The sequence below is a fragment of the Uloborus diversus genome, chromosome 1, assembly GCF_026930045.1.
Source record: "Uloborus diversus isolate 005 chromosome 1, Udiv.v.3.1, whole genome shotgun sequence".
Taxonomy (NCBI): Eukaryota; Metazoa; Arthropoda; class Arachnida; order Araneae; family Uloboridae; genus Uloborus; species Uloborus diversus.
In genome coordinates this window covers 716,842-952,814 of record NC_072731.1, presented here as the reverse complement: position 1 = coordinate 952,814, position 235,973 = coordinate 716,842, and the positions used below count along the sequence as shown (strand labels likewise).

Sequence of the window (235,973 nt, the reverse complement as noted above, 5' to 3'; positions counted from 1 at the left end):
TCAGTAACGTTAGACCCGTTTAGACACGTTACAGTACCGGTCAGTAACGTTAGACCCATTTAGACACGTTACAGTACCGGTCAGTAACGTTAGACTGACCAATGGCTTTAGACACGTTACAGTACCGGTCAGTAACGTTAGACCACGTGGGAATGTCAACTGACCAATGGCTAGTCTATCGGGACACGTTACAGTACCCAGTAACGTTAGACCCGTTTAGACACGTTACAGTACCGGTAGTAACGTTAGACCCATTTAGACACGTTACAGTACCGGTCAGTAACGTTAGACCACGTGGGAATGTCAACTGACCAATGGCTAGTCTATCGGGACACGTTACAGTACCGGTCAGTAACGTTAGACCACGTGGGAATGTCAACTGACCAATGGCTAGTCTATCGGGACACGTTACAGTACCGGTCAGTAACGTTAGACCCGTTTAGACACGTTACAGTACCGGTCAGTAACGTTAGACCCATTTAGACACGTTACAGTACCGGTCAGTAACGTTAGACCACGTGGGAATGTCAACTGACCAATGGCTAGTCTATCGGGACACGTTACAGTACCGGTCAGTAACGTTAGACCACGTGGGAATGTCAACTGACCAATGGCTAGTCTATCGGGACACGTTACAGTACCGGTCAGTAACGTTAGACCACGTGGGAATGTCAACTGACCAATGGCTAGTCTATCGGGACACGTTACAGTACCGGTCAGTAACGTTAGACCCGTTTAGACACGTTACAGTACCGGTCAGTAACGTTAGACCCATTTAGACACGTTACAGTACCGGTCAGTAACGTTAGACCACGTGGGAATGTCAACTGACCAATGGCTAGTCTATCGGGACACGTTACAGTACCGGTCAGTAACGTTAGACCACGTGGGAATGTCAACTGACCAATGGCTAGTCTATCGGGACACGTTACAGTACCGGTCAGTAACGTTAGACCACGTGGGAATGTCAACTGACCAATGGCTAGTCTATCGGGACACGTTACAGTACCGGTCAGTAACGTTAGACCCGTTTAGACACGTTACAGTACCGGTCAGTAACGTTAGACCCATTTAGACACGTTACAGTACCGGTCAGTAACGTTAGACCACGTGGGAATGTCAACTGACCAATGGCTAGTCTATCGGGACACGTTACAGTACCGGTCAGTAACGTTAGACCACGTGGGAATGTCAACTGACCAATGGCTAGTCTATCGGGACACGTTACAGTACCGGTCAGTAACGTTAGACCCGTTTAGACACGTTACAGTACCGGTCAGTAACGTTAGACCCATTTAGACACGTTACAGTACCGGTCAGTAACGTTAGACCACGTGGGAATGTCAACTGACCAATGGCTAGTCTATCGGGACACGTTACAGTACCGGTCAGTAACGTTAGACCACGTGGGAATGTCAACTGACCAATGGCTAGTCTATCGGGACACGTTACAGTACCGGTCAGTAACGTTAGACCCGTTTAGACACGTTACAGTACCGGTCAGTAACGTTAGACCCATTTAGACACGTTACAGTACCGGTCAGTAACGTTAGACCACGTGGGAATGTCAACTGACCAATGGCTAGTCTATCGGGACACGTTACAGTACCGGTCAGTAACGTTAGACCACGTGGGAATGTCAACTGACCAATGGCTAGTCTATCGGGACACGTTACAGTACCGGTCAGTAACGTTAGACCACGTGGGAATGTCAACTGACCAATGGCTAGTCTATCGGGACACGTTACAGTACCGGTCAGTAACGTTAGACCCGTTTAGACACGTTACAGTACCGGTCAGTAACGTTAGACCCATTTAGACACGTTACAGTACCGGTCAGTAACGTTAGACCACGTGGGAATGTCAACTGACCAATGGCTAGTCTATCGGGACACGTTACAGTACCGGTCAGTAACGTTAGACCACGTGGGAATGTCAACTGACCAATGGCTAGTCTATCGGGACACGTTACAGTACCGGTCAGTAACGTTAGACCCGTTTAGACACGTTACAGTACCGGTCAGTAACGTTAGACCCATTTAGACACGTTACAGTACCGGTCAGTAACGTTAGACCACGTGGGAATGTCAACTGACCAATGGCTAGTCTATCGGGACACGTTACAGTACCGGTCAGTAACGTTAGACCACGTGGGAATGTCAACTGACCAATGGCTAGTCTATCGGGACACGTTACAGTACCCAGTAACGTTAGACCCGTTTAGACACGTTACAGTACCGGTCAGTAACGTTAGACCCATTTAGACACGTTACAGTACCGGTCAGTAACGTTAGACCACGTGGGAATGTCAACTGACCAATGGCTAGTCTATCGGGACACGTTACAGTACCGGTCAGTAACGTTAGACCACGTGGGAATGTCAACTGACCAATGGCTAGTCTATCGGGACACGTTACAGTACCGGTCAGTAACGTTAGACCCGTTTAGACACGTTACAGTACCGGTCAGTAACGTTAGACCCATTTAGACACGTTACAGTACCGGTCAGTAACGTTAGACCACGTGGGAATGTCAACTGACCAATGGCTAGTCTATCGGGACACGTTACAGTACCGGTCAGTAACGTTAGACCACGTGGGAATGTCAACTGACCAATGGCTAGTCTATCGGGACACGTTACAGTACCGGTCAGTAACGTTAGACCCGTTTAGACACGTTACAGTACCGGTCAGTAACGTTAGACCCATTTAGACACGTTACAGTACCGGTCAGTAACGTTAGACCACGTGGGAATGTCAACTGACCAATGGCTAGTCTATCGGGACACGTTACAGTACCGGTCAGTAACGTTAGACCACGTGGGAATGTCAACTGACCAATGGCTAGTCTATCGGGACACGTTACAGTACCGGTCAGTAACGTTAGACCACGTGGGAATGTCAACTGACCAATGGCTAGTCTATCGGGACACGTTACAGTACCGGTCAGTAACGTTAGACCCGTTTAGACACGTTACAGTACCGGTCAGTAACGTTAGACCCATTTAGACACGTTACAGTACCGGTCAGTAACGTTAGACCACGTGGGAATGTCAACTGACCAATGGCTAGTCTATCGGGACACGTTACAGTACCGGTCAGTAACGTTAGACCACGTGGGAATGTCAACTGACCAATGGCTAGTCTATCGGGACACGTTACAGTACCGGTCAGTAACGTTAGACCACGTGGGAATGTCAACTGACCAATGGCTAGTCTATCGGGACACGTTACAGTACCGGTCAGTAACGTTAGACCCGTTTAGACACGTTACAGTACCGGTCAGTAACGTTAGACCCATTTAGACACGTTACAGTACCGGTCAGTAACGTTAGACCACGTGGGAATGTCAACTGACCAATGGCTAGTCTATCGGGACACGTTACAGTACCGGTCAGTAACGTTAGACCACGTGGGAATGTCAACTGACCAATGGCTAGTCTATCGGGACACGTTACAGTACCGGTCAGTAACGTTAGACCCGTTTAGACACGTTACAGTACCGGTCAGTAACGTTAGACCCATTTAGACACGTTACAGTACCGGTCAGTAACGTTAGACCACGTGGGAATGTCAACTGACCAATGGCTAGTCTATCGGGACACGTTACAGTACCGGTCAGTAACGTTAGACCACGTGGGAATGTCAACTGACCAATGGCTAGTCTATCGGGACACGTTACAGTACCGGTCAGTAACGTTAGACCACGTGGGAATGTCAACTGACCAATGGCTAGTCTATCGGGACACGTTACAGTACCGGTCAGTAACGTTAGACCCGTTTAGACACGTTACAGTACCGGTCAGTAACGTTAGACCCATTTAGACACGTTACAGTACCGGTCAGTAACGTTAGACCACGTGGGAATGTCAACTGACCAATGGCTAGTCTATCGGGACACGTTACAGTACCGGTCAGTAACGTTAGACCACGTGGGAATGTCAACTGACCAATGGCTAGTCTATCGGGACACGTTACAGTACCGGTCAGTAACGTTAGACCACGTGGGAATGTCAACTGACCAATGGCTAGTCTATCGGGACACGTTACAGTACCGGTCAGTAACGTTAGACCCGTTTAGACACGTTACAGTACCGGTCAGTAACGTTAGACCCATTTAGACACGTTACAGTACCGGTCAGTAACGTTAGACCACGTGGGAATGTCAACTGACCAATGGCTAGTCTATCGGGACACGTTACAGTACCGGTCAGTAACGTTAGACCACGTGGGAATGTCAACTGACCAATGGCTAGTCTATCGGGACACGTTACAGTACCGGTCAGTAACGTTAGACCACGTGGGAATGTCAACTGACCAATGGCTAGTCTATCGGGACACGTTACAGTACCGGTCAGTAACGTTAGACCCGTTTAGACACGTTACAGTACCGGTCAGTAACGTTAGACCCATTTAGACACGTTACAGTACCGGTCAGTAACGTTAGACCACGTGGGAATGTCAACTGACCAATGGCTAGTCTATCGGGACACGTTACAGTACCGGTCAGTAACGTTAGACCACGTGGGAATGTCAACTGACCAATGGCTAGTCTATCCAAAACGGTCTACCGAGGTTTGACCACTTTGAATAGTCTTCTGACCATTTAACAAGGTAAAAGTTTTGAGTGGGAAAAGGAGAAGCGTAGGCGTGTTGTGTTCGCCCGATGCCTCCGTTTTTGGCTGTTATTGGCTCCGCTTTAAGGGCCGCGACTGCGCGGAGCGGCCCTTAAAGCGGAGCCAATAACAGCCAAAAACGGAGGCATCGGGCGAACACAACACGCCTGGAAAAAAAAGAAAAAGTTGAAAAAATCCACTCAACCATCAACGAAAAGCAAACAAGCGCTATCCGGTCCTAAGCAGACTTTGTGGCGCCATCTCCTTTTTCGTATGGCGCCATGAGCTTGAGCGGGTGTCTGCTTTTTCGAATATCACTAAACAGCCGGCCGGCTCTCTAATTGTTCGTACGACCTTGCCTCAGATTGGTTAGTTTATTCTATATTTGAATATTCATTCGTGTACCATAATTTCTGCAATATCGCTCATTTTGTTGATTCTAAAATTTAAGATAGTTTGCTTTGTGGAGAATCATTTCATATTAAATCAACAAATCGGGCCTGCTGCACCATTTTTGATTTTGATGAAATTTGGTACGTAATATGAACCAATATTCTGTACCTCAAAACTGCTATACTTTTTCTTTGGAAAAATTTTATTCCTGAGATTATTCTCTTTTTTTGCTCCACATAAGAGGAAAACTTGGCATTTTTGATCCTTTTTCAAAAAGCTCTAGTAAATGTATTTGACTTAGTAAGAAGATCAAACACGTCTTATTTTAAACGTGAAAGAATGAACATTTCTTCGTGAATAAAAAGAAAAGATTAAAGTTAAACCTAATTAGAAATTTTCGGTTGTCAAATCATGGTTTAAAAAGTGCCGTTTTCGTCATTTTGAACCGAAAAAAGGCGATTAGGGACTTTCTGTAGGAAGTTTATTCTTTTCCCTGTTATAGTTATGCACACTAGAAGCGCAGAAAAAAACATAAGTTGATACTAGTAGTCCTTCATGACGAAATTAATTGCTTAAACTTAAGAAAAAACAAAAAATTGGCTTTTTTACTCCCCAAAAACGGAAAGTTTGTTTGGTGATAAATATTTGAAAATGCTAGAGTAAGAAGCTGTTACATTGCCCTTTAAAATGAAACAAAAACTGTCTTTATTTTTTAAGGTGTAGAAGAGATACAAACCTTTAAATAAAACACTTGTTTTTGATAAAAACATTATGTATTGTAAATATAGTTAAAAAAAATTGAAAGCTTTTTGTTGTTTAAAATTACATTTTGCAAATGTATTTCAATGAAACAAGGTTAAATGGTATTTTTTAAGGTAATTATCCAGTCAACTGAGCCTCTTTTAAGTTTTGTGTAAAAGTTATTATTGTATTACTTTAAAGGCTAATTACTCTTCTCTCAAGAAAAACAAGAGTTTTTGTTATGCTTGAAAGGGTAATGTAACGGCTTCTTACCCTAGCATTTTCAATTTTTTATCACCTATCTCACAGGTCGCTTTTGTGGAGTGAATAAACCCATTTTTTCAGTTTTTCTTAAATTTAAGCAATTTTTTCATAATAAAGAACTGCCAGTATCGGCCTCTTCGTTTATGTACTTCTAATGTATTAAATCAACTGCAACAGGAAAAAAGATTAGTTTCTTACAGTGAGTCCATCATGGATTTTTTTTCGGCTCGAAATGATGTAAACGGCAGTTTCTCAACCACGATTTGAGAACGGAATATTTTAAATTAGGCCGCTTTCGTCATTTTGAGCCTAAAAAAGCCGATGATAAACTTATTGTGGGATACAGGGCCGCGCCGTCCTTATGTGCTGAGCTCTACCGATCGAAAATTTTCCAAATAGGGGAAAAAATCTCCAACGGAAAAAATAAAATTGAACTTTTCATTTTTAAATGGTGGGTGAAATCACACTGCTCATTGAAACAAGAAATTTGTCTCGCTGCCTATCTTAAAAAAAAAAAAAAAAAAAAAACAATTCTTGTGTCAAAACATGCTATTTGAAAGCGCAAGCTTTTACGCTGAAAACATTTGACGCTAACTAATGCGTAAATTAGCATTTTTCTTCCTAATGTGCAGCCGTGAATGCTTTTTCGGTTGTGTCTCTGGGTGAGCTTACGAAGCGGCGCGGTACAACAAATTTGCTATTCCTCATTTACTTAACTCGAAATAACTTTGAGATATGAAGTAAAATTGTATACTGTATTCCAAAATTAAATATTATCCAAGTTCCAATTTTCGGATATACAGAAAACCAGAAGAAAATTCTTAATTTCGTTATGTCTCAAATGTATTCTTCGAACTAGATTTATTTTTTTAAATAAAAAATGTAGCGAGTACCACCACCATCTTGAGCTACATTTGGTATGTATTAATAGTTCATATTTTTTACTTTAACAGTTTAAGATGTATAATATGTCTGTAGTGTCAATAAAGGGTAAGGGTGCGCCCCTAGGGGATATTCGAAAGTGATTTAAATGCGTATGAAGAAATTTCGTGAGTAGTATTAGTCAATTAATGAAGATTTTAACTTCTTATATTTTCCTCGTGAAATTTTTTATGATATTCTCAAAACGCCAAGACCTGGAAGCCACCCCCCGCCCCCACCCCCCCAAGAAAATCATTACATATCATCCTCAATTTGATGGGAGCCACCAAATACCTCGTGCTCTAACAACATTGAAGATAGTCTTAGGTTGCGTTTTTGGAGCTGCGATTTCGAAAAATTGCCGAGACCCTAACGTTAATAGAAAATGGTCAATAGTTGCATTTATAATTCTTTAATTTCAAAAAATGTTCGTGGAGGGATGTCCCAAACCCTGTTATACACCAAAGAACGACGAAAATTGAGCTTTTAAATTTACAATTTTAAAAAAAATTAAGAGGGTGAACCTTTGATCCTTTCTTTCTGATACCATTATGAACCTCTAAAATCTTCGTTTTGAGGACTTTAATTTCGAAACGTTGGGAGGGTTGACGCTTAATCGATCAGAAATTCAGTTAGTCCTATTACTTTTCCTAACGGCAACTCTAATGGTCTAAAATCGCATTTTTACGACATCAATTTCGGAAAATATTGGAGAGATTTCCGGAACTTTTTCTCCCTCTTACAGCTCCAAAGATCGTATAAAATTGCGTGTTTCAGCTGATGAAGAATTGAAGCTAAATTCATATGGAAATGTCCTCCCCCCTCCCTAAAACTAATTTCCGGTTGCGTCACTGTTTCCAAACTCTTAGCCGATAGTGTCAATCAGTTTATTTAGTATAAGATGTCATCACTATGTAATATACATTGCTTTCAATGCTATTTAAAAAATAATAAAAACTTATGTTTCAATAAATGTATTTAATTGTACATTTTAACAAAGCACAAAATGTTTAAACGTTGTTTTTTAAAAATAAATTAAATGCCAAAGGTATTTTTTTCCATATTGTATTTGTCTACAAAATCTCACTCCAGGTGCTAACCATATTTTCCCCGAACACCACTGCATGAAGGCGCCCAAAAGACATTTGCACGATGGCACCGATCAGGCTCAGCGCGGCCCTGTGTGGGAAACTAAGTGTTTTTCCTGTTGCAGTTAAGTATGCATACTAGAAGTACAGGGAAAAAATAAGCCTGTACTGGCAGTCCTTTATTATGAAAAAATCGCTTAAATTTAAGAAAAAATGAAAAAATGGGTTTCTACACTCCATAAAAGTGACCTGTGAGGTAGGTGATAAAAAATTGAAAATGCTAGGGTAAGAACCTTAAAAAATACCATATAACTATTTTTCATTGAAAAACATTTGCAAAATGTAATTTTAAACAACACATAGCTTTCAATTTTTATTAATTACTAGCTGCGTGCATGGCGTTGCACTGACTACTTAAAAAATGAAAGAAATGTCTAATTGGTGTTTTTTATTACTCTGACATCAGTTTCTAAAGCGCTGAGGAATAAATAAATAAATAAATACGCGTATTGCAAGGTTTGCAAATTATCAGTAGAGTATATTTTTTGGCAAAAATCTCTTTAACGTGAAAACAAAGTTATCAATGATACAAGTTATGAGTATTTTCAATTAGCGCAAAAGATGAAAATATATGCATTATCAACTATAATCTGTGCTCACTTTAAACTGAATTAAATCTGATAGATCTGAAATATTTATGCACAATTACAATCAGCTTTTTATATAAAATGACACACACTTTTTGGTGGATTACGGTGAAACTAAAGTACCAAGACTTACTAAATGCCAATAAGCATTAATTTAATATCAAGTCATCAGATTACAATTAAGCTTTAGTTAAAATCCTTAAAAACAATCTTTTTTTTTCAATTCTGTTTCACTTAAAGAAATCCAAACAATCTTAATTTAACGTGTTCTTTTAACGATACAAACTGTATTTCAAAAATAGAAACAGGAAGGAAAAAGAGAGTTATTAAAATTCGAAAACTCACCCATGTGACGGTAAAAAGTCCAACAAAATAAACATAATTAGTCGCACATCCTAAATGTATCAAAATATGAGGCCTGTGAATGATAAACTTACACTACAATCAATAAACATTACTAAAGAAACATTTTTCATATGCTGAAAAGAGTTAAGAACGCTGAATGTAAAAATAACAAGAAGTTCTGTCTAGAACTAGACGAGCCTACTTTCCCGTATACCCATACTACTTTCTAGTACCTGATCAATTATCTAAAAATAGCTAAAATCGCAAATTTTTTCAAACATATTTTTAAAATACACTGTAAAAAATCTCGGAAAACTCTCTGAATATACAAAAAAGTTTTCCGTAATACACAGATTCGTACGCCCTCCGCAGTTTTCTGCTATAATCAAAAACCTTTCCCGTTTAGCAAGAAAGTAAGAGTCAACGCATGCGCAGCTCACACGGCAATTTTATAGTCCAGCAGCAAATCCAAACTGAAACTTTCGAAAGCACGGAATGAAAACAAGTGCTGACTCATGTATGCGAAGTAACACTCATCAAGGGGATTAGTAGAAGTTTTGTTCCTCGCATGAATTCACTGAAGATAATTTTAAAGTCTTATATTTTCTTGCATATGTATCGTCATGAGATTGAATTTGAAGCTATGTCACTTATTTTTAAGTACGAAGTGCAAAATCTCGACGTAGCTCGCGGAAGGAATACAAACTGAAATGAAAAACCAAATAACTGCCGAGAGGACGCCATGTAAATTCATTGCGTCGCATAACTTGTGTAGGTAATTTACTTTTTTCTTGGATACTTTTCTTCTTTCTACCAAATGGGTAATTTTTGTTGGCAGAATTTTATTCTGTCATAAAAATCACCTTTTTGGCGACCAAAGCCTGCAAAAGACCACCACCGACGAATAGGTAAGTCGCTTTGCAACTCTATTACTTTAAAGAGATTTAGTTCATATAAATCTCGTTAAAAAAAAACTATTTTCTTCAGTATCATTTTTTCGTTGTGAACTATTGCAATTTGAAAATATTTTACATTACATAGAACTCATATTTAAAGTGCAAGTGTGTCTAGTTTTATTCTGTAAAATTTATGAATTGAAGATTATAAAAAACTTTAAATAAGTGTTATTGTGTACTTTTTTTATGTGTCAATCTCAGTTAATATTTGGCTGAACATTTATGTATCAAGCATTATGAATTAAATGTTATAATATGCAAATTGTCAGGTTTGATAGTTCGTCTTTAAAGTTGCATGTTTTCATTCTCTTGTAAACAGTGTAGCTAGATTGTATGAAGTAAAAAAAAAAAACTATCTCTTGTAATTAGGAACATAGTGCTTCAGTATTATCTAAATGACGATATCTCTTTAAATATTTGCATTAGCGAAACGCTTTAAATTAGTTAAATGTGTATTAATTTCTTTAACAAATAGATACATATATGTATTTAAAAGTGTCTTCATTTTTTTCGTTTTACGAGCCTCAATTTTACCAAAAGAAAAAAAAAAGAAAAAAAAAAAAAAAGACTTAATAAAATAATTTTGTATTTTTACACCATATTAAAGTATTTGACTTATAATTTATATGATACTTTGATTTATAATGTATATGATGTTGCTTTTTCAAGGGGGGGTGGGCGCTTCATAGCATTTTATGGGTGCACCATCACTCTTATGGTGGGGGGGGGGGATTCTCGTATATATGAAATGGAATAATCATGTAATAGAGTTCAATGTTTTAATAAATAAAATATATAATGCATTTTGCGCACACTCTGAAAATAAAATCAGTAACCTATTTTGAATAAGTATTTATATTTGAGATGAGCTGGAAAAGGGCAAGAACAGAAGAATCAACCCGAATGGTTCCAGCAGGGGGACTTGGTGTCATATTTAAATTCATCAATTTCTCTGTTGGTACTTTTCGGTACACTTTGTTCGTCAGAGAAATTGACTTGAGGTGAACGAATTCCGGAACGCAAAGGGTAGGTAAGTCCTGTCAAATTTTATCCGAAGATAAAAGCTATCAAGTTTGATACAAGATATGTTTTTAAGTTCTGCATTAAAAATACAATATGTTGATAGTTTTGTCTTGAAAATATTGAGAGAAAAACTGAAGTTTAAGATTGTTTAACAAACAATCCCCACTTTTCAGAAGGTACCCCCACTCCAATTCCCCGACGATTTTGTGATTAGGAATGAAACTACTTGATTATTTCATAATTTTTCAAAAATTTATAACTGTGCATATGTTATGCTGTTAACCATGCTATTTGTCATTAGAAATTCAAAAAAAAAAAAAAAACCCGAATGATTCTAAAATTGCTTGTATTATTGCTCTATGCTCTTAGATATGAAAGAATTGAAACTGATATGGTATGCAATACTATAATAAAGAATTATATTTTAGAAAAAATCACGGAAAAAGGATTCCGAAATTCTCGGAAACGTTTTTGAAAATTGTTTGGAGAATTCCGAAATACTCGGAAACGTTTTCGAAACTTTCATGAACCACAGCTGCACAGAATACTCAGAAACTTTTCTGGAAATTACGGAAAGAGGATTCCGAAATACTCAGAAACGTTTCTGAAAATTACAGAAAGAGGATTCCGAAATACTCAGACACGTTTCTGGACATTACAGAAAGAGGATTCCGAAATACTCAGAAACGTTTCTGAAAATTACAGAAAGAGGATTCCGAAATACTCAGAAACGTTTTTGAAACTTTCATGAACCACAGCTGCACGATATACTCAGAAACGTTTCCGGATTTTTTTTACAGTGTACTTTAAGCTGATTTCTGGGAATAAAATATTCCTCACTCATCTAAAAAAACTAGATGCGTAAAAAAAAGAAAAACGAACAAATAAAATTGCAGCAACTTTTAAAAAAAGCAGCTAATGCACTTTTTTCCATTAAAAAAATCTTTAGCAGCTTTCAAAACGAAAGAATAATAATTAAAATTAATAAGCTCATTAAAATAAATACATGATATCAAAAAAAAAAAAATCGTTTCTTTTTCCACTGTTGCCAAAAACATTATTTTAAATGAATTAATGCACTTACCAAAAAAAAAAAAAAAAAAACCATAAAATGTAAACTTAAAGAAATAATTTTCTTTGTCAAAAAAAAAAAAAAATCGTCTGCTCATATCTTAATGTAGAAACATAAATGACTTCGAGTTTATTCGCCAAAAACTGAGTACCTAAATTGTAACTTTTGCGTAAAAATAAAAACAAGTCATATCAACAATAAATATTTCACAGTTAAAACCATAGCTGTGGAGTCGAAGTCGGAGTCAATCTCATTTTGAGATAAAGGAGTCGGAGTCGAATATTTAAGAATCGGAGTCAGTCATTTGTCCTCCGTGTATAAATGTTTGCCAAAACTACGAAGTCAGAGTCGAAGTCGGGGAGTCGGAGTTCGATTAATTGTCGGGCACAGGAGTCGGAGTCAAGTGCCCCTAAATTCTCTGAGTCGAAGTCTGGAGTTTGTCGTCAAGAGTTATTTAGAACAAAATTTGTTTGAAGTAAATCCGCCTTCAAGTGCGGAATCTACATTGACTTTCAGTTTCCTCGTAGGCGCTATTGTTAAGGCATTTGAACTGTTCAAAATTGAACGGAAAATTGTTCAAATCAAAAAGATACTTTATATACAAGTTTTTCATCAAAATCTTTTTGCTACAAAGCTTGTTTGAAGCAAATTCGCCTCACAGTTCGGAATTGCCTTGAATTTCCCCGTAGGCGCTAATGCTAAGTTTTTTTGAACTGTTCAAAATTGAACAAAAAATAGTTCAAATCAAAAAGTGAAATATGGGAATGAGGTGTCCTCACCGAGATCTTTCGAAAAAAAAAAAGTTTTTTCGAATCGGACTATTCATTCAAAAGTTATTAGGGGGGGACAGACAGACAGACCGACAGACAGACCGACAGACAGACAGACCGACAGACAGACCGACAGACATTTTTCCCCATCTCAATACCCTACTTTCCAATTTTTAATTTTTCAATATTTATCTAATTATTTTATTTATTTTTGACTTTTTTTTTGTTTTTCGGGATATTTTTAAGATGCATTAAGCCTTCTTTCATGCTTTTTTCTTCTTTCTCTGACTTTTACAGGGAAAGTAGGCTAAAAAAGGACAGACGATAAAATAAAGGCTATGTCCGAATAGAGCAACCAATTTTTAACTAATTTAAAATTACATTTTAGATGGAAACGTTGTTTTAATATTTGAACAGCAGCCAAAAAAAAAAAAAATCTTTTAAAACAATTTTTAGAATTTTATTTGCTCACTCATATGCAAAATGGCAACAGGAAATAAATAAAAAATCCTGAATAACGTTATGTTAATTAATGTTTTAATTAATATCTCCGCTAATTCGCAGCTCCAACGAACTAAAGGAGGCACTGTAGCCACTTTCTAAAGGCGGACGAAAAAGGTAAAACAAACGCACGTGCTAACGAAGAAAATGCTAATAAGCCTAATAAATTTTGTTCGTATGCATGATTTTTTCGCTTTATTCTTTTTAAATTAATTTTCAAAGTCTTGTTGATATTCTGGCCCACGTAGAAAGAAATGAAAATTCAAGAAGCATTACTAAACGTTAGAATTTGATGCAAATTACGCAGTTCGTCGTTCTAAGCAGCAATTTCCACGATGTTGAATTTAATATTTATCAATTCTTGATAAAACTAAAAAATAATTGTGGCCTGACAAGAATAACAATTAATGCTAGAAATTTTAATATGACATTACGAATTATTATCAAAAGAAGATGATACTTCTTTGCCTTACGCGGCTAGCCTTTATTGTTTTGCATTTGTAGCTGAGTTATTTCTTTCAAATTCCCGAATCGGTTAATTTAAAATTTTTCTGTTTCGATGTTTCTAATTTCTGAGTTATGATTTAATTATGTCATGCTATGCAAATCATCAACAAAATTCTCACGGATATATGGTGGTAGTTTTTTTTTCAGTTAAGCTACCATTATTTCTTTTTACTTATCGAATTGTGTAATGTTTCTACCATTTTATTCCACTCATGATAAAAGTTAAAAATGGTGGAATGGTAAACATGCGGAATCTCGTCAAGGCTACTTTGCTCGCACAAAACTACAACTATAACCCTACAGAAATTTGTCGAAACCTTTCAGCTAAGAATAAAAGCAATAAAGTAAATTCTTTCTCGGTTAAACATTTTTCATTTTGTTCTACGATAATATATTCAAGAAAATATTTTGCATACTCTCCATTCCAACTAAATTCTGCTGTAAAATATGGTTAGTTAAATTAATTTAAGATTTAAAAAAAACCCCATATTCTTACGAATTCACACAAAACAATAAAATTTTTTACCTGGTATCAAGTTATCCAAGTTTGTTTATCCAGAGTTTTCTTGTGTTTAGACTTTCACCATTTCTTAATCAACTCGCGTTTTAGAAGGAAATAAGGAAAACTAACATTATTTTCAGAAGCTCGAGAATACTACTAAGGGACGAAACAATTTCTGTAGCTGAAAGACACATCGACTGCGTTAATAAATACTCAGAACAAACTGCCTGTGTTTACGTCAACAGACACACGTGAAACGCAATGTGGCAATGTTTTAGTTTTTTCCGCATTTTTGTAAATCACCGCAAGGTAGCGTATTCAAGTGCTGGAGTTGCGAATTAAAGTCGTACACTTACAAGATTGGTCCCATTGTTTTCTTTGAAAAAAATTCGAATTAATCGGTATCTCGTTCGACTCTCGATTCGCAGCGGTTCTCGAGAAGATCGTTCTTCAGACAGACAGATAGACGAACGCGAACAGATTTTAATATTATAGTGGATATTTACAAAACATAATTTTTTACCAAAAACAAATGCTTTATTTAAAGGTTAATATCTCCTCTACACCCTGAAAAAACAAGACAGCTTGTATTTTGCATTAAAGGGCAATGTAACGACTTCTTACTCTAGTATTTTAAATTATTATCACCCTAACAAACATCACGTTTTTAGAGAGTAAAAAAACCCATTTTTCATTTTTTTTTCTAAGCACTTTTTTTCGTCATGAAGAACTACTAGAATCACTAGAATCATTTTTTTTCTGCGCTGCTAGTATGCATAACTAACTACAACAGGAGAAAAAAAGCTTCTTTCTGAAAGTCCCTCATCGACTTTTTTAGGCTGAAAATGTCGAAAACGGCACTTTTTCAACCACGATTTGACAACCGAAAATTTCTTATTAAGCCTAACTTAAATATTTTTTTTATGCACAAATAAAAGTTCATTTTTTCACCATTAAAATAAGACGTGTTTGATCTTTTTATTTTTACTTATTTAAATATTTTTCCTAGAGCTTTATTAAAAAGGAAAAAAAAATAAATAAATAAATAAAAATTAATTTGAATTTTTGGCATCTTGAATTCAAATTATGTTTTTCGCAATCACGAGCGTGTGTGTTTGTGTAGGCGCATGTGTGTGGGTGCGTGGGTGCGTAAGTGTATGTATTCATGTGTGTGAGTGAGTGTTGTGTACGCGCGTGTGCGTGTAGGTGTTCGTGTGTGTGTGTGTAGGCGTTCGTGTGTGTGTGTGTGTGTAGGCGTTCGTGTGTGTGGGACATGGACGCCACCGCCCAGCAAAAGTGGATTTCGGGGGACAGTGCTCAGGACCAGCCGCGCCCCCGCCGGTGGACGGTGGTGCTGCAGGCCTGGTCCAAGCTGAAAAAGGAACCACAACGCCGAAGACAGTGAAATGAAAGCAATAAGCAATCGTGATTGCTCAAAAAAAACGGCAAATTTTACTCATCTGCGGAGCGAAAAAATAGCTATATCTCAGAAATAAAATGTTTCCAAGAAAAGATATAACAGTTTCGAGGTGGTACATATATTGGTAGTACAATATTGGTACATATTACCTACCAAATTTCATCAAAATCAAAAATGGAGCGGCACGAAAATTCATGAAAATTTGGTGATTTTATATGGAATGACCCGGAAATGTTTTACTTGTTTCTCGTGCCTGTTAATTGAAGTTAAATGAGCTCCTGGCATTTGTTTATTTCTTGTTGTGTCAATGTTTTTATTGAGTAAATAATTTAAATTTTTTTAACCTTTACCTTACGGTGTGCTCTTGTTTCCCCTATTACTGCTTTGGCTTACTATTTCAAATTTAACCCGGTAACAGAACTCTTCTTATGAACACTAATAATGGTAGTACATGAAAAATACCGATTGCCAGTTATTTATCTCATAAGCGGACACTCGGTACATTGCATGCAACTGATTTTGACCGTGTCTCAGGACGGTAAATTATTGTTTGTTAATGTTAGTGTGTTGTCTTAAATCTCACCAACGCTTGAAAAGCCATAATTGAATTGTTTGTTATTAAGGAAGACACGTTTTTTTTTATTACCCTGTTTTTTCGTTAAACAGTACTTATCCGAAACCCTGTCTTCTTTACATTTCTTTGCAAATAGATTTTTCCGTTTGCATTTTTATTAAGTGGTACAAGTATTTTTCCTAAAAGTAAAAACTATGCAACATTTATCATGACTTTTCAGCATTATTCTTTTTAAAAATATATTTCGTGGTAAATTTCTATTTTTTTCTCTTTTAAACACTACGAGGCTCCACTTCCTGCTCGTCGTCGCTCACCAACTCCCGAAAACTGCTTCCAAATCTTATTTGACAACGATTTGAATCGTCTATTAGAAATAATCAGATTAAAAAACGCGTTACGAGTTTCGTTTCGAACAAAATCAAAGTCCGCTTTCCTTCCTGTAAAACGGAATTCAAGGAAAGAGCTCATAGTTTGAATACAATCCTATTGCCATCCCGAAGACGAAAAGATCTTGATAAAAATATGCATAACCCAGGAGTTTAAAAGGAACAAACAGAAAAAAAAACCTCTTTGAAGTGTTGTAAAATGGTTCAGTGCGTAAACCTTGTCAAATCAAATTCAAAAATCGACAAAAGCTTATTGAAGGTTAGAAAAAATATTTTAATTAAGAACTGTTAGTTGAAACGTATATACAGTACACATAAATTATATATATTGAAGATTGGGAGCACGAGTCCCATCAAAAAGGCCGACTTTCGTCACATCGAAGTGCTACATTCATCGACGGTAATTCAGTGGCGACTGAACGCTTCCTATTCCTATTCCTATTCAGAGTCACAACTGACTACAACTGTATTTATGTCGAGGACTGCATACTAAGAGCCTTGCCTCCATGATTTTATATACCGATAGATGGCAGCACCATCAGCGGATTGAACAATTCACCATCACCGGATTGAACAGTTAATAAGAATTTAGAACTAGTCCGGGAGCTAATAGCTACCTAGTACCCCCAGAGGTATCGTTTCACTTGGAGGACATTGAGATGACTGAACGCTTGATTCGAGTTCATGCTGGGAAGCGTTGAATGGCTGTTGCCATTCCAAATTAAATAATTTTCCACACACTCCCCACCATGAACTCTCAAAAGTTCATCAATATCTCGATTTTAAATAATGTATTAATTACAATATAATAATTTCAAAATTTCAAATGCATAAATAACAAATCAATAAATCAAAATTATGCATGAATCAAAAACATTATCAAATTAATTTCAAATATTAAATATAATCCTAAAAATGTTAGTGAAATATACTAAATATTATTAAGTACGAAGTTTAAAGGTTAGTAACAATATCAATATAAATAAATGTTTAATTTAAATTAATTTAGAGTTCAAATTTCAAAAGTTCATAGTTCCAAGGGATACAAATGTTGCATCGTTCTTCGCAAAAGTCCAGAAGCTGTTTTAACTTCGTATGAGCGTACGTTATTATCCCGTCCGAGAAACACTCTTTCAATTTTTCCGAGTTTACAAAGCAGTTTGTTTTTGGAATCCTCTTCGATGAGCACGACATCTCCTACCTTAAGTGCCGGTTGTCTGTTTGGATTATTCAAAGAGTGAACAGATCTGAGGTCAAGTAAATATTATTGTTTCCATTTTATCCATAATTGCCGGAGAAGAAGAGATTGATATTTTTTCCGTTTCAAAAGTGAAGATCTTTTCGATTCATTTTCTACTATTTCAGCGAAATTGATAGGATATTGAGGTTCTCGACCAAAACTCAGGAAGTGCATTGGTGTCAAAGGCTAAGGTTCAGTATTTTCATTGTAGACGTAAGATAGCGATCGCAAGTTTAGGACAGTTTCTACTTCAGTAAGCAATGTAGTCATTTCTTCAAAATTTAATAAGGCTTTCCCTACAATTTTCCGCAGGCAATCTTTTACGGATTTCACAAGTCGCTCGTAAAAACCTATCCACCAAGCAGCTCTTTCTACTATATTTTTCCAAACTATTCTATCTTTAGTTAGCAATTGCGAAAGTAATTTGTCAGAGATTACTTTTGGTTAATCTTCTATTTCTTTTTTCGCTCTTTTAAAGGTTTTCGCGTTTTCCGAATATATTACCTTACAGTTTCCTCTTCTAGCTAAAAATCTTCCAAGTGCCAATAAGAAGGAATCTGTAGTCATATCACTAACAAGTTCAAGGTGAATTGATCTAGTAATCGCACACGTAAACAAAACTATATAGGATTTTTGAACTTCTTTAAAAATGCTCACATAAATTGGTCCCACAAAATCTAACCCGCAAACTGAGAATGGAGGCGAGGTGTTACTTCTGTCAAGCGGCAACGGAGCTGTAATTTGATTAGCAGCTTCGAAAGATATTTTTGGCAGATTAGACACTTTTTGATTACACTCTTGACTAATTGCCGTCCCTTTGGAATCCAGATACGTTGCTGAATTCGCGCTAAAGTGCAAGCTGCTCCACCGTGTATCATTTTCTCATGTTCTCTTCTCGAGATTAAAAAATGTCAGCCAGGACCGTTTTGGAAGAATAATAGAATGTTTTTCTTCTGTAGATAATTCAGCAAATTCTAATCTTCCTCCTAGTCTGATAATTTCATTTCATCCATGAATAACAAAAAGTTAAACAAATCAGTGTTTTTGAATTGGATCTCTATTATTCAAGGACTCGTAATCTTCTTTAAAAAAGATCTTCTGTTCTATTCTTATCAGATGATTCTCAGCTTCTATTAAACATATTCTTTTGGTTTTATTGATTGTTGGAAACAAAAAAAGTTAAAAAATTTATTGTATTCTTTCCTAGCAGTAGTTAGTAAAATAAATTTATTAATAACATGCACTAATTTACAAACTAGAAAGAACAAGAATGAACGAATTTTTTTTCTTACAATTAAAAATAAAAACAGCGAAGCAAAATGATCATTATAGAACAATTTATGTTCACATACAGTTCAATTTTTCAATGGAAGAAAGAGAGAAAATATTTTTTTTTGCATATATTAATGTATTTATTGCATATATATTTAATTTTTTTTTGTATAAATCTGAAATTATTTTCACCTTTGCTTGGAATTATTTTACGTACTTCAAAAATAGGATTCTAGTGAATCAAAACACCTCAAGGGAAATGAAAGGGTTCTGAACCCCCTGGACCCTCTTCTTGTGTGCGCCACTGATTGGGAACATGCACACAAACATACACACACATATTTTTACTTTCTTCTATATCTAATATATAGAAGAAAGTATTGGATTCGTGCAAATTTTCGAATTTCGAATTTTGACGGATTCGAACGTTTTGAGGTGTGCTGAGTCCATTTCGACCATTTTTGGAAAATGTCTGTCTGTCTGTGTGTGTGTATGTATGTGTGTGTGTGTGTGTGTGTGTGTGTGTGTGTGTGTGTGTGTGTGTGTGTATGTATGTGTGTCACGTCTGTGTGTGACCAGTTTTTTGTGGCCGCTCTACAACAAAAACTACCGCATGAAATCGAACGAAATTTAGTACACATATGTGCCCCTATGTGAACTTGTGCCCATTAGTTTTTGGCGCGAATTCCTCCAAGGGGGGTGGAGCAATGGGACGTTTTTCGAGTTACGCGTGCTTGCTATTCCTCAGGAAGTTACTGGCGGAATCAAACAAAATTTGGTCCATATGTTGGTATTAACAGGAACAGGTGTTGATTCAATTTTGGTGTCAATAACTCAAACGGGGGTTGAGCTATAGAACGTTTTTTGTCGTCAATTGTGACTGCTGTATCTCAAGAAATAATGAACGGAATGAAAGAAAAATTTATCGGCAAGTAGCCCTTAGTGGGTATAAGAACTGATTTTATTTTTGTGTCAACAGCTAAAAAGGAGGTAGCGCAATCACCCGTTCTTTTTTTCCATTTTGAGTGCCCTATCTCAAGAAGTAATGCTACGTTCTGGTTGAAATTTGGAATATATGTGAATCCATATGTAAACAGGCTTTGGTTCTATTTTGACGCCGATCGCTCCAAGAGGTGTTGATTTTTTTTTTTTACTTTCTTCTATATCTAATATATAGAAGAAAGTATTGGATTCGTGCAAATTTTCGAATTTCGAATTTTGACGGATTCGAACGTTTTGAGGTGTGCTGAGTCCATTTCGACCATTTTTGGAAAATGTCTGTCTGTCTGTGTGTGTGTATGTATGTGTGTGTGTGTGTGTGTGTGTGTGTATGTATGTGTGTCACGTCTGTGTGTGACCAGTTTTTTGTGGCCGCTCTACAACAAAAACTACCGCATGAAATCGAACGAAATTTAGTACACATATGTGCCCCTATGTGAACTTGTGCCCATTAGTTTTTGGCGCGAATTCCTCCAAGGGGGGTGGAGCAATGGGACGTTTTTCGAGTTACGCGTGCTTGCTATTCCTCAGGAAGTTACTGGCGGAATCAAACAAAATTTGGTCCATATGTTGGTATTAACAGGAACAGGTGCTGATTCAATTTTGGTGTCAATAACTCAAACGGGGGTTGAGCTATAGAACGTTTTTTGTCGTCAATTGTGACTGCTGTATCTCAAGAAATAATGAACGGAATGAAAGAAAAATTTATCGGCAAGTAGCCCTTAGTGGGTATAAGAACTGATTTTATTTTTGTGTCAACAGCTAAAAAGGAGGTAGCGCAATCACCCGTTCTTTTTTTCCATTTTGAGTGCCCTATCTCAAGAAGTAATGCTACGTTCTGGTTGAAATTTGGAATATATGTGAATCCATATGTAAACAGGCTTTGGTTCTATTTTGACGCCGATCGCAACAAGAGGTGTTGATTTTTTTTTTTTTTTTCGCGAATAAAAATATTTTTATTAATGCAACAATAAGAAAGATAAATCGTAATAGATTGTCGTCTGCGTATTTCTCGTGATTTTAATTGTATGGAAATGATAGGAAATATTATCTCAATGATTTAAAATTTTTAACTGTTGCCATCTTATGTTTGTTAACAAATAAAATATTTGTAATTCATTCAAGCAAGGCTTTTAAAATAACTTTCAATTTTCGCTCTTTGCTTTGCTTTTGCAATAATTCAGACATTGGGATAGTCGTCAAGTTTTTGCATGTGTCATTTTGTTTTTGTTGGGAATATTGCTTCCTCGTCAAGCATGGGGAGGGATCAGAAAAAAAAAAAAAAAGAAAAATATAGAAGAAAGTTTCGTGATGGCCACAACATACTAGTTTTTTTTTTTTGCGAATAAAAATATTTTTATTAATGCAACAATAAGAAAGATAAATCGTAATAGATTGTCGTCTGCGTATTTCTCGTGATTTTAATTGTATGGAAATGATAGGAAATATTATCTCAATGATTTAAAATTTTTAACTGTTGCCATCTTATGTTTGTTAACAAATAAAATATTTGTAATTCATTCAAGCAAGGCTTTTAAAATAACTTTCAATTTTCGCTCTTTGCTTTGCTTTTGCAATAATTCAGACATTGGGATAGTCGTCAAGTTTTTGCATGTGTCATTTTGTTTTTGTTGGGAATATTGCTTCCTCGTCAAGCATGGGGAGGGATCAGAAAAAAAAAAAAAGAAAAGAAAAATATAGAAGAAAGTTTCGTGATGGCCACAACATACTAGTTTATTTATGTTGTATAAAATTAAAATATTAGATTTTTATAAATATTACATTAAAAAAAAATCTACATTTTCGTTTTCTTCAACTTTTTTATTAAAGCACAATAAGATAATTTAAATTTATGAAAGAACTTTATTTTATTTATTTATTTATTTTTTGCATGGAATAAAAAGTCATTCAAAATTGTTTTATAAAAAGGCATACATCCCATTGATGAGACTTTACTTGATATCGGAGATGAATTATCATTTGAAACCACAATGGAAACTCTGTTATGCTTATTGTTTCATGCTGATCTACACACGAATATTCTTCACAAGAGGTCTTGGTCCATTAAATGCTTCCTGCTGTCCAAGATCTGCATTTCCGCTGAATTTCATCTGCTCGCGAAATTCCTTTCGCCCGATGGAATCCATCGCTTCACCATATCCTTCCCTATTGCTAAAGTCGATTGTTTCATCAAATCCACTCCCTCTGCTAAAGTTTGCTTCTTGGTCAAATTCTTTTTGCGTTATTCCTTGCTTCTTGGCAATCAAACCAACCGTCACACACCGTATTTGACTGAAAATCCTGGCCAAAAGTCCAAAAATAAAAATTTACCCGATTTTTATGAAAATTTATTCTATGATAGTTGAGTAACTGCTGAATCGATCGGCACCTGTTTTGGAAACTTGAGTCACGTACAATTGCTCATAGCCTCGGTAAAAGATGAGATTTCTCTAAGAATTTTCGCTTTTTTGTTACGTTTCAGCTTAATTATTACGTTTCAATGTAGATTTTTTTTTTTGTGACTTTATAAATGAATGGAATTGAACCAAACCAATTTTACGGGATAAAGAAATGTCAAGGCTTTGTGCTAATTATAATTCAAAGTAAATATTTATAATTTTTTTGTGAAAAAAATAAAGAAAACTTGGTACGGGAGATTTTTAAAGGCTTTTCGCCTTAATTTATAAGTCGAGAAAGATTTTTAAATGGGTGTCGGGCTTGGTCGGGCTATTTTTAAAGTTGCATCGTATTTGGCAAAGTCTCTAATGCTAATTTCAACAAAAAAATCTTCCGCTTACAACTGCCCTTTTTTAAAATGATTTTTTTAAAGTACATAATCCAATCGTTTTGTGACAAGTCATAATTTTAAACTGAATGTACCTACAAAGATTTAATAAATTTGTAAAAAGTTATCATAAATACTGCTGAATGAAAAGATCGACATATTTGAGCGCACAAACAACAATAAAATTTCAGACACGAGTTTCAAGGTTACGAGAAACCGCTTCATCAATGTATAAAGATGTAAGCTACAGAATGAGAATCGTCCAATAAATTTCGAGAACGCTTACCTTTATGCATCGCTAAAGAGATTCATTGCACCCCTAAAACATGTGTTTGCGTTCAATTATGTTAAGTTTCCTAACGCTAGCGAGCTATCCACAATTAAGACATTTTATTTACTCATTGTGAAATTGAAGTTAGATTAAATTTTAGTTCCAAGTTTTTGTTTGTACAATTTTTAGCGGGACACATCACGCTAAGTAAAACTAAGGATCGACGCAAGGTAGGGGGTATATATACAATATATACAATTCAAAAACAAAGAGCTTTTGAATATCCATTTTCGAGTGTTTTTACAGTTATAACATCCTAGTTCATTTATTTATTTATTTATTTAAAATAGAAAAATGTTCTTTGTAACCCCGAAACCCTTGTCTTCAATTCTTTTTGTGCATAATTAACTCAGGGTTTTAATGATTGAAACCAAATGAAAAGAATAAAATTGATAATTTTTTTGGGGTTTCAAATTAGTGTTAGGATTTTTTAACCGTTTTTTTCCCTGGAACAGTCACTTAATAACATATCTTCAAAGGAAAACAGCCATTCACATCAAACATGTTTACTTATCACTTGTCTTTGGCAATCAGCTCACTGTGGCCTCCATTTCGGATCGAGTGAAAATCATTGAAAATTTTTATTTCAACTCATTGAAAAAACAATAATTATAAATCAGTGAAACAACATAACTTCACCGTTTTCACTGTAAATAAAGGTAAGGTGTTTATATTATTGCCTTAAAAAGTTTCAGAGCCACAACATTACTAGAATATCGGATGCAGGAATTTTATTTTACATTGATTGAATAATTGAAAAAAGTCGAAAAAATGACCTCCCTTTGTAAATTCCTAAAAATTCGATTAATTACGATAGAACTTCAAACAAATCATATTCTTGAAGAAAATTATTTTTCCTATCTAGTGTTTCTTTGTTTTTTTTTCTTCCTTTACTAGGATCGTTTTTACAGTCGTAAACATGCAAAAACCTAAACTGTGGATTAAATATTTCATTTTCTAATTCAAATTTAAAAAATCGAGTTTCAAATCGTAACATCAGACCTTTCAGACATCTTGTATATCAAGTTTCGTGTCAATAAGCGTGATAGCTTCGCCGTACAGCGCACAAACACAAACAAGGGTGTCGCCTAGGGTGGGGAGAAAAATAAAAAGTTTTTCAGATCAACTTCTAATAGTTGCGAAAAGTTGTCTTTGGTGATAATTAGCTTTTGTGCAAAATTTGAGGAAGATCGGTTAATATCTTAACTGGGCGCTGCGATCGTAAAGTTTTATTATAGCTTTTTTTCCCGGATTTCATTGTTAAAATATGAAAAATTATGCCGTAAACTAATTTCGTAGCCTTTTTTTTTACTTTCTTCTATATCTAATATATAGAAGAAAGTATTGGATTCGTGCAAATTTTCAAATTTCGAATTTTGACGGATTCGAACGTTTTGAGGTGTGTTGAGTCCATTTCGACTATTTTTGGAAAATGTCTGTGTGTGTGTGTGTGTGTGTGTGTGTGTGTGTGTGTATGTGTGTCACGTCTGTGTGTGACCAGTTTTTTGTGGCCGCTCTACAGCAAAAACTACCGCATGAAATTGAACGAAATTTGGTGCACATATGTGCCCCTATGTGAACTTGTGCCCATTGGTTTTTGGGGTGAATTCCTCCAAGGGGGGTGGAGCAATGGGACGTTTTTTGAGTTACGCGTGCTTGCTATTCCTCAAGAAGTAACTGGCGGAATCAAACAAAATTTGGTCCATATGTTGCCCCTAACAGGAGCAGGTGCTGATTCAATTTTGGTGTCAATAGCTCAAACAGGGGTTGAGTTATAGAAGGTTTTTTAACCGTCAATTGTGACTGCTGTATCTCAAGAAATAACGAACGGAATCAAACAAAATTTTTTTGACAAGTAGCCCTTAGTGGGTATAAGAGCTGATTTTATTTTGGTGTCAACAGCTAAAAAGGGGGTAGCGCAATCGCCCGTTCTTTTTTTCCATTGTGAGTGCCCTATCTCAAGAAGTAATGCTACGTTCTGGTTGAAATTTGGAATATATGTGAATCCATACGTAAACAGGCTTTGGTTCAATTTTGACTCCAATCGCTCCAAGGTGTTGATTTTTTTTTTTTTTTTTTGCGAATAAAAATAGTTTTATTAATGCAACAATAAGAAAGATAAATCGTAATAGATTGTCGTCTGCGTATTTCTCGTGATTTTAATTGTATGGAAATGATCGGAAATATTATCTTAATGATTTAAAATTTTTAACTGTTGCCATCTTATGTTTGTTAATAAATAAAATATTTGTAATTAATTCAAGTAAGACTTTTAAAGTAACTTTCAATTTTTGCTCTTTGTTTTGTTTTTACAATAATTCAGACATTGGGATGGTCGTTAAGTTTTTGCATGTGTAATTTTGTTTTTGTTAGGAATATTGCTTCCTCGTCAAGCATGGGGAGGGATCAGAAAAAGGAAAAATATAGAAGAAAGTTTCGTGATGGTCACAACATACTAGTTTACTCCCGAGGTATATTTATGCATTAAAAGCATATGAAATAACTCACGAAAAGTATTTTATATTACGTATTTATATTTCCAGCATCTTAAAAAGAGGCAAAAACGTAAAAAATAATGACTTTTTGGGACAATATTAATAGAGTAAAAAGTGATGAATTTTTACAAAATGTGGCATGAAAATGTAAACATTTGAGACAAATAAAATCAAACAGCATTTTGCAGTGTGGTATTGCCCTAAGCTAGGGCTAAGGCAGAAATTTTATGTCAAACAGGATTATTTAAAGAGTTTGTGTCATAGCTAGAGTTTTTACAATAATTGTCTTTTTACTTTTAAAGAAAAGCAGTTTCTTGCGAACCTCAAAACGTGCACGAATGAAATCATTCCTCTCTTCTCTTCGACTTACGGCTAGAGATGCATCCGTCACCAACTTTACGCAGCGCTCCACGGATTGAGTATGACAATAAAACATTTTCACATGTTTTGAAGAAAATGTGGAACATCTCCGGTTTTCACGAATTTATGCAGCTCGTCCTCAGATTGTGTCATGGTTACGAAGGTTCTTCTATAAGCACGTCTTCACGCTGCCAATTGATAAATTTTAAGTAGTCGGAAGAAGAAAAGATAAGCACAGGAATGGTAAAAGTACGGATATTACTATTATTCACAGAATTGATGTACTCTCAAAATTCGATGTGCAGCAAACTGCCATGCATGACTTAGATCATCATTTAAAATTGCCAGCAAAATATTTTCAGGATGTGCAAAAAAAAAAAAAAAAAAAAAGCATTCATCTGAAGGTCTGGATCGATGACATATGTAACAGGTTGTCTGGCAAATAACACGACAGATGAATAACTTGCCATAAGTTTCGTGCACCTTCCTTGTATGATGAGTTGCTCTTAATTAGAAACCAGAAAAGTGTATAAAATTTTAACAATGAATGAGACAGGCATTTTTAAATTTGCTGTCGGATATTCTAAGTTGATGTACAAACGCAAAATTCGACTGGCAGTAGTGAGCCATCTAGAATGACTCAAGGAACCAAGTGCCATTTAAAAAAAAATTACGGAGCAGTTGCCACTAATAACGGCTTCAAATATTTGCAGTAATTATTTTTGGTCTGTACTTAGGTACGCTGAATTCTCGGAGACTAGTACTTGGTCGTGTATCCAAGTATTCTACTAAGTGGTGAAGAAGCAATTTGTTGCCATAAAGCTGACATTTTCACCACTGCAGTGGTCTATTAGAAATACTGTAGCGATCACACGTTTTTAGAAATCTTGTTCAGACTGACCCTTGTTTGTGAAGTGCTTGCTTTGTAATTGATACAACTAAATTCCGGATCATATTTGCTCGTACCTTCTGTTAAATATTTTCTCTATCGCTTTCTGTTTCCTCAATACCTTCATTACGCCATCACGATTACTTTTTTGATTCTCCTCTTCGCTCTTTATTTGTCTTTTGTTTCAGTTCAAAGATCTATTTTAATTTTCTTGTGGTTTTGATATTAACTTTTAAAGTAAAAAATTTTCTCTCTCCAAGCTGATCTTCAAGAAAAAGTTGTTCTTTGACAGGAACTTTGCTAAACTTATCACAGTTACCGCATTGAAATGGCACTTACAACAAGCGATACTGAGAAGTTGTTCCCGAGCTACGAATAAAAACAATTGAATCTTTGCGTAAAAGGCATCTGATTTAACACATTTTTTGTACATCGTTTTCTTCAGGATTGCATGTTTGCTGTGAAAATATCGAATAGTTTGAGTGATTAGTGTTTGCAAAGATACAGGAATCTAGGAACGATGCTATATCTCTTCCAACTTCGTGGCTACGTCTTCTGAAATCTCAGTCACTGTGAACTCTCCGGAAGAACTAAACTATTTTTTTTTCGTGTGCAAGAAATAAATAATAATTAAGTACATCTTCATAAGTAGGTAACACAGAATCAGACAAGTTTTTGGTGTTCCGGAAACGGGATCTTTAAACATTTTCCTTTGCTTTCGATCCAGAAAAAATTATCCTTTGAATGTTCTCCGCTCTTGCTGGTGTTAGAAATGTCATTCCAATACGCTCAAAATATAAACCTACAATGTACTGTGTACTCGATGCTGTAAGAATGTGTCTGGAACTTTTCCCAGTCAAAGTTCAAGATTGCATGACGCATTTAAATGGCATTTCCCATGATTCTTGAAGCTCGACAGCAGTGCCTCTTCAAATTCCAGACTTTTTACAACAAAATCATGCATTGCCTTTTTTAAAAGTAAACGTTTTAAGACAAAAATTTTCTTGGAAGGTATTTCATGTGTTATTAACACATAAATGTCCTTTAGATGTAAAAAAACTGCAATTAAAATAATTTAAAAACATACTTTTTGCATTAAAACCATGAAATTGTGGGAAAAAACCAATGTTAAAACTTTGTGATCGCAGCGCCCCCTGAAGATATTAACCGATTTTCGTGAAATTTTGCACATAAGCTAACTATCACTAAAGACAACTTTTGGCAGCTATTAAAAGTTGATCTTAAAATAATTTTATTTTTCGCCCCACCCTAGTGTCGCCTTTAGAAGAGTGAAAATTTCAAACTAGTTTTGGCCAAGATTTTCAGTCAAATACTTCACTGTGCGTCAGTCTGTCTGCGAAGTCTTCACTCGTTTGGAGGAAGTTATTCAACTGGCGTTGTTGGATGAATTCTTGTGCTTGTGAGATGCTGTCCACGATGTTCTGAATCAAACGGACTTTTTGATATTCGTACATTTGCTATGTTGGGCAAAAAATGAAAGAAATTAATTTTTCTTAGGCGAGAAACTTACACAATAAACAAATTTCGAAAACTGTATTGGTGGTGTTTTATGACTTTTTGCCGTAAAAAGTCATAAAACACATGGTAAGGTTCATTCAACGCCAACAGAAGTCGATCGAATCGAATACAATCAATAGTACAAGGTGTCCTGAAATAGACTGACTGCTTTTAAAAATGTATAACAGGAAAACAGTTAGTAATAAAAAACAAATTCTTGCAAAAAATTCATGTGGTGGGCTGTAAATTTTTTCCTCCCAGAGTTCAAAATATTAGTTCAAAATTTTTTCAATTGATGGCGCTGCAGATAGTAGGGAAGACCGGGGATAGTTAGCGAACTTTTTAAACTTTATTTTTTTAAGGGTTGTAAATAGAGTAGAAAATTTTTCTTTTATTGCTTGGATAATCTGTATCGCATCAGCAATAAAGTCGTATTTTTGTTTTGATAGTATTATGCTCTGCCTATTTTTTACACAATATTTTGTGAACCTTTGCAGTGTTCACACACTTGCCCCTCACGGGGTAAGTTGGCGAGCCGTATGGGGTAAGTTAGCGCATTGAGAACAACACATAATAGTGTGTGTATGTGTGCGTGCGAGCGTGTATGTATGTATTCATTTTTGCATTCATCCATCCATCCACTCATCCATCCGTCCATGCATCCATCTTCATCCATCCGTCCATCCATCTTCATCCATCCATCCACCCATCTATTCATCCATCCATCCCATTGTGCGTGCGACCGCGCTAGCGCGTGTAAGCGTACGTACCCTTGTGCGTGCTACTGCGTTAGCACGGGTAAGCGTACGTACCCCTGTGCGTGCTAGCGGGCTAGCGCGTGCAAGCGTAAATACCATTGTGCGTGCTACCGCGCTAGCGCGTGTAAGCGTACGTACCTTGTGCGTGCTAGCGGGGTAGCGCGTATAGACGTGCGTGTATGGACGCGCTTGGGTGTGTAAGCGTCCATGCGTGTGCGCGTGCGTATGTGCAGACTTGTGTGTGTATGTATGTACTTGTGTGTGTAGAATATGGACACAATGTGGAGACTTTGTTCGCTAGAGGAACAGCATCCGGAGGGGCCAGTCAACGGTGGTGCTGCAGAGGGAGGCGTTGAAAAAATCAAAAGACATCATTCAACAGTTAAATGAAAAGAAATAGCAATTACTCAAAAAAAGAATGGGGGGGGGGGTGGCAAAAATTGATTTTTCGAAGAAAATTCATAACTTTTTAACCTGTACATTTTTTAATTTGGATAAAATATTTTACATAACATGTGGGTCGATAGGGGCAACTTTTTATCAACTTGACAAATTGAATTTCGAAAAAAAGTTTTTTTGCGACACACCCTTTCCCTCCCTTTACTTCAAATACAGAACTCCTCTACTTCCCTCCCGAATGGTGAGAAGACCTTAGCAGTTTGTTCGAAAGATCTCGGCGAGGACACCTAATTCCTATGTTTCATTTTTTGATTTGAACTATTTTTTGTTCAATTTTGAACAGTTCAAAAAAACTTAACATTAGCGCCTACGGGGAAATTCAAGGCAATTCCGAACTGTGAGGCGAATTTACTCCAAACAAACTTTGTAGGAAAAGGCTTTTGATGAAAAACTTGTATATAAAATATCTTTTTGATTTGAACAATTTTCCGTTCAATTTTGAACAGTTCAAATCTCTTAACATTAGCGCCTACGGGGAAACTGAAAGTCAATGTAGATTCCGTCCTTGAAGACGGATTTACTTCAAATAAATTTTGTTGGAAATAGCTCTTGACGCCAAATTCCAGACTCCGACTCCTAGAATTTAGGGGCACCTGATTAACCTGATTAACCTGTCCGATTAACCAGCTCCTGTGCCCGACAGTTAATCGAACTTTGTCTCCCCGACTTCGACTGTGATTTCGCAGCTTAGGCAAAAATTTATACACGGAGGATCAATAACTGACTGCGATTTTTGGATATTCGACTCCGACTCATTTATCTCAAAATGAGATTGACTCCGACTCCTTGGCTACTGTTTTAACTGTGAAATAATTATTTTTGATATGACTTGTTTTTATTTTCACGCTAAAGTTTTAATTTAGGTATTCAGTTTTCGGCGGATAAACTCAAAATCATTTATGTTACATTAAAGTTATGCGCAGACGTTTTTTTTTTTTTTTTTTGACAATGAATATTATTTCTTTAACTTGACATTTTATAGTTTTTATTTATTTTGTTAAGTGCATTAATTCATTTAAAAAAATTTTTTTTGGCAACAGGGGAAAAATAAACGATTTTTTTTTGATATGATGTTTTTATTTTAATGAGCTTAATAACTTTAATTACTATTTTTCGTTTTGAAAGCTGTAAAAAAAATTTTTTTTAATGGAAAAAAGTGTATTAGCTGCTTTGTTTAAAAAGTGCTGCTATTTTTTTTTTTTTACGCGTCTAATTTTTTTAGATGTGTGAGGAATATTTTATCAGAATATTAATGATGTGCTAGAAAGTAGTATGGGTATACGGGAAAGGAGGCTCGTATAGTTCTGGACGGAACTTCTTGTTTTATTTGAAAATAATTTATAACATAGAGTACAATGATCCCAGTAAGCACTATTTCCTTCTTCTCGCTACTGCCATCTATCGAAGGTCGAAAGCATTAGAAATTAAAAGCGGAGAACACAATTGGTTAACTTTTAAATTTATATAAATATTAAAATTAACCAATTAACAATTTGATTTGAATTGTTTGGAACTATCGTCATAGTAACGCCATCCATGTATTGCCGCCAGGAAGCGTTGTTTGTGTACCGGCGGAGGATCACTTTTAGAAACAAATGTGATAGGGATTGCGTTAAGACTTCGAAATTTTTGATTAATGCTGCTATTTAGGGCACAGCAGCACAAGCAGTCAACAATAAAATTTATTCTAAGAAACACGTTAAATAAGTTTAAAATTAAGAAATGCATGAGTGGGACCATAGTTGAAGCAGCAGTTACAGCAAATAATGTGGGAAAATGTTTGCAGCTTTTGCTTAAATTTTGATTTAAAATGTTATAGGTCAAGTTTTATGAGACATATAGAGTTATGTAATATGTAATAGTTTAAATTGAATTGCATGTATTTAAATTTGATTTGTTACTTGAAAAATGTTTATGAACACAAATATTCTTAACAAAATTTCAGGATGTAAAAACTAATTAAATATACTTAAACAATCAGTATTTGAGATACTTGTGAAAGGAATAATAAATAAATAAGTATATACTTTTAATTAAACACCTTGTTAAGCAACATAAACAGTCACACAAGGTGTGTGACATGCCACGCACATGTTGTGTACCAAAAATATAGTAAAATAAAAATTATTATTAAAAAAAAGTTGGCAGGTTTAAATAGATATACTTTTGATGAAATTAAAAAATATTGTTAAATGAATTGTTCCTTAACGTTTTTAATGTAAAAGGCGTGTGACAGAAAAGTTACACTTTTTGAAGAATGACTATTAAAAATGTTTTCATAGCGAGTTCAAAAGAGAAGAATGGGGATGTGATCCTTTTTAGCCAAGTTTCCCAGTGAAATTCAGAGAAAAAAGAAACAAGCACGAAAGAAGGCTTAATGCATCTTAAAAAAAAAAAAACGATAAAAGCAAAAAGAAAGAAAAAAAGTCAAAAATAAACAAATAATGAAATAATTAAAAAAGGTTTAAAAATTTGGAAGGTAAGGTATTGAGATGGGGGAAATGTCTGTCGGTCTGTGCCCCTCCCTTTAATAACTTTTGCGTGAACAGCTCGATTCGAACATTTTTTTTTGTTCGTGGGATGTTGGCGAAGACAATTCATGCCTATATGTCATTCTTTGGTTTGAACAATTTTTCGTTCGATTCTCAACAGTTCAAAAAAACATTTGTGCCTACGAAGAAATTCAGGGTCAAATAAAAATCACGAATTTAGAGGCGAATTTGTTTCAAACTAACTTTGTAGGAAAAAGCTCTTGATGAAGAACATGTATGAAAAATATCTTTTTCAGTTGAAAAATTTTTCGTTCAATTTTGAAGAGTATTTACTTCAAGCAAATTTTGTTGGAAATAGCTCTTGATGATCAACTCCCGACTCCGACTAATAAAATATTTGGGCAGCCGTCTCCGAATCCGACTCCCGTACCCAAAAATTAGTTGGATTCAGTCTCCACAACTCCGACTCTGACTCCCTACTTACGACAAAAATTCTGACACGGAGGGGAAATAATTAACTCCGACTTTTGAAAATTTAAAGTCTTCGACTCCGACTCTTTTATCTCAAAATTAGTCTGACTCTGACGCCGCAAACATGACCAGAGTTCCGGACTCTGAGGGAAAAGGAAATTCCAACTCCGCGTCTTTGAATTCAAAATCTTCGACTTCCGAATTGTTATCTTTTCCCCAAAAATAAGATTGACTTCGACTTCAATTCCACGGTGTTTTCCCATTTGGTCCAAAAATTTCTCGTGGTTTTGACTGACAAGCTTATCTGATGTGTTTGACAGTTGGAACCTCACCGTTTCCACAGCCATTGTTTTTACTACGAAATAATAATTATTAGGATGATTTGTTTTCTTTTCAACCTAAAATGTTAGTTTATGCATTCAGTTTTTGGCGGAGAAATTTTGAGTCCTTTATGCTTCTACATAAAGATATGCGCAGACGATTTTTTTTGGACATTGATAATTATTTCTTTAAGCTGACATTTTATTGTTCTTACTTGTTTTTGAAAGCACATTTATTCATTTTCAAATTATTTTTTGGCAGCAGGTGAAGTACAAACGATTTTTTTTGTAATATGGTGTATTTATTTTATTAGCATATTGGTGTTATTTTTTTTTTTTTTGAAAGCAATTTACGATTTTTTTAATGGAAAAAATGTATTAGCTTTTTTGTTTAAAAGATGTTGCTACTTTATTTGTTCGTTTGCTTATTTTTTACTCTTATATTTCTATAGATGAGAAAGGGATATTTTATTTCTAGAAATCTGCTTAAAATGTTAAAAAATTATGTTTGAAAGAATTTGCGGTTTTAGCTTTATTTTTGAGAATATTGATTAGACGTTAGAAAGTCGATATTGGTATATGGGAAAGTAGGTTCGTTTAGCTCAGGACGGAACTTCTTGTTTAAGTAAAACAATATGTTTTCATTTGAAATACGTAAACTGAATTGAGTTCTGCCTGAATGAGCAAATGTTATTTTTTAAGATAATAAATTTAAACAAATGGACTTCTTTTTCGGCACTGATCAATATCGCAGCGCAACATGTATTAAATTACAATAAAACAAATATTTTTCTCAAATTCTTTAAAATACACAATTTTATTTCTTTCTTTTTTTCATTTTGTGATTTTCATTTTCTGACAGTTATTCGAAGTTAGATATCAAATAAAACTGCGAGTAAAATAGTCTTTAAAATGAGCAATCATACAATATTCTAACACGCGTAGTACTTGAATTAAAAACATTTTAAAGAACTGCCTACAAGTTTTTAAAATGCGCTTTCGAACTAATTTCAGAAACTAATTGCTCATAATTATTATGAACGACAGATTAAAAAAATAATAATACATTTTCGATGTCAAAGATTAAGATTTCTGAATATTTCATGAAACCCGCTTAGTACTGCTTAATCTTTTTTTTAAATTTAAATTTACTCCTCAAAAGTAGACTTTTCACATCTATTTTTTTTTCTTCTCCTTTAATTGTAAATATGTGGAAGACTAATTTTAGTACCCCCCTCTACCGGTAAGCTGCATTAGGGGGGGGGGAGGAAAGATCATTGAGAAGGAATGAAAGGTGAAGAGAGTGAAGCCATCGGATTTTGAAGCGAGGATCCCAAGTCAAGTGATACATTTGAACGTTAAGTATTGGCTAAAATCAGGTTTCCTCCACTCTTCTCACGAAAAATGTGTGTCCCATACATCGTTGAATCATGTGACTTGAGATCGTTGCCTCAGCATTTCCGAAGCCAATTATTAGACTTGCTCCCTCCAGTTACTATGCTCTAAACGATATTTGTGCTAAAATATTTAATTTTACGGTTGACTTCTTGCACAGCTCCACTAGATGGCAGCATGAACGATGAATTTCTAAGTCTTAACGAAAATCATGAATTAACTGAGCTTTCACGGAAACTGTCCCTTCGCACTCATTACAGCATGATGAATATTTACAAGGAACTGCCTAGATAATTCAGCTGACACCGGGCTATGTTTCTGACTGCCCAGCTGTAAGTCTTGATTTAAGGAGAACAGGAGTTTTCCATCACCGGTAGAACTATAAGCGGAAAACGTTGATAAAATTGCACCAAGACTCACGGCAATATTTAATTCGAAAATTTTCACCGGTGTTGTTTTTGCATTTAATTGTTGTCAGGGCCAAGACAACTCTCCCAGCCGCCAAAAAAGGAATTTGTTTATTAGAAAAGTTTATTTTTAAATTTTGGGCGCAATCGTTTAGGGAAAAGAAGGAGAGAAAAAATTTCAGGTCCACCTATAAGTCCACTTCTAAATAAATTCAGCTTTGACGGCGAGAAATGAATTCTTTAATAATATTTTGATGCGTTAACACCATATAAGCATAATTTTTTAAAAAAAGGAATAACATGAAAAGCAAACTAGTAGTTACTTACAGTAGAACTTTGTTTGTAAGCCTCTCGTTTTCAGGATCTCTGTATTATCCAGATCAAATATGTGGCAATTAAAAAAGTATGCTATTGCTCAAATCTAAATAATTTTAAATTGTGATAGCTTACGGTCTTATTTCGTAGTTCAACTTGAGGTGAGAGGCAGATAGACAGATAGACAGCAAGACATTCTAATGAGAGCAACAAAAATCCTAACTCAAAAGACGACGGATGACGAAGGATAAGAAATCAAGATGATTAGCTAGGGAAAGCCAGGGAGTTGCTGGGCCGAATTCGTGCCACAAAAAAGAAGAAAAAAAAAAGCCACTTATAGAAGATTTTAATTTAAAAAGAGAAATCCTCAGAAATTTAAAGCGTTTGACGAGTTCCTTTTACTTTATGGTTTTATTCATAAACTAGCAAAAATACCCGGCGTTGCGTGAGTCAATAATAATTATGAGAAACAATCGCTACTTTCATTCGTTTTCTGTTTTCAACACGTCGTTTTGACGCTATTAAAAATCGAGTTTCTTCCTTACCCATAAAATTAAAACTTCAATAAGTATAAAAAACAAAAAAGTATTATTTTAGAAAAGAATGCACGACATTTAAGCGTATACAAATTTGAAGAATTTCCGAAATATGAAGTTAAACTTCGCTTATTTAGAAAGATTTATCATTTAATTGTCTTTTGAACACAATCTAGAACCTTCTCTATATGACTATTGAAGTACAAACTGTTTAAGAAAATGTAGCTAACCGTAATTTCTCTATACTTGGTTTAGTTATTTTGGGAAATTTCAATGATTGTGGGTTCATACTGCGATTTAAAATGTTACCAAATTTGCTGTAAGGCCCGGATGTACGTCCCATAGACGACGCAATGCGAGGGATCTAACTACTAAAGGGTGTTTGTGGCTTTCAGTGGCGTCGAAACCCAGTAGGAGGTTAGGGGAACTGCTTATTTTTTGCAGAAAAATGTTATATCCCAAAATTTATAGATCCTGCCTTGTCACCCTCCCTACTTTGTTAAACTGTCTGTTATTAATTTTCGTCAAAGAGATATTGTCGCCAAGTACTGAGATACTTTCAGTGACCATAAAATGATGCTAAATACTTTCATCCAAAATGTTTCCAAAATAATTACTAAAATTTGGCGATCGTTTGAAACTTTGCAGAATGACAAATTAATGGAAGTTTTTGTGCTGTTTATGGATGCTTAATTTAGTTGGCGGATTATTTTATATTTTAACAAAAGTTTTAAAGCTTCTTTAAATGGCGATATTTTGGTTGAAAACCGCGAAACAGCATTACGCAGTCTTTAGGTTGAGATGAAACAACAGTTGAAAAAAAATTGCGCAATGCCTCAGCTACTGAGATTTATCCACAATAAAGTTTGACGAGATTCCTGCAGATCGATTGGATAATAAGTAAGTGTTTATCAACACAAATAAATGGAAAATCCATTTATTGTATCACAATGCATTAAAATGGAAAATAATCAACCAAATCCATTTTTTATTTGTTAATCTTGTGCGAAAATGTTACTTTAAGACTTAACTTGAGAAAAGCCTTGAACAGTCGGACGAAAAACAAAAATATTCAACAATGCAACAATCGTAGCTACCAGCAGGGAGTTAGTTGAGATGATGCACTAAATATTGTATTGAGTTGAGGAACGCCTTCGAACATGAAACTAAAAAGCTTATAACTTGTTTTTTATTCTACTTAAAAATTTGGAACAGGTGCCATCTTCAGCAGAAAAAAGCAGAGCTTTCGATGGACATATCATGTTTTTAATATGTGCAAGTAGTTTTTCATCCCCCATATTAGGGAATTTATATGAAAATGTTTTTTCGGCTCTCTATGGGGTGTTTTGCCTCGCATAACGGGACGAAAACTACTCTACGTATTATTCTGAGCCATAATCTGTATTACTGTAAAGTTTCATTAAAATCAGTTCTGTAGTTTTTGCTTGAAAGATTAACAAACATCCATACATCCAGACAAACTTTCACATTTTCTAGCAGTACCCGCACAGTGATGCCCGAGCTAAAAAAATAATGGAAGTCCGTTGAATAAAAAAAAAAAAAAAAAAGAATGACGCCCTCTGCCCCTCTGATGTAAACTGATCATTTTTCATTGTATAAAATGCGTACACATCTTTTCAAAGGAAAAAAACCATTTAAGTTGCTTTGGAATTTAAAACCTTTTTGCCAAATCATTAAATTAGATTTCTAGTTTTTATAGTTGCTTTAAAACTGTAGTTAGCAAGTGAAGCTGTTTTTATTGCAATGTAAAATATTTCGCCAAATAAACGAAAAAAAAAGGGACATCAAATAATATCTTTCAAATGTAAAAATAGTTCTGCAACTTTATTGTTTATCACCAAACTCGCTCAGCAACCACGCTCTTATACATAGGCGGATTTAGAACTGAATTCCTGGGGGGGGGGGGCAGCATTTTTTTTTTATTTTGATTGATTGAATTCTTGTCGGTGACACCGTCTATCCAGAACCTCATTTCGATCGAATTTGGTAACTTTTCACATTGATATTTTTTTGGATATCATTAAGTTTTGAAAGCCAAATCATAGTAATGTTCTTCTTCAGAATTAAATATAAAAGCGCGTACAAATACAACTTCCATCCCCCTGCTTTTGCGATGCACTGGTTTCTTTTCATTAGTAATTTCGAAGATATTTCGATAACTGGGGTTTGGCACTATCGTCAGTTATGGGCTACAACTGTTTGCTTCTGTCACTATCAGCAAGGCCATGGTGGAAGTACATTAGCCATTGGACTTTGACGCCTACAAATTTGGCGACAATTGGAAAAATTGCTAAGACTCCTAGTTTTCAAACTCTTTCCGCAATTTCTGCATTTTCTGGGGGAATTATCATAACGTAGATCGTAAAATATGCAGAATTGGCGAAAACATTTCAACATTGCTTATAATTCCGTGGCGCCAATTTTGTGGACCTTTAAGAAATTAAAATGAAGCGAAGCTAAAAGACGTAACCATGGCAATGCAAAACAAAACATCAATAATTTTAAAGGAAATTAGATTTATTCGAACTTTATTTTTAACAGCTTGTAACTTTTTTTGCTTTGGAGACAGGTTGTTATTTTTCGACCATTGGTCGAGAAATTTCCGGAGTAAAAAATGCTGCTTTTTCGAACGGTGTCAAAAAGAAAACTGTGAGACAATTCCTTCACTTTTTATTGATAGATTTAATGAAGAAAGTAATGCCAAAATTTCAGCTAAGCCAAAAAAAGTTCGAGATAAAAACGCAAATTGCTCCCGTCGTAATGAAGTTAGAGCATTAAAAGAAATTGCTTAGAACGCGGAAAACTCTACCCTTTTCAACGATATAAAATATTAATATGTGCAAGTAATTTTTCACCCCTTTAATAGCCAATAACAGGCAATTTACGTGAAATTTGGGCCTACATTTGAATAAAAAAAGAACTATTTATCGGATTTTTTTCGAATTAGAGCCTCTGTTTCTCAGTAAGAAAGCACCTTTCATACAGTGAAAGAATTTTTCAAATAGTTGCGATAGTTCAGGAGATTACCTCGAACATATAAACACACAAAAATTCGTCCTCTCTCTTTATAATATATCTTCTTATTAATATTATATATGCGAAAGTTTGTCTGTATGGATGTATGGATGTATGGATGTTTGTTACTCTTTCACGCAAAAACTACTGAACGGATTTTGATGAAACTTTACAATAATATAGCTTATACATCAGAATAACACATAGGGTAGTTTTCGTCCCGTTATGGGGGGCAATAAAACACAATTTTTGGATAAATTCTCTAATATTGGGATGAAAAAATACTTGCACATATTTACATTATATGTTCATCGAAAGCTCTGATTTTTCTGCTGAAGATGGCACCTGTTCGAAATTTCTTAGTAGAATAAAAAACGAGTTATGAGCTTTTTAGATCCATGTTCGAAGTATTTCCTCAACTCAATAAGTATTTAGTGTATCATCTCAACTCCCTGTCGATAGCGACAATTGTTGTATTGTTGACTTTCTTTGCTTTTCGTGATTGTTCAAGGCTTTTCTCAAGTCAAATCTTGAAGTAAGATTTTTGCACAAGATTGGCAAATAATACATGATTTGGCTGATGATTTTCCATTTAAACGGAACTTTAATGTAATTAATGGTTTTTATTATTATTTATGCTGATTGAACACTTACTCATTATCCAATCAACCAGCAGATCGCCAAAATTTTTGCAGAAAGATTTCCGTAGCTGATGCATTTGGCCGTTTTTTCAACGTTGCTGTTTTTGAAGCCGAAGACTACGTCATAATGTTTCTCAGCTTTCACCATGTAAACAAAATATCGCCAATCAAAGAATTTTCATAAGACATTTTTTACTGTGTTAAATAATCCAGCAACTAAATTAGGCAAATCCATAAACAGCACAAAAACTTCCATTAATTTTCCTTTTTGCACAATTTCAAACAATCACCACATTTTATTACTTATTTTGGTAACATTTCGGATGAAACTGTTTAGCGCCATTTTATGGTGACCAAAAATATCTCAGCATCTGGCGACGATATCTCTGTTACGAAAATTAATATCATATCGTTTTACAAAGTAAGGAGAGAATGGGGGAGCATCATCGAAGGTACCCCAAAACGACTTTCGCAAATTCGGTAAAATCGCACCAAGAGCCCACAATGATTGAAATTTCCCGAAATAACTAAAGCAAGTATAAGGGGATTACGAGCGCAGCTACTTTTTTTTTAATCACTTCGTACTTCATTAGCCATAAAGAGAAGGTTTTAGACTCCATGTTAAAAAAAAAGTATCAACAGATTAATCTTTTTAAACATGAGAAGATTAATTTCATGTTTTGTAAATTTGTATATGCTTAAATATAGTGCTTTCGTTTCTAAATCAGTACTACTTTGTTCTTTATACTTATTGCTATTTTAGTTTTATGGGTAAGGAAGAAATTTGATTTTTAATCACGTCAAAAAGATGTGTTTTAAATTCTTTCACTTAAAACAGAAAACAAAAGCAAGTAACGATTTTTTCTAATAATTATTACTGACCCAAGCAACGCCGGGTATTTTTGCTAGTCTTACTACTATTATATATGCGAAAGTTTGTCTGTATGGATGTATGGATGTATGGATGTTTGTTACTCTTTCACGCAAAAACTACTGAATGGATTTTGATGAAACTTTACAATAATATAGCTTATGCATCAGAATAACACATAGGGTGGTTTTCGTCCCATTACGGGAGGCAAAACCCCCTTAGGGGGGCAATAAAACACAATTTTCGTATAAATTCTCTAATATGGGGGTGAAAAAATACTTGCACATATTAACATTATATGTCCATCGAAAGCTCTGATTTTTCTGCTGAAGATGGCACCTGCTCGAAATTTCTAAGTAGAATAAAAAACGAGTTATGAGCTTTTTAGTTCCATGTTCGAAGGCTTTCCTTAACTCAATACAATATTTAGTGTATCATCTCAACTCCCTGTCGATAACGACTATTGCTGTATTGTTGACTATCTTTGCTTTTCGTGACTGTTCAAGGCTTTTCTCAAGTCAAATCTTGAAGTAAGATTTTTGCAGAAGATTGGCAAATAATACATGGATTTGGCTGATTTTTTTTCCATTTTAATGCAACTTTGAGGCAATTAATGTTTTTTTTATTTATTTGTATTGACTGGGTATTTAATCGATCAGCTGGAATCTAGCCAAACTTTTTTTGTGGAATCATTTCAATAGCTAAGGCATTTGGCATTTTTTTCAACTGTCGCTGTTTTTGAAGCTTAAGACTACGCAATACTGTTTCTCGGTGTTCACCATGTAACCAAATATCGCAATTTCTTTGATATTTCTTTTTTTAAATTTGTTAACAAGTAAAATAATTCGCCAACTAATTCGCAAATTCATAAACAGCGCAAAAACTTCCATTGCTTTGTCTTTGCACACAATTTCAAACAATTGCCAAATTTTTACTGTTTATTGGAAACATTTCGGGTAGCATCATTGTTGACCCTATTTTGAGACGATTTTGACGGTCAGAAGTTACCCATTATACAATAATTTAGATTGCCGGTGTAGCGCTGTCGATTATATATTTGATAGAGATTGGAATTATAAGGGAACTGTTTCACATTATTTAAGAATAGTTGACCTCACTCAAATTGGATTTTTTGGGAATTAACCAAACTGACTTCCTTACAACTCCTGAACGTTTTCGTGATTTATTTTTTGTGATTTTTGGGTTTCTTCTCAGTTTTGCCAACATTTCATTTACTCCCTTTCCCCCTAATTTTCAGTTTTAATCATACCTTTTGATACATTTAAGGGGGCAGGCAATTTGAAATGTTGGCGAAACTAGAGACAAACAATGTTTTGGTAACTATTTGACCTCTGCCTGTAATGACCATTAACTTGAATCAATTGAAAAAAAAATACATCAACGTGAGCGAAGCCGCGGGCAAGAGCTAGTAATATATAAAAATCTTCTGTGCGGACGTTTGTCATCATAAGGCTTTTAAACGGCTGGACCGATTTTGATCAAATTTTTTGTGTGTAATTAAGGGTTGGTAAGCATGGTTTCGAAGCGCGATGGATCGAATCGGAAACGTTTTTGCTAATTAATTAATTAATTTAAACATTGGATGTTTATTTCTCCTAAATGATTAACATTTATTTAAACCAATTTTTGAGCGAGAATTGAAATAAATATTTAATCCGTTGCCAAAGGAAAATAAGAAAGCCAGCTCTGGTTTTCGCAATGAAATTTCCTACTGTGATATGTCAATTGAAAATAGTAAAACGTAAGGATTTTCTCATCATCGTAAATCTTCATCATCAGCGTATTTTACACATTATTAGCGGCACGTGAGTTGTTTATTAAATAAAATAAACTTTTTGGCAAATTTGACTCAATCGGAAACTTTGCTCCGGTAACCCTAGATCCGCAACAATGAAAAATCCGATCAAAAAAATGCTGAATTTAAGCTGATGCGTCAGCTACTACTTCTTCCCTTATATGAAGTAGTAGCGATTGTGGTCTGTCCCTTCGAGGAGGTGGAGTTCATATGCCTTTAATCCGTCACATGATGTATTTCCCCCAGATAATAGCTCAGGGACTATGTATACATCTAGAATGGGCTTTACGATTACCCTAAACCCCTAAAGAACAGAGTAGAAAGGTGATTAACCCCTTATCTAACTACGCAGCAAAACACCGCTTTGTATAAATTGCAATCCCAGGTGGCAAGGCAAGTAAGCACTATTCTTTTTCTGGAACTTGTAATTCAAGCACATCTATATTTTCGTAGTTTTCGAAAAAAAGCAAGTACAAGTGAAAGTCGATGATGCAAGCATTTTTCCCCCACTGTCCGTAAAAGTAATTAGAAAAGTCAGTCGAAAAAAAAAGCGTAAATAAATCAAAATAAGCTTATTTTAATATAAAAATAAAGTTAAATAATTAAAAAAAAACTATTAAACCAAACTAAAATAAGGGCAATTCCATACGTAGTATTTGTGCAAATTCTACGGTCTTACGTAGAATTTGCACAAAATTTACCAATTAAAGTTCATATTTTTCAGAATTAAAATAGATGAACTGGGCCATATTTTCCCCTCTCGAAACTTATACATTAGGGTGGGCCGAAAAAATCGAAATTCTTTACGGCACTTACAATTAGTGCGGTAAATTTGTGACTCAATAACACTAATTACTGTGGAAAATTTCGAGACTCTGAGTTAATGTTTTCTACTCTAGCAAGAGACTTGAATTTTTCAGATCTTTAGAAAAATATCGAACAAAGAGAAAATTTACAAAATATTTTTAATTCCGCTGAACTTTAAGCTTTGGTGCAGTAGTTTTGTAACTTCCTTACACAAACTACTGCGTAAAATTCCAAGCCTGTTAGTTAATATTTTCTGTTCTGGCAAAAGGCATGAATTTGGAGAATTTTATACAAAATTCCTTAAATACGAGTGATACATTACAAAGTGGCTACATACCTTATTCGCTACAATAATTCGAATTTTTAATCACATCAACGACACCAGACCAAAGACCTTATAGCTTCGCATAAGACTGGACACTTTCGTAGAGATCAATGCTTTCGCGTTTTCTCCCACTTAAAGGAAAATTAGTTATCACAGAAAACAACTTTACAGGCGAGTTGGCGATTCAATTTTGGCGGGAAAAAGGTTTTATACTGTGTGCAGGGATTATTCGCCAAGTTCTTAGTGATTGCGGTCTGTCACTTCGAAGAGGTGGAGGTGTCTTTAATCCGACACATGATGTCTTTCCCCCAGATAAGAGCTCAGGGACTATGTATACATCTAGAATGGATTTTACGATTACCCTAAACCCCTAAAGAACAGAGTAGAAAGGTGGTAAACCCCTTATCTAACTACGCAGCAAAACACCCCTTAGTATAAATTACAATCCCAGGGGGCAATGTATCTTACTTTAGTCAGGTTTTGATGTAGGTATTTATTAGAAGACGTCAAATTTGACTGCCATTCTCTTTGATTCAAAGGCAATTTGCCCCCATCATACAATGACGGTTTATTTTATAGTTTGTAATTTTACTAAGGATGGTATAGCGCAAAGTAGCAGGATTGAGCCGAGCCGTGGCTCCATTTCTCCAGATTTTTAATTAAAGTGCTTGCTGTTTACATTTCACGTGTATTTTGTTTATATTTTTCCTTTTTTGGCTTTTACTTATCTCTGCGAATGCATTACTTTTCTGGATTAAAACTTTGTCTAAGAATCTAAACCTCTGACGATGAGTGAATTTTGGTGATTTTCTTTCGTTGTTCCTTTTGCGATATTTTTTAGTTAATGTGGTGAATTTTTGGTATAGTTTTGTGTAATTTCGGAATATTTCTAAGCGAGTTTTTTTTACGTTTATGTTAGCACTGTTCTAATTCGCGAAACTATCACGTGTGTGCTTGTGTAAGGTATTTCATTTTGGCATAAAACGCAAAAATCGACAATAGTTGTCTATATCATCTGATTTGAAAGCTACGGGAAAATGATAATAAGGTGGAGCATGCCAAATTGGCGAAACTATTTCTGATTGCTTAAAAGCTATTGCCATTTTGTTCTTCGTATTTATACAGGGGGGGGGGGGGTGAGAATTTCCTTTTTTGAATTTGTCACGCAAGAAGTGTAGAGCATCACAAAGTGGTGGGGTTAGGTTCAGCGGAAAGATCTGTATTAGAAGTTTTGTTACATCATGCTTTCAGTTGACATCATGCTTTGTTCGAGACAATATCGCGCTTTTACTGTGGGGGCGAATTTTTCTAACAGCCGATCGATCAGAATGGGTACCTAAACTGGCCTGCACGCTCCTCCTGATTTAGCGCCCTGTGCCTATTTCCTGTGGGGTTGTCTGAAGTCACGGGTTTATAAGTATCGTCCATGAACCCAGAAAGACCTGCAGAACCACATCCAAACAGAAACTGCCAATATACCGATCGACATTCTCCAAAGAGTTGACCAAAACTTTCGAGTTCGACTGAATCAGCATAGTGACGATGGAGAGCAACACTTACAACACATTGTTTTTAAAACAGTCTAATGCATAATCTCCCAATATGTGCGACAGAAAAAAGATAATAATAAAGAATTTTTAGGTATGTAAAATATTTTATTTTATTTTCAAAAAAGGAAGTTCCCTTGCCCAACCTTGTATTTAACATTTCAATAGTAATTTTCATGTTAGTTGATTGTTTTTTCATTGTTATCGTTTGGCAGCGTATTTTACACACATTGGGAAGTTTTGTCTTTACTTGAACTTTACTTGATTTTACTTGAATGTTTGGCTGATTTTTTCCTTTTTGCAGGAATTTATAGTTTTGTTTAATGGCGTGTTTTGTGGAAAAAGTAAACATTAAGTATTTAGTTGCAGCAATATTGCTTTTGGCAACTTTGCGCTTTGTTTTGACTAATTTGGTGAAAACTTTTGAAAGCGCGCCAAGTATTCCACGTTATGCTAATTTTTCAGATTCTACTGTGTAAAAGAAATGATCTCGCCAAGTTAGTGAAATGATTGCTTGATAAGTACAATTTTGTTATTTAGTATACGCAATTTAGAAACATTTTGTAAGCAGAGATTCGTCGCAATTTTCTCAATTGCTGTCAAAAATCTATAACGCCAAAGACTAAGCAGGAATATTATTTGGTGTTGCTGACATTTTCAGAACAATACAACTATTGCCCAAAATTTAGCGGTCACGTAATAATTTCAATTATTTATCCATCTTCTGCATTAATATTAAAAGCTCATGTTTTTCAATGAGCAGGCGGTAGAATTATGGTAACCGGGTAGCGGCGATAAGTATTTCATTCTGGCAACCAGCTACCTTACTTTGGCGACGGAACAATTTTGGTAACCCTACACCAAACCTGATTTGCTATTCGTTAGGCCAAGCAACCATTTCAGAATTCACCTTTACAAAATTGTAATTTATTTGTCAATAAATCTCTGTTTCTTTTTTTTTTTTTTTGATTTCATAGAATAATATTTTTAATTTTCCCAAAGGTGATTTTTTTCTGAAAATTGGCAACGTATTGTGGTGTTTTTTTTAATTTTTAGATCTTTGAAACATTTTATGAAATTTTACATTGTCAAGTGTTTGTCACTTTTAACTTTTTTAAGTTATAAACAAACTTCAAAATTAGTTATTCATACCATTTGGATACTATTTTGGAATGTGTTCGCAGTAAGCTATTTCCTTCAAGTTTTATTGATCTATCTTAAATTTAAAATTTATTAATTATCGTTATAACTTATTCAGTAAGTTAGAATTCTAACATTAGTTATGATAACGTTCTCTGAATGGATCTTTTTATGTGACTTAACTTATTTAGTAGATCGTTTTAAGTCTTAATTAAATAGTAAGTATTTTAATAGCTTTTTCTCAGATTATTTCAGACTAATGTCGTGTTCTATCCAACTTTTACTGTTGTTAAATTTCGGTAAAAATTTATGTTCCATTTTAATGTTACTTAGGAAATTAAACACGTTGATGAAAAGTATAACACCACATACGTTATGAACCTTTTTCGTTCACATACATCATGATATTTTATTTCTTTTCCTACACCTCCACTTCTAAATATTTATTTATTTGAAAAATTCATCAAATTAAAAAAAAAAAGTTCAATATTACTGCAATGGGAAAGTAAAGAGCAGTATCGGCAAATTTTTATTTTACATTTTTTTTCGCATTTTTGTCATTGGTTGTACTTTAGCCTTTAGCTTTCTTGTACAAGCTTGCTTATTAGCTCTCCACTGAAAAAACAAAAACAAAAAAGGTCAAATTCTATCATTTTGCTATTGTTAGTATCGAATCCAGAACACGTTTCTTTTAATGTCTCAAAAATTCATCTCTGTACATATTGCACATTATCTTCCCATATTTATGGTAACACCTTGAAAGAAGTTACCTCTCATTTTTCTTTTCTGCCAACTTAATTTCAAAGTAAGAAAAATAATAGAGTTCTATCAAAAAAAAAAGGCTTAATCATTTGTTTCTTTTCATGTTTTGCAATATTTTAAAAAGGAAAAAAGAATTTAAATGCTTTTTTTGTTGTTTCTTTACCGCTGCGACCAGAGAAAGCAAAAGGTTAATAAACAGTTGTAAAACAGTTGGAAAATTGTATAGAGGGAACAAAAATGTAACAGGTACTTTAAAGCAAAATATTGATTTAATTTCATTGAATATCTTCTTTGTTTGGTACTTTAGAGTTATAAGAAGGTCGCGGCGCATTTCCAATCCTAGCAATGTTTTCATATTTATTGTCGCCACGTTTGGTGTTAGAAACTACGGTTTGGCAATACCGTGTGTTAAACATTTATACGCAATCAGAGCTTCCCTAGATGGGGAAGAGGAGGCCTATATTCAGTAGTAGGCTTCTTATAGCTGAAATGATTATAATGCTGATGAAGTGTTTACATGTTATTTCTCTCGTTTCTCGGAAGCACATTCAACGACTGACGATAACCTTAATATTTTGTTAACGTGATGCTTCTCAAGTATATTGAAAAAATATCGAACCTTAGGAAAACATGAGTTGACAAAAAATAATTCTTTTAACCCTAGCGAGGCTCGGTCGTCCAGGTACTCAACTAATAATACTACATAAAATATCTTTTCAAGGAATAAATTTTATTCAGATACTTCGAAAAAGGAAGTTATTTTTTTTTATTTATTTATTTTTATCATAAACACAATTGGACGTACCCACGTTTTTGGAATGTTCTAGGTACTGTAATTAATTATTTGCTAAATGTGATACTTTCTGATCAGTTGGAGGAGATGAAGCTTCTTCATCATCATCTTCATCAGAATCTTTCACAACCACATTCTCCACGACGAGATTCCTTTGCGCAAATGCTTCCTAGAACAAAAATTCACGCGTAGTCACATTAACACGTAGTTCATTTTTGCTCAGTCGTGCACATCAACAATGACTTCAAAATGATCCCATTCCTTTGCCTCCTCTAGCTTTGTTATCATTACCTGTTTCTGAAGCAACAGCTCTTAAAGCAGCTTTGACTACTCTTTCTATCGTAAGCAAAATTTCATTTCCCTTGGTATTCGCATTGTTTTTAAACTTTTTGTTTTGTTCTAAAACACTTTTCTTTGAATTATCCAGAAAACAAAGGTTACATTTTTCAATTTTTGGCAAAATTTAAACATTTCAAAAATTAGCCAACCATGAAATTCTTGGTTGTCAACCTCGGCAGAAAGTATCCCAATTACTTTTCACGAAATTTTGTAGCACTGTGCATATTAAGAATATGCACATGAATTGTGCTATTGTGAGTAAAGTATGAAATTTACACAAACTGATAAGCAAAGCAATGTGTCGAAGGGTGAAAAAACCCTTTTCTTTTTCATATTATGGCTGCATTTTTATGCACTGTATGAAACTTTCCCAAAAACATCGACTTAAAAGAAGTACATTCGAGATATAGAGACCACTTTGTATTAAAAGCACTCAATTATTTTGAGACCGAATGAAAACTCGAGATACAGAAATATACGAGTTATAGGGCTTGGAGTTAACGAGAGTTGACTGTATAATATAATTAAAGAGTTGGAGCAAAGCTAACTTGACGGCCAATGTGAGGGCAAGACAGATCCTGTTCACGCAGTGCAAACGCTGTCGGGTTAAGTTTTTACCTCAAGTATAGAAATTAAGTGAAATAGTAGGCAGCATGCTCTTAAAGTAGCTTCTTCTAAATGCCTACGTTTTTTTTTCTTGCTACTTATTCTGATTTAATCTGCATTTTTTTTTGTTTAATTAAAAATCTGACATTAGCAACATTTGTTTCAGCCAAATGGATAAGAATACAAATGAATCGTTTTTGAAAAGGCGAAGCAGCATATTAAGAACAAGCACACCTGTATTCGATCACGCAGGCAAAATTTCTAGACCATCATTTAAAAGCGTAAGCCTTATAAAACATAGAAAATCAACTGTTTGTGGCTTTAATATTCAAGAGTGCTGTAAAGTTTTTGAAGCTTCTGGAAGTGGAAGTCTAAAATTTGAGTCTAATTCAGATATCACGAAAATTACGAACACACAAAAAGAAAAATTGAAAAAGAAGAAGAAAATATCAAACAGACGACAAAAAACGCTATCAGGTTGTGGGAATAAACGTAAGAATGGTCGGAATAAATCTGCTGTCGCCCAATTATCTTCCTCGTTACTTGAATCTTCTGGCAGAGTTTTCGATTTCGTTTCCATTGCGAACGTTTTTCCTGGACAGCCTCGTAAGGAGATTGAATTTCAAACAGGCTCATTAGAAGACGCGAAGGCAAGTAGTACTATGATCCCCGAATCGACTTTCGACCGAAATTCGGTAGTCGAAGTCGTTGGCTCTGTAAGAGAAGCCTCTCGTTTGGAAGTGGCAGGTGTTTGTTCTGAATGTATCGAGTCGTGTAGCAAACGCTCAAAGAACATTTCAATTGAAAAACCTCGCAAAGGGAAAAAATATGAGTGCAAAAATCGGCGCCTGCAAAATATATCTAATTTAAAAAACAGTGGAATTAAACGTCCAACTCCCTGTCTGGTGAGGGAAAATAAAACTCAAAGTGAAAAGCAATTGCACGTTGTTGATGATATAACGAAGGAAGACGCACAAAGCACGTTGTATAAGTTGAGAGAAGTCCGAAAGAAGTTGACAGAGATAGACGTTTTAGATTTTAATAAAAACAGATCAAGCAAAAAGGGTTTTCGGAATGCATCCAATCACAAATCAAAAGTGAAAGCGATCATGCAAAATGTAGAAAACTATGCTCATACTGCTTTCATGGAAGAATTTCCATTACAGCAACTTTGTCGTGATAATTTAACCATTACTGAGAATAAAGAACGAAATACTGTAGTCATTCAGCCAAATTCAGCAATATTGGATAGAGCAAACAACAAGAGCATTTCCGAAATTTTAGTCAGTAATGAACTCAGTAATAGTCCATCAAGTGTTCTCAACTCACATAGCCGGGTGGAACTGAATGTTGGTGCTATTTCAGAAGGATACATCCTCATAAACGATAAGACAGGAGAAGAATGGAAAACTAATTCTTTATCAGAAAATGTCCCTAAAATCAACAATGATCAAAAGCTTTTGAATCAGTCTTCTGGAGATATATATTCTCATGAAAAATCAGCCACCTTGGTCACTCGTGATGTCGCCATTGGAAGAAAAGGTTCTAATGTTTTTAAAAAACCTGCTTCCAGTTCCTTGGCCAATATAAATAGAAAAAAGGCAAAGTCTGCAAAGAAGTGTTCAAGCATAAAGCAAGATAAACTATGCAAGTTAGACTGTGCGATCTATCCATCAACATCAACACCTTTCGATAGCCCTGTAATGAACAAAAACATACCATCGGCATTTGGTGCTTTGTCTCCAGTTAATAGTGCAGTACATCAGGACCTGGAAAATGCTTTTTTCAAATTACAAAAACCCATGAAGAGTTATTCAAAATCTATGACATGCAGTTCGGAAAGTACTCTATGGGACTTATTTTTAGAATCGACCACAAACAGTGAACATCAGAAAACGAAAATAAGTTCTAATGAATTAACGAGGCTAGAAGAAAACTTTCAAACAAAAACTGATAGTTATACGTTATTCGAAAGCCCATTCGACGGGAGAAATTTTAAGAGAACGTGCCGTACAGGTGTGACGATGGAGTACTTGAACTCAGTAAGTGCAAATGCTGTTGATACAAGTAAAGAAAAAAGAAAAGATTGCAAATCTTCCAAAACATTTTCGAAAGTGAATGATGCAAACAAGGAAAACGTTCGGGAAGACAATTCAAAGGGAAAGGTAATTAAAGTCCGCAGTGTGAAAAATTTAGGGAATTGTGACGAAAATAAGATTCAGAAGAAGAAAGGTATACCCAATCGCTCTAAAGTAGTTCCCGCAAGACGCCTGATTGAAAAAAATACTAATGATGATTACGACTTTGATGAAATTCTAAAATGGCCCCTTTTCGTAGAAAAGGTAAAAAAATCGACTTTTATATTGAGGAAAAATAAGATAAGTTAGTTTTTATTAATATATATTTTTTGTGGAACTAAGTCATGCATTCGTTCTGCCCACGCACCTGCCACTTTTTTTTTCTTTTTGATCGAAAACTATTGGTTATTGGAACGTTAACTATTCATTGATCGTGTGAAAACAAAAACTAAAGCAAAGTTTTTGATCTAAAGGGATTTCGCTTTATTTTATAAATATGATTTTTTACATATCTTCATTGCTGCAGGATTTAACAAAGAATTCTTAAGATTACGAACAGAGTGCATATAGTATTTAATCTTTTTGTCACTTTTTTTTAAATTTTTATTTTAGCTGCTTTATAAGATGTATAGTTTGCACGAAAATATGTGTTTATATTTTCAAATAATTGTCATTGCAATGGGAAAGGTAGAAAATTTATCATTCGCAATTGAATTTTTTTTTCCCCTTAAAAATCAAAATATTTTTAAATGGTTATAAAAATCGCAAACAAATCACCGATTTTACTATAGATTACGAATATACAATTCATTAATTATGGCAGGATATATAATTATGATGGACTATGGAACTATGCAATATTTGTATGCATTGTGTTCTTGATGTAATCCCCCTAAAATAAATCAAAATTATCTGAGAGTTATAACCACAGGCCGCAAATTTTAGCAACAGCTTTAAAACTTTCTTTAAAACTAAATTGTAGTGTAAAATCGTCACAGTGAAATAAATTTGTAATCTGTTTTACATGCATCAGTTTTGGGTTTTGTGCCACGTAGTGCGTCAGCTTTGGCTTTGCGATCATATGTTTCACTATATAATTGTTACCGTTTACCTAGTTCTCTATCTCCTATTCAACTTTGTACATCGCATTCGGGGACACCCTGTACATTAGGGTGGCCCTAAGCTATAGGACATTTTTCGAAAGTTAAAATTTCATTGCTCTCACCCTCTTATCTTGTTCCAATGGACAAAAGAACAGCCCGTGCAGAATTTTCCTTCAATCGGACAATTTCTAGGGGTGCCTCAAATGCCTTGAAGTTCAGTCAATCTTAGAAATCTAGTAAAACTTTTTAAAAAATGCATTTTTCTTTAACATCACAACAATTTCTAGAGAATAAATACATTTTATAAGGACTAATAATTTTTATAGAATCAAAAAATTGTAAAATAAACCAATGTTGTTCTATAATTTCATGCTATTTGAGGCACCCTTTAAACTTTTCCGATTGAACTAACATTTTGCATACATCATTTTTTTGTCCATTGGAACACAATAGGGGGTGGGAGCTAATTTTTTACAAAGCTGAAAAATAAGGGCCAACCTAGTGTACATCTGCTTGTATTTCTGGCAAGTAGAAGTTACATTCCTTGATGAAAATTGATTGAGAAAACGTTTGTTATTCAAGTATGAAAAACAAGTCACATTTATTGTAAATTATTATGGATTTCTACACTAAACTATTGATTGTTTCCAAAATTTCCTTAAAGTATATTTTTGTACTTCGAACAATTTTTTTATATGTATATATATGTTTTAAACTCTTGTAAGATTTGTGTCAATTCAGTAAATATTTTTTCATGTCAAAATTTTGAAATAAAAACTAAAAAAAGTGTTTGTTTATTCGACTGCATAATCTTGGAAAAAAAAAACTCATTCCTATTCCAGGACTATTAACATTACAAACGCGCGCAAGGTGTTATTTTTTCAGAAATAATTTACTTTGTTACTAAATTGTTGTTAAGGGGTCGTATTCATATTAAAATGTGCAATAGTTTTAAGAAAATTTATGAGAACCCCTCTATTTTATCATATTTCTCTGACTAGCATCTTTAATTATCTTTTTATACCAAATTTTGTTTAATTTGATCTATCCGTAGCTTTGCAATTAAATTGAGAAACAATCAGTTCGCGCGTGATGTTTTATCTTACATAGAGAGGAAATCCCATCCGAAGAACCGGTGGAAATGGAACCAACGACTTTTTGATGGCATACATGCAAGCACCACCACTCGATCATGGAGGGTTTTTTTTTTTTTTCGAATTTCTACGCTCTACAGTTGATTATTACGTCTTCCTAAAAGTTATAGTTTCGCAAAATTTCAACAATCTTTTCAGATATTTTTTTCATACTTAAAACCGTACAAAAAAAAATAATAAATAAATAATTTGAATTTTGGCATTTTAATTCAAATTATATGTTTCGCAATCACGAGTTGCCACAGGACCCTACTCATTGGAGTTATTGATTCTAGAAACAGCTCCCCAAGCCTGCCCCTCCTCCTGGGTGGTTACGTTATAATTGTGTGTGTGTGTGCAGCCACGCTTGCATGTATGTGTAGGCTTGTGTGTGTGCAGTCACGTTTGCATGTATGTGTAGGCTTGTGTGTGTGCGTATACCTGCGTGTGCTTAGGACGGGAGGAGCCGTGCCTGCAGAGGACGGTGGGCGGTGGTACTGCAGATGCTCCTGGTCCAAGCTGAAAAAGCTGGTCCAAGCTGAAAAAGGCGCGGATATCAAAGACGGTCAAGTAAAAACAATAAGCAATCGTGATTGATCAAAAAAAAAAAAAAAAAAACTAATGAACAGCAATGAGTCCAGGGACAAAACCATAATCTTCCGCGGATCATCGAATACAAAGTTAATCTCTCTTTTTTTTTCTTTAAATTTCCAATGGCAAGTATTTAAGGCAACTCTACGTCAATGGAAATGCAAAATACTAAACACGAAAAAGACAAGGAAGATTGATGTCACTGAATCTATGAATCAAGGTCGTTTATAGCTACCCAGTATGACACCCCTGATTGGAATACGAGGAACAATGAGGTTGCGTTCGGAACCAGTTCACCGGTTATCCGCGCGGTTGGTCAGGTTGCAGTAATTATGTCACTGGTCGCTTTCTGGTGAGCCGATCGAACAACCATATTTCCGATCATTCGTGGTTATGTGATTAGTTCTAGTTCAAAAACAGACGAAGCTTCAAACAATTAGAGCAGAATTTGAAACATGATTGAATTGATGTGATCTCTCTAACCACGTCGTGACTGTGGTAAGAGCGGTTAGACAGTTGCGGTTGCATCGGTGTGACCGATCCCTATTTCCGAACGTACCCCATAGCATTTATGTTTATCATAAAAATCCATATCTTCCCTCAGATTACATAAAGGACAAAGGTGCTTGCGAAAGTAGTCATAGATAGAAGACGCAAAATAGCAGCAGCTATTTTTCTAGGCCATTCGGGTTTTTCCAGAATCTACTTTAACCATTTTTTTTTTCTGCTTTTAAGTTCTTCTGCAGGGCCGTGGTAGCCTGATCGGTAAGGCATTGGACTCGGGGCCGGAGGGCCTCGGGTTCGATCCTTGCTGGTCGAAGACCCACCGTCGTCATTAAAGGGGACTGGGCGACGTTAAATATGCTCGTGGTCTCAATGTCCTCCAAGTGAAACGATACCTCTGGGGGTGCTAGCACCAGGTAGCTATTAGCTCTTGGACTAGTTCTAAATTCTCATTAACTGCTCGATCCGGTGATGGTGCTGCCATCTATCGGTATATAAAAATAATGGAGGCAAGGCACTTAGTAAGCAGTCCTCGACATAAAAATGCAGTTGAAGTCAGTTGTGACTCTGAATCGAAGTTCTTCTGCTGCAAAAAAATTTATTCTTACACTGTAGACAACACTCCAGTCAGTTATACAGCTGAGTGTTTTATAGGAAGTAGTAATGTCATCTGAGAAGGGGTAGAGGGACTAATATCTGCAGCACACGTTAAATTGTCAAAAAGAGACCAATTGGTCAAAGCGATTGCTTAACACGCTCGACGCTCTGGGTTCGACTCCCACCCTCGCACCGGATGTACTTTAACTTCTTTGTGCTGTAAATTCTTTCATGCTCTGTACTATATGGAATAAAAACATAACTTGGGGACCTGGTTTTGTTTTGTCTTGTTGTGTGGCTTGCCACCTTTGTTCGTTCTGTTTCTCATGTTATGTTCTTTCATCAGTGTTTTGGTCTAATTTAAGTTGGCCTGCCCTCAGAATTTCAGTCCTCGACACCAGGATCATTAGGGATAAAGCCATTTAGTTTAAGTGTAGCAAATTTCCCAAAAGAAGAAGAAGAAGAAGAAAACATAACTTATGTAAGGAAGGCGAAACATCTAATGAGACTATAGTCGGGGTGTGGTAGCCCGATTGGTAGAGTGTCGGATTCGGGGCCGGAGGGTCCTGAGTTCGAACCTCGATGGTCGAAGACCTACCGTCGTCATTAAAGGGGACTGGGCGACGTTAAATATGCTCGTGGTCTCAATGTCCTCGAAGTGAAACGATACCTCTGGGGGTGCTAGCACCAGGTAGCTATTAGCTCCTGGACAAGTTCTAAATTCTCATTAACTGTTTGATCCGGTGATGGTGCTGCCATCTATCGGTATATAAAATAATGGAGGCAAGGCACTTAGTATGCAGTCCTCGACATAAATACAATTGTAGTCAGTTGTGACTCTGAAGAGGAATAGGAATAGGAGACTGTAGTCCTCTTCAAATAAAACCAGAGCATTAAGCACCAAGAAGAAGAAGAACTGTCAAAAACATTGTAATGGCGTCGTAATGCAATATTTTGATTGTGCTGTTATTATTGCACTGTTGAATGTGTTGTAATTTCATAAATCGTATGCTCCTAACTGGGAGAAGAGTTATTATTCGGAAGACCAATGACACAAGACTGACATTTTATGTAGTACCGCAGGCAATCACATAATATTACTTTGGTGTAAACTTTGCTACAACTTTAAGTTACTTTTTGTGTGTGTTATTACAACTATTCTGCTTTAACTTACTGATAAAGAATAAAAGCAAAGGTAAGAGTTTGTGCATAAATTTCTTCGATTTTCTTCTTAAAACCATTTATGGCAAGTCACATTAGTCCCTGTATCTGGATTTAATGTTTTTCGCAAAGCAACAAGCATGAAAACATTTTATTCAGTGAGAAAATATTAAATTGGGGAAAATTTAAAAAATCATGAAAAGGTATGAAATAATTCGTATGGAAGTGCATTCAAAGTTAAATATATTCGCAGTAGATTTCACTTTTGTTACAATCATTTTTGCGTACCATTACATTATGCCACTAGGGGAGTCAGAATTGACCAGGGGAGCGGGAAATGGCCACGATAATGCCTTTATATATACAAATTACCGTACTAGGATTGGTAATAATGTTAAAATACAAAATTTTGGAAAAGGGCGTTTGACCCAAACCCCGATTACTTCTAGGCCCGCGAGATGAGATCCGGCAAAGGTGCAAATAACTTATGGAACTCTTAAAATTGCTCGCGAAAAATACAGGTCATTTTGAAGATTGTAGCAAACTATGTTTATTATTTTTTGTCTTATGTTGTTTAAAATCATGAGCACTTTGACTTATATTTCCAAAATAACCATTACTTACTGTCGAATATTAATTTTGGTAATTTACACCGTCAGCTTAGGCAGTAACACATGTAATGACAAGAAACGTTTTGCGGTTGCAGCTCGAAAACTCTTTCTGCGTTTGCATGATTCAACACGCATCCGTCAGATGTGACTGGTTTACTTTCCAAAATTTTTAAATTGTGCTCAGACAGTATGTGAAAGAATGTGGTTGATGCGATTGGGAATTTAGATAGGAATCGCCCAAATCCAAGGTAAGAGTTTTTCAAAAATATAAACTCTTTTATTCTGAAAATTTTCCCCAATATATCTTAAATGATATTTAATCTATCAAATGTCAACAAAAATAGAGCCCAATATTGCTGGGACGGGGCAGTTACACATGAAGTTAGGGCGAAGTTTAAGCAAAATGCACTGTTAATTTATACTTTTCTTTTAATTTAAACTCTCGTTGTATCACAAAAATAAATTAACTTGAACTCGGAAATTTTGAATTCAAAATATGTTTTTGCAATCACGAGTTGCGACAGGGCCCTACTCATGGGGAGCTATTGATTTTAGAAACAGCTCCTTTCCCCCCAAGCCTACCCCTCCTCCTGGGTGGTTACGTGTGTATAGTTGTGCATGTATGTATGTGTAGGGGTGCGTGCGTGCATGTGTAGGCCTGTGTGTGTGCGTAGACCTGTGTGTATGCACATAGGCGTGTGTGTATGTGTGTAAAGGTTGGGTATGTGTGTGTATGAGCGTGCGTGTGTGTATTACATGGACGCCCCCCGACCAGGAGAAACGGATTCCAGGAGGCAGTGCTCGGAGCCGCGCCTGCAGAGGCCGGTGGGCGGTGGTGCTGGTGTCCCTGGTCCAAGCTGAAAAAGGAACCAAACGCCAAGGACGGTGAAATGAAAGCAATAAGCAATCGTGATTGCTCCAAAAAGATTTGTTTCTCAAAATTGCACGAGCTACATGTTTGCATGAAACTTTAAAAGTAGGGTTATTTTGATGCTTCTAGTCCTTCCTAAGAATATCTCCCCCCCCGTGTGTTATCCGTGCCGCCATTGACTATATAGTACAAAAAAACAGCGAACATGAATGAAATGACACCATTTTAAGTATTTATATATTTATTTAATCCTCACTATTTCTGACTGTACCTACCATGGTGCGGGTTGAACTGGATATAATTGAGGGGGGGGACAAATCCCATGTGACCAAGTGCTTGGTAGGAAAACGTTTCAATGAGAACTAGGGGTTGAAAGTTGCAGCACGTTTTTCTCATTCCTGAATAACATTGATATAGCACTGAAACTTAGCGATTTGTATAGTATCCTCTTGGAGTTATTAACTATCGATAACATATCAATCTTAAACTTTCCAAGAATTTAAATTATGTGAAAATAGATTTTTTTTTCGGGGTTACTGATTCAGAGTCGTGGGGTCGGAGTTGAACTGATTTTGGGTAAAGGAGTCGGAGTCAGGGCTCTAAGGTTCCTCGAGTCGGAGCCGGAATGGGTCATGTATCCTCTGACTCCGACGAAAGGTTTTTTTTTCACACGAAACAATCACGAAATTATAGAAACAAGGTGAAACAACACATATTCATTGGAAGTTTTTGTTATCAGAAAGACAAGGTGTTAAAAAATTCAGATATCACTTTCTACGAGATTATGCGCACTGTGATTTTTTTCTGAAGCTCTATTCTGAAGCTTCGGTACAGTGACGTATCAACGATTTTTCTGAGGCAGGGCCAAAACTTGAAACTGCCGTCCGTTTCAGCTTCCTTGAAGTTTTATGTCTAACTTTAACGAAAAGAAATGGGGAAAGTCAATTGGGATTCTCAAAAATGGGGGACTTTGCTACCTCCTCAAAAGTTGCCGCCTGGGCAAGGGTCCTGACTTGCTCCCCCCCCCCCCCAGTAGATTCGGCATTGCTTCGACAGCCGCTACGTTGTCCAACTAGCTAAAAAGATTCCGTTCCACCAAGTTGGAACGCTGGCAAAAAGTTGACGCATTTAACGGTGTTCAGTAAATTTTCTCATTTCAACTTCTCCTTTTCATTTCACGTATTTTGCAACATTGCTTCATTTGAATGGCTGGCGATATAATCAAGCATCTTTTTGGCAAAGAGAAATAATATAATCATGCTAATACAATTGAATTAAAAACCTCCCATTTTGTTCAAAACTGTCACTTTACATTTTCATTTGCTAAACTCACCAGTTGTATACGTTACTAACTGCTTTGCCCGGTGTTGCATGGTTTAAAAGTTAAAACAATCAGGCTTAAATTTAAAAAAAAAATAAAATTCCTCGTCAACGTGTAGAAAATTGCAATTCTATGACTCAAAATATAAATCTAGATCTCTTACGATTTTATTAAAATTCCAAAAAGTTAGTAACTTTTATTAAAAGGTGTAAGCATTCCATTTAAAAGATTTTCTGGTGAACCAGTCCCCCCTCCTCATTCGGAAAAAAAAATGCGAATTTCTGAACATTAAAGGACTTGATGCTAAATTTGGCAGAAGCACGAAGCAAGCTGGGTTTTATAAGGAACATACACACCAGAAATACTTTCCTTGCACATTCCTTTTAAACAATGAATTCACATAAAAGGTAGTTTCTCGCTTGTTTAGGGCAAGCTACTAAAATTCTTACTGGAAAGTTAACCGAAGCAGTGATAGTAATCAACTAGAAGCATACACTCTAACTGCAATTTCTTACACTTTGAAAAGTTCTAGAGTTATGTTTTTACACCTTCGTCTAATGTTAAGTATTTTTCTTTTACAAAACATGCGTCACCAAAAAAGCTTTTACATAAGTGACTTCTTAGGTATTTAAATACTTCTTTTTTATTTGCGAAATTTTTAATCTCGGTGATGTTAAGCACTTTGTCGCAGTTATATGCTTCGGTTTGTTTGCTAGGTAAAAATTTCCGCATTGTGTAAAACGTAATGTATTTTTCATATTTGAATTTAAGTATCTTTCAAAAGTTTCGTTGAAATTTACGACATAGTAGGAATCTGATTTCAATGTTCTTCAGTCTGACGCAATGGTTATGGTTATATGTACTAATATATGGAATTAATATTGTAGTCATGTCTGTAATTAATAAATTGGTGCAATTGGACAATAGGGTCTGGTGGGGGAAAGTGGTCAATGGGGTTAAGTGGTCATAATTCAAATAAATGGCTATAGATTGGAAATTAATGTTCGAATGAATGTGAAAATTTCATTTCAGGGTTGTGCATTTTGAAACTACATTTTGAATACCAAATTTTACAACTGGGAAAATTTTATTTGGTAAAAAAAATATTTTGTGTAAATATGAAAATTTGTAAAATCTAAACACCTTTTTTAACTTCCTTGGGAAATTGTGTTTGCTAGAATTATGAACAGATTGACTGCGCAAGAAGCTTCCTACATGTCTGAAGAACTCTTACTCATTAGCAGTTAGCTGAATCTATTTTAGATAATTTTTTAAAACAATTTAAGTAAGATGGGGTAAAGTGGTCATAATATTAGGCCTAAACGAATATTGTTCTTCTAAAGTCACTTAATCTTTAAATATAAGGCAGATATAAATAAAATACTAATTTCACTTCATATGTATTGTTTTTACAATAAACAGGATTAAATGTACATGTATATGCGTATGCATATGCATATACTCGTATAGGCACGTATATATAGTACGTATTAATATAAATGCACCAATAGACACGTAATTCGGAATCTGCAAGTATTTTTTATCTATACAGATATACATTCGACTATACACGTATATACCCGCTTATGCTCGTGTATATACGAACACTTATATACTCAGGGAAACACGTATATACACGTACGTACTCGAGTAGGCACTTACATACAAGCATGTGATATACATGTATACAGGGTGAGTCTAAACTCTTGAGAAAATTATTAAAAGGTGTTAGACGGGAAGATAAGAAGCAAGAATCATAAGAAATACAAGGACACAAACTCAACGTTGGCGCGCTACATGCACGCAAAGCCAGAAACTGATGGATGCAAAACAGGTCACAAATTTATTACACAAAGACAATTTTACACAAAATTTTATGTTTTAAGAAAATTTTAAAGTGATTGATGAAATCTGCGGCCGGCCTCTGTAATACATGCATCGCAATCACTCTGTTGCAATTACGAGACTTTTGAAAAACTTTCATCAGTCGCTGCGCCCTTGTTGCGATGCGGTATTAGAGCTACTACAGGCCGTAACTTTTAACAATTGCTCTAAATATTTCTTACAAACTAAAATGTCGGGTAAAATCAACAAATTTGTGACCTGTTTTGCTAACATAAGTTTCTGACCTTGTGTGCATATAGCGCGTCAGCGACCATAAGTTCCTTATGATTTTTGCTTCTTATCCTCCCTTTTCACGCCACTTAGTTTTTCCTAAGATCTTGGATTCTTTCTGTAAGCATACTTGTATATTGGTGAATATACTCGTGGGATACATATACTGGTGCATACACGTAAATGCACGTATATACGTCTAACAGGTATATAATCGTGTTTACACGTAAACATACGTATAATACTTGTGCTTCCATATATATAAACGTGAGTAGACACGTACAAACACGCACTGGATGTATCCACGAATTAACGCGTGTTACCCGTATAAGTACGTATGTACAGGTATATATGCGGATATACATCAACTATACACGTATATACTCAGGTATGCATGTACATACTCGAGATGCAAGTTCAAACAAGCATATGAGGTTTGTTTATCCGCGTATGCTTATATACAATAGTCGGTACATATAATATATATACTTAAGTCGGCACGTGCATGCATGTATCTGATATATACATGTATCTATTCATATATGAACATGTTTATTCATGTCTACGCGACACGTATAGTATACTCGTGTATACCCGCATATACTCGTACATATGCTTGTAACTATAAAAATAACCGAAATATACAAAAATTAGGGTTATTTGTAACGGTTTTGCAGCTATTTTTAACTATGACTACTTTATCCCATGCTATGACCATTTTCCCCCACCCCATGGGGTAAAGTGGTCATAAATACAAAGGGAAATGAAAGTGTTATAAAAATACTTAAATCAATATTTTTTCCCTGCTATTCAATGTACCGTATCCTTTAATAATTCAATGTAAAATAACAATAAAAAAAGTTGAAGTGTTTAAAGAATTTATTGTATTTATTATCCACCTAAGTTGAAAACCTACGATTTTATGACCACTTTACCCCACCAGACCCTAGATATTGGACTTTTCTTAAGATATTGGACTTTTTTTTATTCACAGATAAGACAGCAGAATAAAGATTTACAGCACATAGATAATGAATAACAGTAATAACACTGGTATATGAAAGCAAATCTTCTACTACATATTCACAGAGGGCTCTGTGTAATTAATTCATTTGCTAAATAATTAGTTGAACCTTTGGCTGTAAGAAGTATTCTAAATTAATTATTTTTTAATGTATAGAGGAAACTAGGGAGACTTGACCCAATTTTCCTTTTTTGAAGTGATAACTTCTTATGGGAGGGTAAACCGATTTGTGACATAACGCGCGTAATGGCGCAACTCTCGTCTGTCATTCCTTTCGTTCGCACATACGTCAGAAGCGCGCATGGTCGGGGAAATTTTGTTTCTTTGCACTGTGGGTCAGTTTTAAGCGTTAAGTAATAGTAGAAAAAATAATGAAACTAACAGAAGCGGGATTCGTCGCTAAAGACTTTACGTACCCAGTCGGCACCATTCCAACCTGATCGAGCCATGCACCACTGTAATCTGGCTCGGCAGTGTGTAGGAGTCAGTAGCAAGTAGCGTAACGGTCGGCGAGAGCGTAGATTTTGTTGTCCGAACCGTCTGTAAATGGTCATGATGGACATTGGTGTTTGGGTTGAACGTCTGATGGTTCACAGGGATGAAGAAAGCGCTGTGACATCTGATCGGACAATCCCTCTGTCATCACGATGTGTTGTGACCCGGGAAAAAGTGAAATGGTGAAATAATTATTTAATGCTTAGCGCCAACTATCAGGTAACATTTTGATTACGTAAAAACACGTGTAGTCGACTCCAGTTTCGAAAAAGATACCTTTAAAGACCAACGTATACGACAGTACGAGTAATTATAGAAAAATGATATATTGTAATATTTTTTTGTAAGTCAAAAATTATTTTTGTTATAAAATAATAAAGTTCTTGTTACAAACATTTTTAATATTAATTAAAGTCTGCTAATATTCGGGCAGTGTTTATTTATTTATTATTAAACTAGCATTCCCGTACCCGGCATTGCTCGGGTAATGGAATTAGCAGGGGTTAACAGTGCTTGGTGCACCTAGTTTCGAAAATCCCCTATAATAATTACTTATTACCTATAACTTTTTCTAATTTGGGGAAGATCCCGGGGCCCCTGGACTCCTTACATATATGCCTTTGTCCTTAACCGATCTTTAACTGTTATTTCCGATCCTTTTAAAGTATTGATTATCTTTGCAAACACAGTCCATCCACATTTTATTGATATACGTATGTTTAAGCAAGAACTTCTTTGTATACAACATTTTTGGTTTTTTTTTCTTCTGGTGCTAAAATTATTAAGCAGCTTGATGAACTGACTTTGGAGCAAGCTACATAACAAAAAGCGTGAAAAAAAAGTCTTCTCTTAAATCGGTCCCTGCTACTTTTAATGTCTGTCCTTGTGACTTATTAATGGTTATTGCAAAGCAAACTTTAACAGGAAACTGCACTCTTCTAAATTTAAAAGGATAGTCCGCCTGTGATGATGTTCTTAAAAACTTCGTTTCTAGTTTTGAAATATGAAAGCAATAGACAGAAACATTATGATTTGACTTGAGGAAAGCCTCGAAGAACCACGTGAGAAACAAAAACAATATCAAATTTATAGTTCGCTATCGACTAAAAGTTGAGATGAAGTACTGAATAATGATTTGAATGGAGGAAAGCCTTCGAAAATAAGGGATTTGAATTCAATGACAGGTTTTAATTTCGCAGAAATTAAGAGGTTTTAATTAATTTCTCCCGAACTAATTGAGATTTCGAAAAATCCTTTCTTAGTGGTTACTTTCGTAATCATGCGGACATGCCTGCCAAATTTCAAGTCTAAAGCTTCAGCGATTTCGGCTGTGCGTTGATATATATATATATATATATATATATATATATATATATATATATATATATATATATATGTTATCTCAGGACATTGATTTTTATATATTAAGATTTATTTTTGTTTTCAATGTTTTGTACATTTAGTCAAGCGCATGTTGGGCAAAGAAAATTAGTTCATTTCGTTTACTTATAAGGTCATTTTTTAAATTCCTTGCGTATTCATTTGTTAATTAATTCACTTACCTTCCTGAATTTAAAAATCCGGTTATTTATTCATTTATTTTCATATTCATTCACTATATCAATCACTCATTTATTTTTTCGCATACATCAATCAGTTAAGTTGTTAATGCGTTTATGGTTTCCTTACATAATCAGTTATTCATTCATTATTTTATTTACTCATTCAATTGATTAAAAACATTTTTAGTGATCAAACAGGAAAAGAAAAATCAGCCAGTAAAATATTTTATATTTCTTTTTGCCGCATGAAAAAAGTGAAACATTTCTACTACTTTTTGATGATGCAAACTTACTGCTAAAATTAAAAATCATTTTTCAATGGCAGTTTTATTATAAAATATGTTGTTATTTCTTTATATACTATAATTTTCCGATTCGCTCATTTTAAAGAAGGTAAGTTGTCTTAACTATTTTACTTTGCTACACATTCCCCTACTACTTTAAATTAACCATTGAAAATGGCAGAACTTATGAACAAAGCATAATTGCCATCACACATACATGCGATTATGATTTAATTGAAGAAATAACTGTTGTGTGTACACACTCTCTGGGATTACATGAAATTGTATTTGTGTTTGAATCATGTCTATGTGTGATAGCATGCATCATTATTACACTGCATTCTAGAATTATATTTAAAGATAAGCATTGACTTGTTTCTTAGAAAATTGTTTGTTTCACTTCTGACTTTTCAATGCAATTTATAGAAATTTTAACAGTAGTTTGACATTTTTAGTTTCTTAGTTCGGTTTGAATTGAGCTCTATTTCGTTCTCGACCAAAACGTTCTGTTTCATTCCATATTTAGTGAAAATTGGGAAATAAAAAGCAACAACGAATCCAAGCTAATTTTTAGTCGTTTTCCGTTGTCAGTGACACCTTACCTTTCCTTTTTTTATTTATTTCCCCTACTCAGTTAAAAACTTATATGACGTTGATTTTGCACCTACAGTCGAGCCCGCTTATTAGAATATCGGTTAAAAGAATATCCCGCTTAATATAATACATTTTCAATGTACCAAACCAATGTAATGTGTTATTTTTATCCCGCTTAATGGAATATCCCGCTTATTAGAATATTTTATCGTGGCAAAATGGCTATTCCATTAAGCGGGTTTGACTGTATATCTCTTTATTATGTTCCGAAAGTTTCTTTTTTTTTTTTTTTTTTTTTGAGGTAGTGAGAAGCAAAGGGATGCACAAGTGGCAAAATTAAAAATTTGGAGATAACCAGTACCAATGGTAGGTGAACCCCTTCTCTGTCTTGGGGCAAACGACAGTACTAGTAGTTCTGGTAGGTGCTGCTGTACAGCATGATTTGGAAAAAAAAAAAAAATGAAAGCCTACCTAGGACGTAATCTTTATACGCGTTTTACTCAAAACTTGAAAATGTCCACTTACATCCCTTTGTTTTTCACAGCCTCAAATCGACATTAATTTCATGCCGTTTTCTGTATCAATTTTTTTTTCTCTTTTTGCACTTCTTATTTATATCTATTCAAATGAACATTCTTGGCCATTCGACCAGTGTTGGCAATACATACCTGTCATGGTTTTTAATCACTTTTATTATACTTGGCCTGATTGTCACGGAGTAATCTGAGGCCTGCTTTTGCTTATATCGCAGCAGAAAGACCACTTAGAGACTTAAGGTACAACTTAACGCTGAAAAATTAATACTCTAATATAAAATTATTATTTCGGTTAGGATGAAAAACAGTAAATTCATGTGATTTCCCCATTAAACGTTTGAATATAAAACCTATTGTTACAAATTTTATTGCCTTGCAGCAGTATAGTTAATTGTAATCGTAATGAAAATTTTGAATCAAGGCTTCTCTGAAGCAAGCATGAAATGTACACTGTCATTGCTCTCGTGGGATTTTTATCCTCAACTATGCCAATGATCGATCACGGGGCTAACTTGTATGTTGTGGAAAATAAATTAGTTTGGGAAACCTTTAATATTTAAATGAATTAGCACACAGGTAAATCTCAGAGAGGAACACGGATTAGTTTTTAAAGCCAATTCTTAAAGTTTCAGGCACGCATATAGGTTTTTCTTTCTCTTAGTATGGGGCATTTAAAGGAAAAAATAAGGTGAAGTTTCGTGATGGTAACATTCTTTTACTTCTGAAGTAGGTACATTTATACTAAAAAGATTAAAATAACAGATTTAAAAAAAATACTAAGCACTTTTCATAATGCACTCAAAAGGACAAAATAACTTTCCTATGTCAGCAAGAACAATTCAAGTATTCCCGTAGTTTTCAATGATTCCAAGAAACTGACACTACAAACGAAGAAAAGTGCCGCTTAAGTCGTTTCAAACCAAACTTTCCCCATTAAAAAAAAATATGCATGTTACATCACTCAAATTTATGATTGAAAGCTAGATAATGATAAGGAATTCTCTACATGACTTGAGCCGCACTTTTCTTCATTTGTATTGTCAGTTTCTTGGAATCATTAAAACTACAGGATTATATGAATTGTTCTTGCTGACTAAGGAAAGTTATTTTGTCTTTTTGAATGCATTTTTGAAAAGTGCTTAGTATTTTTTGAAAAATTCTGTTATTAATTACTTTACCGTACGTCGGTATGTAATTCCAATAGATTTCTCAATGCAGCTGTTATTTATTACATTGGGTTTCGCTGTTACAACACTCGAAAGCACCTTTTTAAAAATTTTATTGTGCTTACTATGTCTTGGTGCCAGCTTAATTGCGTGTGTGTGGAAAGGGGGGAGGCACCTTTTGAGCCATTGACAAAAACAAAAATGAGTATCTATAATAATAATTTTAATTATTACTGACGTTGAAAAACCTCTCATTTTCAACAAGAAATTTATTTGAAACTGACAAATTCATTTCAAGACCAAACCTGAACAGGTATATACAGTCAAACCTCGTTATCGCGACACCCGGATTTCACGATACTCCGGATGTCACGTCCCTTTTCAAAGTCCCGAACTTATGCCATATAGTTTTAATGTTAAGTGGCTACGGGTTTTACGACAGTTTTTTTGGGGGCAACTCCGGTTATGACGTCACTTTGAGCTGCGCAGATTGGATCAAATATTTCTTTGCAATTGAAAAATTTTCCATAAAATAATGGAATAATCTGGAAATGTTTGTTGTAGAAACTTCGAACTCAGACAAGAGATTTGACCAGGCATGATGCCTCAAAAATGGTGTGGGACGAGTAGATAAGTTCTGAAAGGTACAGGTTTCAGGCTTTGACAAGAGGGACAATGGAAAGGTATTCAAAGCGGGTGGATTTTTGTAATACTGGACGTGAGAAACAGCAGGAGAAGTGGACCACCATAGCTACATCAAGCTAAGCTGTAGGTGGTCACTACAAGCTTCTCTCATGAGAGAAAAAATTGATAGGAGCTCCTCTTAAATTGAAAAGGGAAACAACTATAAAGTTGATAAAAGAATTAGAAAGCGTTTTCTCACCTTCGAAAGTGGGGCTAGGCCGTCAAAATCTAATCAAATTGCGGACAAAAGTGAAGAATCTTGAATCAGTTTCTTTCTTGCTGATAATTTCGTGGAAAGGAGGAGTGTTAAAAATGATATTCGAAAGTTTAGCAAATACTTATTGAAAAGTAATGTACAATTCAAAAAAGAAAAAAATAAATAAAATAAAATAAAAAAAATAAAAAAAAAATAAATAAATAATGTAATAAATAAATAATGAGTGAAGTTTCTTTTTAAATAGTTTTTGTTATGTTCACCAATAACTCAAATTTACATAAGTTGAATCTATTCAAAAGCATAAACACTATTAATTTTTTCATTAAATCTAATTTTATTGTGAACTAATGTTTAATAATGAATTTTTAAAAAATCCGGTTTTGACGTCGCTCCGGCTCAAAGAAAAATTACTGTAATTCAGTAAGCTTAAACGCAGGTTATGTGTTACGGCATTAGTTTATTTTAACCTCTAGCCATATGGGCTAGACTCTGCAGCGCCTCTTATAGTTTATTGGAATTGTGAATTAAAAGGAAACAAGTTGCTTGCCTGTCACATTCCCATTATTCTTTACTGTTGGATAAATGCACAATACGGTGACTACACTGTTTCTTCTTTTCTTCAAAGTATTATCTACTTATGATTAAAGTGAAAAACCAACGTAAAGAAAGCACAAATTTTGAAGAAAATACAGCATATAGCTATTTCGAGGCTACAATGAGCCTCTTCATCAGTGCAAAAAGCTCACCAACACAACTGAAAGTTGCGAGAGAACTGACAACAACTACGTGGACAACCGGTATACATAAAAAAGGGCCAACCAATAGGAATAAAAAACACAAGACAACTAACAGCCAATCAACAAACGACATGTCAATCCCGGGCTCAGAGCAAGGGGCGGGGGAGGGAGACAACCAAGCAGAAGTCAGGAGACAAAAAGAGGGAGAGACAACGAAGAAACAGAAAAAGCAATTATGGAAATTGCTTCCGAATATCATGAGAAAATGGAGTGCTGGAAAAATCATGGACAAGAGAATGTGAATTTTTTCAAATATAGTAAGTTTCCCAGAAATCGAGGTCACAAACTGAAGAACATTTACAAATAATCTTTGCAACTGAAAAATTAAAGCAGTAACCAGAAGCTCAACAATTCTGAGCGATAGAAGAATGAGCTATCTACTTTTCTTTTCATTAATTCAGAATAATCCCGGTTTACGATTGTCAAGAGAGTGAAAAAAGTTGTCGTTAAATCAAGGAAATCGTTGAATTGAGGAGCGTATACTATACATTCAATGTAGTTAATTCCGGACGAGTGAAATACATAATTAAATTGAGGAAATCGTTAAATCGGGTATCGTTAAATCGCAGTCATACTGTATTTAAAGTCTTCTCTGGTTTTGTTTTCTTCTTTCACAATTCCCACCACCAGAAGAAACTACTCCTTTCAGTTCCGAAACATGTGCAACCTTTCTGTCTAAAAAATCTGGGCCAAAGAGTGTTTCATGTGCTTGTAATTACATAAGGCCACTTTCGAAAGTTTCCAAAAATAAAGAATATAGCAGATAGTCCAATAATGCATAGAATAGTTCAGTTCTCCTACATGGCATTATTACACCAATTTTACTTATTTAAAGCATTTAATTTGATTCAAAATGTATGCATTTTAAGCAACCACTTTAACGTATTGTGTAGTAGTAATGAACTAAATTGTTTCTTATTTATCGTACAAAAAAAAAGAGAAATGTAGATACTTTTATTACATTTACAAACACTACTCACATTAGACACTATCGAACAATGTAAATGAAAGTTGATTGAATACGAAACATTTTAAAGTTATTTAGTATGCTAAAAAAAACAAAAATCTTCTGAAACAAATTCAAAAATTACAACTGAAATTCGCTTAATTAAAATAATGGAAAGAGCTCCAATCTGTCGGTTTAATAAAAATTGGATTTATATTATGTTTCTCAAGATTGCATTTTCAATTCAATAATTCATAGTAAAGATAATTGACTTAAGCGGAGCGAATGAAAATATATTTCAGCGATTTCAACCAGCTATTTGATTATTTCATGAGCTTACTCCAGTTGTAATGAAAATGGATTTCTTCGCAAGGTTTGATAAATTGATTTTCTTGCATTGTTTCCTCCAAATGAAAGGTTGCAGCGTGTTCGCAAGGGAAGTAAAACGATTCTTTTGAAAAAATACTATGGTGGGGGACCGTTTATTAATCACGTGATGAATAATTGCACTATGACGCTCTTTTGTGTAACGTGGGGAAAATGGGTTGTTGGGCATTGATCTTTTTACATCGGATATAAAACTCTAAAACCCATTTGTACCGGCTATTTTCTCAATTGAATACTAATTTTTCAAGTAATTTTTAAACCATCGTTAAAAAAAGGGGGGAAGGGTGTGCCTTACTGAGCTGACTGCGTTTCGAAGTCATAAAGCAATTGGTGCAATTTAAATATTTTCCACAGAGTTGGAAGAACGTCGACAGAAAACGACAGTATGTCAGAGTTGTCAGAAATTAAATACCTGAGTCCACCAGCTATTTTCTAAATCAAAAACGAATTTTCAAATAATTTTTGAAGCATTGTTAAAAAAAGTGTTCGTGGCATACTTAGCTGACTGCTTTTTGAAGTCATTTAATGCGATAAACAATTTTCTCAGATGTTGTGGAAAGTCGATAGAAAATGAGAGTAAATCAGATTCCCAAGAAATTAAATCACATAGTCCACCAGCTGTTTTCTGAAAAAAATGCTAATTTTCAAGTGATTTTTAAAACATCGTTCAAAAAAGAGGCGTGGTTTGCTGAGCTATGTGTTGAACATTTGATGCAATAAAGCATTTTTCTCACAGTTGGAAGAAAATCGACAGAAAATGACAACGTAAAATGCGGGAAATTCATAAATAACAAACTTGCATCCGAGTTAAATTAACATTATTTGTATATGGAAAAATTTGAACCTGATGAAAAAACGTGAATTGTGGGAAAGACGTAGATTCAGGGGACTTAAAATCGGGATTTCACTGAAATACTATTTTTGTCCTTTTTACTAGGTTTTCTGTTTTAACAATATTGCTTTTTGAAAGCAGACGATATTTTTCAGTGCTAAAGCACAAGAATAAAACCGTCGCTCTCGTACTCACAGCAACGTTTTAATTGTGTCTCGCAGGATGGTAGGCCTATACGATTGATCTGGCAACTTACAAAATGTATTGGAATAGTTCCATGAGCATCATGAAAAAAAAAATAAGCAAGTAAGTCATTAAATAAGTAAGTTTATCACTGCTAGTATTGATTAAACCTAGTGTGATTTTTCTATTTGTAACTATTTAGAGCTAAAGTAAAATAAAAGTCCTAATATTTGGGAGAGTAGGGCACCACTTTCAAAAGAAGGGATTCAAATAATGCGAACCAACTGGTTGCTACAGACGTCTTATTTTTAGCATATTTTTCCAAAAAAAAAAAAAAAAAAAGCATGGAAAACGGCTAATCTATACATATAATAAAATAAGATGTTTGTGTGTGTGTGTGTGTGTGTGTGGCGCGCTTCCTGGGAAAACGGTAAGGCCTAGAAAGATGAAATTTGGTATACAGTTGCAGTTTTTGCCGAAGATGTGCACCTCGGGCTTCGATTTTTGAAATTTTAATTAGAAAAAAAGTTATTTAATGCTTTATGTGTTTTTTTGCACTTTTTAGTACGTTTTACCTCACAGACCCCGAACAAATCGCACCACACAAATATTTTTTGTACTATAGTGTAGGAAATTTAATTTTAAATATAATGAATGAAAAAATTTTGAAGACAGAGCAGTTTTTGAATTTTTTATGAATTTTTGAAAAAACCTTTAATTTGCAGCTTTTCATGGGTTTTATTTTTTTCTAATATCATCCTGCGAGAAGCATCAAAGCCTCATTTCTAAAATTTAAGTTGGTAATAGTAAAAACATTTCGTCCTCTTCAGAAGAAAAAAGTTCTTAAAAATAAGCAATAGTTTTTTTTACAATTTTTTTAATGCTGAACACATCATGTCTTTCCACGCATCGGTCGAAAAAAGGTTCTTCATTTCTTTATGCCTCTGACGTCACTACTTGGATTTCGATTCGATATTTACGACGGAATCTTAATCGCAAACAATGTTAATCTTTTTTTTTTACTATATAGCTTACTTCTACATTTTATTACGTAATGACCACGTGTTTTTCCGGCAGCTGTAGGTGTCTGTATGTATTGCTTTTTTTCTTTCCTTTTTACTTTCTTCTATATCTAATATATAGAAGAAAATATTGGATTCGTGCAAATTTTCGAATTTCGAATTTTGACGGATTCGAACGTTTTGAGGTGTGCTGAGTCCATTTCGACTATTTTTGGAAAATGTCTGTCTGTGTGTATGTGTGTGTGTATGTGTGTCACGTCTGTGTGTGACCAGTTTTTTGTGGCTGCTCTACAGCAAAAACTACCGCATGAAATCGAACGAAATTTGGTACACATATGTGCCCCTATGTGAACTTGTGCCCATTGGTTTTTGGCGCCAATTCATCCAAGGGGGGTGGAGCAATGGGACGTTTTTTGAGTTACGCGTGATTGCTATTCCTCAGGAAGTAACTGGCGGAATCAAACAAAATTTGGTCCATATGTTGCCAGTAACAGGAACAGGTGCTGATTCAATTTTGGTGTCAATAACTCAAACGGGGGTTGAGCTATAGAACGTTTTTTGTCGTCAATTGTGACTGCTGTATCTCAAGAAATAATGAACGGAATGAAAGAAAAATTTATCGGCAAGTAGCCCTTAGTGAGTATAAAAGCTGATTTTATTTTGGAGTCAACAGCTAAAAAGGGGGTAGCGCAATCGCCCGTTCTTTTTTCCCATTGTGAGTGCCCTATCTCAAGAAGTAATTCTACGTTCTGGTTGAAATTTGGAATATATGTGAATCCATATGTTAACAGGCTTTGGTTCAACTTTGGCGCCAATCGCGCCAAGAGGTGCTGATTTATTTTTATTATCATTATTTTTTTAGCGAATAAAAATAGCTTTATTAATGCAACAATAAGAAAGATAAATCGTAATAGATTGTCGTCTGCGTATTTCCCGTGATTTTAATTGTATGGAAATGATCGGCAATATTATCTCAATGATTTAAAATTTTTAACTGTTGCCATCTTATGTTTGTTAACAAATAAAATATTTGTAATTAATTCAAGCAAGGCTTTTAAAATAACTTTCAATTTTCGCTCTTTGCTTTGCTTTTGCAATAATTCAGACATTGGGATGGTCGTCAAGTTTTTGCATGTGTAATTTTGTTTTCATTGGGAATATTGCTTCCTCGTTAAGCATGGGGAGGGATCAGAAATAAAAAGAAAAATATAGAAGAAAGTTTCGTGATGGCCACAACATACTAGTTTTGTTTTATTTAGGGATTGCATTTTTTTCTTTTTCCACGTTTTGCTGTACCTATATTACGTTACATTTCATAGTTGTGCGCATTTAATTCAATAAAAGCAGCGAGATTTTTTTTTTCTTTGTCAGACGATACTTTTTGCACACTACGGGGAATTTTGAAGATAACTTTTTTTTTTTTGCTCTACTTAAATAAAAAAGCGGTTTTTTGAGTGATCTTTGTTTTTATTAGGAAATAGGCGGGGATGTTAAAATAAATAGAGATAGATAAGAAAATTTAGAGATGGATCGTAAAGGTAGCGGATCGTAAAGGTATATTCTTGGCGTAAAAATGGCACAAAAAAGAGATAGAGATGGATTGATTAATGATGCTGCCAAATTTATTCAAACAGCCGCCGAAGGCGGCAAACTTGAATTAAAAAGGTAAATGACAAGGTATATGAGCCGTAGGTGGCTGCTTGCACAGAAAGGCGAATGGCGTTAGAAGGCGAACCAGCTGGTCGCCACAGGCGGCTAGTTTATAAATAAAAAAGTCAAAAATAAATAAAGTAATTAAATACATATCAGAGAATTAATATTGGGAAGTAGGGTTTTAAGATGGGGAAAATGTTCGTCTGTCGGCTCCTTTGTCGTCCCCCTAATAACTTTTGAGCTAATAGTTCGAATCGAACTAGCCTTTTTACTTCCTTTTACAAAAAAGGAAGTATTGTATTCGCGAAAAAATTTTCACTCAAAAATCGCCCTTAATTTCCATTTTGCTCACCCCCAAATGAATGTTGAGTTTTTTTTTCGATTCGACCACATGCGGAAAAGTGCCTAAGAATGTATAGACACGCGAAATATCCATTTTGACCATCACCGAGGTAATTACAACGACTTTTCTCGTGACGTCTGTATGTATGTGCGTATGTGTGTATGTGCGTATGTGCGTATGTATCTCGCATAACTCAAAAATGGTATGTCCTAGAAAGTTGAAATTTGGTACATAGACTCGTAGTGGGGTCTAGTTGTGCACCTCCCCTTTTGGTTGCTTTCGGATGTTCCTAAGGGGGTCTTTTGCACCTTTTTGGGGGGAAATCATTGTTAATATCAATGCAAACTTAAGTGGTGTTATAATTTGGTAAACACTTGGTGACGTATCGCCAAGCTTTTGGTCGCCAAGTTTTTTCGCCAACTTGGCGACGATTTTTTTTGTTATAATATTCTAAGATATTATTGGAATTTTTTGTGATGCATGTAAATTAAATATTTGATAATGACTTTAAATGATAGTTTTAAAATATATTGTCACTTTGAATTGTTGTAAAATAATTTCTTGAAATTAAGTAGTTTATTATTATTTTTTTTGTTTTGTTTTTACAAGTATTTTATGTGCAATAGATAAATATATTTATAAAAATGAAATTGAGTAAAGAGTACCTAGAATAATTTTTCAAAAAATAAGCAAATTTATGCTATAAGTAAAACCAGCAGTGTCCCTTCGAAGAAAGATAATCCTATTCATTTTTTAAGAAAACAAAATTACTTAAATCAAACGGATAGTCAAAACGATTTTTACTTCCTTTTACAAAAAAGGAAGTATTGTATTTGCGAAAAAATTTTCACTCAAAAATCGGCCTTAATTTCCATTTTTCTCACCCCCGAATTAATGTTGAGTTTTTTTTTTCGATCCGATCACACGTGGATATATGCCAAGGAACGTACAGACACCCAAAATATCCATTTTGACGACCCCCGAGTTAATTACAACGAATTTTCTCGTGACGTCCGTATGTACGTATGCATGTGCGTACGTGCGTGTGTGTGTGTGTGTGTATGCATCTCGCATAACTCAAAAACGGTACGTCCTAGAAAATTGAAATTTAATACGTAGACTCCTAGTGGGGTGTACTTGTGCACCTTCCCTTTTGGTTGCATTCGGATGTTCCTAAGGGGGTGTTTTGCCCCTTTTTTGGGGGAAATCATTGTTAATTTCGATGTAAACTCAAGTGGTGTTATAATTTGTCGCACACTTGGCGATATATCACCAGTCTTTTGATCGCCAAATTTTATCACCAACTTGGCGACAAATTTGGCAATTTTTTTAAATTTTAAATTTGGTCTCAATTTGGCTAATGTTGGTGATATTTAGAGAGTAAACAATTGAATCACATTGAATTTGCCAATAATGGGGAAATGACATTAAATTGAAGTAAAAGGAAGTCATGTGGTGCACACATCAGCTCGTTTGTTCGTAAGATCTCGACAAGGACACCTCATTCCGATTCTTCAAGTTTGGATTTGCACTATTTTTCATTTCACAATAACTTGGCGTTAGCTTCTACGGAGAAACTTAAACTCTGGATGAATAACGTGCAGTGAATTATTTATTTATTTGACTACTTTTATATTTGGCTACTTTAAGGGTATTTTTTAAACCTTTAAACTATTTTTTAGCAATGACGCCTACGGGAGAATTTAAGACCTTTTTATCTAAGAAACTTACACGAAACATTTTTATTTGGTACCAATAAACATGAAAAATTCTGCAGATTCTGAATATATTCTCAATTTTTAGTGTCAAGATTTATGAAACAAGTTATTAATGGAAATTGAAGTATTGCTTCAACTTTAACTGAAATAGAGAGCTGCAATCGATTTTATTTAAATTCAAAATTATTTTTTTTATAAGAGGGCGTTTTATTTATTATTTTTATTAGTTCATTTATCAATTTTTGACAGCAGGGGAAAATAAAATTCGGGGTGTTTTCTTTTAGTCAAAAGAAGGAGCTGCAATGATATTTTTGGATAAATCGTTTTTATTTTGATGTGCTTTTTATTTTTAATTCCATTTTTTTAGACGATTAAACAATATTTTGTGGAAACGCTAATGTAGTAGTAGATGCTTACGCATTGTCCCGAGTTGTTTACGTATCTACTTCATCCCCTCTCCTTTTTTTAAAAATGAGGGACATATTTTGGTTTCATAAATTAACTTTAACCATCAAATATTTATATTTTTCACAATTTGCAATCTTAACTAATTAAGAAAACATTGATCAGGTGTAAGAAAGTCGAAGTTAGTTTACGGGAAAGTCGGCTCGTTTATTTTTAACTGAACGTTCTTATTATAGTAAAACCTGTAAAGTTGACCACCCTTGTAAGTTGACCACTATATCTATATCATATAATTCAACCTCTATAAGTTGACTACCTGTTTAAATTGACCACCAAAATAGTGCACCGCAAGTGGTCAACTTATACAGGTTTCACTGTAGCTCTGCTGGAACGATCATGCACTCCATCTCCCTTCCATCTCCCTCCTCCTACATACACACACAACAGGTGAACAGATCTTTTAACTTTTTACCCGACTGCGCGTGCGCGACGCAAAGAAGGGTAATGTGTTTATCAGTCTATGTATGTGTGTCTGTTCCTACGTGGAGTTCTACAGGCTAAACGCCTTGGTCAATTTTGGTAATTCTTACGTCAAATCGATTCGTCTTAACATTGGGAGTGTCACTAAACGCATGACAGTAATCAAAAATTCAAATTTTACGGGGTTCCTTGAATCAGTAAGGAATGGGCCCCGGCTGTTGATCCTTCTATTCTACTTGTGAATTTATGATTTGTCTTATCTGTGTACGGTTATAAAACTATTTCAACGGTGTATTTATTCAGTGGTACTTAATAACATTCTAAACTACTGGGCTTATACATTTTTCTTTTTTTTGTTTTTACGCAGTCGGGTTTTTTGTTTTTATTTAATATTTTTTTTAAAACTCAGAAAAAAGTACAATGGCGCTAGTTTTAAAATAAAAGCAACAATAAAAGGGGGGGGGGGGGTGGAATGGGGGGAAAAGAATTATAAAATGTGATAACGCAACGGAAAATGTGGTAACGTAACGGAAAATGCAACAGTGATAAAATGCGATAATGCAACTAAATTGACTTTTAACACCGTTATGCACTCAAAATTTGATGTTTACGACGCTTATGCAGTTAAACGACATGTGTTCATCCCATATCCGACTAACTCTGAAATTGAAGTTAGTTTCTCTCTCTTCAGTGTTTGGTAAATATTGTAGTACTCTGGTACGCAGCATTACATTATACTCTATCACCTCTCCGAGTTTGACAAAAGATAACTTTCTGAAAATTAAAGGCTACATGGATATTCGCTTTTTCTCGATAAGACTCAAAAACAGGAGGAATGAAAGCCGAATGGTAAGTGCATTCTTATTGTTAATCGGATCAATTTTATTTTTTTATTTGATGAATTAGTTACTGAAAAGTAGACTTAAAAAAATCGCAATTAGCTTAAATATCGTGGGGTAGTGAAAAACACTAAGACGAAAGTGAAGTTTTTCGATGGTGTTTTTTCCCCTGTCCCATTTAGTTCTTGCTCTTACAATTTCAGGCAGAGCTGCTAACTTTTGAAAATCTAAATTCGTAGCAGAGCTTTCGCGGGAGGGGGGGGGACGCGTTTAATAACAAATGTAACAGATGTAATAAAAAAGTAACGTTAATAAAATCTGGAAAGTACCTCCTCCCCCCTAGTTTCAAAACCAAACTGATAAATTTATGTGGGGGGGGGGGGGGGTAATTATCGAGATTTTTTAAATGTTGTTTTTAGTATTAGGTTATTTTTAAGTTTTGCAACAATTTTTAAACAACGTGTTTTCCCAATGGCGTCAATTTAGAGTTTATTCATTTTTATGTTCGTTCCAAATAAGTTCCTTTTGTAACACATATGAACAAAAAGAAAAGCCGCCCAGCATCAAAATGGGCCAAGACAAAGTGGAAGGAATAAATTGTTTTTTTGCATGATTTAAAAAAATATATATGTGTGATATTGTTTGCTTTACTTTTTTTTTAGAAAAGAAAGCCTGCACAAGGAGGGGGGGGGGACTAAAATTCTAAAAACGTTCTGTCAAGCAGAGCTGAAAATGTTTAGTGTGTGTGTGCGTGTTTTTTTTTTTTTTTTTTTTTTTTTTTTTGAGGTAGTGGCAAATAAAGAAAATCGGCAAAAATTACAAGGATATAATACTTTCTATTAAAAGGGGGGGGGGGATGTATAATCGATGGAATGGTTACTTTCGGGATTTCACTATAAATTTACACTTGGACAAGTTCCAGTTAATCATGAAAAAAATATTTAATTTTTAATTATTTTATCCTTTAGTATAATAAATTCGTTTTTGTTTATTTTTAAGCAAAAATTTGGAACATTAGTTAGCACAAAAGAGCATTATTCACTAAACGACTACTATTGAGGACAATATCTGTATTGAAAGGAATTTTTTAGGGTTATAAAAAAAAAGAAAAAGAAAATAATAACTTTTGGACGTGTTTTCGTAGCGTCGTAGTTCAAGGCTGTATTTCATAGAAACTACGATTTTTTCGTAGCAGTTGGCAGCTCTGATTTCAGGTCACAGACACTAACCAAAGCATGACATTTTCTTAACTTGCAAGTGCCACCCTTTATTTTTACCTTGCCTTATTGCAGTCGAATTGTGTAAAAAGAGTTCATTTAAAAAGAAAATTACGCATTTAAAAACTATTTCTGTACGCACATGCATCGGTACACATTTTCATCTATTTTCAATTTATCACCAAACACAAATTATTCTAGAGATGCACAAGGAATTCGATTGATGCGCACATCAGCTTTATTCTATTCATACGTTAAAGGGAAAACTATGTACTTTACAGTTTTCTTTAGTTTTGATTATGTACGTATCTCGCATAACTCGAAAAGGTATGCCGTAAAACGTCGAAATTTGGTATGTAGACTCTGAGTGAGGTCTAGTTGGTTCACCTCCTCTTTCGGTTGCATTCGAATGTTCCAAAATTAATCTTTTACACGTTTTTTGTGGCAAAACAATGTACATTTAGTGCAAACTTAAGGAATGCCACGCTTTTGGTAACCGGTTTGTTGCGAAAAATTTGGTGGGGAACAAAAACTGATTTTTTGAATATGGTTTCAATTTGGTGCTAGTTCGTGTATCAGTTTAAAGTGTTTCCTTGGTTACTCTATGGCACTATAAAATTGTATTTTGTTCATTATGCGCGTTTTGTACAGCGTTTATATAATTTTAGAACTCAGAGACACCGAAATATATTTTTTTTTGGGGGGGGGGAGGGGGGGATTAGAAATTTTCATTTTGCCTAACCGCAATTAAACTCCTGAGTTTTACTGAACGTGATTAAAAAAAAAAGAAAAAGATAAAGAGTAACTATAATATTGCAATACTATCTTCAAGTTTTCTGAATTGGCAGTCAAATTTGAAAAAAAAAAAAAAAGGTCATTGTGATCTTTCGTAATCTTCCATTGGAGTGGATTTTTTGTATTAGCCACTGACAGACGATAATTTAAAAAAATCACCTTTTATTATTTTTGACTGTCAATTCTCGGTACATATTTGTTACAAGGAAAGTCACTTGATTGGCGACTTTTTCACTTTCTCTTCATTAGTTAGAATAGAAAACTAACGTTTACGTCGCCCCCATATTTGCTCCTACTTTTCTAATTTTATATTTTAATGGGACTTTTACAGGTAATTAACGATGTCATACATACATTTCACGACTTGTTTAACATTTCACTGGGATTATGTATTGACCTGGCTTCAAAGTAAAATGGGATTTAGGCTGCGGTTTTCGACCTTATTACGAGAGAAAATTTATTCCAAATCGCTTGGTGGCGCGATAGTATTGACAAGTTAGTATTAAATTATGAGAGAAATACATTTCCGAAAAATCATGAATTGAATTGGTTTTAGGAAAAAACGCTTGCCAATACACTTTAGAGAAAGGAAAAAGAAAAAAAAAGAAGATAATTTTGGTGGATTTTTTGGAATTAAAAAGGTTTTTTACAATCACAATAGTAAACAAATAAACGAAAAAAAAAAAAAAAATCAAACAATTTAGTCTTTCAATTTCGCCTAGAAACACCGGGGAGCTGTAAAGAAAACGGCTGGGATCGCAGAGGCAAACGAATTCCACCGGCAGTAAAAACGTAGTTTCGGACCAATTTTCAGACCAGTGCCGTAAATTTCGTAGATTTAGTTGCGAGGTTGCTTTCAGATGTTAAATCGACGGGAGTTTTCGATCTGTTTGGAGTAAATGTCACAGACAAATGTAACATCATTTCAAAAAAAAAAAAAAAAATGCTTCCTTTGAACATTTGGACGAATATCATTTTGGCGAGTACTATTGATTGGTATATTGCATGTGCTATTAACTGGGTTGGTTTCGTCCGTTCTAAAAATAGCGTTAGGTTTGAAATTGTCTAAATATGGCGTCAAAAATCCAAACTAATTCTGACCATAGATTGTTAGAATTTTCAAATTGTTCAGATTTTCGAAAAAAAAAAAAAAGAAAAAAAAAACTGTTGAGGAAAATCATATGGTAAATCAAAATGCTATCGAATATAGTGGTCATTGAATTTGTATTTACATTGCCTAGATACAGCACGCTACGCTTAAATATGTAACACATTTTTTAACAAAAGTTGGAAAAAAAAAAAGACCCTCTGATTGATTACTAAACACAAAAGGAAATGAACATTATTTTCACTACCATATTACTGTGTGATGAACAATAAAGTAATTAAACAAAAAAAAAAAAAAATAAATAAAACTGGACTTTTTTTTTTACTTCAAATATTTTCCCTCTTGATCATTATGAATTTTTCACTCACTTTGATTTTCTATGTGAGAAAATCCGTTTCATTTTGCCCGGTAAATACAGGGCGTTTTGAAATGAATATCGGGTTTCACCGCTTTGTAGTTTACATAACGTGTAACTGCAAATCGTAATTATTACACGACATGAAAGAGTTATACCTCAAACTGTTATACCTCAAATGTTGTGCATGCGTCAGTCTCTCTACTAATAGACGGTACCTCCATAAATGCAGTTACGTGACGCCTTCTAACGTCTAGTGTGAAGTTATACGCACAGAACCGGGTTTCATTTGAATGAACCTAATATAATGTTTATTGAAAAATCATTTAAATTACATTTGAAAAATATCTTTAACGACTAACTTTCGAACTTTAAGTATGCCTCAGAAAGTTAGACTGCGTAACTAACTAGTAAACACAACGTCATAATTTTTGCACGTATTGTATTACTTCAGACTAAGCTTAAGATTAGCCTTTTTGGATCGGAGCGCGTGTTTGAGAGGTTGTCTTTTCTGGCGAGTAATCGCATTTGGTGATTGTTCACTGCTAGCGATTATTAGCGGCACGTTAATTGTTTATTAAATAAAGGATTATTTTCGGCAAATTTGGCGAAATCGAAACTTTTCTGTGGTAACCCTAGCAGTGCAACAATGAAAAATCCGATCCAAAATGGCTAAACTTAAGGTGATGCATCGGCCTGTCTATATAGCGGCTCTACTTCAAACTAAGGCCCCTATATATATGAGCCGAAGCATGTTTAAGATCAGCCTTTTTGGATCGGTGCGCTGTTTGAGTGGTTGTCTTTTCTAGCGAGTTATCGCGTTGGTGATTGTTCACTGCAAGCAATTATTAGCGGAACGTGAATTGTTTATAAAATAAAATACTATTTTCTGCAAATTTGGCGAAATCCGAAACTTTGCTGTGGTAACCCAAGCAGTACAACAATGAAAAATCCGATCTAAAATGGCTGAACTTAAGCTGATGCGAAGGCCTATCTATATAGCGGGTTTACTTCAGACTAAGGCCGCTATATATACGAGCCGACGCATCAGCTTAAATCGGAGCACGTGTTTGAGTGGTTGTCTTTTCTGGCGAGTGATCGCGTTTGGTGATTGTTCACTGTGAGCAACTATTAGCGGCACGTGAATTGTTTATTGAAAAAAATATTATTTTTGGCAAATTTGGCGAAATCCGAAACTTTTCTGTGGTAACCCTAGCAGTGCAACAATGAAAAATCCGATCCAAAATGGCTAAACTTAAGCTGATGCGTCGGCCTATCAAATAGCGGCTTTACTTCAGACTAAATCACTTAAAACTTACTATGCGTAAAATCTTCATTTTCTCCAACACTGTTTTCATGAGTTGTGTCATTTTCGTTGCTGTTATAATGGTAGGCGAATGTTATGAAACTGACAAGTGTTTTTGTAGGATTTTGTTTTTCAAATTGAACGAGTTCTTTTTAATTTTGAAGGGAGAATTTTCACTCTTCAAAGCTGACACGCTTTTGTGTATTTTGGAGGACAAAATTGTATGCTTTTGTGCTTTGGGGATTATGCTAACGTGCGATTATGTGTTTTGGCGGATGAATTTTTATGCTTTAAATGAACATTCTAAGTGCAGTGAGTGACTTATAATAAGACAGTAAACTAACATACTCCCGAATGATTCTGTATTCTGCACAAAATAAACGAAGCAATTTCACAGCATAAAATGCAATAGTATGATAATTTAAGTTGGGGAATGTGAAGCAAAGTAAAATAGTTAAGATGACTGAGCTTTTTCAAAATGAACAAATTTGAAGTTTGTTTTGAAAATTACAGTACAATAAGAAAGAACATTTTATTTTATAATAAAACTTGCATTAAAACATCTTTCTTCAATTTTGGCAGTAAGATTGTGTCTTCAAAAAAAGTGGAAATATCTCCCTTTTTTTCATGGGGGCAAAGTGAAAAATTAAATATTTTTCGATTGAAATATTTTCGGTTTAGTTTTGAAGTATAATTTTGAACAAAATAATGGGTTTACTTTGCCCCGCATGCACATGACTAATTGTGGAAAGTATTAAAAATACAAATAAGCTAAATATTAACTTTTGAAATACTGAACCGAGCATTAGAAGAACCAAGTTAATATTTAATAAGTTAAAAACGAGAACATTATCATTTGATAATGTCAAAATAAATTTTACTCACATCAAAATATTGCAATTTGAGTACCAATTTTTGAAAATTGCTTGTATTATCATATGTTTTGATTTTCAGAGGTAATTTGTTTTTTGACTGGAATAGATTACATATCTTACTGTATAATTAAAATATTACTAGGTAAGTGGTACTAAAAGCGAAGTAAATGTTTCACTGCCCCGCTATTTCTCTTTGCCCCCATTCCACTACATCAAATATTTACTACGACGAAACTTGGCTGAAAATCATGTGAGGAAGATAATTTAGGAGAATTTCCTATATGAATCTTCTTGGAGAAACTACACGAAAAGAATTTATTTCTCATGAAGTACTTCTTAATTGAGGAAATTATAAAAAATAGCTTCATAAAATGCTCAATTTTGATTACGCAGCATTGTACCTTACTGATATTTGAAATATTTTGATTTAAAAAAAATCCAAGCCGCTACGGTAATGCATTTTTAAATGGTCATAGTCCTTGCGTAGCTTTTCTCGCGTTGTTATGGAGGAAACATGGTAATTCACTTCCTTCTGGCATTGCTCCAAAGCTGGAATTTTATTGTGAAGTCCCCCATTTCAATACTATTTTACCTTATTAACCAGTTAATTAAATCTCAAGATTGTGAAGAACTGATAAAGGCAGTGGATATATAAAGGTTTTTTGATCTTATTAAAGTGGAAGATTGAGTGTAGGCAGAACTGGAACAAATTATAAATTTAAGAAACTATTTGGAGTTTCACATTGAACGTCTGAAATTAAAGTTAGATTCAAGCAGTTGTAACAGTTACAATGAACGAGATTTACAGAAAAAGCTATAAGGGACACTGCATGTGAAAAAACAGATGCAGTGCATTCCCGATTATTCGCGGATTTGGGTGGCACAGGTATGGCGGATGACGAAAACCGTGGAGAGCTTTTGAATCTCCCATCTATTTCCCTAATATTACCAAAGATAATTTAGAAATTCGTTTTTAGACTTCATTGTCGAAACAATTCCGGGAAGAGTCCGGATCCCTGCACTTTTCTCTAACGTCAACTAAAACAGCTTAAAAGTGCATATTTAGACCTTTAATTCTGAAAACTTTCCTAGAGAAAACACTCACCATCTCTTCTTAAGTCTCAACATAAAGCGCATAAAACTAAGTTTTGAAGACTTCAGTATTTCAATAAGAATTTGTAAAAGCAGCATTCGAACCATGACTATATCCTTAATCACTTAACGTGATCACAGTTAGCCTAAAATGCGTTTTTAGGACTTCAACTTCGGAATCTTTTAGAAAGAGATCCCTTAATCCCCTCCCTTTTCTCACCTAACGTCTCCAAAGAATTAAATTCCGTTTTTAAAACTACAATTTCAAAAAATTTTGATGGAGAGACGAAGAACTCCTTACTTTAATGATGGCACCGAAGTCGGCAAAGATGTCACAAAGTAGAATCAAGTTCGTGGTGTAAAAATGTTGACCTTGAAAACATTAGCATTCGATTTTAAATGAATTTCTGTAATTTCACTGCAAAAACTACTAATCTATACGTATAGGTAATGTATACGAAATAAAATAATTCGGCATTTTTTAATGGTGTGAATGTTTTGTTTTTTCTTATGAAAACAGTATAACAGCATATAAAGTTATATAATTTTGGAGCAGTAAAACCAATTTTTTACTTTATTACTAGTCCTAATTGTTTCTGTTCAATAGCTCTGGAATTTTGAACCATCACATATTTATTGTTTTCATCTACGTAAACTTTAAAAGATTAATAGGATAAAGTATCATCTAATCTATATTCTAATATTCAGCTTACTATATTAGAATATAGATTAGATGCATATACAGCTATTCTAATATTCAGCTATAATCTAATATTCAGCTTACAATAAAAACAGCTCTGTGCATCTAAATGATTAATACTCCACATATGGTGTGAAATACAAAGTTAGTTTGTCAGTAGTATTTCTCAAATAAGGTAGGTCCAAGTGCATTTTATAACATCAAAAAGGAAGAAAACCATGAAAATAATCTGTTTTACCCAAAAATTAAATAAAGTGCACAGAATTGCATATAAGATGTAACAATAAACTCAAAGGTATAATGGATTGCATACTACAAAACATTTCCACCCCCCCCCCCCTATGCTGCACATTTTAGCAACACAATAATAATGAAAGTGAAAAAAAAAAAACTTTTAGTGAAGTATATTTTCAGTTTCATGCAAAAAAAAAACCCTTCTCATTTTTACTACCTTCATGGAACAAAAAGTTTTGTTTTATGAAATGGCTCTAATTGATCTTTAAATAAAGTGTCAGACCATATTTTGCAAATTCCTACTGTTAGTAAATTTTTAACCCATATTTTACCACATTATGAAAAACTTAATATTTTTCATAAAAATTACTATTACAGACTAGGGAGACCTCAGGAATACACATAAAATTTTAAACATTACCAAATATGTATTCGTTTCCATTTTACAAGCTGTCCTATATATAGGACGATGGTACAATCCACTACTGTATACTTGGTTTTTCAATCGAGCTTTCTGGTGCGTGTGAAATGGAAGAAAACTCTACGCAAAGTCCTAAATAACATTTTTCATGAACTGCCATTGTTTTTCTTAGTACAATGCTTCAACTTATTGTGTTGTTTTCAGTTCGAAGTTTTTACTAAAACGTTTTCAGTCTGCATCTTCAAAAGGTTCTCCTGTATGGTTCGAGTCTTGTTTTGATGAACAGACAGTTGCTTTTCAGCAATGTTTAGAAGTACACACAAACCCATGTAAACAAAAGTAACCTTTCTATAGGTTTCAATAAACATTAAGGCTTCTTCTGAAGCAAACAGCTTCGATATTTTCCGAGCAGCATCCAGTACTGCTACAAAGGCATTTCGAAATAATGGTCGGTCGTTACCATTTTGTAATGCATAATATTTCTATATGATTTAAGTCCAAACCATTTTTACACTAGTACAAAATATTTTTTTTTTTTTTTTTTAGTTTCAATTTTTCATTATTCTGTGCTTTTTTTTTGTTTTTTGAAAAACTTTGTATCTTCAAAATTGCTGATGAGTGATACTTCTTTGCCATCATTTCAACGAACAGCTGTGATCTTGTGCTTCATGTGAAATTTCCTATCGGATGTTTTAATCCCCTAATTTTCAAGATTTCAAGATTTCAGATGGTTCTAAGGGACATTTTCTCATTCCAATTTCCCTTACTGTTCCCGTTCCAAACAGTTGTTTGTTTCTGAGATGAACAAAAATATTATAAGACAAAAAAATGTATGTTTTGTTTCCTGCTGAAGTTTTAATAATGGACAACAAATTATCAACAAATGTTTTATTTACTGTGTGACCTGAGTGTAATGCTTTCCATTTTTAATCTTTTTAGCTCTGTTATGACAGTAAAAACAATTTTCGGAATCGGACATCTTTTTTTTTTGTTTGTTCTCCTTGATCTAGTATAAAATGGAAAGTGGTAACCACCAAAAGAGTTGACAATCGAGAGCTTACTACCTAACTTCATGAGCTTCCCATTTGTGTAAATTTTTCAAAATAAAGGGCAATTATTTCAACAATGGTTGAATGCTCAGGAAACACACCATTTTTTTGAAAAGCTTCATTCAAAAAATTATAAATTAGGCGAACTTTACAGTAGCTATCTAAATCAGTAGTAGAGTTATCATCTAATTGTAAAAACAGCTTGATATGAAAGAACTGTTTTCATGACATAGTTAGACGTACAAAAGTTGTTCCTTTATCGGGAGCATCTTCCCCATTTCACTGGGTATTATATAATATCCGCTACATAACAATATGCCCAAAAAGTGTTTCAATTTTGATGTTTGCAAACAAAAATCATTTTTATTCTTAGGCCACGGTTACTTATTACTTTCCTTTACTGCTTTCATCATATTTTCGACCACACTCTCAAAATGTTTCACAAGTATTTTCTTGAAAGTATGTCCAACAATATCTTCTGACGATTTTCATTTGAAAGTGATTCATAAAGTTATGCAAACTTCGGGTACACACTGAGGCCGTTTTTATTTTGATATATTCATTTCTTCATTAGTGTTGATTCCTTTCGAAATGTTTATTACTCAAGGAGTTTAGACGTTTTTCGTCAAAATCAGCGTAACTATACAGAATGCTAGAATCATCATCAGTGACTATATCTGGATCAAAAGGCAATATTTTCAAGTCAAGGTCACTCTCATAGGTTCATCCTCCTATGACATTACATATTCTATAGCTAGTTCAGTTGTTAATAATTTCTTATTCAATATGCCACATGTACACTTTCTTTAATTTATTTACTTCTGAGATCAGCGTTCATACTTTGAATAACAAATATTTTTACTCAATCCAGAAGGTAGCATCACAATGTATTAAGTGCGGATGATAAATTAGTCAACAAAAAACTTCCTACAACCCCCCAAAACCTGCTCTTTCAACTCTTGTTGTGAGAAAACTTCATAGTATTGAATTTTGAAAGAGAGCAATCAAGTTTCCACTCCATTTTCCAACAGCTCAGCTACTTTTGTATGAAGCGCGCATAGCAGGGGATTTTACCATCGTCCTATTTACAGGACGGCTAATAAAACCTTCATAAAACCTATTTAAATGCAGTTTTATCTTTGCAAATTTTACTCAGCACTAATGCATATGATTAGTAATGATAAAATTGAAAGAGAATTTTGGCATATTTTCAACACAATTATTTTAATTAATTAATAAATTATGCATTATAAAACTGCAAAAAATCGTCAAATTCAAAAATAAAATAAAAATAAAAATATTTATAATTGAGCTCTAAAATTTTGTCTACAGTACTTATCAAATGTATGGTTTATAAAAATACCAAATTAGAAACTAAAAATGTGATAACCCTTGCTAAAATGCAATAAATATGATCTGTCCTATATACAGGACGATAGTACAATATGGGTTAAGTTTGCAATAGAGGTAAAAGTTTTTTGTGAGAATGAAAAAGCGCCACTTTTACTCCTTTAACATGTGTTTATAAAATATAGAGATGTCATTGATTTATTTTGTGTTCAATTTAATTAATACCAATAAAACATATATTTAGCAGCAGTTAATTATTTTTACGTAAAAGGCTTTTATATTTCTTTCCTTGTCTTTTTTTTTATAGCCTAAAACATTGTTTTACAGCTGATTTCACAGTATATTGCTGCTAACTTTACAGTTTCATACTGTTAATTTTACAGGGCAATTCCATTAAAAAACAGTATATTACTCCTAATTTTACATATTACCACTGTTAAGTTTACAGGCCAAGTCCTTCATAAAATAGTATATTACTGCTAATATTACAGTTTATCTCTGTAAATTTCACAGTAAAATTCTGTTTTAAGACAATATATTACGTTAAATTTTAGAGTTTAGAATTGTAAATTTAACAGTTTTTCTTTGGAACCTCAGCTGCCAGTATTATACTGTAAAATAACTTTTTTTTGCAGTGCATACAAAATTTCATGATGCTCGGTTCAATCGGTTGGGTAGTTAAGGCGTGAAAAGGTAACAAGCAAACAAAATCACTTTCACATTTATGATATAAGTAAGGATACCTTTTTGGTTTGATTAATTTCCGTTCCATTTTGAACAGTTTAAATTCCTTAACATTAGCGCGTACGGAAAACTGAAAGTCAATATAGATTCCGAATGTAAAGGTGGATTTACTTCAAACAAAGTTTGTTGGAAATAGCTCTTGACGAACAACTCCCGACTTCGACTCCGAGAATTTAGGGGCACCTGACTCCGACTCCTGTGCCCGAAAATTAGTCGGATTCTGACTCCCCGATTTTGACTCTCAAATTTTGAAACATTTCCCCTCAAATGAATTTCAAAACGAAGAAGTTTTAAAATAAGATATAAAAACATTTTTTAAAAAATTCTTTAGGCTATTTCTACGTTCTTGGTTCGTACTAAAAGTATAAAATAAGAGAAGTATTTAATTTCTTTAATAACCCCCCCCCCTCAAAACTTTCACTTTATCTTAGCATCTTTACATTTAGTTAAAGAGGAAAGCAGCTGATAAAACTTTAATTCCGACTACGACTCTGCAAACACTGACAGATTTGTGGACTTTAAGGGAAAATTACCAATTCCAACTCCGAGTCTTTGAATTAAAATCTGACCGAAGCTGACTCTTTTGTCTAAAAATGAGTTTTACTCCGATTCCGACTCCGCAGCCACGGTTTTTACTTGTGAATAGTTATTGCTGGTATAGTTTGTTTTTACTTTCACTCTAAAGTTATAATTTGTGCATTCAGTTTTTGTCAGAGAAACTCGGAGTCCTTTATGTTTTTACATAAATTGTTTTTTTTTGTCAATAATTTTTTTTTCTCTTAGTTGACATTTTATTGTTTTTATTTATTTATTTATTTTTGAAAGTACATAAATTCATTTTTAAATTTATTCGGCAACAGGGGAAAAAGAAACAATTTCTTTTCTTTTTTTTAATATGTGATGTATTTATTTTAATGAGCTTATCAATTTTAGTTTTTTTTTTAATTTTTGAAAGCAGTGAAAGATTATTTTTTTCAATGTAAAAAAGTGTATTAACTGCTTTGTTTAAAAGGTGCTGCTACTAATTCTTTAGATGAAAGATGCAAATTTTACTCCTAGAAATCAGCTTAAAATATTTAAAAAATATGTTTGAAGTAATTTGCAATTTTAGTTAATTTTGAGAATATTGATCAGATACTAGAAAGTTGATATTGGTACACGGGAAAGTAGGCTCGTTTAGTTTTGTACCGAACTGATTTTTTTTCTGCTTTATAATTTGCCACTTTGAAAAGGCATTAAGCTTTTCTGCGGTTTTTGAACGTTGCAATCAATAAATCCTGTACTTTGTTTTATAGTTTTCAGGGTCACCCAAGCTTATACAATTTGTAAGCATTTCTTGCACTTCATTTCGTTTGTAACGGTTGAACGTCTACCTTTACTGATCAAGAACATGAACTAAATAGGTTAATTGTTTTTACGTTAATGCTTCTTTGTATCGATTGACAACCTGAGTTGGTTTACAAAATTTAAACTAATGAAATCGTGGGTCAAATAAAAAGAGCTCACCTTCACGGAAACTTTTGTCTCTTGTTTATCAATAATAAGTAAGATAAAAAAAAAACCTTGTATAGTTCCCAAATCCGAAGAAAAAAAATGCAGAGAAGGAACAAGTAAAAAACCCTTAAAAAAGCACAATTATTTATTGTGCTATTCAGCATACTTTTCAAATAAATAAGTGTATAAATAAATAAATGAATGAATAAAATATGAAGCGCCGTCCCGAACTAAACGAGTCTACTTTCCGTTTATGCCGACGTTGACATTCCAATATCTGATCAATTGATCAATCAATCTTTTTTAACTAGCTAACACTGCAAATAATGTCAAACATTCCTTCCTAACATTTAAAGCCGATTTCCAAAAAATCAAGAAATAATAATGATAAAAATAAAAACGAATAAAATTAAAAAGAGCATCAAAATAAGTACGTTTTTTTTTTTCAGAGATATCACTTGCACTCTTTTCTTTCGTTCTTTCTTTGTTTGCTGTAAAAGTGAAAGAAAGAAGAAAAAAAAATGATTTGAGTTCGGACACTTTGAATTCCAATTATGTTTTTTGCAATCACGAGTTGCGACAGGACCCTTCCCATCGGCTCGGCTCCTGTTCCCGTAAGCCTGCCCCTGCTCCTGTGTGGTTACGTACGCATAGGTGTGTGTGGTGCGTGTAGGCGCGTGAGTATGTGTGTAACGGTGTGTATAGGATGTGTAAGGCCGTGCGTGTGTGTTGGCATGTGATGTAGGTGCATGTGTTGTGTGTTTGAGTGTGTGTAGGAGTGTGTGTGTTTGGATGTGCAAGCGCATGTTTGTGTAGGCGTGTGCGTGTGCGTAGGAATGCGACGTTAAGCTTAATTCGATGAAAAATAATAGATGAAGAATTTCTCGTCAATGTGTTATGTTAATTTTGCTCGTCTATGTTATAGTAAATTGCTCATCCATATTATGACAATTCGCTTGGTATTGTTGCAGAGGAATTAAATCCACCAATGGTGGTAAAAATAAAATTATAGGAATTCAAAACAGTCAAGTGAGAACAATAAGCAATTCGTGATCTTTACTAAAATTGAACACTTAACCATGGCAACAAAGCAATGTTAATTTTCGTTTCGAAAATAAGTTTCATTTATCTTTAATTTTTGATTGTATTCTCGAGCTTAATTGTTTAGAATCGTTTGGCTTTGCTGAAGATAAGCCTTGGATGTTGGTTTTCTCTAAACAATTCTTACAGCTCTCCTAATGCTCGTAGAAACTTGAAAAAAGCTTCGTCTTAAACAAAAAGTTCTAAGCCTTCGAATGATTTAAAACTTAAAATTTTAAATGAAATATTTCTTCCCAATTTTATCAATTCTATGTGAAAAATGGGTTTAAAATTGGATTAGAAAAAGAACAAATCGAATTTTCAAAAAATCGCTTCGAAGTGCTTACCCCTATGCTACGAACTAATTTTGCAAAATTTCATGAAAATGGGCCGAACGGTCAAGGGGCAATGCGCGTAACAGACTTCCAGAGATCGAGATACACAGACTTTCAGCTTTCTTATTAGTAGAAATGAAGATAAAGAAGTAAGATTTTAAGTTAGAAAATAGCACTACAAATTAATACGTCTGATTAGCCGGTCTTAAAACGTATTCATGGGAAATAAAGACTATTATTTAGTTGCTAATTGCCATATTACAAACTGGTAAAGTGCAGTTTACTTTAAACCATTATTTTTAAATTTCAGAGCTGTCACTGGAAGAAAATATATTCTTACGAAACCGGCAAACTTAAAGAAAATCTTTAAAAATGACACAGTTCATGCAAAAACACAGCAAATTTATTCACAAATACGTACAATTAAATCATAAGCGAAAAATGAGAATGATTCGCTTCAGAGCAGTTTCACTTACATAGCATTGACAGAACATTGCAACGTTTTCCATTTAGGAACATACTAGCATTTTCCATTAAAATATATTATATTAAATCCTTGAGGTTACTTGCAGTCATCCATCATCAAGTTTTGAAAGAATTAGTTACATGTAAGATTGGAAATATCTCCAATCTTGGACATCCTTGGAGACATTTGGATATTTCTGACCACATTTATCACCAAAAAATAAGTCGCTCAAAATGATTCCAACGTGGCAATATCTCTTAAAGTTCTCGCCAATGCCATAGGCGCTATTTAAAATGGTAATGGCAGGCAAAGTCAACATACTTGCAAAGTTTCAAAAACTACGGTAATTTTGAGAGAAAATTAATAGAATAAGCGCCAAATTTAGCAAGATTACAACAAAATAAGCACATAAAATTCATCAGAATAATAACGTTTTGCGAAATTTGTAACAATGTATTTGGTAAGTCTTCTTTCTTTTCTGTACTTAGGGATGACCAAAGTGTACTAGATTGACGTCAACTTCTTTTGCGTCTTCTTTAGATGTTTCATTGCCAAGATCATTTTTCAGAAGTCCATGATATAAGTTGGGTTTAAAGAGTACTTTTTACTTCCTTTTACAAAAAGGGAAGTATTGTATTCGCGAAAAAAAATTTTCACCCAAAAATCAGCCTTAATTTCTATTTTACTCACGCCAAATGAATGTTGTTTTTTTTTCGACTGACTACACGTGGATATATGCCTAGAAATGTACACTCACCCGAAATATCCCTTTTGACGATCAACGAGTTAATTACAACGAGTTTTCTCGTGACGTCTGTATGTGCGTATGTGTGTATGTATCTCGCATAACTCAAAAATGGTATGTCCTAGAAAGTTAATTTGATACGTGGACTCCTAGTGGCGTCTAGTTGTGCACCTTCCCTTTTGGTTGCATTCGGATGTTCCTAAGGGGATCTTTTGCCCCATTTTGGGGGAAAATCATTGTTAATTTCGATGTAAACTCAAGTCGTGTTATAATTTGGCGGACACTTGGCGATATATCGCCAGTCTTGGTCGCCAAGTTTTGTTGCCAACTTAGCGACAAACTTGGTGATTTTTTTTTAAAAATCCGGTTTCAATTTGGTTATTAATGGTGATATTTAGAGAGTAATCCCATTAAAATTGCCAATAATGGGAAAATAACATTAAATTGGAGTAAAAGGAAGTCATGTGATGCACACATCAGCTCGTTTTTGTAGAATGTAAGATAGTTCACGGCAGCATTGTCATCCATGTGTCTGAAACCAGATTATTCGGAACTTGTATAAGTTTGGCATTTTAAATGCTTAGTTACATACAGCGTCAAATCTCTGACACCAGTTCATCCAGTTTAACTGCTTGTGAGAAGTCTCTTAGGAATTGCAGGTGTTGATTCGTTCCACCCCAGCAGTATTTCCAGGGAGTAAGAAAGTACAAAGAATTAATTTATCTTTACTAATAATAAAGCTGAAAATCTAGATCTCTGTCTGAATGTCTCGATGTCTATATGTCTGGATCTCTCTGACGCGCATAGCTCCTTGACCGTTCAGCCGATTTTCATGAAATATGGCACAGCACTATTTTGTATAATGGAGATGTGCCCCTCGAAGCAATTTTTTGAAATTTTGATTTTGTTCTTTTTCTATTCAAATTTTAAGAAAATTTTACCGAGCAAATTATTATAACGTGTACGAGCAAATTACCTTAACGTGGACGAGCAAATTACCATTACGTGGGCGAGCAAATTACCATTGGAGTCCAGTCATATTAGACATTAAAATTGCCTAGTGTGACGTAATTCTGATTTTTTAATATATTGTTTGGGTAGTGTAAACCTAAGTTTACAGTTTTTAAAAACCTATGCTATCTGCGTAGTTTATGAAAAACTGCGAAATTTTTGGACTTTATTTTAGTTTTTCCTTTTTATCTCCTAAATTATCCAATTTTTGATTCTAAATGTGAATACCCGTTTTAAAGCACGTTATATTTTGAACAATGTAAGCTCAAATGACACTCTGTACTATCAGTAGTTTAAGAGATATCGTACTTCAAAACTTGACCATTTTTGGCGAAAAATAGAAAAAAATCTGCTTTAGTCACACTTCAGGCCAAATATCGGGATGAATTCCTACTCTACAAGAAAAAATTTGGATGTAGTATTACAATAAATTTAATTCGCTTTCACTTAAGCAAAAAATGAAGGCTATAAGTTCAATGGTTCTTTTACAATCGCAAAACAAATAATCGGAAAATTCAATTTTTGATGAAATGAGACAAAACTTAATTCAAGACAATATGAAAAATCCTATTTTTGAAAAGGGGGCGAAGAATGATACAATAAGACTGTAATGTATGTTTATAAAAGTTGTATGTGTTGAGAACCCACTAAGGTTATGAAGAAAAAAAAAGGGGGGGGGGGTAGTAATAGTTGACAGCCCTATGCAGGTAACGCAAAAATTCCTTCCCCTTCATATCTATACCTTTCGTATTGATGAATTTTTAGCCGTATTTCGTTTTTCGACTTGAAATTTACCCACAGAGTTTGCTTTTGAATAGTTAATATTTTTGAACAAAAGACTATTTTTGTACAAAAACAAAACACTTCCAATTTGAATAAGAGAGATCTGGACAAAAGAAAAAAAAAACAGAATGATTTTAAAACAATGAAACTGTATTTAAATGTTAGTTTTAGCATTATAACGAATTTTAAAAATTAAATACCCTTAATGTCTTGGTTTTTTTGGCGTTCTCGATACGGGGGGTTCGATCATAGTCCAGAACGACGAAAAAAGAAGGTCTTGTTAGGTCGATGGAAAAGGTGCTGCGGGAAGTCTTTTCAAAAGGCAGATTGCATAAAGCTGAGCAGCTAAGACCAGCTTTGCAACAACAGCATTCTCTCATATATCCCTTCTTGCACTAACATAAGATAAATCTGAAAAAGACGGGTGAAGCTTTTAAGGTTTGTTTAATGGTTTGATACGATGATTTTTAATACTGTAATTTCATCGCGTCAGACAAATTCTTGTTCTGACGAATGCTTGCAAGAAATATATTTTTAAAGGAAAGCCCCTCGTGCAAATTTCCTGAAAACGACGGTAAGTTCAATTTAGGCAACTTAACATTTGTCTCGACATAAGAGTTCGATTCAACCCTCGAAGTCACCTTAAAGTCACTTCTCGCTTTTGCATGCTTTCGGTGTAATTCATATGCTAATTCATCTAAATTCTCATTAACTTGGTCTAGCTCTTTTTCAAAAGTTTCAGTAGCGTCTTCATTAAATACAACATATATAGATTTAAAACACGCTTTTAATTCCAATTCTAAAACTTTATGCTTATGTCCTAATAGTTCAAAGTCGCTAATTTCAAACTCTGTTACAGAAACGTTTTGTTTAGCTGCTTCTCCTTTTTTGCAGAAGCTCACACTTCTTTGCATTGAAAAAGGTGTTTCTTGTAACACCGAAAAACGTGTCTGCAGTAATTTGAAAATTGTTGTGCTTCAAAACGTTGGTAATTGATTCATTTAATTTTCAGCACAATGTATTTATTCGTTATTTAATTGGTCTTCTATTTATGAATGTGAACTGCACAAAACATACCTTTGCGCGGAAAAAAAAGTTGGAAAAGCAGTTCAAAAAGAATTATTAAATGAAGCAGTTAAAAATATTATGTTTTTATACAAAATAAAAAAGAAGGAAATCAATTGAAGTAAAAAATAAATAAATAAATAAATTCACCAAATTCATTTATTAATTTTGGTGCCATTATTAACTTAAAATTAACGTTTTCGTTGAAAAAGAACTCAATTTAGTCACGACTGAAAAAATCATACAATTAGAGCTAGAAATAAATATGAAAAATGAATTTAAAATACGTGAAGATGAAAAGGCATAGAACATGTAAAAAAAATTAACAAAGGCGTATTCAGGATTAAACATTTCAATTTTATCTGATATAAAATATGAAAAGCTTTTTGTTTTACGTTTGTTTTATATTTCGTTTCAAAATATCTTACTCAGGTAATCCAAAAAGCGAATGGAATCTTTTTTCACAATATTTGGATTAAGAGAATAAATTTTTGCTCCATCGATAGATCGAAAAACAAAATGAGGGAATCGAAGAACTTTTTCAAAAAAGTGGTATTGCCAAAACAATTTTTAGAAAACTCCAAGTAAGAATATTTTTTTCGTATTTTTAGAAAGGAATATCGTTATTAAATATTTTGATTGATTATTTTATTTGACACTAGGTAATGAACGTTTCAAGTAATATTTTGCGCCGGAGTGGTTTTGAGCATTTGAGACGATTACGTTTTAATCAATGTATATCTTTCTTTAAGTTTTACGGATAACGAAACAATTATCAAACTAAAATAATAATACTGAAGAAAAATTCTATGTTGTATTCGAATGTCTGTTGTCTTGTTTTTATCTCTGTTGTGCACTGACTTGCCTAAAAAATGAATAATTCCTTATCGACCAGAAAATATTTCACATACACTCGAACCTGCTTCCGAGCGGTCCTTTTTTGTACGATTTTTTTTTGTGCAGTTTATGAAAATTTCAGTCAGATTGGGACTCAATTGGCGAACATATTTATAAAACCCCAACGGGAGGTCAATGCCTCCCCAAATTTTCTTGTTCGGGAAATCTTGTCTGACGTTTCGTCAAAATTATTATCACTTGGATTACTTTAATTTTGTTTAAAGCAATTTCTAGTTATTTTGCAAGTTTTTTGGTTATTTTCTATGCGAGACTTTTCCTATCCATCGCATGAAAAAAAAAATGTTTTTAAACTGTGTTGCGAAAACAACTTTTTATAGCTATTCGTGAAGTTTTGGGCGATTTTTTCGTGCGATTTTTTATGCGGTCCCTATTCACCGCACAAAACCATGTTTTGGTGTATAAATGATCATTTGATGACAGTGTTGCAAAAGCTGCTTCCCTATTTCAACAAATTTTGACTGACTGAAATTATGCATTTAAATAGATAACACTTAAATAGAGAGCACTTCGAGTTTATTCGCCGAAAACTGAATACCTAAATTAAAACTTTAGCGTAAAAATAGAAACAAGTCAGATCAACAATAATTATTTCACAGACAAAACCATAGCTGCGGAGTCGGAGTTAATCTCATTTTGAGATAAAGGAGTCGGAGACGAATATCCAAGATTCGGAGTCAGTCATTTATCCTCCGTGTATAAATTTTTGCCAAAGGTACGAAGTCAGAGTCGAAGTCGGGGAGTCGGAGTCCGACTAATTGTCGGGCACAAGAGTCAGTCAGGTGCCCCTAAGTCGGAATCGTCAAGTACGGAATCTACATTGACTTTCAGTTTCCCCGTAAGCGCTAATGTTAAGAGATTTGAACTGTTCAAAATTGAACGGAAAATTGTTCAAATCAAAAAGATACTTTATAGACAAGTTTTTCATCAAAAGCTTTTTCCTACAAAGTTTGTTTGATGCTAATTTGCCTCACAGTTCAGAATTGCCCTGAATTTCCCCGTAGGCGCTAATGTTAAGTTTTTTGAACTGTTCAAAATTGAACAAAAATAGTTCAAATCAAAAAGTGAAATGTGGGAATGAGGTGTCCTCGCTGAGATCTTTCGAACAAAAAAAATGTTTGTTCGAATCGGACTATTCATTCAAAAGCTATTAGGGGGGGGGGACAGACAGACAGACCGACAGACCGACAGACATTTTTTCCCATCTCAACACCCTACTTTCCAATTTTTAATTTTTCGATATTTATTTAATTATTTTATTTATTTTTGACTTTTTTTGTTTTTCGCGATATTTTTAAGATGCATTAAGCCTTCTTTCACGCTTTTTTCTTCTTTTTCTGACTTTTACTGGGAAAGTAGGCTAAAAATTAAACCAATTTGGGTTAATTTAAAACGAAACAATGATATGTTTGATTTGAAGTTCCTACAGAGAATAATTGATTCGGAAACTAAAATAAAAACAGCAGCAATTTCAGGGAAAATTCTGATGTTGCTTTTAAAATCCTTAAAGTTATTGCAGGTTGAAACTCTGAAAAAAAAAAATCATTTGGAAAAAATATGTAAAAAATTCCGTTTTGAATTAAACTGACTATGATTATCTTTCTGAAAAAGACAAAAAGAATAAGAATACAATAATAATTACTGAGAAGGCAAAGTATATGTTTAAAGAAATCCACCAATAAATTCGGAGGATATATTACAGTTATTCGCTACAAAACTTTATAGCAACAAGAAACTATACAATAAATAATTCCAAGGAAACTTTCTTTTTTCTTTCGACGAAACAGGTAACAAGTAGTATCTTTCTTGGAGTCAGTTAAGATTTAATTGCTTTTCCATTGGAGGAAGGAATACAGTTGCAGTATAACACGATACCCCAGTACACCGTACAGTTAATCCAACAGTAGATTTATTCCGCAGTGAATTTGATAAGAATATTTAAATGCATTCAGCATTTTTTGGTTCATCTCATTTATCATAGATAATTTTTTATTGACGGTGGCACTTTTCTAATACAAATTACAAAAAAATAGTGCATACACTTGTTTCCAAATGACAAATAACGCGGTTTTTAATGTATAAAACACGGAGCTTTAGGTTGTGAAAAAAAAAAAAAATCGAGTGAGAAAAGTAAAAAACGTTATTTTTCATTGATGATTTAGCAGGAATACTTTTTTCTCAAAATTAATGGCAAGATATAAGCTTATAAAAATTGTAAGGTGTGTATTTACAAACCAAGACATACAATAGGAAAATCTCTGTTCTAGGGAAAGAGATAGTAGGGAAATGTGGGATAAAGGGAAAAGGTTAAGATAACTTATATTTTTCAAAATGAACAAATTGGATTTTTTAAAAATTACCATACATAACGAAAGAATGCGTTAAAAGTTAACACTTTCATCGAAACATTAAAAAAAAAAAGGAATTTTGATACTAAATTTGCACTTTAAAAAAATGTTTACGATTTTCACTTTATATTTTCATGGAACCAAGTAAAAAATAAATATTTTTCTAATGAAATGTTTTGTATTCTGCTATTAAAAATGTTTTTAACTAAATTAATAAGTGAATAAAATAATAAATAAATAAATAAAATGATAATGAAACAATTAGCGAGTAAACAAATAAACTAAAATATGTATGGCAACAAATATATGAGTGTTAAAAACAGTGAATAAATGAATAAAAAAGCAATTTTTTAAATTACAGAATGTAAATGAATTAATAAACAAATGAAAACGTTAATAATTTCATAAATAATAGAAAAAGTAAGCAACTATGACTATTTCATTGTTCTTCATCCACTTCGCCCCGCATGCATTCAACTAATTGTAGCAAGCATTTAAAACACAAACACAAGCTTAAAATTACATAAATAAATACTGCACCGACTGTTAGTGGGCCATATTCAAAACTCAAAATGTAAATGCAAGAATTTTTGACTTACTGCAAATTATGGTAATATGACTATCAACTTTTGAAAATTGTTCGTTTCGTCATATATGCTTTGGTCTTCAGAGGTATATTTTCCTGACTGAAATAAATTGTGTTATTACGTAATTGTTAAAATATTACCAGAATATTGGTGCTAAAATAGGGTAAATAATTCACCATTTCCATTTGCTCTACATTCTCCTACCAGTAGCCCTGTTATATAAGATTTGCGCTGTAAATTTCGCCACTGTTAACATCTCCTAACCCAAAAATATTATGAAACGAATACTAACTGGAACTATATTGAATGAGCATTTTAGTGTTTTTGCTCAACAGTTTGAAAATTCTCGCCTAAAATATTATCTCTTTATAGTAAATAAAAGTGCGGTTTCAAAGAAATTCTGGGAGGAAGTCTGCGACGGACCTGCGTCCAGGAGATCCCAAGCACCTACAGTCTTGAAGTTTTTGTACAAAGTTATTTCAAGCCCAGGTCGTTTGCACCTGGGGTTTTGTTTTTTTTAAATTCAAATTAGTTTTTGTAATTATTTTTTTTAATTTCAAATTTCGCGTAAATTGCCTATTATTGTCTATTAAGGGGGTCCGGGACACAAAAATCCTCAAATTTTGAAAAATTTTTTTATAATTTGAAAAATTGCTCCGTTTTTTTCTGCTTAAGAGGACGTTTGAATCTTGTTTCCACCTTAAATAGAACGAAAGTTATAGTTATTTTTGTTGCATGCATCTAACGAATGTGTACATAACTTTAAAACTTTAAACGCGTTTTTCTCCATGATGCAATTTTCCCCGATTTCTTGCATTCAAACTCTTATAAGTCAGGAACCGATAGAGATAAAGTAATGAAACTTGGAGCATATCTTTTTCAAGCAATTTACTTTAATTTTTATTCGGCGAATTTGAAAAAAACGTTTACTGCAAAAATTATGATTTTTTTAAAAAAAAGTATCTTCGAATTTTTCGAAATTTTTCTTCAAATATTTTTTATTTCTTATTGAATCAATATTTTTAAAATCGCCGAATAAAAATTAAAGCTTAGATATTTGTGCATACTTTTTTGAAAAAAAATTGAAAATTGACCAACAATATTTTGAGTTATAGCAATTTAAAGCAACCCCATTTTTTTGAAAAAAACTAATTAAATTTAAATAAAAAAATTTTTTTTTTCATATTTATGTTATGATTTTGCTTATTAAATAAATGATGAATCAGTTCAAAAAATTTCAAAACTCTAAAGTACATAATAAAAAATTTTTCAAAATGTGTCCCGGACCCCCTTAAAGGGGTGAAAAATTACTTGCACATATTAATATTATATATCGTTGGAAAGGGTAGAATGTTCTGCGTTCTACGCAATTTGTTTCAATGTTCTAACTGAAATACGAAGGGAGTTATTTGCGTTTTTAGCTCGAACTTTTTTAGGCTTAGCTAAAATTTAGGCACTACTTTCTTCATTAAATCTATCAGTAAAAAGCGAAGGAACTATCCAACAGTTTTCTTTTTGACACCAATGTAAAGCGGTTTTTTTTACGCCAGATCTAACTCGACCTATGGTCGAAAAACTTAGCTTCTATCTGCAAAGGAAAAAAAGTTACAAGCAGTTAAAAATCAAGTTCGAATAATCTCATCTCCATTAAAATTATTGATGTTTTTTTGGCGTTGCCATAATTACGTCTTTTTGATCCTCTTATCTCTTCTTTCTTATTCACAAACTTGAAGGGTATCGATTTTAACGGAAAACCTTAGGCTCAACTCAATTCAAGATCCGAGCTAAAGAGCAAAATATAACATTTAGATACCACGAATATGAAAACGACTTTTCAAACGCTTTCAACAGTTGCAACAGTTTTGCAGTGCTCAGGAGCCCGTTAGCCCTTACGGCTCGACAAGTTGATACAATTTATTTTGAAACCTGGGGAAGGGGTGCTTTTTGTTCCAAAAGGAGCTCATAATGCGTTTTTAATCTGTTTCTTTTTAATTGGAGATTTAAATCTTTGCGTATCGAATGAGACTGCGAAGCAATCCTTGGGGGGTGGGTGAGCGTCAGCGAGCAAGGGACAGAGTCCACAAGTTCTACTAAAATTAATTATATCTGTAATGTCCATGGCGATGGCCCACTTTTAGCCTTAGTTTCTGGAAAAACAGTGCAAAACGAGGCAGCCTTCCCTATACACCACGATGAAATGTAATTGTGTCATGTTGTTAGACTTAGTTTTGAAACAACTATTAGTAATCAATTTTACAGAAACAGTTTTAAATTTCAGTACATTACTTTTTATTCCAAAATATTTTCATTAAAACTCCAGCGTACAACTTTAACAAACTCTTAAATTAAATATTGATAAAAGATTCTGGGATGTTATGGATCAATTGAAAATCTATCAGTTTCTAAAAAATCACTTTCCTGGAAGCTTCGTCCACGCTGCCGCTGAAGATGACCGCCGCAGTTGCGTTCGAAGCGCTTGGAGTTACTACACTCAGACTACGGCACAGCAGCCCGGAATCTCAGACCGTACTGCCTTCTACATCTTTGAGAACTAAGAGTTAATTTAAATTCTGTGGTAAACAGTTAAGTATCCCGAGATGTACCATGTCCCAATGGTAACTGCTTTTCAACCTTGCTTTTATACCTTTTCCAGTCTCCCTTACTTTTAAACTTTTAAACAGATATGTGAGGCATTTAAAAATAGAGAAATTGGAATCATTCACACTCAATGAATACATTTGTTTCTAAGAAATACTGTAATATATTACTGTCTAACGAATTCTGGAAATTTAAAATTCAATTTTTAGCATATGGGCAATTCCAAGGGGAACTGACTGACATTTTTAGTGCGAAGCAGTGCGTGTTTTGCAACATTCAACGCAAACTATTCATTGTGCAAGCGATCTTTTTTCCTGGATACTTGTATTTTTTAAGCTGAATAAAACGGTATAATTGAATTCTTGAAATAATTTTTGGATGAGTAATATATATATATATATTTATTTATTTCAGAAGCACGGTGTTCAACTGACATGGCACATTTAAAATGTCAGTCAGTTACCATGTTTTTAACAACTTTTTGAAAATCAACTAAAATGTATTTAGAGAATTCAAATAAATCATCAAATTCAGTTTAAAAGTAAAATAATAGAGGATAAAAGAACGTTTGCACAACTTATATTTTGCATTATCTGTCACAAAGTACACACTGTTCTGCTCTAAACATGTCATTCAATTACCCGTGGAATCGCCCATCCATATTTTCTTTTGGGATTTAATGCTTCAAATGAATTACATTTGCGTTAATTGATGTAACTTATTATACCATTGCAGCCAATGAATTCCGATGCGCTATTTTATTGTGATTGTTACTATGTTTGTTTCCTTTATTGTTTTTTCCACTGTTAATAAGTTGTTAGTGGGCATCAACCCAAACAAAACTTTTCAAGACTACTGCCAACGAGTCTAATGATCGTAATTGCGGTAGATTCCAAGCAAATCGTAAAATATGATGAATAATAAATGTAAATGCGTGTGTCCAGTAATTTTTCTTTTATCATGATACAAAGAAAATATTGCGGCGAAATTAAAAACGTTTGAAAGAGCCGAAAGTAAGCCGATTCATTAGTTTTAATACGGATTTGTGTCTGTAAGAAATTGCGTTTTTAATATTTAAAAATTAAATGTGATTCTTAATTCAAAAGTTGTAATATTTGTTTTATTTCAATGATCTTTTAAGTTAGAGAAGTTGATAAGAGAGTGTCGGGCTGTGAAAAAATAATTACAGGATCCTGAAAAATGTTACTTTTTTCATTTGTTGAATAGTTAAACTAGTAGAAAACTGTCATGTGCTTACAAAAAAAATGTTATTTTTTTCCCTCTCATTCCTTCTTTTTTTTCTGCAGAAATTGCGTTTTTGACAACATTAGCAACCCTAAACAACGAAATAAAAATAGGATTACTACCTTCACGCAAACAATATCACGAGAGATGTACTTCTTGCGTGATTACTACGTCACACAAAAAAAGGGAGTGAAAAAAAAAACAGGAAAATAGGAAGAGGAGAGCCCATCATTCCGTCTATCCCCCCTAGACGCCGAAGTCGCCTGGTCTGCAGCACCTATCGATAATGTATCGCGGCAGCGGAGCGCTCTAAGCCACTACGTCACAGCTTTACCACCCACCGGCCAAGATACGCACGGTGACAGAACTCCGCGGCCGACCCCTCGGATAAGAAGAAATTGCAGGAATCGAAAGGGGTTCGCACCCTTTAAAGAACACCCCGAATGGGTTAACTGTTCCAAGGATTTCGCTTAAAGCATCAAGGAGTATCCACGGGAAACTTTCAGAATTCGGTGGCGCTATCGGAAGAATCTTTCTATTTTCCGCACATTAAAGTGGATAGTTCTTTTTCTTAGAGAAGCCCTTGGAAGGCTCTTATCGATGTTTTGCACCGGTGCTCCATTTTATTCCATCGTGTAAAGAATCATGTGTCTTCGGGTCAGGCCGGAGAGGCACAAAACGTGAGAGATTCGTGCCAGATCTTTTGATAATTAATAAATAACTCGCATGGGGAACGAAGCGAGCCAAGAGGGGGAAGAAGCAGGTGGTGGCTCTCAGCCGCAGCAGCAGCCGCAACGACAGCCACCGCACCTGGTCACCCAGCAGTCGATGCCCTTGCCCAGCAGCCAGGTTCAGGGGCCCGAGTCGCCGTCTCCGGGCGGCGGCGGGAGGCGGGGCAGCGCGGGGCCCCATCTCATGATGAGGCGGGCCTCGAGCTCCGGAGCCCCGCCGGCCCCCGGCCCCAAGAGGGGCTCCATTGTGGAGCTGCCGGCCGAGGTGGACTTAAGCAATCTGTCTGAAGAGGAGAAAGCAAAAATCCTTTCTGTCATGGCACGAGCTCAATCTCTGGAAGAGGATTTACCGTCTCCGAACAAGTTAGTAGTTCTCTCTTCTAAGTCAATTAGTTCTTTTTTTTTTACTGAAGTGATATAATCTTTATTCAGTGAACCATGATTTATAAGAGAAGACAGACTGGTGCATGAGCACTCAGGCACATTTAAATCTTTAAAAAATGTATATCGCCGATAAAACATTTCAATTGATGCATATCATTATTATGATTTTTTTTTTTTAACTTGGAGGACTATTACGGTTCTACGTCAGAATTTTTTCGGGGGAGGGGGGGATAGAATGCAAATTTTTTCACTAATCCCGTAGATGCGAACATCTTCAGCAACACAGTCGTTAAAGTTTTTGGATATATGTCTCTTTATAGTAAACTAGTGGTACCCGCACGGCTTTGCCCGTAGTAGAAAATTAAAAGGTCATTTGGTTCACCTGTATATTTACAAATAATGGATGATGAATTTCTCTCCAATTTGATATGTTAAATGTCTCGCCCACGTTACGGTTCCACTTTGTGATGATTTGCTCGGAAAATTTTTCTTAAAATTGGAATAAAAAAAGAACAAAATCGAATTTTCGAAAACTAATTCTGTGCCAAATTTCATGGAAATCGGCCGAACGGTCCAAACGCTATATGCGTCACGGAGATCCTGACAGACAGAGATCCAGACAGAGAGATATCCAGAGAGGCTTTCAGGCTTATTATTAGTAAAGATAAAAATAAGGTTTCAAAGAAATTCTGGAAGGAAATCTGTGGTGGGCCTACGTCCAGGAGACCCCGTACCACCTAAAGCCTTGAAATTTTGTACAAAATTACTTCGAGTCCCGGTGGTTTGCACCTGGGGTTTTGCTTTTTAAAATTCGAATTTTTTTTTTTTTTTGTAATTAATTTTTAAACTCAAATTTTGCGTAAATTGCCTATTATTGCCTATTAAAGGGGTGAAAAATTACTTACACGTATTAATATTATATATCGTTGGAAAGGGAAAATTTTTTCTCGTTCTACGCAATTTGTTTCAATGCTCTAATTTAAATGCGCCGGAAGTTATTTGCGTTTGTAGCTCGAACATTTTTAGGCTTAGCTAAAATTTAAGCACTACTTTCGTCATTAAATCTATCAGTAAAAAGCGAAGGAATTTTCCAACAGTTTTATTTTTGACACCACAGGAAAGAACGGCTTTTTCTACTCCAGATCTAACCTGACCGGTGGTCGAAAAACTAAGCTTCTACCTCCAAAGGAAAACAGTTACAAACCGTTAAAAATCAATTTGAATATCATTTAAACTAAAATTATAGATGTTTTATTTGGCGTTGACATAGTTACGTCTTTTCGATTTACTTGTTTTTTTTTTCTTATTCTCAAACTTTAATGGTCTCGATTTTGAAAATCTTCACGCAAGACTTTTGGCTGTACTTTTTTTTTCTGCTCCTTTTGTGAGCAGACTTCAGTTTTGAAATCCTACAACAATATTAACAAGTTAGACCCAACAATGGGTCATATTTTGAAATTCCCTTTTACGTAACTTCTACCAAATGAAAAAATAATTTTCGTAATTATTTTGTAGCAAAATCTTAGACTCAACTCAATTCAAGCCCTGAGCTTTCGGTGGTTGGTGAGCATTAGTGAGCAGGGGGCAGAGCCCCCTAGTGTATAAAAAAAGTTACAATTGATAATTTATCCAAGAAAAGAAGATGACGTTTAAAATAGGAAAAAAAAAAAACCACGAGATTTTCCTTCTTGGGCGGTTGTTCATTGACTGGCTGTTTATAATTTTTTTATTTTATATTTTATAAATTTAAAACGGGAAAATGCCAAAGCTACGTTATTTTCGTATAATTCAAACTGTAGCAGTATTAGCATTACCGCTTCATGAAGAAATGTCAATTTTTGAAAATTGTTTTACTAAATTTTATTCTGTTATTTTTTCATAATTTCTAAAAGGAACCTAAATCAATTCTAATTTTATAAGAATAGGAAGCATTTCAAAACTTAACTAAATCATGACTGACCTACGCAAAAAATACATAAACAGGAAACAAAATGCATCTACCAGGCATCAAAAAGTACCCGGTAAGATGCAAAGATTGTATTTCATACTTGTATCTAAATAGACATATCTACTAAACTATACTGTTCTTTTATTCAAAAATAAAGTGAAATCCAGCTGCATCACAACGAAATATCAGCTTAAAGAAATAAATTTTCAGTCCCGATATAATTTTCATTACATTCTTTGCATTCCGTTACAACGAATATCCTGTTATAACGAATACGATCTGTGGTCCTTGAAGTTTGTTACGGGATTTCCCTGAATCTCAAGAATCAATGCTAAATACCGATCAGTTTGTTAATTATAGGAAGGAATTGAAAATCATTAACATGAATTGTTCCATTATAACCATATAATTTGAAGTATTTTTGCAAACTAGATAATTATATTTGTTTGAATTACTGAAATGGTTGATTGTACAATAAAAAGTTGAATTTTAATTAATTATTGAAATGTCATGAACAAAGCAATAGGCAAACAATATTATTTCATCGACACCATTCCCATACTTGATGCTGTAACATTTCAGTAATGCATGCAGTAATGTACATGTGTAATAAAAATACCCTAGTGTAATATAAAATATAGTTTGATTACTTGATACTTCCTCATTTATCGTCCAAATGACAAGTGTTTACATTTAAAATCAGTTTAATCCATCTTATTGTGAGTTGAAAAAGATCATTTTATTTTTTTTTAAAGGAAAAAGAACTAATCTTTTACGTAATATTTTAAAGTTGATTCTCAGCACGTGTAGTCGATTTGTTACTTAACACACTTGAAAAAAAAATATTTTACAATTTTGCATGATAATAATACAGCTTTTAATTCTATATAAAACTGTTGATCGTCGGCATTTTATCAATATAACTTCATTTAAGTCTAATTTCAAACAATAACATAACATTTTAATTTGAAGTATAAAAAACTATTTTTATTACTTGATCATATCATACATTTGATGAAATTGAAAAAAAAAATGCTTTTTTCTGAACTCCAACAGCAATATTAACAAGTTACACCCAACTGTGGGTCATATTTTCAAATTCACGTTTATGTAACTTCTCCCAAATGAAAAAATAATTTTCGTAATTATTTTGTAACATTAAAGTTAAGCATTGTTTTCATTAAGATAACAATGAATAACGAAAATTCAGATATTTAATTGTGATCTTGGACTTCTTCCCTTTATACTGATGCATTCTAATATTTAAATTCCCACTACACAACTTAAACTAATGACTTAGACTAGATTTCCTGCTTTTTTGTATGATTTTTGCAATGAATTATTTGGAACCTAAAGTCTGAGTTGGTAATCTTATTAAATAGAAAAGTGCGGAAAAAAGCCCCCCCCCCAAAAAAAAATAATAAAAATAATAAAAAAACTTTGCGTTAAAAGAATGAACTAACAAAGCATTTGTAAAAAAATCAAGCGAGACATTAATTTAAACTTAGGAAATAAATACATTAGTGGTTTTTATTATTTGTTTGGTTGCATTGTTTTTGAATTGATTCAAAATTGGCTGCTCAAAAAGTAACGTGTTTTAAAATTATACAATTTTGTTTTTCTCTCGGGAAACCCTTTTTGAAGTAAAAAATAATTACTTATAAAATCATCAATTCCTATTTTTAATGTTGCAATTTTTATTTATGAATTCCTTGCACCTTTTTCATGGACTAGCGATATTTGTTTTAAAAATTCATGATGTGTTTGGGTTGATGCAATTCAACACACTCACATATCCAACACAAATACATATACATTAAATACATTAAAATTGGTGTTGAAATATTCTGTTAGACACTAGTTTAGGGGTAAATATATTCCCTAATTATTGTGCTAAGGAATGTTAGAACATTTTAATCATTAAACTGCTTTGTTTAAATTCCTGTACTGAAAACTTGTTAAGATTATTTTCTGAATACGGGAACCTCCTTATTTACTAATCCGTGTAAGTTTTTGGAGTTGTTATTCAAAATGTGAATTTAAAAAAAAGTTTCCAGTTCTTAACGGAATTACGTGGAGGAACTATTTTTTTTTTTTTTTTGAAGTATTATTCAAACGAAATCTTTTTTTTTTCTTTTTTTGTGTACTTAAGTACATTTTATGGGTTTGTTTCAACTATCGCATTGGGTGTTCAAGTAATTATGTCATATTAAGCAACATACTATTGTACTCTTTGACTAGGTACCATGGGGGTATTACCGAATATAATTTGATCATAATTTTTGAGTTAACGTAAGGGCTTTTGTTTGGTAATGTTGATACATCGCGCTTGGGTCTAATTGGTACGTGTACTAATATAATTCCCAGGTTTTTCAGTAGTTTTTTCAGAAATGCTTAGAAATTTCCGAAAAAAAATAGGTTAAGAGGAAGGATATTTCTCTTGAAAAAATTGAACGAGCAATATATCCATACAAGTGCTTGTATTATCTTATTAGCTGTAAGTCAAATTCAAGTTTATCATCTCATTCTGATAAATACAGTCGAGCCCGCTTAATGGAATATCGGATAATAGAATATCCCGCTTAATGTAATAAAATTCCAATGTACTACACCGTTGATGTGTGTTATTTTTATCCCGGATAATGGAATATCCCGCTTATTAGAATAATTTTTCCTGGAAAATTGCCTATTCCATTAAGCGGGTACTGTACTTTAAACATTTTATGAGACTCATTTTTGAAAACCACTCTTTAACATAAAACTTTATGTTATTTTGTATGACGTGAGCATAGCAGTTTATTCATTTGTGTATCAGTAGTGCATCAACTTGAATCAAGTTGGGGCATGGTTAATTTAAAAAATGACAAAGAACTAAACAAAAAACGTTTTATCTTTAAAAAATGCCAACAATGGTTTTAAAATCACTATCTGATTTAAAAATAGTAGTAGTGAGGTATAATATTTCATTTTGGCACGTAACATTAGAAACAAATATTAGAAAAATGAAATTTACAAAAAAGAAAAAAAAATGTATTTCAACTATACCTGATATCCGCTAATCTGAAAATTGCTAAGAAATATTGATGAAGACTAAGATTGATGCTTAAACTAACTTGAATTTGATCCTTCAATGAATGTTACATGCATGCGTACATACACATATCAAAATTTTTGAAGGTGATGCATGAAAGCTTTGGTTCTTCCAAATTTCATTTATATGTTATGATACTTAAATCAAAGCTTGAGGCATTTTCCTTTTTACTTCTTTTTCACTTCCGGGAAAAAAAATCTGCTTATACTAAGGTGAGTTTGGATAAGATAGTTACCTAGTTTTCAGAGATCAGTTTCTGAAGGATGATGCTCTGTTAAGAAATCTTGTACGTTTACCAAATTTTTAAGGTTCATTTTCAGGTCTTTTCTTAAGTTTTTTAAACATGTATTATGACAATTAAGGGATTACAGTACCTCAAAAATGATGAAACGATTGAAATTTTTTTTTTATCGCTTATTTCAAAACTAAAAACTATTCTGAACACAGGGGAAAAGTTTCATTGCTTTATTTCAAATATTTAAAAAGTTATACGTGGTTTTAGGCCATGCTCGGTATGTGTTCTTATGCAAAAGAAAAACTTTAAATTACTTTTTCTCGATGATGGTTTTTTTGTGTTTTCATGTCATTAGAATCCCTAAAGATTTTTTTCTATGAAAGATACAGCTTTAAAGTAATACTTTTTGCAATTGGGATAATATAGTTGACGAAACTGTGCATTGGATAAACATTTTATAAATTACTCAAATGTTTAGAGCCTGTTAAACCTTTAAAAACCATTTTTTTTAATTTTTTTTTATTTTTTACATAATTAATCACAGAAAATTTTCTAATAAACTCATAAGCAAATGAATGCACAGATTTTAAGAGACGATTATAGTGATCGTTTAGCAAAAAACTTTTTTTAAATTGATGCAAAAATAAAAAAAGCCTTAAAGATTTTAAAAAATTAAAATTTTCCTCAATTTTTTGAATTTTTAAAAAACGTAGGCAATATTTTGAAATTTTGAAAATAAATTATTGATTAAGAAATAAGTATGCATGTTATGGTTTCAAAGAAATATAATATTTACTTAAATTTAAAAAAAGTGTTTGAAAAGTACTGTGACCTTTTAATCCACAAGCTGAAGCGTTAAGATTTTTTTTTAATGCACCTGGCAGGGTAAGTGTGACCCTTGGACATTTTCATCACGCATTTATAATTACAAGGTATTGAGTATGAATGTTGCACTGTATTTATGAATTTTAAAGTATATTTTCCATTAGAAACTTATATGTATAGTTTTTGTATATGATTATAATTTTTAGAACTCTCTCGGATATTTTGATTTGCCCAATTTACAGAAGACATGGTCCAAATCTCCTTTCTTGGTTTTCCAAATATTTTATTCCTTCATATTTTCTGATTTCTTTAGCCAGTAAAGCTTGATCGTTGATTGCTTTTAGACTCATTTCTGTCTCATAATCATTGCTTTCACCTAAACTCTCTGTATTATTTCTACCAATTGAAAAGAGTTGCAGTAAGTCTACCAAACGATAAACGAAGATATCCAACGTCTCCTAGCTTTTAAATATTCTTCAAAAGTTCATTTTGGAACGCCAAATTTCTAACTGCTGCGTCCAAAGACTACCTTTGTTTTGATGCTATCTTTAAAATACGATTTCTCTTGATCCATTCTTTCGAGCATAGGTTCTTCCCATTTTCCAAATTAAATGTACAATTCGAATTTGGTAGAAGTTATTGAAGAGGGTAAATAAAGATTGAACTGAAATTAAAATTATAAGCAAAATTAAAGGCAAATTGCATGGTGTCGCACTTTTCCCATACTATGGAATGCACTTACCCCATCTTACACTAAAGAAAGCGAACGTGCAACCCCTCTTATAAACGAAGTCTGGTTACAGTAATTAACTAACTCATGCCATGTATGTTAGCACAGGCGGCTATTGAAACTGAAAACTTGGGGGGGGGGGAGGCAAAAAAAAAAAAACGACAACTAAAAACCATAAGATTTTTAGCAGGAGCAAAAAACATTACAGAAAAAAAAAATAAAAATAAGTAAATGTACAAAAGTTTGCTAGAGCTGGTTTTGAGAGCCCATGAGTGTTAACTGATGTAAATGTAACAATTTAACTCACGTTTTTATTGAAATTTTGATGAATTTCGTACTTAATAACTTTCCTCGAAGAAACACTTAGCCATGAATTAGATTTTGCATTATTTACCCCCAAAGTATTTTGAGATGTCTCAAACATTTTGTAATACTTTCATTGAACAGAACAAGTATGGCCTGTTTAAGTTGAACAATGGCGTTGTTTCCTTCAGTCAAAGGTACTACTTTTAGTCACTGAAATTAATAGGAAAAAAAAAAAAAACCCAGAAAATACTTTCATTTTCCCAACAATTATTTTTTAATTATTTATTTTAATTTCCCGATTTTTCAAACAAGGCGTATTCTTTATGACGTTACAAATGATGTACTTTTGCGCATCTGTCTACCGCATTTCCATGTTATGATAATTAACAAACGAATTCAATATTGCGCTTCATTGCGATCTATGCTTGATATCAACCATATCGCTGTCAATACACGTGAGTAAAGCTGCAAATTAAATATTTCGCTGTGTGAATGGCAACAGTGAATGGTATTTCATCATTTGTCATGTCCTCGGCAGAAGCGTAAACAGTAAAAGCGCACCGATTAAAGTATTTTTTTTTTAAATATTAAACTAAAAATGATCAGATCCTATTTTTTAAGCATGGACATTCAGAAGAAAATACCTTAAAAATTTTGGAAGCAACCCCATTGATTTAGTAATATCTAAGCCGTGAATACACGAACTAAAAATTACTGCGTGTGCTAAATAATGTTTCATAAACAGATATACGAGTCTAATGTAAAGCAAATAATTATGTTCTAAAAAAAATAGTAATATCTAAACCGTGAATACACGAACTAAAAATTACTGCGTGTGCTAAATAATGTTTCATAAACAGATATACGAGTCTAATGTAAAGCAAATAAATATGTTCTAAAAAAAAAACTTCTGTTTTTTTTTAATAAATTTTTTTTAAATATAATTTCTAGTTCTGGTTCCTAAATTGAAAAAAAAAAAAAAAAAAAAACACCATAAAAAGGGAGCGAGTGGATTTGTGGGGGAGAGGGGCGGTTCCCTCCTTTCGCCCCCAGAACCGCCGTCACTGTATGTTAGTAGTTACTTGTTATTAAAAAATACAACTTACACTTGCTGACTTCAGTTGTTTGATATGACAACAAAATAAACGAAGATCTAACCTTCTCAATCTTCACATTAGAGTTATGTACAAGACATTTAAATTATCACTGATTGTATAAATAGTAGTCGAAAACTTTGTACTGCATAGTGAATAAAATATGACAACGTATATAAAGTACAAATTGAGAATGGAAAAAGGTTAAAAAACCAGCAAACAGCTGTTTCGGCACTCTAAAATACAAGTGCCATCATCAGTGCATTAAAAACGAAGACAGGTTCACCCGACTAAAACACAGTCGAGGCGAACAATGGAGTGAGAGACGAGTTGTAAAAGATATGAGAGCAGTACCGGAAACGATGACGTCAAGGTTACGTCAGAACTCCAGAGGACAGTTGCACTCAGGAGAAAACGTCACGGACAAAAAATAAATCAAATAACAGACTTCCAAACATTAGGAAAAGGGGGAGTGCTAGACAAATCTGCTCTCATATCTTTTACAACTCGTCTCTCACTCCATTGTTCGCCTCGACTGTGTTTTAGTCGGGTGAACCTGTCTTCGTTTTTAATGCACTGATGATGGCACTTGTATTTTAGAGTGCCGAAACAGCTGTTTGCTGGTTTTTTAACCTTTTTCCATTCTCAATTTGTACTTTATATACGTTGTCATATTTTATTCACTATCACTGATTGTGTTTTATCTATGAGTACCAGTGCCAATCATTACTTATAAGAACGATCACTAGACATTTCCCCCAACATATTCAATGAATGGCAGAATTCTCTTCAGGTCAGCATTCCCGAGGTTCTCAAGGGACGCACTTACCCGAACTCACCTTAATTAATGTGCTTATTCATTGTTTTTTCAGTGAATGAAAAAGTTAATTGATTGATTAACGTACTGATACCCCATGTGGTTTTTTTTTAGTTTGAAAAAACTGCGAAGCATTGAATTAAATTTTTGACATTTTTAATATTTTTCTCCTTTTCAAAGATATTTTTTTATCTTAAATATCTGCTTTTTTGTGGGTGATTCAAGGAACAAGTTTTTTGTTTCGATAAATCAACGCTTTCAGGAATTTCAACCCTGCTTGGAAATAAAATCGAAATTGTTGCGATAAAAATCCAAAAACTACAATTTTCAGGCGTTCTTAGAAAACCTACCCGTTTTGGGCAACTTTCCCCTATTCTTTTATGTGTGTTAAAACCTAGTTTTCATTAAAAAATGAAAAAAGGCTGTCTGAGGCACATGTGTTTCTTTCCTCAGACTGAATCATGCGAGGCTGTTTAAATTATAAACTAATTTATTTTCGTGCATTTTTTGAACCTCGAGAGCAATTAATTATTTACCTCTGTTTGATTGACAAAGAATATTTGATGGTTAATTTCTAATATTTTGATTTGATGACGTTTGTTTTTTTGATTTATTTCAGAATGTGTATTTAGAAAAAAAGTTTTTTAAAAAACATTGATATATGAAATAGGGTAGATCGACCAGTGATTAAGAAGTTATGGGAAATTTTATTTTCAAAAAATCATATCATCGTTGAAAACAACTATTTGGTACGTGATTGAAAAAAACTTGTGCTGCTTTAGGTTTAAGTTAACGCTAAGTAAACGGTTTATACGTTTAGATAAGATTAAAATAATATTTCAAATTGCTCGTTTCAAGCTAATGCTTAATGTTAACGATTTTTTACTCTATTTGTAGTGGATTTGAAGAGGTTCGAAGCAAATGTTAGTTTCTGTATAATTGTCATAATATTTTTGGACACGAATAATTTCTAGGCACATGCATTGTTCTAGATTATGTGCATAAATTCCCTATTAATGAAAAACTAGACTATAGGAAAACTAAAATAGTTCATATGACTATAGTATATGAGAAACTGAAATGTTTGAATAGTAAGTTAGTAAAGTAAGAAGTGAAAATTTTGTTCGAGAATATTTTTGAATTTTTAGGCAGTTCCATGTTTATATTATTTCAGAATTTTAATGCTAAGAAAAATGTTAGCTTTTTGTGAAAAGAAACTTAGAAATCGTTTTTAGTTCCAATAGTATTCCTAATGAAGAGTTTTTTTACGTTTCTCCAGCTAATTATTAACCCTAATATATTCCTAAGGAAAAAGAAAACTTGTTAGAACCTCGAATATTTTATTGTGATTAACACCATGCCTAAATAGTCTTTTATTCTTACTTCACAAAACGAATATCCCTTGTTGCGCATTAAATACTTTTGTACACTGATAAAGGGGCTCCACAGTATGCCACCATAAAATACAGATGTAATTTTAGACGATTTGTGCTGTAATTACTTTTATTTTTCATTTAATTCACATTCTAACCTACAGCATTTTCACCATTCTTCTTGTAGTTGAGATAGTTTTATCCCGTTCGTTTCTTGACCATGTTGTTCCTGAAACAAAATTAATTATGTCTGAGTAATTGTATATTAGTTATTAATAAAATTCCAGCTACGTTATTTCGTAGTACTAGTTTAAAAATAGCTCCTTTATTAACAAACTACTCTACAGTTGTTATAAACAACTAAAACAAAACCTTTAGCTATACGTCAGATTTTTTTTTTTGAATAGACACACAGTTAAAAGTTCAAGCATATACTAAAAGATTCATTCATATTAAAGCATTGTTTATTAGCTTCACTTTTAAATAATGAAATATATAGAATTAAATCCTAGAGAATATGAACAAAGTTAATAAAATTATAAAATATCTTTAAAATTTTCAAATTTAGTCAAACATAGAGATTAAATTTTGTTTACTGCCTAAGGTTTGAAAATTAATTAGATTTTATTTACGTAACCAAACCTGTTTTCGATTAGCGTAAATGTTCTGAGTTTTGCACCCGACACTTCAAGCATGAAAATTCTTTGCACGTGAAGAATAAATGAATCCAAATTTACCTGGAGGTTACAAAACACTCTGATTTAATTGAAAGGTATGTACTTGCATTAACTTTGTATTTAATTGAAAATTTAATGACAAGTGAGAGACTAAAAATTCTCTCTCTGTAAAGCTTTGATTACCATTTACTTTTTTAAAATCTCTTGTTGACAAGCCTAAACAATAATTGTGTAGTTTCGTTGCTGACAAAATGTATACGGTCATCTTTACTCATTCAGGTAATTTCAATTAAGTTTTTCAATCGAGAAGGTATTATAGTTAACGCTTTTTATGAAATCAACCCTGAATTTCTTTGAAATGTTTAGTTATTTTGGACAGTTTTGTTCAGTAACAGAAATGAGTATGCACGTAAAATGCATAATTTCGTACTTTATGTCAATTAAAAGGACGTATAGTAAGAAATGTAAAAAGCAAAATAAACTGTTTCGTAATTCAAATTGAAAAATGACATACGAAACAATTTTCAGGGTAAAAATGAAAGCGTAGGATTGTTAAATTGTTCACATTGTTAATCGCTCTGGAACAGTGGTTCCCACCGGTGGTTCGCGAACCCCCGGGGGTTCGCAAAAATAATTGTAATGGCGAAGTTTTTACGCATGATTGTCTCTGATGAAGTGTTATATTCAAGCGGTTTCAAGCCAATTTTGCTCCTTTCTTCTTCTTTACTAATAATAAAGCTGAAAGTCTCTCTGTTCGGAGGATGTCTGGATGTCTGGATATCTGTAGGATGTCTGGATGTCTGTGACGCGCATAGCGCCTAGACCGTTCTGCTGATTTTCATGAAATTTGGCACAAAGTTAGTATGTAGCATGGGGGTGTGCACCTCGAAGCGATTTTTCGAAAATTCGATGTGGTTCTTTTTCTATTCCAATTTTAAGAAAAAAAAATATCATAAGATGAACGAGTAAATTACGAAATTATCATAACGTGAAACCGTAACATGGGCACAAGCCAATCGGCGAGATACGAAATTATCATAACGTGGAACCGTAACATGGGTACAAGCCAATTGGCGAGAAAATTCACCATACATTATTTGTAAATATATAGGCGAACCAAAAGACCTTTTGATTTTTCTATTACGGGCAAAGCCGTGCGGGTATCACTAGTATTCAATAAAAATGTTGATTTTTGATGGTGTTAGTGCATTTTGTCAAAACAATTAAGTCAGCTGTTGTTCTGCGTTTCTTGTTTGGATGGCGTTGGAAACTCACTCCACATCTCTCACCAAAACCGAGAAGGTCTTGTTACCATTCGAGGGAGAAGTGGAGGAATTGACTTTAGTTGTCTTTCTTATTCATTTGTCTCTTGCACATTCTATACTCTTAGCTTGAAAACATTACTTCATAAAAACATTACATGGAGCATATACGAGCATCTCAAATATTTTGATGTTTGGTTCCTTTACCATTTGAGTCTGACAAAATTTTCGTTAGTGGAAGTTTGGCAGTTTGGCATTGGGAGAAAATCAACGCAGTAAAAAAAAAAAAAAAAAAAAACTCAATAGAAATAAACCATGCAATTTAATTTGCGCTACATGTAAATAAGGAATTTATGAACTTTGGGAAAATTTAGAAAATTTGTTTTGTAGTAAGTGAGCTTAAAAATATTGTTTCGTTAAAAATTACCTTTTGCGATTATTAATTGACTTGCTTCTACCTCCACCTGGTGAGTGGTGAGTCATTTTATCATAATGGAGAAATAAGTAAAGCATTAAAAGGGATGTTTAATATTCATTGAAAGCCCCCTGCCATAACTTGAATATTTGACATCATACTCAATCGGTAGAGAGATGTATGGAATGTATTAGAGACTTGTGACAGAGGTTGAAGGAAAATGTCGCAAGTGTGAACCGAGAAGGATTTCATAGTAAATAACAATCAGATCTGGAACATTCGATTCGATTTCGGAATTTAAAGAACTTCAGCATAATGAATGACATCCAAACTGGTTGGTTGATTGGGTAGGGTGGTGAGTGGACTTCCTGCCATCGTCACGTGATTAGACCCGTCATTTAGGGGTCGGGTTGTTTTATTACCCCCAACCACTGCTTTGAGAAATAAATGGACTTACATTTGGGCGGACGTGATTTTTGCTGTTTTCCGTTCAAACTTCCATTGACTTATCACCCTCTGACCCCTCACTCCCGGAACAATTTTGAAATGACGGTCCTGCACGTGGTGAGTGCTGAGTCATTTCAGCATAAGAGAAAATAATGCAAAGCATTAAAAAAAATTTAATAGTATATTTTTATAGCTTTATGTCAGCTTAAGAATTTTTGAAATATTATGACTTTTTTTTTTACTTTAAAAAGGGTATTTCAACTCTTTCTACGCAAATCCAAATGATCGACAATGTGTCCCCAAGTTTTTTCTATACATTTCAGTAACAACAAAGTGTATTTTTTATACTATTAGAAATGATGTGAATCATTTTTTGAAAAAAATATACGTTTCTAAAAATGGCCGATTTTTCCTATTTTTTCTCAATTTGAGGACTTTTGCGCGATTTGAAAAATTATTCATAAATTTTTAAATTACTTTTCCCGTTATTATAATGCCAATACGCAAGTTTTCCGCACTATTAGAAATTGAATATAAAAAAAAGTGTTTTTCGACCCACCCTAGTGTGCACCTCGAAGCGATTTTTCGAAAATTCGATTTTGTTCTTTTTCTATTCAAATTTTAAGAACATTTTAACGAACAAATTATCATAACATCGACGAGTAAATTACCAAATTCTCATAACGTGGAACCGTAACATGGGCGAGCGAATGAACACAGTAAATTGGCGAGAAATTTATCATCCATTATTTGTAAATTACAGGCGAACCAAATGGCCTTTTAATTTTCTACTACGGGTAAAGCCGTGCGAGTACCGCTAGTAATATATGAATGCTTTAACAGCACTCTGAAACAACGTTTAAATTAAACAGCTTTGTAACTTTGAATCTTTAAGAAAAACTGGAAGAAGATAAATATTGTTTAGCGAGAAAACATTAATTTTACAGTAGCTAGTCATTACGTAAGTGTCTATTTAAGTCTTTTGAGTGAAAGAAGTAAAAATAATTACTTTTCTCCCTTTCATAATATAATATTTGTAATTTATTATTTTATGTAACAAAATACAAATGCTTTAGTGCCTTCTGCTTTAAAATTACGCTTAAATTAAAAGCTCTAAGTTTAAATCTTTGAAAAAATATGAATCTTTGAAAAATGAGAACAAATGAATGTTGCTTAGCAAGAAAATGTTTTTTATAATTTCTTTCTAAAAACAGAGGAAACTTTTCTGCATTTCAGTTATATTGAAGTTAAACAGCTCTGTATTTTTGAATCTTTAAGAAATATTGAAGAAAGATTAACGTGCTCAAGAGGGAAAACAAACCTAAACAGAAATTAAAAAATATATATATTTAACATAATTATATGGGGCTGTAAATATACGTCAAAAGATGAACGTTAAAACTTGATCTTTACTTTCCTCTGTTAAATCACCACTTTGTTTTACTTCTCTTTTTCTCTATAATTTAATAAAAACCGAAGAGATTAAAGATTTGGGAAAAACTTTAAAATTGATTCAAACGATATTCAATTTTTATGCGTTGAACTTAAAAGGGAAAATATGTTTATGGCAAAAATAAACATTGTGCTTTAGTTGGATTTGGCGAATATATTTTGCGGCCTTTCAATAAAAAAAATCTTGCGAATTTAATTAAAACTTGCCTTATTTTCTCAATAAAAACGAATTTCTTTTTCATTTAAAAATGTTAGCTCACTTTTTGATATTAACTGACTTTGGGTAATTAAACAGTCTGTTGGCATTCAATACTTTTTAAAAAGTGTTTTATTTAAATGGTGAGTGAAAGAATCATTTCAGTTTTTTGTCTGCTGTTTGAACTAAAATATATTTGTTTAATGTATGAGTACAAGCAAAATCAACACTGAATTTTAAAAAAATATATAGATTTATTTTTAAATGTTAGCACAAAAATAGTGAGCTTAAAGAATTACTCAAAATGTAGGAAGTTAAAAAATTTATTAGATTACTTATTTCGATGATTGTTTTCAAAATCAATGTTAATGCAACAATAATTGTTTCCTTCGTCATTAAACACATACATACATTGAGCAGTATCGTAAGAAAGAATAAAAGGGTGCAGGGTACTTCAAAGTATAAAGTAAAACTCTGGTTCGATGGACACTTATTCACAAAACTTGATTCTACCAGTTAAATTCTACATACCTAATAAAACAAGAAATATTACTTAAATTCGTAGTTGTTGCGTCTGAAAATATAAATTAAGAGGAGAGAGCATTAAGAATGCTACATTAGAAATAAAAAGTAAAAAGACGCATTAGGTACAATTGATTCTGATTTCATTGTGCTAAAAGCGTTTCTCAAATACTGCTCTTCTTTCTTAATGATTTTTTTTCTAGAGCCAAATGAATCTAGTTTTTCCATTGTTTTTTTTTTTTTTTTCAGTTTTGAGAAAAAAAGGGACAATTTTGCACAGAGAGCAAAGAGGAAACATTCTTTTTTAAAAGAAAGGGATTGTAGGGTGGATTAAAATTCCAAAATACACATCGGCATAACTCTAATGTTACACATTATTCAGTTTTTAGCTCATGACTATTAAATAAGGTTTTTTTTTATTGTGTTACGCGTTCAGCGTCTAATCTGGTTTATCAAAGTGTCGTGAATAAACGATTAATATTTTAAAGAAAAAGAACGTTTCTAGGTGAGTGTGCAACCATATTTTCCTTTCTTGAAATTCCGAGCTATCTGAAATCTAACCCTGATCACTTGTTTTCTCCTGAACAATTACTTGAATGTTCTTGTACTATTGTCCAGCATTATTTTTCTCTTATCGTACAATAAAATTTTGTCTATATAACTATTTTAATTACGATTAATTGTTTTTTCAATTCTATTTTTTATCCTACAAATGATAAATGATTTAAAATCAATTATTTTGAATGATCGAGTAACTGTAATGAAACGGGAAGGTAAAAGACTTTTATGTTTGCAAATTTATTATTTTTTGGCATTTTTGTCATCGATTGTCCGTTAGCTTTATTGTACAAACTTGCTTATTTGGTTTCCGCTGAAAAAAAAATCAAATTTCAACATTATCCTGTTATTAATATGGAATTCAAAACGTATTTCCTCATATATCTCAAAATTTCCTTTCTGCAAATACTGCGTTTTACCTTCGTACAGCCGCGAGAGAATATTTAACAAATGAATCTCATGTAGATTTTGATCTGTTTTCAATTAATGAAAAGAATGCAATAATGCATGCAATTCGTAGACTCCAAATGGCTGATGAATATGTGTGGTTTTTTGAACAGAATAGAATTGATCTTTTAACTTGAAACTTGTTAAATAAATTTAATTGCACAAGATATAGTATTTACCAAATTTCAAGCAAATAAATCGAAAATAAACGTTTAAAAGTTCTTATTGCAACTAACCTTGCAAGTACAAATATACTTCGGCATCCTGGTCCTTCCCTCAGTCTAAAACTAAAGCTTAAGTTTCCATATAACGACACTGGCTGTTGCATTTAATTACTTTTATCTAGCAGTTTGAGGGTAAGCTCAGTTTCAATGAGATGACATATGTCTCCAGCTCGGTTAGTGAGTATTCCAGACTGATGAGTCCATAATAAGGACGAAACTTTCGTCTCTGGATGCCGCAACTTGGACTGTCGGTATATGCTTGCATAGAGTTTGCTTCAGCCCATGTCTTTGGGGCGGTAACATATAGCTTACTATATGAAGAAATATAGAAAATTATTTCTGAAGGACTATATCTGCTGCAGGAATTTAACCCCTTCAGTCGGAATTATGAAACATTGGGGCAAAAATGTTGATATTTGGTACACAGTGTACTATGGTAAATGTTATCTCATAGACAAAATTTTGAGTTTGTACGAGAAAAATTAAAAGAGTTATGGCACGTCCAATATTCCGGACTTATATTTTTGAAATCAATATTTCATATACAAAAACGTTAAAATACCAAACAAACTTCATTATAAAATGTTCTACAAGCAATTATAAAACATAATTTAAGCGTTTGAAACTATTAATTGAAGATTATATATTTTTAAAAAATCAGGAAAAAAAACCTCGCTTTTCAGATGAAAATCCATGGTTCGAAAAATGAGCCACTCTCTATCTCTCAATCCTCATATGTCAGAATGTAAAGAGTCAACTACAAAAAAAAAAAAAAAAAAAAAAAAATCAACCAATTAAATCAATTATTAAATTATTAGCAGCTGTTTAAAGTGCATGTCCGGTATACCGGACACCAGGTCTGAAGGGATTAAAATAAAATTGAAAAATGCAACTTATTCTTGCATAGTGTATTTGTGTTACGGCCACATCCTTGTCCCAAAATAGGATACAAACTGCGTTTATTTTCTTTTTGCTTTTAATTTTATATGGCATTTTTTGAGATAACTAAAAATAACTTTTTGCATTGTACTTTCTGCAGAAAAGCTTTTACTGTGAAATTTAGCGTTTCGTTTTTAATCACTTCGCACTTAGCGGATTAGCCCGTGTCTGACACTGCCGAAGGTTACTGGCGAATTTGCGCATGTCCGTGTCAGATACGGGCGTTCTTGTACGTCGCCTTATTTTAATTTTCATTCACGTCTGAGCTCCGTTCAATTAAAATATAGGATATATATGCTACAATATTTTAAAGCTTATTTACTAGAAATGGCACAACTATGCAGCATTTTTTTTTTTTTGTGTAAACCACGTTTTCTTATTTAAAGCATTCCTTTTCGTGTGTAAAAGATAGTCTATATATTTTTATTGCCAAACTCAATTGTTATCCATTCTGTTTCTTGTAAGTATGACTTTTTACTTATTTGATTTTAATATTGTGGAATTCCAAGCAAACATACAATAAAATAGTTCACACTTTATTCGCAAAATGGTATTTTTTGACCTACACAGCTCCCCCCTCCCTATTGATCCCTCTTAACTGAAAATGCAAAAATTAACTTACACTGTTTTAATTTTCTGACAAAAAAAAAAAAAAAAAGAACAATTTTTCACAGATTTTTAGAAATAATTTCTTAATTTACGGGATTAGAAAAAAAAAAAACTCAAAAAAGTCCATTAATTTAAAATTTCACAATTATTAAAAACTAAAACGTTGTCGAACCTCAGATTCTTTAAACATAATTGCTTTTTTACAGAATAGTTTCGCATGCCAATCGGCTGACCAAAGCAACATAATCGGTTCGAAAAACGCTGTTTAAATCCCATTTGAATGTGAGCTGTAACCAATAGGACCGTTAGGATAGTACAATGGTGAAAATAAAAATCATTAACGGTGGTCATAGAGCTAGGTAATGACGCTATGCCGCTTATCAAGTCTTTTCAGTGAAAAAAGAACCACAAAGCTACGAAACGATGGTAGAAGCTTATCGTTGCACATTGTATGTGATTCAGGAAGAGAGTTGGTTTCACGTGGACGTGGCTTTTAATGCAAGCGAAAGTTCTTTAATGGGCTTTAATGATCTGCTTAACGGTTTTGGACCCGGACAATTTTTATGAAAGAAAGATTCGACAATGAAAGCTCGTTTATGTGCCTACTGTGAAGGAGATTTTTTTATGAATGTGATAAATGTGTATAGGTTTTTGTTAAACTGCGATTACATTCGAAAAGATTTCCGGTAAGAAAATTCCGAATATTCAATTTTTTTTTCCGAGACACATGTTCTGGTCTTTCCTGTGTTTTTCGAGGATTTCTAGTAAAAATCAAGTATATTTGCGAAAACGTGTCCTAGGTACTACAAGTTGCACAAATACCAACTTCTCTTTGCTGTGAAAGAAGATTTTGTCTGCCAAATCCAAAATATATGCAGCGTTTTTATTAAGTGCTTCGCTTTGAGAGTAGTTATTGCCCATCTAAAATGACTGAGCCCTAAATCATGGCGAAATGCAGCCTCTGGATGTTGTAATTCTTTATGCGGTGCTTAAGAAAGGTTTTATCAGCTTTACTAGAAAATTTTTGTGGTTCCAAGCTGTTACTATGAACGTGCGTAGTTCTTTGTGGAGCGTTCTTAATTATTCTAAAAACTTGACTGACTTTTATTGAGGAGGTTTCTCAATTCTGCAGAAAGATTCCAGGTTAACTATAAGAAGGTTTCTGAATTTCAGCTGGAAAATTTCCCTTTTTTTTGTCATATACATATATTACAGGGCGAAATTAGTTATGGTTACTGCCTATTATTTTCCAGGAACGTTTCCGAGTTTTTTTAGTTTAGGTCCATGCTTTACAAATTACAACACCAAGACTGGCTTAAGCGAATATGAACGCAGAAAATTATGAAAGTAATAACATGTTTTTGATCTTAATCATTTACGAGAAAAAACGAACACTTATTCAAGCAATAATAAAGTTTTTGGAACTAATATGTACGATAATAATTGCTTATTATTAGATGGTCATTAAGTTGGATATCAAGCTTCAGTTCCACACTTTCCAACTTGGAAAGATCTTTTGAAATTATGTTTTTGAAAGCATCAATTTTCGTTTAATTTGGCGTTGACTTACCATGTAAATTACACCCTTACGACGTCCTCGGGTCAGATGTTTGTTAGTCTTAAAATTCGAAAGCAATGCTATTGATTACCATTCAAAAATGTTTATTTTAAAGCATTTTTCTAAAAAAAAAACATGGTTTACTTAAGTATTCAAATGCAATGTTTAATTAAAGCATAAATTGCTACATGAGCCATGCAAAAAATACGCCAATTGCGAAATCTCTCAGCGGTGAAACATATCATTTTTTTTTGTGACCATAACGTTAGTGAGATTTGCATTTTACAATAGCGATGCAGTTGCACACTTCAATTTAGATATTACCTAATCCTGACTGATGTTGAGAAAAGTAAGGTGAGAGGAAAAAAAACAGGTTGCATTACTTTTCTGCAGTGAGAACTTTCTAAAGAGCTAATCAACATTAAACCATTAAGCCTTACGAGATCACCATATCAAACTGCACTTTTGTGAGAATAATTACTTATTGGTGTTCATTTAAAGATTTCTATTTATCAAACTTAAAATTACCATGCAGGGACTGAGGTCTGAAGTTTTGAAGTTTTAAAAAATAAACAAAGACTAAAGTAAAACAACTACTGCTTAACTTTTCGGCATTGAGAATGTTATTATGTAAAAAAAAAAGAAAAGAAAAGAATTGCAATAGACCATGAAGTCATTGCAGCGTTGCAAAATCGGGCAGCATGTCGAACACGGAGTTGAGTATGAATAATTGCAAAAGAAGTCAAGGCCTGATTAAGATATCGAGGGGCCCTAAGCCAAATACTTTTTTGGGGCTCCCTGTATTTAAACTGAATAACTTTAGCCGTTGACTGAAACAATTTTAGCCCTAGACTAAAGCAATTTCAGCCATTTGGGGGCCCTAGGCCACGGCCCAGTTGGTCTATTCAATAATCAGGCCCTGAAGGAAGTTCCGTCCAGAACGAAAGTAGCTTACTTTCCCGCACACTAGCATCGACTTTCTAGCCTCTCGCATTTGATCAAGTAGATACGTAAAAAAAATAATTAAATAAACAAATGAAGCAGTCACAGCTTTTAAACAATGAGTTAATAATTTTTTTGTAAAAAAAAAAAATCTTGAACCATTTTCAATTTTCGAAATTTATTTACTCCTTTTCGACTTTTGTTTTTGTTTGTGGCGATATTTGAAAGATCTATCAAGACTTCTTTCATGCTTTTTTTTTCTCCCTTCATGCTTTATTTCGTGTTTTTACTTTTATGGTAGAGTTAAAAATGTAAATAATCAAGTTAAACCAGGGGTTCTCAAACTTTTACGACTCGGGGCACCCTTTGAAGAAGTATAATTTTTTCACGACACCCTAGTTCATTTCTGCTTTTTTAGTAAGTGCGTAAGTGTGCCAAACAAACTACCCTATGGTTTACATCCTAACTAGCTGCAATGCCCGGCTTTGCCCGGTCTACCTTGAAAATAAAAATTGTGTCACGTGACGTATATTCGACAACCAGGCGTAAAAAATAAATGAAAAAAAAAAAAAAACATCATGATTTCCCTTCCAAACAATGACGACAGATAATAAAATACTTTTAAGAAATTAAATCCAGAAAGATGGATTTAAAATACGTAACCATGGAAACACAAAATAAAATAAGTTTAAGGAATTAAAATGCGAAAGAAAATGGTTCATAATTTGAATGGAATCGAGATTTCTTAAACTTGATTTAAAAAGGCTTGTAACTTTTTATCTTTTCGAGATAAAAGCTTATTTTTCGACAATAGGTCGAGTTAGATCGGGAGTAAAAAAGGGCGCTTTTTCCAATGGCGTCAAAAGAAAGCTGTGGGACAATTTATTCACTTTTTATTGATTTATTTAATGAAGAAAGTAGTGCCTAAATTTCAGCTAAGCCTAAAAAAAATCGAGTTAAAAACGCAAGTATCTCCCGCCGTAATAAAGTTAGAGCATTGAAACAAATTGCGTAGAACGCGGAAAATTCTATCATTTCTATCGATATGTAATATTAATATGTGCAAGTAATTTTTCACCCCCATATTTGAGAATTTATGTGAAAATTGGACGTAAATTGGAATAAAAAAAAAGAACTATTCATTGAATTTTATTCGAACTGGTCTGCAAACTTTTTCAGGACTTAAAGGAACAAACTGAAAATTTCAGCGCAATCGGCCTTGTTGTTCTCGAGTTTTGCGAGTTCAAACACACAGACGGTTTTTGGGGACTTCATTTTATACTATGCAGAGATACATAATATCTCCTTTATGATTAAATTTCTACAGCTGTTGATTCGCCAGATATAAAAGGATTACGTCAGATATAAAGATATGAAAGGTAAGGGGAAAAAACAGTTTACCCGCATTTTTGGCAAATAAAAGCGATTTAGACTTATTAGGAACATGGACCCTCAAAGGAAGACTATCGCCAAACAGTACTCAAAGTTGAAAACAAAAAAATCAAAAAATTACCAAACTAAAACGAATTGTAGGAGCTTTTGATGTTTGTATCGATTAAACCACATTTGATAACCTCTAAAGCATTATCAAAAATACATTGTTTATTTCCATGGAAAGGAGACAGATCTATCGTCATATTCGGGGCAACTAATGATTTGTTAATTTCTGTTTTTTTTTTTTCATCATGGGCACAACCAGGGGCGTGCACTGGAGGGGGGAGAGAAGAGACACCTGTTGGCACAGACCCGAACCTGAAGAATATGGAGGGGACCCGGGATAGTCATTTATGACGGACCCCAAAATTTATGAGCACGCCCCGGGTACAACCCGTATATATATGTGCAGAATATGCGCGGCCAACAATCTATTTATCTTCGTTATGAAATCATAGGAGAAAAATTCCAAAGTGTACGCATTGACATTTATCTTTTCGAATTCGTCAACTCCAGAAACTACAAAACCAATAAACAACTTTTTTAAAAACTAGTAGTAAAACCTGCAATGAACCATGTAGAAGCCAAACTTAGAGTAAAATAAGATCAGGTAGTTTTTGTATCACTCTTCTGTAACAACTTTTGTCTGGTTATTAAAAACTGCTTGTTGATAAGCATTATCATCAATTAGGCTTTCTGATGAAGATAAAGTCAAGATTTAGCGAATTTTTACATAAAATGGGAAATAGCCCTTAATGGTCTATATGACCTGATTTGGCAAACCCACCGAACGTATACGCACTATATTGGTAGCATGCAAACTTCGCGGCATCCCTCGCCTCTTCCTACAGCTCCCAGTTTGAGAACCCCCGAGTTAGACAAACTGTTGATTAACTTTTCTGCATTGGGAATATAACTAACAAAAACAAATTTGCAGTAAACCACGAAGCGGTTGCAACATCACTAATTCGTAGAGCACTTTTATGGAATTAATTATTTATTTAAATACATTTATAAACTTCAACTTATCAGATATAAAATGATCATGAAAACACCGAGGGACGAGGAAAAATAAATAAACAATAGCTTGATTTCTTTACTTTTTAACTTTTCTGCATCGAGAGATTTGCTGTAACAAAAGCTAATCTGCTGTTAACTATGACATTGTTACGAAATCACGAAATCGTACAGCATTTTTAAGGAATTAGTTATTTATTTGAATGCTACTTCTATGGAATTTCTTTGAATTAATTTTTGAAATGACCAAGTAGTACTTAGAGGACAAGAAAAATAAACAAGTAAGCCGTTGCAAAGTCAAAAAATCGTAACGCATTTTTAGGGCGTTAATTATTTATTTGGCAGCATTTATTGACCTGTGTGCAAAAATAAATATTAACTCATTATTTGAAGACTAGAGGTAGAAGGTAAACAATATAAAGAAAAAGGATAAAAGTAAAGTAAAACAAGCCAATAAATTTTTCTGCATTACACCATGAAACTGTTGCGAGATCACGAAATCATACTGTTTTTAAGGGGTTATTTATTTATTTGGATGCATTAATGGATTTCTGTTAAAAAATCTATGATAGGGACTAGAGATAACAAATAAATAAAAAAAACATTTTATAAAAAAAACGAAGTAAAACAAACTATGGCTTAACTTTTCTGCTATAGGAGTGCTACTATAACGAAAACCAATTTACAGTAAACCATTTGCCTATTGCGAGGTTACAAAATCTGAAGATTTAGTCCAGTTGCATACTTAAGAAAAAAGACATTCCGTGGGAAATTTCGTGAGGAAATTGTGAGACCAATTTTAATGCATTCCTTATGGCCTATGTAACTATGCCTCACCGGGTGTTTTGCTTGAATTTGTGTCAGATCGCCTGTGTGACGTCATTAATCCAAGATGGCGGCTGCACTAGATGTTGATTAAAATTTTCGGTTTTAACTCATTTTTGAGGCATATTATGAAATGTTTTCAACTTATATTACATATTTAACACTTCAATACTATTACATTTCAAATTTAAAAAGAAATTGTTTATATAAAAAAAGTTATTTATTTTGCTATTTTTGATTTTTGATACAGATTTTATGAATTTTTTTAGTAACCAATAGCAGTTAAAAAATATTTTGGAAAGCTTGTACGATTAAATCAAATTTATTATTCCAAAGAAACCTGTAAAATTATTTACATAGACGTGTTTTGGGGTTATAAGAAGCTTTTTTTTTTTAATGTAGAAAAAAATTACAACTTCCGTTACTTAATATCGGAAGCAATGACAATTTTATTTTTTACATTTTATGTACTCTAAATAATGAATAATTCATTTAAACTATTATTTTAATGCAAAAATATAGATTTAGAAATAAACAAACAGTCCTCACTTAAAGTTCTTTATCTGAAGTGTCATCAATATCGCTTTGCTGGCTGGGGGGGGGGGGGGGGATGCTTTTTACATAAGTCCCACCATCACTTCCACACACATAAAGTTCAGTGCATGAAATGCTTTGAGATTTGCATTTGCATGAAACAATGCATTTGCCTTTTACACAGCTGCATCGAACTAGTTTCAAGATAGATTCAGACGCACAAGGAAGTATACATATAACTGAAGCATAGAAGTTGTCTTTTTTTTTCCCATCCTAAGTCTAACGGTGATGTTGATTTTGGGTGCTGCTGGTCAGCAAGACGCCACTCTAATACCTGATAATGTGCTCTTAAAATGTATGGGGACAAAGATACTCTTGTAGGAGGCAAATTTTCATTTTGAACCTCTTGCTTGGAAAACATGAACCAGCGAGGTATTTCAATATCTGAAATCTTGGTCAGCGGCACATACACGGAGCAAATAAATCCTTCAGTAGCAACTTTATTATTTGCACTAAATTCTTCGGTTGATCCCCCAGATGACTCAAAGCATCAAGAGTATTTTTGTCTGCCGTCTTATACATTTTCAAAACAGATGGTTTCCCTTCTTAGCAAGTGAACCTGTTGTATCACATCCTGATAGAGCATGGAGTCCTAATATTCCTTTAGTTTTTTCTGGTCCTCTAATGCGGTCGTAATTCCTTTAATATCTCACTTACAGTTTTCTTATCTTTTAATACTTCCCCAAATTCTGAACATTTGGGTTTACTTGTCATTGCAATTTTATAGGACGTTATTTCAGTCAGGGACTGAGGTAATGTCGAAAGGGAACGGGCTGCTGATGGTGTGGTAAGAGAAAGTGGAATTTTTCTATCCGAGTCTTTTTTCGGTTGATAAAATACCATTACAATGCCATGCAAAGTACCCTTCCCATAAGATGTGTCTTCAAGGAAATCAATGTCACCTGCAGCATAAAATAATCTTGCTTTTATCAGATCAGGAGTATAGATTCTGCCACTCTCTGAACTTAAGCATAATCAATCGAAACACCTATTTTATGTAAAAAATCAATTACATATTTGCTTCGGGTAGCAGAGTGCATATTAAGGCCAGCACCAACTTGCAAAGGCATATCTTGGGCTTGTCGATGAACAGTTTCTTTCGAAGCTTGGTATGGAGACAGTATTTTATACATGAATATGTGCGATAGTCTTTTAGTTTTATTCAGCACGATATTGTTCTGCACCTCATAAATAGAATTAATTTCAAATTTTACGCTGCAGTACCATTTGAAAAATGATCAACTTCGGTTGGAACGGCATCAACTATCTGATTCTGTTCAAGAGATCCTGTAAATGTCCATTTCTGATCAGATAAAACTGCTTTGCTAAAATGTTTGCCGCTTTAAAGATAGTTCTCATGTTTTTTTCAATGCCTATAAAATCATCTTCTGCATTAGATAGGGTAATATCTACAGCTACCTTTAAAGATACGCGTTGTGACTCACTTACACTTTTTGGATTACTAAATATAGCGTCATTAATTTCTTCTTGAATGAGATTTTTAATTTCTTTTTACGTTTTATTTTTTCTTCTATTTTTATTTACAATTGACTGATAATTCATTTCAAGTCTGTGATTGTAGTAACATTTCCCTGAACAAGAAAATTATTTAATGCACACAGAAATTCTACGTCTGTTGCTTCGTTAGAAACGTCTTGTGAATATGTTACTACATCAGGATTGCAATTTTTTCGTAAAATATTAAATACATGTTTTGCCCAGCAAGATTTATGGTATAAAATGTTCTTTGCATGACAGTCTCCTGGATCTGAACAGTCACTGAGTTTAATTTTGAATTTGGAAATTTCAATGGCTTTTTTTAATTGCTGACCTGCAGAATGTTTTTTATCACCACCAATGGTTTTCTTACACAGCCTTTTCCGAGGCAGAAAAAACACTTATTTTTGTCACCAACGACAATTTTGGATCTCGTTGTGTGTAGCCTACAACATTTTCTTCATGAATGGAAGTAGAACAAGATGGGTTATTCTTTTACATTTCGTGTAATTTCTTACTTCTGTCCATGCTTGCTTTATGAGTGCACTTCTTGTAGCATTCTGTATACCGTGATGCGTTTTCATTTTTCAATTCTTTTACGGTCACGTTCGTTAATCTATCAGTAAATAATGTATGTACTCATTGTCATTTCATTCTACTCTCTTCTTGATACATTCTAATACTTTACCATAACCAATGGGTTTAACTAATGGGCACTTCTTAATCTGACAAAGAAGACATAGTTTATAATTAATTTGAAGCCTTGCTTTTTTTGAAGATGGAGGCAAAGAAACTTGTAAATGAGTTTCTGGGAGAGAAGACATCGTGAATAAAATAGCAGTGATAAGTTACGGAAAAATAACCGTACTTGTAGACTCGCAGACTATTCACCAACGAACCGGCAAACAATATTTTCTCTACTCAGAAGCTTTATCTTCTACCCTACCTACAAATACCTTAAGGGCACCCCTGATGTACGATATTCACATCCAGTCAAAGAGTTTAGGGGATCAGAGGGTATACAGGTTGTTAGAATTCTGTTAAACGATTATAGAATTGAACCTCGTTAAAACGAACTCAAAGAGACCTTCAAAGTGAATTTGTCTCAACTGCAGCTCGTTTTATCCGAAAAACAATAGTTTTAGGTGTGTTAATTGATTTTAAATAGAAGGACGGGGATTGCAAATGTAGTTCGCTTTAGCAAATGTAGTTCGTTGTGATCGCGTTCGAATTAACGAGGCTCGACTGTACTAATGTTTAGTGATCTTAGCCTGAAAATTAAAAGTATTTTTAACCGCGAAATCTCATTCGAGGTACTTTTAAACAGGGCTGCGGAGTCGGAAGGAAAATGGCCGACTCCGACCCCGACTCCGACTCCTGGATTTTGAAACGCCCGACTCCAACTCCGACTCCGACTCCGGATTTTTTTTTATTTTTTTTAATTGTATTTTTAAACTCCCTCTCTCCATTCAAGGGAAGGGGGAAAACCTCTTAACACAGATTGAAATATTAATTCCTTTTTATGAAAATTTAGCATTTTGTTTTTTATTGTAAACCCAAGACGTCATACAACGTTAGAAATTCAATTTAAAAATCAAACTTTCCAATAGTTACGAGTTAAAAAGTGAGATGACTTAAAAATCCCTTTTAAAAATTTTGAAAATGATTATCTGTAATTTGCCCCCCTTTAATGTTTAACAAATATATATTGAACAAATCGTGTGCTTTCAATTTTTGAAAGCTGTAACTTGAGAGAAAAAAAACTTTTTTTCTAAATCCAAGTTCTTGAGAGGGAGTGGTTTGCCCCTGGTGACATCCATCTAGTAGATGACACCTAAAGTTAATTTCAGAGTTTATAAAAAATATAAATACTTTAATTCTGAAAATTTTCACGAATATATTTTAAATTATATTTCATCAATAAAATTTCAACGAAAATAGGGCACATATGCGTCAGGAGCTAATTTTACACAAAACGCGGCGGTATAAAAATTTGGACGAATAGCTTTTACTATACCTATATTTCTTCTTCGCTAAATTTTTAATTTAAATTTTATTGGCTGCTTTAGAATTAACCTAAATATGAAGATTTTAAGATTAACTGCAATTCTTGAGTGTTTTGTAATCAAGAAATTTTTTACACTTATTTTGTTACATACTTTTTAGTGAGAACCAAGCTTACAGAAATAGTCTTAATAAAGAAAAAAACATTAGATTATTTCATCGAATCTTTTGGATTCGTGCTTTCGAGCCAGAACTTCTTTGAATTTGCCGATCACACTTAAACGTTTCAACCTTAGCTACAGGCGTCGACTTACTAATTTGTTACGTTTCTTTTACTATTTTAAACTGAGATAGAACAAAACACTATATTTCTATTTTTATTTGAAAGTGATTACTTGAAAATGTTATTCAACAAAACCGTTTGCTGACAGTTGCTATTAGTTAAGTTAAAAAGCAAGCAAACTAGGGGACGGCTACAGAAAGTTCGGTAAGCATTCAAGCTAGCTGATTGCCATAATGGCAGTTATTTTCTCATTAGTATCTTTTTATACATGTAATCGAACCAATTGGTAATCAATTTTTAAAAAATGCAAGGAGAGTCAGTGAAAAGGAAAGAAAAAAAGAAGCCCGGAGACGGAGTCGGAGTCGGCATGTTTTCCAACGACTCCGACTCCTTTATTCCAAAATCAGTCCGACTCCGACTCTTCGACTCCGACTCCGACTCCACAGCCCTGCTTTTAAAGCAGCTAATTCTGAGAATCAAAGTGAAAACAGAAGATTTATCAGAATTTTTTTTAAAGTAAGTTAATAAACAAATAAATCAAATATTTTGCTTTTAATTTATAGTAAGAAGATGAATTGAATATTAATCCAGTAAATTCACCAGAAAATTACCAGAAAATACCCAAAATTAACTCATAATTTCAAAAACTCATCAAAGCCGCCATCTTGGATTGATGACGTCATACAGGCCGTCTGACACAAATTCAAGCAAAACACCCGGTGAGGCATAGTTACACAGGCCATAAGGAATATAAAAAAATTAGTCTCACAATTTCCTCACGAAATTTCCCACGGAATGTAGTATGCCCCCCTACTAATTATATTTAGGGGGATACTTATTTATTTGGATGCATTTATGGATTTGATGGGATCTGATAAGGACTAGGGAATGTAGGATAAACAAGGGGAAAATGAATGAAAAATAAAATTAAGCTATTGCTCACATTTTCTACCATAAAAGTGTTACTATACAAACAAACAAACAAAAAACAATTTGCTGTAAACGATGAAACCGTTGCGTGATTATTAAATCTTAATACTATTTTTAGGGGAATAATTATATATTTGGAGGCATTTATAAATTTCTGTTTAATAAGTATCTGATAGGGACTAGGGAGTTGATGATAAATGATAAAAAAGAGGAATTTTAAACATCTAGTTAAACAAACTATTGCTTAACTTTTCTGCTGTAAGAAGGTTACTATAATAAAAACTAATATACAATGAAATATGAAGATGTTATAATGTTAAGAAATCGTAAGCCTACACACTTTTAGGCGGTTAATCATTTATTTGGATGCAAGTATCAATTTCTGTTTAATAAATCTACGAAATGATTATGTGTATACTGGGAGAGAGGAAGAATAGGGGAAAAACGTATTAAAAAATAAAGTGAAATAAATTACTAGGACGGGGGAGGATAAGAGGAAAAATGAAAAACAAATTGTTGCTTTACTTTTGTACATTACAAGTGTCGTTGTAATGTCACGAAATTGTCCGGCATCTACCAGTCTCAGATTTGTTTTATTCATTGTGTAAAAAAAAAGTTATTAAGAATTTAAAAAAATAAATAAATGCGTAAATAAATTTTAAAAAGTCACTAAAGGGAAACAATGCAAGATACAGTGCAAATTGTGCTAGATGAAGGGAAATTGGTTTTAACAGAATTGGTGGTCCATTATTTCGGAAAGAATATTAAACGACATATGAATATGAAATTTAAAAAAAAAAAAAATCAGGAAAACACAAACGATTATTATTTCTCATTTTCAGCAATCAAAAAATAAACGTATTATTATTCTTTTGATTAAATAAAGGATAGGTTATCATTTTAAATCATTTGTAGAGTCTTTAACAGTTCAGGAACAAAAAATGTTTTGATTGACTTACGTAGTTGCGGGTAAGACGAAAACTGGATTTTAATAAAATTCCATTTTCTGGCGGTATTAATTTCAAGCATTCCAGTGCCAAAAAACTGCAATGCAACATTTAAATAATTCGGTTGTTATGCTTAAAATTATTTCATGAAAAAAATTCAGTTTGTTTCATTTGAAAAATTAGTTGAAATTAAACACAATTACTGCTGCATCCAAGACTTTAACACTGCATTTAATTCGCGGAATTCGAATATTCTTCCGCTTTGATTAAACTTCTTTTCTGCTTTCTGATTCCAGATTGCATTTTTTTCGTCAGATTCCATCTTTATTTTTCATTTCAAAAATAAGCGCCTGAATGTATTTTAAACACAATTATCTCTTTATAGTACTCAAAGTGTCAGCAAAAACTTGTTGTCATTATTTGTATAACAAAGATCTATCTAGAATTTGTTTATTAACATTACACTGCAAAAAAAAATAAAATAAAATAAAATAAATAAATAAAATCCCGTTATAACGAATACCAATGCAACGAAATTTCCGTTTCAACGGAATAAATTTTCAGTCTCAACGTAATTGTTGTTAAATTGCTTGAATTACATTACAACGAAATTCCCGTTACACCAAACAACATTTGTGTTCTGCTGAAGCTCGTGGTAACGGGATTTCTCAGTATTTATGATGCATAAATACTCTTTCTTTTACTTTGATAGTTATTTCATCAATCATTTCACAATTAATACAACGTTAGCTAAAGGCATGTAGACAGGGTTAACATCAAAATATGAATGTGTCAGCATCGCATGTATCGCCAATTTTAATATGAGAGCTGAGTTAATATCCATTTTAGCACTTTTATGACCAAACAGTAGCGCAACGGAAAGTAAATATTGGCTGCACTATACTGCTTGGTGCAAATTTGAAAATCATTTAAATCTCCTCAGGCATCTCCAGTTCCCGGGAAAAAGGTATACACAGAAATGTAATTTAATTTTGTAAAAAAAAAAAAGAAAAAAAAACTTTTTGAGATAAGAATATAAAATAACTTTGTTTAAATGAAAAGTAATAAGTGTAAGAAATTTTGAACATCCTGTATTACTTTTAAAATAAATTTAGTATAGTTTTTCGTTAGTAGTATTGTTTTGGTATGTGGCTGGCTTAAATATTGCTCACTCGTTTTATTAATTCTAGAAAGTACTTTTCAAACATTTCTCCAACAATTAAACTCAGCACTTGATATTTCAAACAACTGTTTTTAGAGCTAGTGAAACTCAGCTTATTTATTAATTAAAGATTTACTACTGTTACTCTTACTTAAAAAATAATGTTTTTTATTTGGTGTGTCTCAATGTTTGCGAATCGCGAAAAAAACAATGGGAACTGTGAAACAATTTTAGGTCCAGATTTCTTCATCCAATTTGCAAAATAGCGTTACAGTATTTTTAATCAGGGAAAAAGAGTTCAGGTCGGCAGTATAAACTGAAATTTGTTGAACACAGATGTTTCTGGATTGATAGGAACCCTTTTAGCGATAAATGTGGCTAAAGTTTTGGGATGAAAAAATAACTTTGGAAAGAGATTGTCCATGTCAATATTGGTCGATATTTTTCCGTTTATAAACTTGTTTTCTCTAAGGAAAATGGGCGAACTAATTGCAATGTTTGTGTTTCGTTAAAGTAGGTCAAATAGTTTGTTTTTGGTTTAAAATTCCTAACCGCAAAATGTATGTTTGCGTGTGTAAAATTTCAAGGCGTTTCGCGTAAGTTTGTGTTTGAAAATAGTGATGGACTGATTAGAAAACAAGTATGAAAAAAAATATAGAGCTTTTCTATTTCTGTGATGCAGTCCATATATTATATAGATTTGAGGTAATATAAGTTATAGCTTTTTACCACGTGACTGCTAAAAAAATTAAATAATGATTTCTTTTTATTGCTGCAGTACAAACACAATCCTAAATATGAGTCATAATTAAAAGTTCCAAAAACAATAATTAAGGTGGAAATTAAATTTTGAAATCAGAGTTGACTGAACTTGATTTACCTTGGTTTGTAGCAATAGTAAATAGCAAATCAGGGGTTTGGTTCACTTTAGTTAAAAACTACACAATTAGTTATAACAAATCCACATAAAAAAGTTTTTAAACATAATTTTGGACTTGGTTTACAGCAGCTTGGGGCCCTTCATATATCGCTATGAATAGGAAAATCTACTTCAAAAAATTGTTAAATTTTATGAAAAACAGACAGTTTTAGTCGTTTCTTGTGTAACACACTCGTTTCTCCCTAGCGCTCCTAATCTCTTAATTCATCCTTCTTTAAGTGACGCAAATCGCTGTCATGATTCTCATTAAATTCCAATAAACCCTAGAGCCTCTCCAGTTTCGCGTTGCTGGCGAATTAAAGCTTCTCCACTCTGCTATACGCAGCAGCATTTTAACCCATTTAAGTCGTGCTTTCTACCATCCTCCAACGACGCATTACTTTATCCAAAGCAGGACAGACGCAGACCTTTCCATCAACACCCTCCCCCCTCTTGCCAACCACGGCGAACGAGGGCGCTGAAGTCTGCGAATGTTCACTCCTCCCGCGCTTTCCATCCTCTTCTGGCGTCGTGCCAAGTAGCGTCCACCCTTTAAACCCCACTCCTCCTCCGATTACACATGCCGCGAAAAAGTCATCGATTCCAAATCCCGAAGCAAGTTGCAAAGTGTTGATTATATGGGTACACGCATTTGGGGGAATTGCAAAACAAATGATTACCTTTCTCTATCTCTAGTTTCTTTGAATGAATAAACGTCTTTGCCTTGTTGGGGACTGGTTATTTAGATGCTCCCATATTTCTGTCTCTGGAATGAAAAAATCATGCGTTAATGGTTTCCGTTTTCTCATGAGATATATTGCGTACACTCTTCATGACATCCATTATCACAAAAAATGATGTTTAACAAATAATGCAATCCCCCCCTCTCTCTCTATCCTCATATATTATTTCTGTGGCCTGTTTTATGTTCCTACGCGAGATCTTCCTCAATTCTTGATCGATTTCTTTGATTTACACCTCATTTTAAAGCTAATCGCGCAGGCTGATGACGAAATATAGACCCACAGTCGAAAAATTGTTTTTCTGTCAAAAAAAAAACCTGTTTTTTAAAGCACCAGACTGAGGTTTTCGGTTAAATTTATAAGTTTAACTGGCGCTCTGACCAACAGAGCTGAATAGCTCGATCGGCAGAGCGTTCGAATGGTAACCAGAAGAATGAGTGTTCGGGCCCAGCCCGGACGATCTGCATCAAAAAATTAGAAAAACATCACGCATTGCATAAACACTTGAAAACAAGAAATAACACAAGTGAGGTAATAAAATAAATGGGATGGAGAAGAGCTCCTTGCTGGAACGAAAGCCTGATGCAACCTGTAGCTAAATTGATTGTTAGATGTACTTTTTTTTTTTTTTAAGATTTGGCCGGGGTCAAAATACTAAAGCATAATTTGAACAGTTTTTTTTTTTGCATGTATGATGTATGCCATGTAAGTATTCCATAAATATATTTTTTTTGCTCGTACAATAGCAATAAAAATATTTTATTAGCGTTAGGTGTGTGACATTAGAACGGTATGTGCGTGATCCGCCTGCAGCAGTTGAGGGGGGTTTCCTAATAAAAATCCAGTTTACGTCGGATCTTTGCCAAATTGCGCACAGAAAGTTGGTGCTCAGGAATTCACATAGAGGTATTTTCACCCCTATGGGGGGGGGGGGTTAGCAACCTTAACAGTTTTTTGCCAGAAAATCCGTGAAACGATATAATAAAGTTATAGTGAATAAAAAAATCCTGCGACGTCTGAATTTCAATTTTGAGGGATAAAATTGCTCTTTTCTACACTTTGACGGGAAGTTTTACACTTTTTTTTTCTTTTATTTAAGCCTGATTGTTGAAAATGCGTCATTTGCCATAACTATTATTTTCGAGGTGGACCGTGCAACGCTGGGGACGCAGCCATTTAATATTTAAACTTAAAATTCACAAAATAAAGAATGATAAAGAAATTATGTTTTATTTGTATGCGAATTAAATAGAAATGTCAAATTTAAAAGTTATCACGAACTTTTATACCTATTAATACTTACTTATGTGCTTTAAAACTATTTGGAATGTTTTAAATCATCTGCAGAATTTACTCACTTCTCTTCTTAAGAAACAAAATTATTAAAAAATATTAATGCAATTTAAGGTGAATTGTACTTTTGGTCTTAAGGTGCAGATTATGAATACTAAGTTTAAATTGTTCTTTGGGTATTAAATAAACAATTATTACTTATTTATTGATTAATTATTATTTATTTTTTAACACTCGTTGAGTTCAGTGCCAGGTTTTATAATGAAAACTATTCAGGAGCGTTACCTGTGTGACATCTTTCAAAAAGCTTCGTTAAAATTTTTCTGCCGATTGTTTGAAGATGAAAATCAGGTTACAGATATTATGTATGAAGTTAATTTATGATATGCGATATTTTTCTTCTAATCCCCTAATTTTACCTTGGAGGAAAACTTTTGTTCCTTTAGCTTTACTTGTGTACCAATAAGAATTGACCTGCCTATTTTGGGGGGATAAAACTTATCAAGAGCCTTTATTAAAAAAACATCGAGACATAATTATAGTAAAGCATCTGTGTTCATGATATTTGATAGTTTTACCCTCCAAAAAAAGATGATAAGTAAAAAAATGCTCTTACATTTATTTCACTAACAATGCGTTTTTTTTTTTTTTTTTTTTTTTTTACTTCGTCTACATGTTATCAAATGAGGCTACACTCTGATATAAGAATATTGGAATTGAAAAGTGCAGATATTTTTTTTTTCGAAAAATAAAGTTTATTTCTATATTATCTAAAAAATTTTTTTTGGTGTGTCAGGACTACTTTTCGTGGAATTGCCGATTAGAACATCCTTCTCTGTTACATGTGCCATCTAATTATTTTTTGTTATATAATTTTAGCCTACTTTTCCTTAAAAAGGAAGAAAAACGAATAAAGCCATGAAAGACGGGTTACTGCATGGATTGAAATATCGCAAAAAGCAAAAGATTAAAAATAAATTAAATAAAGTAACACATATTGAAAGATTAAAAATTGGTAAATAGTCATTTGAGAATATTCGGTCTGTTTGTCTGCCTGTTTCCCTTCTTTCCGTTCAAAAGCTTTCTATTTAATGTTTGGATTTGAACAAAAGTATTTTAAAATGTCAGTAATCCAACGTTATTAAGCACAAAACTTGCAAATGATTGCAGACACGTGTTTCGGTGTTACAAGGAACACCTTTTTCAATGCAAAGAAGTGTGAGCTTTTGGATGAAAAGTCATCCGAGAAAAGCAACACGGTGGAACAGGAGGTAGTATAAATATCAAAAAATAGAAATTAAACAAAACAAAAAAGATAAAATGACACATGGAGACAAAATTTATTTTTTAATTCCATCAGGAAAAAACCGTTAAGTAATAAATTTTAAAAGAAAACCCATAAACAATGCAAAAAGTACAAAAATGAAACCACTCTGAATAAATTAGCAATAAATTTACCAGCGGGAAAAACTATGTATGGAAGCAATGTATCAAATGGAGAAATGCAGAAAAAACAGAGTGAAGGATAAACATATTGGAATTAGTTAATCACAAAACGGAATAAGAAAGCAAAAAATGAAAAAATAAAAGTAAGAAATGTACGACGTTTACATAAAAATAATAGAAAATCTAAACCAATTTTAACAAAGGAGTCCACACAGAAGAAAAATAGGGAATTGCAGTAAGATCGTTAACTAAATTAGAACGGTTCCTCAGGATGTGAAAAGATTCCCAAAAATCAAGATCCAACGAATTGGGGCATTTTTGGATAATTTGATAAGAGTTAAAATCGAAAGAGTGATTCGATTCCCAACAGTGTTGAGCAATACTGGATTTATTCAGCTGTTGTTTTCTCACATAGCTTTGATGTTCTTTTAACCGAAATTTCAAAGAACGGCGGGTCTGTCCGATGTATCCGAGTCCGCAATTGCAAACAATTTTATAGATCCCACAGCAATTAAGAGGGTGAATAGAATCTTTAAGAGAAGAGAAAGAAAGTTTATTAATAGGAGAAAATACCACTTGGAATTGGAATCGTTTCAGAATCTTAGCAACCTGAAAACTGATACCAGGGAAGAAAGGCAGAACAACTAAATTCTTAGTGTTAAAAGTTCTATTAAGAACAACATTTTGAGATTTTTTGCAAAGTTTTTTATAAATGGAATCAACTAAGGTGGGCGGATAGTCTCTATCAACAGCCACAGCTCTTATATAGTTAAGTTCCGCATTAAGAAGTTCAGGTGAAGAACAAATATTCATTGCACGATAAACATATGTGTTGAAAGCTGAATATTTTTGATTAGGAGGGTGAGACGATAATCTATGTGGGGGTAAGGAAACAGCGAAAGGTTTACGATAAACCGTAGTTTCAAAACCGGACTCAGTTCGAGAAACGAGAACATCCAGAAATGGAAGGCAATTATTCTGTTCTTTTTCACAAGAGAATTGAATATGAGGATCAATGGAATTTAAAATGGATAAAGCATCATCAATGCTTAGTTGACCGTGGTTCATAAGAACAAAACAGTCATCAACATAGCGAACATAGAATTGAAACTGTAGTTTCTGAAACAACTTGACCTCAAAGTAATGCATGTAAATATCACTAAGGATGGGGCTAAGAGGGTTTCCCATTGCCAAACCATCCAACATAGTATAAAATTTACCATTAAAAACAAAGGAACTTTGCCTTAGACAAGTATGAGTAAGGAAAACTAAATCCCCAATTTCCTTAGAGGTAAAATGAAATTCAGACAGTCTACTCTGAAGGCATAACAATGAACCCTCGACCGGAACGTTCGTAAATAATGAGTTCACATCAAAAGAAACCATAAAAGAATTATTTGGAACGCAATTCTGAATTTTTTTGACAAACTCGATAGAGTTATTTACAGTGAATACATTATTACTCATAAGAGGAGAAAACACAGAGACTAAATATTTTGCAAGTTTATAAGAAGCCGTACCAATATTGGAAACAATCGTTCTGAAAGGAATGCCAGCTTTATGTACCTTGGGTAAAGCATAAAATCTAGCGCAATGAAAAATTTCTGCAAGAACACCTCATTCTCATTTTTCAGTTTTTGATTTGAACAAATTTTCGTTCAATTTGGAACATTACAAAGAATAGCATTATCGTCTAGGGGAAAATTAAAGACAAATGCAGATCCCGCACTTAAAGAAGGATAGACATGAAACAAATTTCGATGGAAAAGCTCTTGACGAAGTACATTTTCCAAACAGATGTTCAAAATGGACACTATTTTTCTTTTTAGCGTTATTGCCTACGGAAGAAATTATTTCTTTATATTTTTGGCGATGGAAAGTAAAAGAAAATTGGGAGTGAGTTTTGTATTTTCCTGAAACAAAAATCTGCAGAAAGTTGTATTTTTGATATTGCCATTAATTTTGACTAATGACAATAATTTTTTAAATAATATTCCCAAACTTTTTTTTAAAATATAAGTGTTGACAAAGAAAAAAAAAATGAAAAAATATCAAAGTGATGTTTTTTTTTTATATTTATTTTTTAATCCTAAAGAAAGAGCTGTTATTGATTTTCTTTCTTTTTTTTCAATATACTTTATTTTGAACATTTGTGCACTTAACTTATTTGTACTTTTTTTTGCATAATTTAGAATCAATAAAGAAAATATATTGGGATTTTTTTTTTTGCAATTTTGTTCTTCAATTTTCCTCTCGTAAAATTATAAGTTAAAACGTTAGAAACACTTGCTTTATTTGAAATGCTCCGAATAGAAAACCCATTAGTGGTTGAAATTAACTAAAAAACAAATTCTAGCAATTTAATGGACTGAATTTGATGCTATATATTTTCCATCACTAATGTTTATTTATTTATTTATTTTTTGCATTAGAGTTTCATATTTTGGTCATAATTTGCAAATAATGATCTTATGCTAGGAACTTGATATTCATATACTGGAAACATGACTCGTTTAGTTCCGAACGGAACTTCTTGTAACTATTTTACATAACCAGTGTAATAGTTAATAATTCAATAAATTTTATTCAAAATGAAATTTGAAAAGTCAATGGAATTCGCTTAAATAAGCTAAACGTATCAGGGAAAGAAGTTTTATTGTTGATAGCATTGTAATATATGTAGCTAATCTTTTATTGTTTACTTGTACACTATTTGCTTTAATCTTCCTTTTAAAGTTTTGATTTAGCATCGGCTCTTTCCTACCAGACAGTTTATGCTGACGTTAAAACGACTATAATATCTTATGAAGAACCTAATTCATTCTTTTTGAATATTATTATGCATTTCAGAGGAAAAATGTTCAGTTTGCGTATTTTATTTTAAAGGGAGTCGATTAATTTTGGAACAACCATATTTACAGTCACTTTATTTTTTCAAAAGTATATTGAAAGATTTTTGTCCTAAAATAAATTTTTACCTACTGTACAATATAAAATACTGTAAAAAAATCTTATTCTATCTTTAAAAACATTTTATTTTTTTGTTACTAATCGTCAACTTTCGTTGTCAGCAAAAAATCTTTATTCTGCACTTTGACAATAATTCGTTTTTCAAAAGAAAATTTCATGATGCAACATATTAATGTTGTTTTTTTTTTGAATGAATTTGTGAATTTATGAGCTAGTTTTATGTTTCAATCAGAGGATTTTCGAAAAAAAAGTAGTGCATTTTCGTGTTTGCTTTTTAATATCTATGCTAATAATAGAAAACTGAAGAGTTTGTTTGTTTAACGAGCTAATCTCAGGAACTACTAGTTCGAATTGATTATTTTTGTGTTGAATATTCCATTAATTGAGAAAGGCTCTAGGCTATTTTTTTTAAAAATCCGATTGACAAAAATTCCGATTGACCGAAATATGTACAAATTAAATGTTTAACTAACCGTTTAGTTTTATGAATTCTTAATAGATGGCGGGGTAAGGCTCGGGCTCAGTCTTGTGGCGCTGTTGTGGGATGTTGTGGTCAGCGAACTGATTTTTTGAATACTTTTTTTTTCTTTTTCTTTTTGAAATACCGGTACAAATTTAATTTTATAGGATTTTCCTTTTGGATTTTGTTTTCCTTATTTCTTTACCGTTTGTCTTTGTTCTTATAGTTGTTTGATCTCATAGTTATCTAAGTCTGAATAAATCGATTTGTCGTATTATTCAATTGTGATTGATCTTTATAACGTTTTTATTATAATATTGCTTATTGGCGAAACATTTTAAATTTTGTAGAACAAACCGCTTCACTTGTTAAAAGGCAGCTTTACGGTAGCATGGTTGAATGGCGAGTTAAGGAAAGAACTTTACAGTTGAAGAATTGTTTTGAGTTTTAACGGTACTAGGGTAACACCCCTAGTAATTGGCAGGTCCCCAGTGATTGGCACTTCCAACAAAAATGTCCTAAAATAAGATTTATATCAAATCTTTTAAAAGTAGAAGGCTACATATCAACTGAATGTACAATTACTTTAATGATTATGACTTCAATTCATGTTACTAAATGGTAGCAGTGCGTAGGAAAGAGAAACAATTGTGGCTTATGTCGAATCAGCCCTTTTTGATGCAAAAGCTTCTTCTCGGGCTTAAGGGAAGCATGCACATCAATTCATTGAAATCTGACTTAAAATGTATTTTAAATTTTCGTTGTCAAATTTTTGTTTAGTTGAAATGTGTTACTTTAGGAGGGTAGAAGTAAATTTTTGTCTCTTTTTGGTTTTTTGAAGAAATGATGGATGCCATTTAGTGGTACTTCAGTTTTGCTAGTCCCCAGTAAATGGCACATGTGCTTATAGTCCCTAATGTGTTGGCAATGTGTCACTAGTTTGATTTCTGATACTTTTGCAGCAAAAATATTATGTGGGTTCTACAATTGATTTAAATTCTCCAGAATCTACTCTTAAATTAAAAAAAAAAAGTTTGGCCATTAGTCAGATATTGCGACAGTGGAGAATTCTTTCATTTTTTATGGTCCCTTAGAATCATCAAGTTGATGTTCCTTTTTGTGTGGAAACAGTTATAATTCATAAAATCAAAACTACATGCCGACGCATGAAACAGCTATAATCTCGATATTCTTTTTCATGTAACATTACAAATTTTTTCTTCTCTAAAATACCTTTTAAACGTCAAGATGTGTGATCTAACATTAATTTATGTAAAATTACCTACATTAAATTAACATTAATTATGTTTCTTATGATGATGAAATTTGTTTGTAATCTAAAAATGAAAAATAGTGATTTTCCAGTTTTATTAACATGTGTCAATCACTGAATCACAAGGTGTCATACAATGGGGTATTAGGTGCCAATTACTGGTGATTTTGGTAACTTTTTATACATATATTTTTATAAAAATATTTATTCAAATATTTTTGCTTTTAGTAAACTGAATAAATGCACAGATGTGCATTCTTTGATACAAAAATATTTACAAGTAAATATTTTTTTTTTTCAGAAATGAAAACAGAGGTAAGTTTAAGGACAAATTCTTAAAGTGCCAATTACTGGGGCTGTTACCCTATTAATCTTTTTATTTATTTTGGCGAATAGTTTTAAATTCCAAAGAGGCTTTAATAGATTTTTTGAAATGGTGTGTACGTACTTTAGTTGAAGAAAAATGATAATTTTACATCAGAAGGGGAGGGGGGCGGCGAGGATTTTTTATACAACCGACTTCCGTTAAATTCTTAACACGGGCATCGCTGTAAGGGTGTTGCTAGTGTTTTTATAAATGGCTGTATGAGCTAGTAATTTTTAAAAAACACAAGAATTATCCGATTACGTAAGTGAGCAGTTTTGTTTATTTGATACTAAAAAGCCTTGTACTCGAAGTGTAGTTTTTATCTATTACTAAAAGCAAAAAGTTTTATTCTCAAACAAATAAACTAAAATCACAATATGTTTGCTAATGCTGTGACAGTCATTCTTTTTTTATGCAAAGCTGAAATTTTGTGCACATTTTCTTTTGTAAACGAATTTAAATCCATTTTATTAAATATTTACGAGCTTTTTTTATAGAATCAATTTTTAACATGCAATATGAGATGATTAGTTTTTTTTTCTTGTTTATTTAACGAGGAAAGTCACATTCCATAACAGAAAAAGATATTTTATATTCGAATAACCTTGCCACAAAAATAAATCGCAGTTTCATTTCGTGCAAAAAATTCAGACATGTGAATAATTAATTTTCAAAGTAATGTTAAAAATATCATCCAGAAAAGAAAAAAAAAGCTTTTTTATAAAAAGTCGAACCATGATTAAATTTGCATAGCACTTTAATTAAATGAGAAAAAACAAATAAAAAGGTTTTTGTGAAAACAGAAGCATATTTTTACATAAATATATTTAGAATTAACGGAGACGAAAAACTTATTTGAAAACATTCATATAAATCATTGATTGTTTAAATCATTGATTGTGTTGTTGAAAGCATTTTTTTCAAGGGTAAAATTTAAGAGTAGATTTAATAAAACGCCGAGACGGTTGATTTGATCATAACTAACATTTATTGTTGACTTTTCTCTTTATTTTAATTTTTCTGCGCTCTGTCTTTTCTTCCTTAGTAACGTGACTTGATATTTAACACCCACACGCCACCAAATGGTGAAAATTATGAAATATGTATCGAACAAGAAACTTCATTTTGCTATTTTTTTTCCTCCTCTTTTCTCCACTGTCTGGGCCAAGTAGGGAAAAAAACCTGATCCAAACATCCGTAACAGTCTTATTATAACCTTGTAAAATGTGAACGCAATTAAATTACAGGAAATGTTCTGCACAAGTCCCTTTACGAGATTAAAAATTACATTCATAGCGATCAGTCTTTGTTGTCTTAATGAATTCTTGAAAGATACAAAATGTTTAGAGAGAATTTGAGGCCTAGTGCATAGTCTATTTTCAACAAAAGAGTTTTTCTTCTTAACTTTCTGAAAGATTACAAGAAATGGGTTCCTTAAAAATGTATTTTAAAATATTCCAATGAGTTCGAAAGCTTTTCCATGGAACACTTTCCGGATTACTTGCATTCTTCTATCTTGTGGATTACTTTATCAATATTTTCAATGTCTGATTTTTAACGGAAGTTTTGAAATGTTACATTGAATTAGTTCCTGAAAAATCTTTTTTTTTTCTTGCATTTGAGAAAAAATATCAATTTAAGATTTCGTTAAATACTTTTTTTTAAACACATCGGTATAAATTTTATTGAAACTCAATTTCATGAAATTAATGTTTTCTTCTTTCATACAGTTAGCTACTGTTGGTACAGATTACCATGAAACAATTTTAAGGGGGGTCAACATTTTTTTATTAAACAGTTTAGAATTTTTGGATTTTTTATTATGATTCACCGTTTATTAAATAAGCAAAATCGTAACATAGATATTCAGAAAAAGTATTGAAATTTGTTTAATTAAAAAAAATGGAATTGTTTAAAATCGCATAAATTAAAAATATTCTTTGTGAATTTTGAAATTTTTTTCATAAATCTAAACACAAATACCTAAGCTTTAATTTTTATTCCGCAATTGAAAAAATTTTAATTCAATAAAAAAAAATATTTGAATACAAATTAAAAAAAAATCTATTTTTTTTCAAAAAATCACATATTTTGAAGTATTTTTTTTTCAAATTTGCCAAATAAAAGTCAAGTAAAATGTTTGAATAACATATGCTTCAAATTTCATTACTTTATATTTATTAGTTCTCGACCTATAAGAATTTTAACGCAAAGAGTTGGGTAAAATTGCATCATGGAGAAAAACGCATTTAAAGTTTTAAAGTTAAAAATAATATTAATTAAATGCAAGCAATAAAAATTATTACATATTTCATTCTAGTTAAGATATAAACAATATTAAAACGGAATTTTAAGCAGATTAAAACGGAATCGTTTTTTAAATGACAAAATTTTGTTTAAAAATTTGACGATGTTTGTGCCCCAGATCCTTAAAAACATTAATATTTGCTATTAAATTGTAATATGCAATTCAAAAATTCAGACATATGCATTTCAGACAATTCAGCTCATTATAAACTGATCCATCCAACTTCTTTAAAAGTTGTTGAAAGTACTAATTACTAGGGAAAAATAAGAGTAAAAGCCCCAACTCACCAGAATTCTATTCTGCAATCAAAACTGAACTACGTACAAGAAATTCCCAAATTAACAGGTTTATAATGCTCAAGAACAAATTTGTTATATGTCACCTACCTTTTTTAGTTGTATTTTGTAAAACGTTTTGGAACACCATAAATATAAAAAATATAAAAGGAAGTTTCATGCTAGCTCTTTTAGATGAACTTGAGGACAATTTTAAACACAGCTAGGACTCCTTTTAATGTCAAACTTCATCTGGAACAACACAACACGCTGTAATTTTTATGAAATTCTATCAAATTCTATGATTTAGTCCTTATTTCAATTCTGAAATTTCTTACTTCATCTGAGAGATCTGTGAAATCATCAAAAGAATCCTTTCTAAAAGGAAGGATTTTCCAAACTTTATTCGAAACTATCGACTGGAAAATTTTGAGCTGACTTTCAACACCCTCACATCTGTTTTTTTTCTTCTAAAGAGTAAAAAAATCAAATTTCGATGATCCAGTCAAGTATTGATGCAGTCTCTTCCTATTGATGTATCAAACTTTCTGTATCTTTAGTTTTTTTCTTTTTACATTAAAGATCAAAGAAAGGTCGTTAGTTTCTTCGCTGAACAATTTAGCTTAATGTTTTATTTTTTATATGTTTGATAATATCTCTATTGAGTAAAAAGTATTTTTTTTTAGTTGTAATTAATACATAACAAGAAGTTCCGTCCAGAACTAAACGAGCTTACTTTCCCGTATACCAATATCTGCTTTCTAGTATCTGATCAATATTCTCGAAAAAAGGTAAAACCGCAAATTGTTTCATATTTTTTGAATATTTTAGGCTGGGTTCTAGGAATAAAATATGCCTCACTCATCTAATGAGTTAGATCCGTAAGAAAAATAAATAAATAAATAAATAAACGAATAAATAAAATAGCAGCACCTTTTAAACAAAGCTGATAATATATTTTTTTCCATTAAAAAATTTTTTTTAACCGCTTTCAAAAAGAAAACAAATAGAATTAAAATTTAATAAGCTCATTAAATAAATACATCATATCAAAAAAAAATTGTTTGTTTTTCCCCTGTTACGAAAGAATAATTTTTTAAATGAATTGATGTACTTTCAAAAATAAATAAAAACAATAAAATGTCAACTTAAAGAAATAATTTTCATTGTCAAAAAAAAAAAAAAACATGTGAGCATATTTTTATGAAGAAACATAAAAGAACTCCACCATAAACTAAATACATAAATTTAAACTTTAGAGTAAAAATGAAAACAAATCATATTAGGAATAATTGTTTTCAAGTAAAAACCATGACTACAGAGTCGCAGTCAATCTCATTTAGGGACAAAAAAGTCAGATTCGGGAGCTGAAGGTTTTTAATTTAAAGATTCGGAAGTGGAGTCCTCATTTTCTGCTAATGTTTGGGGAGTCGGAGTCAGACTCATTTTGGGATGAAAAAGGCAAGGTCGGAGTCGAATTTCCAAGAGTCGGAATCAGTCATTTTCTATCAGTCTGTAAATTTTTACCAAAGCTACGAAGTCTGAGTCGAAGTCGAGGAGTCGGAGTCCGACTATTTTTCGGGTACAAGAGTCGGAGTCGGAGTCAGATGCCACAAAACTCTTGGAGTCCGAGTCGGAAGTTGTTCGTCAACAATTACGTTTTCCGTTTCAAACTTCTATACTCGTCAAGTATTTAAAAACGTCACTTCATTCATTTAACTACTGCATTTGGTAAAATTTTTTCATAATGATGAAAATCATTTGTTTGCTCGAATGCGAGAAGGATTTTACTAATAATGTTTAATATTCTCAATTGCTTGAAGACTCAGATTCCATACAGTAACACGGAAAATTGGAAAATACAGCCTGAAAACTTTTGAAAATAAGAAAGAGATTTTTTTTTTACATTTGAAAGGTTTTATTCAAACCATTTGTGACTGGAATAATAATGCTTGTAAGCAATTGAAACGAAACATTTAGTAAAAACAAAGCTGTCAGTAAAAGAAAAACATTTTCGGATAAATAACGAAATTAAAGAAAAATGATATTTTATGCTTTATATATATATATATATATATATATATATATATATATATATATATATATATATATATATATATATATATATATATATATATATATATATATATATATATATATAATAGGCAAGCCGTTTTCTTTCGGTACCGATTCCTCCTCTGTTTGTGAACCGATTCCCTTCATTCTTTTTTTGTTCGGTAGCTAGTATATATAAACGGACAAATATCCAATATAATATTTTCAAAATAATTGATTTTAATCTAAACTACTAATTAGAATTTAAATCATATCATTAAATCATTATCATATTTTAAGTGAAATATTTATTACTAAGATTCATCATTTAAGAGAAATGGCGTTGTAATTTGCCAATACAAATTAAAAATAGTGCATAAAATAATTAACTCTCATGATAATTTCTTTACGTCATCACGTTTTAAATTTGGTTAAGGTTGCTGTCAATGAACCGGTTCCGTGATTGGATTTCGAAGATGTTTTCCTCACCTGAGTTTTCTCAGGCACGAAATCAGTTTTAGTGTCTTCTTTTGTCTCAAAACTGTCCTAATGCAGAATCGTCAAGGAGCATGACACAGTACACCACATTGTTAAACATCCAAATAAGATTTTTCCTGTTCATTAACTAATGATTGACATTTACATTTTTGATATGCTTTGAATATGATGATTCGTCAAATCAGTGACAACTATGAGAACATTCAAAATGACCCAGCTGCTATCATTTAACCGCTAGGTGTTTCTATGACTGAACCAGTTAACAAAGTGGTTCATTCGTGGAATTTTACAAATATTAATAAAGTTTCAGCTCAATTATCTTTAATAATTGATCAATATTTTTAAATAAGTACGATGACGATGAAAAGATATTTTTAAAATAAGTTTTGGAACCTCCCCTAAGTTATTATATTCTCAACTAAAAAACTTGTGTAGTCGATTCAGTATAAATTTGTTTAAGTAAACACTTTCAAGTACGTTTGTTGTTCGAGAAAAATGCCAAAATAAAGCCAGTGGATAACTGATGGCATGTAACGTGCTATAGAAAAACCCTTGTCACCTGGTAAAATCTTTGTGGATCAAAATTTTTGAACTTGGATGAAACAGGACTCCCGTTTTTTCAAAAGAAACCAAATAAAATTTTAGCTAAGAAGAGTAAGTCACGTGTTAGAAAATATCATATGGTGAGCAATGTGTGGTGGAAACAGCTATGTTGTGTGAGTCATCAGGGGATTTTATATTTCTCCTGTGATAAAAAATAATAAAAAAAAACTATTTTTCTTTCTTTCTTTTTTTTTGAATAACTTACTATTTTTTGTAGTGTTTGTTCATATCCTGTAATAACTATTTATGTTTTTTGGTTCGATTTTCTTATTTAGAATGTGGTCCATCGATGGAAACTAAATGGTCCATCCATAGTAACTGGCACATGCTAAAATGTTTATTTTTAGTTTTTATTCTTTATTAAATACAGTTAACATAAAAGCGAATATTTTTATTAAAGGAGAAATATACTGAGTACATATTTCTATCGTCAATATAAAGTTTGAGTCTGAACTTCTTCCTAATAAAAGTTCAAAAGTGATACGTGGTTCATTGACGGCAACTTTCCCCTAAATATGTGTTTACTGAATTTATCGTTTCAAAAGAATTACGTAATAATTTCACAATAAAAAAATATTTTTACAAACTCCAAAAATTAATTCATTTTTCTGATTTTGCTTTTGATTTTGACTGGATTTTAGGTTTTCCTGCTTTAAGGGATTGTCTGAGTTGCTCACAAATCTATTTGAACTCTCATATTTATCTAATTAACATAAGAGCTTTAGATAATATGTGCAATTTTTAAGCAATTTTTTTAAAAAATGCTCAAAATGTTTTTCTTTCATGCTAGCATTATCATTATAAGTATTATTACTGCTATTTGAAATAAGTTCAAGCAGAAGAAAAATATAATATTAATAACGATAATATACATAAATAAATTTTAAAAAATGAAATGCTAACTATTTGTTCCGAAGTGCACTCAATGCGGTACAAACAGTTATTTTTGTTGAACTTCTAGCATTTTTAATGGTATTCACACCAACAAGAACTACGTCTTATCATCGTGAACTATCGTCTCATAAGCCGAGAACATGTAAGGAAATAATTTAATTTTATCATGAATAAAATGTTGAATACGTATAAATTTACCCAAAAAATCTTACGATGTAAAAAGAAAAATATTTTAATTTTTGAAAAAAAAAAAAAAAAAAAAAAAGGAAAGGGAATTTTCAAACATATAAAAATTTGCATACCTTCAAAGAAAACGGATATCATTCAGAGAACTATTTTTCTTCAGAGTTGAACGTGCATTGGACATTCTACCTAGCATGTGAAAAGCGTATGAACGCGTCCCCTACCCGGTAGATTGAAAGTAAGAAAACACCGGAAGCAGTTTTTCTCAAATGCATAAAGTATTTTGAAATCGTTTGTACAATTCGAAGGATTCCAACGTTCTATTCATAATCTACGATTTTTAGAAGTTATTTATTTCTTCATGTTCAGGTTTAAATTGGGCTTTCTTGACAGGTTGTCATACTCAAAGTAATAGGTGTATGTTTAGTCTCATCAATGCAAAAGGCTTTGAGGAACAGAAATGAGAAAGTTTTAAAACCGTGGGAACTGCGTGAAATTTGTTTTTCAATGATTTATTTCAAGAATTTCTTTGAATGAAATCTTAATGTTATTTATCTAAATTTGTTGGTCTAGGGGTAAATCTACAGTATAAGAGGGAGTAATTTTGTACAAATATAAGAAAAAACTATGTTTCGTTGTTGCTGTTGGTGTTGTCGTGTGCCAGCTAAGCCCGGCAATATGGGGTGCGATGCTTCACTTTTCCAACTGTAGAATAATTTAGCGTTTAGTGCGACTTCCATGCCATAAAGACCCGTTTATAGTCTAGGCAACCATACACAACACATTCACACAAAGAAAGTTTAAGGACAGGCTGGGTTTCGAACCCAGGACCTCCCCATCGCAGTCAGACTACTCTGACCACTAGACAAGGCGGCCGGCAACTATGTTTTGTTTAACATCAAATAGGAAATTAAACCTAAATTACTAAAATGTTCTCAATGTCGGCGAGATTTAACTACTGCAGTTGGGACAAAACTAATCGGGTAAAGTCTTGGTTCTGCAATTAGGATATGCATAGCCTTCACAGTTCTACCAGGTTCAGTTAACCCCAACTAAGGTGCATTTAAGAATTCTTTATCATTGAAGTGCTAATTAGACATACATATGCTTTAGTGCTGTAATAGTTCTAACTGCTAAACATTGACTATATTAAAAGTTTGTTGCTGGACTTAGTCATTGCAAGCCTTTTCTCCTATACATTTGGCGGCTTTTCGTCTGTCTGAAACAGCGTTGAGCGTTTATTTAGAAATGGATAACGTGTCTTCTGCAGGTTATACTTATCTTGACCTGAATTCCAAGGGTAAGTATTGTAAAATAACTCAATTAATATTTTGTTTCATAATATGTCTAACAGTATCAAAGTGCACAGCCAAATGTAGCTCATTGATGTTATTTTTAAAGTAAAATTGAAGGTGGTTATTATAATTTTTTTTAGTTTATCAAGAATTGATAAATATCGAATTCAACATCGTGGAAATGGCTGCTTAGAACTACGAACTGCGTAATTTGCATTAATTTCTAACGTTTAGTAATGCTTCTTGAATTCTCATTTCTTTCTACGTGGGCCAGAATATCAACAAGACTTTGAAAATTAATTTAAAAAGAATAAAGCCAAAAAAAAAACATGCAGACGAACAAAATTTACTCGGCTTTTTAGCATTTTCTTAATCATACCACGTGCGTTTGTTTTACCTTTTTCGTCCGCCGTTAGAAAGTGGCTACAGTGCCCCCTATAGTTCGTTGGAGTTGCGAACATCTTCAGAAGTTGATTTAACATGTTGCTTTTATTTTTGTTATTTAGTTGGCGGATTTTTTGAACCGAACTCTTAACGTTATTTAGTATTTTTTCGAAACTTGTCGACTTATTATGAGGGTGGTTCGAAAATATACTAAATAACGTTAAATAATCCGCCAACCAAATTTAAAAAAAAAAAGAAAGCAACATGTTAAATCAACTGCTGAAGATATACATGGCGGATTATTTGAACCAAACTTAACGTTATTTAATATCGTTACAAATCCTGTGAATAGTAATTATTGTAGTAACGTAACCTGTAAATAGTATCCCGTAATGAATATACAACCCCTTTTCATTCGGCTAAAGTATACGATCCCCTATTTCTTTTTGTTCATTGATAAAATTTGATAACGGTCTACTATTTTCTAGAAGCGTTTGGAATATTTGAGAGATTTCTTTCGATGTGTATATAAGCCGTTAGCGCGTGATAAAAAATTAGTTTCGATTGAGATTTCGAACTGAGAGCGTATTTGCTCTGTTTATTGCGAGGTATTTCGCTGTGTTGTTTTCGTATTTGGAAGTAAATACGTGTGTAAACGTTGAGTTTACGGTGTTGTGTGATAGTTGCTTAATTGCTGATGAATAATTTAGCAGTTGTTGACAATCTTTCCTGTACATAGTGTAAATACATTTCCTGTGCTTTTATCAAGAACTGTGTCTTCATTTCAAGAAAGTGGAAGTCGCACCGAATCCGTTACAATATTTTTTCATCACTTATCGACTTTTTATTAGGGTGGGTAGAAAAAAAATCGATGTTTTTATTTCGGAATCGCGTTACCTTTTAAAAGTTGAAGTTTGGGACCTTCTATTAGGGAACAATTAAAAAAACATTCCAAGTTAATATCTTAAGTTTGCGCTTGAGGTTAAGAGTTTGCAAAAATATGTTAAAAATTGAATTTTTCAAAAAATAATAAAATTATTTTTTTTTAAATATATTTTTATAAGGCAACAGCCATAAATTGTCAGTATATATCGCAGTTTGAACCTAAAAAATATTTTATAGCTTTTACATAAGATCTTTACTTTGCGCATATGCCTTAAATTGTTTTTCGAATTTCAGGAGATTTTAGCCGAAGGGAAATACGGTGTAATAAGGTTCGCACTGTAAGTCACGTGGTGTGTCAATAGGCACAGCAATCGTTTATTTTTTTCCGTACGTTTTATTTTAAATATTTTCTGTACTGGAAACACTCCATTTTACAGTAACATTTACCGTAACAGTTTCCTAAATTTTTTAGTGTAGTGTGCGCTCCACAATTGATTTTTCTAAATATTTTAAAAATAGGTCTGTGACCATGTGACAGAAATATTAACTGTGGATCAAACTAATTATGTTCTAAGTTGTGTAAAAACACAAACTATTTCGTCAAACATTAATTTCTTCTGGGAAAAATATACATTTTGTTCAAAAATTTTAATACCAAAACAAATTTACAACACTAGTTGCTTTTACTCTGTAGATAGTAGAGCTCAAATTTGAGAGCGAGTTTGGCGATCCTTTTTTATTGAATTATTTTTTCAAACGGTAATCCCCCTATTTTAAATACCACAGAAAAGCGTCGCTTGACACAAACCATTCTTTCTTCTCAACCGATCCTCTTTCCTCTTGTAAGCTGATCGGATTCAAAAAACTAATCTTCCTTCCATTTTTTCACTGAGATTCCTCTACTTTTTAATGTCAGACATATTTTGCCGGTTTTTATGCCATTTTGTCGGTTTTTCAAGATTTTGGGGGAATATTTGAATGACTATTTACATTGCTTTTGATGGGAATAAACATTATTTTACGTCCCCAGGAGTATTTTCATTGCAATGCAGTGTAATATGTTTGTAAGGTAAATCAAAGTATTAGTTAGAGATAGATAACATTTCGAAATCTCTTGATGTATCTAGTTATGTGTAATTTGTTAAAAGATAAAAATTGTGGGAAATTATAATTCTTAGTTTTTTTGAGTTGTATGCATCTTTATTTATAAAACAGATTGACATTGTTTCCCCCGCCCCCTTTACTTCACATTGAACATTTCATCTCGTTTACTTGAAACTACTAATTTGTCATGCTAATATCTGTATCTCAGAGCCAGACAGACGTAAATCGAAAAAATGCGATTTTCTGTATTTTAGTGCATTGTATGTAAAAGCCTATCGAGCCACGTGAACGAAATTATTAAAAAAAGAACCCTTTTGATTTTTTTTACCAGAGTTCAGATATTGCTTTGTCGTTTTCACTTATTTGGTTTACTTGTTCATAATTGTACTAAAGTGAAAGTTTGCATTAGCACTCACACGTTTTCTTAACCTTTAGCCAACGGCGGTACATATGCTGTACCGACAAAAAGTGCTCTCTTCCTACGGCTGTGGTACAACGTCTGTACCAGTCCTTCCCTTCCCCCTCCAGTTACTTCCCGCAGTTGATAATCCTTTCACACACACCTACGCAGGGAGAAAATGAATGAAACGCACTACACCCCTTTTGGGGGTCTGTCAATCAGAGGCGTTTGGCATAGTTTTGTTCCCAGTGAAGGAATGTGTGGCGAAGTTTCGAAAAAGAGGGGAGAAAATTAAGCAGAAGTAAAATACTTGAAGGAAAGAAAAATTTTTGATAGCCTTTTTCTGTTTAATTACCCAATAGTAAGGCTTCCTATAATTAATAACAGCATATTTTACTGAGTACAAAACACCTATTTAGTTTAAGCAGTGTAGATATTTAGGGAGCAGAGCGCAAGAAACATCACTCTCCAAAATATTTCTTTTGTTATGGTTTTATAAAAATAATTAAACACTTGAAAAGCATATCTTATTTTGCTAACTTTTCGAAAATGAATATCATGCTGAATAAGAAACAACTTATCAATTTGCGATTTGCCACGTTTTATTTCTTTATTTACATTTTAACTGAAAATTATTTGTAATACCGTTTCAACAAAACATGGAAAACATTCTAAAATCAATAAATTTGAAAGAGAGGTTCAATTAAGAATCTGTGTCGTGAATCTTTTGGTTTGAAAATTGAAAGTTAGGCTAAATGCTCTTTTTTTTTTATAAAAAGAGTCACTAGCACAGCCAGAATTATCTTCTGGAGGGGTTTTTCTGTTCAAAACGAGCCTTTTCATATGTAAAAGTTATTGCACTAGGGATGGCAAGAATGTTAAAATCAAGGACTCTGAGGGGTGTTTTTACCCCCCCCCCCTTCGCTACGCCTCAAAATCTATCTAATTGATCACTTATTGAGTGAAAAGCATAAAAACTTAATTTTGATATTTTAGAAAATATAAATGTATTTCCTTGATATTTTGTCTATAGCGAATATTATTTCAGTAGAAAGTCAAAAGGACTAAGGATATGCTGAATGAGACAAAATAAGTATGGTACACCGGGGCACGTTTACGAGGATTTTTTTTTTCGCTGAATTTTTTTAATTTTATGGTTCAACTTAGGAATTCTTAAACGTTATGGCCTTATAAAGCAGTTAATAAAGTATAAATTTGTGCATTCAGTTTTCCCCCTGTTTGTATTTAAGGGGCTTCAGAAATGTTAATTTTTAAGTCAAAGTCGGTTGCTCCTCTTTCTTCCTTGTGCAAAAAAAAAAAGAGGTTAAGTGAAAAGATTTATAAGAGCACCTGATATATCTTACTCAGTTTTCAATGAGAGTCTAATGTCTGTTTATTTTTTTGTTTTTTTCTGTTAATTAATTCTTACATTTGGAACTGTTTATGCCAGTAAAAAATGGAAGAAAGAGGTTGGTTTTCTGTTTACTCATGCGTATTTTTTTTCTTATCTTCTCTTACTCACAAATAACAACGTACTGGGTAGTGAAAATGCATTATAAAGATAGTACATAAATAGGAAATGTTGAAAAGAGGAAAGACTTGGAATCTAAAACAAATTTGCCCAGATATTTTTCTTGTGCCTTGTGAAGGGCGCGGAACTTAATCCTTCAACAATTACTAGAGGTATTTCAACCACAATTAGAAGAAAGAGTGAATGGGGATATCAGGGGATTTGTAGGCTGTCTCTCCATATTATCTCACTCGACAGTGATTGACTTTGAAACGCCAGCTTCATATACAAAAAAGGGTGCCTTGCATGCTCTAAAAGATAGATAAGCGCTAACGTTCTTTATGTAAATGAATACGGTGTTCAAACATATTCCGCTTGCACCTGCTCAGAAAAGCAAAGCAAGGAATAGTTTGCTATTATTGTGGATTCTTTCTTGGACACACGTATTAGTGTCATCATTTTTCTGAATAGCCAAGCTGAAAAGCAAAGTTGCCTCCCTTGAATCTAAGGTATTCTACATTGTACATTTACAATGGCTTTGGTCTCAGTTGAACGCTATTTACCTCCGCATTTTAACGCATAGATAAGGACATCTGGCATTTATTGAATCCAGTGGTCTACCTCACAAATAGAGTTTGATATTTATTATTTTGTTGTCGTTAGCCTTAGGTTAGATGAGAAGCGTTATTTCAGTGATTTCAATTTTAAAACTGAACCAAATATACTTACAGAAAAATCTAAACCTAGAGAACCCCATAAGGAACAAGGAGGGAAAAAAATTATTTTCAAACCATTGAATAAGTGATGACTAGCCAAGTATAGTGTCCCACTATAGTAACCCTGTATTGCGGAGAGCTCAGCGGTCGAAGTGGACATCGCCCCCTTTATGCTGTCCTATTCGGGGGGGAAGGAACTAAGAAAGCTTTGAGCCGTAGGGAGAGGGAAAAGATAATTGTATAGTTGCCGTAGCCTAAAGGTTAAACAGCTGTTTTTATGGTCAAAAAGGGAATCATTTTTTTCATTTCAAGAGTGAATATTGGTTAAATTTCAATAAATTGAATTGCATTAAATTGTCACTTCAGTAGACTCTATTTGTGTTGAAAACATTGCGAGACTTGTAAGTTTCGATCATTAATACTTTTTGGAATAAAGGTACATAAAATTTAGCAATTTAACATTACGCTTATGCAGGGGGCGACCTCCCCTTGAAATGACATTCAAAATAATCAGAACTTGGTCCATTTTGAAGGGATTCAAAATAATCAATCATTGACCGATCAATCGAAACTAATATCGCTATAATCGATCATTCGAAAGCAAATGGTTATAATAGAGTGCTCGAAACATTGCGAATGGTTCAAAGAAAAATTAACCATTATGAGCCATCATGCCAAATATATAATTATACAATGTATGTAAATAATTATAATGCACTGCATAACGTCATAAAATGCAAATTTGTTCTTTATTCTCTTTTTTTCGGGGGGGGGGGCGTTAATTCTCACTGTTTACTGAACATAAAAAAAAATATATTAAAACTCCATGTTAGTTCGAACTTTTAACTTTTCGTATTTTTGACTTTCAGATCTTCGAGGTTCTACTATAGTTATTGGTGAAAATCAACAATTTGACTTTTTAAATTTGTGGCGAGTGTCGCAATTTTTAAATGCTAAATTGGAAGTTCTTGCCGTACAATACCTGTTGTTTCTGCAGGATGTTACTGTACACTTTAGTACAAGTGGTACCATGTACAAATTTTAATTCGATCTACTGAAAACATTCGAACTGACTGAAAATAGAAGAAAATTATCCCACGTTCTATATTAACAATAAAAGTTGGATTGGGGCAGTGTGGCAAAACGTGTTGAGAGAGAAGTAGCGTCTGCTTGTAATTCTGAAAAGCATGTAGGAGATAATTTAAATTAAATTTGAACTATTTAATGTTGAGTTTCTCAGATTATAACCATGCATTAAATAAAAATTGATAAACATTGTTTTCTTTGGATAAAATATGGTTACAGTGACAAATCATAATTTTAATCAGTCAGCAATATATAGTTTTGATTTTGATAATAAATCACAGCTTGTTACCGAACATTTCTGTACAATCTTCAAAGCAATCCTTTCGTAACTTTTCTAAATTATTAATTTCTCAAACTGCAAAGATGTTTTGATTACGCTGCTCATATATCTCAAATCTGTGGCTATTTATCGTTAGGAGTTTAGACCAGTATAAATGATTTGACGCGAGTATTTTGAAGTGGAAGTCTTAAGTTTGTCAATTTTGACTTAGGAGTAATGGTAGATTAAGTAGCGTTACTCAGAACTATTATAAGATATAAAATTCTTATTGGCATATATTTTTGGGATAAATCAGAGATTGAGGTCATAGTTTGGAAAATGAACTTGAAATATGATACTACATACTCAATAAGCTCAAATTGCAATTGATTACTTTGTCCCTATCATGTAACAATACGCCTGCAACGAAAAGGAAAACATTGACTACAAAAATTGCATACACGTATTTCGCAGCAACAATAAATATCTTCTTTAGTGCTAGGAAATGCCGCTTTGTGATAAAAAAAAAATACCGTATTCAATTTTTGCCATTTTTTAAAAATTTATTTATATATTTATTTATTGCTACTAAGAAATTCTATGTTGATCCAATACGCATGCCTGTAAATTCTGTAACTTCAGTTTTAAAAAGAATTGGATAGTATTATAAATAATTTAAAGGGTAAAAATATTCGTTTCATATGGAAACAAAATATTGGAGTACAACATATTAAGCGCACATTTCAAATTATCTTACAAGCCCTCGTTTTGGGGTTACAAGTATCCATGTTGTCAGTATTTTATTGACCTAACATCTGAACAGAAATGCAGCCATGCATTAATTAAAACCAAAGGAAACAATCGAACACTACACTCCCCCACGTTAAAAAAACAAAAACAAATGAAACACAGCTATTAATTTTTTCCTATCAAAAACTTCTTTTATTTGAGGGCATTTTAGATGCGAACTTATATTTCGTTCATCACAGACACGCTGCTATATCAGTACGCATTTTTTTTCCTGATGTAGAATGAAGCTTCTTCGTTATATCAAACATCATGAACTTTATTTTCTTTAAAAAAAAAAAAAAAAAAAAAAAAAAAAACTTTCATCATAACCTTTTTCAAAATGCGAACTGATTCTTTGAAAATCAAACAAATGGTTGAAAGTGGCTAGTAATGACGGTATAATACAGAGCAGTAATGTGCAAATATTTCTATTTCGTCCATGTATTACATAAATTCTCATCTTGAAACTTGATTAATTAGACTCGACGTTTTAAAAATGTCTATATGTTTCTTATGTGGCTCAATAGTACAATGTTAGTTAGTATGACTATAGTACCTTGCTAGTTTCTTCCCAAAATAATCTACTTCCACCGTGCTAGATTTGAATACTTTTGTACTGGTTATCGATATACCAAGACTGTAAGATTTTGTTTTAACATCTATTATAGATTTCTGGTTGCTGTGCTTTATATCAACAACATTTGCTTACCAGGCGTTCCCTTCTTAAATATATACCGAATTAATTTCTAAAATCCTGCTTCCACACACTATTAAGTGATGCCTCATTTTGCAAGGACTCCACCACCAGTACACCAAGCTGATTTTTTTATATTAATTTGTTATTGGTTTAAAGACAGAATGTTTGGCAAAACAGGATCGTTTATTGATCGCATAGCATCCCTATTTTACAAATATTTAAATAAAATGAAAAAATAGTGAGTTATAGTATTGGAAACAAAAGTATTTGACCGAAGCGACTAGTTTAGAGCAAAATATTCGATCAAAATGACGTGATTAATTTATGATATAGGTAGTATTAAGAATAGGTAGTATTATGTTATAGGCAGTATTAAATTTATTGATCGCACAGCATCCCTATTTTACAAATATTTAAATAAAATGAAAAAATAGTGAGTTATAGTATTGGAAACAAAAGTATTTGACCGAAGCGACTAGTTTAGAGCAAAATATTCGATCAAAATGACGTGATTAATTTATGATATAGGTAGTATTAAGTTTATTTTAGTGGCACACACAGCATTTTACCATAACTTTTAGTTCGCAAAAATTTATAATTTTGTTCAAAAAATATTTTAAAAAAAGTTAGTTTCCTTCGAAATTGTGATATCGAAGAATATTCTACATTTCAACCGACTTTTGCTAACCGGTTTAGAAAATGATTTTGTATCTCAATGACACATGAAAATTGAAATGGACTACAAATCCTCACTGTCAAACTGTAATTCACTTGCATCCAATCCTTTTATAATCAATTATTGTGTTCTGGCATTTCTCATTTGGAAATTGGGGGGAATTGTCGCTTGTCACAGGCAGTTAATCTGCTCGCCAGCAGTCGTTGCTTACAACCATTCCGCCTTGGACAATGCATTATATGGTTGATCGACATCTAAATAAGCTTCTATGGCAAACATTTGCGTGTTGTATTGTAATTATGCAGGAGAAAATGGGATCGGAAATAGAATTAATTACTAAACAAAGACATGCCAGGCGTTTAATGAAAAATTATTTTCACATTCCCTTTAATTAGGTTTCATTTAAATTTCGCAAACAAGAATCCATTCGGGGCTTTTTTCAGGAGCTTTCAAAACATTTTTTTCTGACAAATGATAATGTTTATTCTAAAAATATGTTATCACGTAAATCATGTGCTGAAATAATGTAAATGAGTTAATTTACTTCAGTGTGCTTAGTTTTATATTAGAATTTTTAATATGATTTTAAGGGAATTTTTTTATTACATTTTACTGATATTGATTATTTTATTGAAATAAAATGCTTTTTAAGATTACCTTGCTATTAATAAATGTAACGCTTTATAAGAACTTTAAGTCCTGAAATAAGTATTTGTGTGAATGATTTTTTTTTAGATTTATATATCAGGTATCAAATCATAATATATTAAGTTTTTATTAGTATATGTAAAAAACAAGCAACAATTTGCGAAAACGTATTTTAAAATTGGAATTAGTCTTTTTTTTTTTGAATGCAGTGGAGGATTTTTATTTATTTATTTTGAAGTACAAACATATTTTTGAAGTTGTGTGCTTAAATAATTATGGTTTAATTTTACTACATGTTTTTTTTTTTTTTTTTTAATAAAAACAGAGCACAAAAAAAAAAAAAAAAGGGATGGTGCTACAGTGTTTGATGTGTCTAGTAGGACTATGTTTTTACTTAAAACTGTTGCAAATAATGTTACTTAATGTCTTAAATTTAAAAAGAAAAAAAAAAAAACATAATATTACTTGGTATTGATTTCCTAGTTTATAAAATGCAAATATATTTTATGTGTTCAGTAAGTCATAAGTAAGTTATGTGTTCATATTTTATGTGTCAGACGGTGTATTTCATGTATATTTTATGTGTATTTTTATACATCAATTTAACTTTAAACCTTATCGTTTAAAATAAACATTATGGATCAGGATTAACTCTGGTATAAGGCAATCCAAATATAAAAACACGTAATTTAATTAATGTAACTTTATTTTGCTGCAATAAACTTTAGGTAACGATTTTATTCTCTATGTTAAAGCATTTGAAGAGTCATTTTCTCAATACTATACTATAGAACTTATTTGAAAGGTATTTTATGAGTAGTAAATAGAGTTGTCTTACAACGTTTAATATTATAAACTAAAATTGATTGTGATCCAAGATCTAAATTTATAAGCACAATTACAGTTTATTGCTACAGTTTGTTTGTGCAATTTGCTCGCCAATGAAAAATTATGAATATGAACAATGTGGAGAAACATGTTGTCAAGCGAGAAGCATAGATGAAGTAAAGAGCGTTGAAATTATATTCGAATTAATCATGTTGTTCGCCAATAAAGTGCTTCTAATGTAAGGATTAAAGATACTTCTCGATGCTCAAAGAATAACGACTCGTAAGGAAATGAAGTTGAGAAATATTCTTCTCGGAACAGCTCATTTTCTTTCTCATAGTCTGAAAAAGCCTGCGTTGTAGAGATTTGACGAAGGCTGAGATCATTTTCTGTTCCCATCCTCGAGATCAAGTATGCCATGTTGTTTACTTTGGTTGAATAACTTCTCCGTTTTTTTTATTCACAGCCTCTTAAAGCTCAAGCTTTCGTTGTTTTTCATTCCTTACATTTCTAGCTGCTGATAAAGATCTCGAACGGATCGATGAGGAGGAAAAACGAAGTAAAACGCCTGAGCCATTTCTTTTGTTTTCATGCAAAGAATAAATTTCTGAAGTGAGTGAGATAGCAAAGGATAATACATCTTTCCCGAGTTCATTGATTTGCATTTCATAAAGTTTATTTTTTTTCACGTGGATTGTTATTAAACTTGCTTTCTTTCATTTACTGTACAAATTGAGAGTGCATGTTAATGAGCTCAAGATCAGATGCATATTTATAAACTAAAAATTCGCCCGTCAAGGTATGGCGGGTAAAAATTGCTTCTACATTTGAACGAAGCAATTGCCTGCTTGGTAACAGTTTGATAGTTGAAATTTTAACCTTAACTTTAGTGGAATAACCCTAAACTCTAGTAGATAGTGGTTATTGTTGAACACTTTTTCGTTTCATCTATCCCTTGAAATGACACTTTCTTACCATTAAACCGTGAAGTTACCGGTTCCAGTTTAGCCTTGTCACGATAAAGCCTTTCCCTGCATGTTAAACATTACCAAAACATATTATCAAATTATCAAGCCGTGGCGCGAGTTTCATTGTTAATGACGTCAGGAGCGTTACTCGATCATCGGCTATTATATATATATATATAAGGATATAAAGGTACGCATATTTGCCTGTTTAAACACTAGACAAATCTTGAGCATTTGCACATTGTTTGACATGCAAATCGCTTCATCCCTTAAGAGCAAATATTAAGTAGATGAAGAGAGCAAATGTTACTACTCCCTATAACAGTGCTACAAGATTAACAAATAGATTTGCGAAAATAACAACATTATGTTATAAATAGCTGAAGGCAGTGGCGTAGCTAAGGTGGGGCGAAGGGGGCGATCCGCCCCGGGCCGCACTTTTTGAGGAACGGCAAATTAACCGCTTTGATGTGGAAAAATAAACGCATTTTTCAAATTATAGTTTTAATCTGTTACTGCAGGTTAAAAGATAATTTGCGAATTGTAAGACTTTTGTAGCAATACCAAATTAAAATTACTTTTATACAAAACTTTCTGCTTTCTTTCAAAACTTTCAAAAGTCTTTCTTGATAGCATATCAGTACATTTCCTTGTCTTTTTTCTGAGGGGGCGGCAGTGGACAGTCACGGACCAATGTTATTTTTAGACTGTAGAGGTTAAATCCACGAGGAAGAAAACAATAGAGTTTTCCAATTTTCGTGATAAGAAAGAACTGACACTGGATTTTAATAGAGTTTCTTGAAAACCTCCAAGTTCCAGAAAGTTTAGTCCAAACAAAACCTTTTTTTTTAACTTCAGGAAAATGGTGATAATAGTAAGAAAGGGAGGGGGCGGTGAAAAATGGTGCAGGAAACAATTATTGCTGATCATATGGGCGGTTTTATGTGTTGCAGAATTTACTTTGATTTCTCATCATTACAAGATTTCTCTGTTTCAAAATAAGTAAAAGGGATTTTTTTTCTCGCTTTTGCGAGCATAAAAAATATCGAACAACTTTGGATCACATGTTGATCTACACTGTAAAAATGATTCAGAAACGTTCCTCGAAAATAATAGGCAGCTGACGTGCCCAATTTCTTCCAGTAACATATCTTGGAAAAACCAGAAACGTTTTCCGCTAAAAGTCAGTAACCTTTCTGAAATTAACCTTGAAACTTTCTGAAGAAGTGCGAAATCTCACCTGTTAAAGCCAGCCATGTCTCTAGAACCTTCCAGAAAAATTAAGTAGGTTTAGTGTTATTGATTAGAACCTTCCTGATTTACCAAGAAGGCTCCAGAAAAATCAGAGCGACCATGGTCAAAGCTATGCAAGAAGGAACCAACTATATCTCTTGTCTGCAATTCGTGCCTTGCAAAGCTGTAGCTAACCATTGACTTTTGTCGCTCTCATTGGGAGCTTAGTCAATCTGGACAGGCCGTAAGCAACCTTAGGCCGATACACTTAATAAACATACTCATTCAATCATTAAACTGGTTGCTAAAAATATTTTCCACAGTGAAAAGTCTGCACGCGGGCAACTTGTAGCAATTCCGAAAACTTTTTTGTGAAGATACTTGTTTTTACGGGGAAATAGGTGAAAACGTGTGAAATTCCGAAACGTTTCACTGAAATAACCGGTAACGTTTCGGAATTTTTTTACAGTGTATTCCTTTTGGAAGATTTGCGAATTACATTTTTCAGCATTTGCTTCGGTCCCTCAACTAGACTAAGCATAGTCTAAAATTGTGTTTTAGCGTATTCAGTTTCAAATAATTCCGGTTGGGAACCTCTCCCGCCTCCACTCTGTAGTTTAACAGCGTGAAAAATAACTTGAATTTTTTTTAGGAGGGGGAGCTTTCGAATATTTCATCTATTTTCCTGATATCACCAAAGATAGCTTAGAAATACGGTTTCAGAACTCAATGTTTAAAAATTTTTGGGTAGAACCCCGAACCCTGTCTTTTCTTCACCCATAGCAAACGCAACAAAAAAGTACATATTTAGGCCTTTAATTATGAAAATTTTCCTGGAGAAAACTCCTACCCTCTCTTCTAAAGTCTCAACATATTGCCTAAAATTACCTTTTTAAAACTTCAATATCAATTTATGAAAAATAACGTGATCGAAGATAGCTTAAAATACGTTTTTAGGAATTTAGTTTCGGAATTTTCCGAAAGAGATACTTTAATCGAACCGCCCCTCTCTTCTAATGTCTTCAAAGATAGCTTAGAATTAAGTTCTTGAGACTTTAGTGCTGAGCAATTTTCAATGAATGAAGCCGAACCTTCTCCATTCCAATGAATCATTCATTGATTTCAATTGAAAGATATTTCAGTAAGATACATCAGCGCTCTTCTCTCATCCAACGCCTACAACTTCGTTACACATGCAATTACGTTGCCAATGGTGGCCTAAAATTGCATATTTCAGAGCTGAAAAATTGCGAATTGAGTACCCGCGACCAATCCCGATTTTCTTAACCTCTACACATAGTAGCCTAAGATGCATTTTAAAACTTTGATTTCGAAACATTTCCCTGAGGTGGACACCGATCCCCTAAAGTCAACAAAGAAACACTAAATGATACTGTTTGGACAAAAGATCGGGAGCAAATCAAACCCGCCATTTCCCTTCACTTTACTAAAAATTACATAAAATTGCAATATTTTAAGTAAATTTAGCAATTTTTTTCTAAGTGTAGGCCTCTCTTCACCCCTTCTTTGTTTTTCTTTTGTACGTATGTAGAAATTAATTACCTCTTTTTCCCTTTAATTACACTTCTTGTTTTAATTTAAAAATCCTTGACAGTTTGATGTATTAGATATTTCAAAACGAAAGGGCAGCAAATTGAGAAACGGACCAGGGCGGCAAACACTGTAGCTATGCCACTGGCTGAAGAACGGATTGATTCGACTCTAGCTTACATCATTCACATGTTTGAACAGATGTTAGTTAAGTCTAATCCCTTGAATCATATATCTTTAATTTTTTGATTTTTCGAAACTCCAATGCTATCTATTACGTTTTCACCAGCGTACTATCCGTTTTTAAAAATTTTTTTAAAAATTATGCTGAAGGGACCTAGCTCTTTCTATGTCAGAGTGGTCCTTAGATGAGGGTTAAAAATCTTTTTGTGAATTCTTAAGGGGTACCCTGTAATTTTGATCTGTTCTATAAAAAACAATAAATTTGTTTTTTTAAACTTTTAAAACAACTTTTAAGGCTTGCCGCCAGAGCTTGAAACAATTTTGCGGGAAAACGATAGTTAATTTAATTTCAGTCAAAAATATGTTTATTAAGCACTACATACAACTTAAAATTAATGAAATCTGTAACATCAGAAAACACATTAGATAAACAGAACTGCAAATATAGAACAAAAAGTAGGGGATTGTGTGTATGTGTATATATATATATATATATATATATATATATATATATATATATATATATATATATATATATATATATATATATATATATATATATATATATATATATATATATATATATATACAGTTGGCTCTCTGTTTAATGACTTTCAAGGGACCACAAAAAATCGTCCTTAAGTAGAATGCTTTTAAAACTAGAGTGGACCATCTGGGGCCGTAAAAAGCCGTCGTTAAATAGAGAAAGTCGTTAGAGGGTCAACGTTATATCTATATGTAAAACAAATATGCTATAGAATTTCACTGCACAGCGCAATTAATTAAAAAAAGTAAGTATTATCGATTATGAGAAAAACAAAGGTGCCATGTTTAATCAAAGAACTGTAACTAAACTAAGTTTAAATTACGTATAAGCAATAACTTTGTATGCATATTTTTGTAGTCAATAATTCACGAGCACTATCATTATATCATGTTGCTTCAGTTACTTCACACACACGTATAGTAAACAGCTAAAAGCAATTTTCGTATTGAAATAAGCATCCGGAAATATCGCTATAGATTTGAATTATTCACATGAGATCATTATAAATTCTCTGTCGTGAGTTGCTCGAGGAAGGAACTTGTTTAAAGCTCTCTTCGATTGACGGATTAAAAGCTTAACTAAGAATAACGGCAAGTACGAAAATGAGTTTAGGTGTATGCCTCCTACTTCGATGAAATGTTTTTATTTTTATGTTGGCTCAAGAAGATTCCACTGTAGTATCGGAGACTCTTTTGAGAAGGCAGAAATGGTTTTCTTTCGTTTCTTTGCGGCTTCGTTCGTCTTTTGTTTGCTTTGGCTCAGAAATGTCTGAAAACTATTTCTCAGTGTTTTCGGAATGCTTCTGATCTTTTCCGTTTCATCTGCCGTATTACAATAACAGTAATCAATATTGTTCTTGAATGCGTTTGATCATGTGAGAGGAAAAATATGGCGTAGGCTGATTTCTTCTTGATTTGCTCCATAAATTAAGTTTTTCTTTTTCAGCTTTCTAGGAAAATGCTAATAAAATGTATAGGAAGCTTTTGATCTGAGTGAGCCAAACGCATGTCTTTACTTTTTACTCCATTTATTTTAATCTATCTGCAAATTGATGCATTAAAAGTTTACATCGCACTTAGGAATTATATCCCTAGTTTTTGCTATTTTTTTCTGCTAAATATTGCTCTGTCATTTTTTTTCAATAACACGAAATTTTACTTTGGAATGAAGTCTCTAATTGTGTTATCTTTATCATGCTAATATATGTACATCTGATCCAGAAGGACGTAAGTCAGATCACGACAATTTTACAGGAGAGAGGAAAAACTTTTTTTGTGGGGCATGCAAAGGATGGGACACGCGCTTTTTTAAACCTGGTAATATATTGATAAGGATTTTTTTTTAAGAATGACATTCACGTGACTCGATGCGAAATCGGCTTCTACATACAATGCACTAATGAACGGAAAATCGCATTTTTTGGACTTACTGCAGTCTGGCTCTGAGGGACAGATATTAGTGTCAAAAATTTTCTGTAACGTTTAACATCTTACTCAGCAGTTACCGCTACGTTTGGTTTTGTTTTGTTTTTATGCTAACATTACTGTTGAGAATTTTTAATAACACTTGACAGCTTACTTAGGCTGTCTATTGTCAACTTTTTCGACTTTTTAATACTTATATTACTGTCAAGTATTTTCAGCCACAATTACTATCTTAATTTATGTCTACTTTTTAAGATACAACAAGAGAACCTCATTTATTAACTGAGACCGAAGATACATATTCTTATATAAGCGTAACTTTAATGCTTAGAAATAAAGTTATTTAGAACTACTTCTCACAAACTCTTAATCATTTACAGTTCAAGCGCAGTGGTGTCGGACTTACGCATAAGTGCGCCATCACGTTTATTAGGTCACTATAATTATTTCACGATTTATGCAGGTGTAGTACATTTAATCAAAATAAATAACGAACATTTTGCGTAAATATTGTTCAGCATATCTAATTCAAAACTATTACTCATGTGAATATTAAAACTCATTTTAAACTATACAAATTTTATCCGGATTAAACGGGTATCCGTACAGTCAGGGGCTGAATAAACGAGGTAATTGTGTACTTTCTATGTCGCGTATACGTACTCATACCAGTTATTTGAGAGAAACAGAGTCACCGGAGGGCATTATTAATAACTTTGAGAATTGTAATGTATTTAAGTGTCTGCAACTATTTTATTGCTTCTTAATAAGCCTCTTGTGCATATCATGAGTACGGTGTTTAAATGAATTTTGAAAATACTATATTTAACAATATTTTGTTTTTCTACCCAAATTTACGTATGCCTTAAATTTCTCCGTAGGAAAAAAAATAACATTTTTTGAATATTCATAATCAAGTGAAAAATGTTAAAATCAGAAGAAAAAATGTATGAGTGATTGGTCCTCAACCGATCTGTCGAGCAGAAAATTATTCGCAGAAATCAGACTATCCCACTAAAAGTTATTTGATGTGGTAATAAGCGCACAGAAAGGCTGACAGATAAGCGTTTCTCAATTTCAATCATCTGTTTCTTCAAGACGAATAAAATATCAAATTTGCTTCTGATTTTTTTTTTTAGTTTTAGCAATTCTTGCTTTAGCGTTCTTGCATGTCTTATATGATATTGTATTGAGAAGAAATTTAATAAAATCAAATGCACAGCTTATAACTGAAATTTACGTTTTCTTTCTTAATTTTCTCATAACCACATTCTCATTTTTTTTTTTTTTTAATACGCAAACAGCTCTAGTGAAAAAAGTATTCACTGTAAGGATTTGAAACATTGCAAAAAAGGTATCTGAACATATTACTGTGATATATAATTCAAAAAGTTAATGTACATGGTATATGTGGTTTTGAAATAGTGATCAATTAAATTTAGGGGCAGAAGGCACGTTTATCGGGAGAATGTTTTAGACATTTACCCATGAAAGCTGTTTTTAGATAATCATTTCCAAATTGGAGGGACATTTCACTCTCTAATGCCTATCAAAGAGATATGCACAAAGAGTTTTAAAAATTATGAAAAAGTGAATGTACTGGGAGTGGTTAAGAAAATAGTTTTTTGCTACAAAAAAATGTTTTTTTTCCTTTAAAAAACTATAAATTTTTTTTAAAACAAATAAGAAATACAAAATGTGTTATATATGTCATACTTAATATTTGTATAAAGTTTTAGAAAGGTGCAATTAATATTGAAGAAAAATATATTTAAACTGTTCGCCTATCTTAACTTTTAAAATGTTTTACCTGAATGGAAATTGATAAGTTTAATCGGCATAAGAAATATTTCTGAAGGACAGCATTTTACTATTTGTTTGATTAATCGTATTCAAAATCATTATTGATTGCTGAAATGCAAAAGGCGGAAATAAAAACATCCGAACTTTCAGACTAACTTGAAAAAACCAAAGAAGGAACATTTTTTGCCGAAGTTGTTCTGCCAAAGTAAACAACGCGGCATCCCTCATCACAAAGAAATGAAAGGAAAAGGCATCTTCTCCTCCTTGAAGAGTTCTCTTCTTTTGCATTAGAAGAGTTCTTTCAAGCAAGAGGAAGAAAAACCGTTTGTCAAAGCAGAAAGAATACTCTCAAACTCATTTCCACTCGTTTTCTTATTCTTAGTTAAGCTTTTAATCTGTCCATCTGAAGGGGGCTTGATAAATTTATTTCCTGGAGTGATTTCAAGAAAAAAAACTTAAGGTGACTTGAAATGGATTTAAAGTACAATAGATGAATAAATTATTTAGCACCTTTCAATGCATGCTACGGGTTCTTATTAAGAGAAAGAATTTAAAAGTCAAGAATTATAAAGTGTTTAAAAAAAACCCTTAAAAAATATTCTTCTTTTTTTCTTAATCTGTTGATTTAGCATCAAAGTTTGAGAGCCCTACGTGCAAGAAAGCAAATGTATTTATCCTTCTTCCTCTTTCTTTTTGAGTAAATTACAGTAAAAACACACTCGACATTTTCCATTTTTTTTCTTGATCATGATTAGCTCAGCACCAAAAGATATCAATTATGAAAGTATCTTCATAGTCCCGAACTCAACGCGTCCTTACATATTTAACAAATAAACAAAGTTGAGTCATTTTATGAAAATGAAATGTTACATATTTATCCTCATCACCTACATAAAATATTCCATTGGTTGAAGCATTTCAATACTCATAAAATGTCATTTTTAAAATTTTTTAAGAAAGTTGGTAGTGTGTCTTAAATATTTATTTCGTTTAAAGTCGTCAGATTTAGGAATTGTTTTAGGTGTGTCATTTTTAAGTGATATGTTAGTTATTTAATCACTGTTATAAAATGTATAGTACAACAAATGTTTTTCACCTTAATCAGAGGAACTGACAAAAAACAGTTCTGTTGGTTTTTAAAACTCGAAATTTCAAGGGAAATCTAGATTTTCTTGATCGTGATTTTATTTTTATGTTCGAGTCAGGTAAAAATCATTTGAGAAAAAAATCCTCTGCTGCATCTTGATTGAAGCAGGAAACAGAAAAAACTGCAAGTGGAATAAACTTCACACAAAATTGTTTTTCATGGCCAACAACAACATGACCTACTGTTTAGGAAAAGGCTTTAATTATAAATATATGTATCTTAATTTGATTTTTATTAATTATTAATTAGTTTCTTTCGAGTTTTACATTGAAGTGGTTTTAAGATTACACCAGTGACGCAGAAAGGAATTCTAATGTAAAAAAAATGTTAAAATAGCACGCATTGCATAAAAAATAGTTAATTTTCATTTCCTCCATTACGTATCAACATGACTAGTGCAGAGAGTGTAACCCTTCGGTAAAATAAAAAAAAGAAAAAAAAAGAAAAACCTTTGATGTATTTTTAAAGATGTTGATTAAGAATTCAAACTGGAGAACCAACGTGCAATGATGCAAATAATTTTCTTTATTTCTGTTTGAGTGAAAAATATTATTAATAAATAAAAACAGCAGGATATGATATTTTTTCCTTTGTTAAATTTCTTACTTATTTATTTAACTATTTCATTTTTTCATAAAATCTTGAACGCTATTCATCAACAAAAAATAGCATTCAGTAAGGTATATTTCTAGTATCTAAAGCTGTAAATGAAGCATTCTGTGTTCTTTAGGAGGAAATATTCATTGGTTGCCTAACAAAACTTAACTACAGTTTAGTTAGTGTTCTTCAAAATTGACAATCGCAATGAAGTGCTTTATTTATTCAAGCGCAGTAATATAATTGGCATAATGCAAGGATTCAATATTATAATAACGAAAGAATTTTTACAACAAGTCTACATTTTGTTTTGCACTAACTCTACGCAACTTCTGTGCAATTTATTTATTTCTTGCAAATTAGGGGAAGGTTGCTATAAATTTACCACCTAACAGTTTTCAGTTTTTTAGAAAGTAATTCAACTAAAACTGTGCATTGACTATAGAAATATTTAATCAGAATATTTTCTTTGAATAATAGTAATCACTTTTATGATACATGTATTCAATAAAGAATAAAGATTGAAAATAAATATTTTAGCATGTGATCTATTCATGCAACCGGTTGTTATGGCGAGTTTCCGTCGATGGACCATATTTCCAAATAAGGAATCAATGTTTAAATTGCAATTATATTATTGAAGAAGATCAACAAACTCTACAAATAATTGAAATTTATCTTCCATGTATCTCTATATGCCTTTATATTTTCTGAAGACTTCCCATTCCCCCCCCCCCCCCAAAAAAAAGGCTTATTTCAACATTCCAGAACTCTACTATAGCTCGTTACAGGCCATGATCAGTTGTCAAATGGTCATGTTTTACTTCTTTCGGATTTGTTTCTGGAACTACGAAAGTATTTGTAAATGTATAAAAAGTTAGATAAGAAAAACAAATTAAATTAGTTTTGAAAACTCTTATGTTAAAATTCATAATATGATGCAAGTTTCTAAATATTATTAGGATTTTTTTATTGCTATGATACTTGATTAATTTTTTTTAACCATAATCAAAAACAATTGAACTGAAATTATAGTAATGTTTACGAGTTTCCATGAATAAACCACTTTATCCGGATGTCTACATATGCAAATACAGTACCCGCCACTAATAAAATCACCGGATTATAAAATCAGTCGCTTTTTAAAATCAAATCTGGAAGAACAGAATCATTGCAATATCAAAACATGTTAAAACCATCTCTTAATAAAAGCATTATCGCCGTTTTATAAAAACACTTTTGGACATCTTGCGTACAAAATTGATAAAGAAGCACCAAGAAGTGAAGTAAACGGTCTCAGAAGATAAAAATCTCGTTGCCGAATTTCCCCTCTTCACTAGATGTCAGAAAAGCGCTTGATGTTTGCGTTATACTATGCACTTTAGAGCAAAGAGAAAAACATTAATGTTGAAAGTTACTATTTTGTAAACTCTTAAACCATATTGAATCCTTACTCTCAAATTCTGTTAACCAAACAGCAATACGCCAATATTTTAAGACCCGTGTGTAAAAAAATAATAAAAAAAACCATCAAGGTTAGTTAAAAATGACAACTGTATTTTGAAATACTTAAAACAAAAATAAATGACGTAATTCATTTCTTTTTTAAAGTATTTAAACTTCAAAACCTTTCTCTTTTTTTTTTTTGTAGGTATGCCGGTTTATAAAATCAGCCACTTTATAAAATCAAATGTCGTGAGAACGGATGTGATTTTAATAAGCGGCGGTCACTGTACCTTGAAGTCCAATGACAGCATTTACGCCTGTTTAGAATATTCTTGAATTTGTTACTTCTATGGTGGTTCACAATGAAGCATGAAATATGAGGATTTGTACTTAAAATTGCACTCTTTCAAGTCAATGTTCCCATTAAACTATTCAGTGCTTCCCCTTTAATTTTTCAAAGCATGATGTAACAAAATTAAAATTCCAATCAATAGTTAAGTGAATAGTAGAAATCTTATCTAGAAGTTGAACAGAAAAATTAACACTACGCAGGTTAAAATAACAATTATTACTCTTCTCCCTTGCAAGTTAACATTTCAGGATATCAAAGACGAAGTTGACCGAGAAAATCAGACTTGACTGCACTTCGTGACAAGAACACTAAATTTTAGAGACGAAATTCTTTAAACTATTCGGCTCACGGAAAATTTTAGAACTACAGTCAAACCTTCATATATCGAACTTCCACATATCGAAATTTTCTACATATCGAAATCCCAGCAAATTTCTATGTTCATTACATAGAAAAAGTGTTTCTATGTATCGAAAAAATCTCTATGTATCGAATTTTTTTTCAAGACATTCATAGATTTTCTTTTCACTTTTTTTTCACTGTTTGTCTCATGAAAACTGAAGGTTACGGGTGAAAATTATCTTCACTAAAGGTTGCTACGAAACTCATTAGGAATCTGGGGTTGAGGGGTGTGTAGATAAGGCGTTGTTCCGCTCTGGAGTTCTTAAATTCCCTCAAGTTTATTTCAAATCTTAGTTTTAACCAGTAGCACTGTAAAATCAGTTTCAAGTTATCCCTTTTGTCTGTTGATTCTCATTCGTAGTCCTTTTATCTTCAGTAAAAATCATTCAAAAGTTAGGTAGAATAATTTTTTACTTTTCTCTGATTAAATTGTCAAAACGAAAATCCCCCTAATGTTGCGGATCAAGTTGAATTGCCGAAGACTGAAGATGTACGTAAGCGCAAAATTTTAATTTCGGTTAAATTTTTAATTATTAATTTTCATTTAATCCGATGCTCGTATAAATTAGAAATAGAGTTTCATTCGCGAAAATTAGCTCTAATTTTAATGTTTTCGGAGATTTTTATGATAAAATAAAATCGTTTCCATATATCGAAATTTCTATATATCGAATTTTTTTCCCGGCAATTTGCTACTTCGATATATAGAGGTCCGACTGTATATGATTAAAATTATGGTAACCATTTATTACTTGGTTACAACATTTAACCACGTTTATGGAAATCACGTACGACCCTTAGAAAAACGTACCGTAAGATAGTAATTATAGCAGCTTCACTCTTAAGCAATAGGTGTGGATGCACGATGTTGTTTTCATTGCATGGACACTATGCAGGTTAAAAAACGTGTTCTACAGAATTTCGTTACTTCTTGAAAATTTAAATTTCAGATTTACGGCTGCAAAGACGGCCGAGAAAATCATGACTTGACTTAATTTGGTGACAAGAGAAAATTTCTTATCGTTAGTACTGTAGAGTCTCGAACACTCGGGCTAATGTTTTTGAGACTCTGCTATATTAAATTACTAACAAAATTTCATTATAAACGTAATGCATTTGTATTATATAACTTTTACTGAAATATCTATGAAATTTAAAGAAAATATAACGTATTCAGTTGAGAATTTACAGGATGAATTGCAAATATGTGCTTGAATATGGAGAGTATACTATTTTTCTAAGTCTGAAGAAAATTCAACTTCGAAACAAGTGACTTTAATTGTACTTTGTGTCAGTATTTTTTTTTCTTTTTTTACGGAATTTAGTCCTTTTAAAAGTATAACCCTTAATTTAGCATATTTACTCTAATACATAAAATTATGAAGCTCATTGCAACAAATACTGGGAGCTGCTTAAAATTCTAAAAAGCAAAATAAGTGATCTGCTTATAAATATAAAAAACCACAACACACTCTTTATTATTTATGTATCAATGAATATTAGTAAATCAAAACCATTTTTTAAACAGCTTTCCATATAAGAGATTAATTATACTGAACAATGTTGTTATTATTTTTCTCTTTTTACTTTGCCCTTTCTCGTTTTAGTAGACAATTTGCAATCTAGTTAAGGGTAAACTTTCAAGAATGATCTTCGTGATTTTGAAAGAAGTTCTCAGTATTTCTTCATAATTTTAAAAGCTCTATTCGAAAATCAAAACAACTCTTTAACATTAAATATTGTTTTGAATCTTTGCGTAACCTCGCTTCCACATTAGCTAGTTGCTTTCATTTTCTTCGATTAACTTTGAAATTTTGATGTAAAAATTCTTTACAAAAATAGCTTTCTCAGAAATTCTTTCCTCTTTATAGTCCAGGATCTGACAGCACTTCTGTAGGAAAGTTCGAGTAGGGAGAGTTTCTTTTCAAAAATGTTTAGTAGGTGTCCTAGAAAGTATTTCGGACTCGGGTGGACATCCGCCACCTGGTCACTTCTCCTGCTATGACGTCATCAAAGATGGCGGCCGCTCGCTCTCATAAATGCTTAGTACTTCGATAGGAAGATTGAGTACGGAGAATTTTTCCTCAGAAATGTTTAGTAGGTGTCCTAAAAAGTATTTAAAGCTTATTTGGACATCTGCCATTTCGTACATTTTTTAGCTATGACGTCATCAAAGATGGCGGGCGTGCGATTTCGTCCCCATATAAGCCCAAATTTATGTTAATACTTAACCAACAAAATGAAAATTTGGCCAGTAAGTTACAATTGGTGTTTTTAAGGCGAATAGCAATGTATTTTTACTACTGCTATAACTTAATAACTTTTTTTTTATTTTTTTGTTGCACTTAATAAAATTATATTTAAAAGGGGTTGTTACGAGTTGGTTGCAAACCCGTACTGTTACACTTACAAAAAGAGCAACAAGTTACTTCATTTGCTCTGCAAGTACAGGAAGATTTGGCACATTTCAAGTAATTACATGCTCCAATAAAATCAGTTGGAAATCTCTGCAAGTTATTTTCTGGCATCAAACCATTATCTACCACTGCAAAACCAAATTCACAAGGATCTAAGTCAACAGCAACATCGTCAAAACAATGTCGTTGTACGTATGTGTAAAAATATGATCTTAATAAGTGGCCCTTAGCACTTCTACTAGTAGGCGGCAAGTTATCAGTGTTAATACCTTTCGCATGATGACACAGCCATAACCTAAGTTCATCTAAAGATTTACAGAATGACCCTTTTTGCAGTACTTGCACTAAGTATTTTTCTGCAGATTTAAGGCTTTGCTCTATATAAATCCAGTCAGATGATACGCCAAAACTCTCCAAATACTCTACAGATGCACAATGAGGAGAAGATTTTTTGGTACCAAATCTACTTGTATAATCTGGTCCAGATAGTGCGTGGATGGCAGGAAAGTTCACCTATTTTTCGGTGAATATCATTAACAGATAAGAATCGTGTAGAATCACCAACTCCAGTACGCACCCAAAGTTCCTGAACACCAAATAAAGAGTAAAATAGTGAAACAAAGCTAACACCATTATATCAGTGTCGGCGCGCTAACAATAACTATTTTAGTAAACCCACACAGGGATGCATGTTTTGAATGAATAAACATTCTGAAGTCATATACAGTAAATTACCGCCCAATAGCCAGGGCTAAAGCAGAAATACAGGAATACACCGCCAGCTCAGTCATTTCCAGCCGAGGATTGCAGTTTCGTGCTGATTAGCACTCATCAGCCCGGCATAGGAGAGTGACTGAGCTGGAGATGGAAAACCTCAAAGGAAGCCAAGAGTGCCAAACAAACTGGTAGCTAATATAGAAAGCGCTTGGCATCCTTAGAGGTTTTCCATCTCCAGCTCAGTCACTCTCCTATGCCGGGCTGATGAGTGCTAATAAGCACGAAACTGCAGTCCTCTGCTGGAAATGACTGAGCTGGCGGTGTATTTCATGTATTCTGAGGTCAGTTTCCTCTATTGTCAGACAGTTTAATTCTGGGTGATTTATCTGTTTTCCACATTGCACAGATGTACAGTTAAATATTACATCATCCTCTTCATCACCATGCAAAGCACTAAAATTGCGGTTGGTATTATGTTGTCAAAGAAGCTGTGACTGTATCAGCAATGAACTTTTGCAACATCAATTTGTTTCTTGAAGAACCCCAAAAGCTGCTGAGTTCGACAGGCAATGGAAGATCTTCTGAGATTTTGACCACATCTATAACGATGCTACTACCTTGTCTTTGCACCCTTTCAGACTTTTTGGGAGATAATTTGCGATAACTGTCAAAAATGTAATCTACTCTTCCACAGTTCTTGGTGATGCTCCCGATGTATGACGAAAATGCTGAAACAGCTCCACCAAAGGTTTTATTTTCATTTGTCATAACCTTTCGTACAGAGTTCATGACGTCGACTATAAAGCAGGTTTTGTCGTCAGACTTGAACCAGGTATCATCACTGGTGCTACCATAAGATGTTTTCAATTCTTTTAACACTGCGCTTTTTTGTGGTTTTACCATTAGCCCTTGGTCATTGAACAATGAACAATTTTCAGATAGCTCATACCTCGTGTGATACCAGTTTCCGATGAGCATGGTTTACCTGATATGTCTTGCTATTTATCTTGGAATAGTACGCGCACATTGTCATGAGAGCCTCGTATACCGGATAAAGTAGCTTTTTCGTGGTCAAAGTTATCGAAAGCGCCAACCGTATATGAATCTGTCTTAAAATGACTGGGCATTGGCACGGCAATAGGAGACTGTTTAAGAGCATATTGTGCAAGATTATCGTGGTGACGAATGATTTCACTGTAGCTGACACTGAAGCCGAGATGATTCAAGCTTGTTATCAATGTTTTACTTTTGCATTTCTCATGTATTTCTTCGCCCATCATATGTGAAGAAGTTTTTTTTTAGTTCCACGATGCATGTTATAGTACATTATTTGTAATAACGCTTGTGCCTTAAGATACCACTTCTGAGAATACTTCCTCTTTTCTTCCTCTTCTTGTACATTGTCAACTTCTTTCATGGAGTTTGGATCTATGTCAAATAATGTACTGAAGAAGTTTATTAAAACATCAGGTATCTTACTTTTAGTCCAAGATCTTTTAAGGTCTTGCGCATCACCAAATTTATCGCTGAGCTCGAAATGTAGCCCCTGCAATGCGTCTCTTAGTAGAATGGGGCATTCTGTTACAGGATTGCAGCTTCTAAGGACATCTGCTACTTCTTCTGTTTGAATATTCGCAGAAAAAAACATAATCGGTTTGTTTGCCTCTTTAGGTTTGGCGAAAGTAATGTCATTTTGAAAGCAATCACACAGCATTAGTTTAAGCGCCTTGTTGCTGAATTTGATGCCCTCATTTTGTATATTAAACTTGTCTCGAATGTAACTGAGCGTGTACCCATAGCCTTCATGCAGTCCGGATTCGTTGTCATGAGCTATAAGCGAAAAGGCTGCCACCTTTTCTGAAACTGGAGGTGTACTCCTGTCATCTGCTTTAAATTTTCGTTTGTACTTCAATAAATATCTAGAAACACAAAAGATCGGCGCCGAAAACACTTGATACATCCTCCAAATCACTAGTGCGAGTGAAAACATCATCTTGTAAGTATAATGTGGCTTTTAAAAACTCCTTAGCTCTCGGATACTCACTTATTCTGTACTTCTCGCACATGCGATTATATGATACAGGGTTACAGATGATACACAATTGTAATCGATGAAGAATACCTCCTGCTTGTGGACTGTGATAACGTGCACGCTTTGTTCTAGATTTCTTTAAACTTTCTTGCACATTCGACTGAGCAGTAATGATGCCTTCATCTTCATCCTTTGATTTTTCCTTCTCATTTCGAAGCTGTAAAATAGGTTTCTAATGACAGTATTGCTTAAAGCATGCATTATTTATATGGTAGTACAACAACTCTTCCTCACTTAACGCGTTCAAACGCTTAGTAGCTACGTCATTTCACAATTTTACAGCGGCCCTGTTTTTTTCACAACCATTTTCTGTACTTATCACACTATTGTCGCTTTTATTACATATAATTCAAGTCTCTTCAACTGGTTTGAGATCTCTTACGCTGTCTTTTGACACTCTCGGCAGTTTAATAATATCCATATATCTCAATTTTATTTCGATAAATCTCGAACAAAAGAAACATTCAGATTAACAGCGTTTCATCATCTCAAGAATCACCCTCTGTCGCACTCATAACACATCATATAATTCAATGGCTGCCAACTTACTACTTCGAAGAATAACAACGCTCTCGAATCTTATGTCTACGCCGCCTATAGTGGCGCGCCTAAGTGGGGCGACTAATAAACATTTTGATTGATTAGCCACACCAGGTGAAAATGGCAAATAAACATTTTTTACGTAAATAGTTTTTGAGTGTAATTTTAAACGGTTGTTCAACGATTGACAGTTGAAAAATAATGAGTGAATTTTAAAAAAGGAAAATAAATAAGAAACAATAAAATAAATTGTTTTTAAACTATTTTTTCTGGAAAACTTTAACACTGTAACTTAAAAGTAAACTAGTTAATATAAATTAGTATAAAAATGTGAAAGAATCGCGCAAAAATATCAAGTATTAAAATAATTATGAGCATTTATGTGATCGAGACGCCGCCATCTTTGATGACGTCATAGCAGGAAAAGTGACCAGGTGGCGAATGTCCACCCGAGTCCAAAATACTTTCTAGGACACCTACTAACCATTTTTGAAAAAAAATTCTCCCTACTCAAACTTTCCTACAGAAGTGCTGTCAGATCCAGGACTATTAATCATAAAAGGAATGCGCTATATTTATTACAAAAGTAGCTTTATTGTTATATATCATGAACTGTTTTTTACTGGTATCATATTTTAGACTCATCAAAACTAGCACTCATTTTAGAATAAGTCAAGTTTTGTGTTCGGAGAGAGTGTTTAATTTTTAGGGAACTGGATGATCAATACTTTCAAATAGCAGTTTGAACAGTAGGAATATTTATATAATTTTAAAATTCTGCTTGATATTTATTTAATAAAAAATATAATAAACTAAAAGCTTTTTTGATTGTTACAATAAAAATTAAAAGAAAGCGTGAAACAGAAAACTTTACTTTGCGAAGTACAAAATTAAAAAAAAAAAAAAAAAAAACTTGGTTGTAAAATTTGCGTCACATAGTTGATTTCGGATCTCAATCTTTATTATCTTAAATAATAATGAATCTTAGTATGATTTCAATGTGATAAAAGGAGCCATCGTTAAAAGCACAAGATCTTTACGAATCAAAGATTTAGTAAATAATATATGATAAATAAATATTAATATTAGATTCATATGAAAGCAATATATTTTTGGGCTGATGTTTTTAGAGACTTTCCTTTTAGAAAACAATTCTCTCTCTCACCAAATGTTCCAAGTTATGTTTATCAATTTTAACTAACAAAAGTTTCTTTAACGATTCTCGTTTGATATATATATATAATATATAGAAAGAAAAAAGAACATACTTAATGACTCGTAACTTGGTATTCAACAGAAATGAACAATTGTCATAAAGGAAGTTTGCATTTTACAATGTGGAATTCAACTCGACCTCGATTTTCTTTCGCCGTTGAGTGTCTTTAATCCAGAAGACGATTTCAATTACTTTTGTCTGTTGAAGAGCTTCCTTTCCCTCACAAAATCATTGCAGCTATTGCTTTTGATGGGAACGCTCTTTTAATTGGGATTTAAATTAATTTTTGGCAATCAGTTAAATTAATTTCACGACTGAATCTAATGCTAAAAAATGCAAGCTAGGAAGAATATTGAATAGAATTTGAAGTTTAGCTGAAATTTCTAAGCAATAAGATTTCAATGTATACGCGTACAAACCTAGAAGAAGAATGAATAACTAAACGAATCATGAAACCATTAAAATGAATAATTATAAAAACACTCATAATACTCAGCCAACATATCAACTACAAAAATAAGTAATCGATGGATCTTTTCGGCTTATCATATTCACATTGAAATAAATTGTATGAAACACGTTTTAAGAAGAATATCCTGTTTTTGATTACATAATTTAATTATGAGCGGTTAAACTTGCAAAGGTGCCATATTAGTTTACGTTTTAGCCATTAAAATATGATATATTCACAAAAGGACTTTTGTTATTGATAACATCTAACTTTACAGGTAGTTTCAGATAGAATCTAATAATTTGTAAAAACAATCGCGGGAATAGATAATTATTGCCATCGATTTCTTGCAATTTTAATGGAATGGAATTAAGAATATTTCTTCCGAGATTAAATCTTTCAAATGAACAATTGCAAATTTAAATCGTTATAAAAAGTTGTCTGGTGAATAAAATGGCAAAGAAAAAAAAATGGAAATGCAAAACGTAGTTTTGGTTTTCAGTTACTGGTATTCAAACAGGTTTTTCTCTATTTTTGCCTCATATTGCCTATTTTTTTCTTATTTTATACACAGACGAAAAGAAACAAACATTTGTTTACTACCGACGAAGTCGTTTTTTCACTAAATCCTAAGTATTTTTAAAAATTTTAGTTTAAGCTTGCATCCTTTTACAAACTGTAAAAAGAATTTTCAAAAGGTTTAAATCATATAGTTGTTATATAGAAAAAGTTCAATTATTTAATAAATAAGAAATATATATTTAATATTAATGAACTATGGCAAAGCAACCATTTTAGATTTACGTGGTTGGAGAAAGGTTATGAATTGGATCTACTATTTCCATACCTGCATTTAGTATAAACGTCGAAACTTGGATTTTTATGAGTACTTAGATTTTCTTTAATTATTCTGTATTAGTTTATTCACTTGTTTCAACAATGCTTTAAATTCAGCTTTATGCAAAAAAACTCAACATACACTTGGGTGAGCAAAATGAAAATTAATGCCAATTTTTGGATGAAAAATATTTCGCGAATACAATACTTCCCTTTTTTGTAAAAGGAAGTAAAAAGAGAGCTGGTGCGACTTTTCGTCAGACAAAAACAACTACGTCTATTCCGTCACCCAAAAGGCTCAAAGCCCTCGCATAGAAAGTTTCACTTCAAAAACTGTTAGCTTACAGTACTTTTTCAAAAGTCGAAATTTCTTTTTCTAACAGTATGGTAATGCACATTCAAGTCAAACATAAAAGAAATCAAGTCTAGACATAAGAACTTTACATTACGACCATCAAAAACTGTTTATTCTTCAAGTTTAATCCTTAAGTTTATTATATGTAAAGCCTTCCGGTGATCTTATTAATTAATAGTTAATTTGATGCAAGTGGAGGGAAGGGGAGCATTTTCTGCACTTCTGAAATTTTCCAGGCGAAAAGTTTCCAATTTAAGGCTTGCTCTTTGAGAATCGAAAACGTCTTAGGAGCAATTTATTTTAGCAGCGGTTTGCAGCGTAACGTCTACAATTAAGTTTGCGACAAAGCTAAATACGTTTTAATCGTAACATTAGAGCTGCTAAATTGAATTTACTGCAGCATTTTATGCGTAGATGGCACTTTATAAGTGGACTATTGTAAAATTATTGAGGCAACGTGGGCTTTCCGTGTATGCTACAGAAGTGAATTCGTTCGAAGAGCGATAATTTATTTTCCTTGAAAATATGAAATTAACCATGAACTGATTCTATTACCAAAAAGCAGTGGTTATTAAATATGAAATTGGATTCATTTGTGACGGCTGTTTTCGGCATGATTCAATTACTATTACAGAAAATCAGATATTGTGATATTTGCACCCATTTATTCAATGTTTCTAATATTATCTGCTTCTGCATGTACTTTAATTTGCTTAGGAGCAAAATTCTGATAATATTTGTTTAATGCACGAAATACCAAAGAAAAAAAAAAAATGTTTATACTAATTTACTAATACAGCTTTTTCATTTTGGTTATTTTTTCCCTTTAGTCAGTGGGAGTACTTTTGGTTACATTATTTGATCTGATTCCTTTTTAGCCTACTTTCCCAGTAAAAGTCAGAAAAAGAAGAAAAAAGCATGAAAGAAGGCTTAATGCGTCTTAAAAATATCGCGAAAAACAAAAAAAAATCAAAAATAAGTAAAATAATTAAATAAGTATTGGAAAATTAAAAATTGGAAAGTAGGGTATTGAGATGGGGGAAAATGTCTGTTGGTCTGTCTGTCTGTCCCCCCCCTAATAACTTTTGAATGAATAGTCCGATTCGAACAAACGTTTTTTTGTTCGAAAGATCTCGGCGAGTACACTTCATTCCCATATTTCACTTTTTGATTTGAACTATTTTTTGTTCAATTTTGAACAGTTCAAAAAAACTTAACATTAGTGTCTACGGGGAAATTCAAGGCAATTCCAAACTGTTAGGCGAATTTGCTTCAAACAAACTTTGTTGGAAAAAACTTTTGATGAAAAACTTGTATATAAAATATCTTTTTGATTTGAACAATTTTCCGTTCAATTTTGAACAGTTCAAATCCCACAACATTAGCGCCTACGGGAAACTGAAAGGCAATGTAGATTCCGTACTTGAAGGCGGATTTACTTCAAATGAATTTTGCTGGAAACAGCTCTTGACGCCAAACTCCAGACTCCGACTCCGAGAACTTAGGGGCACCTGACTCCGACTCGACTCCTGTGCCCGATAATTAATCGGACTCCGACTCCCCGACTTCGTAGCTTTGGCAAAAATTTATACACGGAGGACAGATGACTGACTCCGATTTTTGGATATTCGACTCCGACTCCTTTATCCCAAAATGAGATTGACTCCGACTCCGACTCCGCAGCTATTGTTTTAACTGTGAAATAATTATTGTTGATATGACTTGTTTTTATTTTCACGCTAAAGTTTTAACTTAGGCATTCAGTTTTCGGCGAATAAACTCGAAGTCATTCATGTTTCTACATAAAGATATACGCAGACGATTTTTTTTTTTTTTTGACAATGAAAATTATTTCTTTAAGTTGACATTTTATTGTTTTTATTTATTTTGGTAATTGCATTAATTCATTTAAAAATTATTTTTGGCAACAGGGGAAAAAGAAAAGATTTTTTTTTCATATGATGTATTTATTTTTATAAGTTTATTTTAATTATTATTTTTTCGTTTTGAAAGCTGTTAAAGAATTTTTTAATGAAAAAAAGTGTATTAGCTGCTTTGTTTAAAAGGTGCTGCTGCTTTTTTTTTTAAGATGAGTGAGGAATATTTTATTCCTAGAAATCAGCTTAAAATATTTAAAAAATATTTTTTAAACAATTTGCGATTTTAGCTATTTTTGAGAATATTGATCAGGTACTAGAAAGTAGTATGGGTATATGGGAAAGTAGGCTCGTTTAGTTCTAGACAGAACTTCTTGTTTTAATCCCAATTATAAGAGACAAGTGCTTTAAAAAATTCAATTTCAGAACTTTCAAAATGGCCCGTCATACACTGTTAAAACTACAGGTTGCGTTTGGCACCTTTCAGGGGTGAAACGCTTGTTCACCAGCGGCACCCAATACGGAGCCGAAATCGCACCTCTTATTAGGGTGAAAAATGGGCACCTTTTAAAGACAGACAGCGGCGGTGAGAAGAAGGAACCTTACAGAGAGATAAATAGCACCCTTACTGATTTCTACATTAGATCCTTTTCCCCCCTCCCCATATTGTGTTCGTTTTTGAATATCATTGTGTTTATTGTTTGGATTTATGATATTCAAAGTATTGGTACGTTTTTCACATTGAATTGATTTCGGATTAAAACTTGCCATTTAAGGCATTTGATCACATTTCAGTCTTTCCAACATAATTAAGAAGCGTTCATGACTTCAATTCCTCTATCCGAGTTCTAACTCTCATAAAAAACCTTTGGATTGCTCTGTAGTTTTAAATGATATTGACATTTACTGCAGCATAATATCAAAAATTAAGAGTGTAGGCATTTATGGATAATTTACAGGCACAGCCAAAAATATTCAGCTGCATTACAATCACGGAAAAATCAAATCGTTTCATAAATTGCAGGCGTTTCATAAACGTTCACAACATTTTAATCAAGAGTAACATATTCATACGTATATATGGTTCGACATTTGAATATCCTATTTGAACATAAGTAATCTAAAAAAGCACTTTTTTTTCTTTTTTTAAATAGAACTTTTTTGACATTAAAATCAAAACAAATATTTGGCATCCCGCATAATGAAAAGGCATTGGAAACAGAAATTAGAAAAAAAAAATAATAGCGCAAAAATAGACACGTCTAGACACTGCATTCGTTTTTTTTTTTTTTTTTTTTTGAAATAACACCAAAGAAATATGTTTACGTAATGAGTCATGGCATGAAACACACAGATTTATTTTCCAAGCGTTTTTTCCCCCCTTTGCTACGTCTACGCAGCTATTTTATTGAGAAGATAAAGACATTTAGTGTATCTGCTGTAGCAGTTAAGTTACATCGTTGGATTTTCATAACTGTTACTTATTAATTATTTCGTATTATACACATGACAGAAAAGGCCATACATCACTATGTTAAAACGGTTAACTATAAACAATAAGTAGTGCTTAGTTTACTTTGTTGAAACTCGACTCTGAAAACACTAAAACCCTGTTGGAAAGCCTTAAATGTTATACCATGATTAAATGCTTGTACTTACGCAACGTTTTGAAGATTTGTCCCAGAAATGTTGAATTTTAATCCAGTTTCGTTGCCTATTCAATGTGAAAATTAAATGTACCAACAACTACGTTGCAGCATCGTTGTCCGCCATTAAAGGGGCTGAATTGAACTTGTGCCGGACCGCACAGCGCATGTGCGAGCGAGGCACCTTTCCGGAGGAAAAGAGTCAACTATTGGCTACTGCGTGGGCTGATGGCTCTTCATTACCTTCTTTCATCCACTGAGGTGCTAAAAGATATCGGAACAACATTTCCTAGCCTCCATGGCTCCCTATGGCTCCGTTTTTGCACCCTAAGGCGGAAAATCACACATATCTGGCACCTCCAGTTTTAACAGTGTAGGGGCTGGAAAACTGAACTTAATACCTGGAACAATGCATGCATCCGTTTCTAACATGATATTCGAGGAATGTTTAAAGCCAAATATTTAGAATCATTTGAAAAGATCTGGAAGTTACATTTTTCAACAGAATCCCAGATGGAAGAAACCCGTCTGACTGTTTCCTGTCATAAACGAAATCCGAATGCACAATTCAACTTTTGAATGAAGGATTTTTCTATATATATATATAATATATATATATATATATATATATATATATAATGTGCCCGCACGGCGATGCCAGTCTGTTTTTATGCCAAGTTCGACGCCCAAGGCGGCTGTTTAAATAAATTTGGTAGCCGTATTATTTATTCTATATCTATCTTTTTCTCATTTTCTATACCTATTTCCAGTTTCGTTTTGTGTCATTCACCTTTTTACGCCAAAATTGCAAACAAAGACCATTCTAAAAACTGCGTTTTATCGGTTTAATTAAATAGCTCAAAAAAAAAAAAAGCTATCTTTCAAAAATTAGCGTTTGTATAAAAAGAAACACCTCAATATTTTAATTACATTAAGTATGCAAATATTTAACTTAAAATAGATACAGCGAAACGTCTGGCGAAAGCGTCTGCGTTGCAGTAACCCACCCAATTAGCGAGCGAAACAAACTCTGGCCGATAAGCAATTGCGAATAAAAATCATATTCAATTAGTTTGTTCTTTGAACGCTTTTGAAGCTTCGCTCAGTGATTCCCATTGATTGAATACGTTCGCGTAGCCTTTAAGGTAATCTTTCAAAAGCAACTGAAGTGATTTTTCTGATTCAAGATTAGGGTGTTATACGTTTCTTTTTTTTTTCTAGTTTAAAAAGGCTCTAGTATGAAAATAGTACATTTCTGGTAAAAATATCAGAAATCGTTTAATCTCTGAGACTGGAAATCGATACAACATACTTTTCACTATTGTGTGCTATAAATACAGAAAACATTGGGTTAATTTAGGATTTATAGGTAATAAAAAGTTTTTTAAAAGCTGCTTTTTATGATACATTGTGTGAAGAATGTAGCATTTTTTAAATTTGCTATGAATTAATGTTTCAAGCTATTTTATTCTGTAAAATTTATTTAAAATATCAAAAAAAAAAAAAAAATAAATAAAAATAAATTGAATTTTGACATCTGGAATTGAAGTTATGTTTTTCGCAATCACGAATGTGTGTGTGTGTGTATGTAGGCGTGTGTGTTTGTGTCTGTGTGCCGGCATGAGTGTGTGTGTGTGTATGTGTGTGTGTAGGTATATGTGTATGTGTAGGTGTGTGTGTGTATGTATATGTAAGTGTCTGTATGTATGCGTGTGTGTATGTGTTTGTTTGTGTATATGTGTGTAGGTGTATGTGCGTGTATGTGTTTGTGTGTGTGCGTGTATGTGTTTGTGTGTGTGTGTGTATGTGTGCGTGTAGTTGTGTAAGTATGCGCGTGTTTGTAGGACATGGATGCAACCTGGAGACGGCTTTCGCTATAGGAGCAGCATCGTGAGGAGCCGGTCGACGGTGATGGTGCGGAGGGTGGCGGAGGGAAAATAAAATGATGGTACGCTAAAACCAGTGAAATGAAAGCAATAAGCAATCGTGATTGCTCAAAAAAAAATGTTAAAAGCAATCATGATTGAAATGCTAGTAATTTGTTGGTTAATAAGAAAGCGGCTATTATTTTATCATTGGGTGTAAAAATATTAACTGAGATTACTTTCCTTATTTTTATCATAGTAACTAAGGTTTTTTTCGTGACCTTATTCAATAACAAGGAAAAAAAAATCCACAAAAACATCCCAAAGATATTGTGATTATAAAGACATTGCTACTGCTGGATACACAAAACGGCTTGAATAGCGTTTGAGAACGCAGACGATTTTTTAATTATTGTGATTCAATATTGTTTCAAAAATTTTGCTTCTTACATTATTTTAAACTTTAATTTCTGTCATGAAGATCATCTGCGTTTATCAGTCTTACAGTTTACTAAACTTTTTATGAAATGGATTACTTCGATGAAGCTAAACAATGGAAGGAGATGTAGCTCGTGGCTGCCTCCTCTGCAGACAGAACATGCAGACAGAATTCATTTAGGTTTTATTCGTTGAAATTGTCTTTGCAAGTGTGGACTGATTTCTTAATCCTGTTTAGGATCGTCCACAAATGACGCCAAGCTTCAAAGTGGTTGGAGGACGGGGGAGGGGGGGTCTGTGAGTTTGTTAGTTTCGGACAAGGGGGAGCAGGGTAACATGAAGTGTGACACCAATTTTTTGTAATAATATGCTTATGAAAGACAGCATGACTTGTGACAAGGCTTGAACCATTATATACATGTGCATCACGCATCAAATAAATTATGTTTTGACTATTTTTATCTGCAGATTATTCAGACTTTCTTTTTACTCCTCTTGATATATAGTTTTGACATCCCTAGTTATTTAGATCATTTTCAAGAAATGGTATGAAATGGTTTTGAAAATTTACCACATTTTCTCGAATTTCGTGTAACTGAACGTACTGTTATCTAAAAAGAAAAATTTGAAACGAAATTGAAGTTAACTTGAGCCGAAACTAAAAAATCGCTTAAATAAACGAGCATAAGATTTTTGACTTTCTTTCTTACCTTGATCCGTTGCTAGGTAACAACTTTCCTCAAAAGATTAATTTTGAAAGTTTTAAGGCAGATATTTTTCCTTTTCCATGAAGTAGTATTTAAGCGGAAACTACCGATGTGGAAGCATATATTTTTTTTCTCTACAAATAACTCTTTCCCGCGGGCAAAGACCAAAGAAATACTTTAATAAATGCCGACACATTACTTTTCATTCATTATTACTCCTGCAGTTATTTCAAGGGGAAACAATTTTTATATAATTAAAAACTTTTACTTTAATCCATGTCAGGAAATGCCTCGCGACATTTTGTAATTATTACGTAAGTCCTAGTTTTAAAAGCTAAAGTTGGTTTGCAATAAAGCATTAAAACTTTAATTTTTGAGTTATTAAACACCAGCATTGGAGTTCAGTTTTGTTGAGAAAGAGGCGGAAAACATACATCAATCAATATCCAACACTCACATAAGCAACACAGAAACGCAGAAACGCAAACACTCAAAATAGCTATGTGCAATTATTAGATAAATAATTTTCATAAAAATATCACTGATATTCGCAGATAGATAAGTAATTCTTTTTTTTTTAAAGTTAAATTTGATTCGCAAGTTTTTCGTCAAACTTTATTATTTTCTTTAAAAAGAATAAGCAGCATACAAAACGATTATTATACTGAAGTTTGACATAAAAATAATGAAAGTTTTATACAATATGAACATTAAAAAAAATAATTTTTCACTTAATGTGAGCGAAAGATTGCATATTCTAACTTTCATAATTTTATGCCGTGTGGGGTAACATATTTAACAATTCCAGTTTAATATCTGGAAGAGAGAAAAAAGGAAAATTGTAGACGATTTAATGAACTGCATGTTAAAAATTATCGGATATATGTTGAAAAATAAAAGATTGTTCACAAACAGTCTGTTCTCATAACAGTGAAAGATTGTGAGTATTTCCGGTCTGCGAGCAAGCTCTTATAATTTGTCGCCGATCGATTAAGTAATAATGTTATCAGATTTCTTTTTAAAAAAATTAGTAAAAAAGTACCGAATAAAAAGCGGAACTTTTATATTTGAAAAAAAATATATATATACAGTGGCTCCCAAAAGTGCTCGTACACCTACGATTTTCAATGAAATAGGCCATTATCCATTGGTTAGAATTAATATTTCGGAATAGGTATTTTATTATAAGATCTATGATCTATATTTAACAAAACTACATGAAAATTTTTAATAAAACATTAAAACATAATTTTTAAAAAATCAAAAACCAAAAATTGCCGGAAATTTTATCTCACAAAAGTCTTCGTACACTTTGAAAAAATGTCAAAAAATTAGTAAATAATCTAACTTTTTACAAAGTTATTATTTAGTAGAACATCATGCAGTATCAACAAGAGCTTTGAAACGTCTGGGAATAGATTTCATTGTTTTTTCTTTCATTTTTTGCGTAATTTCTGAGTAAGTGTTCAACCCCAGGTTGAGTCTTACTGTTTCTAGCTCTATTTTCGTTTCAAAGCTGTATTTTCGTAATCTAGCCCCCCAGATATCTCTAAATATGTTACATTAAGTTCAAATCTGGAGATTGAGGGGGTATTTCTAAGCTTAAGGACAATTTCTGAGGCACCAAACGCAAACGTGTGCTTCTTATCGTTATCTCGATAAAAAACAAAGTTGTTTCCGATTACCAAATTTTGGGGTAATAGTTTAAAATTGCTTTTTAAAATATTTAAATGAACAGCATGATTCATTATTTAATCAAAAAATTCCAAATTTCCAAGTCCTGATGCTGTAATGCACCCTCACATTAAAACACTTTCACCGTCATGATTAACTGATCCAACTAAGTTCTTCAGATTAAATTCCTCATTTTTACTTTCTTCTATATCTAATATATAGAAGAAAGTATTGGATTCGTGCAAATTTTCGAATTTCGAAGGATTCGAACGTTTTGAGGTGTGCTGAGTCCATTTCGACCATTTTTGGAAAATGTCTGTCTGTCTGTGTGTGTGTGTGTATGTATGTGTGTGTGTATGTATGTGTGTCACGTCTGTGTGTGACCAGTTTTTTGTGGCCGCTCTACAGCAAAAACTACCGCATGAAATCGAACGAAATTTGGTACACATATGTGCCCGTATGTGAACTTGTGCCCATTAGTTTTTGGCGCGAATTCCTCCAAGGGGGGTGGAGCAATGGGGCGTTTTTCGAGTTACGCGTGCTTGCTATTCCTCATTAAGTAACTGGCGGAATCAAACAAAATTTGGTCCATATGTTGGTATTAACAGGAACAGGTGCTGATTCAATTTTGGTGTCAATAACTCAAACGGGGGTTGAGCTATAGAACGTTTTTTGTCGTCAATTGTGACTGCTGTATCTCAAGAAATAATGAACGGAATGAAAGAAAAATTTATCGGCAAGTAGCCCTTAGTGGGTATAAGAACTGATTTTATTTTTGTGTCAACAGCTAAAAAGGGGGTAGCGCAATCACCCGTTCTTTTTTTTCCATTTTGAGTGCCCTATCTCAAGAAGTAATGCTACGTTCTGGTTGAAATTTGGAATATATATGAATCCATATGTAAACAGGCTTTGGTTCAATTTTGACGCCGATCGCTCCAAGAGGTGTTGATTTTTTTTTTTTTTTGCGAATAAAAATATTTTTATTAATGCAACAATAAGAAAGATAAATCGTAATAGATTGTCGTCTGCGTATTTCTCGTGATTTTAATTGTATGGAAATGGTCGGAAATATTATCTCAATGATTTAAAATTTTTAACTGTTGCCATCTTATGTTTGTTAACAAAATATTTGTAATTAATTCAAGCAAGGCTTTAAAAATAACTTTCAATTTTTGCTCTTTGCTTTGCTTTTGCAATAATTCAGACATTGGGATAGTCGTCAAGTTTTTGCATGTGTAATTTTGTTTTTGTTGGGAATATTGCTTCCTCGTCAAGCATGGGGAGGGATCAGAAAAAGGAAAAATATAGAAGAAAGTTTCGTGATGGCCACAACATACTAGTTTCTTTTATTTACAATTATACAACAATTTAACCCAAAATGTTAAATTTATTTTCATCTATAAGTAAGACGTTGTTCCAAAACGTTTTGAGCTTATTTATCAATGATTTTGCGACGAAATGCGTAAACTTACTGTTATTCGCACGAACAAGAAAATTTCTGTAGGAAGAGGTCCCATTTAATCCAGTTAATCAGAGAACTTGGCGAACAATTTTAGGTGAAAATTAAACGTAAAATGTTTCATTCAATTCTGCAGAAATTTTTTCAGCACTCAATGCCAGTTGACCTTTTCTTACCGTGTTTTCGATCCGATTCTTGTCTTTAAAGCATTTTATCAAGCACTTCACTATAGAATGGTATAAATTACCTAATTTAGAGACATTTCAAACCAATTTACCGCTACTGTGAGTAAACAATTCAAATTTCGAATGGTGTTTGTGGTGTTTTTCAAATACCAGTCATTTTAAAGTAATAAGCACAATATTAAGGAATAAATAAACAAAAAATTAAAGCCAAATGACTTTTAAGGGGTCAACACAATGCAAAAATAATAAAAAAATGACATATGATAGTTTTAATCATGAATTTAATCGAAAATATTTGAGTGTACGACGACTTTTGTGGCGTATTATTTCTCCGTCTCTTCATTTTTTGACAAATTTCAAAAATAAAATCTGGCAATATTTTGAAAAAAACTACTGAGTTTTATTCAGAATGGCATAAGAATGGTGTGAAAAAAAATTGGACTTCATATTCAAATTCAGTTTTGCGTTATTTTGGTTTTACTACAAAATTTCAAGGTGTACGAACACTTTTGGGAGCCACTGTATATGCTGGCAGCATTTATTATTTCCTTATACGCAAGTTATGAAATAACATATGCAAGATAAGGTTGAGCTAATGTTTTCCTATTATTTATAGTTGAACATTTCAGTAATAATTTTTTAAAAAGCTCATAAAATTACTATTTCAGACGCTAAAGTATCGTTTATCGTCCTTTTCTTTCTTTTTTTTTCAAAAAATAATTCTCGTACCATTACCACTCTTCAAAGCAGTTCAACGTAAGGATATAATACCCAACAAGAGTAATTAATTTTTAGTGTATTTTTAGCAGTTACTCCTTTGTTACTATGCTTTAAACAATACACTTCATTTTAATTATTTAAATGATCTTCAGAAGTTCGATTGTGTAAAAAGCTTTTACGGTAAATAATTGAATAACGGGCTGCATTACTTTGAACGCAGTCAAGCAGTTATGCTTTTGAATATAAAAGGCAGAATTTTAATGAGCAATGTTTTATTGCTTCCGGTGTACTCCAAAAATATTATTTTCCTAGAAAGAAAAGTTCAGCGCTTTCCTAATTTTTAAATTAAAAAGTTTAATGATGCATTGACGTTGGCGTTCTATATATATTGGTTCATTCCTGGTGTTCACCTATTTTTAAAATATCGTCATACAAGTTTAAAGGAGCACTGCAGTTAAATATGTTGACATTACTGTATCAAACATATACGATTAATATGTGCAAGTTGTTGTTTAAAGAATGGAAATATAATTCTCAAGTAAGATTTTGAATAATTTTCTGAACTGCTATAAGTAAAGCAAAGTTGGATAGCAAAACAAATTTACAGTCGAAAAATATTGTAATTTGTTTCTTGCTCTTGATGATAAACTATTTTAATTCTTCTAAATAGTAACCTGCAGTTAGGAGATAAAAATTACTCTAAGAACTTGCTAACCATTTACTGGATCTTACTCCTTCATTTTAGAGAGTTCAATAGTATTAGACACTATCTAGAAACATGTCGAAGGAAACAACTTGAAACAAACATTACATTTATAATGGAATTTAAATGAAGGTGTTGTAACATGACTGCAATATCGTGACTTATTGCGTGCGAGATCTTAAATTATTATAACTAAGAAGCTTATGGGTGATAATGACATTAACCATTAAAATTCTGCAGTAAGTTGCCTTCCATAAGTGAAGGATAAAGGTACAATGTACCGAAAGTTTGAGTATTGTGTCCGGAGACTGCCGTTTTGCCCTTGTTATAGACTCATCTGTCTGGTATAGACAATAACAGAGCTAGATGCAGGTGTCCTCTCATTAAAGCTGCGATTACCTTCAAATTGGGAGATAGATTAATTTAACACACCAATTAGAGTTCACAGACAATGAGATACGGTTCAATTCGTAAATAGAAGGTAGACGCACATGTAAAAATCGCTTAAAAAATGAATACAAATGATTAATAACAAGCAAGAGCAACGATTAGCGACGTGAATTGATCATGACACTCAGCATGGCACCATCATAAATCGCAACAAATTAAGTTTCAAGAATTTTTCTTGAAATTGTCAAAAAGTCGTTTTATAGGAATCTTACACAGATTGAATATTATTCACAACATTGAAAATTTGTTGTTTATGATTTCTTCTCGTGTTAGTCAAAATCAAAAACGTTTAGCAATATCTGAATATTCTGGTTCATAACGGGATGGCTGTTTGAAGAAAAAACTCTAAACCTTTTAGACATTTTGTAGAAGACACAAAATATGAACGATATTTAAGGAGAAGGATTCTTTGCTCAATGTTGTTTGAAGTTGAAAACTTCTAGATGAGTCTTGTCGTAAGCAGTAACTATACACAACATTGAAGTTGAGGGATTCAAACCATGCTACTGTTCATTGGATGTAGCCTTTAAACAATTTGAATGGCAGGGTCAAAGACAGAGAGCTCCTTCAGTCCCGTTTGATTGATTGTGTTATTATAAACGTGAAGATAGCTCTAGACAGTTCTAATTGCAAACCCAGCAATGTAATGATTCACAGCGTGGATGGTATTCGAAGGAGGAGCTTTCGAAATTATCGTGCGTTATTGCCCCAGAACTTAACATAGCTATGGGTGGGGAAACTCAATTCAGTAACACAACTTAATTAAACAGGTAAATTTACTTCGAACAAACTCTTTTACAAATGACTTACGGTATAAAACTAGAGAAAAAGGACTGCTTTTATTAAACGAAATTCTGAGTAGCTCAAGTCTGTTCCATTTCGCACTATGTTTAAAAGGGGGGAAGGGGGTAGGTTCGTTATTCTTGGTAAAAATATGTTATTGAAATAAATTTCTTTTATTTTACATATAATTTGTATTTTTGGCAAAGGTTAGAATTTATCTTTTCAATTTCAATATTATGCAATAAACTGACACAACTTCGACACTAACTGTTTTGAAATCAAATGCTTGTATTACAACTGTTTTCATTTTCTTTTTATTTGTTCAGCTTTAAATTTAAAAAAAATGGTGGTATTTCTGTTGCAAGTCTTTCTTACAGTTTATGCTTTTGCATTTACGAAAATGTTAATTTACGAAATGTTCTTGAATTTGAAACTTTATTATTAATGAACTTTTATCGTTTGCCAAAATATATGCTTGCGATGTATATAATTGCGATGTATAATGTATAGGTTTTTCAAAAGTGAATGGTTTTTTTTCACTAAAAGCTTGTTTTGTTTTGAACTTAGTGTGGAATGAAAAAAATTAAAATTTGATAAACACTAAGTAATAGTGCGGAAAAGTTGCTTTTTGTAGGGATATTTGGTTATGAAAAAGGATTTGGACAGCAAAAAATATCTTGAAATTCCGCTCGCGCCTTCAAGTTGACCATTATTGCATAAAAACTGGAAAAAGGTACAATAATTTCACCAAAAATCCAAGTTTGATAAATTTGATGTAATATCATGCAAGAGTAGGCTTTTTGTGTCGATTACACACCACATAATCATTTTAATAATAAGCTGTATTTCAAAGTTTGCTTTGGATTTGAACAATGGCTGTACATTGGCAGTAAAGAATGCATTGAACAAACGAACAAATATGAAGATTCATTATTTGAACGAAAGCTGCAACGTTACTATTGAGCTTTAGTATAGCTCAGTAGCTGAAGTATTGCAATTACGCAGTTTTATCCTGTGGTTTTGGAAAGGATGTAGCAATGGGCTTAAACAAGTCTGTTGATTTGCATTTTGCTGGATTTGCGAACGAAGACAATAGTTTTTATGCACCTTGGCTCATTTATAAAGTTTGCATAAATTGCTTACTGTTGATAGATTGAAATACGGAGTGTTCAATCTGTCGTAGTAATGTGTGCTGGATGTATTTTTTTTTTTTAATTTTAAACTTTGAACGCATTTCGCAATGAAGAAAACAAATTGACTTCTGAAGCAGTTTCGAGTTCGGTAATTTTGATTCAAATTGTTTTATGGATACCTGGCATCAAATTAGTTAATATTGCTATTGCATTTGTGTGTTCAAAAACAAATACTATTTTGCTTTTTATATTAAAGCTATAGTATTATCCATCAAGGAAAGGCGGTTGTAGATTGCTTCTTCGACTGTCTTTTATTCATTCCATTCGCTGTCTCCTCTGTTTTGTTGATATTCTTTAGAAAAACGTTGTTAAACTAATTTGTAATTTTTAAGTAAAATGTATATTAAATGTAGTAAAAAGATGTATATGCAGTTTTGTAGATAAAACTAAATAGTCATTATGTATGCTTAATTCAATATTTTTCTGTATACGCAATTCAATAATTATTTCACGTATGGACATAATTCAATAGCTATAAAATTGCAAGGAGGAAGAATTCAAGAAAAATGAGTTTCGTGATTAAGCGGTTTTGATTAAGTTATAAAAATCTGCAGTTAGAACAAAGTGTCAACATTAAACAGAGATTTATTTTTCTTTAGATTAAAATTATGATGCGTTAATATTATAAACATTATGCCATTCGATTTACATTAAATGCACGTTTACCACATTATATGATCATTTCAATAGCGAGTTCTGCACATTTTCAGGGAAATTATGTTTCAAAGATTTTCCTTCAAAAGTGTTCAGATTTTTACCTACTGATAATATCAAAAGAATTGTTTTCTTCTGTTTGCTGCATCTGCCGTTGAAAAGGATCGTTGGAGGTTAATTTCCGACAGTGACTGCGTAGGCTGAATTCGAGAAAAATGATGAATTATAGATTACTAACTGATTTAAAAATTCTTGATAAAGGAAACAAAGACGTCGAATTTGTGCCACAAGTACAGGGAAACTGAAACATTTCGATGTGAAGAGGTTTTCGAAAAAGTCAAGTTCGACGGTATTAGAATAAAAAAGTCCTTCTAATACATAAAATACACCACCAGTTCAGTCATTCCAAGGACTGATGGAATGACTGAACTGGCGGTGTATTTTATGTATATATATCTGTCATAGGCCTGGCTTTAGGGTGGAAACTTACTGGGAAAAAAAGTCCTTCTATATTACTTTCAAAACATTCCATCCTTTTCGTTGTCGTACTTCTTGATTAATGCTTGAAAGAGTGAACAGTCCCATTTACTTGCAAATAAATCATCTCATACATAGATGAGCCGGTGATGATTAAATTTTCAGTAATAAATTCGGAAATGGTCTGAATAGTCAAGAGACCGCAGTTTTGGGAAGCTTAGAACGCAGTGATGTCTTCTCCGCTTGTTCTAAATTTATTTCTTTCATTTTAATTGAGTAATGCAGCTCCGCTAATTTGTCTCGGGCACACAATGGAAGGCTTACTGCGAAAGTTGTTTCAAATGTGCTGATACATCATTGATGACCTCTGGTTTCCATGACGACGGTTGAGAAATTGATCGACTTGTTTGTAGTTCGATACTGTAGCTATAATTTCCGTTATGTGTAGCAGCATTTTTTGATATGATACAATCGTTTTAAGAGAGATTGATCAGATATTAGTCTTTTATTCCTTCTCGATAATTAAGTGTTGAACACCTTTTAAATAAGTCACTGATTAAGAGTGAAATCATAATATTGTTTGCATGATTTAAAAACATAGTATACTTTTTCTGCGTGATCCGTAAAATTTATAATCAAATATTACATTTTATTTTCATTGCAAATACTAGAAATTGAAAATTTTGTTCTAAGAAAAGCAAATATTGTGTGCTTTTTTACTTAAAGTGGCAGAAAGACTGAACAGATCTCGAAATCATAGTCAATAAATGTAATACACTATTGTTAACGCTAGCTCTAAGCAGGTCAAGATATTAATCTCCATCAAATGCCAAACAGGGAGTATTATGAAAACATCATTTCAGAAACTTTAGACGGAGAAAATGCCTTTTTGTTTAGCACGTGAATAGCATACGTATGTCTTAAAACATATAAACAAGCCAAGCATATAAACAAGTGATGGAAATATGGTCGTCTTCAGAAGAGTCCTCACAATTCGGGGTAAAGTATGGCAATGGAAACTTAGAATAGACTCTCATCATATTTTACCTTAAGTTCAGAGTTCAACTAGATGTCAACAGGTGTCACAACAGTCATACAGCCGTCACGTATTCAAATGATGGATTTTACAGTATTTTACATGTAGCAGGTTGCATAAGTCAAAACTGGGGAATGGAGCAGATTCATATGTAATATACCACACAAATATAGTTTAATTATATGTAAAAGAAAGAAAAAGAGATATTTACATTTATTAAAATTTCGAGGAATTCCCAGTTTAACCGATTTAACACTGTACCGAAGAGCGATATAACGAGGTTTTACTCTACGTGCATGTGTAAGAATTTACATTATTTGGAAGTTGTCTTCATTACAATTGTCATTTTAAAAGAACCACGTGTGATTTTACAGTTTGTTATCAAAATGATTTCAATGTATTTCTAAGCATAAAATCCCAAAGCAATGTAGCTGAATGCTAATATGTGTTTGGAAAGATGAAATTAGTTTTGAAAGCTGAAACAAACACCAAAGGATATTTTCGACTCTTTCAAAGGGGACGCAAAATATTAATTGGACACGTGGATTTGTATGATTTTCTCGTAGGAAATTACATCACGCTATTTGTGCTTAAAGCTTTGTGCGCTATTTTTGGCGTTTTATTATACGTGCAAAGTAAATGTCACTAACTTGTGTGATAAATGTTGTTATGAATCGGCTTCGCAAAATCAATTAACTTGTAACTCTTTGACTGTAATTAGATTAATTATGGTTTAAGCACTGCTAATCAAGTTTATGGCACGAACGGTTTTGTTTTACATAAACAGTAGCCGAGAGAAAAACATGTGGAATCAAATTTATGTCTATAAGATTCTCGTTTAAGGCAAAGTTTCTTGTGCCTTTTAAAAAAGGATGTGATTTAAATAAGCAAAAATTATTTCATCTGCAAGTCAAAACGCAACTGTTAATGAATTTTACATGCCAACGTATGTACGCAAAGGTAACTTAGGTTGTGGTCCCTAATAAATTAATGCGCACATTATAGGTTATGAGGCAGACATACGTTCCTATAAACTAGCTAAAGGTTTTCAAAATCAAATGCAATATTTTTCACACGTTTCATTATTTTAATCGAATAGGCACCCATTCCTCGATTTTGCGCATAAGGTTTTTTTTTTTTCTGTTTTGCAGTAGGAATCTAAGTTTGTGTTTGAAAGTGTTTTGTGCTTTTTTGCAGCTGACATCAGCTCCTTTTGCTGCATTACCATTGCTTTATTCTATGTTTCAGATCTTTGCTTTCATAATACGCACGCAGTATTTTTTTTTACAAAATGTTCTTTAGTATAGACGCAGCTGTTTAATTTTGTCAAGGAAAGAAACTTAAAAGTAGAATTCGAAAAGTAACCAGAAAAACTGAGTCATGAGAACACCTTTAAGAAATGCATTATATATATATATATAAAGAGTTTTGCTGTAGCTAGCTTAAATATTCTTGTTTATATGCATAAAGGACATTTCTTTTTTTTCTCGGATTTTTCAGTACAGATCAAATTGCTATACGCAAAAAAAATGTCATTATGGTTGTTTGTCATAATTTTGACATCTTGCTATGTCAAACTAAGTGGAATGATTTCTTTTTTTTAATACTTTTGAACGAAACTTTTTCAGCATCAGGAAACAGAAGCATGTATATTTTTTGTAAAAGTAAAAGGTTGAATAGTTTTAAGTTATTAAATGCAGTTTTTCATTTAAAGATAACTCAGTAGTTTTTCTGTCAACCAAAATTATAACAATACTTAGTTTTAAAATTCATCTCTGTAGTAGCACATTTTCTAATTTATGAAATGAAGAGTTACAGAGAACACTTTAGTTGCATTTTCTATGTATTCTAATATTGTTCTCCCTTATTTGTACAACCCAATATTTTGCCATGAAGGAAAGCATTTCGAACAATACCTAATCTGAAAGGGGGAAAAGGGCAAAGTGAGTTATTTTCTGTTTAGCTTTCAAAACTTCTTAGTTTTTCATAAATGGAAAACATAGCATCAACTTCCATTAGAGAACGTAAAAAAGAATAAAAAATGAACGTATTCCTTGCTCTTCGCATTTACGTGAAAAGTTATCATTCTCATTTTGGGAAAAATCGATTTCACTATTTCCTTTAATTTAATTTAATGTTTTGCTATGTAGATTTTTGATGTTTAAAACAATTTCTCTGAGGAGGTACTTTTGAGGTATATTTAAAACTAATATAAAAATAATCTAAAAAATAATTATTTCTTCCCTAAATTGTCATTATAGTATTATAGTACGGTAATTACTTAAAGAAAGAGTCAAGAAAGGAGCAAACGGGGGGGGGGGGGAGATCTAAATTTGTGCAAATGAAAGCTTCTTCCTTTACTGTATGTTGTTTGTTTTACATAGCCTGAATCGCGTAAAAATAACATTCAAGCTATGAAAATTAAACTACGTAGAGGCAGGGTAACAATCCTGGGCGAATCCTGCTGTAAATATTGAGGTTAACGTTGGTGTTGAAGGGTGGGGGAATAGATATTCATGAAAGCGTATAATCCACACCTCATTACTTTTACACTTTTTAACAGATAATCCGCGGATTCAAACCGACGCAGCAAAATACGGTAGAATCTATGTTTTTTTAATGTCAAGCACGTACGCAAAAAAAGAAAATAAGTAAAAAATTATAAACTATTGTCTGAAAAAAATGATGGGGCCTCTGCCCCCTCTGGCCCCTTCCATGAGTTGCCACTGCAATTTAGAATTCATATCTCATTGATATAAAAATTACCAATTTTTAAAGAATTGCTGTAAAAATATTAATATTTAACGCCTCTGTAAGAATTCTAGCAATATGTCTCTACACACCCCCGCATGATGTGGATGCTTCAGTTGCCAAATCGATTAACTCCAATTTTTAAAAAAAATCATCATTTTCACTTTAATAGTGCTTAATCAATGCTTAGCTTTGATTATATAATCTTCTTCATAACTTTTCTCGACATTTTTTTTATGGAGTTAATCTATTTGGCACGTGAGGCATCCATGTGTCATGTGGGCAAATAATTCTTTGGGACATGAAAATTCTTTTCATTGACGCCCAATTAAACTGCGCAAACATGTTGAAGCAATACTGCGATGCGAAACCGTTCAATTCTGGTCCTGTATTCAAATAAATACGTTCAGCAGCTCCATCTAACGAGGCATATAAAAGCTATTGTTTTCCAACCCCACTGACACAGCGAGCAAACATTTCAAATGTCAGAAACATTTGACAGCAATTTGAGCAAGCCCGCATTCGGTGCGTCCGAGTAAAACCATTTTGCGTGGAATTGCATCCGGAAGTAACCACCTCTTCTCGCGAGTACAATTCGATTTTGGCACGCTGCCAGAACTCGGAACACGACCCTTCTACGTCTGCCAGCTACGCAACCGTCTGTGGTTTGCTCTCTGACGTTTCTTTCCTTTTTTCTCTTAAACATTTTAAACATTCATATGAAATTCTTTTTTACATTTTGACGTATTTTGTTCAAACGATTTTGTTTTTGATGTACGAAGTGTATTACTGCTCCTGGAAAATAAATGTAATCTCAAATTTCCATACTATATATTGTTTAAATTATATTGTTGCTCAATCCTTTTGCACAAATGTGACTTTTTTACTTTATTTGAGGAATTTTAGATTTTGGCTTTCATTTGTGACTAGAAACTCGCCCGTCAAGGTACGACACTTCCGATATCTCAACGACTTCCAAACAGCAATGCACTGTTCCTGCATTTTTTTAAATGTTGCTATTAAATATCGCTCTAAACTTTCAAAACTGAAGACTTGAAAACGCTATTTTAACACTATTTTCGGTGACTTTGAGGGATCTTAAGATTTTCAAATGCTTAAATTGTCTTTGGTGGTCTAGAAAAGGTAGTAATTAACTCATTTTAATTGCAAAAATATTCCTTTCTTTCAAGACATTTTTCATTCTTATTAAATAAGTAAACCGATTCGTTTTACTCCAATCACAACAGCAGCCGGAACACAAATTCACAGGGGCGTGCACACTGCACGTGGGGGGGGGGACACCTGTTGTCCCGAGCACGAGTCCGAAGGGACCCAAAACCTTTTAAATGTAAGTTGAAATATATGTAGTAATATAGGGGAAAGAATATGGAGGGGGCCCGTACAAGTCATCTGTGACAGGCTCCAAAATGTGTGCCCGCCCCTGCGTATTCAAATGTATGTAATTACCGTTCGTTTTGAAGAACAAAATACTTGAGCAGTGTGTGTGCTCTTTTTTAAAATGAAATAATATCTCAATATTCTATTGTTCTATTCCCATTAGGCATTATGAAAGCTTTCCGGTAAATTCATATGCATACATTGCATTTTTTTTTAAGCTTTAGAAACTAATTTGGATCAAGTGGAAATTTTATTTTTCCCTTTGCCGTTCATGTGTTATGCCTGTAGCAGACTGTGTTTATACGTCACAAGTAATCTTAAAAAGATATCCAAGAAGCGAAAAGATTAAAATTGTTAACCTACCTCTTGCAAACGCTCGCCAATAAATGCAGGGCGCCAAGGAAGCAAGAGGTGCCACATCAATACGACTTAAATGAAAGAAAAGAAAAATTCCCGTCAGGTAATGACAACAGTCCCTAAAAATCCCTATTTAAATTTGGACATTAATCTCTAGAAATGACCATTCGAATAGCAAAACTTCGTAAATAGCTTGGACACAGCCCAAAATATCTCAATATCCGAATGAATTACGAGATTTTATATCTAAAGAGTCACAAAATTAAATGCAACAGTCAAACAATAGTGTGACCCTATAAATCCACATTAGAATTTGGAAAAATAGCCAGAAAAATCCCCAGTAGAATTGCGACAAAAGTCCCTAAAAATCATTACTTGCGTAAGTACTACAGTCTATAAAATTGCCATTAGAGGCAAAAGTCCCTAAAAATTCCTATAAGAATAAGGACAATAAATCATTAAACTCTCAATAAGAAAAAAGAAACACTCCCTAAAGTTCCCTATTAGTATAAGAACTATGTTTCTACAAATTCCTGTTAGAATAAGGATTAAGTTTTCAAATAACGAAATAGTCCCTCTAAAAATATCTATATGGATAAGGAAAATAGTTTCTACTTCTCCCCTTCGGCATGAGAAAAAGTTTTAAAATAACATCAGCATTATATTTTTTAACAACATCAGCATTGGACAAATAGCTTAAACAAAAATTTCCTTTTGAATACGTTCTATAAATATTCGCATTAGTATATGCACGTCAGTTCCTCCAAACCCACATTAGCATCAACTATTATGAAATAACGTTAACATTACTTATAAAGTTCTCTATTAAGCTTAACAGCAAAAGTATCTATTAATGCGGCTAAAATTATTTGTTTTCTTCTGGAGGCAGCTAGAATTTTATTTGTTCACACTCGAGAAAAAAAGAACATTAAATCATTCTTTTCAATGATTTTATTCCTGCTTATTAATCCTGAGCTTGTGCAGACGATAAATGTACAACATAAAATTTAAGTTTACTTATTTAAAAAGATTATAACTTTTTTTCTATTGAATTTAGACCCTTAGTGGTTTCACAAACCACACAACAAAATCAAGACGATACAAAAAAAAAAAAAAAAAATGGTAGAAAGAGCCAACACAAGCCCTTTGTGGGTCCCGAAATTAAAATTCGAAAGATTCAGTTTTATTTTTTTTCTGAATGAAAGGTATCCTATTATCAATTCTGCACTCCAGACAACGAATATGCAAAAATTCATGATAATCGGCTGAGTAGTTAAAACGTGAAAACCAAACTAACACACAAACAACTTTATTTTCGAATTTTTAATATTTGAAAGGATTGCTTTTTTTTGTTGGAAATTGAATGTAAGTAATGTAATAAATTATCCACATACTTATGCGTTAAATAAAACTTTCCTAACTTTTGGAAAATTGTGGTAGCGTCGCATAAGAACCATGTAGACATAAAAATCCATCCATTTAAACAAAACCTACTAAATAAATTTTCACGAAACTTAAAAATGTGTGTGTGTGTGTGCGTGACTTAAAGTTTCGTCTTTTATATGTTTTATGTGTAAAATGTCTATACTATACCCTAAAAGCATATTGTTCTATAAGGGGTAGTTTCAAAAAGAGCCGTATTTTGATTTTTCTAAGTGCATATTTCCTTTAAAAAAATAAAAAAATAAAACTTTAAATTGATTACTTGAGTAGAGCAAAACCTCAAAATCATCTTTTATTGAAAAGATCCGAATCCACACTTCCATGCTAACTTAATGTCAGCCTTGAAATTTATTTGTTAAATTTATTGACTACATAATTAGTCGTTTTATTTTTAATGCAGACAACGATCAAAAAACCAATATGTATTAACCCTTCTGATTGGCGGTTTAGGGGATCATAATTGTTATCGGATCTGTGAGTGGCTGTATGTGCTTGTTTATTTAATTTTTAAGCATTATAGATATATGTGCAGTGACATTTGGGGAAAAAATTTGGGTGGGCAGTCACATTTTTTCGTGGAATGGTCCTCATACACTCAAATCTTTATCTGTTTTAAGAAAGGGAATTTACAAAACGAGGTCTTAAGTTTGAAGCATAAAAAACAATAGTGTGTGAAAAAACAGCAACGCAGCAGTGGTTTTTCTCTGCATTACTTTGTTATGGTAATCATCGAAACATGCATATTTTCTGATCTTTATAGAAGAACTTCAAGGCAAATAAAACGTGCAATACTTTTGCTACATATTTCAATTTCTTCGGTCTATCAACAGATCTAAACGCTGACCAACACTAATAAATATACGTGAAATACACCACCAGCTTAGTTATTTCCAGCCGAGGACTCCAAGCTGGCAAGCTGGCTAATGGGCGGTAATTTACTAATAAATATGTTATGTAATAAGATGGGGAACTAAAAATCGTATGTCATGGGGCCGAGGACTAAAAAACGAAAAGGTATTAACAAGTTCAGTGTAGAAATGGATCTTTTAACCCTTATTTGGTTATGGTAATAATTTTTTACTAAACATGTGCTCCTTTTGTGAGATATTACTGCAATATAGTTAAGTCAAAATCTACGACCACTCTTTTTATTTCCATCCTTGCGTGTATCCAAAGCTCTAAAAGCGCATATATCGTTGTATCCTCATATACGTTAAGATGGGGAACTAAAAGATTTACGTCTTTTGGTCAAAGATTATAAGACTAAAATGCACATAAAATTCAATAATACCGAAATATACTCATGAATGTTCCTGCCAGACACGATTTATTTGGCCATATCTTTTGTTTTTGCCATCAAATAGTCGCCATTTTCATTGATTGATTAAGCAACATAGAGGAACATATAATGGCAAAGATAAGACGACAAAGAAACACTTATTCTTTGTTTTTGTCGTCAAATATTTTGATGAAAAACGGAAAATAAGTAAAGACTAGCTGTTTGAAGAATGTCACTGCGCTGCAATGTCAGGCCTGATCATGTTTTTTTTTCCCTCTCTCTTTCATGATTTCGATTTTTTTTTTTTTTTTTTTTTTTTTTGTTATAAGACTCCACGTGCCGATGTTATTTTTCTCTTCTTGAGACAATTTGCTTCAGGGTTGGAATTTTTTCTTCCATAAGAAGTGTGATTGTTTTCTTTGTGGAATTGGAAAGGAAGCAAATGGAGGGTGAAGTTTTAAAATGCATTGTTTTCCGAAGCTGGATAAATTTTGCCGCCTTTCGGTTTTTCTTTTCTAAGAAATGGTTTTCCAACTTTGAAAATCTGTGCTGAATTTCTGAATAATTCGTTTTCAGATACATAATAAATTTTACTTGTCGTTACGTAGAGTTAAACAACAGATTGAAACCTTGACTGCTGCAATTCAAGATCTTCAAATTAATGGCTTCCGATCCTTAAGCCAGTCTATTCGTATTTCTTTACGATTTTGTAAATAATATTCCCCATCCCAAACTGCTAAATTTGACTTTTGTACTGAAACCGAGCTTTATGCATTTTTTGAATGTTATTTTTCTTACTCAAACAGATGAACTTACATCCGAATTTAACCATTAAAATGATTCTAAAATGTTTTTAACTTTTAAATAAGTTTTAAGTTTTTGCGTTTCGTACTTGATTACCGCACTTCTGCTAAATTTGACTTTTGTACTGAAACCGAACTTTATGCATTTTTTGAATGTTACTTTTCTTACTCAAACAGATGAACTTACATCCGAATTTAGCCATTAAAATGATTCTAAAATGTTTTTAACTTTTAAATAAGTTTTAAGTTTTGCGTTTCGTACTTGATAACCGCACTTCTAAAAAAAATAATATTGTCCCGAAATATGTTTTGATTTAAAAAAAAATAATATTGTCCCGAAATATGTTTTGATTTTTTTTTTCTTTTCTAGGAACAAAACTCGCTAGAAAATTATCTCAGTGTATTTTTCTTAACAATATTAGGGGGCTCCGCTCCCTGCTCGTTGTTTTCAATCTATTGGCTAACGAAGGCTTCATGTTTCAAGGCGTTGACTAATACATATATTTTATCTATTTTCAGTAGTTGACATTGTTTAAAAAATTAGCTAGTTGTTGTTTCTACTCTTCAACAAGTTATCTTCTGTACATCAATTTTTAAATATACAGACGAACCAAAATAGCTTTTAATTTTCTATTACGGGCAAACCCGTGAGGGTACCACTATGAGAAATAAAATAAATTCAGAAAGATGCTTCTCTACAATTACTTGAAGATGTCTTGTTATTTTAACGCCACCGTAAAATAACTGCATTTTTTGTTTCATGTCTTTTTTTTTTCCTTTCAACTATGTACATAATGCTTTTGCACGTTAGGCAAGTTACATAAGTTAATGTACAAAGCGTATGTTTGTATGAATTGAAAATTTGTGTGTGTAGATAGTCTATAAATGAACTACTTAAGCTGTTAATCATGTATGAACTACTTAAACTGTCAATCATGTATGAACTACTCATTTATGTCCAAATATTTCTAAGTTATCAAATTAAAATAAATATTTTTATACTTAAAATATCGTTTTCCAGTATAATATATTATATAGGCCATTTAAGAAAGTGCAATAAAGTTTTCACACTTTTTATTTCTGTTTTAGTGCGTAAATTAACTAGCAAAATTGCTCAATTTCAAAGATCTGTATCTTTTTTACAAACCAAATACACAGAACAATATATATAACATGTATAGTACTTGAATGGAACATTCAATTGGCCAAGAAATTTCATTTTTTTTCCATCCCCTTTTGGTTTACAGGGGTCTAAAAATGTCATTTTTCTCAATTTTCTGATCTTTGAAGGGCTGTAATTTATAAAGGGTAAACAAACACACAATTACAGCTATATTTTCTCATTAGTGTGACTCCAGTGATTAGTTTTTGCCATATTTCACTTTGTGTTTTTATCCCCTAAGCGAGTTATAACCCTTTGAAATGAGTAAAAATTTTACATTTGACCTTGAACTTTAATCTGTTGCCATTATTTTAATTATTAAGTTACAGCCATGTAACTCAGCATGTAAGACTATCATCTTATGCACTTTAACATCAAAGCGTAAAATTAGCTGCCATAAATGTAATTCAAATGGATTTTGGCCTAAACGCAAAGGTCTAAAAGTCCCATTTTTGACTGCAAAAATGACTTTTGATGACCTCTAAAAAATCAAGGGTTAAGGTTAAAGAAAAAATAAAAGTGGTGTTCAACATCATTCATATGCATCTTTTTGGGATATGAGTTTCAAAAAAATTAAAAATGGTCGAGCGCACTCATCCGTTGAATCTGTATGGAATGACCCATAAGTCTCTTACTGTATTAATGGTAATCTTTTGAACGAATCTACCAAAAAAAAAAGTCAAATTAACAAAAATAATCTCACAAAATAACAGATTAGTTGCGTAAAAACTATTAAAAGAGAGTTTACCAAAATATCTGCAATAAATCTAAATTTTATTTGCCTTAATTTCTTTCCGAAGCCTATCGAATTTTAGAACACCAGAAATGTGTTGGTGGGAGGAAAACAAATTAATCTTCGGTTTTCATAATCCCACTTAATGAACACATCTCCATTTACTTGTCTTCGAAATTTCCGCCGCCTCCGTGATTCTAAAATTCCTCGCTTTCGTCCAAACGATTTATGTTTTTTTATTAAATCAAAGTAGGAAATGAAAAATTATTTACCGATTACGGCATGGTTGGTTACAGCTGCATTTCTTTTCTTGACAGTTCGCTTCTTTATGTGATTAACATACTTGAATGTTAATTAATACATAGTGATGCTAAGATTTTGTATGTTTCAATCGTGGGCTAGTAAAAATAATACAAATCGTAATTTAATAAATAAATTGAAAAAAAAAAATTCTATTATCGATGAAATCATTGATAATGGAACACGCTCATGTTTTGGTGAAAGAAAAATGCATCTCCTACCATAACGATACTGACCTATTGCTATGGTAGGTAACCTACCATAACCATATTCACTATAACCTATGAATATTAAATTAATGATTAATAATCTAAAAATTTTGTTTTCGTAAAAAAGGGCAAATAAAAAAAATGTAATGCTTACAACAACATTCGAAACACTGTAACTTACATATAAACAACTAGAGTGTTGATTATAAATATACTGCAGATACAAAATATCTTTGGACGGGGGGAATAACGGCAGACAAACGTTATTTTTTGAGGAAAATTCGAAAAATTTTTAAAAGTGTGAAAATATGTTTACTTATTTTATAGTTTTATGTGCTGGTAAAGATTTAACAATATCAGTTTGGCAGCGTTTTCATGACCGAAGGTTGCAGGTTTGATACCGGCTGACTACAAATCATTCGTGTACGCCAATGTTAGCTGCTGCACGTTAAATCTACCACGTTCCCATATTCCACTTAATTCACATTTCAAATATATACTTCTGTAGGTGCTAGATCACAGGTTGTTCGGCTCCTAGCTGTCTTCAGGCTCTCATCCATGTGGCCAACATGGATCTGTGGTAGGCATAAAAGACTCGGGCGTGGCATATAGTAAGATATTATGTTCTTAAATATTTCCATCAGACACGGTGAAACTTTTTCAAGTTCATCTTTTCCTCCAACAAAAGAAATTGCCCAGATTATTTGATTTTTCATAGCAAATCGCTTTGATGTTGTTGAGGTGCCAACTTGGGTTTTGGATCAAATTTTCTACTTGATTGATGATTTTGAGTTCAGAAGCATCTTCTGACAGCTGTAAAAAAAGTGAAAGAAACACAAACTTCGTTCGAAATTGTAATGCTTAAATAAATGTTATCATATAGTATCTGTCAGTACATTTTGTCTTCCTGTCATGTTTTGCGCCTCAAAGCTGCTTTCGAAATGTCCTTCCACCATATTGCTTGTTTGTGTTGATTTATTTCTTGGGATGGGGGGGGGGGATCTGCCTCTTTTAGTCCTACGAAACACTTATAACGCCTAAAAGAGATAAGACCTTGAAGGCATCCCAGGTAATTTATCAACACCGACAAGCAACGTCATTTTGGAATATTTCGGGAACAGCTTTGCGACACAAAACATGACAGGAAGCAGATATCCCATCGACACCGAAAACTGAGCTGTAACTGTAACTAAGGGGAAAAAATAACTGAACCCACACGTCAGCAGATTTATGAAAACGTATTAAGCAGAAGAAACGATTCGCTTGACAAATGGACTAATGAAATGAATTCAGTTTACCTTGGTGAAGAGAAGAAATTCGATAGAGGAGGGACGAAAGAAGGGGGGGGGGGAGGGGGAGACTAGAAAAGTTATTAATTTTCGACCACCGCTGTGAAACCAAATCGATCAAATTCCATTGATCTTCTGGTTGGCAGGAAATAGTACAACAATGTTTTCTTTCCGGTAGTTAGAGCTTCGGAGAAGATAATTTTTTCTCTTTTTGTATTTTTATACGAAGTGGAGACGCAACAAAGGTGATGAAAAACTGTCTGGTGCACATGTCCATCTTACATATCAGGATGATATATAATGTGAGTTTATGCTTTTGTTGATATATTCCTATCTAGGGAGAGGGACGGGGGTAGCTTCCTTTTTCGAATTTTGTGTTCTGTGCGTACTCGGAAAATTAGATTTTAATGATATTTTGACTTTATTCTACTAAAAAGCTCACTGGGTTATTACTTTGCTGACTCCTTAAAATTGAGTCCTCAAGAGGGAGAAAAACTCTTGAATTGCTAAAGTGGTGGTGCTTTATTTATTTATTTGTTTTTTTAATAGGTAATAATAATAAAATTCCTGCGAATATCGAAATTAAAAACGTTTTCGCGGAACCTTGTTCAGAGTTTATTCAAAGAATCACACGTGCAAAAAAAAGCATGTTAATGTTCAGAAACTTCCTCCTCATACCTCTTTTGAACTTATCGCCAAGTAAATAAGTCTTCTTTTTTTCATTTAAGTGCAGGGCTTTTAAATCCCCCCAGATTCCAATTAAAACAGTTTCATAAAAAATGTCATTCTGTTTTTTAAAAGTACGTTATGTCAATGATCTTAGTTAAAAAAATTTCTGCAAATACATGTTAGTTCGTTTTCTAAAAGGGGGGAACTTAAAAGAAATACTTTTTTAGATTCAGTTAGTTTAGTTCAAGAGTGATTGTACAAAAATGCCTTATCATATACATTTAACTTCAAATTTAAAATAGGCATCAATATTTTCGGCAAAAATAAATTAATGTGAGTTTCGTTTTCTATACTTTAAAAGCATTTTATATCGACGTCGACCTAAAAACTCAATCAACTGGTGGGGGAAAAAAACATTAACGTCAATTGAATTTTTTTCAGTAAATCTTGTTCCTGCCCTATCAAGTTAACGCCTTGTTAGGAAATATTATATCCCCCAAATGTTTAAAAAATGCATTGAAGAGAATTCTTCGATTTATATTCTATGTAGTTAAATTCTCCGAAATTTCAAAAGATTTTCTTTCAAAATTTAGTTTCTAATTGAGGCTTCAAAAAATTATTTGCAGGCCGTGAACAGATGTAGTATTAAGTATCTAACACAAAAGAAAACACAATCGACAGAGTTGTTACCCTTTTAAAATTGAAATTTTAATTCAGAATGTCAGAAGTGCAGAACGTGACTTTTTAAATTATAAATTTCATTGTAAGATCGAACAATTACAATATTATATATATAACAGGAGATACTTTTCAAATACAAATTCAAATAAAATTGAAAGAGTAAAAAAATGTACTCTATTGACTGCGCAAAGCTGTTAGAAAAATAAACAGTACAAACATGATCAGTGTATTGCAGCATTCTTGCCTTTTGCACTTATGCGAAGGTAATTGATGAATTGGGACGACTGTTACAATTTATGAAATTTTGAAATTAAGAGCAATTTATTTTTCACTGACAAATAGATTGATGCAAGAAATTTATTTCGGATACAAAGTCTGAGCTATTGAACTAATTTTAGCATTATATTCTTTAGAGTAAATGTTTGGTGTGGACAATGGAGTGAGCAAAGACAAATATTGTGTTCCTACAATTATATAGTTCGGTTAATTGTAATTTGGATTATTTTTAAACCGACTTCAAAAAGGAGGCGGTTATCAGTTCATACCGTATGTATGGTTTTTTTTTTTTTTTTTTTTTTTTTTTTTTTTTTTTGTCCACTCATAGCGGACAAACCTATCTAGTTCACCTAGTGAACCGATTTTGATGATTCTTTTTTTGATGGATAGGGGATGGCTCAACTTAGGTCCCATTACTTTGTTTGATCATATTTGTTCTTTAGAAAAAAGTTATGGGCAAAAAACAGTAAATTTTATGCAATTTCCCTATTAAATGAATAAAATGATATTGTAGCGAAGTTCGCATTTTCATCCGTGGATAACGGTGGCTCAGCGGTAGAATCTCGCCTCCCACACGAGCGACCCGGGTTCAAATCCTGACTAGGACAAAGTGAATTTTACTAAAATTTCGTTTCTACTGTTTCCCGTATTTTCTCGAATGTTCTATTAATTTCTGTATCTTTCCAAGTCTGGAAAGTTTCAGCACTTTCTCAAGTTCTATATAAGGAGATGTAATGTTCATTCGTGCTTCTGAATAAAGATCTCGAGTTGAGACTAACGAGTATTCGCTTCATTTGTCTTTTACATTGTCTTCGCTATCTTCATCTACGCGACAATATGAAACTCATTGTTATAAAAGTTTGGTGCCATATAACAGTAACATTAATAGTAATTGTAATGATAATTTTAAATAACGGCTTTTCTAAACCAATACAGTGATATAGGGCCGAAATTCTTACTAGGTAACTTCTCACTTTTACTGAAATATCTACATTTACACAAAAAAGAATGAAATAAAAAATTTTGAAAAAAAAAAAAAAAGAACCGACTTAAAAATTGCTCTAAAAAGTGAAAAATAATTTTATTCTTTAAACACCATCGATAATACTTTTAAACATAATTTTTGAAGTTGGCGCAAAAACAAAAAGTAAAATCCATTGTAACCATGCTTCGTTCATATTTTTATCAAAAAATCATCCAAAGTTAGGAACGAAACATTTATATCGTTACTCAAATATGCTGTCATCAATGCGTAATGCATGTGGTAGTGAAGAAACTGAACCTGGTTAAATTTATACTGGTAGTTGAGTTATGGCTGTGAATGATTTTATCGATCGTTTTTGCACCAACTTCAAAAATTATGTTTAAAAGTATTATCGATGGTGTTTAAAGAATAAAATTATTTTTCACTTTTTAGAGCAATTTTAAAGTCGGTTCTATTTTTTTTTTCAACATTTTTTTTTTTTAATTTCCTCTATTTGCTTCGAGCAAACTGCGACGACGAAACGCTCAAAAATATCTTAGTTCATTTCATAAATCACAGGGGATAAATGATTGTGAAGAAATAAAAAAATATTTGCACTCTTGATATTTAAAATTCATATTTTGCTCGTTCTTTTTTTTTTTTTTTCAGCGGTAACGAAGTAAAATAGTTTGCAATACGTAACTGTGTACAACACAATCTCAAAATAGCCTGTTTAAAATTTATCGGCCTTTACAAAGTTCTTTACTCATTTGTTCACTTATTCAGTACTAAAGGTGCAATTTCCTTTTCCTGCTTTTGATCCTTTACGTGTTGGGAAAATGTATTTGATTTAGTATCATCTTCTTCTAGAAAACAGCATTTAAAAATTATTGAAATGTAACGTCTGAAAGCTTATGGGAAAGAAAAACATATTGATTTCAGAATAGCTAAGATAATTTTTTCTTTCATGTAAGATATTTGTTTTTCTTCCAGATAATGCCTCAATCACAAAATATATTGAAGTAGATTAAATCGTTTATTTCCAAAACCCGTGAACCAACATTTTTTTTCTTCAAAAATGATGATATTATAAGTTATGAATGGCCAACTTTAGGCACACCGCCTGAGGGAAAAACATGTCAAATATCAAGCTTTCTAATGGGTTGTATTTAGTCTTGAAATCTCCGTTTATTGCAGAAACCCGTCAAATGAAATCACATGACGGCTTTCTGAGGCTGATTTCGTGTTCGTCTTGTTTTGTTTTAATAACGATGAAACTCCACGGAGAGGAATTCGGAAGGAAAATAGGATTAAAAAAAAAAAAAAAAATCCGCTTACAAAGATTACATTTATTACAACAACACTGACCAAAGGAAAAGAGGTTACTAAGCAGTTTATTGCCGGTTTAACCTCCTCAACATTCACACTCAAAAAATAGTATGCAGTTACTGAGCTCTCAACAGTGATCGCATGTCCGTCTTGAAAAGATAGAGATCAGCGCAAAAAAAAAAAAAAGTAACAAAAAAAGTAAAAAGAAAAGGCGAAGTAACTACAGGCGATGAATATTTTTTTGATGAAATCCTGCAACGTCTTACGACCCAAGACGACTTCATCATCGTCGTAGTGTATGAACATAAATAGAATAAAAGCTCAAACACTAGGCTTGGCCTATATGCATAGACAATAGGTTTTATGTTGTCTCATTTGTCTCTGATTATTTCTTTATTTTGCATTCCTCATTTAAGAGATAGTTCAACGTTTTCTTTGTTGTTTAAGGAATTTTAACATAAAGATAATATGATTTTTTATTTACGAGCTAAACCAGCTTTTCAAATTGAATATTATAGTCAAAAAAAAAAAGTAAAAAGTTTATTTCATTGCAGAAAGACGTCAAGTATAAATGTTTTTTTTTTTTGAATTTTTCAAATAATAATAATAATAATAATACATTTTTAAAAATAACCCAAAGCAATTTTTTTTTTTTTTTTGCAATACACTAAGAAAGAGCTTAAAATTTTTCCACGCCAAAACCTTTACTAATCTCAAAATTAAGATTTTTTTTAGTTTTTCGAAAATTTAAAAAAGTACGCTTTACGGGTTTCTGAAATAAGCGATTCATTTGAGGCAGTGAGTAGGAACGGGATGTAAATTGACATTTTCAAGGTTCGAGTAAAACGTGTTTAAAGATAAGGTCCTAGATGGGCTGTCATCGAAAAACTTTTCTAAATCAACCTGGATAGCAGCACTTACCACGGCTACAAGTACCAGGTATTTGTAGTTTTCTACTGAAGCTAGAAACATTTCAATGACGACTAAAAGTAGGTCTTAAAGAAGGGGAAGAATAGCTAAAGTCAGCTGTTCGTAGCGCAACATGGCGTGTAGCATTAAAACGAAATAATCGCTTAGCCTACCTCTCAGATACGCGAATCCGCTGGGAGGTAATGAAAGAATTTCTTTCACTCATTGTAATCCCATTATAATCCCTCATATCCTGGTTATTTTAAATTTTGTGGGAGAGCAAAGAATTAACGAAACTGGTCATACTAGAAGTATAATTTGAGAATGTTAACTTTACAACGTCCATCAGAATGTATTACGGGTGGTGATGCTTGTATAACTCTACTGAACATTTATTACAACACACGGAAAAATAACATTTACAACATGAATTCAGAATAAATATAACTTAGAATGATCGAGATATTTCAGAAAGAATAGAATGTGATGCAGCAACGCTGCTTGACTTAGCACTACTACGGAATCTTTTTGTTCTATCAAGAAAAATAAATTTAAACGTTGCCACTCACGCGAGCACTGAAAATAATAATAATTAAATCAAAGTCTTAGGCTCAGCTGCAGCTGCAGACGATAAGAACGACCAAAGGGGACATTCAAAAACTATAACTTACTTCTTAAAACTAAACTTTTTTTCGAAAAGAAGGGAGATAACCAAAAACAGAGGGACAGGTGAAAATTCAAAAAAATATAGCAGACAGTTTTATCTCCAAGCCTACTTGTGAACAACCTAATGTCCACAAATAAACAGGTGTGATGACTCCAGTCTCAATATAAAAATCTGGTATGGACCTCCACTACTTCCTTTGACATCTATTACAAAATCGATGTTTTTTCAATAGTTCAAAGGAATGGTTGCGTGCATGTACGAGAGTTAGAAGCAACACTTACTAAATGAAAAGCTTTTTAGACATTTAATTAAACGAATAAAAATATGGCAAACGTACAGAATAGTATTTTCAACTGTAAATACCTGTACTGTACTGTATTTTACAAACTTTTTAACATTCATTGTCATCATTTAGATATTTTTAACTTGTCATTTTACAACTTTAAATCTTTATGTTTTAATATTTTGAATGTATAGTTTTTTCTATATTGTTGCCACTGTAATTGGATTATTTCCGTAGTGTGCAATGCTTTTAATAAATAAATAAATAAATAAAAGTAAAGAAAAATGATCTTTTTAATAGCTTCTGTCATCTAATAATATTTAAAAACTGTATGGAACGTATAGAAAGAACATAAGTCAATACTTAATAATCCCTTACAGTAAAGAAAAAAACACTGCAAATAACTTCATAATTAGCTTGTCGCAAGTTATTGAAACTAACGTTTTACAATAATTTATCTTCTAAATGTATGCAATTTTGGCATGATTCAAAGGACAATTTGCTAAATAGCGCCGAACCAGGTTCGAAAAATCACTTTTTGCGTCAAATTTGTCGTCAACACGGCGATATATCGCAAAGTTGGAGACATAAACTAGGTGACCAAAGGTTTGATAATATAGTGTCAGTGCTCACCAAAATATAACATCACTTAAGTCAGCATTGAAATTAACGCCGATTTGCTTCGAAAAATGAAAAAGATGTAAAAGACCCAATTTGGAACATCCGAATGCAACCGAAAACGAAAAGACGCAACTGAATCTTATTCAAACCCTACATGCAAAATTTCAATCTTCTACGCATATCATTTTTGAGTATGTGCGATACATTCATACGTACGCACAGACTTCACAAAAAACTCGTAGAAATTAAGTATGAGCAGTGCAGTAGCGAGAAGCTTTCCCTTTTGGCCGCCACCCCCCAAAAGAAAAGGGCGTTGTATGAGTTTTTTCGAAATTATGGACTAAAAAGCTTAATTTTAGGTCCTTGAATGTGTGTTAATAACTACAATTTTATTGTTCCATGGCTGGGTGACCCGCTTATCCCCCTCTATGGTAATGCTACTAACTCAGGGATCGCCAAACGGAAAATTTTGTTCATCCATGCGTTCAAAGGTACATATGCACGTGCAGACGGGCCAGAAATATACTCAACATCAATTTGGGAGTGAGTAAAGACGGGGAGCGACGGGGACTTCGGGAATGAGTGACATTTTAGGCCGAAAATCGAAGGATAATCTTTACACGATTACACTACTTCTTTTCTATGTTAAAGGGAATTAAAAAGGTTCTACTCATGCTTTTCGAAAGATACTGTAATGAACCACGAAAATATTCAGTGAAGAGGTAAAAGGCGTCGTTCGTCTTAATGGAAAATTTCATTTTAACGCACGAATTATGCGCGATACTATCAATATAATTAAATTACAGGCGAAATTTAACTAACAAATCGTTTGTTTAACTTAGATTTCGTACTAACCGTGTTCGTATTTAATGAGTTAAACTGTAGTTTGAATCCTACACCAAATGAAACAATTAAGCCATCAACCCACAGTGAATGTACGGGGAAGTAGGTTCATCTAGTTCTCGACTAACTTTTTGCAGTTATAAATCTTATTAAGAAAGAAAATGTTTATTCATTTAAAAAATTTTCTTAAAGACATTTCCTTACTTGATGTCTATGAAGCGAAAAACAATAACATCAACTCAAACAAATTGCAAAGAATAACAACAAATTGCAATTTTGACATTACGTAGTTTGCCCGTGTATTCTTTGCATAAACTGCATAGTTTTAAATAGAAAAGAGCCATTAATAGCTTCATCTTTTTCTTTAATCAATGGAAAAGATGAATAACAGCTCGGCGCCATGATGATTCCAAATATTTTAAGCGCTCTGTTCCCTTTGAAAAGAGACTTTAATTCATTTTTTCTTCTGAAACCTTCTCGATTCTTTATTTTCTATTACGCTAGAATTGCTTTAGAGGAATTTATTCAACCATAAACTTTTTTTTTTTTTTTCATTTTTGTACATTCTTCATTCTGCATTCAACGTTTTCTTCTCCCTTTGTATTTTTAATCAGCAAAGGGCCAGGAAGCTCAATTTAGAAGTTTTCTTGCGTTTAAGACAAACTTTATTGACTAGTAATTTAAATTGTGAGAAGCGTCATGTTGTTTTTCTCCTTGTCGAAGAAGATTGCAAAGAGTGGGATGTTTAATTTTTAATTTCAAATGCTTCTGCATATTCTAATACTTAGTAAATTTTAATTTCTTGTTTTACATCAATTGCGTGTTGTAGTTTCTTTATGTATTGCTAACAAAAATGTTTGACAATAGAGACTGATTTTCCGAGAAAAAAAGGTTTTCTACTTTATTTCTTAAGTTAATCATCAATAAATTGAAAAGAAATTATTTTGCATATACCCCCTACTATTCAATAAATAAAATAATTTTCTTGTAAGTTTTATCGTAGTAAGCATTTATATTATAGGTAACTGATCTCGTTCAGATCAATCGGGGTGATTGGAGCCATAGGTTGATTGGAAACAAATTGCGTAATAACAACAGTAAAGGGTAACTTTGAACCTCAATTTTCTTTATTTCAAACTGTTCCACTCATATAATAGTGTTTTTTATTTTTTGGTATTAAAACGAATAATCACTTCTAAGCTATTGTACATTGATTCAAAATTAGGAAATTATAAATTCTATTTAAAATGAATTACTAGCCTGGGTTTTAGATATTCAGTATGACCTCGTTTTTCCGCACTAACTGGGATCAAATGCAATCCGAACGTTCGAAAATCCGAATAATCTAATCGATATGGATAATAAACAAAGAACATCCTCGAATAAGGAGACTTACCGTACATTAGGACAGAAAAGAAAATTTTAAACCAAAATTACATAGAGTTATTTGAAAAACAAAACAAAACGAAAAGTAGCATCAAAACACTTTTTCACATATTTTCAGAACAAGGTATATAACCCATGGGCCGTTTGAATACAGCTCTGTCGAACTTACTTTACAATTGTTATTCAGCTGCAGTGGTGCTTGTTAGAATGCCATAATCTGTTGTACAATCAATGCGGGATATGTAGGGGAGTGTGGAGCAAAGTGAAATAGCGGGGCAAAGTAAAATGGTGAAATAGTTACTCTGCTCTTAACACCAAAAATCTGGTAATATTTTAACTATGTAGCAACACATGTAATCTATTCCAGTCAAGAAGAAATTACCGCTGATGACCAAAGCTTGTGGTAATACGGGCAGTTTTCAAAAACGATACTCATGTTTTAATATTTTGTTGTAAGTCAATGATTATTTCTGTTATTATCAATGCGATATTTATTAAATTAATATTAAGCTTTTTTGTACTTTAAATATTTTGCAAAATATTTAAGCGAATTCGATGCAAAGTCGATGGGGCAAAGGGAAATAGTTTATTATATTTACTCATTCCACCATTTTTTTATATATTACTTACGTATTCATTTACTAACCAATTTATTTACATTCCCCTATTTAAAATTTCACTTATTTATTCATTCACTCACTTTTTTCTTATTCATTCATACTTTTGTTTACTCATTCATTTGATCAGAAATATGTTTTACAATCGAATTGAAAATACAGTCGAACTCGCTTATAAAGAGCCCTCTTTTAACGAAAACTCGGATTTAGCGAGGAAATTAAAAAGATTTGGTTTGTTCAATGTAAAGTCAAAAGGAACTTAACTCGCTTTTAACGAGCAAGCCCCGCTTAAAGCGAGCAATATTTTTGTAATTTATAAAATATCTGGTTATTTCCTAATCAGAAAAGATTATTCTACTTTTGGAAAAAAATCCATTAGCATTTTAAATTCTTCCGAAAGCTAAAGATAAGACATAAATCAGTAGAACAAGTGATGACGCGGCCCTTTTAATGAAATTCGCGGGGTGGAGGAGCATTATATATATATATATATATATATATATATATATATATATATATATATATATATATATATATATATATATATATATATATATATATATATATATATATATATATATATATTTGTGGAAGAAAAAGTTATCATTTCCGAGATATACCTCCGCTCTCGACATACTTGGCTCCTAAAGTTGAAAAACTTTCAAACCATTTTGAAGCCACGGACGCAAATGACGATGTATTTCGGATCTCACGTTCCTCGGAAACAATAACAAGAAAGAGACAATAAGGCAGTTTAAATCAACTAACCAACTTGTTTGGTACTGTACAGAAACATCAAAATAACAAAACAAGCAAGTATAATTTTTTTTTTCACGAACCCGTTTTTTACGAGCACTCGGTTGTAACGAACAAATGTTGCGGTCCCTTTGCGTTCGTTATAAATGAGTTTAACTGTATTTCATAAGAAAAAAAAATATTTTTTCCACTTTGCTCCATGAAAAAAAAAGTGCAAATTTGAAGGCAGGAAAATTTCTGCCCAAAATAATAAATAATTTTTCAAATCAAGTGTAATTAGAAAATGCATTGTTCCTCTTTTATGTACTGTAGTTATCAAAACAAATGTCCGGTTTGTTCATTTTCAACAAGCTAAGTCATCTTAACTATTTCGCTTTGTCTCACATTCCCCTACATTTAATCAAAATAAAAAACGAGTTATCGGATATTAAAATTACATATGTGAATGTTTTTTTTTTTTTTTTTTTTTTGAGCAATCACGATTGCTTATTATTCTCATTTGACTGTTTTTGGCGTTACGCTGATTTTTCCCAACGCCACCCTCCGCACCATCACCGTGGACCGGCTGGCTCCTCACGAAACTGCTCCTGTAACGAAAGCCGTCTCCAGGTTGCATCCATGTCCTACACACACGCGCATACATACACAACTACACACACAAACACACACACAAACACACACACAATCACACACACAAACACACACACACACAAACACACACACACACAAACACACACACACACAAACACATACACACACATACACACATACAAACACTTACACACACGCATACATACACACACCCACACATACACACACACATTTACACAACTACCCACACATTCATGCATGCACACAGACACAAACACATATGCCTACACACATACACATACCCCCCCCCACACACATTCATACACACACATACACATAACCCGTACACACAAACACACACGCCTACATACACACACTCGTGATTGCGAAAAACATAATTTGAATTCAAGATGTCAAAATTCAAATAAACTTTTTTTTTTCAAAAATGCAAACTTAATCCCAGCAAATGAGAACCGGATATGCAAGGTACTACTGTTTTGCCATTTCGCAAAATCTTCTGCCACGTCAGAAATGGGGTGCAACATAAATTATTTTAATACATGAAGTGAACTTTTTATACAGTAAAAAGAAACTTCAAATCCGTATATCAATATTTGTTCAAAGTAAACAATGGGCCATGACTTGAAAATCATTTCAATCGGGGAAAACACGGTCTCATTTGCGTCATAATCTTCAGCCAAATTATTCGATCTTTTCGCTCATATTGTTCCATTTTCTTTCAGGGAAACTGAAGTGACACGTCAAGAGCCGAAAAAAGAACAAGAACATTGTTCGATCTGTCGTGCCTCCCCCAGGGAGTCGGCTTGTGTGGAATGCGGATCGGGAGTTTGCAGAAAATGTTCGAAACCGATCCCTTCGGGAAAAGTAAGCTTTCATTCACTTAAAGTATTAATTTGTTCATTCAGTTGGGGAGGAAACGAACCCGTTTTGGATTCACTTTCAGAGCTGCACTCCTTCGCTTTCAGGCTATGTTTTGAAAGAGATTGCATTAATTTTTGTGCATTTTGCGTTTATCTTTCTAATAGAATTGCGTCTCTTTTCAAGTTATTTGACATATATGCATGTGAGAATGGAGTTTAGAAAAGAGCGGGTAACAACAATAGCCTATGTAACTACGATATATATAGTAGTGTTGCTATTACTCTCTGTGTACTATAATGAGCGAATGTATGAAGTCGGAGCAATTCTTACAGAACTCATGCGTCCATCATTTATATCTAGTAATACTCTCCCAACCTTGTGATTTTGTCTTATATTTTGTCTTTTGTTATGATTTTGTCTTATATTTTGTCTTTTGTTATGATTTTGTCTTACATTTTGTCTATTTCTCTACCATTTATGACACTTTTATAGCGTTCTTAGCCTGTACCAATTATGGTCCTCGGTTTTAATGATGAAGATCATATGTATTATTTCTCAAAGGTGTATTTTTTTGTAGAATCCCCCCCCCCCCTATATTTTTTCAACCTTTAATAGTAAAGAATCAATTTGAAGAAAATCAAGCTAAAAAATAAAATAATTATGTGCATAAAAGAAAAAAGAATTATCATGATGCATAAACATTTATACTCTGCAAACAGAAAGTTAAAATGAAAACACATGATGCAATGCATAACTAAGCTAAAACAAAAAAAAAGTATAAATTTCAAAATCTTGTATTCCAGTTGTAAATTCAAGTGTTTTTTCACTCGTTGGGTTTCTTGTTTCTACTAATGGTTTTTATCGAAACCATAGTTTGAGACGTCTGAATTCAAATGAATGCCAGGGGCTGACTGCTGGATGTTGTGTGCTGGGTCGAGAAGGTAGTTTTTAAATAATTTGATTCCGAGGTACATGGACGCCTGCATTCTAATCATAGAAAAATAAAAGCAAAGAACAGAAGTCCTTCAACGGTAATAAAGTAAAAATAATAAGTAGTTCGTGATTGCTCAAAAAAAAAAAAAAATAAAAAACGCATATATCAATGGATCACTGGATCACTTGACCTACTATCTACAAATCACAAACATAGTAAAATACGAAACTTCTCACTACGGCAAAGAGACATCAATGCGCAATTTTCATTATTAAAAAAAAAAAAAAGAAAAAAGAAAAAACGAAATATGATCACGAATGCATTCAACATAGTTTGTATTGTGTATGTTAGCATTAAAAATTCTTTTGCACGCATATTTTTGATAGTTGAAAATGTGAAATAGACATTTGGAGGAGAGAAGTTAAATAACAAATTAGTCGTATTCATCATTTTAACATCTATTATTAAAAGTTTTTAGAAGTTATGAAGCGTCTGTCATATGAAAGAAAGGTTAACCTTTTGTCCATTTGTCTGTCCCTAACTTCCTGACAGCTCATTACGACCCATTTTATTTTCAAAAGAGGACTGTCTTGTTCTTGATGAATGTGCGAAGTGAAATTCAAAAGAACAAACTTTGAGCAGCCTTTGGAATTAATTTGGATGCCCCTTTGCAATTTATCACCAAAGATATTAAAGTTCTTTCAGCTGGCGGCTTTTACAAGTGGATTAATTTAAAGCAACAGATGCTTTACTAAAAGTATACTGAAGTTTATTTATTTCAGTTTTAATCAACGTTAAGGTAATTTTCTTTGGAAGAGTTTGGTTTTCAATGTTGATGATTTTTGTGTATCATTTCCGAATTGGTAAGGAATAACGTTCCTGTAGCAAAACAATAGAAGCTTAAGAATTATTTGAAGATTAATTGGAAATTTGGTTGGGATATGCAGCAATACAGAAATCTATTATTTCGTCAGTCGATTCTTGTTTTCAATTAATGTTTATGTCGCTGTAATCAACAAACGTGAAGCCTCCATTTCTTTATAAACGCTTATTCCTTAGATAAGACAAAGTTCCTATTTTACAATCATTTGCTGTTTTTCTTTTTCTTTTTTTTAATCTAACAACATCTTGAAAACTTTCGATTCAAACTTTACGAGAAAGTACTAGAAAGAGTATTAATTACAATTTGTACTTGACGAAAGAACTTTGTTGTTCTAGCTTTTTATTAAAATTCTTTTGTTTTGATGTAAAAATGTGATGATTTAAATTCAGCTGGCGACTGAAGACCTTCTTGGTACATAGATCTCCCAAATAAGGCACATGAGAAATAATTGATTATTTTCCTTTTTTAAATGTAATTTTCCTTCTCTATTAATGTATACTTTTAGCTCTCTTTCATATTTTTTCCTCAACTATTCATTGATGATTCTTCTGGTAAAGCTTCGATTCAACAGATTAGTTAATGATATTGCAGTTTTTATGTTTTGATATTCCACTGCCGAAAACCAATATGATTATAGTACATTAGTTTGTGAATAAAATCCCTTAAATACTTTTAAGTTTCGTCGGGTGATTTTTCGCTTCACGTAACAAACATTCTAATCATATCTATTCGACTAAGATCATATCTGTATCTTAGTACATACAATTTTCCTAATAGATTTAATTTGATTTGTCAACACTATCATTAATTAGCCTAAATGTAATTATATTAAGCTCAACTGCAAGTTTTAGTGTTTCAATCAAGAAAACATATACTAATTTTATTTCACACATTCACTTTAAGTGAAAACCAAGTTTAAAGAAACAGTCTTTAGATTTAATAATCATTTTTTTTATATTTTATTTTAAAGGTTTTTCTTTTTGAAATTTATTTAAGGCGTTAAAAATTTAAAACATTTTTACCTGTTATCTATCCTTATCTTTATATATTAATAGGCAAGCTGTTTCCTTTCGATACCATTTACTCCGCTGTTTTTGAACGGATTTTCTTCATTCCTTTTTTGTTCAGTAGCTACTGCCGAGATTTAATGTCATCAATACAAATTTTTGAAATCAGACTCTAATTAACGGATATATTAATTAAAAAAGCATTTTCATCCTAAATGGCCCTTTCTACGCGAATGGATGGTCCAATTTTTTTGAATTTGATATTGTTGGAAAGGCCTTTAAAAATGCTCCAAACGAAGAAGTTGTCAGGGCGCCCAAAGTCCAATAACCTAACACTAGGAAAAAAGTTATAAGCCATTTTTGGTTAACGAAACTCAAAACTTAATTTTGATTTTTTTTCATTGTTAATATTGTTGGAAGCGTGAAACAGTAAGTTTTAATTGACTTTTCAAACCGCTCTTTCTACACGAAAAATGCAATTTAGTGCTTCGAGCTTCGTACACTCGACGTTAAATCCCGGTTATCACAAATTTGCCATTTTAACTGCGCTTGCGCACGGATTTAGCTGATTTCAAAAATCTTGCTAAAATTTATTACAAACATTTTGAATTTGGTAATAAATATGAGATGGATACAGATAAAAATTAGAAATCACAAATTTTTCTCTGATTTAGTTTTTAGACCTCGGTAAAGATTGAATTTTGCGTCTTAATTAATATTGGATTCGGTGTCTGATTTTTTTGTACCTTTTCAGGACCAATTTTTAACCTCAGAAGAGCGTACTAAAATTGCAGCATCACTTCTAATACAAAGCCGAACCCTCAACCTAAATAAAAATGTATAATACTAAGTTGTTTACGCCTAACGTAAAATATCCGCAAAAGACGGATTTCTGTACTAATATTGCAATCACTTTTGAAGTACACAACGTGTTTTACATTTATGTTATATAAATATTTCCAAACCAATAAATATTGAAGTTTTATTTCTCTCTTAAGATTATCAGTTATTCATATCCGTAGTTTCATATAATATATCACGAAATCGCTGTGAAAATATTCTAATCGCATTCATTAATTTGGTGGGACTCTCGCTCAGCCTAAATATAAACAAGCAACACGAAATCTTAAAACAGAAAGCCCAAAAAGCTAAGTCCGTGCGCAAGCGCAGTTGAAATGGCAAATTTGTGATAACCGGGATTTAACGTCTAGTGCTTCGTACGGTTGGGAAGCTCGTGAAAAATAGTTTGAGACACGTTTAACCCGGTTTTACCCTTCGAAAACACAAACCCGCTAAATTGACTAGAAAAAACGCTGGAATCAATCATAAGTTAGCAAAAATTCATTTTTATTTGCTTTTTCACGCGACATAGCGTAAAGAAATTGCTAGATAATATAATGTCTTACCATTTCTCGCTTGAGTGTAAATAAGTGAAATTCTTGCATTTGGTTTTATAATTGAGGCTTTTTGGGTAACTTTTGGGTATTTTGATTTTGATTATGTTTTCGCGATTTTGATATTTAAATGAATCATTTTCCGGAGTGAGGGAGGACTTTCAGTTTCGATAAAATCACCTTCTTAAAAAAAAACCGTTGGAGCTTTTATATTTCTAACTGCAAAGGTCATGCCTAGTTTTACAAAGAATATTATAGAATATTGTTTCTACAGAAGTTTAACGTATTAAAGGAGTTTTGCGGTATCATTTCACTCAGGAAGACTCCCACAATTCTGAAATTGACAAACTTTATTCATTGGTGTCAAATTTTTGGCACCAATGTCAGCGCGAGAAATATTTTTCTTTTGCTTTCGTAAAAAAAGAGTTGAGAAATGTCTATTTGCAAGGACCTGACCACAAATTAAGTCCCTCTTTAAGATGGGGTTTATTGAATTGTAACCGTTCGTAACAAGGGATAGGAAGGAAATGACAAGAGGGACATACATTTGGGAGAATGTGACAACAAGCCTTTTTTTAATAGGAACGTTTATAAAAAACAGCTTGACGTCAGTTACGCACCACCCTTTACCATAAACGAATCACAAAGACGAACTTTTTTTTTAAATTGTACTATTATTGCGACGTCTTTCATTCATTTGATACTTGGAAATTTATATTTCTAATGACGAAGAAGCAACTTACTCAGTAATAGTAAACGTTTTATAAGTAACTAGAGGACCCGACAGACGTTGTTCTGTTCAAACTTTGTAAATTGAAAAGTTGAAAAAATTCAATAAACTACCAAGTGTTTGAACATTTTTGTTGAAAAAAAAAAGAGTAAAAGGAAAATATTTTAAGTTGCTTGGTGTTAGAATGCGTAGAGGAGAATGTTGTACCTTGGACCACTTCTAAAACTTTTTGGTTTTCAAAAAAGGAATGTGTGATTTTTACGACTTTTAGTTATTAAAATTTAACTTCAAGCCTTTTTGCATAAGTAAAAAAATATTTCGGATTTTAAAAATATATTTTTCTACTTTTGCATATTTTTCACAAATTTTATGTAATTTGGTTCATGGTACATGATGCTCGAGTACCTTGAGACAGACATCTTGTACTTGCTGAACTGCATAACTTATGTTGTATTCAAGTTTATTGGACCCACTTTCATTCAACTTTCTTAAATGCCTAGTAATGGTTGTCCTGCTCCCTTTGAATACTTTTTCGGCTTCTCTAAAGCCCATTTTTTTGTCAGGATCATTACTTCTTACTGCTTCAATAGCATTTTGCAATGCCTCAACATCTACTGGATCCCTCTTGATTCCAGTTTTACTTCGAGGCATAATGAAAACCTACCTGAAAAAAAAATCAATACAACCTATTGTACCTTGACCGAAACTTTAAGGTACAAGATGGAGCTTGGTTTCAAGGTACACAAGGGTGCATGTTTATACAAAAGTGACCGCCCTAACCTAAGAGCTACGTAAATAGTAAAGACTAAATGTTTAATACACTTACCGAGAGATAGGCGATACATATAATGGTGAATCAGTTGGGTAACACTAGTCTTTAAAAGTCCAATTTCATTTAAGTAACGTTGGAATTATTTACTTTTGTTTGCACGAATCACAAAACAATCACTGTCCACATAAAAGCTAAAATTTCAGCCTCCAACTCACACTGGCCGGTGGAGAGACTGCCATAGCTGACATAGTACCGTGATTCCTCACTAGGTAAAAGCACTAGCTGATTAGAGTGCATGGCGCAAGGTACACCATGGTCAAGGTACATCAGTCTCCCATCTATTTATTACAATTTGATTTATCTGATGCCCACTGAGCAGTTGTTTTATAAACTATTTTTCTCCATACTTGAGAGCTCTTCATAGACTATGATTTGTTCCTTCATCCATACTCAAAGGATAAAAATCGTCCTCAGATATTGAGTGTAAAAAACTAACTACTCATCCAAAACAAACGGGAAATCCCGCTGCAACGTCCCCCATTTGATAAAGAATAAAACAGTCAAAAGGATATCGTTTAAAAAACTAATAAAAATAAAAACAGCTCCCTGAATAAGGGAAAATCACCCCCCCCCCCACCCTCCTCCCGATGTAAAATAAACATTCTTAAACTAACATGACTAAACGCTCTTTAAGAACCAAAAACAATTCGTTGCAATTAAAATATTTCTACAAATAAACAAAAATATAATAAATTAGATTAACAGTAGCTTTAAAATATAAACTGATAATCCCGCAAATTTATTGTTAATGGTCAAAGTCGTCAAGCCACCATGTTACTGTAATCCAGCCGATCAGTGAGCGAAGCAAACTCCGACCGATTTTAATGATTCTTTAGCTCGAGTACATGTGCTTTTTGAGCATGAACAAATATTAACTATTTTGCATGAAAAATGAGACATCCATTGGAAGTAAGAACTAGCGTATCTTTTGCAACAAAAATTATTATGACAGGGTCTTATTTTTAAAGAAGCGTAGCCTCGTGGTCCTGAGCTTCGAATTCGCATAGTCATCATAATGCTGCCATATTAGGTTTTTACCAACCATAGTTTTCTGTATAATGCATTTCCCTCAACGTATCCAAAGTATCTATTTTTCTCAGTAATTCTCCGTATCACGCTTTTCCCATTCAAGGTGGAATTCCTTGACTAAGTTATCTACATTCGTCATACAACTTCTGTGCACGCTTCTTTACATTAAATGCTATTAACCTCTGCATCTCTCACTAGTCCCCCCTAGAACGCTTTTTAATTTATTTTAGTACATTGATGGAATTATCTTCATTTATGACACTAGTTTCTGCATGCTGCATTTTCCTCAATTGAGTATCTACTTCTATCAGTAATTTTCAGTAACGCGCTTTCCTATTCAAGGTAAAATTCCTTGACTACGCTATCTACATTCACCAGGCTTATTATCCTAATGTTTCCTTTCTTTAAATGTAACCAATATCCCTGCTTATCTCATTAGTTCTTCCTAAGACGATTTTATTATTTATTTTAGTCCTACCATGAATGACTGAATTGTCTTGATTTATGAAAATTCGAATTGAATTTGATTAGAAAAAAAAAATCATTTTTGTCTTTGCCTCATAGAAGAAAAAAATTGCAAATTTTCAGCCTGTTCTTGGAGGTACAGAGTTACTGCCAAAAATAAGAAATAATGTTTCAGTGCAAGTTTTATTATAAAATATATTGTTTCTTCTTCATAAACCGTAAACTTTAGAAAAAAAATCCGATTTGTTCATATTGAAAAAAGTGATTGACCATAGAGTGGGGCCTGTTCACATATCGGCCGCCCGTTCCGTCCATCACGTTTCTTTCCTCCCGAAACAGGTTTTCTTTGCTGGTTGCCATGACAGCAAGCCGTCTTGGACGGGACCGGTTTCGATTAGAAAAACCTTGATATCTGACGGCCGTCAAAAGTAGGACAGCATTTCATTGGTTCCCGCCAAGCAGCGCGCTCTTTTCTGTGGTGGGTGAGTTCAGCCATGTGATTGATGTGCGGTGACCGTATGTGAATGCTACTCTGTTTTCCTCGGCACTCCGTCACGTCAAAAAACGGGATGGACGGAACGGACGGTCGATATGTGAACAGGCCCTAGACGCTCAAACACACACGCATAAAATCTTTAGTTCTCTCATTCCTTCCTACTTATGTACATGATAGTTGGAAACAAAATGCACTCTGATATTCCATATTGAGATGCTAATTACTAGAAATTGAATCGAAAAGATAAGTCTCTTTCGCATTTTTCGTATCCTAATACGCACTGCAAAGAGAAAATTCAGGTCTTGAAGGTTATTTTCTGTCAAGGAAACCCAATAGATAATAGATCGCAAGCAGAAACAACAAAGGAAATGCGGATGTTTCTCCGGCAACACGCTTGTGTGAAAAGATCTCGGGATTGAAGAAGAAAGGGTGGTTCGGCCGGAGCCTCGTAATGCAAAAAATCGATGCACCCGGGCCACCTGTCACTGATGCTCGGAATCGATCAAAGAAGTACTCTTTTTTTCTCTGACCTCTCTAACCATTTATAGTTTCGCGTAGGGCTGTTTCTAATCTTTTCGTTTTTGTTTTTGGATAGAAGGGCTTTCAGCTTTTCTGAACTTTGACTGCTGCGTAATGCAGCAACATTTGAATATTTTTTCGGTTGAAAACGAGCGGGAATACTATTTTCAAAAAAATGCAAATAGTTTTGTTCTTATGGTCTAAGATCCCACTAATCTTAAGCCATAACAGGGAAGGTGAAAAAGTAGGGCGTAACAAGGGACGTGAGATCTCAGAGACCGCTCTACTTTGAATTTTTTAAAAAAACGTGTAATTAAGATACATTCCTGTAAATTCCCTTAAATATTCTTTGCACTCAATATTCTCGCTCAAGTGATCGGGGTTGTGACGTAGAAATTTCGCAAAGTAGCATTTTAATCTACTCGAACAGCTTGCGGCTTGGTTCGAGTAGATTAGAATACTTCTTTGCGACATTTCTACGTCACAACCGATCACGTGAGCAAGAACCTCGATCTCGCAAGCTGACGAGCTTGGAATGACCGCCCGGGTCCCGGCTACAGAGCCGACACCACGCCCCAGTCAAGGGGTTTACCTACGATGAAACCAAACAATTTTCCTCGCCTGGCCGCCGGGTGGTGGGTATAGATCTACCACCGTTGCGGACGGGGGACTACTGCATGTCAGAGAAAATTTCTATTTTGAAAATAATTTAGTTTACGAGAAGCTCTGTTAATTGCTATCTAACTTTTTGTTGCAAAACTTTTGCTTCGCCGTTTCCTTCCTGCGTGATAATTTTGAACGCCACAAATTACAGTTTGCTTTTTGGGAATATAGTATTGTAATCCCAAGAAACATCAGCAAGTATGTAAAATAAGCAAGTTTGCCTTCACGTTAATAGTATATAAACAGTATTATTTTCTCTACAATTTAAAACAAATTCTGGAGAATTTCAACGATTTCGGGTATGATCGGGGAGCTTGATGGTGGAGGGTATATGAATTGACAATAAATAATATCTTTCGGCATCCCTTACGAATTTCGTTACGTATTGGCTGTTTTAACTTTTGTGTGCAATCCCATGTTACAAACGTGTGTGCTGATTTATTATCCTTATATTCACCATTTCGTACATCATTTGTTGATATACAGGGTGTTCCATTTTAACCTGCAAAAAACCTCTATTTTTGCAACCGTTAGTCCTAGATGCATATTTCCAATTACAAAAATGTTCAAAATCAGATGCAGAGTCAAGTTAATGGAAATTTCAAGCAAAAATAGAAATGAGTTGAAAAATAAAAAAATGTAACTTTTTATACGGACATTAGGTCTTCTAACTTATATTTAGGGAAATAATCTCCATTGAAAAATAATTCCAGCACAAAAAGTTTGATATTAGTACGACCAATATTCAACGAGATACAAAATTCAGCGTTTTGTGACTTACACCACTTTATGCTCTCCATCAATAACATCTTTTGGGGGGAAAGGTAGCAGCAAAGAAGGCTTTAAAATTATATGTGTGCATAGAGTGTGGTTTTCAAATTGATTGAGGTTTTGTAGTGTGTTTTTGCGTATAATGGCATAACATTTGCATTTATTTTTGAATAGCAATGAAAAATATACATTTTTTTCCCTTTGACAACCTGTTATTCTTCTGAAAGGGCGACGAGATCCAATCTCATCTTCTATATGCTCCCTTAAAACTTTGAACTCAAATATCTCCTTGAGTTTTGATAGCACAACTGTCAAGTTTTTTGTGTCAGTAATAGTCTTCAATGGAGATTATTTCTCTAAATACTAGTTAGGGGACCAGAGGCCCGTATAAAAAGTTAAATTTTGTATTTTGTGGCTCATTTTTATTTTTACTTCAAACTTTCAATATTTTAACTCTGCATCTAATTTTGAACATTTTTGAAATTGAAAATATGCATCAAAGACGAACGGTTTCGAAAATAACGGTCTTGCAGGTTATAACGAAACACCCTGTGTATAGAACGCCTACATCGCTTGATGGTTGGAATTGTATCTGTTTCAGCCGAATAAGAAAGCAAAATCTTGGCTACGTCAGGATCTTAGGTACACTTACCTAACGATTATATGCCTAATAGCCCGGTTGTCACGTCCGGAAACTGCAGCTTCGTTCTTACTGAAGAAGTTATACAATAATGGTCTATTGCATGTAAGCCCTAATTCTGGCTTAGGGGAAGTAACTTACTGCTAAAGATTATATGTTCAAGTTGATGCTCTGATTAATAGGGAAAATCCGATAACAGAAAATGTAATATATATTGAACAGTCATCTTGTGAACTGGAAACAAATAAACAAACCAAACAATCATCTTAATACTGCGGATATGTAAGTTGACCGACATGTTTTTCTAAGATAACAGAAAAAATGCTCGCTGCATTCACATATACTTAGTTGCCCTCATTTGTTTTGCTATTCCTATTCTAAAGATTATGTATATATGCTTGTTTATAAAATTTGCTTCACCTTTTTAGCGATTCTTTCTTTGAATATTAGATAGGATATAAGTTCGCTTTACAATCTTTCTACACCTTTTCTTGATTTCTAGTTTGAAGATTATATATATATATCAGTGGCGCCGACTCCATAGGGCTTGAGGGGGCCCGAGCCCCCTCAATAGTTTGTTTTGGGGGGCAGAGCCCCCTCAATAATTTAAGAACATTATTTGCCATATTATGGTTTCTAAAATCACAAAATTATGTTGGTATTTTTTACTTTCTTTGTTTGAAGATAGTTACATAGCAAAATGCATTCAGTAATGAGCTAAAACAAATAACTATTGCGGTAGTAAGCAGGTTAATTGAAAACGAGTGGTGTGAATAATGATAGTGTTACGGTGCTGAGAGCACTCATAGAATTTGTCCCAGTGCGTGAACCTTCGAGTAAAATCTGTCGCCGGCGGCGGTCTCATCTAATTGTTGCTGATCTGGAAAAAATATATCAGGGTTATTTGTACATTAAATGATTTCTTCTATTATTAGAGTTAATAAAGTAATCTGTATTAACTTTTTAACTCTACAGTGTAAAAAGGATTCAGAAACGTTCCTGAAAAATAATGGGCAGCTGATGTGCCCAATTTCTGCCAGTAACATATCTTGCAAAAACCAGGAACGTTTTCCGCTAATATTCAGTAACCTTCCTGAAATTATCCGGGAAGCCTCCTGAAAATTCAGAAATCTTCCCATTTATAGCCAGGCTTGTTTCCGGAACTTTAGAGCAAACATAGATGGGTGTAATTTAATAGTTTGGCACCGCCTCCCGATTTACTAAGAAAATTCCATAAGCATTATTGCAAACATGGCCAAAGCTAAGCCAGAATTACAAGGAAGTAACGAGAATTTTACTCGCCTGCAATTCTTGCAAAGTAATGTAATCTATACTTATTCGCACCTTTTGGGAGTTTAACCAGCATAGACAGACCGTAATTGAGCTGATGCCGATACGCTTTTTAAATCCGCTCAGTTAATTTTTAAACTATTAGCGAAAACTATTTTTCACACAAGTGAGAAGTCGGCAGTCGTGCAACTTGTAGCAATTCAGAAATCTTTTTGAGTGATACTTGATTTTTCCAGGAAGTATATAAAAACCATTGAAATCCTGAAACGTTACATGGAAATAATCAGTAACGTTTCGGAATTTTTTTACAGTGTATTAAAGCATTAATTTTGAGACATTATTTTTATTTAATGAACTCTGAGCCTTAATCAAAGCAAGCTTAAATTAGTTATTTCACTTATAGTAATCAAAGTGCGACAACAATCTTTTATGCTTTATTCTTTTAATGATTGTTTAGATTTATTTAAATATCATTTCAATCTTTTCAGAGCTATATATTCACTGCTTTGTAATAGATTAAAAGCATAATTATTACTGTAAATTAAACTAGTTTTTAACGAAAATACCATGCTGCGTGTTTTTTTTTTTTTTGTTTTTTTTTTTTTTCAAAGCCAAAAAATGTGTCCGCTTGTGGAGTTTCTCAGAGTGTCGATTTACCGAGAGTCGAGTTTTTGGGTTTCTAATGCTGATCATATGACTCTAAAATGCTTAAAAAACTTTAAAACTCACTATTTTTTTATCTCAAATTTAGAAAATATCCCCTGGCAAGGCCCCCGTTATGGCACCCTCCCCCAATAGTTGTTATAAATCGGTGCCACTGGGAGTGCCTTTCCATGCAAGTCAAGTGCACTACCTTGTATAGTGCTGTAGCCTAGCTACGGCACTGCACGGCCCTCTACAAAATGGAACTGTAAAATTGTCCCTTACTTAAGGCAAGTGACATGATCTAATTGAAGCAGAAAATTTGTGTACCAATTTTTAGATTGTTTTACTTTGAAAACGCCATGTCACATATTGTTTGTATAAATTATACACACCAGAAAATATGTAAGTTGGCATTTTCAAGGCACTAAAATCTGAATCTTTTTCGGGGGGGGGGGGGCTCTGTGCTTTAACATACTCCCTAGACCCCGGTGACATCCGGCCTCCCCAATAATTTTTCCAAGTCGGCGCCCCTGTATAATATATATATATATATACGCTCGCGTTTCTATCAGACTTTTATGTTTGTAAATTAACTGATGCACGCACGATATTAGTATGTTTTGTTTTTTGAAAAAATTTTTAACACATGAGAAAGAGACAAAATTCGAGTCATCAGGCTACCGTCAGACGGATTGGATAAACCAAAACTGGATAATTTAAATGAAGTTACTCTTCAGTTTAGTGTACAAACAATATCCATTCTACTTAAACACATATGCCAAATTACCTCACTAATGCAGATACTAACCCCAAGACCTAGTATGCACATACAACTCAGAGATTAAGTATTTAGTATCTTAATATAGTACGCTTTTAACACCGGACGCAACAAGGAAGGGGGCTGTAAGTTTCACGTGTCAGTGTATCTATGTGTCTGTCTGTGGCAGTGTAGACCCTAACAGGTTGAATAGATTTCGATTTTTTTTTCTCTCGAAAGTGAGACCTGATCGAGAGTGTTTTATACAGGTCTCGTGCATGTAGGGTTTTAACTACTGTAGATTCACCACCACAAAAATTAGAATTTGGTGGTCTTAACTTGTTTGCATACTTAAAAAATAAGAACCTAAAGAGAGAGCGATTTTTTTTACATGTGATAAAGTTTGTTTCGTATTTTCATGTTATATGGAACTGGAACTATATAACCTTTTTTTACTAGATGTTAACTATATTTTCAAGCCTTTATTGACGCGATTGATGACGCTGTTATTGTTTTGACCGAAAAGGAAAGTAAAGTCAATGATTTAAAACTTGTATGTCTTGGCAGTTTCTATTTGTCGAAAAAAAAATGCTTGCAATTTGTTTCAGCATAAAAGTAAGACTTTCCAAAGGATTTTTTAAATCTATTCCTTTCATTCTGCGTGATTAGCAAATTTTAATAAGTATGCTTTTTTTAGGTATAGTTAGGTGTTTCCCATGTCATCTAGAAAAAATTAAATTAATCAAGAATGTTTATGCGTTCTGACCCACAAGGTTCACCCTAATATGGGGTCGACAGTCAAAGTCGTTATTTTTTAAATTTTAAATTAAATGTTTTTACTACTTCATTATTTCATCAGCAAGCCAAATGCTGTATATTTTACCATAGGAGAAGAAACAATGGGAGAATGGGTTTT

General features: G+C 33.0%; 1 protein-coding gene across 1 annotated transcript; it reads left to right on the top strand.

Annotated features, from left to right (window-relative positions):
- Positions 1 to 103,069: 103,069 nt before the first annotated feature.
- LOC129227650 (protein bassoon-like) lies at positions 103,070 to 222,583 on the top strand. Its single transcript, XM_054862244.1, has 2 exons — positions 103,070 to 103,714; positions 221,864 to 222,583. Exons 1-2 carry the CDS (start codon positions 103,347 to 103,349, stop codon positions 222,219 to 222,221), a joined length of 726 nt encoding a protein of 241 aa, XP_054718219.1. The 5' UTR covers positions 103,070 to 103,346; the 3' UTR covers positions 222,222 to 222,583.
- The last annotated feature ends 13,390 nt before the right edge of the window (positions 222,584 to 235,973 follow it).

What these genes read in the sequence shown, in the direction of transcription:
- LOC129227650 (XM_054862244.1), top strand. Translation starts at nt 103,347, where the DNA reads ATGGGGAACGAAGCGAGCCAAGAGGGGGAAGAAGCAGGTGGTGGCTCT. An exon ending in GATTTACCGTCTCCGAACAA is followed by an intron (nt 103,715 to 221,863) that starts GTTAGTAGTTCT and finishes ATTTTCTTTCAG; the next exon opens with GGAAACTGAAGTGACACGTC.